Here is a 268,542-nt window from a genome sequence, read left to right as displayed (position 1 = left end):
AGCATTACTGTGCCACTGCAAAGGGAATCTATGGATGACACGATATGGATACATATCTCCATCTGACATGCTCCATCTGTACGTTGAAAAAATACCGGAGATAGCAAACCATCAGAAGTCTTGGGTATTGCAATACTGAATGTGAACAAGGGGCAATGCATGGGAATGATGAATTGGGCAGCACAGTAGCACAGCCAGTAGAGCTCCTATCTCACAGCACCTGGGTGGTGTAAAAGGACACGGGTTCCATTCCTGCTCAGTCTGTGCAGAGTTTGCATGTTCTCCTCGTGGGTTTCCTCCCACAATCCAAAGACATGCTGTTCAGGTTCACCCCTAGTGTGTGAGTGACAGAGAGAGAGAGAGAGAGAGAGAGAGAGTGTGTGTGTTCCACTGATGTATGGATGAGTGACCCAGTGTAAGTAGTGTATCTAGCAGTGTAAGTCACAATGTTGAATAAGGCGTGTGGGCTGCTAACACTACATAGAGTTCACTGGAAGTTGCTTTGGATAAATGCGTCTGCTAAATAAATAAATGTTAACATTTCAAAGGAAATTTTAAATGTTCAGATTTCCCGTACGTAGGCAAATGAGTCCAAAACCAAAGTTGGTACCCCAACAAACTACAGTTATTCTAATATTTGAGCCCCACTTTTCAGACTTTTTTTGTCTATTTTATCTCAACTCTTACTTTAGCGGAACAGTTACGCTTACATCTCTCAAACCCTCCAACACAACTCCCGAGAAGTGTCATTTCAACCCACGGCATGAATCGGTGGAAATTTTTAAAGGGGCGGCTGATGTTAACGGTGCCGAATAAGAACAGACGATGAGGTATTGAAAGGAGTTTCCATCACTTTGAAAAGCTACAAATTGTGATAATCCTCAAGGCAGAATAGACGCAGGTGCAGAGACAGAGCAAAATTGAAAGATGAATGAACAAAGAAGAGGGGAAATTGAAAAGGGCCAACAGTTCTGCGAAGCCGTTGTAATACGTTCGGCTGTAGAGTATGATCAAGTAACCGAGAGCAGAGCACAGCGGAAATGACGGTACACCGATACGGTTCAAACGAGGTAAATCTTAACACCATAAAAATCATCTGCCCTCAGCGCGGATGCACATTTAAAGTTTTATTGTTCCAGACTATCAGTTTGCTTACAGCAAGATAATTGATGGCTCATATTGTTCATTGCCTTTCCCATGACATTAGATCAGTGATTATTGTGTTTTTCTGGGGCTGGACTGTAAGTGTAGCACTTTAAAGATTTTTTTTTTTTTTTTGGGAGAATCACATCTGCACCATACAGTGCTCTTTCACACAATAAACAACAGATGTTGATTAAAATACAAGGATTACAGATTTTTTTTTTTTTTCCTTTTTCATTCTGTCAACATCTGCCAAGTTAAAAAATGTATGTTTGTAGCAAAAAATAGGACAGTACCACAAGCCTCATGAAATGTCCAGAAAGCTTTCAGCTTTTTGGCCATGTAGTATAATATCAGGTTATTAAATTAATCCTGAGAGCAATGATACAGCTGAAAGCCTTGCTTGTGATGGTCTGAAATAACAAATACATCTGTAGTTTGGGACAGATGTTTCCTACAATACATTAGTTTTAAATTAATCAATTTTTAATACCCACATGCCCAAGTCCAGGTCATGGTGGTGGGGTGCCTATCCAGGAAGCACAGGTTGCAAGGCAGGGTGCACTCTGAATGGGGTACCAGTCCATCCAGGGGCAAACACACTTACATACATTTATATTTACATTTACATACACAGAACAGGCAATTTCGAGACATCAGTTCACATTTTTGAACTGCAGGACATTTTTACTGCATCAATTCATGGTAAGTACCTCTATCAAGGGTACTACAGCAGAAGGTGGGATTTGAACACACATCCTTTCGATTACAAAGTGATGGATCTAACCACTATGGTGCCCGCTGCTCTGAACTTAAAGGTGCAGCAGCCACCCAGGACAGATGAAAAAGGCTGGAATTGAATCTTTGACATTTCATTTCTGAAGATATGGGGTTATCAGTGTTTCAGGGAAGTGGAGAAACACCCAGCAATTTAGTCCAGAAACAGGTACCTTAACCATTTGATTTGTTTGTGACAAACCTGATGAACAGCTGAACATGTGAATTTGTAGACTTCAATACAAACAACGCAGAGGCATCTGTCAAACACGAGCCAAGAGCACGGACAACCAGGGCCTGACTCGTCATTTCTCCCAGGAGGGTCTCGATCGGCAACGGGCGGCTCCAGCCCTCGAAGGACGCAGGGTGTGCTGGTTAATGCTCCACCACCACTCCGACTGGCTCCACTGGACTCATTACTCCAGGAGTGACTCACTCACCTGGTGAATCAGGTGTAAATGAAGTGCTAATTGATGGAGAACTGTAAAACTGCACCCCCACTATCCTCAAGGACTGGGCACAAACCAGTGAACCCACAATCTTATGAGTGCGTTGACTGTCTCTTTCTGTTTATGGTATCTTTAACTTTGACAAAATAATCATATAAGTACTCATTCAACCATCTTCTCAAGACTATTTTAATTGTAATTTGCAGTTACATAATTCCATAGTCTCCCGACAGGAACGAGGAATCTCCAAGTATGTAATTTACAATATGTAAAAACTAACAAAGTAGCACAGTAGTGGATTAAAGAAGAAGAATTTAATTTTGAATTTACTTCGGGTTTTAAGTTCTGCAATGTCCCTGCAGGCTATTCCAAGCTACAGGGTGTTTTCTGTTATACCAGGTTTTTAATGGTTTTTTTGTTTTTTCCTCATATGCTGCATGCAATGCGGGGGGTGCGGTAGCGCAGTGGGTTGGACCGGGTCCTGCTCTCCGGTGGGTCTGGGGTTCGAGTCCCACTTGGGGTGCCTTGCGATGGACTGGCGTCCTGTCCTGGGTGTGAGTCCCCTCCCCCTCTAGCCCTACGCCCTGAGTTGCCGGTTGGGCTCCAGCTCCCCATGACCCTGTATGGGACAAGCGGTTCAGACAATATATGTGTGTATGTGTGCATGGAATGGAAAAAATAAAAAAAGCAATGAAAATGAAAAATATTTAGAAATATTTTGAGAAGTGAGTTTCGCATCACGCTATTTAGCTATTATTGTAGAAAGTGCCACGAGAGGACAGTGTTAAGATTTTTTCCCTTCCATTCATTATACACTTGTTTTTAGAGGCAACTCAAGTAAGAAGAAAATTTTATACCATACAGCTAAATGTTACACTGACACAAACAGCAGTGTACAAGGACACAGTGACTGAGCCTCTTGCAATGTATTGTACATTTTCAAGCAAATGGTCCAAAGACTGATAAAATGAATTAAATTTCAAAAACACAGTACAGGCAGTCCATGAGTTACGAACGTCTCACTTGCGTACGGCCTGTAGTTACAAGCTAACCTCTGTAAAGCCTACTATACGAAAAAAGTCTAGTTAAATACAATGGTTTCTAATAAGAAATTGGCACTACTTTGCGATGAGCATCAAAACATTATGCTTCTACAGTGGTTCGTCAGCTCGTGGGCAGGGCACGTTAGGCTGAGGTAGGACTACGACTTCCTTCTTTTCGGTCAGACCATGTTGCTGTTAACAGTGTCTCGCGTTACTGCATTTGGCATTTTTTTTTGTTTTTACCCTCCTAACCATGGTACCGAAGCGTAAATGTGATGCAAGCGATGGGGATGGAAAGGAAAGCGATCACGACTGAAACTAAAGTGGAAATAATAAACACACACACACACATTGCTTGAAACCGTTTGTCTCATGCAGGGTCGCGGGGAGCCAGAGCCTAACCTGGCAACACAGGGCGTAAAGCTGGAGGAGGAGGGGATACGCGCAGGATGGGATGCCACTCCGTCGCAAGGCACCCTAAGCGGGACCCGGACCCCAGACCCACCGAAGAACAGGACCCAGTCAAGCCCACTGCACCACCACCACCCCCCCCATAGGAAATAATAAAGTGAGTGGAAAAAGGTGAAATGCCAACGAAAATTTGAAAAGCAAACATTAAAGTTTCTTTGTTTTTTTTTTCATACCTACACCCACACACATTCTCTCTCTTCTCCTCCTCCCCGCCCTCTCTCTCTCTCTATTATAAATACTGTACGCAGTTACATTTATCCCCTCCTGGATCGGGGCCTTCTCGTGGCGGAAGGGCTTGCATGAGCTAAGGATCTCTAGAGCTATATCATCAGGAGCAGTATGCTCCTGGTAGGATCTCCCAAGGTGAACAGGTCTGGAGTGAAGATCCAGACTAACATGACCCAAAAACCCCCATGAAAAATGGAAACATTACAGCGTTTACCTTGCCCGGAACAGGGTCACCAGGACCTACCCCTGGAGCTAGGTCTGGGGGTAGTGTTCCTAGGTGAGCGCCTGGCAGCAGGGCAGCCCACGTAAACCCGGCTGGGCTCAGCCTGAAAAGACAACGTGGGGGGTCATGTGGGCTCATCACCCGCAAGATGAAACATGGGGGTCGGGTGCAATGCCTTTCAGGCAGCAGGAGGGGGCAGGGTGGCGCAGGGTGTCACGGACCCTCGCAGCAGAAACTGGCTGTTAGCACGTGGTATGTGACCTCACTGGGGGGAAACGAGCCAGAACTGGTATGCGAGGTTGAGAGATGCCAACTAAATATAGTTGGGCTCACCTCCACTCACAGCGTTAGCTCTGGAAACAGACTTCTCGATAGGGGATGGTCTCTCTCCTACTCAAGAGTTGCACAGGGTAAGAGGTGCCGGGCGGGTGTGGGGATACTCACAAGCCCCCAGCTGGCTGCCATACAGTTGGAGTTTGTCTCGGTCGATGAGAGGGTCGCCTCAATGCGACATAAGGTCGTAGAGAGGAAAACTCTGACTGCTGTGTGTGCTTGTGCACAAAACAGCAGCTCAGAGTATTCAACCTTCTTCTTCGAGAGTGGGTGGGGTTTTGGACAGGACCCCATCTATAGACTCCATAGTCCTGCAGGGGCACTTCAATGCTTACGTTGGCCATGACTGGGAAATCTGGAGTGGAGTAATTGGGAAGAACGGCTTGCCCGATCTAAACCCGAATGGTAAAATGTTATTGGACTTCTGTGCTAGCCATGGTTTGTCCATAACAAACACCATGTTCGAACACAAGGATGTTTATAAGTGTACTTGGTACCAGAGCTCCTTGGACCATAGGTCAATGATTGACTTTGTAGGTGTTTCATCTGATTTGAGGCCACATGTTCTGGACACTCGAGTGAAGAGAGGTGTCAACCGATCATCATCTGGTGGTGAGCTGGATCAGATGACGGGGAAAACTGACCGACAAACCCGGTAGACCTAAGCGCATAGTGAGGATTTGCTGGGAACAACTGTTAGAGGACCCTGTCCGGAATGATTTTAACTGCCACCTCCATGAGAACTTCTTCCATGTCCTGGAGGAGGGTGGGGACATGGAGCCTGAATGGACCCTGTTCAAAACCTCCATTGTGGAAACATCTAGGCGCAGCTGTGGCCAAAAGCTTGTTGGTGCCAGTCATGGCGGCAACCCAAGAACCTGCTGCTGGACACTGGTGGTGAGGGAAGACGTCAGGCTGAAGAAGGAGGCCTTTAGGGTCTGGTTAGCTCTGGGGACTCCTGACTCAGCAGATAGGTACCGGCAGGCAAAAAAGGCGGCAGCGGCAGCGGCTGTGGTTGCAGAAGCAAAATCCGGAGCGTGGGAGGAGTTTGGAGAGGCTAAAGAAAATGACTATCGGTTGGCCTCAAAGAGGTTCTGGAGAACCATCCAGCGGTTCAGGAGGGGTTGGAGGAGCTTCGCTCAAGCTGTGCTCAGCAAAGGTGGAGGAGCTCTGACCTCAAATGAGGAGATTGTCGGGAGGCGGAAGGAGCATTTTGTGGAAGTCCTGAACCTGAGAGATATGCCTCCCTTACAGGAGTCAGGGCCAGAGGCTTTTGAGGTATCAGAGTCCATTTCCCTGGTGAAAGTCACTGAAGTAGTTGGAAAACTCTGCAATGGCAAAGCATCAGGGGTGGATGAGATTCACCCAGAACTGCTTAAGGCCCTGAGCGTTGTGGGGCTGTCATGGCTGAAACGCCTCTGCCATGTTGCATGGACCTCGGGGACAGTGCATTTGGATTGGCAAACTGGGGTGCCAGTCTCTATCTTTAAGAAAGGGGACCGGAGAATGTGTGCCGACTATCAGGGTATCACATCTCAGCCTCTCTGGGAAAGTCTATGTCAGGGCGCTGGAAAGGAGGCTCCAGCCGATAGCTGAACCTTAGACTGAAGAGGAATAATGCGGATTCCGTCCTGGCTGTGGAACAGTGGACCAGCTTTTCACCCTCTCACAAATAATTTAGACGGCATGGGAGTTCGTTAATCCAGTCTACATGTGTTCTGTGGACTTCAAGAAGGCCTATGACCATGTTGAGCTGGAGGAAGTTGCGTCTCGGCCTCTCTGCTCTCTCTACTGCCACCGCGGCCCTTGTAGGACAAGCGGGCAAGAAAATGGATGGATGGATATTGTTGGTATCATCATTATCATTACAGCATTAAATTGTATTATTGTTATTATTACTGTATTGTTATATTAATGTTTTTTTTATACATAAAAAGGTAGAGGAAATACTATATACTAAGACAAACATTTGACTAACTGACATGAGACACGAACCATACCAAACTGTTCTGACTTACGTACAAATCCGGCCAGAAGACAGACTTAAGAACCGAACTTGTTTGTAATCCGGGGATTGACTGTAAAGGAATGTAGAATCATATATTACATGTATAAAAAAAGAAGCTGCCGCGTCCAGAAAATACATTTTACATAATCCCGATTTTTACCTAGACATATTAAGATGAGCACAAGCGCAGCTACAGAGCAGTTAGAGGCTCACTTCAGGCAAGAAGGTAAAAATAAACGCAGAGTTTAACCTTCGAGGAAGGAAACTGTGGCCAGGTTAGGGGCACACACTATAACATGGGACACAGTGTATGTATTTATGTCTGCGGTCGACCACAGACGTGCCGTCATCTCAGTCTCCACGTTGATACTGTGATTATAGTGTTTATTCTAAGAGCTAGTGCCCCTTCACCATTACACCAATCACTTTAATCCAGTCATTCTGTACGTATCTGTCATCCTGTGTTGGTAACATGATAACTCTATCATATTTACGTATTCATTTATTTCTACACCTGTTTTATTATGTTGGTGCGTGTATTTAGTCTTTCTTTTCTTACTAAACGCTGCAAGAACATGGTATTTAGTACAACTTGTCCGTCAGCAGCAGGAAAATATGTTTTATGCTGTCTGTTTCATGTGACTGTGAAAAGAAGCTTTTATTTCATTTTTTTTCATTTTAAAAACCTGAATGGACAAAACTGTAAAAACATGCACAATCTGCCATCAAGTTATTTTTCTAAACATTCCTTTAAAACTAATTTTAAACAGTATTCCTTTACCAAGACCATTAAAGGACTAATATGTTGCATTTCACACACATTGTCTGAAACCGCTTGTCCCATATGGGGTCGCAGGGAGCCAGAGCCTAACCTGTCAACACGGGGCGAAGGGCTGGAGGGGTAGGGGATACACCCAGGACAGGACGCCAGTCCATTGCAAGGCACTCCCAGTGGGACTCAAACCGCAGACCCACCGGACAGCAGGACCCGGTCCAACCCACTGCGTCACCGCAACCCCATGTTGCATTTCATTTCCAACTATTTTTACATTACAAATATTTACATTTATTCATTTAGCAGACATTTTTCTCCAAAGTGAAGTAACAGGATTATGGACTAGTATTTCGTTGACACCTTTCTCCAAGGCAATATACACTACACTTCACTGAACTTCTTAAAGTCAGTCTGCCATTTTTACAGCACAGCAGTGTAACACACACACACACACACACACACACACACACACACACACACACACACAGACTCTACGGGCAACTTGTGAAACACATGAACTGTGGGAGGAAACTAGTGAACCTAGAGAAAACCTTTGCGAACACAGGCAAATTTAAACTCCATACAGACTGAGCTGGATTCAAAGCCATGTCCAAATGCACAGCCCAGGTACCCACTACACCATCGTAACTGGAGTCATTCCTTAACAAGGCTTCCCTTTATTGCCTCATTTTTTAAACAGACTATAGCAAAGCTCCCAATCCTACAAGCGGAACTCAAGCTCTGTCTACTTTTGGACACTTGATCGATACCTAAAATGTCTTTTACTCATCAGTCTCCATATTAGGTCCATAATTAGCGACTCACAACAGGTCAGAGTGTTCTCTAAATGACTTCAGACCATTAAGGCATCTTGATTTTTCACTACAAATGGATTCAAATCACCGGTTCCATTGATTTTCATGGTTTCTGACTGCATGAAAGCCGTCGGCCGCCTACAAAGAGTGAGTCGTGTGAGTAATTAGTAAGGCTCCAAGCACTGGTACATAATGGGCGTACAGACCTTGAACGACTTTTTCGTTTCGCAGTGTATTAGGACCGTGTAAACACGCATAGGAAATCTGGTCGAATATAATGTGGTCCTCCCCTTATTTTGGCCGTGTCTTGTATGTGACAAATACCTTTCAGTAGGGTCGAGAGAGGCTATTTCAGTTTCTGAAACATGAGTAAGCGGCTCAGATCGCCGGCTCTTTGGATTAGAGGTCAACAAGGTGCACTCAGCTGGCAGGGATTATGCTGCAAATATGCTGCCAAACAATGAGAATCAGTAGGTAATCTGCTGGTTCCCAAGATCAACATCTGCTCTTCTGGTCAAGGCCGCAGGACCTTCAGCTCTCGGTTTGAGTGGATTTAGGTGAGCGTGTACCCAGCCTCCTGATCCTCGCTGCACATGCCCTGGTTGTGAGTCCTCCTTTAAAATGCGGCACTGTGACTGTTTTCTAGCACACAACCCAACCCAACACCATACGTGGCCTTCCATAACAGAAGCCCGTGAACACACATCTCACACTTGAATCGACTTGCGTCCTGGGACCACGTAGCTATGAGGCCACGCTCCACGAAGTGTGCAATGCAAACTGCACCCACCAAAGCATGTTCACAACCTCCATCCTTCCTGAACCCAAACCAAGTCCCACAGATCCCTATATACAAGCGTATCACTATGAGCTCAAAAACAATAAATTTTCTATAAGACTTAGTCATGCGGTCTTCTAATGTCAGGTATCATGTGATCTGAACATAGTGCAAGAAACCATGCATAGAATTTAATATTACAGTCGAACCTCGACTTTCACGGGTTTAACTTTCACAGATTTGATTATTCGTGAGTTTGCCATCAATAATTGAATGGGAATTTTTTTTGAGTTTTGCGAGCTACTGCGGAAAATCACAGATGACGCACGTAGACTAGAAAATGCAAAGATAACTAAAAAAAGTTTATTAAGTCATAAATGCATAAAATATATGTATTATTAATCAGTTTTATCATTTACTACCATAAATATATACACAACTTTATTACGAAAAGTTAAATTTTGTAAAAAGTTTCAGTGCGCTAAAAAACTGCGGACTATGCACTCGTTTGGGGACGCCCAACATATAAAACATATTGTTGCAGTACAGTGTATTGTTTTACTCTTTTCTGTGTTAAATATGGTCAACAGTATTTAGAGTTAAGGTATGGGGGGCCTAGAGATATTTGTGGTTCTTCCACTTCCGTGGAGGTCTTGCGCCCCTAACCTCTTCGAATGTGGAGGGTCGATTGTAATTTTTAAAAATATTTATTCCCCAACATGTTTGTAATAGGTTAGCTAAACACAGTAACATGTACCACTCCTCCTCGTTGCCTGCAGAGAGCAATACTATGACACATCAAACCATCAGGTTGTGGTTAAAGGGACCAAGTTGACTCTTTGCTGCTGAGGAATCTAGTCTGCAACTCCCAGAGTTGTTAGAACTCATTTTTGCTCACAAAAAGTCTGAAGCTGTACACCGATTTCATTTTCACAAGCAAGAAATGAAGCTGCTCCCCATTTCATTCCAATAGCATTGCTTTCCTAAAAAGAACACTATGGAGTGGGGACTTTCTGTGTTAAATACGGTGTTACTGTGGGGAATCATGCTTACTGTTTGCACAACTGCTTTAGCGTACCATTAAAAATGTTACATTGCCATAAAAAGAGAGAAGATTTATGGTATGTCATTTAAGGAAGTACAAGAACTATGCGTGTGCGTGTGTGTTTGGGAAATTTATTGACATTTTACAGTGTAAAATGTGCAAAGCGGTGGTGTGCCGGACAGATAAGGAGCCGTGAAGTCTGGGATGAGTGGCGAGATTCTCGCAAACACACTGACACTCCTGTCACAGCTGGCAAGAGGGACAGGCAAGGGTAAGAATGAAAAGGCTTTGTGGTACTAGAAAAAAAAACTGCACAAATGTAGTGAAAGAAATCTTTGGACTGAGCTAAAATCTGCACAAATACTTAAATAAATTGTTAGATAAATACAGCGTTCCCACACAAGAAAGTAGAGCAAGTCCAACCTCCTTCTCCAGTTTCACTGCAGTGTTTGTAAAAATACATATAACAGGGGAGATGGAATTACATTGTGGTGTGATTTGTGATGTATGTGTGGGCTGGAGCTCAGCTGCCATCAGCTTGAACATGGGCCCTGAGAGGTGGGATCTGGACCTGCATTAGGGGCCCCCTGGGCTGTGGGGCCATCACGTCCATGGGCACTGTACCATCGTGGCTGCACTGCGGCTGCGTCCAGGAAGACAGCAGCCACTCTGTAATTTAGTGTTCCTTCTTTTGGACGGAAACGTGATACAGCACTGTGTGTGTGTGTGTGTGTGTGTGTGTCTTTTTAAAACAATATTCCTGCTTCTGTAAATACACATAAGATAAAAGCAGTACGTAAAGTGTGCTCTATCTCTCTTTAACACACATATAAACACATACACCACCTCTGCTTAGATAATGTATTATCTTTGTTACCTGCTAAGATCATACTACTCACACCAAGCAGCTCATCAGGTAAAAAGACCTCTCCGAAGTACACGCATGTGGTAATTCGCTCCATTCCATGGTGAAATGGACACTTCCACACTCAGTTTCTACTTCAGTGTCATACGTGTCCACCACAAAAGCTCTTTACCAGACGCAGCTCAACCCGAAAACAGAAAGGGTTTCTCTTCTCTTAAGATAGATCCCTCTACTGTACACACAAGTATTTTTACCCATGTGCTGACCGAGCAGTGCTGCCAGGCCTTCTGGATGCGGACTCAGTGCTTCTGCCACAGAACTTCTAGGGCTTGGAGTGGTACCCAATAACCCTGGCAGGACCGCATCGCATTTGCACAGTTGAAATATGCAGACTACCGGGAGCCCATTCATTTAGGATAGCAAGTCCCACAGGACTCTGAGCGACATCTAACACACATACACATATACACAATATACATTACATCTGCTTGAACCCAGATTTGCCTGAGAGAAAAAGCACAGAACCTGAGCATTTGTGAAGTGGAAGGTCCTATGGACCAGTTAGTCAGAATGTGAAATGTCTGGCTCCATCTGCAAAATATTTATACAAATGCTGAGAGGCTGAACCCATGAGTCGTGCCCCTACTGATTCCACTGGTAGGCGTGGAGGTGGCAGCATCATGATGTGGGGCTCTTTGCTGTTCACAGAGCTGCTGATCTTTTGTGAGTCTATGGTGACCTCAATCAGCATGCCAAAATTCAGTAGCACAGATGGCTAAATGGGCAGTCCTTCATTCTTCAGTAAAAAAATAACCGGAAACACCCCTCAAAGTTGTGCATAAAGTATCCGGCAGGAAGGACAATGAAAAATAGCTCAAATGAATGTCTTGGATATAAAAGGCTGGAGAAAAGATGGGAATACCCTCTAACCAGGGAACATTCCGAAAGGATCAGATGAGTCCTGAAAACGGTAAAAGGTCCATGGAAAAAGTGACGGTGCTATACATCTATAGCATGGTGGGTTCAGCAGATGAAATAAACATTTTCCCTCGGCTATAGAAACCCATTTATACAAAACAAATATGAAAGGAATAATATTTACTACACATTCATTTAGCCAACACTTTTCTCCAAAGCGAATTAGTGTTAAGCTGTTAAGAGGTATACAGTTAGGTAATTTTTACTGGAGCAACTGAGAATATGTATCAATATCAAGGAGATGGGATTCAAATCTGGTTGCCAGGAGTGCAAGGTGGCAGCTGTAATTACTATGTCACCTGCAGCCCATAAGAGAATGTAATATACTCAGCCACTGAGGGCAGATGAGGGGCTTGAATGGGGGTCTGCAGTCCCCATGTGTGAGTGCCTCTACCACAGCATGTTCTTTGACCCCTCCCTGACTAATTTAACCTGCAGAGCGCACAGGTTAATGGGATTGATTTGCATCCCGCTGTACAGAGAACACTTTCCTTAGAGGTGTTTTAATGTATATGGCTATCAGCGGACAGGATGCCACAGCCATTATTCATGCATTTCACTCAGGCATTGCTTAGAAACTCAAAATTTCATTCACACTGAATCAAACTCAGTTCATTAAAGAATCCCATAAAAAATTCTATTATATGACAAATTCCAGTTATAACACATGGATGTTTCTGTTTTTGATAAATAATAAATGGAAAGCAGTCTTCAGTAATAAAACACTAAAACATCTAAACTGATACTAATTACTGGAAGTGTAACAGGCTATAACGCTAAGGTTAATGCTGGAAAAAAAGATGGATATGGAGCACATTCATGCATGAACATCAGCACTCACATGTACAAACCGGTGCGTGTGTGCGCGCGCACAAATACATACACACACCTGGAAAAGGGCCCTGACCTGTATTGAGGATCCCGTTCTCCAGCGCATTCTTCTTGGGGGGACTCCAGCATCGATTCCATAACCGGCGCTGCACAACAAACAGACAACAGTGGCTGATGTAACACCCGCACCCCTCACACCGTCCACTGAACCCTCACTGGAAGTGTAACACAGCCTCCTATAGACTCACAGGCACAATCCTGATGGTTTGGACACACTGAAGTCCATGAAAAGTTAACAGTCGTCATGACAACCACTGCGGTGTTGCAGGTTTCATGTGACCCATCTATATGCACGTCAACATTCAGACCCTACACAGTATAATCACGGTTTCTTTTCGCAAACCCTACTTGTGTCCACACTTTATTGTGCAAAGCTTATCCCATCATTGCAATCATATGCAATCATGCAATCAAAGTCATTGCAATCATATGAAGGTGGAAGGTTCAACATGTCTCTGAAAACCTGGAAAAGAAATGGAAAGCATGTAAACACCTTATTGAGAGGAGTCCTGGTTGAACATACAGTATGGTCACATACACCAGTGCTTGGTTATAAGGAATCTGACAGTGTGTGACCTGCTTTAAGTAACAAACTCAAAATATCCTTTATTCTTTATTTATTTTATCTACAGTACTGTGCAAAATCTCAGGCACTTAGATATTTCACAAAAATATTTATTTCAGATGGTTATTTAAAGTCTTCTGCATTAGTATAAATGGGAAAGAGCATTCCTTTTGCAAAAAGTTACACTATTACAGCAAAGGTTTTGTATGTCGTTAAAGAAAGTAAGTACACACACACACACATTGTCTGAAACTACTTATCGCAAGCGGGGGCGAGACGAATCGGAGCCTACCCCGGCAACACAAGGTGCAAGGCTAGAGGTGGAGGGAACACACCTGGGATGGGACCCCAGTCCATTGCAAGGCACCCCAAGTAGGACTCGAACCCCAGAGTTGCCAAACAGTGGGACCCAGCCAAGCCCGACATGATGCCGCTCGGGACAAGCGGTTGTTGACGATGGATGGTTTCTAAGCTTTGTAGGAAGTTTATTAATTAAGAGCATTATTTTTGGATGCATTCTCACTTTACAGCTTTTTTTTTCCCTTAACTGCCTAAAACTTTTGCACAATACTGTATATATTTATCTTAAGGGAAATAATAAGCAAAAGGAGTATTCAGAGTATGTCCTTAACTCGAGTACTGACCTGGGGGTGGCGGGCAGCAGATGGTGTAGTACTTAGAGCTATTACCTCGTAATCAAAAAGGAATGGGTGGGTTCATATCCCTTCTCCTGGTGCAGTACCCTTTATGAAGGTACTCATCCTAAATTTGCACAGTAAAAATTACCCTAGTGTACTAATCGAACATTGTTGGTCACTTTGGAAGAGAGCATCAGAAAAATCAATAAAGAGTAATAACAGGAATAATGCTGCAGCCGTACGGAACGTGCCCAGACACACACGGTGACACATGAGGCAGTCTGTTCCACTCATGTAGACCGACAACACGTGTCATGGCGTCTGATTCAGTACAGGGCTGCAGTTCCATACGAGAAGCTTTTAGGTAAACAGATTTGTTAATAACAAGGAAACAGAGACTTTAATACTATAACAACATTATATCGCTGAGAACTTCAGTATTTCCTGTTTATCTCAAGCCTGTTCATATGTATCTAAATCTGCGTTGCTTACTTAAGCTGATACATTAAATCTGCCCTGTTAATCCGCGCCTGTAAAAATAAGTCATGTTTTAATCATGCAAATTTACAATATGTGCGTGCGCTTTTTTTTGCAGGTATTTGCGCACATTTCGTGGCAAGACGCTACACGCCACGCAGATCGCATGGAGAGACGCGCAGAAAACAGCCTTTCGGTGAACTCCCCAGAGGGTGCAGTCATATTTTGCTCTGCTTTCCTTTCCTTATGCTCCAGGCCCCTTGGAACGCTGTGATGTCACTCTTTGCGGAGCCGCGCGGGTCCAACTCCGTCGGCCTGCTCAGGACCGGATGAAAATGTCGGCAGGCTGCGCGGGTTTGTAGCGGGCTAGACGTGGGTGAGGTCATTGTCGCGCTGGGGCTCGGGAGTCTGCGGTGTCTCTGCCGGTCACTCCCAGCACTCCCATTAGAGATGGGGGTGACGGCATTCCGTTGCCCGCAGGCGACAGCGTCTCAACCTCCCGTTCCCATCAAAGCCCCCAGTGCTGTGCGTAAGGAACGTAAGATTCTCTTGAAAATGACTGCAGAAGTTCCTGATTGTTTTGGCCGATTTCTTATTTGTCTGCCACATTATCTGAGTGATGTGGATATTATCAGGGCAGTCATTACAAAACATATGCTGGCATATGCTGCATAGCACATTGGATCCTTGTGTTACAAATATGAGTTATGACTTTTCAAAGACACATACAAAAACATCCCAGTTTATTTATTTCTTAAAAGTGTTTTCTCATTCATTTTCACTAACCGCTTGTCTTGGTCAGGGCCACGGGGGTCCAGAACCTATCCCGGAAACACTGGATGAAAGGCTGGGGGGTTCACCCTGGACAGGATGTCAGTGAATCGCAGTGCATGTTTACGTATCTATTTTCTAAGAAGAGCAGTTTATACCCCCAGCCAAAATGACAGTAATGAACATACAAAAAAAAAGAAAAACAGGAATGTGGGTTCTTAACTCACCTCTAGTGTTTGCAGCTCGTGTCTGGCATTCCTGAGTGTAGGTGGCCGGTAAGAGGACGAATGTTACTCATGTTTATTGGATAAACTTGGCAGCAAGGGGTGCTGAATAAGAGTTTCTAGAGACACCATTTTATTTTTAGTCATCTTAAATTAGCCTTCATTTTAATGCAGTTCAATAAAATTATTAAAAAGGTGGATTGGACACAGTATTTTCATTTATCATAGCTGTATCTGAGACATTTACAGAAACTTCCTCTGAAAAAGTCAAGTGTCACCTGTATTATCAGCCTTTTGATGGATAGTAACGTAATGGCGAAAATGACTTTGGAGCTACAAACAAATTGATTTAGTAACAGATTTCTGGTCCCAACTGAGTTTATACTGTAATCTGAAGAGTTGGTGTGCTGCTCCTCAGAAGAAAGGTAAAGTCCTACATGGAGGTTTAATCCCAGTGCCCACTGCCCTACACTGCAACTATTAACCTTAGGTAGGAACTGGTAGCTAGTGGTGCGAATTATGTCTATACGTAACTGCTGCTACTCGAGTAAGCAAGGTTCAAGAGAGGTGAACATATCTGTATAATATGATTATTTATGTCTTTGAGAAGGATGCAAAACAAAGGTGAAATTACTGCCTGGGCTTGCCCCAGCCTGACTGTGAACAATGTCCAATACCATCCCATGCTTAATACATCCTGCTGTAATCTACCTTGTCCCCACAAAGGATGGAAAAAAAAACAAGGTTAAAGCTCAATCTGATTACACAACAAACTGAATTCAATAAACGGTTGTGGAAGGCATGCGACAGGGCTCAGATAATGTTCAGGTCGAGCGAGGTCCTTTCCCTTATGCACAAATCCTTTTCTTCCTCTCGCCGGTTTTATTTCTGCATTTGCTGTAACTTGAACGGGACAGGACGGCCGCGAAAGCCAACCCGGCGAGAGGAAGCTATTCAGCAGGCAGCGCTCTCTGAAGGTTGCGAGGTTAAGTCTCGCGGCGGCGGCGGCATCGGTGGCGGCCACAGAAAGGTGCTCTGTTCTTGTGCGCGCCCCGCCGTGTCATTAAAGTCACTGCGCAACAAGGCGGTCGCTAATTTTAAGCTCGCGGCTGAAATACATAATCGGGGAGGGAGCACAACCTTGGGGGAGCCGCGCCAGCAGCCCTTCCAAAGCGGGGCGGTTCTAGTCCTTCCCTTTTGGTTTTTGGAGAGGCGCCTCGCACCGACAACACGAACGCGGTGGAGGAGCGGTCTGCAAATCGCATTAGCGCCATCGCGCTCTGGGGAAACCGCAGCACCATAACCCGGCGACGGATTGCGAGCGGGGCAAATGTGACGGCGGACGCCGTAGGCCCACGCTTTCCCTTCTGGAGTGGGTGGGGCTGCACCGGTGCCCCCCGAGCCAGGAGGAGGCCCGCATTGTTAACAAGGGCAGCGCTGTCAAAGGCTTGTCGTTCGGCATTAACGTGGCGCTAAAGGGGCCCGCTTCGCTCATTTGTCCGGGCATAAAGGCCCGCGCGGAAAAAACGCGGCCCTCCATTCCGCTGCCTCCCTTTCATGCTACGCGGGCACGGCTGGAGGCTTTTAAGGGGCCGTAAGGTACTGGGTGGCGGTGGGGGGTGCGGGGTGCCTCTTGGTTGCCAGGGCCAAACCTCGGGCCCCACCTCAGCGAGAGAGCTCCACTTCAGCCATTGTTGCTGCGTCTGTGCAGCTGGAAGGCAGCGCTCAAAGATCTATGCATGAGGATTGCAAAGGAAGCGCTGGAGGAACAGTCGCCCTCCGTCCCTTTTCATTAAATATCCAACATGACGGGCATCTCCGAAAGCACGTCCTTCTTTGTTGCGCGCCGAACAGAGACGACTGCAGGAGAGCCCTGACAGAGACAGGACCTCGCTCCAAACGGGGCCACGGAGTCGGCCTCCTGAAAGGGCCATGTCACTCCAGGGGCTTAAGGGCAGCGTGAAGCAGATGAACGCCGGGTGCTCATTTGAGCAGCTCAAGTTTCATTACATGCTAGGGGGTCACTCCTGACGGTTGCCTAGGCGCACACTCCAAAATATGATTGGCTTCAAAAAAAAGATCTGCCGCGGACTAGTGTTAAAGGCATATCGGATTAGGAATATGTGACCCTGCGTCGAATTACCGCGGTTGCCCGTAGGTCACTTCCAGAATCTGAGCACATTAAACACTTAAATATTAATACCCCTCCTGGATGCTTCCCTAGCAACAGTGAAAAAATATTAGTCGCAGCGCTAGCCAAAACAACCCAAAACGCCGTGTTTTCTTGGCCCCCAGAATGCAACACAAAAAGGGCTTTCTCCTCCTGGAAAACTTTAATTAATGTCCGTGCCTGAAAGGGAAACATTTTTCTTTTCATTATGTCTCTCCCTTCTCCTCTGATTTACCGAGCTGTACCACGGTAGACATCGGCCAGAGAAATTGCCCCGAGAGGGGGATTCCAAAGCTGTTACACACATGCCTCCGTGCGCGGGCCCTGCCAGAGCCCCCTCTTTTCAGCAAAAAAAGGTGTTTCAGAAGGGGTTAAGTCCCCTCGCAGTGCCGCACAATTCCCTCCATATGTTTGGACTTCTTTCCGCATTACGTCAGGCAGGAGATATTCGAGCAGAGCCGCGGGGATTAGAGCGCCAAGCCCCCGGGAAGCGGGGCCGCATCCCTCACGTCCAGCTGGTTCCAATTCGGACCCCTCGCACCTGCTTGTGTTTATTATTCCTGCCGCCAATGGGAACACGCTCATTTTTCAAACTTCAAACCTCTTCAATAGGTAAAAAAAAAAAAAAATAGAACTTATTTTCATTTTATCGTTAATGTATTCTCCTCACAGACCAGGCTTATGCTGCTGGGGGGGGTGGAGTGGGTACAATAAAAAAAAAAAAAGCGCCTGCTTCTATACAGGCATTGTATGTTTTTATTTATTCTGCATGTGGAAAGGATGTTGCCTCGTTGATTTATTACACAGCAATATCTCACTCCCATGCAAGACGTCCTGCATGAAAACACCCTGCATAATCGAGGCCACTCAACAGATCTAAAAAGCAGGGGTTCGGCCTCTTTGCTCGTTTTGCGTTGCGAGGTTTTGCCTCCCAGCCTTAGGGACAGTCATGTTTGTTTTAAAATACTGGCATCGACATAAGTTTTAGGATCTGAACAGTGTTCCACAGAAGCCCCCCAAAAAATGCATATAGGATACTGATAACTCATACATATATATTGTATAATTGTATATAATTTAAAAAAAAAATTTAAAAATAAGTAACGGGACAGACGCAAAGTAAAAGCATTTTCTGTTTATACTGTGTATCGACTTTTGAACTGATGTTTGTTTCATTAATTATAAACACAGATTGAAATTGTTTTCAGTTTACCAATTATTAATATTCAGTACAGTATTTATTCTTCATTTATCCTCCTCAGCTGGGGCAGCAGGTACCAGCTGTCGCCTTGTAATTCAAAGTCCTGGGTCCGAATCCAATTCCTGCTGCAGAATCCTTGACCAAGGTATTTGCCGTAAGCTGATATAGTAAAAACTATGGGTAGATCGTTGAAAGTGGTTTCATGTGAACTACTTGCATGTAATAAACTTCGTGGAGAAAACGGTCAGATTAATTAATTAACAATACGTTTTAGTACAAGCTATCAGATGACAAACATTTTTGGTAGTGCATTACTAAGACCAGCAGGTGGCACAGTGGTTATAGTCACTACCTTGTACTCAAAGAATATGCATTTGAGTCCTCACTCATGCTGTTGATCTATGTATGTACCCTGAATTAATTGAAAAAAAATACCCAGCTGTATGAATAGGTAAATCAAAAGAAATGTAAGAAGCCCAGCTTTGTATATCGCTTTGGAGATGCGTGTCAGATAAATGAACGATGTTTGTGTGAGCGCTCATCTCCCAGTACGCACACACACACGCAGACCCGTTTCTGATCTGTGACGCACTGCGTATGTAGACGGCAGGCTGCATGTAAAACTCTCCTGGACATTGTCATCAACCCTGCTGTTTTAAAAATAATCACTCCTAACATGGATGTGTTCATGAATATTCATCAGGAGCATTTTAACTCGAGATCACATTTTGCTCTTTGGGCTAAATATGTTAATGATGAATATTTAGGGGAAAAAAAAGGAAAAACTGCCCTGAAAAAGGTAGCAGTACAGTCAGGTTCACAGCACTTTACAGAAAGGTGTTGGCTGCAAGCTCATCCAACCACCCCCCCCCGGCAGCAATTCGACTTATTTATTTAGCTTTCAAAATCATCGCCAGGCCTTCTGGCTCCACACCTAGCTGTGCGCTCCGCTTCCCAGGCATTAATATTTACACCATTTACGATCTCAAGTTCAGTGACCTGTTAGATGTGTCTTTTTCTGGAAACTCTCACAGATATCCATGTAGGATGGTTGCGTCCTCCCCATTTCTACTAAATTAGTCCAAAAAAAAAAAAGGAAAAAAAGAAGGAAAATACTCTCAGGGAATCTTTCCCAGGGCTCAAAAATAATGAAATGTAGCAAAGTGTAATATTAATACAAGTGTAATAACAGCAAAAAATTTATACAGTTCAGGATAGCTGCATGAATTTCGGCAGCAGGAGGGATAGCAATCACAGACGCTGACTTTGGACTCAAAGAACCTAGGCTCGGATCTCACCTCCAGTTGAAAAACCCTTGATCAAGGTAAGCACCCTGATTTGCTCCAGTAAAAATGACCAGGCTGTATAAATAGGGAAACGACTACAAGTAGCTTAACACAGTAAGTTGTATTTATCGTCAACGAAATCAATAAATAAATAAGAGGGAAAATCTCAGTCGTGCTGGAACAGAGGTCTTGGTGCATAACCGTTGGCACTTTGGGACACTTTCCATCACAACAAGATGTTCATTGTCACATTTGTTGAGTTGGAATAAGCCTACGCGTTCGAATCGAGGGAATCCCTCGCATAATTGCCCCTCGTACCGGGACGGCCGACGCGCTGTTTTGACACGCGTGTCAATCGCAGGACCTGCACGCTATGAAGTCACTCCTTTTGTAAGGGCCTTTCTCTCGCCGGAGCACTTTCCAAGGCTTTTGTCTCCGAGGGAACAGAAGGGAAAAAGTTTCCGAATTAGGCAGAACAATGATTGAAATGTAGCGTCGCACTTGGATGAGCTTAGACAATGGCGACACCCCGATCCCATTGGGACGCCAGACATTCACTGGCATTCAGATCTGGGGAGAAAAATACTCATCTGTGTGAGGTCCGCTCCGCAGTCCATGGTCCACGGTCTTTCTTTCTGTGCGCTTGATGCCTTGGCCATATTGGTATGCCCAAATTCCACAATAGCGCTGATACTGAATATGCGGGATTTTGGCATTAGATGCATACTGAGGAAAACTCATTAAAATAGTTAAGAAATGGACCACTGGGTGTTTTTTTCCTCCCCAGCGGATTTAGGCCGAGTTGCCATCAAAACAACCTCGATTTTGAATATTAAATGCTGGGTATTTTTCTCCTGGCTTTTTGATTGTATAGTGGCCTTTATATTGTTTGACCATTTTGAAAATTATGAATTCAGCAGTATTACTTTTAAGCAAGAATAGTTTGGATGTGGTAACATTTGACACATCTTTACAAGCACCGAAGAACTGTATTTAGACATTTATTCGTAACTAATTAATTTGTTTTATTTGTCAAACGCTGTTCTTCAAGGTGAATTACGGTGTTAGGTTTGTGCACTCTGGTGCTTACACTGATTTACAGCTGGGTAATTTTTACTATATCGATTCTGGGCAAGTACCATGATCATAGGTACAGCACCAGCAGCAAGGATACATATGAACCTGAGCCCTTTTGGATTGCAAGGTGACAGTTGTAACCACTACGCCACCTGTGTCCCCTGGGTCAATATTCCAGCTAAAGACATATTCGGAACGCTCTGTTTACATACTGTATTCCTTAAGACAAATTGGAATATTTTCAGTTTGGCAAAGGTGGGTATCAAAGAGTGACGTTTACCCCATTACCTGCACAAGTACATTTATGGAGAAACTGTACTTTAGACTTGAGTATATTTCTAAAGAAAAAATTTACTTTTACTTTATTACATGTTGCTTAATTTTGTTACTTTTGTATTTTCACATGTAACGTACCTCGATACAGTCTGAATTCTCTGATTTACATTTATCTGACTCTTTTCTCCAAAACGACTTACAGCGTTAAGCTACCAATAATTATTTACTCATTTATACAGCTAGGTTATTTTTCTTGGAGCAATTTTAGGAGAAATATCTTGCTCAAGGATGCCAGAGCAGGAAGTGGGATTTAAACCTGTGACCCCTAAGCCCAGAATCTCTAACCACTGTTACCTGCTGCCCCATATCTGCAATCTCGTAACTCATCCTGGAGAAGATCCATCCATTCATCCATGTTCAATCAACACTTGTCCAGTGCAGGGTCATGGTGATCCAGAGACTATCCCAGAGGCATCAGGCATGGGGCAGGATGTACCCTAAATGGGATGCCAGTCCTTGGAGAAAAGTGTTAGCTAAATAAATGAACTAAATCAACACATTTGCCCCCCCCACAAACATTTTTACAACCGTTATTAAGGACTAATTTCTGTCTGCAAGTAAAAAAACAAGCTCCTGCACTGAGATGTTGAAACGTGTATGAGGCCACATTGCAGGTTTCTCTCTGAGAGAAGAGGCTACTTTTTACCGTTGGTTGATGGTCTGAGCAGCTCCGTGCTGGGTTTCCCAGTTTTTATGATGGAATGTACTCAGAGCACATCTGTGCCGTCACACTGCCCAGGGGAAGGATGCTGCTCTTCTTTTCACCAGTTATTATTACTCTTTTTCCCATGTAAAATTGCTGCTAATTATGTCCTTATTTTCCAGCGTGGGTTTAAGTGTGTGAGCTTTCCTACCGTTAGAATTACCTGCCGGATCCCCCCAACCAGGGGGCATCGGCCCAAAGGTAATGCGAGTTTGACCGAGTAGCGGCACACTGCATCATGAGACAGATTCTGAGCCTTTCCACGTTGTTGTTTTTTCATTTATTCATTTTCACATTTGTCTCCCCAGGCATTATTTCCAAAATAATGGGGAAATGTGCCGGAAAGGCACAATGAATAAACTTCCTTACAGGGTACAGTATTGCAGGGTTCTTGTGTTACCCTGGACTAAGGCTTCTTTGTTCCTTGGCATGATTCTGCATGATACAATTTTTTTTTTCAAATTACGTATTTATTTTTAATAGTATTTTTTCACTTTCCATTTTATGAAATTTTATTTTTCTACAGCCATATGCACATCATTGGTAGTAAACCTCACCCAAACAGCACACAACTGAGGGAGCGCCTTCATTCCACTTCCGTCCACAGTGTTTACTACTTGTGTCTGGTTGACAAATTAACTGTTTTTTTTCTCAGCAATTTTAAATTAACTTTAATGTTGTCTGGAAAATAAGAAAAATGAGTCATTAAAAAATTTATATTTATTACAGCTTTATTTGGTACTTTTTACAGAACCTAACCAGCAAATAAATAGAGGGAAACCCATATTTCTGACCTCCTTTAGCTGTAAATTACCAGTAAAAGTCATTTATAAAAAAGAATCAGCCGCTCATTTGTGAAAAAATTAAATTGCAAGTGAGCTTCTGTGTTCATAAGCTGAAGAGCTGGTGTGTACACATGTGGATACAAACATGCTGTTTTGTGTCACTACAAAATTATGTATTTAAATTATGAAATTACTGGATTTCCATCGAGGGTGCACCCCCGTTAGCCTTGCTCTCCTGCTGATTCTAGAGTAGGCTCCGGACCATCACATCCCTGCTCAAAATCAGTGGTTACTGAAATTAAACGGGTGGATATAGGATATTTAATTTTATACAGACATGCCTCTATTTATGTAAATTTGACTTACGTAAATTCAAATTTACGTTAAAAAAAAATTCCCGGCATACACATTATTTACGGACAGCACTTTTATTTGCACAAAATATCTGAGATAGGTTAAGCGCAAGTTGGGGCAGCCAGACAAGGCAGGAAGCTGCATCTGCCCAGTTTCCACATGTTTTGAGCCGGGAACACATCACCTCTCGTTAGTGTAGCGCTTTCTTCGCATATTTTTCACCCATTTCATTATTCAGCGCCTGGTGGTAAACGTGCACTTGAAGGTAAACGAGAACCATCTCGCAAACATACAGCAATCGATTTGGAGATGAATTTGAAAATAAGGAAATATGAATGTGGACATAGGTTATCGTCTATAGCACGGGAATCAGGTTTAGCTGTATTGACTATAAACACGACAGTGAAGGATGCTGCATAAATAAAGGAGCACGTGAAAGGAAGAGCCAGCGTGAAAACAACAACAATGATATGACAGACATTTACTAGTGAATTATATTGTGTAATTTTTTATACCCGTGTTTGGAGCAAATGCCTAGGCTAAACCTGGTTAAGGTATGGAAGCCTATGTTGAATAGTGAGGGAGGGGAATCTGACATACGTAACTGTCGACTTACATAAGGGGTTGAAGAAAAGTCTACTTGCGTAAGTTCAGAATTGTCCATGCACAAATAAAAAATTGCTATTATTTAGCTGACTGCTTTGTTCATGGCGACTTACAATGGTAGGTTTATACGTTAAGCAACTTGTTTACTGTAGGTACTTACCAATGTATACAGCTAGGCTTTTTTAAGAACACTCAGAATTAAACGATTAAACCAGCAGCTCCTTTGCTGAAGGCACAATATGTACATTTGCCATCTATGCCCTGCTTGTGTCTTTTTGTCCATTTTGCCATGGAAATCTTGTTGAACTACTGGTTTTTATAATGCCATTGTTTCTGGTTGGCAAACCCAGCTACGGTATAGCGGGAGCACTAAGGCCGTACCGAAAGACGGAATCGAGGCCCTCCGCGCACCCCCAGCCCCTTCTGGAACCCTTAGCGGCTTAAAGACTCCTTTGCAGACATCACCACATCAAAGGCATTCAAATTCGCGTCTGTTCAAACACGGGAATAGCGGCTGGATTCAATTTCAGCTCAATTATTTATTTTTCATTGTGGAGCGAGGAGAGGACCTGGAAAGCTGAAATAACATCGTTCCTCGGGCCCGGGCGCGGGGGAGGCCGCTCCCATGCAGCTAGCGTGTGCGCCGGCCTCGGAAACGAAGGCGGAAACCACACGGCTGCAACACGCATGTTTTAAGAGTCTCCCATCACCCCGAGGCGCTGCTTCCCGCTATTTTCGACAGAATCCTCATGTCGCGGAACGGCTGACGCTACCGAGCGCGAAAGGGCCGGAGAGACCACAGCTCGGTTCCATTCCATTTGGAGACATTCCGCTCGGTCTCCATGCACATTGGATGCGGAACTTAATAAATACTTAACTTTTAATAGTGCCCATTAAAATTGAATTAATAATTCTTAAAAAAAAAGTTGTATGAATGACTTGTCAACCCCCCCCGCCGGAGTTATTCATTTTAATCTGCAAAACTGAAGAAAGCATCCATTCATTTTTTAAAATGTTAACTTTAGTTACACGAGCACCGAATGAGGATACAAAACATGCAATTCTAATTGGTCGTCACCTCATTACGGCTATTTTAGCACGCACCTTATGGAGCCAGGGCCACAATTAGGGCAAGAACGAGAATGTTTTGAAGGCTTAAAAAGTGTTTCCATGTGCCTTGGCCTAAGAAATGATGCATTTATTATTGCTGAAGTTCTTAATGAAGATAATTACTCTTAATGAGGTGGGTGGTCAGAAGGAAACTGCAGGCTGATTTGCCTTGAAGCCTCAAGAAAGGAGAATTTTGCCTTTCCTTCCTTGTGTGTTTCATTGCAATGAGGAAGCCAGCATCTCAGACTGTGTAAGAGCTCAGCTGCCTTAGCGGGAAGGTGAGGAATGAAAAAAGAAAAAGAAAACATTTTGGACTTTCCTCAGGCCACTAAATTGCTAAAGTTTGTTAACCCCTAAATCACAAGCAAAAAAAAAGCTTAATAATATGGATGCCCATCGATTTAATTGTGCGTTAGGTTCTGAAAAAGACTTGCACTTAGCTATAGAAAGATAAATATTTTGCAAGACTATTTTTTTTGATTTTGTGCTGAAATAAAAAGAAAATAAAATTAAAATATGTTGCCTATACAAACTGCTGCTCAATGCCGTTCATTGACTGATCCAACGAATTAATGTGCAGTGTTTTACACCTTTTCATCGATCACCAGACGGCAGCTGTAAACATTGTGAAAGCTAGATTAATTAAGGTAAGGCACAAAAGTTCATATTTCTGGCTCCGTTGTGGTAGAATGACCCCCCCCCCCCCCCACTCAGAACTGCTGAATCCCTACCCACATTTAAAAAGGATCTGAAAACTCACCTCTTGCAGACTCACTTTGCCCATGATTTCTTAAGTTCATGTAAGGTATAAATGTTCATGCACTTTAACTTTAAGATGATGCGCGGATAACCTTTTACACAGCCACTCCTGTAATGTAATGTAAATTTTTATATTTACATTTATTCATTTAGCAGATGCTTTTGTCCGAAGTGACATACATCTCAGCAAAAGTACAATTTATGCATTACATTAAGAGAAAGAGACATGGCTGCAGTCATGTGACTCAGGTAAACCTAATTTGTTACCTACCACTTGCTGCACCGAGGTTCATCGTTCAAGTAGGTGCATAAAACACAGGAGAGACAAATCCCGATACCCTCCTACCAATTTTAAAAAATTTTTTTTTACACAAGCAAGGAAATAGAGTGCCGGAGTTCTGGCTGATTAAAGGCTTCGTATGTATCTCAAAAAATAAAACAAAATATTACTAGGAAGGTGATGTGGAATTGTGGATACTTGGATAAAGTTTTGTGATAAACATTGGTTCATATGGTGGAAAGAAACTAACTAACTGCACTTTAGAAGCAAGCATCTGCATCCAAGTGTCTCTTTCCGCTAAAGTAATGAACACATTGTATTTTCTACGAGATGTACGCCGCTTTGGAGAAAAGCGTCTGCTAAACGAATACATGTAAATGTAAATTAAGGCAGTCCCACTCTCCCTATTCTGTATTCTTTTAGTGCATTTTACTGCCATCTAATGGCTTGGCAGGTAAATGCAGGTCATGTTTGTGCTGCGCAAAAAAAAAAAAAAAATTTCTAGAGAATACATAAATGAAGACGATTAAAAATTAAAAATATGTAAAATAATTGTAAAGGATTTGAAAATTTGCAACAGTTGTTCGTAAAAAAAAAAAAAGAGGATTTATTGTATTCAGACATTAGCCGTGAACACTGTAAAGGTGAGTTGAGTTATACTGCTCCTGTTCTGTTTGGTTACGCTCTATAGACTTGGCGGGATTGCGATCGTTCCGCAAAAGACAGAAATTTTCGAAAACTGACAAGGAAAGAAAAGGGAGTTAAAAATGGAGAAAGTTTGCATGTTCGAAAAGCTGTAATCTGACTATTTGCAGGGCGAGGAGGCGGTGTTCTTTTCCCTGCAATGAAATGCCCAAGTGTTTAATATTAACACCAGCTGCAAATGCATGTTTTCCAAAGGAGTATTTCTGGAAAATCTAAGTGTATGTTTTAGAGGTGAAAAACTTTACAGCCACACATATTTACTTGAGATGCTCGAGTCTGGCCTCCAAACATCTCGGCTTGCCAAAGCTCACCGGGGCGGCTTCTGTTTGTGCTTTCACCCCGCTCCTCAAAATGCGGCTTTTTTGACAGCCTTCAGAGGCAGCAGACGGAGGCAGGAGAAGATCAAAATGTCCGGCCCAAGGTCACACATGTTCAGCTGGCCCTCCAAGGCTGGAAGACGTGCGGCGGGTCTCTGCGGATACCACTAAATGATTAAGTGTGTGTGCAACGGGTTCTACCTGCAGGCTGCAAGGAGACGTGAGCCCACTCCTCCATGCGAATGAGGCTTTCCTTGTCTACGCAGCCTTTATGACGGGGACGGATGGATGGACGGACTCGCTGACTGACTGACAGCACGCTTGTCCAAGACAGGCGTCACCGAGGGGGGACTGAGAGAGATAGAGGTGGATGCTAGGTAAGAGATGGATGGATGCACAGAGAAGCATGCTGAGATTGATGGAGAGATCTAAGGATGGGAAATACAACCGAAGGGTTGGTTCAAGTTCCAGTTGGGGCCGTGTTGTTGTACGTTTCATTAGGGTGTTTAACTGAGGGGCCTGTTAGTATCTCAGTGCAGTGATGCAGGGAAGATCTTGAATACCTTATCGGTTATTGAACTTGTTTTTTTGGCTTTGATAATGCTAATTTGTACATGTCCGTCCGTCCATCCGTCCATCCGTCCATCCATCCATCCATCAATCCAATTTCAACAACCACTTGTCCTAAGCACGGTGATCCGGAGCCTATCCCAGAAAGGCTGGGCACAAGTCTGAGAGTGGTACACCCTGGACAGGATGCCAGTCCATTGCAGGGTATAATTTGTAAATGTCGATTTTGTTATTTATTTTGTTATTTATTACTGTTATTATTATTATTTTTTATATTTTGTCAGATATAGCCTCTTAATACAACCAAAGGGTTGGTTCAAGGCCCCCTCCTGGCCAGAGCTGCCCCTTTCAGTTTTTGTGAAGGACAGTAAAACCCCCAAAAATACACTTTGTTTGAATATCCCCCCAAAAAAACTGTTTTTTATTTATTTTATCTATCATTTAAGTTTAGTCAGCTTCAAAAAAAGATAAACCTGAAAAAAATTTACCACTGACTGTGTAGTTCAGTATGGTTTTGATTTTCACTGTGGTAAAGTTGATGCTCCTGTTATTAGTGTTATATATTTTTATGTATTCAATTAGCTGCTTCCTTTCTCCAGAGCAACTAACTGTGTGAGATTTGTATGTTTGCTCCTTACAATAATTTACCTTTATTTACGACTTATTATTTACAATTACCGTCTATTGAATTACACCAGGAGCCAGCGTGAAATCCCCCCAAAGACTGGAGAACAGAGCGAGTGCACAGCGATGGGCTTCCTGCGTGTAACAAACCATCTGTTCGTAGCGCGTGTCTCCTGGGACGGAAATTAAATTACCTGTAATGATCTTAGTTTATCTAATTTTTTACTGAGATCTGCAGGTTTCTTTTATACTCTACTACATTAGGACTCTCCTGCACAAAAAAGGGTTTTTCCTCACATGATGTTGACCCAGAAATACGGGTGATCAAATTTTTTGGGTTACAGTCTTACCCCTAAGGATCATGAGGATCATGAGGCTGCATGAAACGTTGTTCCGTTATTTCAATGCTCTACATCAACACCAAAATGTGAAATCCAGTAAATAAGATAAATAATAAGCACACCGAGGAGGTGCCAAAATCCCTGATGCCTCTCGTCGACCCCCCCCTTTCCCTGGATGATAGCCTGAAGACAAGGGCGAATGAGGCCGACAGCATCCAATCTGAATGTTTCCTTGCAAAAAATTTATAAACGGGACATGCCAATATGTCAAAATTATGAGTACTAAATTATACGTGTAACTGAAAAATATTATGTTTAATCACTTACAAAAAATATTTCTATAATTATTTATATTTTTAAATAATAACAATAAAACAAAAAGAAGAGATATGTAAGTACATTTCATATTTCATTCTGAAAGCTTTAGCAAAAAAAATGGAAAAGGGACTAAACAATGAGACCTTCAATGGACACGTTGCAGAGTACTAAATGCTGCATTCATATTGCCCTCAAAATCCTTGCTTAGAAATATTTATTTTCAAAATATGCATTTCATAATGTTTTATTTGACAAAACCCCAGGTGTCTTCTTTTATTTGAGCCCTCAGCAGGGCCTTTACTGTTCGTATTGGTTTAAAAGGAGGGGCTTGAACTTATATATGATGTTGGCGTGGAAACAGTGACGCCACCCTGAGGACGACCGCAACAGATCATGAAACTGCAGTGAGATGTCTTTATGTGTCAAAATTCGACACCTCTTTCCGTGAGATGGTGTTCGGCAGCACTTTGTACATGGCCATGCTAAATGAACACTGAAGTAACACACACACACATTTTCAGAACCGCTTATTCCACATGGGGTCACGGGGAACCGGAGCCTACCTGGCAACACAGGGCGTAAGGCCGGAAGGGACACACCCAGGACGAGACGCCAGCCCGTCGCAAGGCACCCCAAGCGGGACTTGAACCCTAGACCCACTGGAAAGCAGGACCCCATCCCACCCACTCACTGAAATAACAAACTGTGCTAAATAACCGCTGATGTTGCGGTACCCGACAATTCTGGGCTTAGATAAAAATTAGCTATCAAGAGTCAACACAAGACAAGTTGGAAAAGACTGGGAAAAAAGCTGAAGTCCTGTAGTGTCCATAACACACACTTTGGGAATACATACAATATTTTTAGTGCATTGGTTCTCTAGCAGGGGGGCACGGTGGTGCAGTGGGTTGGACCGGGTCCTGCTCTCCGGTGGGTCTGGGTTTGAGTCCTGCTGGGGTGCCTTGTGACGGACTGGCGTCCCATCCTGGGTGTGTCCCTTTGCCCTGTGTTCCCGGGTTAGGCTCCGGCTCCCTGCGACCCCGTCTGCGACAAGCAGTTTCAGATGATGTGTATGGTTCTCTAGCTATCCTAAGTAAAGAGAATAAGTCGAGAATTCAATTAAGCACAAAACTGTTGGAGGCAACTGGAGTGTCCTGCAAGGTCAATCGTCGTATGCTGATGAACCTGTAACAGCTTTAGCAAGTTATTAAATTCTAGAAAAGGGACAAATGTGTCAAATTCATACAATGCGTCCTCCGAGAAGTCAACGTAAATTGGGAGCAGCAAGTAGAGGGCGCTGTGGCAGAGGGTGCTGTGGAGTGCCATCAATTAACCGAGGGTGCAGTGAGCGGGGTGCCGGGAGTTCTTGTCAAATTACCCTCTAAATCGTGCAACGAGGTAGAGCGGTTGTGTGCTCAGTAATTATGTCGTGATTGATGCGGGACGTCAGGATGCAGCAGCGAGTAAAGCCCTGCTTTGTCCACCGTGAGAGCTGACACCGTTGGCCGGGTTGCGAAAGGAACGGGGAAATTTACCATCCATTCAACACTCCTGCCTCTCATGTTCTTTTTCTGGACTCTTCTGGTTTGTTCTGCTGCGTGTGTGGGAAGGTGCTGGGGGGGTACTCAGAGACCCCCCTTCCCGTGCCAGCACCTGGGACCACACCGCCGTTGCCCTGAAGCACGGACCTCCCTGGATGGCCCCCCTCCTGGCCAGGGCTGCCCCTTTCAGCTTTTGTGAGCCCCATGCAAAACAGGTAATATATGGGCCTGTGGGGGGTCGTCGGGGGGCGGGACAGGGGGGAGTTCAGGGGTGGATACATTTCATTCATCCTTAATTGAGACCTCAGATTCCTCTTAGAAATTTTTAGGAGGTGGTCTTCAGCACCAAACAGCGTACACAGAGTTTCCCATCTATATGAAACCTTTCAACATTATAGAAATGTTCCACCGTTATAATAGAAATCAGAGAAAGTCTGTAACTTTAACACGTTTCCTGCTAAATATACACCGACTCCTCCACTTAGGAACAGAACTTGGGGAAATTGTTCATAACCTGAGTTGTTCCTAATTCACTTTTCCCACCAATCCATAGCCAATATGAAATTAATAATAGATATCCCTCAGTTTATTTATAGGTTATATTCAATTAAATCCCAGATACACCTATCAAGGCAATTTTAGTACAACATTTAGCTACATTAAAATTTAAAATAGAACAATTTAAAAATAATACACTGAAATGACTGAAAATAAAATTGTCCCCAAAAATTCCTCTTCAGTGCTAATTGTGACCAATTCATCCTTCAAACATGTACACCTTTCCTCATCAAAATTAAATTATTTGATTTAAATAGAGGGGTGCGGTGGCGCAGTGGGTTGGACCTCGGTCCTGCTGTCCGGTGGGTCTGGGGTTCGAGTCCCGCTTGGGGTGCCTTGCGACGGACTCGCGTCCCGTCCTGGGTGTGTCCCCTCCCCCTCCGGCCTTACGCCCTGTGTTACCGGGTAGGCTCCGGTTCCCCGTAACCCCGTATGGGACAAGCGGTTCTGAAAATGTGTGTGTGTGTGTGTGTGTGTGATTTAAATAAAAATTACTTTGTTTGCCGCACTTTACTGCCATCTACTGGCTGGCAGCGTAACTACAGGTTTCCTTTGGCCCTTGAAGAGTAGCACCTTCTAGAAATGTGGCGAAAAAAGATATTTAAAATTCATGAATAAATTTAAATGTTTTTTTAAGTCGTATTTTCGTAAAACAAGACAGCGTATAGATTTGCCACTGATTTTATTCATTTGTTTTTATTCATTTATTCATTTTATTTTATTCATTGTAGCAGATGAAATATATATTTAAAATCACTTTTTATACACAGGATCAATCAGTTTGAATATAGAATAGATCACTTAATTCCCTCATAATCCCTTGTAGTTACCTGCAGGTGACCTTGTCACCCGCTCTGACCTCATTTTACATGATCATTTAATTACCTTGGCAAGACCAGCGGGGATGTAATGGAAACATTATGCAAAGTGGGCAGCGAGAGGTCGACTCTTACACACGTCTGTTCCAGAGGAAAAGTGCAGCTCTTACCTGCTGTCCGCGCTCCACTCCGGAGAGGACATCCTGCTCTTCGGTGGCTCCTTGCCAGCCATCCTGGCAGCCTTGCACTGAAATGTGAGAAACACGCACCTTCCTTTCAACAGGAGACCAAAAGAACAGTAAAAACTAAGCTTGAAGCTTAGAGTTTTGACAGCTACGCATCAAAAGTGGTCCGCGATCATTCTGGGTTATTAGTTATTGATCTGTCTTGGCTGGGGGTCCCCCCCGCCGGTTTATTTCATCAGGCCGTGGGGAGAAGTCACTAAGGAGGAGGTGCTTTTTTGCTTGGAGAAATTGTTGGATTGTCGATTTCAAAATGTTTAAAATGGTTTTTGACACTTGTTAACTTTTAAACTGTGTGCATTTCTAATGTTGTTTGAATATTAATTTTTTTTTAATGTAATTGATGATAGACTGACACTGGAGTGTTTAATGAGTTTTAACCTAAGGATTGATTACTTTTCCCCTGGGCTTCTTCTTAGTCACATTTTTTACTGTTTTTCTTGAAACGCTTTTAAAGTAACAGGTTTTAAAGACCCAAGTTTTTATTCTTAATGTGGATACTTACAATTTACCTTTTTAATGCATGACATTTCCACTTTCTGTATTACAGTAGATATACAGTAAATATAATTACTGGGATTCGGGGGAATGAGTTGAAGTGTGTATAGTACAGGTAACTGGGGGGAAAAAAATTGTCTGACGTGATGATTGAGAATTTTTTTAATGGTAGGATGGTGTGGATGTTTATTTTTGAAAGTGTTTTACTGAGTATTTTGAGCTTTACTGAACTTAATAAAATCTGAGAAAAAATAAGCTTTGAACACGTTGTATTAGTCAAAAACTAGCATATAACACAAAGCATTCGCTCACTGTCATTTTTCAATATATGCCAGCAGGTGGCATGGTGGTTAGAGCCTTCACATCGAAACCAAAGAAGCTCCGACTCCTGCTGTAGTACCCTTGGTTAAAGTACTTACTATAAGATAATACAGTAAAAATTACTCTTCTGCACTAATGGGTAAATCAGTGTAGTGTACAAACCTCACTTTGTAAATTGTACTGGAGTGAAGTGCGAATTAATCACCCAGTTCTTCACTTACAGTGTAACACTTGAGGAAGCCAATTTATTATTATTTATTATAGTGGTTTATGGTAATTAAGGTTAAGAAAACATCCAAGTGCTCTCTCTTTTTCTCACTTTAGACATGCAAAGAAACTATGGATGAATTTAAATTTTCTTCCACGTAAATCCATGATTAATAATTCACACCTGACAAAAACACTCAGTGGTGCTTTCTGTGCTCAGCACTTTGGGGCAACAATTGTGAGAAATTTGATCAAACTGACCGAAATAAAACCCAAAACATTTTGCCGATTCACCAACCATCTGTCTGACCAAGTTATTTATTTGAAAGTCCTTCAATGTCCTGATAAGAAGCTTATGTGATCATAGAGCATAACATGTACAGGCTGTACAAATATGGTAAATATAGACACCTTTTCCACTTCGTTCAAAGGGGGAGGAGCCAACATGAGGTTTCGGAAGGTAGCGCACATTTATTCACGTAGCTGATGCTGTTCTTCAAAGTGACTTGCAGTGTTGATATATTTACAATTACTTACCCATTTTTCAACTGGGTTACTTTTACTGGAGCAATTTCAGAGTAAGTACCTTGCTAAGGCTACTACAGCCAGAGGTAAAAATTCAACCTGCAACCTTGGGGGGGTCCAAAGGCAGCAGCTCTAACCACTATACTATCAGCTGTCCCCAACTTGACCTGCTTCAACTCGTTGACTGGCTGCAAGATGAATTAAGTCTTCTTTCTGCTCTACAAACTGGCCCATAAAAAGAACGTGTAAGAAATTGCACATCTCAGATCAATACCCACAGCATAAACCATATACACACCCATTCTTCGCAGATAGTGGATTCGTCCCGTGAAATGGAAGCGAGGCTGTGAGCAGGTTGGAGGACCATTTTTGATCATAAGGTTCCTAGACAAAACAAAAGCACCTTATTAAAACACAGGAATAAAAGATATTTTTTGCATGACAAGAATACCAATATATTTGAAAATATTTTGCTACAATACATAAACAATTATTATATTAACACTATATTAATAATTGTTTATTATAGACAGTTTTTTCTAGCTTGTCTTTTAATGTTAAAGTTTCATTTCGTTTTGTTCATTCGTTAAACCCACTCGGGATTATGAAGGTTCAGAGTCAACCCAGCAATTCAGGTATAGGACAGGTACAGAATGCCAGACAGGGGGCACCCTGGACAGACTGACAGCCCATTTTATATATTTTTTTTTGTTCCAGTTGACCTTTTCTCTTGATAATTTGGCTCACTGATGGTCATGACATAAAGAAATAGTTCACAGAATAGCTGTGTATGTCTTTCGCTCTGCAAAGTATCTCTGCACTGTGTCACATTACTAAATGCTTCTCCTTAAATTACTGTTATTTGACTATTTTTAATCTCATTTCAGGATTAAGACTTTGTGACAGTAGCCGTTGTTGCCTGGGTAATAAAGATGTTAATACACTAGAATTAAGCAAAAAACAGCTGGACTGGCACTGCTGAAGGACAAAAATCTTTTCGGTTTTAGACACCACGTGTGTATCTTTGCTTAAAATATTTGGTACGAGCCATTGCATGGAATAAGATACTCAGTATGGAAATAAAACAAATCAGGCAAAAATGCCCTTGTACTGAATAATACGCCTGTAGTAGGAAACAAATGGTATATGATTTCCTAAACCTTTCTAGTGGCTTCTTGTTGTACAGGACCCTCTTATATGAGGCCTGAGTGTACTCCTAGACGCTGTATCTTGTTCAGCCTTTGGGCTTTGGTGACCTTATCACTATCTCTGACCTATGGGCAGCAGGTGGCGTAGTGGTTAGGGCCATCCACTTACAATCTGAAGGCCCCGAGTCAAAAAACACTATCTTCCATTGATCAAGACACTTACAGTACATACAGCACATACACCTTGGTTACAAATGGGTAAATCTATGTAAAGTTGATTAATATTCTAAGTCACCTGGTGCAAAAGTGTGTGCTGAATAAAGATAACAATAGCAATAATAACCATATGGCTGTAAGTATAGAAACTATATAGGAGGATAGTTACTAAATCACAGCACTGGGATTTGTACCTACAGCCATCCTCTCCCACATCCTCTCCTTTCCAAGGCCAGCCTTCCATCGCGACTTTCATGAAGAAGAGTTCCCTGGGTAGGAGGATTTTGCGTTTTGTCCCATCTGCAGCAGCACCGTCCAAGGAGACGTGGACCAGAATTGGAGGACTCGCTACACTCCACCCCAAGAGACCCACGTCAGCGGCGAGGTGCTCTTCTTTGGAGAGCGTCGCCTAGGAAACCCCCAGGCATGCTTTCTGCGAGCGCGGTGGCGTTTAAGGAAGTGGTAAGTGGATGAGTACCCTCAGCAGGAGCAGGGAGTGCGTCCTCCAGCCGAGTGGCTCATTTACCTAATGCATCTGGTGCTGAACAAAAGCCGAGTGGTGGTACACAGAGGAAGCCGCGGGACCGGAGAGGTCATTTCAAGCAATTACAACCCAGAGCAGCATCAGCTTTTATATATATGTGTGTGTGTGTGTGTGTGTGTGTGTGTGTGTGTGTACATATATATACACACACACACACACAAAATCACATACGTTGGCTGAGTTAGGAAGCCTTTTTCCTGATTACAGGGTTCATGTTTAAAAATGCACGGTTTTTAAAACTGATCCACATTTCTTTTAATCTTTCTTCTTCCAAGATCGAAAGAACAACATGAACAAAGCAAAGCGTTAAGGGAAAACTGTAAGATCTCATCTACAAGACGCACAAGATTCATATACATATAAAAAAAAATGTCAGCTGTGCGGGTTTGGCTGGATTCTCTTGGACTCTGTGGGCTGTGGTGGAGACCTCAGCCTTTCATTTCGACATTTCATAAGATTCCAGTTCATTGGAAAAATGCTGTCATTTTCAACGTTGCTAGTTAGGCGAGACTTCAGGAGATACCTGTGGATCTCCAAAAATGGCCAGCAAGCAAAAAAGTGTTAAATATTCATAAATCAATAGTGTACAGTATGAACTACAGTATCCAGAAATTACCATTTATATGTATTGTACTGCATTAATAATATTGTTGCATATTAATATTATTTTAACATTAATAACGTACAAAATTAGAGAAAAATAAAACTAATTCCTATTATACAACATGAGATTCTTTTGTGTTGTTTACATATTCTTATGGTTCACAAAACACAGTGTCAAACTTAAATATAATTTCAACATTTTATTGCAGCTCTAGAAGGAAAGATTTTTGGAGTCAGTATATTTATTTTTGGCTTCATTGTTACTATAACAGTTTTTATTGCAGGTTTTTTCAGTAGGCTGTGATGAGTGCTTAAGAAGTGCTTCACAAAGCCATTATTATTATCATTATTAGTTTTATTATTATTAGTTTTAAACATCGCACACTTTCTGGATTATTCCGGTGTAAAATTGTTGATAGTCCTCTTCCTCTGTTCTGTGTCAGCTGTGCTCGCCTGCCCCTCTCTGTGCAGCAGGACTAATCCACCAGGCTTGGGTCTGTGACTCGACGGGTCTGTAATTTCCTGTACATCTGGACGGACGAGCCACGCCAAAGGCCCGGTTTTCTTCCTCCGCCACTCGAGTCGGGGGGGAGGGGGGAAAGCAGGCTGCCAGGGACGATGCTGGAGGCCCGCGGAGAGGGGGAGGGTCCGTTTCCGCTTGACCCCCCGCATACGCTTTTTAATTAGGACGATTAGAACGAGAACTGCTGGATAAAGGTTAAGCCTTTCCTTCTGGGACGCAGCCTTGGGCACGTCTCCGCATCCCCCCCCCGGCGCCCAAATTGCCACAGAGCGGCAGGGCAATTTGACCTCCGAATACAAGCGAGAAGTCAGTTAATTATCTTCCTCCTTTTTTTTAACAGCTGACTCAATTACAGCCTGCTCATCACAAGAGGAGGGTGCGTAGGTGATGCGGTTGATGTAATGCGGGAGGCGCGTGTCTCAAGGCCCGGACGTCAGAGACACCATCCGCCACCGTCGTAAAACCCGCAGATGGGAGCCCTAATAATTGGGCAGTAAGTGTTATAGGCGCTTTACGGTCCAATCTATAAGAGGCAATTTTTTCATCGGACGAAACCGATCGGCTTTATTGTCCCACCTGGGGGGATTAAGTCGCCGTGAACGACAGCCTTGCTTAAAAGATGACAAGAGGCTTTACCGCATCATTTTTAAACCGAAGTTAATAAAGTACTGCAAGACTTGGATGACTGGAGGGTACAGAGTCTCACTGCCACTGCGAATATACCAGCCAATTCTTTTCGCAAAGGTACAATTACATGCTTTCTTTAATTATTCGGGTCTATTCCCCAGAAAACGCACCGCTTAACGGAACGGAATCTAATTAAGCCGTATTCTTTCAACAGCAAAAGCAGATATGTAAAAAAGAAGATTAAGCGTAAGTAGAGGTTCACCAACCAGGGCGACATAAATATTGGACTTAATCTTCAACGTGAGACTCCCACTAATTATAGCAAAAAAAGTCTATTATCTATTATTATGGATTAATAACGGATGATATCTTTACTAGTGCATAAAGTCTTACTGATCATTTGTATGTTCTCTTAGAAAAAAAAAAAAAAAAACTCTTAAAAGTATAATCAAAAAGGGTCCAGTGATAGAGCACCAACCTGAGCGACATAAACCGAAGAAAAAAGTAAAATAATATCAGATAAATAATATACTTTGAACTAAATGGCCAGCTTGTTCACATTGATTCAGAAGTAGAAGCTATTGAAAACATCTAGCCAAATAAAGCCTGATGACGGCTTCTGCCGATTTTTCATGTTTTTTTGCATTAACTCCCCTGCTGCTGCAGTGTCATTTAGCCAAGAGAACAAAAAAAGACGAGTCTGAGAAACCGCTACCCTGCAAAATTTGATGAGGGAAAATCGTAGCCAAATGACACCAATGCCATTATGGCAAAGACATCAGAAAAGGCAATATTTGCTGAAGAAAGGACTAGGTACAGCACCTAGATATGTGCATGGTGCGAGCCAATGACAGGAAAGAAAGCAAGGCGACAGCCAATCACGAGTCACAAAACAGCGTGGGTGCAATTCATCAGCCAAAAGGCGAGAGAGTAGCCAATCACAATCCTCCAGGGGAAATGGCAGCAAATCACTGGCCACAAAAAAAGTTGGAAGCCTATTCCATAATTTACTTGGTTTATTTATTGTACACCTTTATCTAAGACAGCTTCAAGTGTTCTGCTTGTATTGAGATATTTACATATTTCCCACAACAATTTAGGGTAACTATCTTCATTTAGAGTGCCACAGCCAGAGGAGGGATTCAAACCCAGCACCATCCAAACAAAAGGCTACTTACGGCAGAGCTAGCTTTCCCAAGAAGCACAGATTTACATGTAGTATTTTTCAGATGTTTGTAAATATTATCTGAATTACAGACTGAGGGCTTTTTAATTAATAACAGCATGATTAGCCAGGATCATCTGTGATTGAGTAACACTGATACGCACTCATATATTGCTTTTATAAGCAGAATATAATCCTGGTGACAGGTAACAGGCGGCACGGTGGTTAGCGATCTTGATAACACCAGAAGGCTTTGGGAAGCCCGACGCACTCGAGCAAGGATTCAGCACGAGGCGCCTGTACACGGTGGACTAAAGTGTAATAGAGTACTGTAATTGCGCAAGTCCCTTTGGATAATGGCTAATGAATTGCACATTTCATTTCCAGCCGTGGCTCTCTGTGTGCTCTTGATGACTGTCTCGATGACTGAGGGGCATCAATTATTTGTCAGACATTAACCGGCGCACATTGCCTGCCGTCATCAAGTCATCACGCGCTCTGACCTCCAAAGCGAGCAAGGCGGGAATAAACCTCTCAAGGCTGAGTCGAGCGGAGCTCAAGAACAAGACACCCTCAATGAAGTGTCCTCTGGTGTTCTCTCCACACTTCTCACACAGAGGCCATGTGTGTAACACAAATGTACACACACGTAGGTAATATAAGTGGTATACGTAAAGTATTATAATTTATAAGTGGCTTTCAGATGGGACAGCTGATACTGAAAGCTCAGCAACGTCCCTCCTTCCCAGCAGGTGGCATAAGGGTTCGAGCTGTGGCTTTGCACTCAATGGACCTGGGTTCAAACTCCCTGCTGTAGTTCCTCTGATCTACAGTATATATTTATCCTGAATTGTTACCCTGCTGAATAAATGAGTAAAGTAACTTACGGAAAGCTAACATGAGCTGCCTTGCACAAAGGTGTCGGATCAATAACGGTCAATGACAATAAATGACACTGCTGATTTGTGCATGTGTGTCTGTTTATTTTTATGGCGCTCTCTTTTCACCAGAGTGACACCAAGAGCTGATCTAAGTTCGCGCAATTCAAAATTATAGCTATAACACAAATAAATAACACCCGAGTAAGCCAGCTGGCAACAGAGGAGAGGAAAACAAAAGTCCCGATCACAGCCAAGGGGAGAAATGTCATTAGCCATGAATCTGAATCCTCCACCCACCATGTCTGTTTTTCCCAATACTGAGAGAAATCAGGCTTAACTGGATTGTAAAAGGGTTCATCTGGGGCACCTAAAGAGGGGTGCGGTGGCGCAGTGGGTTGGACTGGATCCTGCTCTCTGGTGGGTCTGGGGTTCAAGTCCTGCATGGGGTGCCTTGCGACGGACTGGCGTCCCGTCCTGGGTGTGTTCCCTCCCCCTCCAGCCTTACGCCCTGTGTTGCCGGGTTAGGCTACGGCTCCCTGCAACCCCCTACGGGAAGAGCGGTTCAGATGGTGTGTGTGTGTGTGTGTGTGTGTGTGTGTGTGTGTGTGTGTGTGTGGCACCTAAAGTGAGAGAAATTTCTACAACATTCATCACAATTATATGGGAATGCAGGTTTATACGTAAGTTGTAATGAAAAAAAAGCCATGACATGGAAAAAAAACAATACCTGTGATTAAAAGCAAAGCAATTATGATATTATTCTAATGTGAAATTTCATTCCGGGGTTATTTTTGCGAGAAGCAAACACCCAGGAAAACGCCAGGGCGTAGGAAGCGCTCTTCCGATCGATAGTCGGCGCAGGCCGAGGAGCCGCCATCACCCCGTCGCCCGCCTCCGTTCCCCTCTCAGTCAATGTCGAGTTTATGCCTCCTTCGTCCCCGCATCCTTTGTGCGCCTCTCCCCCCCCCCTCGGTACGGCACGCGTGACACACGCAGCCGCTGCACATGTGTGCTGGTGAATAGCAGCGCCGCGCCGATCACCGGTGTAATTAAACAGACAATACGTCTGCGCCGGGACTGAAGGACGCTAATTGTGTATGAATGGTTCGCTCCACAAAACACACACTTGCAAGGACCAGCTCTGCATTCCGGCAACTGAATGTGTCTTGTCTTTCATTTGTCTCTCTCACCGTGCCATTAATCCGCGGAAAATAGCACAAATGCCTTTATGTCTTCAAAGTATAGTAATACCTTTTAAATAAATTAAGAAATTGCACTTTCCTTTTAACCAGCTCTAGCTATACCACCAAAAATATACTATAAAAAATATACTATGTATACATGCTTTATTTTGGTGCATCGGGATGGGTTATCAGAGCAGGGATCATACAGATGTTGCCTTGCAACAAAAAGGACCTGGGTTCAAATCCCACCTCCTTCTGCACTGCCCTTGATCAAGGTACTTACCCTGAATTGATAGTGTACAAAATTACCCAGCAGTGTAAATGGGTAAATCAGCATAAGTGTTTAGTGTACAAATCTAACTCCATAAGTTGCTTTGGGGAAAAGCATCAGCTAAACGGATATATAATAACAATAACAAACACACACACACAATACATTAGGCAGTAAGTGAATGCTGGGATTAACACCTGAAAACCTGGGTAAATGCTGCTTACTGGGATTAACGCCCAAATACTGGGATAAATATTCCTTAAACTGATGAAACCGGCTAGATGAGACAGGTTCAAAATCGCACCGTGGTGAGAGTTTGTGTTTGAGTGAGAAGATGAGGAGACAGTTTGTTTTCAGTAAATCAGACGAGTCGATAGGAAAGGAAAGTACAGGGCGAACGTTTCCACAGCATCCACGGCTGATTCAGCGCTTATCCAGAGTGCCTCCTCCTTTTGTCTGTGTGATAAAAAATTAAAATAAATCCCCAAGCGCCGGGCGATCCAGCTCCGCATGTGCATTTCCCACCTCATTTGCCACAAGGACACCTCCGTATTAAACGTATTAAATCACATTAACATTAGACGAGGCCTGTCTTCGCCGGCGTGAGGGGGCGGGGCGGGGGAGGGGGCGTGCGGCAAATTGCTTTCAGCGGCAGCAAAAAATCACGGTCCGTTAATTTCAATAAAAAAATGCTCCTTTAATTTTGTCCTTTGCAATAAAAAGAATATAAACTGAGGTTATGCTCATCTAGTCTCTTGATTCTGTGTCAAACCAGTGGATGAGACGTGGGCAGCACGGGCCCTATAACACTCCTGCATGCGTGATGCCCTGGTTACATACATTTATTCATTTATATAATCATCCACTTCAGATGGGACTCATTCCTAAAAAACAAATCTATTTTTAGTCATTTGTGAATATCACTTCGATCAGTTAGAGGTAATAATTAATTTATCGGAAGTTAATTAGTATATGGAGCAGTCAGTAGATGGTATTATTTGGATTTAGCCACGTTTGTCATTAACACACTATTAATACTTATTATATTATTTGGATTTAGCCACGTTTGTCATTAACACACTATTAATACTTATTATATTACTCAGATCCCTCTCCTTGCGCTCAAAGGATGCTGGTCCGCTGCAGTACCCTTGAACAGTGTGCTTACACTGAACTGCTCCGGTAAGAATTACCCAGCTGTATACATGAGTAAATATTTGCGATTATCTTAATATTCTAAGTCACTTTGGAGAAAAGTGTCAGCTAAATAATTAAATAATATTTCGTATAAAAAAAAAAAAAAAAAAAAGAGACATTGAAACAGTCTACATTTCTATCACACTGGTGCCTCCCTTCATTTCCGGAATACTGAAAGTAAAGTTATAAAAGAGATTATAATAAATCTTACATAATAGCAAAATCTTAATGCTGTGCAAAAACCATGCAGTGTTGCGGTACTATTAGGTCTAATTTTTATGATTTTTTTTTACTCTTAAAAGTGGTTCTAAAAAGTGGCTGCAAACTACTGAATATCAAAGTAATATTCTTTTAATGATATATTTAATTAGTTTTCTTTAAATTTTCTCTAATTAAAGAAATGCTGAGGGAACTTTATGGGAACAGTTAATATCCTTCACTTTTCTGCCTCTAATTACCTCTTTTACTGTATAAAATATAGAATATTTTCTACGTGCTCTTGACCGAACATTCAAAGTAACCACACGTAACTTGGGAGCATAACCCAAAATCCCTCGCAGTTTTACCTATTGGTACAGCACAGTATTTTACCGGAGCAATTCAGCATAACTACCCTGCTCAATGGTACGAGAGCAGGTCCCTTCCTTTAACTAGGAACCACTACATTACAAGGCCGTGCCTTCATAAATGCTGCAAGGCTTGTTTACATATTGAAGATGGTCTCCTTGACAACCAAACATCCTACACATGGTGCACTGGCGCTGTTTTAGCTGGACAGCAAATAAACGATTAATTATCTTGTTCCATCGCTGTGACATTCCACAGGGCGGCTCACCCCACTGCCAGGGTTGAATGTTTGTGGTGTGCCGTGTACGATGCCGCTGCCCCTCGTCCACCAGAAAGCAGTAGACTGAAAAAGGAACACAAAGTCCACGGAAGTCAGGTTAAAGAAGCCCATGGTGCCACATGCAAAAACCCAAAAACCTCCTTTTATGAAGACCAGACCATGGCTGGAAACCTTCCTCTTAAATACGACACCAAATACGGCTGATGAAAAATTATCTGTACTTTTCTTCTCCCAATCTCTTGACCTGCGGTTTAATAAATCATGACAGAGACACCAGAAGTTTCTTATTTAAAATGACACTTGTTCATAGATCAAATCTACTATACGTGTAGTGTTAGGTTCATGAATTTCTGACGAGTTCCTTTTCTTTCGCGTTCTGCCAAACACGAGGGAGTGCAGCTCGGAGCACTTTCCCACAAATCGACCCATTTTCTGTTTTCCTGTTACGCTTGGCACGGTCGGATACCCTACGCTGAAATTCCTCTTTTAATTTTTAAACAAAACGATGTGGTTTCCTCGGCTCTTCTTTCCAGAGGCAGCCAGTGAACGGAGAGGCAAGACCGTATCCTTCGTGTAACCTTTATGTTTATATATCTTTAAAGTCTTCTATACGATCTTTATATAGTCGGTCCTCAAGTGATGACATAGGCGATTTTTGACATGCCGGACTAACAACCTAGCGATCGTCCCGTGAACCCAGTCTAATTATTTTTGAGTCCTGACATTTGGTCGTAACATCTAAGAACGACCGCTCCGTCTGCTGTACGATAACACCGACTGGCCATATTTGTTATTGCTTGGGCCTTAGTCAGTCTTTGGCTCTCCAGCAGCAGCTGCATTTTATTTACAAACCATTTTGTTTGTGATTCCCTTCAAGCTGTATTTTATTTAAAACGACCAGGCAGAGAAAAAGTGACTTTTCTGTTAATGCTGAAAACGCTAAGGAAAATGAATTAGAAACAACAGCGTATATAATAGCGCAGCGTGAAAATATAATTATAATACCGACTGTATTTATTGTATTACTCCATACTAGTATTATTTTAATGTGAATGATTGAAATTAGTGGAAAAAAAACGACAAAGCCTTATCATACGACTGTATCGATGCATGGTAATTCTTTATACAGGTGGTCCCCAACTTACGATGGGGTTACGTTCCGCGGAACCCATCGTAAATCGAAAACATCGTGAGTCGAAAATATATTTAATACACCTAATACACACCTTTGAGTGACAGATTGGGAGATGTGGATCGCTGCTGCTGCCCAGCATTGCGAAAGAGTATCGCTCCACCTAAGTACCGTTTCTACTGAATGTCTGTCGCCAGCTCGCTATCGTAAAGTCGACAACAATCGCAAGTCGAACCATCATAAACCGGGGGCCACCTGTATATCCTAATGCTACATATAATATAGAGGATTTCCAACTTACTACAGGATGGTCGGAATAGAATCGCATCGTAAATCAAGGACCACCTGTATAGTTCGTTAATATAACCTTTAAAAATTCAAAACACAACATATATTTGACACGGTGGGTGGGACGCCGTATCCTCAGGGCAGGCGAGCCAGCTGGGGCCATTCAGCACCATGTCTTTCAGGTGGTGGCAGTTCAGAGCAGAGCAATCAGTTAGCACCCGTGAACCGACAGGAGAGAGAGGCAGAGACGGAGAGGGAGGGAGAGGAACCCTCTGCAGGCTGCAATGTGCTCCTGAAGCCCGAGCCCAGCCTAATTAGACAAGCGAAATCTCAGACTTTAATGAGCTCCTTGTTTTCTTCGTTAGGAGATGTAATGAAGAAGGCCGCTGGGATACACGTGCCAAGCTGCAGCTAGTGGGAGCCTGTTAAGTGGGTGCAAGAGGAGGCAGAAGGAAATTAGGCAGGGGTCAGCCTTGTTGCCCAGCTTAACGACAGGGCAATGAGGCGGGGCACGCCACGGGGGGGAGGTGGAGGGGATTAACGAGACGAGGACGACGAGCCGAGGCGACCGCCCCAACCTTCGCTCCACAGACACACTCGTGGGGGACGAGGGTCACCGGATTACAGCCGGCATCTTTCCGCTCGACCGGGGTCTCCCTTTGAACTCGGCAGCACCTCAAGTCAGCCTTCCCAGCCTGCTTAGCATCCCTCAGGCTTTCCTCTCTCTCTCATTGGCTAATGCACTCACCCCCTTATATTCCCCGTGAGTTCCCACAGTGGTTGAACTCTTCATTCAGATTTTACCCACAATTCAACTATTTACATTAAACATTTTCCCACTCAAACTCCCATTAAGATGGGTTGTTACAATATATTAAAAAAATAACCATAATAATAAAATACAGCTGCACACTGTCTGGTATTTATTTTAGTTGCCCAGAAATATTGTAACAACCCACCCGGACTGTGCTGTCGGTGGCATTACAGAAAGATGGTTAAGGAGGCAGAAGTGTCGGAACAGGAGCTTTATTGAACAACACAGGAATCATTAAGCCCCCATAACTCCCTACAATGGTCGCCCAACAATTACTTACATCCACAGCAGCAGTGCTGCATTATGAGAGAGCTACTGCTCCTATTGCCACTGCTACAAAAGGTTTGGCAGTATTTCTTGTCAGTTTGAATAAGAAATATGAGGAAAAAGTGTTCTCAGAGGCTAATTTTTACGTTCTTTCCAAGACACTCATCAGCATAAATGGACTACCAAAATTTTCTTGTATCTTCACTTTAAGAATCCTGACTGTAACCGTTGGGTACCTGTCAATACAATTTCTATGAACGTGACTGAAAAATTAACGTGAGCGCTCATCAAACACGTTCGATCTAAATTGTGCCATTTATTCGATAAAGAGCTTGATCGAGGCTAATTAATTACGAGGTCCATTCCAGCATATTGTGCCACCGGGACCAGAATTAAGAAGCCAGACAGAGGGCGAACAATATAGAACCAGCAGCACAATGATTCACACCAGCGGTCGGAAACATTCCAAAAATTCCTTGTATTATTTATTGCATATTTACTGCAAAATTTACTGCATGTGATATAAGGCTCGCTGCAGTACAAACCAGTCATTTTGCTGAGGTGTATTGATTTATGTTGCCTCTAACAGTAAGGGAATAATCATTGAGGCAGTTCTGCCAAGTTAATAAAAAAGAAGGGTCTGGAGCTCCAAAGAAGGGTGTGACGTTTCTAATGGAATAGTTTGTAGATGAGTATTGCTTTTTTTGTTATGAATGTCTTATTAATAATTTTCTCACTGTTATGGATTGCATTTAATCATCTATGTCCCAGAAGCTGCGGGTCATTTCCTGTAGCCAGAGGATTGCAGAGGGGTCAGTGACGGTAAAGCAATGGGACAACAGATGAGTGGTCCTCTTAAACTTGCAGTATTACCATCTTACCCTGTTTACAAGTCAATAAAAACTGTGCATACTTATACGTACATTTTACTGACACCTTTGTCCATGGCAGCTTATAATGCAAGATAAGTATACAGTTATTGATGCATTTGCAGTTCTTTCATGCATGACGATGTCGGCCGACTAGATATTCGAATGATGTGACAGTCCAGCGCATTACAGTCCTATTTCTTTATATATATTTTCTGGAACTAAAGGGGGGGGACTGGCAAAGTTGAACACAAGCTGTTAAAAACACTTTATTTCAGTATCTGAAAAGATTTTTTGCAAAAAAACTTCTTACTGTAATGTATCAAACATCTTATTATAAATGCAGATCTACTAAGGACGTGTCGTAAATGCTGCGCCATCTTCCAGCAGGGCGTCGTGATCACTTGTATTGTCTTTGACACATTATGATGCTATGTTTCGTTAAAGCCTTTTACTTATGTATAAAAAGATTTTAAAAACATGCACATGATACGTTGGAATAACTAGTCAGTCCCCATGACTGGACCCCTCTCCCCCCATTAGTCCAGTCATGTGAAGATGAACTGTGCTCATCATTTATTCATTTGTTTTACTTCCTTCCCCTGGAGCAATTCAAGGGAAAAGCCTTGATCAAAGCTCTTGCAGCAAGAACGGGGATTTGAACCCAGGATCTTTCAAAATATAAGACAACAGCTCTAGCCACTACACCACCTGGTGCCATATTAGCAAAGAACAATTCTACTCAGCTGTGTCCATCTGCTCAGGCAGACAGGAAATCCCATGTCACTCCCACCCCAGGGCACTTTCCATAGATTCATAGGGTCACGACCTCGAGATGATCACCAGCAGGCCTCGCGAAGGCGACCGCGCTCCCGGTGGGCACGAGCTCCAGGGGAAGGGCACGAAAGCGGGCACGGCCTTTCCACGTTAGGGCAGCGAACCGGGGCAGGTAATAAAACACCAGCAGCTTCACCTCCACCTCCACAGGAGTAATTTATGTGGCCCAGGCTGCAAGCGTACATTTCCATGCCAACCATTCGCGTGCAGCTGTCGCCACGGCTTGGCAGCTGCACGATTTGCGGCTTGTATGACGCAGGGCCTCTTATGGCTCCACCTTCAAAATCTGCCGTTGCTGTGTTGAAATAGAGCCAAATTGTGCATTTACAATTGGCCCCCATGGCACCGCACTAGGAGCTGATTGCGGGAGAGAAAAATACACAGCGCTTCCTAACTCGGCGGCTTTGCCGTCATAAATATGCCGAAAGACGGAGAAACGCCACCACGCTGCGTTTTGAAAATGTAAAATTGATTAAGGTTCGTGTACGAGCACAATCCAGAGGTCTTGATGTATTATTCACGGTCCCCTTCGGTGTGAAGATGTCGAAATGAACATTTCGATGATTATAAAATTACCTGAAAATGACTCGGCGACGGCGACACGTTCTCCCCTTGCGGATGGGCCTCCGCTCTCGGACTCCCCTGATTAAGAGGCAGGAAAACGCGGCTCAGGAAAATGGGCCAAGCACCCCTCACTCAAACACTACGCTGGGGTAGAAGTCTATGGAAATATATATCAAACTAATGAAAAGGAGCTTTCGGCTGACCGGTATACTGCCGTGCTGAGTATGGAATGGCATATTATTATAAATTTCACATAAAAGCATAGCGACTAAGTTACTACTGTGCTTAGAAAAAAATGTAAGATCTTTTCATTGCATTCCAGAGCCTTAAAATACTTTAAAAATATAAAATAGAAATATTAATTCATTATATAAATAAAACTTTAACATAAAATATGGAATACATAAATGTAACAAATAGAAAATATAGCAATCTAATCTTTCTAGAAAAGCACCTGCCAAATGCATCAGTGTAATATAAATAAGACACGGGCTCACGCTGATTTTGACACACGACAGTAGAGTTGAAATATCTCAGGATTGTAAAATTAGCAGGCTCAAAACTTCGCAAAAGATACAATTAAACATTTCACCGCAATGGTTGGAAATCGTCCGTGGGAGGAATCCGTCAACAATCTGCACTAAATAAAGGTTTTTGCCCTGTGCCATTTCCGCATTTTTAAATATGCAAACTGTTTTACAACATTATTTATTATAGTGATAGCCAAGGTTTTAACCTATCCTAATTGTTATTTTTATTGATTGTGGCTCAGTGGTAAATGCGACTTTGGATATACGAACAAAACAAATTATGAACAGACTTCCGGACCAGTTGTGTCATAAATTGAGAAGTTGGTGGGTTGTACACTGAAAATGCAACGTAGCTTTATTTCCGAGCTCTGAGGAGCAAAACCAACAAGACGCCGCAATTTCATCAGCCGTTCCACATGTTGAACGCAGTAGGACAGCTTGTTGGGTTTCTGTAAGTAAAATGGGCCTTTTCTTGGCAATCTGTGCAGCAGGTGTTTATACTGAGATCAGAAAATAAATTATTTGTAGAAGGCAGAAATTAAATCCAGCACAGATTTCGGGTCCAAATACAGCGTCTCCTGAAAACAAAAGCCGGTGACGTTTGTGAGGAGACAAAGCGGCACTTATCTGCTGCAGGTGCACGTAACGCACTTTTCTTCTGATGTGTAAGTCTCACGGTTAAATAAATATTATTTTTGTGCGAGATCCATCTGTCTGCATTAACCGCCAATCCAATGATGGTGGTCCAGAGTCTGTCCCAGAGGCACAGGATATGAGGCAGGGGTCACCTTGGATAGGATGCCAGTCCATAAATCCACACATGAAATATATGCACTGTACAACAGGCAATTTAGAGGCACCGGTTCACCTGAAATGTATGTCTTTGGACTGTGGGAGGAAACCAGAGCACCTGGGAAAACCTTCAGAAAAACGGGGGGGGGGGGGGAGGAGGGTGAGCCCTGTTTCTTCCCCCTATGCAGGTGTACAGCAGAGGCACCAGTACTGTATTTTTTTTTTTAAATAATTTTTAAAAAATTTTTTAAATTAGACCTGTAATTTAATGAACAGAATAAAACTATATATTTTAAAAGACATACTATACAAGAATAAATTTATCTACTGCACACTGCAGGACTCTCACAAAACAGGAAGAGACTAGTAAGAAGAGATGGTGATAAATAATGTATTGTGATTAAGGATGCTGCAGAGTTTCCCAGTTTCTCAATGTACAAAATGCAGGGACGGGTCAACTCATCCCTTCAAAAACCACCCAGTCGTTCAGACTTCCTGCTCAGCGACCGCTCGCCTGCAACAACCGCTTTTCAGGCCGTGACCGCTGAGAAGTCACCCCGCTGACTCCCACAAGCCCTCCTGCCCAAGCTGTCACAGATCAAAGTGTGGCACCATTTGAATGCAAAAAAAAAGGCCTCTGCCTTTATACAGGGCTGCAGGGAAAGAAGCGGCTAAGACTCTAGATGGGTCGGCAGGAGTTTGCAGGATGGACTAGCAAAACCATTTAAAAACTTTAGAAAAAACTTTTTTTTTTCCAAAATTCAAAAACTAAGCTTTTTTGCTTCCTATGGTAAGTAGTACACAGTACAGTTCAAGAATAAAATACAAGGATAAAAGAACAGTGTCAAACATAGCACACTGGTAATGTGTCATGAAAGGTCAAGTTAGGAATGTTCAAAAACACATTTTTCAGTTTATTAGTGTTTAACTACGTCTTCTTTATCCCTTTTCTAGAATGTTTCTAGGGCACTGGCAACCTGTGATTACACTGCCAACCTGTAGATGGCAGCAAAACTCACCCAAACAAGATGAGGACCATTACTCATATTTTTGGGATAGAATAGCTGACAACCGGCTCTGAATAGGAGTGTACGGACACAACGTATTTTCGTTTTCAGTCACTGTCGCAAAATTTACTTAAAAATATTAAAACGCCTTGCATTTGCAAGTTGAGCAGCCAGTCTGTTACTTATTAAATACGAGTTCCGCAATGTGCTTGTTCTCGCTTGTCACAGGTGGTGCTGAACTGAACTGGGCTTAATCTTTATAATACAGTTGTGCAACGCATTTTTACATATCAATACACTTAGCCTAGTCATCACATTCTGCAGAAATAAAATAAATTAGACGTGACTGGTACAAGGGTTAAATGCAAAAAGGAAAATGAAAAAGAAGGCCCCCCCCCCCCCCCGGTTTCAATTGGGAATTCTCTTAGAAATGCAAGGCGATGAATTTTAAGCTGGGAAATCCTCGTGTGCTTGCGAAAATCTCCCTCAAATCCAAGGACAGCTGGGAATGCTTGTCAGATGGAACCGTCAATATTGCCCCAGAAAGGAGGGAAAAGTTTTAAATAGCTATGGAATAGACGGCTGCCCCGGCGGACCGGATGACCTTAACTAGTTTTAGAAGAAAGGAACTCCTCCATCCCTGAACTTGCTACTCCGACATACACATTCCCAGTTCAAATATACATATGCGTGTACATTTACATAAAGTCCAACTTTCGCTCTTTACCCCAACAGCGCCATCCATAAATTCATTCCTCAGTTTTGAAATTCTGAAGATTTTGCTTTTACAAAGCAGCTTCTCCCGACTAAAGAAGCTACTCCTACCAAAGAACGAGTGAAAGAGGCCTACTTAGTAGCCTACTGAAAAAGGTGTCACGCTAAAACCTTTGCTCCGTTTTTGTTTTCCAGGGACCAACCTGCTTCCGGTTATCAACATATATCTACATGTAGAAATTCACTCCTCTTGGAAAAACTCGACATATAATTCAAATGAACCATTGCTTCTTCTGGATAGGCAAAGGACTGTTTTTGCTGGTAAGCACAGCACGAGAAGGACCACAGCAGCATGCCAGCGATGCAACACTTGCTGCAAGCGCGCCTCCTGGTGGAGACTGGCCAACACTGTAGCCATCCTGCACCTGCTGCCCCTTTCAGGTGCCATGTTGAGAGATGTGCACTAAAGCAAAGTAAGGGAAGGCCTGAAGAACTGTATCAAGAGATAAATGCATGTTTGATCCTACAGCTTTAAACCTGTAACACAACCTTATCTATTGCAAATTCGTGGGCACAATTATTGCAGATTTTCAGATATATCATTACAGACAGGATGGCACAGTGGCACGGTGAATAGCGCTGCTGTGTCACAGTGCACGGGTGGTGCGAGAGGGCATGGGGTCAATCCCCGTTCAGTCTCTGTGGAGTTAGCATGTTCTCCCTGTCTCTGTGTGGGTTTCCTCTGGGTGCCCTGGTTTCCTCCCGCAGTCCAAAGACATGCTGTTCAGGTTCCCCCATAGTGCGTGAGTGACACAGAGATTGTGTTCCACTGATGTATGGATGAGTGACCCAGTGTAAGTAGTGTATCTAGCAGTGTAAGTCACCACGGTGAATAAGGTGTGTGGGCTCATAACACTACACAGAGTTCATTGGAAGTTGCTTTGCAGAAAAGCATCTGCTAAATAAATAAATGTAAATATTAACGTAGCAGTCTAATACCATGGTATGAGCTAAGGGGGCTGACTGAGTGTCTCCATTCTGGCTTTGAGTCTGCATGAGAGCTGATACCTGCCACTGGAGCGAGAATATAGAACCCCCCCGGGGCATCTTTGACAGAAAACACGAGGTGATGGGATGAGGAGAGAAGCTATGAGCAGAATACACAGAACATGGAAGGTTCTAGCGAGCGTCAATAATGTATGTGTGATGGACAGGTTGTTCCTGAGGGTAGAGGCACTCATATTACAATGAATAATCTCTGCTACAGCTTATGAAAATACATTCCGTTTTACGTACAAAGGGTCAGTTATTCAGCGTAGTGGTATTTTTTCCCTGTTAAGTGCTCATTTTACTCATACAGCAGGTGGATAGTTGAAATAAAGAACAATTCAGTCCAGTACAATGCAATCACTGGGTGGCATTCAGGCTACCTTGGACACAGGTATAAAACAGTACAATGAGGGAAAGAATTATAAAAAGTGCAGACAAAATGATTAAGAAAAGAAAGCCGACAGTCTAGTGCGTTATTTCAGCGAAGCAGACCCTCTGTGGGAATTGCAGTTGGCATGCATATCAGGATATCAGGACAGCTCGGTAAAAATAAAGATAATAGATCAGAAGAGCAGTCTAAGAGGTAAGATAGTTTTCCTGCGTGTTTCCTTTTGTGAGTGTGTTTGCAGTACTGTTTGAATTCACAGAGACTGCACCCGTCTCTGCTGTGTGCTGTAGTAGCATCCCCCGGGTTCAAAAACTCAAGTTTAAAGTGAGTCAAAGGGAGCATTTTTTAAAAAAAAAAAAAAGTTAAACATCCTGGTGCAGAAAGGTGCCTTTTAGTAGCAAATGTGTTTAACTTAAAAAAGGAAAAGTAGAACACTCACCAGTGAAGCACTTCTTCAAAATGAAAGCCATACAGCTTATAACAAAAGCTGTCCAGGAACAGTGTGATGTTCAGCGCTGTGGGTTTGGATGGGGCGAAGAGGCAACGTTCATGACGAACGGTTTGTTAGAACGCCAGCATTGGGGAAATAATGCTCTCGGTCCAAGGACCCCGTTTCCTTCAGAGCTTGTGCCTACAGCCAGCTTTCCCAGCCTGCTTAGCGCCCCCTAGGCTCTCTCCCACACACTGAGAAACACACGTCATCCCATCATTTCTCCCAGTGGTTATACACCCACATGCCACATTTTTCCCATAATGCAACCATTTACATTTAACCAGTTTCCCTCCTAAAACAGTAACGCGGGTCATTACAACAGGTTAAAATAACCAGTTTTAAAAAACAGAACAAGGCAATAGGTACTTTAAAAAGTCACGATTTTCCTCCGTTGCTCATACAAGATTTCCTTTAACGGAATAAACACCGTAGTTGTTTCTTTGACTGGTATTCAGAACATGTTTAAAATATCAACATCTGACTCAAACAGCCAGTGTACTGAACAAATAGCTACTGGCAATGAATAAAAATAAAACATTAAAAGAATCTAGAAATAATATTTTTCACCAGTATTAGACAATATGTAGGTAAAACACCTTTTTTGTTGGCGTGTTAAATTTTAGTTGACATAATGGAAATTCACTGGATGCAAATTTCTCCTCATGGCAAGAATTTTATTACTGGCGTAGGTTAACGGAACATAAAAACCTCATTTGATGTAAAAGGGTCAGTTAACAGACACGGGAATAAAAAATGTCTACAGAACCTAGAGCACATTGACAAAACGTACAGGCATTCCCCGGGTTATGAACGTCAGACTTACGTACAACTCATAGTTACAAACCACCTCCCTGTAAAGACTACTATTTTAAAAATTTGAGTTACATACAACGATTCGTAGTAACAAACGGCTGCCACTTTGCGACACGCATCAAAACATTATGCATCTACAGTGGTTCCTGGGCACATTAACCCGAGGTAGAACAAAGATTTCTTTCTTTTCAGTCGGACCACGTTGCCGTTACCAGTGTCTCGTGCGTTACTGTATTTGGCTTTAATTTTTTGTTTTTACCCTCGTAACCACGGCACCAAAGCGCAAATGTGATGCAAGTGACGGACGATGCGCCAAAGGAAAGGAAGACAATCACGACAAACTAAAGTGGAAATAATAAATAATAAAGTGATCGGAAAAAGTGAAACGCCAGCGGACATCGGAAAAGCAAACGTTAAAGTTTCTTCAATGTTTTTCTATATCTACACACACACTCTTCCTCTCTCTGTTATAAATACTGTACTAACATTGATGTCTTTCTATGTCTCTATTATACTAAATGCAACTGCAACATTTATAATTATTACAATTTACAATTGTTCTGATTTACGTACAAATCCGATTTAAAGACGGACTTAAGAACAGAACTCGTTCGTAATCCGGGGACATTTCCTAGTCTGTCAGAATATTTTGCTACAACTTTATCACAGCAAAAGTGGTTTGAAAGTGCAATTCTGTCTGAAGACTTCACACATTTCGCTGAACTTGTGCACTGTCTAACAAGTACTACGTTACACATTCCGATGGCCATTGAAAAAATATGTAAGTATTCAAAACTGCCTTTTTGACAGAAAGGCACAAACTACATAAAGTTCTTGAAAAATCATACATTTCACAAACTATTTTCAGAAAAAAAGCTGTCATCAGGACTATGATACGATGAATCGACCCCCTCCACGTACACCATCACAAACATTTTAGACAGAGGCAAAAGAGCCTCTTTCATCTTTTCAAAGTGATGTGCTTATTTTCTCCTTAATGGAGGACAATATGAAATATTTATCACGCCGCAGAGCTGCGGAGGTAACAGTTTCAAGCGTGATAACAGTCAGTGACAGGTCCAGTCATCGCAAACTCCGCAAAAAAGGGGAGATTTCAGTCTAATGCGAGTTTAACCTGACAGCAAGTTACTGGTATTTAAATGAGTGAAACGTGGCATTGATCACAATCGCATCCGTCTGTTCCTATCTGTCCTTCCCCTACAATCTCACGCACTCTAAAACACCACCGCTTATTACTCTCATCATCACATCAAATACGTTTTTGAAGACTTCGCATACAGTAAATACCAGCCGCAAGAGGACAAATGTTTAAAAAACACGTTATGCTGTATATTTAAAAAATAAGATTTTTAACATTATACTTACAGTATACAGTAGTATACTATAACTGATGCTATATCTTATAAATTATAGTTAAGTATAACTTAAGATATAATAAGCACACAAGTATAACATTTTAATTGCAAGTTGCATTGCAATACAGGTGCTTTTGAACCTTGATTGGATTAATTTAATTGTTAATTCAATTACCATGTTATCGTAAGAAGTTCACCTACCAGGCATTTGACAATTTCAAAAACATTCTTCACCAGAACAATAAAATTAACTGATTTTAAGTTAAAGTTTCCTTAAGAACTCATCATACTCATATCATCACACTAACCTTCTGAAGTAATGAGGATGATTATTATTAATTTTATTGACAATGCATTTGCCAGAGGCAGATTGCAATGATAGATGTACATACAAAAGGGATTTATTGAAATAGTCAAATATTAAGCATCCCCAAAGAAACGGACAGGAAACGTACGAAAAGTTATGTAACGGTGTTCCTTTAGATTGCTGAGATTAACTTTATTTTTCCCTCTTTAAAGCAATTTGAGCTGCAAAATTTATATGAAAGATGCTATGTAAATTATCACTATTATTAGTACTACTCCTACTACTGAAAATCATATTTTCAGAAACGCTCTGGTGATGTTGTGGGCAGGTATAAAATGAAGACGGCAAATATTTTGAAAATAAACAGGTCTTACAAGATTTATGCAATGAAAAGCAAATACAGACAAGTAAATTACAGGAAAGTAAGAAGCACGAGTCCTGCAATCAAGAGATTAATAGTAAAAATTACCATCAAACGAAGTACTTAGAGAGCACTGTGTGCCTCTGCTGGTATCAGGAGCAACAACTTGGTTCCACCTGGTTTGTCTTAAAACTGCATACTTTATATTTGTGTTGTGGCCCTAATTTGCTTGGGGGCGGGTGGGGAAGAGTCTAGGAAATTAGACCAAAATCAAACGACGTCACACTGCATAATGGTGAGACACGTAGAAGGGTCACTAAGACGTGAGGCGTTTCACTAATTACTGAATCACAAATCGTTTTTAGAAACCGGGCCCTTCGCACTTTTCTGCTGGTTGCAAAATACAATTTTCCACATTTTTTCAAAAATATTCTAATATGGGTCAACCGAAACGCTGCCATCGTCTCCGAATCTTCAGCGTGGCCCTCGACGCAGAGGGTCCGGACGCCCAGCGTTTACTCGGAAAGCCGATGGCGGGATACCTGGTGATGGCGAGGCACCCCTCCCCCACAGAGCGACACTTCGCCCTCGGGTACCGCGCCCAACAGACGGGTTCAGACATACGCTCCCCGCTCAGTCAAAATCACTGCGAATAAAACAAAAGCTCAACAAGGCAGCACGGGGAATGTGCTTCAGGCCCCGACACGCTCCCGTTTCCTCGTTTTTAGCGATTGCAAGGAGATTAATGGCCGAGGTTGAAAAAGTGGCTTCCGTTCCTTTGATTCGGAACGATACCTACCGCTTTTGCGGAACGCAATTAAATACAAGGCGTTTAAATAAGATGGAGATCAATTATTCTCTGCCACGGCAGAGAGCAGCTGTAGGTTTGTATTTAAAAATGCAAAATGTGAAAGGACCTCAAAGAGTGACCTGTGGGAATTCACACGGTGGATTAAACTCTTGGGAATGAAAGGTGAGGATACCCCCGACCCACGCAGAGGACACCAGTTCTGATCCAGTCTGTACGATCCACACCCCGGTACCGGTACCTGGCGCCTACTTGGCAAACTGTTGGAAACCCCACCCACTGATCCCAAAATCCTTTCCAGTATTTGGAAAAAGTATCCATGGTCATCATGGTCACATTATGCCACTTTACACTAGCAGGACACCGAATATGCATATGATACAGGATAATCGCCGACTTAAAATATGGGTTCAAGTTATTAAAGGCCATTGTCTGGATTGTATTATACCCTTTTTTCTGAGCTTACATTATTGCAATAGCGAAACTGAAAGGGACCCCACCCCCCTTTGCACACACTTCCCATTTTCCTCTGTTCCGCATGTGTCTTCATTGTCAGTTTTGCAGTCATGAACCACAATGGACTGGTGTCCCATCCAGGGTGTAGCCTTGCCTCATGCCCCCTCTTTCCAGGATAGACTTTGGATAATTGCATTCCTGCACCAGACATGCAGCTATTAACGGATGAGTGGATAGATGGATGAAGAGATGGTCCACATCAGCAGTAAGTGCGTATGCTCTTACTGACGTTGAAGGTGAGCAATAAAATCTCTTGACACCTGCATCGCATTGCTCCTTGTGGGCCAAACAACCCCATACTCGGTGTACGTCCATTAGGATGAGCTCAACTTCTGCGCTGTCTGAAATCGCCGTTGCGATCTCGTACACCAACACATCCACCCGAGAGGCTGCTGCGGGACACACCTTTCATTTTAATATGAACGGGTTACAGCAGCACCTGCTTTTATTCCCTCCACTGGACACTCATCAGGCATCCTATTATAATAATCCAATCTCCTCCTCTTGCCACCTTCGAGTGCCGCCAACCAGCAGATATGTGCCTGCGAGACGTGTGGGCGCGAGGGCCAAGGAGCACTCAAAGCGCTTTTCGGTTTCAAGATAAGAACAAAGGCGAAGAGATTTCGCTGTCTTTCGGCGGAGGTGCTGCGCTATCCGGGCATCTTTTCGAGGGCGGCCTTGTTAATTCGGAGAGCGCTTTGATCTCCGGCTGTTGGACCAATGTGCCTCCCTTATTAGCATTGGGGTGTAAGGGGGAGGGTGGGGGGGGGGGAGTACAAATAACACGGGGATCTTTAAGCAGATGGGCATGACAAATCTGTGCTGTGATTATCTGCGCTCACCATCCAGGTAGCTGGGGGTGCCCCTTCCGAGCCCCGTGCCGTCTGATCCTCCTCCAGACCCCGGCTGCCCCTCGGGGACTGGCGAGTCTGCCCGCGCAAAGCCGGATTTGGCCGCGGCGAGGGGGGCCGCGCTTCTGGGGCCGTTGCTTTCAAAGGCTCTCTCCATCAAAGGGTAGCTAATAACCTCGAACCCGCTGCGCATAAGGAGAGGGAAGAACTGACATTTCAATGTCTTGTGAAATCCTGGAAAACTCCCAGTCACCAACTCTCACCCCCCCCAACCCATCCTTTAGTCATCGACACCAGCTAACTGTACAAGTAGCTGTTTATTTAACAAAGTGGAAGTTAAAGGACTTTGAGGATGTTTTACGGTTTAATGATTCTGGAACCGGAACGAGGTAGGGCAGTGGTTAAAGATCCGGATATTTAACCCCAGGGTTGCTGGTTCGCTCTTTACTCCGGCTGTAGTACCCTCGATCAGGGTACTTATTCTCAATTACTCCAGTGAAAACTACCTAGCGCATATAGAGTCAAATGGTGTAAAGTGCTACAGATAAGGGTCTGAGAAGTGTTACTTACAATAATAATAATGGCTTTCATTCATTAGGCGGTATCCTGGTGGTCAAGGAAGTGGTGACACCAAAAAGGTGTTAGCTCGAGGCTTAGGGTAGCAAAGCAAGTAGTGCTGCTGTCTCAGTGCCTGGGTGGTGCAAGAGGATGTTGGTTTGATCCCCACGGATGTGGAGTTTGCATGTTCTCCCCATGTCTGTGTAGATTTCTGCCAGGTGCTCTGGTTTCCTCCCACATTGCAAAAACATGCTGTTCAGGTAGTTTAGAAACTAAGTCACCCATAGTGTGTGAGTTCCACTGATGTATGGATGACTGACCCAGTGTAAGTAGTGTATCTAGCAAACTCCCCTTGGTGAATAAAATGTGTGGGCTGATAACACTATGTAGACATTGGAAGATGCTGTTGCGAAATTAAATTGGAGGGATGAGGTTCCGTTTTCTTTCACAGGAGCCCAGTGAATGTTTTAAAAATTTAAATATTAATTGTGGGGGGGTGTGTGATGGCACGCAGGCTTGGCCAGGTCTCACTCTCTGGCAGGTCTGGGGTTCAAGTCCTGCTTGGGGTGCCTTGCGACGGAATGGCATCTCACCCTGGGTGTGAGCCCCTCCCCCTCCAGCCTTGCACCCTGTGTTAGGCTCCGGTTCACCACGACCCCACTTGAGGCAAGTGGTTTCAGACAGTGTGTGTAGTAATTGTATAATTGTAAGTGCAAATGTGTTTTCTCTGCATCTTTCATCATATTTCTTCGTGAAGAAGTTTCACAAACAAGAGGTCCAAATTCAAAAGTACAAAGCTTTTCAGGTCTGACTCCAATGAATGTGGAGGAATGACCTCCCCTGTCACTCAGAACTGCTGAAACCCTCTCAGCATATGAAAAAGGTCTCAGAACTCACTCCTCCCCTGATCGCAAATGTGCACTATGATTAGTAATTTAAAAAGATCCTATACGCAGCTACTTGTGTGATGCATACTGGTTTATACCATGGCATGTGGAAAAATTGACTGTACTCTAGAATCACATGTCTGCATTCAAGTCTCCACTTCTGTTGATTTAATAGACTGTCTTGTTCCTTGAGATTTACATCGCTTTGGAGAGAAGCACAAAATGAATGTGAATGCAGATGAATGATGTTTCAGAGCTCACCTATGGTCCTTTAACTGAATGGAAATCCTTCAGGAACCTCCAGCATGTCACCTTCCTCGATCTCCATGCAGGATGCACCAGCTGAACAATACAGAACAAAGGTACATGGGGGGGGGGGGGGGGTTGAAAAGTGGTTAGGAAAGGTTCAGATTCTTTACCCTGTTGTTGGACTCTAAATTGAGCTACTTACCCCGAGTTGATACAGCAAAAATCACCCAGCTGTATAAACAGATTAATCAATGTAAGCAGTTTCATATACGAACAGTGTAAATTACCAAATGAAGGGATAATGATTTAATGAAGCAGTCCCTGTTAGGGGTCAGGAGAAAACTTATTCATTCTACAAGTTTATGGGCACACATACTTTTTATATCATACGCAAACATTTACACCCTACTCTCCCTAGTATGTCTGTCATACACACTGTTTGCGTTTCACTAGTTCACTGCTTACCCAACTGCATTGTCTCTAAACCTGCCGAGAGAGAGAGAGAGAGAGAGAGAGAGAGAGAGAGAGAGAAAATCTTAATATTGCCTGTTCTTGGGCGGCCCATACTCAGGAACATGGGAAAACAAATTACTCCAGAAATGTGTCATGAACTGGCTTTCATCAATCACTGTATTTTTATAAAAATGACAAAGGGAAATAAAAGGGAAACTGTGTTTCATTGTAACTGGACATCTGTAGATCACTTTTACTGAGTTCATGTCTTTATCATTCACTCCCCCTTTTTTTTGGAGAAAATGGTTCAGATCTTCCTATAAAAAAAAAAAAAAAAAAAAAATCACAATTATCAATCAATCAATCAATCGATCAATCAGTAAATCAGTAAAACTGTGTATCACTCTAGAAAAGCAGAGGGGTAAATGTACATGCTGTGTCCTGATGACAAATGGATATTGTGGACTCTGTAAATATTGTATATAGTTCTAGCTTCTTGCTAACTTGGGCACATTAATGAACACCTTTGGAACAACATGGTCTCTTATGACTTAAGCACATTGACCCCACACCGAAAAAGGTGTGACAGAGTTAGTAACAAATACAACAGTAGTATGAACCAATGTGTGGACTGACATGATATTTTACAGCTTCCTACTTGAGGTTTTGACAAAGTCAGAAGGACTGACAAAATATGACATTCATTTAGCAGACACTTCTCTCCAAAGAGAGTTCCAATGAACTCTACGTAGTGTTATCAGCCCACACACCTTATTCACGGCAGTGACTTACACTGCTAGATACACTACTTACACTGCGTCACTCATCCATATATCAGTGCAACACACTCTCTGTCACTCACACACTGTGGGGGAACCTGAACAGCATGTCTTTGGACTGTGGGAGGAAACCAGAGCACCTGAAGGAAACCCCCACAGACACGGGAAATATATGCAAACTCCAGACAGACTGAGTGGGGATTGAACCCATATCCTCTCGCACCACCCAGGTGCTGTGAGGCAGCAGCACTACTTGCTGTGCCGCCATGGTGCTCTAACAAATAAAAATGTAATTAAATAAAAATATATATTCATTAAAGGGGGTGCGGTGGCGCAGTGGGTTGGACCGCAGTCCTGCTCTCCGGTGGGTCTGGGGTTCGAGTCCCGCTTGGGGTGCCTTGCGACGGACTGGCGTCCCGTCCTGGGTGTGTCCCCTCCCCCTCCGGCCTTACGCCCTGTGTTGCCGGGTTGGGCTCCGTGACCCCGTATGGGACAAGCGGTTCTGAAAATGTGTGTGTGTGTATATATTCATTACAATACATATTTATTTCAATTTATTTAACGTTTTGATCAAATCTTGATTGCACAATTTCCTAGTTAATCGTTTATATGATTATATTTCTAAGGACATATTTCGGACAGCCCTACTGACCTCCTAACATGTCTACGAGGGAGCCTTTACGGACCATAAGAACGCAGAGTGCTTGAACGGAACAAGAGGTCCTCCAAACTGGTCATGCTGAGCGATGTGTGCGCTGCTGGGCTTCAACACGTATCATGTGAATATGGCTGTCAGACGGCCCGCATTCTCTTTCATAAAGACCCCCATAAGGATCGCATATGCAAAGCCTTGGAATGCGTTCAGCACAACCCGCACCCCCATCTACCACCTTCATTTCCTCACCGTGGCATAAAACCGGCGTCTGACGGTGTAGCTACGGCACCAGGTAGAGAAACGAATATACAAAGCGGGGGGGGGGGCAGAAAAATAACAGTAAAGCAAGAAATGAATCAAGGTGTGTGGAAACGAGAGCTCTGGATTGAGGCAGGACACAGTCAGAAGATGTCAAAACAGCGGGAGTTTTCCATCAGCGCACTTTACACCCCGTCAGGGCTCTGTCTATAAAATAAATCAGCGTGTCGTTTGGATAAAATAATACTCCGGTAGGCCACCTCACCCCCCCCCCCCCCCCCCCCGTCTGTGGATCCCGCAGCTGCCCCCACCCAGCCTGCCTCCGCCACGCTCAACCAGCTCAGGCAGCAGATAATGTCGTCCCCAAGGATGGGGGATGGGGGGGCGGCTTTCGCTCAGTCGAGCCATTCCCACACCTGTCAGGGTCTCGGCTCAACAGCCTCTCCGCGGCCCGTCTGGCTTTGCCAGTGGAAGCCTCTGGAAGCGACGGCGCGTTGAGGAATGTGCTAAAGCACCCACCCCCCTCCTGCCCACTTCTTCTCTCGGTGCACGGGCACGCTTTCATGCCTCCCCCGGGAACCATCAATAATGCAGGAGGAAGCTCCCCTGTGCGCTCGGCGAGCCCGCGCCGCGCCGCACAGCGCAATTACTATGCAGCTGCATCTGCAGTCATCAATAAATGACGGGGGTTCGGGGGGCTGGCAAGAGGAGGGGGTGGTGTCCGGGTCACTGCCAAGGTGTATCCCGGCGTCTTTGCCTGCAGTGCTCACGCGGGACACAGTGTCTCGTTTGAAACATCAGTCGGTTCGCAGAAAACATTGTCTACTGTATGTCCCAATGCGCTTTTCATACCAGCGCTCGCGGTATTATTAATAAACATCAGAGTATTTCACGGGCACCAGTGGAGCTGCTTTTCAATATCTGATTGCAGGGTTCACACACTGCAGGAGTACAAATGAATGCGGGGGGAGTGAAAACTTTTTCTCATTTACTAAATAAACATATGTAAAAAAATGTATTCAAATTCATGTAAAAATGTATAAATACAATATTATGTGCTATGTATATAGTGCTACACTCAATAACTTCTATGATTGGCTGCTGTGCTCTTATTATTGAGAGCTTACAGCCTCACACAGCAGCCAGTCTTAGAATTTATAGACTGCACCATGCGCGCGCGCACACACACGAAGTATATTTTTTCATTTATCATATTTCAGGGTATCGATGGAAAAAAGTACTGAGAACTATGCAAATAATTATTTACAGTTTAGTTTTTGTAGAAGTCTCAGATATGGTTATAAGAAATAAGACAATGGTTTACAAGACTCCTTATTTTAATATTTTATTAATTTTGTGCCACATTAAAGTTGAAAGTAAAAATGAAAACTGAAAATAGAAGTACGTTGTCTCAACAAACTCTGACTCAGTGCAGATTGCTGACAGATTAATTCCATAAACGTGTGCGATGCGTCTTCGCCCAGCCTAACGGCAACACTCAGGAACACCAGAGACGAGCTGTAAACACCGTGGAAGTGAGTTGAATTAAGGCGGTCGCACCGTCCCGTTCTGGGCTCTTTACTGCCATCTATCTGCCGGCTGCCTAAACACAGGACGCGTGCGCTCAGCTGCAAACATACATTTCAGAAAACAGATTATGAACACGCAATTAAACAGGAAAGTAGACATTTCTTAAAATCAGCAAGTCAACCATTTGAAAAATTAGGAGTGTAAAGTAAAGTGTAAAGGTGGTCCCCGATTTACGATGGTTCGACTTACGATTTTTTCGACTTCACGATGGTGAGCTGGCGATAGACATTCAGTAGAAACAGTATTTCGAATTTTGAATTTTTTCCTCCCAAATCTGTCACGCAGAGGTGTGTATTAGGTGTATTAGATGCATTTTTGACTTGCGATATTTTCGACTTATGATGGGTTTCGCGGAACGTAACACCATTATAAATCGGGGACCACCCATACAGTATAATAAAAACATAAACCAGTAAAAGGTGTTTACTATCATTATCAAGTATTCCGTACTCTACATAATTGTATGTGCTATACTTTGATAGGGCTGGCAGCGCAGTAGATTTGTTCACACCAGCACCACCACAAAAAAGTGAAAGAAAAATTCTTATCGATTAGCAACATCGTGGCCGTCGTAACGTCGTAGCACAACATCGCCAGTCGATAAGAATTTTTCAGCTCCGTTAAAATTTTATGGGACCGCCGTTGCATATGTGGTCAGTCGTTTAGCGAAACGTCGTTAAGCGGCACGACCGTACTTCTGCTGAGCAAATATTAAGCCAAAGAATAGAAAAACCACTCACAGCACGGCCTCCCATTCATCCACAGGCCCTCGTAGACGACGCCGGAGCTCTGGGTCATTTTTCCCTGACCGTTGAACAAGTTGTTCCTCCATTGACCCTGTTAGTAGTTCAGCTCTGCTCAGATGCAGACTAGCATTTCTTAACTACACATACTGAGTCGACTCAAAAGAAACTCATAATAAACTCACTAAAATTCATTAGAAACTTGGAAAAAAAAAAGAATGGAAGTCACCAATTTTACATGTATTAATTTAGCTTAATGATTTACCCATTAGTTCCTGTAAAAGTCTTGGATATAGCTACAAGACATAAGACCACACTTTACAAAACTTTTTGTTTGAATATTTTATTTACTTGAAGGGGGTGCGATGGCGCAGTGGGTTGGGCCGGGTCCTGCTCTCGGGTGGGTCTTGGGTTCGAGCCCCGCTTGGGGTGCTTTGCGACGGACTGGCGTCCCGTCCTGGGTGTGTCCCCTCCCCCTCCAGCCCTTCGCCCTGTGTTGCCAGGTTAGGCTCCAGCTTGTGTGTATTTAATTAACTTTGAGCCACATTAAAATTGAAAGTAATCATGTGCAATGTGTCATCTCCCAGTCTAACACGAACACCAGAGAGGAGCTGTAAACTTTATGGAAATGAGTTGAATTAAGACGGTCCCACACCTCCGTTCCGTGCTCTTTACTGCCACCTATTGGCTGGCTACATAAACACGAGTCAAAACCCTTACAGCAGTTTTTACTGTATTACGTCCAGGTAAGTACCACAATCAAAAGTACTACAGCTGAAGGTGGGATTCAAACCCAGGTCTTTTGTTTGCAAAGGAAGGACCCTAACCACTATGCCACCTGCACAACCGTACTGGCACGGTGTGTGATGATCAGAGACATCCAGCTCACACTGCTGAGCCACAGAGGATTCATGACTTATATATATAACATGATTGGAGGGATCAACGTGCAAACAGGGGCCAATAACTAACGTCCCTGTGTGAATGCGACGAGACACATGATCAAACCCGTTGACCTGTCTTCTGCCGGTCCTAATCTGTGTCCGTCCTGAACCAACAACTCACTCGGCGGGTCGGGACACTATAACCTGATGGTGACTAAACAGCATACAGCCTGAATCACCTGTTTGTTCCCAGTCACTTTTGTTTTGTTCTGTCCCCCCCGCCCAATGACCGCCTTCCAGTGCACCACTGTGGCTGATTTTGGGCCCCCGGGGCCCTGGTGTGAGGGGCCACCGAGAGCTGAGAAACGGAAGGTGCTTAAGAAAAGGGAGGTCAAACACAATCAGCTGGTTCTGGGCTCAACGCCCTCTGCCGGCACTTGAAAAGGATCACAAAGACCGTTTGAATTTACAATCCTGACAGCATCGGCAGGACCACGGTGCAGGGTTGAGGGGAGGGGGGCTGCTTCCAAACGCGGTCACGACTCTTCTCTTTCTGCAAATCAGCACTCGATTGGAAACATGTCTTATATTCACTTTCATCTCCACTTTAAAATTCTAGGTGTGAAAAAGTACTTTTATTTATTTCATTTTTTAAAAGAGGCTAAGAAGGGTAGTAGCTCTGCGCGACGCCTTGATGGGGCCACGGGGGGCGGGGGCGTCCAGCTCCACAACACATCTGCCCCACGGGTGCTCTGAAAACACCCACATCAATGCTGATTTTTCATGTTTTATTCATTTTCCTGGCACTTTACTCCAAAACGACTTACAACATTTAGCATATAGCGATTTATAGTGATTTATCCATTTATACAGCAGGATAATTTTTACATAATCAACTCAGTAAGTACCTCGGTCAAGGGTACTACAGGAGGAAGTGGGGCTCAAGTCTGGGTCTTTGAAGCCCAAAGGCAGCAGCTTTAACCATTACGCCACCTGGGTCACTCAAGGGGTACAACAGCAGGCTCCTTCTCAAGCATTTCCACACATTTCTTCCATAGGTACTGTACTACGGTACTACCCCCCTGTCTAGAGATGTACTCTAGTTCAATAGATTTTTGCCATCGACAGATGAGACAAAGCCAAAGAAAATTCTAGAAAACTTAACATTTTGACTCCATTTATTACGGTTAAATCTTTGTTAATCACTCAGTCTTTAATTAAATTACAGTATCACAGTGATTTCCTTAAGAGCGTCCGACTATCAGGATCGGTTATAGTTTCGCATCTTCACATCACGTCTGTGAATCGTTCAGGACCGTGGGGTTTTGAGGCCAACGAGCACCGCTGTGGTCCTGAGGCAGGAAACCTTGACCGGATGTCTGAAAAGGTCACCGGGTTCGCGGACGCTCTCCCTCCACGTTCACCACGCTCAGCCCCACCGAGGGCGCCGATCCATCTGCTCCGAGGAGGGTGGAGTTCGGAACGGTCCGGATCGATGCGCCCCCTCCCCTCCGCAAACAGCTGTGCGTGCCACAGCCTCCCTGCCAATCATGAGTCCATCAGCGGTCAGGTCCTGCGGGCCAAGCTCGAAACGAGTGCCTGCCGTCAAACTGGCCTTCTCCTGTAAATAACCGTATCGCAGAGATGCGGAAACACACTGGCTGTGCAAGCAGGTTACGAACACCATGGGGCCAAAAATGAAAAGTAAAAAAATGTTTAGACATTAAGCATCACATTACAAGTCAAGGCACCAAAAGAGCTCTCACTTCCTGGAGCTGCTCTTGTTCCAACCGGGAGCGCCGTGAAAAAGTATTAGCGCCCTCCTCATTTCTGCTGTTGCAAATTTTTGACACTGAACGTTTTCCAGTCCCCAAACAATACATATTATTAAATATACGTTAATCACATCACTGACCATAAATAATTAAAAAAATAATTTCACTTAATGAACAAGGCTATCCAACACCAACTGGGACCGTGTGGAAAAAGTAATAGCTCCCTTACACTTAATACTTGGCGATGTCACCTTTAGCTGCAATGACTGCAACCAAATACTTTTTCACGGCACTGTATAAAATGTAGCCCAAAAACCCTAAATCTAATATGCTGATAAACATTTCATCTATTACAGCGGACAGCTGTGGGACAACTGGTAGTGTAGTATTTAGAGCCGCTGCCTTTGGGTCCAAAAATTGTAGATTCAATCCGCACCTCTGCCTGTAGTACCCTTGAGCAAGGTACTTAGCTTAGATTGCTCCAGTAAAATTACCCAGTTATATAAATGGGTAAATAATTGTAAATTGCTCTGCAGAAAATTATCAGCTAAATAAATTAAGGTAATATTTATTAGTCTGTGATTCGACACTCAGATACATATCTTTGGAGCTACTGAATATAAAACTCAATGTTATTCATTTAAAGGGATTGTTATTCGTTGAAATTATAATTTATAAGCGTGACTCACTTTAATCAGTAGTACAAAAAAACTGATTGTTATACAGTGACACACGGCTGCTTTGATATTCTATCAAACTATTAAGCTTATTAAGGCAACATCACTGTCGTATTTGTCTAATTATTTCTCAAGAACTCAGAAAGAATTACTAAGAAATATTACAATTATTGATTTATTGTATTTTTACCTAGAATACAATACATACCTAAAATTGTGAGCTTATGAAAAAAGTCCTCTTAAGGTATAAAATAGGAAAGAAAAATAACGTCTGAATTGCTCTTAATCCATTTCTTTGCCTCGTGTACTTTCCGTATCCATGGAGATTTTGTAGTATTTTAAGATTTAAAAAAAAACATAATGGTCATAACAATAGTACCGTTGCTATGTAATAACGTTTCCATTATCATACTCATATTCCCAATGTGTGTGAATTTTGGTAACTGCCCCCCCCCCCCCCCCCCCCCCCCCCCTTTAGCGTGACACATATGTATCACGATGCAACAGCGCCACCCAGCGGTGAGGTTTGACTCTTACCTACCTATATAAATGTAAAAACACCTCTTGCACACAGTCTGAAACCGCTTGTCCCATACGGGGTCACGGGGAACCGGAGCCTAACCCGGCAACACAGGGCGCAAGGCTGGAGGGGGGAGGGGACACACCCAGGACAGGACGCCAGTCCATCGCAAGGCACCCCGAGCAGGACCCAGCCCGCACCCCCATCATCTCTAACACATTTATAAAAAAGTCTCTAACGCACACGTGGTGCAAAAAAAAAAAGACGTAAATGACAATGTTAAGGTTTTCTAAAATAAAATTCTGTTACAAACTGGCAAAACTAACCTCAGCCAAGAAGGAATAAAATATGTCCACAAACCTCATAGACTGACCCGTCTCTATAGCGCATGACCCCATGACCTTGTCTCTGGTCTAAGAGCCAGTCTCCTTCATAGCGATCTCCGTTCCTATGAAAAAGTGAAGAACATGCTTTGTGTCCATCGGGGGGGTGCACTATTTGGATATTAACATCCACATTGTATGTATGCATTAATAAAACAAATAGAAATGCATTACATAGTGCCCACCAATCAACATTACTACTGTTATAGGTACACACACACACATTTTCAGAACCGCTTGTCCCATACGGGGTCACGGGGAACCGGAGCCTACCCGGTAACACAGGGCGTAAGGCCAGAGGGGGAGGGGACACACCCAGGACGGGACGCCAGTCCGTCGCAAGGCACCCCAAGCGGGACTCGAACCCCAGACTCACGGGAGAGCAGGACTGCGGTCCAACCCACTGCGCCACCGCACTGTTATAGGTATTATTTCATTATTTTTTTAATGGTATTGGTACATGGGTTTTATCTTTTTACCTAAATTTCATCTTTCCTTCTCCGTGTTTCTTGTTTTCATGAAACGACCCCTCGTACCTGTGCCCCACCTTATCTGACAGCACCCCATGACCTGGAGATGGACAGAAAAATGGATATAGTTCATAGCAATATGGAAAAGAGCACATTTCTATATTTATATTCTGGACTGTACAGCATTTTTCATTATAAAACCTTAATAAATTGACTACGATACCATCAGAATACTGAATAATAATAATAATAATAATAATGAGACGGTGTACACAAGTGTACCTTCTCTCAGGCCGTAGGAAAACTGTCCCTCGTACCTGTGTCCACTCCCATACTCCATGACGCCGAAGCCGTGCAGCTCGCCGCAGTGGAACTGGCCCGAGTACGAGTCCCCTGGACGAATGTTAAACACACACTCTTTGCTCACAGTTCTGGCCCATAATATATTCATTTTAGGGCTTCCTAAATTAAATATAAAATTAAATCTAACCTAGTTATCACGTATAACACTGTGAAAGTGACCATTCTTTAAGATCTCACTTAATAACTGGCCCTTTAAAAAAAAGAAAAATTAGGAAAATCAAATAATATACTGTTCATCTGGATCTGTTAAATATAGAGGAATGTTAATTACTTTAGGACAGTACATTGAATACTGGTGCCAGGATAAAGTGTCTGCTAACCAAACAATGTAATATTAAGACTACACACACACATTTTCTGAACCGCTTGTCCCATACGGGGTCACAGGGAACCGGAGCCTAACCCAGCAACACAGGGTATAGGGCCAGAGGGGGAGGGGACACACCCAGGACGGGACGCCAGTCCATTGCAAGACACCCCAAGTGGGACTCGAACCCCAGACCCACTGGAGAGCAGGACCCGGTCCAACCCACTGCGCCCCCGCGCCCCCTAAGACAACACAAAACTCATAATTATTATTACACACAGACACACACACACACACACACACACATTCTCAGAACCACTTGTCCCATACGGGGTCACAGGGAACCGGAGCCTACCCGGTAACACAGGGCGTAAGGCCGGAAGGGGAGGGGGACACACCCAGGACGGGACGCCAGTCCGTCACAAGGCACCCCAAGCGGGACTCAAACCCCAGACCCACCAGAAAGCAGGACTGCGGCCCAACCCACTGCGCCACCGCGCCCCCGCACCTCATAATTATTACACATTTACATAACACTTTCTCTAAGTTGATGCACACTGATAAAATTGTAAACTAAGCTACTTGCACTGATTTACCCATTTATACAGCTGGGTTATTTTTACTGTCGGCATTTCAGTCTAAATAACCTTGATCAAGGGATTGAAACCTAGCTACAGTGTGATTAATAGCAGCAGGCTCTACCCACTAATAATAATAATAATAATAATAATAATAATAATAATAATAATAATAAGAAGAAGAAGAAGAAGAAGAAGAAGAAGAAGAAGAAGAAGAAGAAGAAGAAAGTTTATGCATTAGAAGTGAAATGGCTATTTCTGCCATGACTGTTTGGTTTACGTGGAATGCTTCGTTTGAAGACAGTCCACCGGGAGGAGACTGGAAGTCTTCATCCGTCAACGGAGACCCCCAGAGTTTACCTGTTCGGGCCCAGTAGCGAACGCCGTTCCCTTCGATCTCCCCGTCGACAAAGTCCCCCTCGTAGAAACTCCCATCCTTCATGATGAACTTGCCTCGTCCTGCCAGGAAGGCGAGCGCGGGACACACATTTAGCCACACGCAGGTACACACAGGTACCCACAGGTATCATCAGCACAGGTATGTACATTTACATTTATTCATTTAGCTGACACTTTTTTCCAAAGTGACTTACAGTGTGAGTGTAACAATCATTTTCACAGGTACACACAGGTACAGAAAGGTAAAAATCTGCGAGGGGGGCACTGCTGCAATCCCAAGAGAGCAACATTCAATATTTGATATTAAATATCAAATTTAATATTAAAACGGAGTGTGTTCCTCACTGTGTTAAATGTCAATGATGCTTTGCATTTTTTTTCTACATTATAAATTAGAAAAATTATTAAATTATAAAAAAGACTCAAAATAACATGTGCACTAAAAATAACAATATGCTCAACAGTAACCAATTAAAATGAAACACATTCATACTTATTATTCCTATTAATATGTAAGAAATGAGGTATGTTTTTTTGTGTTCTAGCGACTAAGTGGACAATTTCTGCGAACAAATAGTGTAGTAGTAATAATAATAATAATAACAATAATAACATAGGTAAATTTATTAGAATAATCAGGATTTGCACAAAAAAAATGAAAGAAGTGTGTAGATGTTAGACACTAGGTACTAAAAGTTTGGTGTGTGCTTGCGTATGTATAAATTATATATTCATATGAATACCCCGCCCCCTCGCAAAATGATACATTCAACATTGTTTCTGGGTTAAGATACAATAGACAAAAGGATTCACCGATGGCCACGTGATCACAACTCAGACTGAAGAGTGAGCAAAAAGAGTGTAAATACTGGTAATGCAGATTACAATAAACGAAATACCATGTTTTTTGCCCATCCTCCACTGGCCTTCGTAACGGAAGAAGCTGTTGGGATACACGTAGACTCCGAACCCTGGAACGCAGCAGGAGAGCAGAGTTCACTCACACACACACACACACACACACACACACACACACACACACACGTGTGTGTACTATTATTAATAAGACATCAGGTAAAATCGATGCCCCGCAGTGAGGAGCAGCACCGTCGCGCAGCAGGTTCCGCACTCCTCCCGAGTACTGGCGGCTCTCCCTTCCCTCGCGCCTGTCCGCCGCCATCTTCCGCGCGGCGCCGCGTCCCTGGCAACGCGCGCGTCGCCGTGGAAACGGCGCGGAACGCTCGCTTTTCCTGGGAAACCTCGCAGCGGGGACACGGCGGCGCGCGTAGTTGTCGCGACGTCGGAAGGTGAACGTTGGCGACGGGAGTTCGACCTAGTCACGTACTGTATGTAGGGGGGGGGGGGGGATTTAAATGATATTAAAATTTTATTATTTCAGCTGGAATTAGCCCACAGATGCAAACTCTATCTATCTATCTATCTATCTATCTATCTATCTATCTATCTATCTATCTATCTATCCATTGTAGGGTAGGTGTGGTATGTGACAGGGCTTTGGTTGCATCTCATGATGTGTTTCCTCTTATTTTTACACCTCATGCGGATGTGTCACCAGTAGGGTTGCTGGTTCAAAATGTGGCCCCGGCTCCCTTTATTTGAGGGCCCCATCTACAGACACATGGTGGTGGAGAGCTGTGGGGACTCGTACGTGAATGGGACATTCGGTGGACGTGTTTATGTGTGACTGGGGCGAGTTTGGACCCCATACTGAGGAAGACACTTTTGGGCAGAGCAGGAGTTTCAGTCTACACTTACAATGAAATCCTTCAGCTGTAGAGCTTATTTTCTACTACGGTTCTCCTTCCTTACATTGATCTCAAAGTAGCCGAAACATGAGAGCTGCTGTCGTACCGAAACGTACCTGAGCCGCCCCTCCATGGCTCATGAGATCAGGCTGTTTTTAGATCGGAGCCAAAGGTCTGGACGTGCGTTTGGAAAGCTCCTTTGGGGTTTGTCGGGTCGGCGTGGAAGACGTCCGTCGGGGGAACAAAACGCAGCGAGAGCAGAACTGCGGCCGCTCCACTCCGCCGACTCCGTTTACCGATGCTGTTTCCATGGAAACGCCTTGGCGCCAAGTCCGGGGTGCCTCAAGCCTCTTGTTGCGAAACAAAAGTTCAAATGACAAATTAAGAGACAGAATTCATTTCCACCCGCCAAGACCCACACAGCTGGAGTCCAACTATACTCTTGATGTCTGTTTTCATCCATCACATATAATTTTATGGCCCAAGGGAGCGACTCTATTGTTATACCAAGAAAAAAAATGTGCAGTGCCTCAGAGCCTGAGTGTGTGCATATTTTTTTCCTGTTTCACAGCATAAGATTCATATGCATGTTGCTGTTGTAGCGTGGCCACTTCCTCATCATCCATATGTTCAGACATATAGCAAAGAAAAATTAATATATACACAGATGTAAAGTGCAGATAAAGACATTGTTTAGCTGAGTGATTCTGAAACTTGCACATAAAACAGTACTGCTTAAAAGTACCTGGATACCTTGTGTCCTTTAGTTTTACCACGAAACGGTTATTGAAGGAGAGTCAGTGTTCCTCATGAGACGTAATAGGCGTGTAAAGGCGAATTCCATATGCTGGCTTAGCGGAAATCACGTGTGTAGTACAAACAAGGAGTGCAGGTGCAAAAATAAGTGAAGCCCAAGTTGAACTGGTTGAACTAAGTTGGGAAGTGGAATCAGGTATCTAAATCAATCATTTACCCAAGTTTATTGTAAAATTTTGTATAGGAATAATGACCATTCCTACAGGGTTCACAGAGTGAAAAGCAGCAGCGTAAGAGGAAAAAATACATATGAAAAATTAATTTTAGTGGAAGGTCCCTTAAGGCCTGTAAGTGACTCAGCTGCAGTGATTGACTGCTACAAAACCACTATTACATGCGAACATGTGCACCTGTAGCGCATATAAGAAACATTAATAAAACCTTAGAAATACTGAAGGAAATGTCAATAAGGGGTGTATTTATAGGGTTAAAGTTTTTTTATTTCTTATCTTTTTAACCAAGGTGCAATGATCACAGTAGCATAACAATAAGAAAAACAGAGATATTAAAGGAATGTCGCTAAAGGGTGTATTCATAGGGTAAAAAGTGTTTTTATTTTTTCTTACATTTTTTTTTTAACCAAAGTTCAATGATCATATTAGCTAAATAAACTGGATTTTGTTAAAAACACATGGCGGAATTATATTAAAATGCAAGATTCAGCTGGAGCATTTTGTTCCGTTTCTCTACATACCTCTAAGACATGCGATACATACTTTAAATACCAACAGAGTTTGCGTGTCTAAACCATGCCCCCCCCAGCACCAGTCAAGACCACTGAGGACTGTTGCTGTTGCTCTTGAATACCTGACATAAGCAAAAGCAAGCAGAAGCTGCTGGTCAACTAAACGACATGCTGTGTTAGGCCTGCTCTCACAAACGACCCACAATGCACCTCTTCATTAATTCTAATTGCAGCGCCCAAATGCGCTTGGCCTCTCCTGTCAGTTTAAAGCTGCACGGCATGCTGGGAGCTGATTGAGGAGAGAGTAATTAGTGCTTCTGGGGATTACGGAGCCCGGAAAGCCTCGGAGGCATGTGGCGGATCGTTATATTGGAGGAAGAGCGCTAAAGACGACCATCCAGTGACCGGCAGGAGAATTTGCCCAGGAGTGTGGGTGTACGATATGTATTCGAAACATGAATCTCAGCTCGGTCTGAAATTCAGCAAAAGCGAGTATAGCCGTCCATAGTTTGTCCTCGTTATTTTTTTCTTCCTTATGTCAATCAAATTATTAAAGAAGAACAGCTGGCCTGCATTTCTATATGATATTTTGCACTTTCCTCCAAAAGCAGCTTATAATTATAAGGGTATTATGGCAGGAGGTGGGATTCAAACCAACAACCATCAGGTCCCAAAGCATTGACCACTATGTCACCCACATATCATTTGAACCCATTACCTTTTCAATTGCTTTTATGTTCCAGTTTCCATCAAGATTATAAATATTTTTAGGCATCTTGACGCACGTACGCAATAAATGCACAACAGAAGATGTGCAAGTTTTGTATCCTCACAGTGTGGAGTTTAATGTTTAGTGCGCAAAAATAATACAATGGCACCAATTTAAGAAAAGTACTGTACATATTATATATGGAATTATGTTATTACCAGCTTAACGTACTTGGATAGAGAAGGAGTGAAGCTGAGATGAATGCTTGCTGTAGAAAAGGCAGCGTTAAAGAATACTAAATGAGACTATTCCCGTTTTGTTACTAAACTCATCTCCTATTTCACATTTGACAGCCTTTCTATGCAGTTTTGTAAAGCATCCTTTTGCGCCAGAGAATACCCATCTAAGGGTGATGAATAAATGGCGGTTCGATGTCCAGGCCAGGTTAGTGAGTTTGCTGATGAGCTCCTCCCTGTGATGAGCGGTGCTTCAGGCTTTGCTCTTCTCTGTAGTTTCTTGTGTTCTCTGGGCGCCGCTCGTCCCCAAGCGCTGGCTCAGCTCGGCCGACAGGACGGAACAGCAGTTCTTCTGCATAGAGTGAAAGATGAGGAGTAACTCCCTCCAGCACTCAGAGCTGCTGAATCCCTCCCAGAAAAACCCATCTCTCTTAAACGCAGTTCCTTCCCAAGGTCCCGACTGTTTCCAAAAAAGTGGATCACACATTAACAATATATTTCCAATATGATTCTCAATTCTGTATCAGTTACATGGGTTAAGGTTATGGTCACGGTTAGAGTTAGGGTTAACCGTACCAGAAAGACAGTGGTATCAGACAAGCAAACTGTGCTTTGAAAATCCTGCCTGTGTCTTAAGCTCTTTCCTCGATGCTGACGCACTTTTGTTTATTTCGAATTGTATGTTGCCTTGTAAGAAATACACACACACACACACACACTGCATAAAACCACTTGTCCCTAGCCGGGACACAGCAAGCTGGAGCCTAACCCAGCAATAGAGGGCGGCGCAAGGCTCGGGGGGGGGGGGGGGTGACACACCCAGGAGAGGATGCCAGTCCATCACATGGCACCCCAAGTGGAACTCGAACCCTAGACCTGCCAGAGAGCAGGACCTGGCCAAACCTGCTGGGCCACAGGGCTCCCTGAATTAATACATTTACATTTATTTATTTATCAGACACTTTTCTCCAAAGCGACTTCCAGTGAACTCTATGTAGTGTTATCAGCCCACATACCTTATTCACCAAGGTGACTAATAAATGATAATATGAACCTAAACAACATGGTTGAGCAGTTGTACAGCTGCTAATAACCCAGCTTCAGCAGCATCGAGAGCAGCATTAAGTTATTTACTTTAAGGCATGGATCTCATGCGGCAGGATGCCAAACTTAGCTCTATGCATAAAATTATAAGGGTGTATGTACAGCTATAGGGGGCGCGGATCTAGCTGGGTCCTACTCTTTGGTGGGTCCAGGGTTTGAGTCCTCCTTGAGGTGCCTTGTGGCGGACTGGCGTCCCTCCCTGGGTGTGTCCCCTCCCCCTCCAGCCTTACGCCCTGTGTTGCTGGGTTAGGCTCCTGTTCGGAGCGGTTTCTGCCAGTGTGCGTGTGTGTGTGTGTGTGTGTGTGTGTGTGTGTGTGGTGTGTGTGTAGAGCTATGGTACCAGACTGTGGCCCATCTGTTGGGCTGTAAAGAAATGGAGCACCTCATAACTGATCTTTACATGCCTTATAATTATAGTTCCGTAATTCTCGTATGGCCTCGTTCTACTCTGTCCAACAGTAGGAAATCCAGGGATCCATCATGCTGCTTTTCCATCTTATACATTTGGATCTCATGATGAACCCATCAGTGTGGCCTCATGACCATCTCCTCCTCACCTTCTGCTCTTTGGCTCCTCTCCGTGACTTGGAGATGAGCTCCAGGAGGGCCAGGAGCACACTGATGCCCAGACCCAGGCCCAACACCACAAAGAGCCCCTTGAGGCTGTGGGAATGAGGGTCAGATCCGGACTCCCCCTGCACCAGGCATCTGCTGGCCCACCACTTGTTGCGCAGGAAGTCGAGCTCGCCGGACTCGCTGAGCTGCAGGATGGCCACGCTGAGGTTCTTCATGAAGGAGGATCCTGAAAGGCAGTGATATGAGAGCAACCAGCTGGTTAGCGAGTGAGTGGCAAGGTTCATGAAGTTCCCCTGTGCTGTGGCACTATTTATTTGCCAAGCAGATGTTTTCACCCCAGTAATGTTTCTGGGTTAGGGTGACATGACCCAAAACCTCACCCTCATCCTAACCCTAACCCTACCAGTTACTTTAACTCTAACTCCTAACCCCTAACCCCTTACCCCTAACCCTAACCCCAACCCCAACCCCTACCCCTAACCCAAACCCTAACCCTAAGTTGTCACATGTAAACATCTGACTATGAATTCCAAAGTTCCTACTGAACTTATTGTAGTTTGGTGCCTTTCTTGAGGAAGCAAAAATCCTGGCACTTGTTCAACAAGTCTCAATGTGCAATATTATTTTTATTATTACAGGACGGTCCGTAGCTTACGATGGGGTTCAATTCCAACAACCCCATTGTAGGGCAAATATGCCTTTATAAAGAATTATATGAACCTTAAGGTTATATAAACAATTAAGATGCATGAATGCTATGCTGTGTAATAGGGATTTTTATTACGCATTATTTTATTTACGCATCATTCATTAAAAAAATACTAATCTAGAATAATAACATACAGTGCGGTGTTATCATTGCATTTTCATGCTGCACTATTATTTCCACTTTTGTTTCTAAATCTGTAGTCTTTTGCTTTTTACTTTCAGCACCGCAGAACACACTTTTTCACTCGCTGGCTGTTTTAAATATAAAGTAACTTGAATGGAATCCCAAATGAACAGATCTGCAAACAAACACACTCAAAATGAATGTAATATGATTAATGGGAACAGAGACCCAGCAAAAGTCTGAGTGTTTGTAAGTCACATACATTGTGAGTTGAGGACCACCTCTGTTCTTATATTTAATCGTGACCAATGGGTAAAAGACGGCTTGTGTGAGCTCACACTCATAGCTCACCTAGAGAGCCCGCAATGCTGTACCCTCTCATGCCAATAACGTCGCTGCCACGGACCAGGTTACAGTAGCGCGACACGGTCAGGTCCAAGGATACGGATTCCCCAATGAAGGCGTAGTTCCCCTCCTGGGCCCGGCGGACGCCCTCATCGACCGATGACACAAAGCTTTTCCTCCTCTCCATGTTCTCGTAGATCCTACGGTACAAGGGGTTCTTGGAGTTCTGGACAGGAGGGACAGGATTGGACCACAATTAGTGAGTCCTTCAATGAGGGATAACATGATGATGAGCTTTCAGGGTTTTACCTACTGGACCTGATCAGTCCCAACACACCAGCCAGAACACTGTGCTTCTCCACCTCTGGCCATCTGCTTGTCCAACTGACTAAAGGACCAAAACCCCAAACTCTTCTGTTCTCAGTTTTGGCTCCATTGTGGTGGATTGAGCTCCCTACCTCCCTCAGAGCTGCTGAATCCTTCTTAACATTCAAAAAAGGTCTTGAAACTCATCTCTTTCTGGTCCATTTTGCTTCCAAGACTCTGGAACCTTCCTCTGTTAGTCCCTCACCATCTGCTTCTTTTTATCTTCCTATTTCTATATGTCACTTCAATAGGCAGCGACTGGAATATGTGCATCATGACAATGACGGCATTGAATAAAAAAGCTGTACTTCAACGATCAAGTCATAAGCAGGTCACCTTAAAGAACGCCAGCGAGGAGGAAACGCTGAGGGTCCCGTACTCAATCACATCCTGGTTGGCCAAGTCCTCGAAGGTCTGTATGGAGACGTGAGGTTTGTCCGACTGCTGCATGGCGCTCATGTTCGCAAAGTAGCTAGCCAGCAGCACCACTACAAAGAACCACCAGATGGCGCTGATCACTCGTCCCGAAAAGGCCTTGGGATGCGGGCCAGCTCCTGGTAACGCAAACACATCAAGTTTTATTCCTACATCAGTACCGGCATTATAAACATTAAGTGCTACCATAAGCCTCGGACGTTTTCCAGACAAGAAAAACCAAAGCCGAATTCAACAGCTGCCTCCCCGCTTTACACTGCAGCTTGTTCACTTCGTAGAACCCCAATTAGCCACTTGAGGGCTTTTCACACAAAACACCTATTTTCCCCAAGAACCCTCGAAAGGTTCATGCTGGGCGACCCCCCCCGGCGAGCACGCGGTGCCGCTCACAAAGCCGCCTTTGTTTACCTTGCAGAGCCAGGGCTCCGGCCGTGTACCACAGGCTATGCAGCAGCGTGAAGCTGTTGTCCTCCGTGTCCGGCTCGCTCCACTCGCAGGGGCTCAACCTGTGACCTCACGCAGAGATGCCCGTGAGCTCGCTGAGCCCCCCCCCGGGTCACAGCTAAATGCACCCAACAGCTCTCGACTGGTGGGAACTGCCGGAGGGGCCCTTTGGAATCTCGAATTGGCATTTATTGAGGGTTGGATTTCAAGCACATATTTCAATGGCAAATGAGGACAGGAGAGTTAATAGAGGCCTAATGTGTCCCGCGCTCTGAATGAACACGGAAAAATCCTCCATCCGGCGCGAGGCCCGGCCTTAGCGATCGCGGCACCCAATTCGGACTGTTTCGGCGAGGCCTCCTGGGCTTAAGATTATTTCTGACTAGATACCATGGATGTGTGTGTGTATGTGATCACACTGCTTTAAATTCAAAGATTTTGATGTAAATCATGATAAAGGTACATATAAAGAAACATTTCTTGCTTTCTGTTCTCTATAAAACTATTGTCCATGGTCTAAGTTTTTGTTTCCTTATGTTTTTTCACAAGGAAAGCACTTTCGCCTCCACACCAGTGTGACCGGTGTTGTCAAAAATATAAGTCGAGAAATAGAAAAATTGGAAATCCAGTGGCTCTAACATCAAAACAACGAATTGATGGATTTTCAAAGGCCCCCAGACCATCAATGTCTTCGGTTGGGAGTTCCTCATTTTTCAAATCTGGAGGAAGCGTAGTGCGGCTTCCCTTCTAGGTGCAGGGGCCCCATGGGGTCCTATCAGTTCAGTTGGCCTAAGGCCGGCCCTGCCCATCGTATTTCACCTCAAAACACACACACACACACACACACATTTTCAGAACCGCTTGTCCCATACGGGGTCACGGGGAACCGGAGCCTACCCGGCAACACAGGGCGTAAGGCCGGAGGGGGAGGGGACACACCCAGGACGGGACGCCAGTCCGTCGCAAGGCACCCCAAGCGGGACTCGAACCCCAGACCCACCGGAGAGCAGGACTGCGGTCCAACCCACTGCGCCACCGCACCCCCAGATTTAATACAGTAGACCAAAATTAAACACAAAATGCTAAGAAAAGGCCGCCAAGCAGAGACGAGTGTCCCACATCGCAGACGCGCATCTCCATCCACATCGTGATGGCGCTAATCCAGAATCGGAATCGGAAAATTTTGTATTTTGTAACTCACATTATTTATTCACTCAGTTATATAAAAATAGTGTGATTAAAAAAACAAGTTATAGCAGAACTGACTATTTCTGTAGAAGATGCCAAACCCAAGGAAATTTCAGATGATGCAGTTTAACAATTGATTTGCAAGGATGGTATGTGTAAGGAAATCAAGGCCCCCCCACCTGGCCACAATACAGATGCACACGGCTGTCACGAGGTAGGCCACCAGGATGCCCACCCAGGTCTCCGTGGAGAAGGGGCTGAGGAAGCCAAAGAGCTCGGGCTGCTCGGCCGCCGCCTCCTTGCGGATGATGAAGCTAATGCCGGTCGACATGAAAGGCTTGCTGAGCTCCACCACCTTCTCCCGGGCGGCTGTGAGTGTGAGGGGGGCAACGGCCAGGTCCGCTTCCTGGAAAGGCCACCTGATCTCACACCTGTCCCATGCACTTTGTGTTTATGCAGGTGCTCATCACTCTACTCTACTGGCTGTGGTGATCAAACAGGTGCAGAACCTGTATTCCATCAGGTGATTCATTCATTCATTCATTTATTCAATATCTATTTTGCTGAAAGGTTCCATCAAGTTATTTCTGCATGGTGGAACGATATTTGGGAAGAGTCTCGCCTAGAATACTACAAGATTGTTGCTGAAATCTCATTAAAATAAGTTCCATAACATAGTTACAGAAAAAAAAGTGACTTTAAAAACATAACACAAAGCCTTTTCTTACTTGTAATAATTTTTAAAATATATTTTACACAACAGAGCATTTTTAAAATCACATGTATCTTCTGCATGTTTTAGTTAAAAAAGGACAGGCATGCTACATAACATGTTATATACATGATATTTTTAATAATTTTTCAAGAAAAATTTAAAGTGCCAATCCAGAAAAATGGCAGCTGATACAACCTTTTGGATTCCATTTTTGAATCCAGGACATTAGATTTAATGAAAAACAACCCATTTCCATTCTGCAGCAAATTTGTTTATCAGTGCTGTCTGTACAGCTGCTTTTTCAGTACAGGGTCATGGTGAATTGGATCCTATCCTGGGTGCACAGGATTCTATGCAAGGAAGGGTACAACCTGAACCTGAACATTAGCCTACTCCATCCCATAGCAGAGTATCAGTCAGGTTAGATGTAGACTTCAATGTGCAATTTAAACACTGCTCCACTACAGTAAAAGAAACCTATGTGTATGACTGTATATGAGACAATACAACTTTTGGTGGTTGGGGTGCAGGCGCTTACCCCCCTGATGACCTCTCCAATCATGCCATTCCAATGGCCGCGCTCGTCCAGATGCCCGTAGGCACCATCCTTCACCAGGTGCACATTATACTTGAAGCCAAGCTTCTTGGCCAGCTCAGCAAGCAGGTCCATGCAGTATCCCTCCAGCTGGTTGTCTTTGGACATCGTGTATGGTTCTTGCTGAGGGGGGTGAATAAGGGACAGATCGGCCGCACTGACAGCACATGAACAGAGTACTATAAATACCTGGCTACTCTGAAACTCCATTCTCTATGTAGAGTAAAATTTTGAAATACAGAAATGGTTGAAATGAATACAGTGACTCCTTGTGCTACGAACAATAGAGTTAAGAATTTTCAAAGATACGAAGATTTTCTAACTTGTGTCTGGTGTTCTTTTGTGCTGGTGACCAATAACAAGGTGAGGAATGTTGCACGTGTTAATGGGATGAATCAGCCAAAAAGCAGCATTGAACAGGAGTTTGCAGACTTGATTATTTTAGTAATTCCAATCTGTATTCATTTCGGTGTAGTGCAAACGTAATAGAAATGTTAAAGTATAGCCTTAAAAGCCTTCCTTTACTACATCTACATCCAAAATTTTTATAGAGCCAAACACAAGAGGTGAAGAAAAGATGACTGTATTAGTTTTTACTGATTGTATTTACTGATTGTAAATAAGTAAGTTTTAATGATTGTAACTTCTCAAAAAAGGGACTTTAGAGCCATTATCAAATGAAGTTACAGAGATCCAATCCCAGTTGTGTTCGTAAGTTGAGGAGTGAGTGTATTAGGGTCTTAAAACCCTCCTCTTCCAGATTCACTTCACCCATGATCTCTTAAATTCATGTAAGGTGTAAATGTTCATGCACTATAACTTTAAGATGATTCCCGGATAAACCTTTATGCAACTATTCCTGTAATGTAACGTAAATGTTTATATGTATCTCAAATAAAAGAAAAAAAAAACATTACTAATAAGGTGATTTGAAATCGATATCTGGATGAAGTTTTATGCAGCTACTCGTGTGATGAACATTGGTTCATATGGTGGAAAGAAACAAACTAAGTGTACTTAATCACACGTCTGCATCTAAGTGTCTCTTTCTGCTAATGTAATGGACACATTGTATTTTCTATGAGATGTTCGTCACTTTGGAGAAAAGAGTCTGATAAATGTACAAATGCAAAGGTAATTTTATCTATTACTGTTTCTGTTTTCTGAAAACAGGATGCAAGAATTTGACCATGTACCCCTATGGATGGGTAAGTGCACCTCTAGGTTGGTCAAATGGCGACACATGTTTATGTGACCTACCTTTATAGAGGTTATAGATAAAGCCTGGGGACCTAAAAAAAGAAAGAGTTTCATAAATCACTTCCAAAAAATCACACCATTATTTTTCTTTTCTGTCTCTGTGTGCTGTGGGAGAAAACAGCTTCATTTCAAAAGTTGATTTTAATAAAAAGTGACTTGGTACTGTATAACCAACTGTCACCGCAGAGATTTAAAGAGTGTTATCTAAATCAGGGACGTCTATAGTGCAGGGATCATAAACAAGAAAGAAGGCTGAATGAAAGGAAAGCATTAACAAGGTCTGGAGAATGTACTGCTGTGTTGCCAAGATGTCTTTCTGGAGCCTCTCTAAGCCTTTGAAGAAGTCCTTGGCGGCCGATGCTCTATTTCATCGTACTGTTTTGTGGCCTTTCAAAGGGGACCGCAGGGGGCAAATTCCCAAATTAACCCAGCCGGGACAATGGGTCTCTTGTACTTGGGTGATCTTTAGTAAAACCCCGTCCCGGGCGGCCAGCGGTTGTCTTGCTGCTGTGAGAAAAGGACATAGTGAGAAGCAAGGGAAGGGGGCTCTCTTCTCCTGCGGGGCTGCTCAGAGCGGAGGCCAGCCAGGGACGTGTTCCGGTGCCCCCGAGGCCTGGCATCTAAACCAGCCAAAGCTGGCGGGGGTTAGGGGGTGCCCTTTTTCTTGCCAGTCTCAGTTTGTTTATGCCACAGAGAATGGTTTATTACCGTGAAGTGTGACGAATGCCATTTACGGGCTAAATTCTGCAAATCTCAAGGCATGGCAGTGTTGATCTGGGGATTTGTATACTGGGGGAAGAGGGGTCTGCGGTTGTGGTCAGCGACTTCACACTGAAACTAAACCACGGGACTCCGACAGTGCCATAGGGTATCACCAACATGGAATTGACCTCTAACCCCAAATGGGACACACTTTACAAGCTCCCAAAGTGATATCTACTGATGGGATGTCTTGCCTGCCCCTCTCGAAGCACCTTCTTTTTGGCTGGCTGGGCATGGATGTATCGCTGTCAAGGGCAGCGTATTGTTTATCAGAGTCCACGCCACAGCTGGACGGCATCGGGCGCCTTTGTGAGCCTATGGACAGCTCGTGCCAAACAGGAGGCGGTGCACCGCTTTGAAACCGTCCCAGCGGATGGGCTCCCTCGGCTCATGAAAAGCTTAAGATGTCAGATTGCAAACTGTTTCCTGCCATATCTTCCAAGCAGGACGCAGGGGGGGCTGATGCGGCACAGTGCTGGAGATTGTTGCCATAGCGATGCTCCCTGACAGGAGAGCTCAGGCAGCGGTCCGGTCTGCTGTGCCACATACAGAATTGCTCATCAATCTGCCTTTCCAACACGAATTTGCATTTCATTTTGGAAGATGCCGGATGCATGCAGTGCCTGAGAAGTGACAGGTGGGGCGACTGTGTGAATATGTGCATTGTAGGGGGTTCTGCGATCAACACTTTGCTGTGCGTCCTGACACATGGGTGACCTCACCTGCGTGACACACTGCCGCCATTAGCACAGCGGCACACGCGACGACTCCCAGTCTCGCCTTCATGCTTTTGCCTCCAAATCTGAGGGCAACAGAGAGGAGAGCGGGACAAAAATATCACCACTATTACTGCGATGTACCTGGACTTATATCTGAGCAAGGTGGGTCTTACCCAGACTCAACTGTGCAACTCACTCAACTGGATGTGCACCTGAACAATTCAGACACACTACCCACTTGTGGGCTGCAACACAAGGGTCCATCGAGGGGATTGGAACCTATAACGTTGTAGTCACAAGTACTTCTCCTTAGCCATTATACACCATGATCTCCATAGAGTAGAAAATGCCTTATACTTTAACTAAGAAGGCCCATATCAAAGTAGATGTCATACACTTTATTTTACTACTATACTTACTTACTATATTAATTTACTTACTACTATTCTTACTTACATGTGGATATACCTAAATCTGATATCAGGTCACAGAAGCACAACAAAAACATATACAAAACTGCATGCAAAGGACTATAAATAAACACAGCATGTACTCTGCAATGAATGATAAACAAACAGCATTTTACAGATTTTTCATCTTTTCAGACAAATGAAACAATGTTTATAACATAGCAATAAAGGTAAATAGATCTTTCCATTTAAAAAATTCAGTCAGCAATTTTGCTTATATTCTGACTAGAGTTAATGATGTAAACATAGGTAATATGTAATACATACACAGGCATGTGCAACAGTGGCACTGGTCTTCAAAGTGAAGAACTGCGGGTTTGTGGCGAAGAAGCCGAGCTAAAGCAAACTTTCACAGTCACCATGTGACTGCCAGATACAACACGGTCGGTGCGACATAACCGTCCATTAGTGTCACCGACGTCGAAATGCTGCGATTAAATACGATTGCGAGTATAGTCAGTTTTGTGTGTGGTCTGACTGTGCACTCTACTTATTGTGTTCCTGCATCCATGCAGAGGACAAAAATAAGCTCCCCTTACCTTGAGACCCCTGACTGGCGTTAGAAGCACCCCAGAACTGGCTCGGATGGGAGGGTTAATGGCAACATTTAAATGATGGAGCTGCTCCGAAGAGCCAATAGGATTTGTGGGTGGGAAATTTCTCCATAAAAAAAGCACAACTGGATTCTGAAAATTTCCCACCCCTGCGCTGCATTGGCAGCCTGAGCTGGGGAGCCAGGGCTCCCCCGTGCTTGAGCAACCATGAGTGGATATCCAAGAGGGGGACAGGAAGTCGGTTTGAGGGAAACGGCAAGCATGTGCTTCTGGAAAAAACCAAACTGGCGTGAGGCCAGCTGGCGTGGGGTCCCAGGGTGTACCCCTCATGTTAATTATGCCAATAACGGGAGCAGAGGACGTGTTAAATGCTTTTCAGAACATTCATGGCTACAAGAAGGGCCCCGGGTCAGAGGAACGGGTCATTTCACTGTAAAAGTGGCCAGTCCTGCTGGGGTCAGGTCATTGTTTCCAGAGGGCAGCGTTATATGTTCTCGTGACTCTTCCCCAAATTTTTTTCTTCAGAGTATTTTTTTTCTCATCCAGTGGATTGTGGTGTGGAGCGCTTAATAACAGATATGGGGCTTCGCAATATATTTTGGTGAATGGCGTTTGTGGGGTTGTGAGGCATCTAAAGCTTACTCTCTGTTTTTGTCATCACTGACGTACTGAAGAGTGGGTAAAGCATCTGCAACAAACACACACACACACACACACACACATTTTCAGAACCGCTCGTCCCTTACGGGGTCACGGGGAACCGGAGCCCACCCGGTAACACAGGGCGTAAGGCCGGAGGGGGAAGGGGACGCACCCAGGACGGGACGCCAGTCCGTCACAAGGCACCCCAAGCGGGACTCGAACCCCAGACCCACCGGAGAGTAGGACTGCGGTCCAACCCACTGCGCCACCGCACCCCCCCTACAACAAACACAACAACACCAATTAAAATATATGAGGCAATACTACAGCAAAGGGGGGTGCGGCGGCGCAGTGGGTTGGACCGGGTCCTGCTCTCCGGTGGGTCTGGGGTTCGAGTCCCGCTTGGGGTGCCTTGCGACGGACTGGCGTCCCATCCTGGGTGTGTCCCCTCCCCCTCCGGCCTTACGCCCTGTGTTACCGGGTAGGCTCCGGTTCCCCGCGACCCCGTATGGGACAAGCGGTTCTGAAAATGTGTGTGTGTGTGTGTGTGTGTGTGTGTGTGTGTGTGTGTGTGTGTGTGTGTGTGTGTGTACTACAGCAAGAGCAAAAAGTAAGTACTATGGTAAGAATACCAACCAATATCAACAACCACTTGTCCCAAACAGAGTCATAGTGAGCCGGAACCTACAAGACAACAAAGGGCACAGGACCGAAGGGGGAGGGGACACACCCAGGAGAGGATGCCAGTCCATGGCAAGGCACCCCAAGCAGGGCTTGAACCCGAGACCCACCACACAGTGAGCACCAACCAAACCTGCCATGCCACCATGCCCCTCTCCCATAACAATAAAAAGATGATTTTCGTCAATATAAATTTCAGCCTTTATTTATTTGGCACCTTTTTTCAAAGTGACTTACAATAATAGGTTTATCTACTAAGATATATAGTATGATTTATTTTTTAACACAGCAGAGTATTCGTTGTTTTCAGAGATAGTCATAAATCTTTAGAAAATCCTTTGGAACATTTACAGGATGTGATACAGGCATCACTGCAGTATAAACCTGCCTTTTTGCTGGGGTATGGTGATTTATGTTTCTTTTAACAGTAATGGAATAGTCACTTGGGTGGATCTGTCAAGTGAAGAAAAAAGGAGTTTTAACTGTTCCATAGCAGGGTGTAACATCGGTAGTGGAATATTTTGTAGATGAGAATTGTATTTCCTTGTGAATGTCTTATGGATATTACCTTGCTTCCCTTTTTGGTCTGGACCTTTAAACAATTTTGTTACAGGGGGAGTGAGTAAATTTGGACAGTTGAAGCATCACAGAGGGGTCAGCAACAGTCAAACAATGGAACAACAGATCAACAGTGTGCAGTTCCACGTGCCAAGTTCACATTTACATTTACATCTATTCATTTAGCGGACGCTTTTCTTCAAAGTGTTGTACAGCTCAGAGTAAGCAAAAGAGCATTTAGATGCAGACACAAGATTATCAAAGCATAGTAAATTTGTCCAATTCCAGGAGCTGATTAAATGAGTTGCTGCCAATAGAACTGATAGGAAATGCAAAGGTGATTGTGGGATGGGATGATGCAAATTTATGGAGATGTTTGCAGATCAGCACAGAAACAGGTGAAGAGATGGGTTGTGACACCTTTACTGAATGCTGAAAGGGATTCATCAGTTCTAAGGGAAAAGGGGAGCTCATCAGAGTCCAATGGACTTGTGGACAATCATGGGCATCTCCTGCATGAGACCAAGCAGTCAGAGATGGAACATGTACAGCTACATCAGGTCTTGTAGGTATCTGGGTGCTGATCCTCTAACCATCATGTAAGTCATAACTAGAGTGTTGCTCTAGAAAGCTAATGGAGATCGTCGAAGAGAGAAGATACATGGGAACGCTTTGGCATGTCAAATACAAAATATGCAGTGACTTTCTGGATTATCTGGAGAGGCTTAATGCTGGAGGCTGGAAGACCAGAAGACCAGACCATAGTCTAGACCAAAAGATACATAAAGGGTGTTGTGTGAGGTAAGGGCAGATCCTGCAGATATTGTACAGGACGTATCTGTAAAACCAGATTATGGATTCAGTTTGTTGTGTGATTGTTACTCCCTGGTCCTTGACTGAATGAGGAAATTGCTTAGTTTAATAGAGTTCCCAACTGGTGGACAGACCTACTGGGAGATGGAGGATAGAAGATGGGACTCCTTTAAAGACTTAGATATAGGTGTTGGTTAGTCATCCAAGCATAGCTGTCCAAGTTAAGCCATGATGCAAGAGGATACATCTGCAGCAGCAGGGGAAGAGAGAGGAAGAGCTGGGTATCATCAGCATAGCAATGATGACAGAAGCCATGAAAGGTAGTGATAGAACCAAGGGAAGCAGTGTAGGTGTAAAGAGTAGGGGGCCCAGCACTGAACCCTGTGGGACACCAATTGAGAAAGACTGAGGAAAAGTCAAGAAGCAATGTCAGACCGTCGTATAAGATCTACCAAACAGCTAAGACTCAAATTATTTCAAAGCTATTCCTTTGGTTTCAAGCTGTTGCACAGATGAAAGTAGGTTTCAGTGTTTGAGAGTGAGTACAGGTTGAGTAGAACAATGACCAAGGAGAGGGAGGCCACCTTGGCCAACTGGAGAGCTTCTGGCAGGAGGACAGCCTCAATGGAATGGCTTATCTTCATCACTGATTGATAAGTGACTGTCAGCAGATCATCCTGGGCAAGGAATACAGATAACTGGTTCAAGGCTGACGGGGGCTGAAATGCACACAATGAGGCTTTGCTGGGAGTTCCAGCACGACTGGTGTAGGTGGGTACTAAGAACTGAGTGTGTCTGTTAACCATTGGCTAGAGGTGGGGTTTACTGGTCTGGAAGTTACCATCGAAGCCTGTTATTTTGAAATTGGAAAATCCGTTCATGTGTGCATTTATCCATTTAATTGACACATTCGTCCAAGACAACTTAAGTTTGTATGCAGTTGGGTAATTTTCACCTTTGCATTTCAAGGTAAGTGCCATGATCAAGGGGACTACAGCAGTAGGTGGGATTTTAATATGTGACATTCAGATTGCAAAGAAATAGTTGTAACCTCTGCTACCCACTGATCCTCATGACTCACAAGACCTAGAACCTAGAAATATGATTTACAAGAGTCTTTCTGCAATTAATAACATGATAGCAGATACAAACCAGTCAATTAAGGACGCTCGCTTCCCATAGGGAAAGTTCATTTGCACGTTGATATTCTGTCCCCTATTTGTTTACTTAGATCGAAAATCTCAATTTTTTTTTTTTTTTACAAGCGGGCCTAACATCCCTTGCCAATGTCCTTAGGAAGGCTTTCAGCTCCAATGACAACAACATTCCCTCAGTTAGCAGCAATCAAAAGGCCTCAAGTTGAAGCCTGAAAGGCGCAGCGCACTAAACTGCAGCGATAAATACGGATTTTGAGCCGAGTTGGGGAGTCACCGGAATTCAAATGAAGACGTCCTTTGTAGGGGCGACAACAGGGGACAATCTCTGTCACTCACTGAGGCGTGTAAAACCCGGGGAAGCTGGCAGCCCTCCGGAAGAATCTGTCGGGTGAGATCACACCGGCGGGTGTCGTCGTAGCAACTGCAGCCGGAGGCATGCCCGAATTTCTGTTTGGTGAGTCACTTAGCAGTAAAAATGAAAAATTTCAAGTTCTACTACAACTTTATTAAGCACAACGTCACATTATTTGTTTTTATTGCCTTGTTCTCTTTCTTTGATCCGGTTATGAGTAGAAACGATATCCTTCTCCCGCCCCTTAAGTTTGGCGTCAAAGTATTATTGCAATGTCATGTTTATATACTAAGGTACTTGATGAGATACTTTGAGCTGATGAGATACTTTATTGTCATTGTATGCAATGCAGTACAAAGTAAATACACACACACACACACGCACACACACACACACACACTAGCTGAAACCACCTGTCCCAAGCAGGGTCGCGGCAAACCGAAGCCTAACACAGCAACACAGAGCATAAGGCTGGAGGGGGAGGGGACACACCCAGGGAGAGACGCCAGTCCGTCGCAGGGCACCCCAAGCGGGATTCGAATCTCAGACCCACCGGAGAGCAGGATCCACTCAAACCCGCTGTGCCACCGCACCCCCATAATAAGTAAATAAATAAATTTTTAAAAAATTTGCATACTTAGGTACACACACACACACACACACATTTTCAGAACCGCTTGTCCCATACAGGGTCACGGGGGAACCGGAGCCTACCCGGTAACACAGGGCGTAAGGCCGGAGGGGCAGGGGACACACCCAGGACGGGACGCCAGTCCGTCGCAAGGCACCCCAAGCGGGACTCGAACCCCAGACCCACTGAAAAGCAGGACCCGGTCCAACCCACTGCGCCACCGCACCCCCACACTGTTAACCACTTATACAGTATTAAGTGAAGTATTTAATCACCTATTAACTTGTATGCTTTTGTCATTATTTTAGCTGAATTTCTAACTTTAACGTATAACGCCTTCTGCAAATTGTTCTATCTGATAATCTGTTACTTGCTTAATGTGTACCTCTGTGAAACCACTCTGAGACTGTCGCTGTGACGATGGACAGGTCACTCAGACAAGCGCACGCACTGGGACATAAGAGTTTGCCCACGTTCAGCAGCGCGGCTCTGTTGGAGGTTGTGCGAACCATCCCGGGAGGTGCTCACAAAGGGAACACGGAGCTCACCCGACGGGGCGCTTTGTGCGAGTGAGAGGGTGCGATGGCCGACACTGAACAAACACAAACGCTCTGAAAGGACACAAGGGGCCGAGTCAAGCACCACACGGCGCATTTGACAAGATTAAATACTTTTATTCAGCTCATGTTCATTTACATAAATTGAGTGATGTTCAAGATATACAGTTTATTTTTTGCCTGTTATGTTTCGGAAATACGTTTTTAATTAATAAAACTGTCTCCTAGTTAATACATACATCTAAACTCTTTGACATCAAAAACAAGTCAAGACATTAAATCAAATATAAAAAGTCTAATCATATAAGCATAGTGTTTTTATGAATGTGTTCTAATCATACATTCTTACGAACATTTTAAATATACCTAACGTTGCACAAAAAACTGGCATGGCAGTGCAAACAGCATAAATCAGCATGCTTCCATATCCATTTTAGGCAAATGTGAAATAATATTTCCTTCCCGTTAGTTCTGATGCTGTTTTAATATAAAAAATCAAATTGTTTTCTGTGTACTATTACATACAGTATCACTGACATTTACTAAACTTAAAGTATGGAAGAAGCAAAAGAAAAAAAAAATCCAAAACCAGGTATGCAACAGCTTGCCAGGTATTGCAGGATTGAAAAATGTAGAATCAATGGTCCTCAGCAGAGTTATGCATAAATATTTGGGGATCGCATCCAACCTTGATGTGGTTATTTCCAAAAGAGAAAGTATGAGGCAGAACCATATTCAGTATGAGACACAAAATGAAAATAAAACTATTTATTACAGAAGTCTTTGATTTAACTGATTTTTTTTTTTGGATGCTCATTTAAATGCATAAAAATGCTAAATGAAGATCATCCTAATTTAAATTTTCTAATATAAAGCAGACATGATGACATATCTATCACATTTAGAAAGAAACAATACATAATAATTGCCGAAAAATGTTGCAGTCGTCAAACTTTACGGCAACTCATCCTCACACAGCGTACCGTTTGAAATGACAAAACGGGTTCTGGAATATTCTCCACAGTGCCAGTTAGGATACACATCTCTTTTCAACACCGAATGTCAACAGACCAGCCTCAGAACACACTCATACGGGCACCACAGAAATATGGGGACAGCAGACGAAACTATAACCATAACGCCGAGGCGGCTGGTGAACAACATTCCGTCATCTCCGTTTTATAATCCGCCGTAAGGGGAGATATAGGAGCACATGCCACATGATTTCATGCCCAGACAAAGTTGGCAGTTCCCACAGGTCGCACAGATCATTCACATAATAAATCACAATTAAAATGCCAAAGAGCAAAACACTCTTAATAATAATAAAAAATAATAAATACAAAAACAAAGACCATTCTCTTGTGACAATACATTTTTTGTTTCAACTTCTTGGTCTTGTAGTCAAGCTGACATACAGTAATATCTTAACATGGACATAAAATACAGGCTTAATGACCTCCCAGAGACAGTATCTTCACAAACACTGCCATATTTAACTTGTAATCCTTTAAAAATATTGCTAACTTGTAGCTTATGTACTACCTATACGGCATGTTAGAACTTGTTTTTTTTTTTTTTCTTTTTTTTTTAATGAAACAATACAAAATACAAAGTAACAATGGAGACTTACTGGTTGTGCAACATTTGATGTCAAGTCTTGTGCTACATTTGCATTGTGAGAATAACAATAATTCAGGTCACTGTGGTTTGAAACGGATAATGAGATGAACCATTGTTAAATAACCAGCATGTTAATTTTTTTGTAATCCAGTGTAAATATTGTAACTGATTATTTACATTCTATTTTACAGTGTGAATAGCTGCTCTCTTAAAAAATCTAGTTGAGAAAAACACATTTTAGGCATCATGTACATATATCACTGTTGGGCTATATGATCACTTTACTTTTTCAAATAATATTATGCGTGATTTTTGCAACAATTCATGGCCAGTGAGTAGGTCCGAATGTTTTATATTAAAAATACTGGTAAAAATGAAAAATGCTGAAGTGTAGCTATTTGGGCCTGGAATTTGCCTATTGGCTTTAAAATACATTCCAGAATCTACGGGAAGGTTAAAAATTTTGTTAGTTGGATCCTTTAACTACAGACTAAGGGGCTAGATGTTTTCAGTGCTGAAACGAACCCAGGATTAAACAAAACTGAGTGGCCTTACAGACATGATGCAAATGTAAAAGTGTCTCTCACACATGATGGGACTAGAGGTCGAGTGCAGGTTTGCTTTTTGTTGTTGTTCGCATTTCGTTTAATTTCTCATAGCTTGAGCGTGAAGCGGAGCTCCGTGTCCAGGGCTGAAGAAGCCTGCTGAGGAGGTGTGGATGGGAGCTGACTCAGCAGGTCCAGGCCGGCGCAAGGGCTCCTGGCCACAGTGCAGGCCCCCTCCGGATTGCCGCGCTCCTCGATGGGGCTGCCACCGAGCCTCGCCATGGCCTGCAACCGCTGCCTCTCCTGCGCCTGCTTGGCCCGGTTGGCGATGTAACGCACACGGCTTTGGCTCCGCGAGGAGGAGCGCCGCAGTTGGACTACGTCCCCATCCGCGTCCGCATCTGGTGTTGACAAGAAGTCGCTGGGAGTCAGGGGCTCGACGTCCGTGAGCTGGCGGAGCCGTTCCGCCAGGTCATCCGGACCCGCGCGGGGGGCCCCGCGCTTGTCACGAGTGGGCCTCATCACAAAACTACGACTGATGCTGCGGTACTTGCTGTCAAAGTTGCAAGTGATGTCATCAGATGTCAGGTCGCCCAGGCTCTTGGACTTGGAGCTGTCAGCAGGTGCCGGTAGCGGCGTCTTCTTGACCCGGGTGGACGACTGCTTGAGGCCTTCCATGTACAGCCGGCTCCACGTGTGCCTTCTCTGCGTGATCCTGGCCGGACTGGGCTGCTCTTTGCCCAGTGGTCTGGGTTGCAGCTCATCCTCCATGTCGCCTGCACCATCTGCCCTCAGGTTGGGGTTTGACTTGCTCTTGCTCACCAGCTGCGTGCTGAACTCGATAGCGACGGCAGCGGACTGTGGTCTGTCAGGCTTTCCTGCGGCGAACACCTCCTTGGGCATGTCCAGGTCTGACAGCCCCTTCCTGGCCAGATTGGGCAGTGAGAGATCAATGACGGTGTCGCTGGAGGAGATGCTGGAGGAGGATGACACGCTGTCTCTGTGATCGCCGTGGTCTAGTTTACTCCAAAGCCGGTCATTGATGGTGGCATCAATACATACCTGAGGGACTGGGCGCTCTGCCCTAGCATAACCCTCACTCTTGGTCCTCCTCACAGGAACGTGTCGGCCACCCTTGCAGCTGAACACGGCCTTCAGGTCAGGAGTCTGCCCTACCTTCTTACCAGTCTTGGACACATTATCATCATGGGCTGGATGTCCAACAGGGACTCCCTTGGTCAAACACACATGGTTCGAGAGTACTGACTCATCCATGGATGTGGATGCAACTTCACCGTTGCAGTCAGCAGTGGTCTTACCACAGGCTTCGACTGTGTTGCACAGGACAGGTTCGGTGGGGAGGGACAAAGTTCTGAGCATGAAAAGACGTCTCTTGGGTTCCTCGCTTTCTCGCCCGGTATTCTGAGCCGGGGAAGGTGAAGCAGACGTGGCAGTTGAGGAAGGAGGGGACCCAGGTGTAGAGTGGCGCGGTGAGGCGCTTGCTGGACCAGAGGTGGATATGGAACGATGGGGGATCTTCTCCTCGGATTCTTCAGCAATGGTTTCCAGGGGTGGCAGCGAAGTGACAGATGTCTGCAGTGTGGGGTCGTCTATTGGAGAAAAAAAAAAAACATTGAACAATAAAAACGATATCATGATTAAGAGGTGTGAATCTAGATGCTTTTTTTTTTTTACTACTGATGATCAGCACAAAATTAGAAATCATTTTGTCGACTGAATGGACTGGAACTTAGAACAATCAAAATACAGCAAAGAAACAAATGCATGCTTAATTATCATAATGCATTTCTCAATTTCTGTTGCATTTTGTTTTGACCTCTAACTGCAAATAAAATAGTTGATAATAGAATGCGGCAACATCCATGCTGGGGATCCCGTACACTAACATCAGGACGTGAGAGTGACAGGAAACCACGAGAGGGTGAGTGGAGAAAGCATGCAGTAAGGCGTGTGAGATGGGCAGAAGGAGGAAACTAGGATGGTTCTACTACGGGATGATATTTACCTGGGTTCTGTCATCCCTTCAGTTCTGCACTTGGAGCAGAGAGCGTGCAGGAGGGACAGAGCAGAGAGGAGAGTTTAGCGCAGGGAAGGAGAGGCAGAGAGGAGCACAGGCCAGCAACACACACAAACACACACACAAACAGACACAACGGGCCGGGAGTAACACAAAGCAGCAGGAGAGTTCGGAACAACCCCCTACCCCTCGGCCTTCGGCAAACTCCTCCACCCACTATGTGGACATATGGTGCCGTGACCCGGCGAAAAACACAGGGGCTCCTGCGCTTTGTCAAAATGCATGTAAAACATACAGAAATCAGTGTTACCAGCGAGAGGAGAGAGGAGGCTACTTAGCCCATCTTGATTCGGAACCTCTCATGAACCTCCTGTAAACCTCGTCCATTAATACAGGAAATTCTGTATCCAACAAACGATATCGAAAGAGAGCCGAGCAGTCACAAGATCTGTGATCACATGATAACTAGGTGGAATCCCACAAAATGTCTTTTCACCCCTAAGTTATGGGTCGGGGGCGTCTGCTTAGGAAGCTCCCACACATTATAGAGCTCGAAAGAGACATTTTAATAAACACACAGTGATAATTTCAGCTTCATAAATACAGTCTGATCATGTGCACAACTCCTCTACATACACGTTGCAGACTTGAAGCTTTTAACCGGAGAAAAATGTTTAAAAAATCTTAAAGGGTGACTTTGCTACGACGAACATTTATCTCTTTGATATCTGTGCTTTACGAACAGCGCCACCGTACCGTACATTTTGAAATGCACAGATTTGTCGTGTTTTGAAAATTTTTCGAATTTTGAAAATCTGCAGAGCGAATGTGAACTGTTCTTCCCCACCCAGCCAGTAGTTGGCAGTAAAGAGCACCCAGATGGAGGAGGACTATGGGACCGGATTAGTTCAACTCACTTCAACAGTGTTTAGAGCCTCAGTCTGGTGTCTCTGTGTGCTGGTTATCAATAAGGCAATAAGGAACGCTGCATGTTAATTGAATGTATCTGTTAACAATCAACACCAAATATGAGTTTGTGAAGACAACATATATTTATATTGTCATTTAATTTTAATGTAGCTCAAAGTTAATGGACATATTTAAAAAAATATCTAAAAAACACACAATTAGTTTTCAGTTTTCTTTAGCTGCATGTGAAACTTTTACACAACCTAACCCATAATTAATGCCTGAATTATTAAGCTTTGAGTAAATGCAAGGCAGTGGTAAAAGTAACTTTAACTTTTAAAAAACGATTTGCAAAAAGACTTTCGGTCACAGTTGTACTCTCAACCAGTGCACCTGAGATGAGAACAGGTATTGATTAAGGGACAAGACATAAGTATGTTCAGATTTAATTCCCATGGTGGACTGTCATTGTACTCTGGATTACAGCACCTTCCATATGTTTGCATTCTGCTACAGCAGAGAAGAAAATATACGACCGCAAACAAGACAAAGTCGGCAGGGGAATCGAAATCTGGCGGTGCTGTAAGAGGATCACGAGACATGTTTGGAGTTTGGTGCGGAGTACAGATTTTGTTTCATAACATCTGCTGTATCCTGCAGTCCTAGGATGGGGAAACTTTCCTCCCACGTTCGAGTTCATCTAGACGGAGGAGGGGGATAGCAGACATCTGGTGCACATCAGCCGTATCCTGTGAGAGAAGGTGGGCCTCCATATCACATCACATGAGCGCCTGACAGTTCCAGCCAGTGTATCTGTTATGTAAGCCGGACGTGTGTTGAGCGCCCCGGCGGACACATGGTTGCGCGGGGTGTTGGGCTGATGCAATCCCATGACCCATTCGCTACAAGGCGGGGTCTCCAGGACTGGCCAAGAGCAACGGATGGTGAAACCACTGACCGACACGGCAAGGGGCATCAACAGTGCTGGCACACAGCGGCACAGGCTCTTTCCTCCAAAGAGAGCCACACAGCGAACACGCTCAAGTGGGTCAGACCCACAAACTTCAAACGAAACCAAATGACAAAATCGTCTGTTATGGTTATGAAAACCCTTTGTATTTTTGCTCAAAATGGTGGAAGCCATGACAATTTTGCGAAAATTTTACAAATATCATGTTAAGCCCTTTAATGTCATTCTAAATTTTAAATTAACCATTTAATTTTAACTTCTTATAAGATTTTCTATGAGGTCCTGTTACATCAATAAGAACCTGTGGTGTTGCAGGTGCGACAATTTTCCCATTTTTAAGGTATGAAAAACAAAAGATCAACTCATCTTGTCTTCATCTTTAATCTTAACTTCATGATGAGGCATCTGATGGAATCAAACTTTATTCCAGCCTTTATTTAAACCATTCAAACTACGACAAGTACTTCAACATATGTAACAGGAGTGACAAATCAAATTTCGCTGACACCGAAATTTAATTTCAAATATTTTTTTCTGTTTTTTCATGTATTGCAATTTTTTTTTTGCTTGCAATATGCATTATTTCACATTTTAACAATATTTTAAACTGAGTTGCCATGAAAAGGTAATATGAATTTGATCTATTACTATGAGATTTTGAGTGAAAATTATATAAAAATAATTTATTTTAAAATTAATTTCCATGTTGAGGAATACAAAGTGTCATATATATGCTTTTGTTTTTCATAATGGCTTTGAAGACTAGTAGCTTGTTTAAGGATAAGTAATTGAAACCACCACATATGTCATTTATCGATGGTTCGTGAGACTGAGCCTCGTGCTCTTCCATTTTAGACAGCATGCTTTTTTGGTGGAGAAGTTCAGGTTAAGTATGTCAAGGCACAAAAGCACGCTGTGATTTAGTCCAAAATCCCAGTTTTCCTCCACCACCCTTAACCTGCTGCATAACTTCAAACTGAAGTGTTTCAGTAAACAAGCCTAAGACTCTTAAACCCCAAATATCTGGGAGAAAAAAAAAAAACAATTATACCCATGTGAACCCTTGTTTGTGTGGTATTCCTCGTTCGCCAGTGAAAAACATAAGGTTAAATGTGAAAATGTGAACAATCTTTCCATTGCTGCTGTGTGAAAACCCATAATAAAAAAGTATATTATTTTAAAATGATTTATTAAAAAAAATTCAATATAATATCAATAATTCTGGATTTGCCTTCATTCAGAATATGATTCACAAGCAAAGCTGTAACTGCAATGAGCTTGGATGTTAAGAAAGCACCTAAATCTCGGGAAGCTAAGGCTGGCGAAGCAATAGACAAAGCTACTGTACGTGACGCATTTATGCCTAATACTTACCAGCTACTTCATCTGAAGTGTTCAGAACACATTTATATTTTTGTTGGAAAAAGAAGTGAAAAGAAATGATCAAGTCATGCTTTGTCTTCATGACTGATTTGCCAAATAACAAAAAAAGTCCTGCTTTATTTAAAACATGAAGCACGTAGACAATCTACGGTAATAAGCACGCAATAGTTACGCTTTAGCTACAGCATATTTACAAAATACTTCGACATAATTTGTTTCTAGGATGGTGCGGTTCGCTGGAACGTTCAGGGAATAACTATGGGATCTACTACCAGGTTGGCTCACGTCTCCTGGACCTAATGGTGGACATCGCACCAGGCCAAGCACTGAGGAGCGATCGCTACAACTGTCCATTCAGACGTAGGGGGCGCTACAGACGAAGCGAACACCGGTGAAGGACACGCCTCCAAGGGGTCGGGACAAATCTATCGCAGCTAGGGGAGGAGGGTGCGACATGCGGGGCACCTACTGACCGTGCGGCTCTGCCCTACTTGGAGCTCACCGCTGAAGAACATGGGGGATTTGCTGCGGATCTCCTCCATTTTCTGCACAAAGAGGGCGTTCATCTCACGCTGCAGGGTGCCAATGGCCCGGCGCCGGTCCGGGACACGTGGGGGCAAGACCATGGGGGGCTCAGGGCTGCCCAGGCTGTCGCAGCTGCTGGAGTCGCTGTCAGAAAGGCTGGTACAGCCGGTGGCCACCGGGATGGGTGGGACCATTGAAGCGGGCGGGGCGGCACGCTGGACCGCGGGGCGGGGAGGGGGCTGCCAGCAAACGTTGGTTCTGCTGTTTGCCTCAACGGCACTGGCGGCAGCTGGGGAGGGAAACCGCCTGCGGGGAACGCTGCAGGAGCGGGCGTTCCTGGCTGAGGGGTCAGCGGTGGGTGGGCGGCCATGCTGGGCATCCAGGGTTTGCCTGGCCAGCGCCTGGTGCCTGGGCAGGGGGCGGGGCACAGCGCGGGGCTGGGGCTCGGGAGACGGCGGAGTCACCAGTTCCACCTGCTCTGGTGCAGTTTCGCGTACAGGTTTGGGCTCGGAGGCAGCCCTCTCTCGGCAGATCGGTGCCTCGGGCTTGAATTTCTTCTCCAGGTCAGGGCTCTCCTTGGAGCCCACGACACAGCGGATGCAATTGGAGGCCACGCCCACCCTTCCTGACCCATTAACGGCGACACGCGCAAACACGCCCTGCTTCTCAGTCAGCGGGTCTTGCAGCCGCAGCCTGTTGGCCCGTCGCAGAGGCTCGCTCAGCGTCCCCTTGTGGGACGACGGACCCTTACCTTTGCTGCCCCCAGGGGGCACGTCCCCGTTGGTGCAGTCCCGCGGGCCGGCTGCAGGCGAGTCCCCCTCACGGCCGCACCGGGGACGGGCGGCCTCCTCGGCGTCCCGGTCCTCGCTGGTGCCCTCAGAGCTGTAGTCTTTGGTGTCGATGGAGATCTCTGGGAAGCCCTTCTTGGCCTTGGACTGGCCCTTGGTGGGCGCGCTGGCGGTGCGCCGCAGGAGGTGGGCGCCGAACGTGGACTTACGGCCGAGCTGCGCAGCAGCATGGCTGTCGAGGGAAGCTTGCTTTGGGTTTCTGTGAAACAGCCCTTTTATACCGCTGGCCGGCCTGACCTGTGGGAACACAGGCATCCCATCATCTATATAATCGATAATCCAATAAAACACAAATAATAAAAACAAAACAGGCTGAAGCAAGGAGGACAGCTTACACTGTACACTACTGTAGTACATTTATGGTATATGAAATATGGATCACATCATGCATCACACAGCTGTGAGTAAGGTGGACATACAGTGGAACCTGCATGTGCACAAGAACCCATTATAAATAAATAAATAAATATTATTCTGTTTCTCAGCTAATATTACAGTTAGTCAAAGTATAAATATAAAATTCAAAAGCGGGAATAATAAAAAGTATAACATTATTTTCACTGCATAAGGTGTTTCTCTGGCTGTCACGCGTGGACTTCTTCCGACAAAGCGGCTTTTACTTGTGCATGTGATACACAAATATAAGCACAACTTGGGCATTCCAAGCAGCTCCAGTCCAATATCCACTTATAAACTTCGCAAATAAGCTGTAGAATGATCTTCCGCTCAATATCGGGTGTTCTACCTGTCTCCTGACCTTCTACCACCTTCTGAAGACTCATCTCTTCAATCGCTGTCTTGCAACTTGAATAACGAACTGACGGTACAACTTATTTAAATTTACTGTTTGTACCCAGTGCCTTTGAATTCTTTGCTTATTTGTTGTTTGTTTATCCTCTGTGTTATTCCAATGTCCTCTCTGTCATTATGTTTATGTATGTTTTGTCACTAATTGCAACTGTACTCTATCTATCTATCTATGCTCGTGATCTTTCTCATAGTACTCCAGCATGATCATAACTGTTACTTCTTTGTAACAGCCTGACTGTTCATATTTCTATATATTTAATATGGATACTGTAAATATGAATAATACATAAAAAATACGATACATATAAACATATTTTGCAACCCCACCAGCTATCTCTGGTGTAGTCCTACCTTATTCTGGTCATCTGATTGTTATCCTGTGACCTTGTACACTCTTTTTTGTATAAACCTACCATTGCAGTTGACCTTGGACAAAGGTGTCAGACAAATGATAAAAAAAAAACATTATAAATATAGCCCCTTCCACCCACATTGAAAGGACACAAGTACAAAGATGACTAATTGTGATCAGACAGAGACAAGACTCATTCCAGCCCATGGTTCTCCCTGTGAACACGAGCAACACGAGTGCTGGACCCACAGGTGTGGAAATGGGCAGGGCGGGGGCACCGTGACCGTGGAGTGACGGTTGACAGTCACCTCCGGAGTGATGGATGGATGACAGGACGTTCACTCCTAACAGCCCTCAATGAAATGACACTGGGTGACGCCTCCTGTTGTCAAAGGGCAGGTCTTACTGCACCCTCCAACTTTGCCCTGACTTGGATCGCAATCCTCATTTTATCAGGGTTAACGTTAAAAAAAAGAATTCAGATTGTTGTTCCTCCTGTGTAATTTCCAATTTTTTCCCCCCAAAACAAAAACATAAATATGTTTTGTGGACAGAAAGTTCACAATCACCCAATGTCACTGAAAAAACCACGTACAAGTAGATCCATGTGGATAATTCCTTGATTCATATGTTGTACACAAAGACCACAAAGGGGAAAACATAACAACTCACAATATCAGGAAAACCAAATCAGTATTTAATGTTTTTGGTTCCTCTCAGACCTCAGGTTACACAAGACTACTGGATATTGTGAGCCATTTCTCTCTCGCTTGGAAGGTACGGATAAACACATAACGACAGACTAAAGACGACACTCACCGGGTCGACTAGACAATGGTCACGTGTAAAATCTGAAGAACGTCTGATCGTATCGCCCGCATCCGGGGGGCAAAAAGCGTTCCTACTACGATCAGGTTCTTAACTGAGCAGATTCTCAGCAGTACACCTTTAGAAACATCACCATGGTAAATAACCATGTGTGAACAAAGTGGTCCACCAGGCATTGCAACGATCAAATTTTAAATGACTTAAAAGAAGGAAATCAGAGGAAGTACTGAGTATAGATGCATGTCAAGTCAAGCACATGACCAAGAATCTATTAAATTAAGACGCTTCTAGGTGTCTTTCATCTCCACGACTTCCTGTCCACTGGTGTCTCCTTCCTTCCTCTGTTGCTGAAGGCCTTTGACACTGGATCTACTTTGGCGGATGGGGGATGCCGGCAAGCACAGCCATTCACGGTCATGTCACAACTCATAGTGCGTATGAGTTGGGTTCTCCAATGCTAGTGGCTCATTCCTGGGCGGGGGGAGGGGGCGGAGTCACAAGGGGAGGGGCGTGTTGCGCATGCAGGGTGCTGATTGGTTCTCACTACACCTGTGTTATGAGCGGCACCTTCGTGGCTCCTAACAACTTCCTGTGGCTAAAAGTAGGTTTTTTTGGACAAGGAAGGGGTGCTGCTGAAATCACAAATAGACAGAAGGGGGAGAGAGATCAGAGAGAATGAGGAAGAGGAGTAAGAGAGAAGAGGCAGAAATGTACACACAGCCGTCACTCACGATCCGGCACAGAATGAACATCGAAAAGACGGCCACTGCCAAAGAAATTCTTCCAGACCGAGCGACAGTGGCAAAGGAGTCTCACAGTCTCACATTGAAAAATACACTGCAAAGAGCATGTTTCGGAATCTCGGTGAGGTATTTATACTGTGCTAACTTTGCCCAAGCTTCATGAAAAAGGAAAAGAATTAAATTTATTCAGAATTCCGAAAACAAAAACTGCAATTAAAAAATTCAAAAATTTACATCCTTATTAAAATACTCTTGAAGAGGATTGTAATGACAATTGACTGAAAATCCATACAATTTCAAAATACACTTTAAGGGACTGTTTTAAGTTTTGTCAAATAATTTCGGTGTTAACCTGAAACAAAGTTCAAAGCATTTTGAAAAGTCTGATGAAAAAAGGATATGCAGGACATGCGTACAGAGGCTCCTCAAATTACGAACACAAATAGGACCAGAATTCTGTTTGTAACTTGTTTTGTTCACAACTCCAAAGTTCGTTCGAACACCACCCCTTAATCAATGTATAATAATCCCACTGTGTCTCAATTTATATACAGTTTAAAATGAATAAAAATACTTTATAAGCCTCTTTTCAATGTATTGTATTTACTCGAATATAACTCGCCCTCACGTATGTCTTGCACCCCTAATTTTACTTTATGAAAAAAGAAATTAAAAAGTTTCACATATACCGCGTACATGAAAAAAGTTTAAAACTGTAAGAAATAATAAAAAGATAGTTGATTATGGCACTTTGAGATATTTTGGAATTTGGTTGAAGAGAATCAGCTTTCAACAATCGTCAGCTTCCCTTTCTTGTTGAGTCGAGCAATCTTTTGTTAATAGCGCACCAATCATATGCGTACCAGCCTGTCATTGTTGTCCTTTCAGATCACTTCTCACAATTCATTCGTGAAGCATTGCTTGTAACGTATCTCAAGTCTTATAAATTACTGGTAATTTTTGCTTGAAATATAGAGAAACGTTCAAGTTACAGTTCTGGTTTTAAACCCAATGTTACTGATTTCACAGAAGAACATGGCAATCGAGCAGCAGGGTGTGACTTTACAGTGACTTGAGTTTAATGTGCGATATTGGCATAAACAGAAACTTGCTTTACAAAGCACCAATAAGTCAAGAAAAGCATTTCGGGGACCTAAATGTGGAAAGTTTTCTGCATCGGAGGACGAGTTATCAGAAAACGTGTAGGTTTGCGTAAAGATGGTGGCTGTGTTTCGTACAGAATGTTACATTTCAAAGCAGGCAAGTTAGAAATTATAATGAATATTGAGGATTTAATTATAAACATTAATTGAATTTTTCCTGAAAAACTTTAGTTTCCGAAAAATCCCGCATGTGTCTTGCAAACTGATTTTTTAACTTGAATTTTGGGGAAAAAGTGCAAGTTATATTCGAGTAATTACAGTATAAATTTGAAGTCACATCAAAATAAATTTAAATGACTAATAATAACAATTAAGGTGGTCCTCGACATACGATGGTTCGACTTACGATTTTTCGACTTTACGATGGTGAGCTGGCGATAGACTTTAAGTATAAACCATACTTCAAATTTAGAATTTTGATTTTTTCCCGGGCAAGCAATATATGATGTGCTGCAATACTCTCTTGAAATGCTGGGCAGTGGCAGCGACCTGCATCTCTCAGTCCGTCACACAGAGGTGTGTATTAGGTGTATAAATGCATTTTCAACTCACAATATTTTTGATTTACAATGGGTTTCACGGAACGTAACTCCATCATAATTCGGGGACCACCTGTACAAGGTTTCCACCGACTTCTGGACTCATCCTACAAACAAGTGCTGCATTCGGCATCTTATTATGGACCACCAGTACTCCAAGACACCACTATAAACACTGTGGAACTGAATTGAATTAAGGTGGTCTCACATGGCTGTCCTGTTTAGGTGCTCCACCGAGTGGGTAAATTCAGGTCACGTTTGCTGTGCCACAGACAGAAACTTTAAAAATAAAATTTAAAAAATAAATGAAAAAAAATTGTTATCCTCAAAAATTTATAAGTCTATCGTTTGGGTCACGAGCCTATGAACTAAATTCTCAAAGAAGAGAAACATTTGGTTGAATTTGGAATTTTTTTATGCACCCCAATATATCGTTATTGCTGCGTATGGGAGGCAAATACATTTTAAATACGTTTCACTCGGCAGAATGGAGCCCAGTTTTCACATTAAAAATCAATTAGCCACACAAATCATTGTTATTAATACTACTGCACAACTTGGCTTTCTAAGCTGCTTTATTTGTAATTACACTACGGTCCATAGGGTTTATAGTCCTTCAGCGTCAATCAGTTTTGCTCACTCAACAAGAACGTGTAAGTGACACACATGTGTACACACTGGTATTGCTGCTAATTAGTGAGCGCGATTCCAATACAAAACGCCGCGCATCATTTCACATCCGTTGCCTGGATCTAGCAAACTACTGGACATTCCAGTGCAGCTTAATTTAAAATTCATTTAACTCTATACTAGGTCTAAACCACTCTACCCTCTACACCCTGGAGAGTGATGAGGAAAGACTATCACGCAGATTATCTCCAGTATAAACTGGGATCACTTCTCACCTGTCCAGCTCAAACACTGTTCGGGAAGGTTTCTACAGAATAGGGCTTGGATCCAATGCACACGCACATTAGAGCGCCAGCAGGTGTGTGGTTACCTACCTTACCAGTGATGTCATTCACCGCTACATGCACAAAGATGGACGCTTCCTCCATGCCCTCTAAATACACATGCCGATAACCTTCAGGACACACAGATCGAAAGCAGGCGGTTAGGCCAGAGTCTCACGTCAAAAACACACTTCACCTGTCAAACTGCAGTAAAAAATGTGCAAAATACTGCACTTTTTTTATTATAGAGAATATGATCGATGCAGAAGGCCGTAATCGGGAGATGAGATGGTCCTCGGTTGTGCTGAGCTGGGTTTGAGGGCGAGCTCGAGGCCTGGCAGGGGTTACCTGGCATCATGCTGGTGAAGGCAATTGTCCTCTGCCCGATGAAGTCCTGCCCGATGGGGTCGTGATCCCACACCAGGAAGCGCACGAGCGCGACCTCAGGCATGTGGAGGGTGAAGACCAGGGTCTCCTCCCACATGGGGTTGAACCCTGCCGCAGAGAGACGGGGGGAGGGGGATGGGGTCAGACGGGGAGACGCCTGCTGTGGCGCTTATAAATAATTCATTGTGCCTGTATACAGGCAAGAGAGAGAGAGAGAGAGAGAGAGAGAGAGAGAGAGAGAGAGCGAGCGCGAGCGAACTCCCGAACCCCAGCTCATGAATTATGAATGAGTGAAGGGGATCGTTTAACTGCACTATCAGGCACTCAGGTATTCAACAGACATGTTCCAATGCAGACTTTTGTCAAAATATTCAAAAGGAATGGAAGCAGCAGCAGTTCAAACATAAAGTGCATAAGTGGAGTACATGCAGTACTGTACGTGTAATAGTTCTACAGGTTTAGTACCTGCAGTTCCGACCAAAAGGCTTTCAGCGAAATTCAGGGATGTGAAACTGGGCAGAAATTATACATTTCAGCATTAAACACAACACTTTAGTAAAAATATCCATCTGTATAGAGAGCAGTACAGTGTAACTGTAGGATACACAGAACATCTTAAGCAGCAGTTGCAGTTTTAAGAGCTGGGCTGGTTACCAGAAGGTTGTTGGTTCACGTCCCATGGCTAGAAGTAGTTTCTCACCCTTGTGCAGGATGTTGTATTAAAGTGCACAATTGTGGAACAGTGTGTTATTTGCCTGAATTTTCATGTTTATGGATGGGGGAGGGGGCTCTACCATTGTCGTCCACCACGCGGGTCTGCTCCTTGCAGCAGTCCACCGGGAGGCCAATGATCTCCACCTCCACAAAGGGGTCGATGATCTGCAGGGCAAAGACGGCGTCACTCTCCCGCTGATGGTGTGGGCTCTATTCTGTCGGTGAGCTCAGCTATGCAGGGCTCAGAACCGCTCTGATTCATTTCTATTGTCTCATATAATACAGCGTAAGAGGGGATCGCTGCCCATGTGGCACAGTGGTACAGTTGTCTGGAATTTTGGTTACGCCCTGTGTTACCGGGTTGGCTCCAGTTCCCCGCGACCCCGTATGGGACAAGCGGTTCTGAAAATGTGTGTGTGTGTGTAGTTTTTGGCCAACATAATAAAAACATGGTTTATGATTAAGTATTTACACACACACACACACACACACACACACACACACACATTTTCAGAACCGCTTGTCCCATACAGGGTCGCAGGGAACCGGAGCCTACCCGGCAACACAGGGCGTAAGGCCGGAGGGGGAGGGGACACACCCAGGACGGGACACCACTCCGTCGCAAGGCACCCCAAGCGGGACTCAAACCCTAGACCCACCGCAGAGCAGGACTGTGGTCCAACCCACTGCACCACCACACCCCTGTTAAGTATTTACATTTACATTTATTCATTTAGCAGACGTTTTTCTCCAATGTGACGGACATGTCAGAGAAAATACAATTTGTACATTACATTAGGAAAAAGAGAGACTTAGTTGCAGATGTGTGATTCTTAAGTAAACCTAGTTTGTTACTTTCCGCTTGATGCACCGATGATCATCACTTGAGTAGGTGCATAAAACGCAGGACAGATGAATCCTGATCACCTGCCTACAAATGTTTTTTTTTTTTCTATTTTTTATAAAGTACACATATTTTATAAGGTATAAGTGTTTGGTAGAAACACACACACACACATTTTCAGAACCGCTTGTCCCTTACGGGGTCACGGGGAACCGGAGCCTAACCCGGCAACACAGGGCGTAAGGCCGGAGGGGGAAGGGGACACACCCAGGACGGGACGCCAGTCCGCCGCAAGGCACCCCAAGCGGGATTCGAACCCCAGACCCACTGGAGAGTAGGACTGTGGTCCAACCCACTGCGCCACCGCACCCCCTTGGTAGAAACACTGACTTCCAATAATTTATCCAACACTTCTCTCCAAAACAAATTACTATACTAATTAAACTGCTTACAGCAATTTACTCCTTAAAACAGTTGGGTGATTTTGGATGTCTGGGTAAGCACCCGATTTAAGGGTTCTACAGCAGAAAGTGTTACTCAGTCCTGGGTCCTACAGGTGGAAGTTGTTTCAACCACTATGTCACATGCTGTCTCCATAGGTGACTTTCAGTTACATTCATTCTAATAATAATAGTTTGGTTACTTCATCTTCAGCAGAACATTCCACACATGTGCTTTGATGGAACACATTGCCAAACATGCTCCTTACATTTACTCACTTAGCAGATGCTTTTCTCCAAAGCAACTTCCAACGAACTCTATGTAGTGTTATCAGCCCACACACTTTATTCACCGCAGTGATTTACACTGCTAGATACACTTCTTACACTGGGTCACTCATCCATACATCAGTGGAACACACACACTCTGGGGGAACCCGAACAGCATGACTTTGGAGTGTGGGAGGAAACCAGAGCACCAGCAGGAAACCCACGCCGACACGGGGAGAACATGCAAACTCCACACAGACTCAGCGTGGATCAAACCCACGTTCTCTTGCATCACTCAGGCGCTGTGAGACAGCAGCGTTACTCACTGTGCCACCATGCTACCCATCTTTCTGCTGGATCTGTACATGTTACCTCTCCTCGATCGCCCAGCATCGAGTCCTTGGGTTTGGGGAGCTGCTGCCCGCTGATGATCTTCAGAACCAGCTGTTTCTTCAGCCTGGTGGGCAAAGGGTCTTCCACCATGGGACTGAAGGCACCTGAGGGAGACAACGGTGCCGAGTCATTTCCTCGTACCTTCAGCCTGTGCCTCTCTAGCGCAGGACTCGAGGGCAGGAACGAGGACTGATTCTCTCTGTATTGACTCTCACATGAGTCGATGAGTCCACAGATGGACCGTAAGCCACCCCACCTGGGGTTCGAGGCATGAACCGGTCTCTGACTGCAAAGAAGGTTAAAGGCCAACGGCGTACCCCTCACCTCCTGACTCGTACCCTTGCCCCGCAACTTGGAGAAGTAGTAGCAGAAGAGCAAAACAGGAGATCAAGTGTACCACACCTTCACACATGCACTTGGGCTTCAGGATGTAGCCACAGTTGCCGTTGCTGTAGAACTTGGCGCGATTCAGCTGGAGCACACGACCTTCCGTCTGGTAATTCAATGCCACTAAACGGATTAAAGAAACAAGAGTCAACAGACAGTTACAGCAGGTCGGGCAGTCGTTAGAGTCACAGTACTGAAATCGGAAGGTTATGGGTTCGAATCCCCCACTTCTGCTGCAATACCCTTGATAAAGATGCTTACCCTGAATGTACAGTAAAATAAAAACACCCAGCTGACAGTAAGAATGCACTGCTGTATAGCTACTTAAATAACTTCAGCATAAACCTCGGGGAAAGGCATCAGATAATACATAAAATACGCAAATTTAAAAGCACGTCCATCATCCACATTGGCTACAATCAGCCATATTGTATTGATATATTCATATTATAATGTATCCTATCAGCATAGTTTATTTTTTTTAAATGCATGTCCCCCACAATTTTTGAAAATTTAAATTTTAGTTTTAGTTTCTGTAAATTGAATCAAATCTTTAAATTTTGAAAAATTGCACATTTTAAAAAATTCTAAATTTTTGATTCTCAGGTCAGTTTGACAGTTTGATCATAGAATTTCTTGAATATTTATAAATAAAAAGAATATACACAACCAGTGTTCGGAACACGGCGAAGGCACTGGTTTTGGCTGGAGAAGAGCTGCAACCAGAGCTGTGAGTCCAGGGGATGAAGGAATACCGTACCCAGGTGGCACCCCGTGTTCCAGAAGGGCTGCGGGTTGTAGTTGCTGGAGTCCACGCGGTACGAGGACGGGTAGATGCGTGAGAGCTGCCGCTGGTTAAAGTGCACAAACTGGCTAGGTTTCTGCTGAATGAGCTGGTGGGCTTTGGTCTCACTGAGGGATGACACCTGCCAGCTACATGTGGCCGCTGGGGAGGGGAGAACAACAGCTGATCAAACATACCATCATGCCTCCTGCCCTTCCATAAAACCCTCCATGAGATCCTCCCAACACCCTCAGTAAGCCCTCAGAGTCCCCACCTCACCTTGAGTCTCGATGTCGTGAACGCCCACCGATTTGGTGTACTTGACTAGGTCTGAGAGAGCGCGGGAGAGCTTCATGGTCTTCTTCTTCCTGAGAAGACAAAGCCCGACACGAGTCACTCCCAAAGTCCTCCCTTTCGCCCCACCCAGAGGTAACACGAAGGCCACACTTAGATGCAACCCTCAGAAGGTCATCTAAAATGTTCTCTAGATTATTATTACTATCATCATGTTGCGAACGTCTGCACATGAGTTGACGCTCTTATCTCCTCAGAGCACGTCTTGCAAACTGCACATTTACATTTATTCATTTAGCAGACGCCTCTCTCCAAAGCGGCACACAACTAAGGGTAAACAAGTATCTACGAGAAGAACTGATATGGAACACAGAGATGATGGCGTCAGAAGATGTGATGCAACTTTATGGAGCAGTTAGGAGATCAGGAGAGAAGTCAGCCTGAGATCTGCTTTGACACTCTTCTTATTATTCACAGGGATTCAGCTGCTGTGAGGGACAGAGGTAAAAAAAATAATCTTAAAAAAATTTGAAAAAAGAAAAATTTTAAAAATGGTATTTTTTTCGGTCTGTCGATTTTTTAGGCGATCATTGGAAACACAAATCTTGCTGACTTTGAGTAGTACAAAATGTTGCATGAGCTTGACAGGGGCTATGGTGAGGAGCACGAGTACAGGGTGGAGCCTATGGAGGAGGCAAGGCATGAGAATGGGGCGGAGTTGAGGAGGCAGAGATTATGGGACTCTGCAATACCTGCTGTGGTGAGGAGGGGCCCGGGAGGTACTCCCCGAGCTCTCCTGGTCCGTGTCTGTGTCCTCGAAGCTTGACGCCTTCTTCAGCTTGGCAGTTTTTTTCTGCATGAAAGCACAGAGAGGAGAAAGTGCATCCAACACGGAAATCAGCAAGCGATCGCAGTGCCGCCACAGCAAGAGCAAGAGCACGGTGCTTGAAAGCTGTGAAAATACCATCTCTTCAAGAAACGTGGCAAATCTCAAGAAGTGGATTATCGGGGGGTTTTACTGCCAATGAAGTAAGTGGGGGAGTGACATCAAGGGCTGTTGAGGGAAAGTGGAAGTAAGAGGAGCTGAGGGGTGTCGTGGGGAAAGGGCAGGATGGGTTCATCGAGTGGAAGCAGAGAAGGGACATGGAGTGGCACATCTAGCTGGGGGCATACACACAGTTCTGAGTTTTCTGACCTTGCGCTTGGAGAAGCTACCCATGAAGGACCGGCCTAGACGCTTGTTGGTGCTTGGGTTTGCCTCATCTGCGGTGTCCGCACCATCCTCACCCTTTCCCTAAAAAACACAGCAGGGTTTACACAGGATTGTTTGGAAGATCATTCCCTGCCAAAAGACATGTTGTCACAGCTGGACGTTTCACTTTGGTGAGCCATACAACACTTTCCTCATGACTACAGCAACAGACTTTTCAATATCCATCCATCCATCCATCCATCCATTTTTTTGACCGCTTGTCCTTCTAGGGTCAATATTCAACATCTGACCCATAAATCCAGGCCAGCAGCAGTCCATGTGAGGCATGATGGATGAACATGTAATCAGTACAGACTGACCTAAGACCTTCCTTAACACCAAATATGATCAAGAAAAAACATTACAAGAGTCAATGAGTGAGATGATGCCTCAGAGAACCATGAGAGGTCCATTGAGGAGGCATGAAGACTGAAGTCACATCTGCTTTGTGTGGGCAACCACCTTATGAAGAGGGTTTCTCCAAAAAATAAAAAACATAATAAATAAAATCTACTATAGGTCCTCACTTTACTAAGACAGCTGGGACCAGATATCTGTACCTAACCTGATTTTTTGAAGATGTCACTTTTTCCACTAAGTCACAACCAATAATAGCTTAATAATACAGACATGCCTCAATGTTTCTCCAGGTTGAGTTCTGAACAAATCTTGGATATACTGTAGCTAAAATAAATAAAAATACTTCATCATACTTTTGTTTAATGTTGTTATTAACTCTGAGCTACATTAAAATTTCAGCAAATTTAACGAGTGAGAACAAAAATACGTAAACTGCAAAAACTCAAGTTAAAGGCAGACTGTTGGCGGATTCTTCCCAAAAAACAGTGCAACATTCATCATTTATTGATCAGTAATCTTCATAATTTTCATGTGAAACTGAGTTGAATTACTGCGGTCCCAAACGTGGGTTTTGCATGGACGCTCTTTACCGCCACCTATCGACTCGGCAGGTAAACGCGGGTCTTGTTCGCTGCACTGCGAGCAGAAATTTCAAACAGAGAAATGAGGAAAGGGCAAAGAGAAATAAATTTAAAAACATAAAAACACACTGAAAAAGGAACATTCGCCTCTAATATTTTTTAGAAGCAAATTAGCAAAAAAAAATACCTATTGGATAAAAAAATTAAAAAGTTGATGAGTGAATGAAATGATGCCACAAAATACATTGAAATTCATTCATTCAGCTGATGCTTTTCGTTAAAGTGACTTACAATGTTACTCTACCTACAATCATTTACCCATTTATACAGCTGGGTAATTTTACTGGAGCAATTTCAGGGTAAGTACCTTGCTCAACGCTACAACAGCTGGAGGTGGGAATCAAACCACTACGCTACCAGCTGTCCACAATAATACATTGCTGTTAACCCAAAAACATTTGCTCGTATTAATTACTGCGCCTTCAGAAAACTCTCGATTCCCCTCTAAAATATGCGTACGCCGCAGTTAATAAGCTTCAACTCTTCACAAAATAAACAAAAAGATGTATTCCAGCTCATGGTAGGCCGAGAACCCGCACAACGGGCTCGATGGTGCCGCAGCCCCTACTTTGGGGTTCGAGAGACTGCAGCTGAAATCGAAAGGCTTCATTAGCCGCCCGGTAGACAGAGGACCGCGGCACGGCGAGCCCTCGCCCGGCCGAAATGCCGCCTCCATCCGTCTCGGTCCATGCCCAGCCATACAGTGCATTCATCATCGTTAGGCGAGGGTCTGGAAAGGGCGCCCCCCAGAGCAGGCCCAATTAGAGGCCCGATGACACACACCGCTAGCTAATTACGCTCCGTCGGGGAGCGAGAAGGATCGAGAGACGGCGAAATTATGAAAGTAATTTTTTAAGTGCGTGCGCAGACACGTGTGTGTATTGGGTGGCGGCGCGAACGGCATTATGATAATTGCCAGAGGAGAGCAGAGAAAAGGAGAAATTCTGCAGAACTTTACAGCTCGCTCATGTCCCCAAATGAACCCAGTACGTTTTATAGCAGAAGCTGGGCTGGGTTGGGGCATTTACATATCCAAACAGTATAAAAAAGTGCATCCTGCAAACACAGCAAGCATGCAATGCGGGTGTAAATGCGGGTACACCTGAGTAACACGGGCCATCCCTGAATAGGACGAACTAGACGGAGAAGTGAAACCAAAGCAACGCGGAAGTATCCTGCAGTCGTGGCCAAAAATATTGGCAACGCCGCACTATTTGCATATAACTCACAATTTCCTATAAAAATAAAATGCATTGAAACTTAGTTCTGGTGCGCCACAATTCTTTTTTTTCACAGTCATTCTTATTCTGTATTATATTGTATATGGTATATTATTTATATTATGAAAATGAAACTGTTATTTTATTTTCCAGTGTTATTTTGTATTCTATTTTATTGTTATTTATATTAAGGGGGTGTGGCGGCGCAATGGGTTGGGCCAGGTCCTCCTCTCTGGTGGGTCTGAGGTTCGAATCCCGCTTGGGGTACCTTGTGGCGGACTGGCGTCCCGTCCTGGGTGTGTCCCCTCCCCCTCCGGCCTTATGCCCTGAGTTGCCGGTTCCCCGCGACCCCATATGGGACAAGCGGTTCAGAAAATGTGTGTGTTGTTCTTTTTCAGGTTTTAAATTATATATTAAGTGCTGAATACAAAACAAAGGGTCTGTAATGAATTATGGAGCCAAATTATTTATATTATTAGAAATGTTATTAGAAAATCATAAAATATTGCATTTTAATTATTTATACATTGTTCGCCGAATACCTCATGTAAACTCATTTCCAGCAAGGTGGATCACACTTTACACCAGTACTGCATCTGAGGTTTACACTGGGACGGCCCACTGAGACCGGAGGATGATCCCAGCACACTGAGAAGCGCAAACATACCTATGGGGTAAAGAACTGCACTAAACTAAGCCGGACTCTGTGGGGGAAGATGTCATGTTGCTCTGTCAGCTTACTGACATGAAAAAGCACAGTAAAAAGATGCTTTATTAACTCAGTACTGTTCAAAACATCAATGATTGCACAACTACACAACTGGGCAATTTTTGATCTCTTAAGCTCATCTAAGGTATGATTGTTGATCATCATACCCTGATCAATCCCTTATAGAGCCAGTCCTGCAATTTAATGTAAATGTCCATTTGTATCTACGAAAAAAAAAAAATCTACTAGGAAGGTGATCAGGAATGGTCGATATTCTGGTAAAGTTTTATGGAACTACTCATCTGATGAACATTGATTCATATGGTGGAAAGAAACTAACTACTTAAGAATCACGTCTGCATCTAAGTGTCTCTTTCTTCTCATGTAATGAACATACTGTATTTTCTATGAGATGTACGTCACTTGGGAGAAAAGCATCTGGTAAATCAATACATGTAAATGTAATGTAAATGTATTTACGTAATTTAACACACTTTTCTAATGATTCTTCTCAATGATTTACCTATTTATACAGCAGAGTACTTTTTACTGTATTACTTCACTATATTTTGATCCAGGCCATTACAGTGGAAGAAAGGATTTGAACCTGGGACCCAGGGATTCATCCCCCAGATGGCTTTAACCACGACGCCCCCTGCTGCCCTAGTTATACAAATGCTAAGAAAGCAACCATGGCCTAAATTAACTTATTTTGCACATTGTCATTTCTGCCCAAATGAAAGGATGCTTTACTTTCTCAGGCCCAGAGGGGGGTATTCATACAGCTGGTATCTGCAGACTCACACCCACCACAGAAAAGGCCCTGAAGCGCCAGTTTGACACGCGGAGCCACTTTACAAAGGAAACCGACTCGTTTGCCCTCGCTTCGCCCATTTCATCAGATACAGACCATCGATCCAAGTGTCTCATTAAGGTCTCCCTTGAAAGGTTAAAGCCGCAGCGTCAGCCAGCGAAAGGTGACGGGTCGGCGCCACATTATAAATAGCGGCTTTCTCTAAATAATTAACAGTGTACAGCACTGCGCTGTACTCTCCCGTGTTTTGTGGCTTAGTTCAACACGATGAAGACGGAATAATCCCTTCCCAGATGGGACAGGTGGCATTGAGCAAACAATCATTCACTCACAACGGTATATGACTCAATATTTTGAAATACACCTTCTAGAAAATCATATGTATGGATTTACGATAGAAATGCAAGGAACAAAAGAATAAAACAATAGATGCGGGGAGGATACAACTCACCTGTGCATCTTCAGCAAAATAATTTTTCATGTATATATCTATATATATATATATGTATGTGTATGTGTGTGTGTGTGTGTGCAGTATATACTTTTATTGAAACACCAGAAGCACTGAGTCACAGTGATTTTTTTTCATCAATATTAAGCTGTGACGCGATCACTGATTGAAGCTATCAAATTCTTTATTTTCTAATTTATCTGACACTTTTCCAAGCTACTTTATATGATTTATAGACCTGGTTTTACTCTATTAGTTCTTGGCGAGTACTTTGATCAGGGGCACTACAGTGGGAGTGGAAATTCAAACCTGAGTCTCTGAGTCCCTAGTTCTACCCACTATGCCCACTGCTGCACTATTCATAAAAATTCATAAAAATGCTTAGGAAATGAATTTGCATAAAGTGACTGATTTAGCATATTCCGTTCTCTGCCTTTCCCACTTGTTCCATAAGTCCCATTGATGAACGCACTTGCTGTAAACGCTGCCGTCAGACTGTACGAAGGACACCCCAAGCGGAATGTCTGCTTCGGCTCTGTCCTCATTAGTAAGCCCTTTTATTGAGTGCTGAGCGACAGTGGAACCAGAGCGAAAGAGCCGTTGCTGAACAAGGATTGACCGGCTGGTGCGCATCGAAGCGCGGTCCTTGATGACACCGAGGCGGCGGCGCAATTACAGGAAACCAGGAGAAACAGACTAACATATGACTGCGGCGCATTGGGACGTCCTGACATCCATCTGAACATCCCGTTAAGGAAACCGCATGGCTCATAAGACACAAAAAAAGCCGCCAAAATTAAATTAAGGGATTACATCTCGGAATTTTTAAAGTGGTCTGTCAGGGGCAGGACTGTGATTTTCTAGCTGCGTGTGGGTGGCACAGTGAGTAGCGCCGCTATCTCACAGCAACTGGGTGGTGCAAAGAGGACGTGGGTTTAATCCCCGCTCAGTCTGTGTCGAGTTTGCATGTTCTCCCTGTGTCTGTGTGGGTTTGCTCCAGGTGCTCTGGTTTCCTCTCACACTCCAAAGACATGCTGTTCAGGATCACTCATAGTGTGTGAGTGACAGAGAGAGTGTGTGTGTGTGTGTTCCACTGATGTATGGATGAGTGACCCAGTGTAAGTAGTGTATCTAGCAGTGTAAGTCACCATGGTGAATAAGGTGTGTGGGCTGGTAACACTACATAGAGTTCATTGGAAATCGCTTTGGAGAAAATTGTTTGCTAAATAAATAAAAGTAATTGTGATGCAACAGAGGGATTTAATAAAACTTGTTTGAACATCGGCCATTGGGGCATGACTCCTCCCATCATGTCTATGGTTGATGCCTAGACCAACAATGGATGTGGAAAGAACACGGTGTGCTCAATTCTGGACTCTTTGAGAATACAATGCATCCTGTAGCATCACAGGACATCATGGAGCATCAACTGGGCAAGAGCTGAGCCAATAATATTCCACCTTCTGCTAAAAAGTCAACCAGTTATGAGACGTTACGTTACCTGGAAAGGTAGCCGGATTCAATGTCTAACTCTCCCCTAGGGACAGCTCATGAGTTTGCTGCGGCAGAGGACAGAAACGGGCAACTACAAAAGGCTGACGCATGTTCTAAATCGCCCCAAATGGAAAACAACCCAACAACGTTCCGTTGTGCTCAGTCTCACATCCCCAGGGACCGTGGAGCTGCCACGGGGGCGTTCACGCACCACAAACACGTGAAAAATCAGGAGCGACGTACTGGATGAAATCTCCACTAGAAGGAAATGAGTTTATGGTTGGGGTTTCATTCTGAATGCACGGCTCTCAGTTAATATTTTGAGTGCCCTCATTTAGAAAAAAAGAGAAATGGAGGGAAAAGCGAACAATACGAAGCTTGAAAAATCATGATGGATGCTGCGGCTGTGAGGTGAGATCAGGAGCGAAGTGGAGTAAAAATACCTGGCTGAGCTTTTCTGGTGGCAGCGCGGCGACGGTGAAGTTGTCGGGGTCCTCCCGGTCACGGATTTTGGACTCCTTCATCAGAGTGTCCAGTTTCTTTTTAGCCACACTCTCCACCTGTTTCCTGTTCACAGACGTCTGAGCACAGAGACACACGGGTGAGTACAGGGTTCAGTCGAGAGCGTCTTCCACGTGGCCGTATAACAAAAAGAAAAAAGTACAGTAGCATGCAAAAAGAAAAAGAAAAATAAATAAATGAATGGTGAGCTGAGCAAAAGAATGGAAAGCGGATCAAAAAAATGAACGATGGAGAAAAAAGGCAGTGAAGAGCATAGAGAAAAATCACACGAGTGCAAAAATCTCATTAAATTTCCTAAAGACAATCTGGAAAATGTCTGAAAATTCATAACCTGGCCAAAGAAAAGAGAAACGGGCCACACTGAGTCGACTGTATCTGAAGGCTTGACTGAAAGTGGCAAGGCCTGAGCTCTGGGGCTATGACCCCTCGTGGAGCAGCCCTTTCGGTGCGGACCGAGACTTGTCCGCATGGGCTCCCCTGCCCTCGGTAGCGACGCTGCGGGGCAAATGGGGTAAGAAAGTACAGCAGGATGACCGCTGCTCCTGTCCAGCCACTGACATGGTCCAGACACTAGGTGGCAGGGTGATTCCACAAACAGATCCATTAAAGGACATGAACCAAAAAGGATTTTTGTCTTTAAGGTGGAACAATGTCTATTTTCTGCTCATTTTTTACTTCCGGCATTCATGTGTTATTAGTAATTTGTTGCTTAGCTCTTATTTCCAATTAATACAGCTGAATATGTTTACCAGCGCAGTTCAGCAGGTGGCGCTGAGGTTAGCTCTGCAGATTTCGATTCAAAGGACTCAGGTTTTAATCCAACCTCCTACAGCAGTCTTGATCAAGGCACACACCCTGAACTGATAGAGTGAAAATTTCCGAGGTGTATAAATAGGGAAATCACTGTAAGCAGCTCAACTTTATAAGTTAATTCGAGCAAAAGCGTCAGCGAAATGAATAAATGTAAATTCAGGGTAAGAACACAGGAGAAGCTTCAAGAACTGGGGCTTAAACCTGCAGCCTATGCCCTTAACCTTGATGCAACCTAGCTCCCCTGCGCGAAGCAGCAAGTATAAATGTACAGTAACAAGCAGCTGTACGCTGCTGTCAGTAAGGAGCCACGTATTGAGACCGGCTCACGAAGGTTCCCTCACAAGGGCAACATTTAAGGCGGGATTATAGGAAAAAGGAGCAGACAAGTGAAGGTTAAATGAGAAAAGGAGTGTGAGGACGTGCCTTTCGGGACCTTTCGACACAGGCGGCCTTAAAGAGGCCTCGGGCCTCGGAGCATCGTCCCGGATCCAGACCCCTGCTTGCGTGAAACCGCTGAACGTGTGCAAGGAGCTGAACCGAATGTATGAAAAAGGCATTAGAATTTAGCGGGAAGGGAACAAAGGGTGCGTGTCAGTTGTGGAAACCTGCAGACAGCAACCCTGCCTGGGGCAACCCCGTGGCGGAGCTCTTCTTGGCTGCATCAGGCCTGCGTTGAGGAGACTCTCCCACCGCAACACAACGTGTTATTTCAGACCCGACGAATTGATGGCCCATCGGTGTTTTCGGTTCTCCTGTGTTTTTTCGCCACCGTTTCACGCATGCGAACCTTAATCCCAGCACACGGGATTAAGCTCCCGAGGCATCGCTTCCGGCGGGGTGCCGATCGGAAGACACCCCGAGCACAGCCTGCCCGTGCAATGTTTTGGTCTTTGTTTCGATCGTGCGGAATCGGGCCCGGCGAGAAACCCGGTGTGTAGGCAGCGGAACACGACTGGATACCCAACCCCAGGACATGATAAGACCCCCCCCCCCCCCCCCCCCGGGGCACATTCAGACAGGAGGAGGGGACCTGGAGATCATGGAATGCTCCGAGAGTTAAACAAGACCAACACCTGAACAAGACCCCCGATAGATGCTGCGCAGAGCTACAAAGAAGTGTTAATACACGCACACTGAAATCACCCTGCAAAAATGAGCGACACTGTCAGCTTTCCAGAAAAGAGTTGAAGGGAAAGGTATGAGGAGCTCAGGTTATTGGTTCTTCTTGAGGGGATACAGACACAAAGCACACCAGACCTGCCGGCAGCATGCTGTTAGCAATCAGTCACATGTAAGGACCCCGGAGCTCCCGTTGCTAAGCTAACGGTTTCCAAGCTCGACATTGCCCGGTGCACCGAAGTTGCAGCACACACTGTGTGAGATTTAACAGTTTTCAGGATGCTTCCCTATAGCCATAAGTGAAATATGTGTAACTCAAGAACAAACACAAGCTGGTGAAAACCGAGAGGAAAAACGCGATCGGTAGGCCTTTGCTGAGCGGTGCTAAAGCTAGTGAGGTGGGGCATTAATCCAGGTCAGAATTAATTAAAAATGTCTCCAGATGGCCCCTGAAGTGATTCGAAAATTAACAATCATCAGCGGTAGTCAGTCAAAGTCAGTCCCGCGAACCTCTTCTTAATGCAACAAAGCACGCATATGAATCGAGAGCGTCAGAACCGGCGAGACCCTTGACGGTCCTCGACGGTCAAATTACAATCAACGTACGAGGATGCATAATCATCGCGAGGTACGGTCGCAGGACATCGTAATTAGCACTAAAAATAAGACTTTATCTGCATGGCGTTACTTTGTCCCGGATGGTTGTCCCTGGCGAGGCTTTAGACGCTATCAGCGTATCACGTGTTTAACTCATATTGATCTCTGAATATGGCTCATCTGCTGCTTATGAAACAATACAAAGGCTCTTCATGTAAATTACCGCGATGGAACAGTAAAGCAGCGGGAACTGCACTACGTCCCGGATGAATGAGATGTGAGGCTGACAGGAGCGGTTTGACCCCCGTGATGGTCTTTCTTAGCTAGAAGAGGCAGGATGCTTGGGACAGGAGAGCGACTAAAGCATGTGTGTGTGGATCATACAACACGCATCATACGTGCGAAACCTGTGTTTACCCCTTCCCCAGTACGGTAGGCCCCAGGCCATCCAGCCGCCCGTGAAATTTTGATCTTAATAATGCACGACATGCAGAAACACACAGGTCCTGGCGAAGGAGACGCGAAGGAGACTGGAAGCTGGGGTGGGGGGGGGTGCGGTCTTACGTCTCCATTCATCAGCTTGCAGTCGTCGTCCATCTCGTCCGCGCTGTCCTCGTCGGACACGTCTCCCTCCTCGGCGTTCTCATCGATGTTGGCTGGGAGCTTCTTCCCCTGCGGAGAGCGAGGACAGCTTCCACATTTGATTTGTACCATACTGTGTTATTGTTGTGTTACCAGTTTACCACAGTACTACCACCTTACCATGTTAGTACCCTACACATACTGTATTATTGTTATGTGACCAGCTTAGCAGAGTACTACCCCTATACTACATTAATACCATAATCTATCATTCTGTATTATTTTTAGTACCCTGCTGCATCACTCTTCATTATTATTGTGTTAACTATTTACCAGTTTACTACCACTTTACCACAGTGGTACCACACTGTATGGTTCTATATTACGGTTATGTAACCAGTTTATGAGAATAGCAGTTACTATATCTTGCTGTATCATACTGAATAATTATTATGTGACAGGTTTACCATAGTACTACCATCTTACCACATCTGTATCCTACTGTATTGTACTGTACAGTTATTGTGTTACCAGTTTACCAGAATACTGCCAACTTACCACATTAAAGCCATATTCTGTCATTCTGTATTATTCTTGGTACATCACTTTATTGCTCTGTATTTCTCTTGTGTTACCAGTTAACCACATTACTAATACTTTACCACAGTAGTACTGCACTGTTTTGTTCTGCATTACTCTTATGCAATCAGTTTACCAGTTTACTACCCCCCTACCACCGTAGTACCTTATTGCATCATTATTTATTGTTGTTTTGTTATCAATTTACCAGATTACTTTGACCTTACCACGATATAACTGCATTTTTTCATTCTACATATTTGCTGTTCCTGGTTTTCCAGATAACTATGATTTTACTTCATCAGTACCATACTGTTTTCCTTCTATATTACTGTTACAAATTATTGCACGTTACAAATTTACCATATTATGACCTCTGTACTATACTACCGCCCAAACCCATCAGTACTGTATCATTCTCTGTCATTACACTGCCACTATAGTAAAGTACAGTGTTCAGACATGGTAACAAAGGACACAACTCCTTAAACCCAAAGGACACAAGAGGGACAGCACGGAACGTTCCATCTCCGCGGTTGCTAAAAATTGACTTTGTCTCAACTGCACTTATTCACAAGTGTACTGCCACCCTACCACATTTGTACTGTGCTGTACCATGGCAAACCCACAAAACCTTGGTCAAACCTTCACCTCCATTACTTCAACAGGAATTGCTAAGCAACTACGTACAGTAACTAAATAAAAACACACATGCACATGTATACCACTGGAAGAGAAATCTTTTTTACAACTCCGACAATAAAAGTGTGTATGTGCCGTTGTCCACAGGAAATGTGTGTGTGTGTGCGGAAGCATTGTTATGTTATACACAGCCAGCCATCCTGCGGCTCGTGAATCCCAAGTGCCTGGGAGTCAGGGTGGTAAACACGGTACCAGGCACATTAAACACGTTGCGAGTGACGAGGGCACAACGGTGCAGCGCCGGCGACTCGTCGGTCTGAGTGGAGCGGCCCTTATCGGTTCCCGGGAGGACGGGAACCAATTCCCGCTCTTACATCAGTCAGCGAGGCCAGAGACACGGTTCCCTCGATCACACGGTCGCCCTCGGTAGCTCCACACACAGCAGCTGCTTCCAGGATAGTGCGTCCGACCGTCACGGAATCAGTAACAGCTGCGGGTGCGCGTCCATCTTCGAAAGAGCAGCTCACACACATCAGTGCTTATAAATAATACATGATAAGAAAATACCCAGCAAACCAAGATATACCTTTAAAATATCCACGAGACTTTATCACTCCCTAAACCACAGCAGGAAAGCTGGGCTCCTCCACCTCTGGCTGCTCGATCATCCAACTCACGAGGAGTTTGGAACTGAAAGTCTACGGATTCTTGATTTTCACCCCAACGTGGTGAAATGAGCTCCCCCGTCCCTCGCAGCTGCTGAATCCCTTCCAGGATCCAAGAATGGAATCATCACTTTCAATCCCGTTTTTTCTCCCGACATCCTGACACCTTCGTATGTTGGTCCTTCACCACCTGGTATTATTATCTATGTACTCGCAACACTCATTCTTCACGTCTTTGCATTCGCAGAGCCATCCCACCCTGACCATCCCATCTTCTGAGCCCTACTTTGGTAATCAGGACCCAAAGAATAAGGTTGAAAAACAGCTGGTTCCCTAAAGCACCACCCTCTATCATCCTTTGATGTGCACATCATGACCCACATGCACTCTTGAATGGATGACCATGCTTAGGTCATCCTATGTCTGTGTCTAAAGCCCTTCATCTGTGGTTCATGCACTTTTGTTTATTCTCAGTTATACTGTAGAGGTAAAAAAAGAAAAAAGAAATGTAACAGTGTTTTAATCCGCATGTTTCTATTCATTGTGTTTTAATGCGTGGCTCTACATGCGCTGGGAACTTTCGAAATTAGCAGACTGCTCTTCCATCAAGCAGAGATAAGGCCGCGCCTTTGCTCTACAGCGCCGTACATCTATTAGTAGAAGAGTAATGTGCAGACAGCAGATAAGGTCACAATCACAGCCAACTAAATCCCTTTATTATGAAACTGCTGTACCATCGCATACATGGTAAAGTAACGTAAGCAAATGAAAAATGATAAGAAATAAATCCGAGCAACAATAGACTTCTGTCTGGCCTGTGAATGGGATTTGGCTCTGAAATAGATTTTCCCTTTAAACTGCTCCGTTTGTCCGCAAGAACAGGTATTTGCTGTAAACCAGTCGTTCAGTGAACCGTAAAATATGTCCTCAGTCGTCGGGAACAATATTTTGCAGGGCTCTCATTTCACACGTGTATGTGTTGCTCAAATAGAAGAGCCCAGACAGTTTCAAGAATATTCATAATTATCTGCAAACAGTTACTTTCAGACGGAACTCTTATGCTATGAAACTGGAGGATATAACTGATTTCCGGATTAACTGAAGAAACTGAATTATTCCTCTCTGAAACCATATTATTATTATTATTATTATTATTATTATTATTATTATTGCTTGTACACAATGTTTAACTTGTGTGGATCAGTGGAAATAGCTGATAATACCATTGGTAATAATAATATAGGAATACATTAAGGATAATATTATATCCTGTAATATCCATAATTTTCTGTATTAAGCATCATGTTTCATTTGCTCACATTATTCATATTATAATTAAATTTTCTTATAGTAAAATATAATTTAATTTATATCAAAATTTGTTATATATACACAGTATGTATATATATATATATGTACAGTAATAATTACTCAGTTGTTTAACTGCTCGGTATTAAGTATAAATATAACGATAATAAACAATAATTTATCATTATTAATATTATTGTTGTTGTGTGGACCTGTGGCTCCAGTTTTGCACACCTTATTCTCAAAACAAAATTTTGGGTTCTACCCGGTCCGCTCAGAGCTGCTGATCTATCAAAATGTTGCAAAAAGCAAGCAACCCACGCAGCCCTTAGCAATTTATGGATTATTAATCTATGGATTATTAAATCCCTCTACATCTGCCCCAGACATCAAAGGATATTAGCGCTGAGCAGCTTCAATATCAACTTCAAGCCAAAGGAGCCCTTTGCCAACTTCAATTGATTCAGTTTGATCTGCACAAGGATCAGAGTCGAACAGCGTTGCACTGAAACAGGAATATTTTATTCTAAATATTTTAATGCATATTGTTTTACTATGAGGAACAACTCCCTGCGTAAGAAAAATTGACCCATGTAATGGGGTTTTTACACACCAGTGAGTCAAAATTTGATATAGCTGTAAAAAATACCATATTAGCTGTACTACATTCATATTTATTTATCTGACACTTTTCGTAAAAAAGCTACTTGCAATGTTCAGATGTCTAAAACTGTTTAGCTACTTATACAGCAGGGTAATTTTTACTGCAGCAATTTTAGGGCGAGTCCCTTCCTTAAGGGTACAACAGTACGTGAGACTTGAACCTGGGTTTTTCAAGTAAAAGGTGAAAGGTCAAACAATTACAGGACCTCCTACCCAAGGAAACTTTACAATTATTTATGAATTTATAGAGATTCATACAATTTATACAATGAGTACCTTAATTAAAGGTACTGCAGGTGGACTGGGGAAGGTGAAATATGGTAAAAATACACTGGTGTGATCTTTCTGTTGCTTGCAGGGTATTTTGATGTTCTGTTTCTTTTAAGGTGACACAATTTAGGGACGGTGATCGTGTAATTTTTCCCACATAAGGAATCAGGATAAACTGACCCCTGTATAATGGTACCGCGCCTAACGGAGTGAAACGGGGGAAACTGGTACTTCTACCTCTACTTCTCAACGAAAGGTCACCACCCTCGAGGTACAGTGAACTGCACCCTCACACTTCCCAAAGTAGTCAAACACTTTTTTCAACCTGCACAATATCTGTGGGTAAAAAATTTTTTTGCAGGAGAAAAGGAGAGGAAAAAAGTTGACGTCTGCCAGACCTTTCCTGCAAGATGGATGGAGGAGAGCGCTTTTGCGGAGCTGGCTCGAGGCGTCCTGGAGGTAATAAATGGTTTTTCGCCTCTACAAATCACTTGCCAGCAAACGAGGGCCTCTCTCAGCCTCGAACGTTTGAGCGACGGGACCCGGGTCCCCTTTGGCCGCTCCGGGTCAGCGACGTCCCCTGGGGCCGAGGCTCAAGCGCCACCGAAACGTGTTTGAAATGTCTCTGCTCTTAGGCGGCTAGAGCACAGAGCGGCATAGAAATGTCAGCTTCAGAAAGCAGACACGTCCGCCCGGGTGCGAGCTCAGGACGCTCAGCATGCAGCCCATCAGGCCTCCATTGACCCGCACCTTCAGTGGACCGATCTGTCGGAACCACCCGGCGCCCTGCTTCGGGATACCGATCCGCACCCTGCCGGGGACTTAAGTGCACGTTTCCGCTTATAGACTCGTTTTGAGCGCTGGCTTCAAACCACTCACCTTCTGTCCTGCTTTGTTGCTCTCCGCAGAAATCCCTCCATCTCGTCTCATAGCAATAAATACCGTGCCCCTCCCCCACCGCAGTACTTTATTTCCAGTATTACCTTGACAAGAATTTTCCCCTTCAGGCTTTCGGGGGAGGGCAAGCGGCCGGACTCGTCCATTTGGACGTCCGAGAGGTCCAGCTTGTCTCCGAGAATCTCCACCAGGTACTGGGCCATCTTCTTCTGCTGAGGGACGCTGCAGTGGTTCTCGATGGACAGGATCACCGGGTATCTGGGGACAAAGGGCCACGGGGCCACAGGTTATGGTCACTCAGCCTCGTCAATATCATCTCACCCGATAGCATCACCAATTTAGCAGAACGCCTCCAGTACGTAGCATGATGAGACCGGCGGTCAGTGACCCGCTTATAACCTTCATCGCCACGGTAACAGGGTCCCCCACGAAACACACTTTGCTATAAGCAAGGTCACTCACGAATGGCACAGCCGGTTCCACAACCTATGACTGAGAGGCTTATTATTATTATTATTATTATTATTATTATTATCTAATAGAATAATATAATAACAACAATAGCAATAAATTATTATTATTATTATTGTTCTTATATATTATTGCTATTGTTGTTATTATATTATTCTATTAGATAATAATAATAATAATAATAATAATAATAATAATAATAATAATAATAATAATAATAAAATGAAAATGCAAGTTTTAAAAAAGTTAAAATAAAACCTGCAGCCCTTTCATTACATTCATTTATTTACCTGGCACTTTTCTCCAAAGAAGCTCACAGTGGCTTATACAGCAAGAGTGGGATTCAAACCCCGATCCTTCGATTACAAGGCAATGGTTTCACCCACTATTTCATCAGTTGTCTCTATATAGTAAAATTATATGTGAAAGCAATATGGTAGGATTATCCTGTTATTTGAGAGCGGGGACAAAATCAACAAGCAGAGTATAAACCCAAGACCGACAGCAGGGGGTGCAGTGGTTAACACTATCATGATGCAATTAGAAGGCGCAGGGTTCAAATCCCCACTTCTGCTGCAGTGCCATTGATCAATGAATGTACTTAGTCTGAACTGACAGTAAAGTAAAAATACTCAGCTATATAAAAGGGTAAATCATCATAACTGAGTGCAGAAACCAAACACTAGTTGCATCAAACAAATGATAAATAATAATAAATACAAGGACCTCAGACTTGAATTGGTCTCGACAGGAACATCACCCGCTACGACAGCATCTCTAATGAAATCCCCGTGCTGTAGAAGGGTGTAACGTGGACACGTCCACCGTGCTGGAGTTCCGTGATGCTGACTTACAAATAAGCTTTGGACCTCGCTTTACACTCTCTGGCAATACTCTGCCACCCGAAAAATTATAAATAAATAAAGAAACATCAAGAGGTCTGTATCTGCAAGACTAATGGGCGTGTGATCATGTTTGCTGCTTTTTTGCATGTCGTGGAAGCCTTTAAAGCGAGAATTAAGGACAAATCACAGCGTTTAGAGCTGAGGGTGAACATTAAAGGAGCAGCAGGGCAATTCTGAGATGTTTTCGGTAATAAATATTCGCACCGGCGGAACCTTCTTGGCTCGACACGTATTAGATATCAAGGAATTTGAGAGGGAAACCGTCTGTTTTAATGGCCTCCTTTGTTTCAACATGATGACAGCCTGTGAAACCGTTTATTTCACCGAGCAGGACGTGGGGAGATGCGGGTACACCAAACACGTCAACAGTTAAGAGAACATTACATGGCAGTGTGATCCTTAGCCACAAGGTTTGTGGTTCAAATCCCCAAGAGAACCACTTATCTGGAATTACTTGAGTAAACACATATCTCTGAAATTGCATGTGTTGCATCTACAATTTACCGTAAAAATCAGCGCAAGTAATATAAAGTAGTAAGTAATACAAAAACAATATAATCTAATAACCAGCCTCGAGGGATAGTTTATGCAAAGATGTCTTTGTATGTATGAATTATGAAAGAGTCTGGATTTTTGAAAAAGGGACCATTTAACACTGTGTTCTCAAGCAATAACAGCAATTAAATTCACTCTATGTTCTCAAGAAACGTCAGATATGAAATCACATTGATCCCTTTTCATGAGCTTAAAAGGACTGTTAAGCATCATAACTGGAAATCAGATGTTTTATATCTCTTTTCAGGCAGTGCAAGACCGTCTAATTGATTTATTGTTCAAATTATGAGCCCTATAATTGAAAAATTGTATTGCTTCCACTTGGCCAGGTTTCTACTGAGAGACACAAAAAAAACAGATGAACGGGGATTTTTTAACTTGGGCAAGTATAAAAAAATAAATAAATAAATAAATAAATACACATACAGATTTTTAATGAAGGCGTATTTGTTGATCGTCTCAACCACGTCTTTGAAGAGGATCTTAGAGGTGAGGGTGTAGCCGTGATGGACAATGGGCTCGCCGTCCTGGCCGTCCCAGCAGTCCACTGGGAGAGGGAACAAGACAAAGAAAAAGGTAAAGTTACTACACGAGCTGGGCCAGCAGGGGGCGCTGCAGTTAACGAACAAGACTGAGCAAAACAACAGGCCGTGCGGGGAGCTACACCTGGACTGCTTCGATAATAAACACCAAAACTGGAAAACTGGAAATGTGTCAAGTTTTAAGATGTTGACGATGCAATCTGTGTATTGTTATTATAAAACATACTGTAGGATTTTCTGCCGCTGTAGTGAAAAAGGAATAAAGGTAAATGGAGTAAAAATATCTCCATACATGCATGGGCAGGGGCAAGAGTTTGATTCAGAGCATGAAGCAGCTGTTAAGTTCTTTGTTGAAGCAGAGAGCATGCAGCCAGCTGTGTTCAGTCACTGTTTACCACAGCGCAATGTGGTAAATGAAAATTTTTAAAAAAAAAAAAAGCTGCAATATCCTGCTGATCTAGATCACACTTGTGGATGGGAATCACAAAAGTGCCTCTGGCTAATTTGGCTCAACGGGAAACAGGGATGGGGGTGAAAGTCATCATGAAGTATATAGTCCATGACTCCGTTCTTATTGAAGTATAAATTCACTTATTTAACTGCTCTTTTTTGTCCCTATTATTATTCTATTATAATTCTAAGACTTGAAAATGATCTTATATCCTTCCCCTGACTGGTACTCTCATGGGTTTGCTTAGAAACTTGTGTCTTTGTCTTCAAATTGACTAACCAACTGGGGACATTCCAGATTCACATGTATTTACCCTAAAATCACAAAAATTGCCACCACTGCACAAACATCTCTAAATCCAGTTTCTTACCCCATTTAGGTGTGTGAATGGGGGGGGGGGGGGGGGGGGGGGGGTTAATACTTATGCACCCAGTTAACTTGTTACAAGAAATCATTTTATATCTGGAAAAAATGAAAAACTGATTTGCGGAAATGTGTTTTCGCTTTGACATTAAAGAGTATTTCCTGGATTAATCAGTGTTATCGAAGCCTCAATAGATCCATTATGAGTCAGTGTTTGTAAAACAACGAAACATGGAACAGCCCAAGGGGAGTGAATACTTTTTATAGGAACTATAAATGTAGCCTCCTATAAATAAATTGAATTATACTCTAGAGCTGGCTGACCTTCCACGCAGCGGCAGCCTGACTGCAGCACCCAGGAGTACATGTCCACCCGGGACTGGGACATGAGCTGGTCCCCCGTCAGATAGGTGTTGTGTGAGGAGGCGATGAAGTAGTTGCACAAGGGCTGCATCATGTCCTGGTTCACCTCGTAGTGCTCCGGGTTGAAGATATCTCCCGCGGGGCTGCGCATGTAGTTGGTGAAGCCTAGAGAAGAGGGCACAAATCCATAACTGGTCCCGGCAGACCCGATTCGGCTGTCTAAACAAAACCCAGTAAATTAATTATACAGTTAATTCTACCGCTACAGTTAATTCTAGAGTCCAAACACAGTCACTTCTCCAAGACACTCCTTATTATACCTTGAGCACATTGCTTTTATAACAAAGGCGTGAACAAGCACCAGATGGAGTCCGCGTTCCTTCTTACCGTCAATACCCAGAACCCCCTGGGTCCGGTTCTCAGGGCATGGCTCAAACTTGTTCACAATCTCGAGGCAGTGTTCTTTCGACACAGAAGTCATCTGTAAAGACAAGCCAAAGCACACTTCTTCAAACACTCCAGGAAGGTAAAGCTGTTAAAGAAGGCTAGAGTAAATACGTAGAAAGAAAGGTGGGAATGTCCGAAACGTCCCCGCTGGTGACTTCTGACCCGAATCGGTGCAGGAATCCGATTTCCCGGCCCAGGCTGCTGGGGGTTTTAAGCGGACAGATTGCTCGATGTGATTTCCATTCATGCCAATCACCCTGATGTTCCTTCACAGCTCAGACAGAGGGGGTGGGGATTGGGGTCGGTGCCAGCTGCACTCCCCAGTCGATGGGCGAGCTGTGGGGGGTCGATGTGAGAAGTGCTTAACCTCCCAAAAAGAAGCTTTACCTAAGAGGTTTGGTCATCTTTTAGTCTAGCCTGCCCTTCGACGAAAACGCTGTTTTCACCGGAGAAAGGATTTCTAGGTTGCATCTTTTTTTTTCTGTATCTTGTACATTTGTTCTCCGTATTTCACCAACGCTGTATTTGCTTGGGGCCTTTTGGCTGAGTAAAATCAATTATGATCAAAACTGTTCTTGTGAATATATTTTTTTCTTTGTTTTAGTTAAAATCGGATTTTTGATTCAGGTTCCCTTGAAGTTGCTAAAAGAACGTCTCGGTGATGAGATAGATGCTGCACAAGATGCGGAAATGGAAGATTCTAGAAAGATATACAATTTGGGGGGAATAAAGCAAAAGGAGACGGGCTGAATAAGTCGCACTCTGTCAATAAAAAAAATACTTCTGCTGGATACTGTCAACTTTCATACCTCAGGCAGTATTTGAAGGGTTCTCAATTAGAGGTGGAACAAAGAATTAATTCAGTCAGCGAGACAAACAATGTACTGCTGTACACTGTTCATTTTTCCTGTCATATCAGGTAAACAGAAACCAAACTTCCAGCAGCATAATAATAATGAGAGGTCTCCGAAGTAAATAAAGTTAAAAATAACACATATGCACTAACTTGACAAGAGAGCACAATCAAATTTCCTTCCATTAACATAGCGGGGTTGTAGTTTACAGAGCAAAAGTAATTTTGGGACAGAATGGAGCCATTACCATAATGACGTTGGCATATTTTAAAGAGCAGAGCAAAAAAACTAAAAAAAAAAGTCAGATTGATTCGGTTCCTCCGAAGCAATTTACAAGAGCAGATTTTTGTAGCTGGTTCATTTTTACTGGATCAATGCAGATTAAGCACGGATACTATAACAAGAGATGAGATTTGAACCTGGGTCTTTCAAATGGAAGGTGATAGTGTTAACTACAATGCCATCTGCTCTCCTAGACTGGAAAAGCTGGAGGAAAAACACAAAGAGGATGACCAGAAACCAGATGGATGGGCTCAATCACAGTCTCAATGGACACGCCCCTTTCAACATTAAGGACTCTTGAAGAACAGAACGTTCTGGAAGGATTTTTTTTTATGCATGCGGTCACCAAGAGTAAACATCAACTTGATGGAACTCAGCAACAAATGGTAGTCGTACTTCGATTATACTTAACCTTTCTCTTAAGCATTTCATCTGATTGCAAGAATTACAATGACGCTTAGCTAATACATATGCATAATATCGACAAGACTCTGAAGTCTAGCGGCGGTAGAAAGCAGAGTTTGGATGCAAATGGTGTGTCTTATGGAGGTCATACTTTCTGAGAATTTCTCTTTTAGTGAATGTGGACATCCTGTTCAGTGACCTATTGCACGTTTTGTGCAAAATATCTAAAAAGGTGCATTACAGAACTGTACAAATGGGCCAAGTGATGTTTATTAAAAGAAAATGTTAATCATGAAGCTGTATTTGAATGAAATCAAGCCTTTTGCTAAGAGGAACGTACACGCATCATACACCGAGAAGTTTGAACCTTTCGATACCGGTAGCAATGCAGTAAAATAAATTAAAAATAAGGCAAAGAAAAAATATAGTAACTTGGTTGATTATGTCATCATTGAGAACATAACACTTTCAGAGTTAAGTAGTTGAGAGAGCACCTTCTGTTCATGAGTGAAGGAATCCCCACGCACCAAAGGTAATTACAGTACAGTAAAAGCCTCAAGCCACCCCCTGACACATCGACATCACTGCTGTAAAAACTGTGAAAGGTGGAGATATCATTTCTGAAGAGGGTCGAGTGGAAGATTTCTCACCATGTACAGGAGTGTGTTACACACCCGAAAAAAATACCTACAGCTTATGGAAACAGTCTATTGCTTCATTTCTATTTTTTTTTTTTTTTTTGCTGTAATTCATTGATAATTTTCCAGCAGGGGCACAGTGGTTAGAGTCACTGCCTTGCAAGAAAAAGAACAGGGTTCAATTCCCATATCTGGTGTAGTACCTTTGATTTGACACAGCAAGAAAAAACCCAGCGGTATAAATGGGTAAATCACTGAAAGGTTGATTATCTTGGAGAAAGATATGAGATAAATGAAAGTTAATAATAGGTATTTTTAACCCTAAAACCACATGAATCACTGTAATAGATCTCCACTATTCGTTCCACCACAGGTGATTCAGGCACTTGAACAGGCTGAATACTTATGCAGGGGATGAATAGTAATAAATAATTTTATATGCAGGAGGTCAACACATAATTACCTAGCTGTTGTCACTCACTGAATGCATTCAATTACAGGTGGTCTCCAATTTACGATAGTTCGACTTATGAATTTTTCGACTTTACGATGATGAGCTGCTGATAGACATTCAGTAGAAACCGTACTTCGAATTTTGAATTTTGATTTTTGATTTGCTTAGCTATGCTGGGCAGCGACAACTCCCAGTCTGTCACGCAAAGGTGTGCATTGGGTGAATTAAATGCATTTTTGACTTACGATATTTTCGACATACGATGGGTTTCGTGCAACATAACCCCATCGTAAATCGGGGACCACCTGTATTGTACATTCACACATTTTTGGAAAGATGCTAATTCATCAGTGACCCAGCTAAAGTAGGTGAGTGTGTGTGTGTGTGTATGTGTGTGTGTGTGTGTGTGTGTGTGTGTGTGTGTGTGTGTGATATCGATGCATATGATATTCTCTAAAACTGAAAACCTGGAATGCGCTGAGATTTGTCATAGTGTTTGGCAGATTTAATCAGTTCTCCTCAAAAGTGTTTCAGATTTGTTGGCTCCTCAGCTGGGGCCTTCTCATTATGAGTGAAGAAATGAAGATTAAAAAAAAGCACTTGGATAGATTGAAATGCCCGACTTGACTTTAATCATGAATAAGCAGCAGCTTCAGAGGCTAGCAGGATTTCACAGCACAGCTCCACAGGAAGTGGATCTCAGCAAACCGCTCCTGAAAGCAGCTTGCTGCAACTCAGAAGCTCTGACACCATGTTAGGAAGCTACCGTCCATTAGCTCCATCTTGGGGTAATACTTTGCGTTCAAGTTTCCGTCCATCCTCCTGGGAGCATCAAGCTCAATCTTCACGAAGTGGAGCAATGAGGGAAGAGCAGCACCTACCTTCTGATTGACTTGCAGTGAGTGGATTGATGTGGGAAGGGGAATATCTACCTTCTGCTCTATCTCCAGGAAGCGGACCAGGTCATCAGTGTCCAGGTGGTCTTTGTGGTTGCTGTAGGTGAGCATGAGCAGGTAAAGATCCCGGCGTGTGGACATCATCTTGTAGAAAGTGCAGAACTCCTCAAACCCCAGAGTTCCCTGGTTCTCGTCCGTATCTGCTTCCTACGAGTGGATAGAGAAGAGCGGTTATAAAGCAACACTTAAGGATGCCGTGTGGCCTCTGTAAGACTGCACACAATTTCTGAAAATGAATTCCACTTTAATACTGTCATACACACACACTTCAGTGAGGAATTGCAAATTAGTTTATTTAATAGAAAAATTCTGCAGAAATGAGTTGTCAAATTAATTCAAAACACAGAGCTGAGCAAGAGTGTTTCATCACGGCACAGAGAGCAGAGGCTGCCGAATTCATTTGGCCATATTTGAACGTGGGCTGCCGCTAAATCTCATGGATTCTGCCGAGCAGTAATTCATTTCGCTTATACAACGGAGCATCTCTGGCAGGTAATGCAGGGGATCGCTCTGGCATAATGACAGAAGCACAAGGCCTCCGCTGTTTCATTAGGTAGACAAGGGTGTTGTGACCTGACAAATTACATGCTCCATCGAACAGGACCATGCTCTACTGGACAGGATCACGTTACCCCTGACAGGCCTACTTTTCCTTTGACAGGACTGTTTCCAACGGACAGGACAACGCCTGCAGCGGTGCGTTGACGAGTCCAACAGGAGTTCGCAGACAGCATCAAACCCAGCCGAGATCAGACTGCTCAAGGAAAATAGCACGAGCGTGTTGATGTAAATGGACTTGGCTTCCTACTTCCTTCTATTCGAGCAGGACGGTCAACTCTGGGAGGACCATCGCTTCTGTAGACACCAATCAGCACAAAGGTGGACCCAGAAAACAAAGGCAGTGCTCAAATTACAGGAAGTGTGACTGATGACAACCCAGACTTAAGAAAACCGTGCCATTGATCTTTCTACATTTTTTCTAGTTCCCACATTTGGTTGTAACATGTAACAATGACCACTCCATCCGCTGTACTATAACATTGGCTGACCACATATCTGTCATTGTTTTGGTCTCAGTCAGTGTTTAGGTGTCTAGGAGCCACTGTGTTACATCTACAAAACGTTCCATTCGTGATACCCTTCAAGTTCCTTTTTATTTGAAATGACTGGCAAATGAAAAAGTGAGCCTGAAAAGTAAAGGCGAAAGGCAAGATGGGAGAGGAGCATGAAAATATAATTACATACAGAACCGTATTTATATTATTATTATTGCTGTTGTTGTTGATGATGATGATGATGATGATATATTCCTACTATTTTCAAATGAATAATGTGTGAAACTAGTGAAAAAATATAACAAAGCCCCATTATACAATCTAGGAGTCATACCTGTTAAATGCTCTTATATTTTTTGGTTCTTATAACATTAGCGGTTTTTCAACTTTCAAGAAAGTAATTTTTCTGCAAAACGATCGGTCTAGAATCCCATCGTCGGCCAAGGATCACCTGTACATGCTTCCCGTGAGCAGAAACACACAACCCTTAATGTATAACTGCATGGGGACACACTAATGCAGTTCACCGCTCTCTGGTGTTGTGCGGGTACAATTTAGGTGAAAAATTGAGGGCCAAATTACTGTACAAATGAGCAAGCAGTATAGCGATTATAGCTATCGACTTGCACTCGACAGAGCCACACTCAAATACCCTGTTGCAATGCAGCGTTCTTGATTGAGGAACTTACCTTGAATTCATACAGTGAAAGCATGTAAATCACTGTAAGTAGCTATGGCTAGAACAGGTTCTGAGATCTTATCCCATGAGATGCTCATTGAGTCAGGAGGGTCTGTAAGCAAAATACAGAAGGATGGAGACCCCCCGAGGCTGGAAAAACACAACTGCCTTGGCATCTATATAAGACTTTGAGTTTCCATTTATGTTGAGATTATAATCTTAAAAGCTCTCCCTGGCTGCTACTATCCTCTCTTCACCCCTTTTTAAAAGGCTGTGAGGGAAACTGATAACGGCACAAATCTGCCGATCACCAGTATATTCACACACCTTTTACTGGGGCCTAAAATAGATCAATTAGAAGACAAGATCAGTATTGAGGAATTGTGACTGGAGTGCAGAGATTTCAGCATGTATATTAAATAGAGAGGCTGGGAGATGTCTGTACATTTACATTTACATTACATTACATTTACATTTATTTATTTAGCAGACGCTTTTCTCCAAAGCAACTTTCAATGAACTCTATGTAGTGTTACCAGCCCACAGACTTACACTGCTAGATACACTTCTTACACTGGGTCACTCATCCATACATCAGTGGAACACACACACTCTGGGGGAACCCGAACAGCATGACTTTGGAGTGTGGGAGGAAACCAGAGCACCAGCAGGAAACCCACGCAGACATGGGGAGAACATGCAAACTCCATACAGACTCAGCGTGGATCAAACCCACGTTCTCTCGCATCACTCAGGCGCTGTGAGATAGAGTACAACACAGAGTGGAGAAAATTACAACCGTCTGTTGTTAAAATTTGCCCTATGCTCATTTTCCAGCTGGCTGAGGTCACTGAGTGCTACTTTGGCTTGACATCCTGATTGGCTTGTTTCTGACAGATCAGGACAGAAGCCATACTAAAAATGGACGGCTTGGAGAAGAACACCAGGCTTTTTCAAATTTAGAGCTGAAATTCTGAAATTGCTCCTGCAGGTCAGCATCTAACGTTCCAATAAGGTCTTGGATGCAATAACATCCATAATCAAGTAGATGGGCCACAGAAGGTCCATTGCAGTTCATGCAAGAGGGTCCAAAAAGTCAAATCTATCACAGTATCATATGCATAAAGTACAGTCATATCACTTGTCCAATTTTAATACAATGACATTATTATTATAATTATGACTCACAGGAGCTCAGCAGCAGTGCTCATGCTAATCTTCCCTTGACAGCCACAACTTAGTTACAGCAATGTGATTATAGGGATTAGCATATAAATTTGAATCCTCAGAGTGACACATCTGAGCTATATTATGACCTCTTCCGGGTCCCCTGGGAGGTCGCATGGAGAATTGATGAAGGTCCACTTTGGATGTCCACAACCTGTACTTTCTAACTGTCCATTTTGGACGATTCCATGTTTGCGCTTTTGAGTGACCAGGACTTATGCTGCAGTGTCTAAAGACCACCCAGGACCGCTCAATCTCACGGAACCTGAGGGTCATGCTTTGCCTCTGTGCCACTCCCATGCTATCAACCCAAGCGACAGCACCTGCACTGAATCAAAGCAGCAGGGTATAAAAGAACCATGTCAATTTACCGGGTTGGGGAACCTCTTCGGAACCACCGCTTCGACTATGCATCGAAAGAGTATGCGGATACTTTCCTTGTCTCTCTCGATCCTCTTCACCCCTTTGTTCCTGATCCCCCGGCTCTACGTTTTTGGTTTCGGACCTCAGTTTTGCTAAATCGACCTTGGCTCCTGTTTTGTCCCCGGAACAACGTTCACCCCTCCACTGACTCTTGCCTGCCCCATGACTACGATTCCGGTTTGCCCTTTTGGTGTTCTTAATTAAAAGTTCCCATGATTGGGTCCACCATCCCTCTATCTCCCAGCCTCGACCATGACACTCTACTTTTGAGCTGTCTCGGTGAAAGAGTACCCTCCCACATAGACCTAACTGTTGACACCCAAAGCTGGAGGACAGTTTCCACCAAGACCAATCTTCTTATCTGCCCTCAAGTCAACATTTAAGAGTCAAATACGATTGGTCCCACTCTCAAAAAGAGTCTGCATCGGTGAAAAGTTCATTACTCGAAAGTGCATGAATTAGGACCCCAAAAAAGTTAAGTCAAAAGTTTGAATACACTTAGAAGACCTGGGCAACAGCTCTACGGGAGGAACTGGAGAGAAGAGTTAAAGCAAAGCAATGCACAAATGTCCTACATCTCTGGGAACTGACACAGAAGAGCTGGTGCCTCATCTCGAGATCAGACTTGTTCACCAAATGCGAAATGTGAAAACAGCAGTACATTCTAGCAAGTGGATTCACACTTTTCAGCGAGTTTGCACATCAAAGTGGTTCCACATGCCACCCTTGATTGCTCTTCTAAAGGTGCAGGGAATTATTATTAGTGAGGACTGGGATGATGCTTCTACTGCTGTGTACTGAGGGCTGCGCTCCATTGGAGTGAAAAGCGCACGGGACGTTCTCGGCACACAAAGCACAGCCCCCAGCCGTCCCAACAGCCATTGCGGAGCACGGCCAGACCGACCCACTGCGCTTAACGTGCATTACAAGCAGGCCATCTGCGTCCACCCGGGCCATATGGAACAGCCGGCGCTTACGTGGGAAGCTTAGCGTCCCGCAGCCAGGGCTGCTGGGAACCCAGCGGTCTAAGCCGAGGTAGAAGACATGCAGGCGGCCGATGACCCATTCATTGCACCAAGCACATCTGTCCTCAAACCTGCTACAGCTACTATTGGCACCAGTGTAATTAGAACATTCTGGAAAAGCATCTTTGCTTACACTAATGTCCTGGTGCAATGCATGCTGTACCAGTCAACACAAATCCCATAAATCTGCCATTTTCTTATTCCAGTAAAGACGATAAATAATTTATTATTCACCTGTCACCTCTGGCCAAGGTGTCGTATCTATTTATCAATGTATACAGCAGGGCAATTCTTACAGTATCAGTTCCATTCAAAATTCAAGCCCTTTGATTAAGGGTGCTACAGCGGGGCTAGGATTCAAACCCAGGTCCGTTTATTCAAAGGCAACGGCACAAGTTATTTAAATGTACTCATTTATCTGGTGCTTTTGTCCAAAGCAAGGTAGAATGTTGCATTTGCATATTAAACTGCTTACTCTTATTTACTTGTTTGTAAAGCAGGGTAATTTTTAGCATATCAAGTCAGGGTGAGTACCTTGATCAAAGGTAGTACAGTAGGAGATGGGATTCAAACCCAGGTCCTTAGACTGCTAGGTGATGGCTCTGCACTCTACCCACCTGCTTCAATACATGCATCATCTATTTATATCAATATTATTTACACAGTGCACACCTTTGGTCCCCAAGGACGCCACTCCTCCAAGTTTCCGAGAGTCCTCCACATTTTAATTACCACATGGATGACACCTGAAACACCAAGTGAGGTGATCTACAGTACAATGTAGTTGATGGTTTCAATATGCCAAATAAGTCCGGACGTGAGCAAAAACTTCACTTCCTGTAGCCCTGGAGAAGCCCTGACTCAACGCAATAACCTTACAGTTTGCACCGTGCAATAAGAGGTGATGGAACAAGCAGCATGTGATGGATGTGATGGGTTGAACGGTAATTGAATACCAGAATGCCAGGCGAATTCCCACACGCCCACAACCAAACAAGGGACGAGCTTCACTCGGCCCTCGTCTCATCGCCGCCGAGGAAAATGTGTGTTGTCGTGAAGTCTCGGGAGGCAATCGCACGCGTTCGCCAGTGTTTTCCCAGGGATTTGTAGAGGAGAGGATCCCCGGGGAATGGCCAATGGATCCACGCTCTTATTGTCGCAGTAATAAGAGCAAATAAAAATCTGGTGCCCCATTGTGATACACCTTCCTTCCCTCAGAGGTGAGCACTATTTGCCACGGTGCTGAGTGGTGAACGCTGTGGAGGAATAAAAATTTGCAGTGTGTCTGAGGACACCTGTGATTTAGATCAATGGGCTGAAATTGTTTGTTTAAGTATTTATTTGAAACGTTAAAGTGATTTACAGTGTGACATTACCCAGCAATCACTGACCCATTTCTACAGCAGGATCATTTTTACTGTATCAATTCAGGTCCATACTTTGATCAAGGGCACTACAGCAGGAGGTCGTGGTATTCAAACCTAGGCTCTTTGAGCTGAAGGGTGACAGTTGTAACCACTACACCACCTGCTGTAGGTTGACTGAAACCATTTAGAATGGATGCTGATGTTTGCACTGAAGACCACTGGCTTGTGCTGTGAATTACTGAGGAGTTTGCACACATACACACACACACACAAGTCCATAAATCCATAAACCCAGCTTGTTGCACCACTGTCTACCGCACCCATGGACCCACCTCCCATCTGAGAGCTAGGGAAGTCCAGGGAGAGCTATAGCCCACTCCTGGTGCATGATCCCACACCATTTCACAGGTCTTGCCCACTGACCTGTCCCAGTCTCATTCACCATTTGGACAGAAAACATAATGCACCCCAGCTCATCTGTCCTGTTCTGTTAGACCGCAGCTTCCTAGCCACCCATGCTTCACATACCACTATTCGTCTAGTACAGAAGCAAAAACACCACTTTGTTTCCTTTAATTCCTGTTTTCCTGCGTGTTGGCGATTCGCCCTGTAGACAAAACAAAATCAATTGGATGTTCAAACATCGGCCAACGAAGGAGGCAGAACTGCCAACCACAAAAATGTTGACTCTCTACCGTAAAACACCAAGCTGGATCCTTCCACTTTCATCAACCGGTGCTTTTTCAGGTGCTTAAGGCCTTTCTGTAGGAAATTAGTATGGATCTGGGGTCCACCTCACTAGAGTCCTAACGCTTGCAGAGTAGAGTGAGAAGCTAACCTATGTAGAGAAAGCCATTGAGCACATGTGCAGAGCTCCTTTGGGGATGCGAACCTTCTAGTCCCTTCTTCCCATAAGCCCATGTCTTCAACCACTATGGTCCCTAGCATCTTTTGTATTGTGAGCATACTGTAGATATTTAGATGCTGCTGTCCACCCCAGCCAGGTTACCTTGAACATCTGCTTGACCTTTTGCCTGGGGAGGTTCACATTCAGCTTGTGGAGGAGCTGGAGGACTTCGCTGATACTCAGGCTGCCGTCGCCGTTCTTGTCCGCTTCCGAGAACGTCTGCTTGAGCCACGTGGGCGCTTGAGTTAAGGGTGAACATTATGAAGTGCTGGTGGGCACCAAAGCAACCCATATCTCCATAATCCCACAGCCAGCAGATGATTAATGAGGTTTAAAATTCCAGAGTGATCACCCCTAATGTAAAAACATTGCTTAGGCTTTAATGAGAACTTAAAGACTTCCACAGTGTGGGTGAAAAGTGCTGACTGGGACTTATACCTTCACTTACCTATTTCGGACTCATCTGCCAAACAAAAAAATGTAGTGCACTTAGGATGTTGAGAAGTTCTGCAAATGCTCAGCGCTTCTAGTAATATGCAACAAATGCCTCCAAAGGACAATAGTAATACACAAAACCAGATTTAAAATGTTGAAATCCACATTTAACAGTGATGTGTGTTCGAGTCAGTCACTATTATTCCTTAACCTGATGACACAGATATGCGCCCCCCAAAGATTTAACTGAACCCCACAGTCCCCAGGAACTTCTGATAATGCCATCGGGCCACAAAACGGTAGCACACGCATGTCATAACTCATGGGCCATGCATTTGGAAGCGGGATTGAATCTGGCTCAGTGTGTGGCGTTCACATGTTCTCTCCATGTTCATATGGCTTTTCTCCTACAGTACGAAGACGTGTGAAATGTAGGAACGGTCAACCACTTCTATACTCTCCAATGGACTGAAAACTATGTGAGTGGTCACCAAGAGTCAACACTGCCATGATGGTACTTGTCTGCACTGAACTAACTAAAGGGAACTGACAGAATAGCCTAATGGCTCTCCAAAAATAACCATGAAAACAATAATCATGAATAATATTGAATAATGATATGACTGATGGTATTTTTTCCAAATAAAATTGAAATGTTATAATTTACACATTTAAAACACGCATAAACGAAAGTGTACAACAGCCCAAGGTTTCACTTAGTTCCAAAAACATGTAGAATAACATTAGCCACACTACACTTTGTCTGTTTCCAGTAAGTTAGAATCAATCACCGCTTAACGACGCTTCGTTTAATGACTGACCACATATACGATGGTGGTCCCATAAGATTATAACGGAGCTGAAAAATTTTTATTGATTAGTAACGTCGTAGCACAACGTGTTACTCACGTGTTCATGGTGGTGCTGCTGTGAACAAACCTACTGCGCTGCCAGTCACATAAAAGTATAGCACATACAATTATGTTCTATACATAATACTTGATAATGATAATAAACACTTGTGTTACTGCTTTATGTATTTACTGTACTTTTTATCATTATTTTACAGTTTACCCTTTCTACTTATAGACGTTTTCTATGAAACAGTGTGCTGTGTTATGCCGACAGCAGCATCAAAAATCTCATGTTTACAGCGTCTCTTGACTGCATCGAGGCTACACCATCTAGGTTTGTATGAGAACACTCTATGATCGGGGCTATACCATCTATGTTTCTATAAGTACACTCTACGATCGAGGCTATACCACATAGGTTCTTACAAGTACACTCTGTGATGTTCGCACAACGATGAAATCACCTAACGACACATTTCTTAGAACGTATCCCTGTCGTTAAGCGGCGCATGTCTATTAGTTTGAAACAGATTACAATTTCTACATAGGTGGCGGGACTGCAGTGGACTCTAATATCATTGTAGCTGCTTGCACATAATGAAGTTATCTGGATAATTTATTACATTATGTTTACCTACAATGGGGGCGCGGTGGTGCAGTGGGTTGGACCGGGTCCTGCTCTCCGGTGGGTCTGGGGTTCGAGTCCCGCTTGGGGTGCCTTGCGGCGGACTGGCATCCCGTCCTGGGTGTGTCCCCTCCCCCTCTGGCCTTACGCCCTGTGTTACCGGGTAGGCTCCAGTTCTCCGCGACCCTGTATGGGACGGGCGGTTCTGAAAATGTGTGTGTGTGTGTTTACCTACAGTACTGTGCAAAAGTCTTAGGCACTTAGATGTTTCACAAAAATATTTGTTTCAGATGGTTATTTAACATCTTCTGCACTGGTGTCATTGGGAAAGAGTATATTTTAGATTTCCAAGCATTCCTTTTGCAAAAAGTCACTGTATTACAATAAGGGTTTTGTATGTCGTTAAAGAAAGAAAGTATACACACACACACACACACACACACTGTCTGAAGACTGCTTGTCCCAAGCGGGGTCGCGGCAAACCGGAGCCTAACCCGGCAACACAGGGTGCAAGGCTAGAGGAGGAGGGAACACATCCAGGATGAAACGCCAGTCCATCGCAAGGCACCCCAAGCAGGACTCAACTCCAGACCTGCCAGAGAGCGGGACCCGGCCAAGCCCGCTGCAATCTCGCTCGGGACAACTGGTTGTTGACGATGGATGGTTACTAAGCTTTGTAGGAAGTTTATTAATTAAGAGCGTTATTTTCAGAAGCATTCTCACTTTACAGCTTTTTTCCTCAGCCAAGTGCCTAAAACGTTTGCACAGTACTGCATTAACACAATGTACATAATAGCCAAGAAAGAAGGGTGACCTCAGACTCCAAATGAGAATAGGTTTGGTCTTTCTCAAGAGAGTCAGAAGACCTAGAACCGAGGCCTCGATGGAAGGATATTGGTCGCGGGTTCGCTGCCTCTTGGCAAGGCTGTCTTCATCACTGATACCAGCCACCAGGTATTTGAGACCCGTGATCCAAGTACGGGCCTCTTCCCCACTGCTAGAGACCAGGTCCAGCGACTCCATGTGCTCGCCATAGTAGATGCTGAAGCAGCAGTTGGGATCGAAGCTGCCGTCGGCATAGCGCTGGAAGATCTCCGACTGCTTGCCCTCGCACACCTCACGGATGGAGTCAATGGAGACTGCAGCAACAGAAAAAGTGAGAATGAGTGAGGGAGTCCAAAAGAGGGGAGGCACATCAGGAAACCAGACGTGTGCAAATCGGCTTAAGAAACCAAAGTCAAGCTTCTGTGAAAGAATTCATTAGGATTTTTCTTTCTGTCACAAATCCCACTTCTTCAAGCCAAATGTTACATTAGAAATAAATCTAAAAGAGCCCCTAGAGCAAAATGCTATATCTTTTTTTTGCCCCCCTTCCCAATATCCCACCAAAAAAAAATCACAGTGCATATTAATACTACAATTATAAACACTGTAACCTAATTCTACAGTTATGATCAGTGGTAAATGTTGAAAGTGTGCCAAAAATATTACTGTCACAAGAAGAAATTAAAAAAATCACAAACTTTCCAACATTTCACAGAAAAATAAACACCACCCCATCTTGCAAAAAAAGACATGATAAAACTACACTAATGATCACTGGTAATTGAGAGGACTGCAGTGAATGTATTTGACGTAAATTCGGATTTACGGAAAAAATAAAATAAACGGATAGCGCTTTTAATTTTAATTTTTAATTTTTTAAAATTAATTTAATTAAAATTTTAATTTTTAATTTTAAAGTATGAAGGTGGACAAAGATTCTTGTCTATAGCACGGGAACCAGGATTAGCCGTATTGTATAAATACGATAGTGAAGGATGCTGCATGTATAAAGGAGCACGTGATGATGCTGAATGGTAGGGGAGGAGGGGGAATCTGACATGCGTAGCTATTCACCTACGTAAGGGGTTGAAGAACGGTCAAAAAAATGTGATCTTTAAGCCAGTATAGTTCTGTGAACACCATGTGAATCCCATGTTTTGCAAAAGACTGCGATATTTCCCAGGTATGGTCTCGTAGCACTGAGGTGCGGAGGGCTATCGAGACATTCCAGAACCCCTTTGAGTCATCGTGTATGGCTTTTTCACTTGCAGCTGACAATGCATTTCTTCACAAAGAGAAGCTCCCATGGTTTTGCTTAATTGCTGCACTGCTGTCTCCGCGGAGCACGAAGCAAAAGCATTTAAGTCACAAGAAGTGCCGGCGGTACGTAGCTGTACTCTAAAGGCCTTACAGCAGCTTTTATACAGTAATGGCTTTGGGGTGCGTGTAAGAAACCCTCCTCATCTGCAGCCTTCTGAGCGGCTTGGACCCCAGAGGACCTCTTGTCACCTAACCGATTGTATCGTTCTTATGCAGCACAGCAGACCAGACATCTCTGCTCTTCAGGAGAGCTGACGCACAGGCCTCCCAGCAGCCGCTCGCCTCGGCACGGCCCGGGCGGGTCTGGCCTCTGAGTTCAGCTTCTGAATCAGCCATCGCACCGCGTACCAGCAGCCTAGGGGCTCGGATGTGAGGCGCGAAGAGGGAACACTGCCAGGGATCCAAGCAGACGGTGGAGGTCAGAGCGCGGCGGAGACGGACCGTGCGAGGCTTCCTCGCTGGTGCTGAAGAGGGCGGAGGCGGCCGGCTCCAGTCAACGCTCAACACGACCGCCGCAGGGAGGGCGCAGATAGTCTGGGAATAACTGTGGCGGGTCGTGGGGTCGGATTGGGGCCGTTCGGAGGATTAGAGCGTGGCTGGAAGCGAGGACGTGACTGTGTGCGACTCTGGGCTTGCCATCCTATTGCCCCCCAGTCTGGGGAACAGGGTAATCTCAGATCAGTGCCACTACCTGTCAGACTCAGCAAGCACTTAACACTCACCCCCACGACCATACTACACCGAGGCCCATCGGGACGTAATTAAAGCGGCAGATACAACGTCATGTTCACTTTCCTCACATCCCAATATCTTTCCATTTCAATGTAAGATTTAAAATTTAAAATGCTGATTCTAGACTGTTTTTTCTTAGTTTTACTTGATCCGGGGAGTCTTTTGCACAGCAGAACTTCTGTCATGGGCCGCAGAAGCATTTGTGTATAACTTATTCCAAATGGAAGCATTTTAATGAACATCGTCATGCTGCTTGCCTTGTGTGTGCAGCTGCGTTGCAGTTATAATGTTCAGTTACACATGGAAAATTTCTGAAAACTTATTAAGCTGATTTTAATATCTTACCTTTCTGGGGCAACTGTCCTAATTAAACTAGTTTATGAAACATAAATCTGAGGACAAATAGCTTCTGTGTTTCATTCATATTCAGATTAAGCATTTAATAATCAAGAAAATTGTGATATGCTGTGTGCTGCACTGAATGTGTATTAACTGCATGTTTATGCGGTGGAGCTATAAATAAAAAGAGAATTTGATTGATATTTTAATATATTAATATTAATCATCACATTCTATTTGAAGGAAAGGTGTGAGAGAAGGTGCACAGTCTTGCAAAGCACCTTTCTTTGCAATAATTACACTGTAAGTTATAATTTAAATATTATAGAGGAGATAGCACATGGCGACACAATACAGTGACAGTTAATTTTAATGAGAGTGTGGCTGAAACAGGGAAAAGCAAATCATTGTTGATAGAACAAAAACTTGGAGAATTTAATGCTTTGGTCTTAACAGAAAAATTATATTATTAATATTTCCTCCATTTTTTTTCTTTGCAGCTGTAGAGTCCCAGATACACATTCCCGTTCAAGGACTACAACTCTGGCATTGCCCAAGGTCCACATCCCCAAGATGAAACAATGCGCCCGGAATGTGATTTTTCGCGATCTCCACAATTCCTAGCAAGAGATGAATAATGTATGAAAGCCGCACAGGCAGGGACATTTTCTCAACGCTTGTTTTAGAGATGTACTTCACCTGAGTGTTGGATACTCTAATGATAAACCTCGTGCTTCCGAAAACAATGATCAGTGCATCGCATCGAATCTCCCCCTGGTCCGGACTGTTGAGAAAGGCGTCACCGAGGGCATTTCCTCCAGGTATTCAGCTGTTCATTGCTTTAATTAGCCTATTTATTCAAAATCAAGTCTATCATCTGTAAAATTAAACTCGATTCATAATAGATGTAGCTTAAGGACCTTATTAATTTTGGAATGGAAAGTTAGTTGAGCAGTACTTCTGGGGATAAAAAGACTGACTTCTTCTCTGACACCGTTTGTAAATACCAATATCATATTTTTCCATTTTTACACTGACACATTTTTTGTGTAAATTTCATGAACAATAATATTACACAGCATGGCAAAATTAAATATTTCGAATAAGCACCCAACCAATAACTCTGGTACATTTCAGTACTGGTATATTTCAATTATTTGAAAGGAAATGGTAAATTTCCCTCATGTGCAGCAACATCCACAGCTGCTTTTACATGACTTGACATGAAAAGTGGAAATCACATTTTATGGGCCAAAACTTTGATTTTGCTGGTTCAATGCAGCCCTACAAACAATTCAACACAAGCAATACTTAAATTATCTGTGACTTTGGGCTGACTAGGCTGTCACTAACTTCCCGATGAGGATCATGTGAAAACATTTCAGCACAAGATGAACAATGGTGCTACCTTCATAGGCCAATAACAAGCAAGAGGTAATAGTTGTTAAGTGGTACCCTTCACAGACCAGCAGCACACACGGCATGATGGTGGTTCTCCTTCCGCAATTCAAAGCAAGCAAGCAAGAGCGGAACGGTAGAGTTACATAGTTCAAGAGCAAGCAAGATCAATGCAGAGTGAGAGATTTACATAGTTTAGCCCTCATATACTAATATCAAATAATAGATCATAATGTTAGACCAACAGCAAAAATGAGATGATAGTGGTTATCCTCCCATAGACTGACAGCACTCAGCCATTGCCTTTGGGCCCAAGGTCCCAGGTTCACATTCCAGCTGTAGTACCCTTGAGCAAGGTACTTACACTAAATTGCTTGAGTAAAAAATTACTCAGCTGTATAAATGGGTAAATAGTAATAAGTATCTTAGCATTGGAAGTCACTCGGGAGAAAAGCATCAGGTAAATGAGATGATAGTGGTTCCCCCTTCATAGACTAATAGCAATCATGGGATGATTACGTCATGAAGACCAACAGCAAGCATGAGATGATTATACTTATCCCACCATAAACCAATACCAGTCAAGAGAGGTGATTTTATTTTCCCTCAGACACCAACTGCAAGCAGGGGATGATAGTGTAAATCCTTCCATAGATCTAAGCAGCAGAGACTTTGAAGAAATCGAACTTGGATTCTATACCCTATTCTCTAGAGTTTCAGCAAAGGGACCGAGACTTACTCTTGGCCTTCTCATTCTTCCTGGAGGGCCGCCAGCGAATGCAGGACTTGTGTTCATCCAGATAGAAGAAGCGGACAAGGCCCTTGGAGCCCCCACGGAGCTTCACCATCTGGGTCCCGGTCTGCATGGAGTTCATGCATTTCTCCACTGACAGAGAGAGAGGAAACAGATTGACAAGGTAAACATAACATTCAGAGGTGAGCCTGTGGAAGAGTGGAGGCAACAGACATGCACATGGCAAAGGAAAAATCGGCATTAAGCACAGACATCAATGCAGTTTCTATTGCCAGTAACCACAAAAACAGAAGAGCAATTGTAGACATTCAGAAGATTCAAATGAAGGTCAGTTACATGAGCCAGACATCCAAGAAGTCGACCTGGAGCTCAGAACAACACTGAGATTGTGATTTTTGGCTTCTTTTAAACAGGCCATAGGGAATGGAAGGTCTGATGGGTGTAGCACATCTCTGAGCTCCTTCATGAGAGAACCATGAAGCAACCACCACAAAAGCACAAGTTCTTCATTTTAGGTGCAAAAAAAGCATTTCTATGCTTGACAGTCATACCTGGGAGATGGACATTAGACATGAAACTCATCTAAAGGGTTGGATGTCAAACCTTCCGAAATTCCATTTACATACCCAACTCCATGATGTCTAACTTCAGATGTTTGGCCACATCATCCCCCAGTCCCCACTATATATCTACTGGATATGTATGCCCTGCTATATAGTTCCACACTTCAGCACTGCATGAAGTACTACTATGATAGGGCTTCAATTGCCTTGAAAAGGCATATAACTCCAAGCAGTCTTCATTCACAAGACTCATGGTAAAGTAGAATCCGAACCACCCATTTGAACTTGTTCTGTCTGGAATTAACAAGAATTTAAAGTATGACGACTCGGTACTCACAGAACATTCACCATGTGGTTTCTACAAGACAATGAGCCAGGCGTAATGGCAATATTACTTCATGCAGTAATGCACAGTTAATGGATAAGCTTGAGGGCATCACAACCATCACAAACTGCCAAAATTCATCCATTACTTTAATCACACTGAACTCAATATGTTTGAAAGAAATGATTTGCAACGATTGTTAATAAACCTGCCAAGTGCACCCTATATTATGTTTTATATAGTGGTAGGAGTGAGATACATGGCTTGTTAGGCAATGATACACGCTTTCACATGCTCAGAAGAGAAACAACGTCAACGTGGGGTGAATTATGGCCGATTAAGAGCACACTGTGGTCACAGGATAATCACAGGGCAAGACATGACTTCAGCCTAATAATTTATTAAGCTCTCTGAGGCATGTTGGCAAGGGTGCTATATGAAAATCAATTGAATTGATTTATTTAGCACACTGCTAGAGGCAAATACAACAAGTACAAGCAGCCCCTCCTTCACAGGAAAAAAAAGGCAGTTTGACTGGTATGTGCCAATAAAATGAGTAATAAAAGTAATTCCAAAATACTTGATCTGTATACTTATTCCGCATAAAGGGCGAATCAAATAGAACAGAGAAGCATGTAGCACAGCGAGGTGCGCTGGTGTCTCACAGTGCCTGGGTGGCGCGAGAGGACATGGGTTTGATCCCTGCTCAGTCTATGAGTAGTGTGTGTGTGTGTGTGTGTGTGTGTGTGTGTGTGTGTGTGTGTGTGTGTGTTTTTTTCCTCCCATAGTCCAAAGACAGGCTGCTCAGGTTCCCCATAGAATGTGAGTGACAGGGAGAATGTGTTCCACTGGTGTATGGATGAGTGACCCAGTGTAAGTAGTGTGTCTAGCAGTGTAAGTCACTGTGGTGAATAAGGTGTGTGAGCTGATGACACTACATAGTATCCATTGTAAGTTGCTTTGGAGAAAAGCATCTGCTAAGTAAATAAATGTAAGCAAGATGGAACCTGAGCAGCTGGCTAAAATGTGACTGTTTATAATATAGTACTATATGGTATAGAGGTGAAAGGGGTGTGGTGGCGCAGTCCTGCTCTCCGGTGGGTCTGGGGTTCGAGTCCCGCTTGGGGTGCCTTGTGACGGACTGGCATCCTGTCCTGGGTGTGTCCCCTCCGGCCTTGTGCCCTGTGTTACTGGGTTGGCTCCGGTTCCCTGCGACCCCGTATGGGACAAGCGGTTCTGAAAATGTGTGTGGTATAGAGGTGTATACTATAACAGAAATTAAGACAGCAATTCTCTGGCATATTTTTGCAAATGTATATTTTGAATTATTGCACACAAAAACCTGAACATTCATTATCTTGATAAAAGCCCATTTTGCAAAAAAAAAAAAACAAGAAAAACGTGCATCATTTTCAGTTATTATGTGAGTAATCTCAGTAATTTTTCAGTGCTTAGAGGAAACCAAATGTTAAAGGAACACAGGATATGCAGCAGATCAACAAGATCCATAGTGGCAGTACCCAGGAGACCGCCTGCCCATCGATCCGGAGCACATGCAACAGGGAAGGGGCCAGGTCACAGCGGTGCCCTGTGGTCCAGATAATGGAAAACCAGCCATTCATTTGCAGGCCGGTGCTGGAGTACAGGCAGCATAAGAGCACATATTAAAAATAAGCCAAAGGCCTGTATGGTGCATCATAATCAATCATTATTAGATACCAGTCATTTCTGGATCAAACCTTTCCAGCTCAACTTCAGATAACTTGAGGAAGAAAAGGGTACTTAATGGGGTGGGTTGTGTGCCCATCAACAGGATGCAGTATCTAAGAGCGAGACGGAGAGAGGGGAAGGGAGACAGAGACAGAGGCAGAGACGGGAGGGGAAGAGAGAAGCTGCCTGCCTCAGGCTGAATAATCAAGACAGTGCATCTCACTAGCGGTCTCTCCATGTGTCTCACCAGCCCCCTGCTGCCTTCCTGCCCCCCGAGCGCATAGTATGGTGAGGCTACCGGGCCCCAGAAAACTGAGAGACATCCTCGTGTTGCATGCAGACAGTACAAAAATTAAATGGTCCTGTTGCCGCAGCAGTTAAAAAAATCCATGCAAATGCATTTATATTTAATAAGGCCGTTTCACAAAGAGGGGGGTTCGGTGGCGCAGTGGGTTTGACCAGATCCTGCTCTCTGGTGGGTCTGGGGTTTGAGTCCCACTTGGGGTGCCTTGCGACGGACTGGCGTCCCGTCCTGGATGTGTCCCTTCCCTCCTCCAGCCCTACACCCTGTGTTCCTGGGTTAGGTTCTGGCTCCCCACAACCGCACATGGGACAAGTGGTTTCAGACAGTGTGTGTGTGTGTGTGTGTGTGTGTGTGTGTGTGCGTGTGTGTGTGTGCGTGTGCGTGTGTGCGTGTGTGCGCGCTTCACAAAGCCTTCCAAGGCACTTCCAACAAAGGGACATAGCTGCTTCTTAGCTCAAAGGCAGCCCAGTGAGCAGAGAGGGCACTTCATCAGAGTCGAAGAGATGACCCGCCAAGTGGGCGGATAAGAAAAAGGGGATAAGGAGAGTGAAGGGTTAAGAGTCCTGCTGGGAAAGAGAACGGCAAAGCAAACTTGCAAAATCGTGCTCGCGACAACGTCCCGCCATTCGTCGACAGGAGTGCTCCTCGGACAAATTTAGACGCAATTATCGGGCGATCAGAAAACTTGTTTGCGATCATTTACCCCTTCACCTGCATCATATGTTGGAGAGTGGAAAGGAAAGGAAGCCCCCAGCAGACATGTGGAGGATCAGAAATGGACATCTCGGCGCGTTGTTGGCTGCTCATGAGGGCAAACCGAACGCCGCACCATAATCCATGACAACACCGAGATCTGCGAGGGAACTTATTAGCACGCATAGCTGGGGAATCTGTGCCAAATCCTAGCCGTGCTTAAAAACTCAAGCGGGGGAACTAAACTATTGTCATTAAAGGCCCCCCAAGCTCCCTGCTGTGATTAATAAAGGTTATCTCTGTAGTGCATCTCTCCAGACCGCTTCAGAGGGCCGTAGTATCTGAAATTCTCCGCGGTGAAAATGTGCTCGCCAAATTGATTCTTTTTATAGAACATCCATACTCTGCAACCATTGTGCTTTTCTGCGAGGCGAGACCAATGCTCCTTTTCATACACACAGGGCTCCCAAGAAACCACTAGACAAATACGGAGCGATAGGATCAGAGACAGGGATGGGATAGGGTTAGGGATAGCAATAGGGTTAGCCATAGGGATAAGGTTAGAGTTTGTGATAGGGGTAGGGTTAGAGTTAGGGATAAGGATAGGGTTAGGGTTAGCAGGAAATGAGAACACATGTTTTTTTTCCATGTGTTCTGCAGCAGTTCCCAGTGATGTAGGACAGTTGCAGTTTGTGTTGCTTTCATTCTCACATCCTTTTCATCCCATGCAGATATTTCCCAGATTTCATTTCACATTTTCAGAACCGCTTGTCCCTTAGGGGGTCACGGGGAACCGGAGCCTACCCGGCAACACAGGGCGTAAGGCCGGAGGGGGAAGGGGACACACCCAGGACGGGACGCCAGTCCGCCGCAAGGCACCCCAAGCGGGACTTGAACCCCAGACCCACTGGAGAGCAGGACTGCGGTCTAACCCACTGCGCCACCGCACCCCCCTGTTATTTCCCAGATTGCCACATGTAAATTTTACAGCAGATCTGCACAAGCACGAACGCAAGACTTTATCCAGCTGAACAATATATTTTATAAATCCTTTTGCTCGCTCCTTTACTTCCAGTGGAACATGTCTTGCCATCATATTTGTTGTTTAACACAGCATGTTATTGTACTTGATGCAAAGATAAGACAAAAGCCAGCCTTTGTGTGTGTGTGTGTGTGAGAGATCTTACAGAAAGTCAGAGATGCAGTGATGCTCTGCTGTCACAGTCATTCAGTCCTCAGTGGAGTAGATGCATTTCTACATTTTCTTAATTGAAGAATATTAAATATAAACCACACAGAGGAGACCACTGGGAAATAATCCAGAGGCACATGGCACTGCTACTAGTAGTAACACTGATTACCTGAAAAAAAAAAACAAGAATTTTTCCACTGATGTATGGATGAGTGACCCAGTGTAAGTAGTGTATCTAGCAGTGTAAGTCACCGCGGTGAATAAGGTGTGTGGGCTCATAACACTACATAGAGTTCATTGGAAGTCGCTTTGGAGAAATGCGTCTGACCTAAGAGCCACCCAGCAGTACAAGAACTTGGTGTGGGGGGAGGGTTAGGTAATATTGTATGTGTATACATTGTAGAAAGGGTCTGATCCTAATTCCCTTAGGGTTAGGGTTAGGGTTACAGATGTTGGTGTGTGTGTGTGTGTGTGTGTGTGTGTGTGTGTGTGTGTGTGTGTGTGTGTATGGATGGGAGTGTGACTGAAATGGAATTTTAATTCATACCTACAACCAACCTATCGAACGTCAAACTCTCAATTCTCAGTTTGCACATAAAAAGTCCAGCAAATCCATCACAAATGACAAAGCTCAACAATTAAATTACTGCGTATTCTGTATTCTGTAACATCCTCCAGATTTTTCAGTCCAACAACATCTGCTGAAACGAGTCAAAGATCAAGAAAAAAAGAAAAGACCTGCAAGTTCTTACTCCAGCAGGTGGCGTAGTGGTTAGAACGGTTACTTTCTGATCAGAAGGTTAGAGGTTCATACTGAAACAACAGGAATACCCTGCTATGTAAATGGGCAGATCATGGTGAAGTCCATTATGTAACAGTATAAATCACACTCGACAAAGGTGCGAGATTAGTGATGATGCTCAAACCTTGGTCTGGTCTGACCAGTAAAATAGCAGCAGCACCCAGCAGTGAGGGTGTCAGCAGAGTAAAAGTGGAGTGTATGGGTGACCAGCTGCAGGAAGCCCTTGTTCGTGAAGAGCCATTTTACTCCTCTTCAACTCTTCTCTAGGTCGGGGCTGGTTGCTGTGGAAACCGGGTTAGGGTTAAAGCATTTCCCTCCAAAAAACACCAAAAAAAAGCAGAAGAGTGCACAGCACCGACTCGGTGCCGTTTTAATTCCTGATCTCATTGGTACATCTTGTCCCTCAGGTGCCCCTTTCTACCACATCATGCAGAACCTTCCTGACAGTAGGTACACCCAAAGGCACACGCTTCCGCGAGAAAATGTGCACAAAAACCCCCTACTAACAATACAACTGAAGCTGGGTGCTGTAATTCAGAATTATAGCTGTGAAGTCAAAAAATAGGAACGGAACCAGGGGCAATTAAGTCGAATCGAAAACAGGATCACGGATGAGGGCAAATCTAAGAAAGGCAAAAATAAAGATGTCCAAATACATTTAAAAGGCTGAATATGACAAAAAAAAAAAAAATCACTTTAATTTGAAGCCAAAAAAAGGATCTTATGCTAGTGTAGAGCTTGGGTTAAAATCACTGCAGTTGAGTGAAGGATGATGGGAGAGATTTAAATCGTTCAGGCAATTTAAATTCAATTCGTTGTGTATTTCCACAGCAGTTATCACAAATAGAATATTCTGTGTGTTACAGCACACTGTTTCAGGGTGATAAAATATACAGGAATGATTAACTTCTCAGAAAAGGCAGCACAAGGGGTTGGAGAAGCTACAGCCGTGGTGGGTGGACATCAATATCGGTTCTAAAGAGAAGGGAACAGGTTCTGAACAAGAGCTGACAACAGGTAATCAGAGGGGTCGTGACCCCCCTCTGCCATCTTCCTCAGGAGCGGAGGTTGGAGGGGGAATGAGAAATTGAACCGTGTAAAATGAAGCGGCATCGCAGAACAGCAGGTAGCGCTGGTGCCACGCAACTCTTGGGCTGGAAGTTCGAAAGCAAGGTTTGAGCGGGTTTTCTCAGGGTTCTCTGGTTTCCTCCCATACTCCAAAGCCATGTTTCTTAGATGATTGCTGACTTAGCATTTTAGTTTGGCGCTCACAGTGCTTACTGTAGGATAACTAGCATTTTAAGCCGCTGTTGGACAAAGTTGTCAATTAAATGCAGATGAATAACGATGCGGCAGAGGGAAGCGTTATAGGAAACAGCCTGCGGAATCCAGGAGCCCAACTTTTTTCCTTTACATCAATCTTAAGCCGAGGGATTGTCGCTGGTCCATATGGCCCGGCATCCGTCGACAGGTGTTCACACCTCGCAGGTGTTTCTTACTGACGCAAAACACCCTGACCCACTTTCCGGAGCTAATACGAGAGCGGCGAGCTGCCGGGGAGGACGTCAAACTCAATGCGCACGGATCGGTGAAGGTCCACAGTAATCTGCATAAGGCTGAAGCTGACCGTATGAAGCTGCTGGGGTCTGTTTCCGGAATCTTCTCCAGCATCATCGAAAACAAGACAGCTAATGACGTGGCTGCGTTTTGAGATTCTATTGGCTGTTGACCACGATCTGGAACCTGAGATATGAGAGCTTCTATATTTTCCACCCTTAAATATTACCTTTAATCTCCTTGTTCTTACAGGCACCAACATCATTTCTTTTTAAAACAAATTATTCTTCAATTTCAACATTTTTCTCAAAAAAAAAAAAGAAACCCTCAGTACACTTCTCATGTACAAGCCCCTTGATATCGAGTGGCACCGACTACAGCACACACTTGAGTTGTTCATTTTTTCAAGTTAATTCCAGCACTGATTAAATTTAATTTATTGCGCCGCGGTCCATTTTTCACAAGTGCCGGCGTCCTGAATGCCTGAGAACACTTGAGCAGCACTCTTGTCCCGTCACGGGAACAGTACCATCCCCAAGGGGTAAATGGATTGACAATGTGTGCTTTTTATAGATAATAGAAGTGCGTTATAATGCAGCAATGCATCTGATTAGAAAATGGAGTAGTTATCAGGGTAAACTGAGGAAGAAAAAAATCTTTTAACTCCACAGAACAGGTAAATAACTGCAGCTGTTACCAAGTTTTTTTTTCTTTTAATTATTTAACCAGTATTTACATGATTCCTTTCTCCAGGGTAGCTTACAGTATTAGGTTTTTATACTCAGGTACAGTTATTCAGATGGATAATTTTTACTGTATAAATTTTGGGTAAGGACTTTCTTTAAGGGAACTACAGCACAGGGTCTGATGGAAATCCAGAAGCTTCAAGCTGGACAACGACAGCCCTAATCACTACACCACCTATTGTCCTCATTAAAGAATGGCATACAAAAAGAAATACAGTCATACATAAGTGTATCCACATGGATGAACTCGTGATCTCAGTACACAAGTGGTTGCACTTCCGACACAAACTTAAAAAAAAAAAAACTTTAGAAACTCGAAACTCTACACTCTACAGTTAGACCGAACTTCCCCGCCGCCCACCCAGCTGTCCCTCTTACCGATCTGCCCCATTCTCCATTTGGGTGTCGCCACGATGCTACCGCTGATCCAGAAGAAAACTTCCGCCAGGCGAGACACGGAAGCCTTCTGCCATAGCTTCGGGGAGGTGAGCGGCACCGGTGAGGCGGGCTGGGCCTGAGGGGGGCACCTCCTGGCTGGGGATGGCGCCACGGCGGTGGGCATCATAAACGGAGACAGGGACACGATGGCCTGGGGGCCGGTCATCACGGCCGCACTCATGATTCAGACGGTGGATCGCGTCAAAAAGCCGCTCGCAAAACACATCTAGTCAAACGAGCACGACGAATGGGCTTCAGTGTGCTTAAAAGGTGACCCTCTTGAAAATAAATCAACTCGAGTAGTTCCTGCAGAGAGAAAAACTGGCGAGGAAAACAACAAGCAATAAATCAGGTCGGCAGACTTCTCTAACCTGTGAACCACGCCCACCCTATCAGACCACCTAACCTCTAGAAGAAGCTACCTCTACAGCCAGAGTTGGCGGAGGCGGCTAAATGACGATCATGATTTTTGTTCATCAAAAAAAAAGGCTCCCAGGTTCTGCACCAGCTTTCCAGTCCAGCTCTCCGGACATTAAAGAAATTTGATGCTCATAGTTTCTTCTTCTTGATGGATCTTGTTTTTCTTTTGAAAGAGACTCTTCAGTTAAGGCGAAGCCCAAGTCTGGTTCCACTCAGACCCAGGAGAGCCATCTCTGCATATGCTTCAGCAAAGGTGCTCCACTGGAATTCAATTACCACTCCCACACGAGCGTAAGCCACTGTTCGGAGGGACGAAGCAGCGGTGCACCGCGATGCAAACAACAAACTGCGCGACACATGTCAGTCGGAAATCCTAAATCCCTCTGAACCCATAATCCAGGGCTCAACCTGGAGCTCTAGCCAGGCAGGAGGATTTACACACTGCCTGTAACAGTTTGCAAAAAGAAAAAAAAGAAGGCAGGAGGAAGAGCAACTGAGAGAAAGACCAAGGGTGGGATGGTACCAATACCACAGTTTTTTTTTAACCAATCGTAAAGCCCTTCACATTTGTCAAAAGGGCTCCAACGGGAGGTGCTGTGAATAAGAATGTGGTAAAAATACCGTGGATTTCACTGTTTACAAGCCAGGAAGACTGTAGAGGTGATTTTTCTCTCTTTCTCATTCCCTTTCTCGCTGTTTTAATGTAGGGGAGGGATGTCTTCTTATAATTAGGGCTCAGGTACAAGGCCGTGCTGCTGTCATCAGCGGTGAGCGGGGAAGAGAAGCATGCACACACCTTGGTTGAACCGCTGACGGCTAGGGCCCTATTAAATTCTCCAAGCGCACAAAGTGGTGTAATTCCAGGTGGAAATTAAGAGGGGACATTGCTTTTGCACATAAAAAGGATTTTTTTTAATGCTCAGCAGAGAAACCTGCCTTGCTCATCAACATTAACCCCCAACAGCCACAAACAGCCACCAGAATTTTGAATTTTAATGAAAGGTATCTATATATGTAACTCAGATATTATTGGTGACTTTGCAATAAGAAAAATTGTGGAGTATCACTGGAAGAGACGCTGAAGATGCTGACAACTTCCGCTTCTTGGGTCAAAAAATCAGCAGAGGATCTAGCGGTCAAGACATACATCAGATACAAGCACTTGGAAGAGCTACATTGAAGCTTCTAGTCTTCAAATGTGCTGATAGATCTATGAGAAGGAAGTTGACCTTAATTCAAGAAATGATGCTTTCTATCATTCTGTATGATGTGAAATGGGACATTGAAGCAGCAGGGCATGAGACACACGGACTCCTTTGAAATAAGGTGAGTTTTAAGGACACTATGGACAGTCAGGAAACCAAACAGATGGACGTTGGGTCAAACCAGGCCAAAACTCTCATTGGAAGTTCAAATGATAATACTGAGGTTATCATACTTTCAAGAAACCATCCAAAGATGGGATTCTCTCAAGATGAGAGTAATGTTTGGGAAAGTTGATGGAAAAAGACAGAAGGAGCAGCAGTCATGGATGGATGAGCTCAGTCAGAGAAACAAAGAACAAACCCCTTTCAACAGCAAGGACACAAGCTGAGGATAGAACATTATGGAGAACCTGTAAATATATGGTCGCCAAAAGTCAAGACTAACTTGAAAGCACTCAACAGCAAAAACTGTTGAAAGTCTCCCATGGCTGAGGCTATCAGCGAAAAGCTTGTAAGACCAAATGTGTTCTTAATTTCCCAGCTATCCGGAGTCTGTTGCGTGGAACAGAGGACAGGGGGACGGTTGGACCCAAGTGTAGGATTGTTTGTCAGAAAACGAGGGGTCAGGCGAGTTCTCGTTGTCGGGAACGGGTGAAGAGTCGGTCAATTGGCGGTCAGAGTGGGAGCGAGGATCCACGGACGTAGCCAGGAGACGAGGCGAATGGTCAGAAACCGGGGACCGAAAGCAATTGGGACATGCACAAAAGGAGGACATTTGTCTCATTGAGATTCCACAAGCGCGATGGAGCTGAGGAGGGTCTTTTAAAGCCAAATGCTCTAATTGTCATCAAGTGCTTGATCGGCATCAGGTGCTCTCTATTGTGGTGCAGGTGTGGACGTGACAGGGTCAGACTTTGGCAGCTCAACGGAACAACTGACCCAACGCGCAACGTGAGCCACAACTTCACAATGCAGCAAAACGTCAAGTAACAAATAATTCCAAGATGCAAAATACACAAAAATTTCAATCTGACATTTAAAGCTGAGGGACACAATATTCTGACAAAACGTTACTATTTCACGGATTCCACAAATTTTTCCATTCTAATAAAGCCAAGAAAAGAGTGTAATTTATATATAGGTTAATTAAATAGTGTAAATAATCTAAAATTTTATAATGTAATATAAGTGTAATTTATACGTATTAATATTCGATACTTTAATATATGTATGTATGTATGGTATATGTATATATATATATATATATATATATATTTTATTTCTGTTACTGGGTTTCAGCATTTATATTTTCCATTCTTAATCGTTTTTTTCATTTTTAGCAAAAATGCTAATGAATGACATGACTTTGCAGGTATGATTAAGCCCCTTAAAATGATTTCATCCCATGATACACAACGAATCAGGAAGGATGGGAAAGTCTAGTTTGCCGTAGATGCACAAGTTTTAAAAAAACTACAGAGACTGGACCTTTATTGAAGACAATAACCTAGCTAATACATCCCCAATCCCAGATGAATTTATTGTCTGATAAAACTTATCTCCAGTCCAAGTTTCCTTCAAAGCAATCCATTAACCTGACATTACACAGGGTTTGCCCTCTTATTTTCTCATAATGAACTACTGATCTGCATTATATGAGAAACAGCCATCGGGACTCATTGCTTCTTCCTTTAATACAGCTGATTTATTCCGGTACCCAACACTCTGGTGACACTGAAAAAATATTTGGAAGATGCTTTGTTTCACTCAAGTCACTTGTTCACCTGCAGTATGTCAGATGAAGAAAAATGGCACTTATAAACACGGCATAAAACTATGCCTAATAAAACGTATAATATATGACTATATAATGAGTAATTTATTAAGGCAAAATGCTAGTCTTTGTCATATATCTTTAACCCTAAATGAGAAAGTCAATTAATATGAAGTGTGACTTTGGATAAGCCCAAAACAGAATACTGAATTGTGATTTTTTTTTAAATAATGTTTTACTTTGAAATTAATTTCAGCAATGATCTAAGCCCGTGGTTTCAAAAATCTGTTCATCTGGAGACAAGCAGTGTGAATAAAGCCAAGTTCAGTAATTACTCCATGGCTGATCGATGGCAAACTTCATCGCCGCGCTGCCGGCAGAGAGATCACTTTGGTTTGTTTATTATTAGCCATTATTTACCTGACTCTTGTCCAAAGAACTTGTCTGAACGTTTCGTTTGTACACAAGCTACTTATAACAGGTTACTCATTTATTCAACTGTGTAATTTTAACTGGATCAGTGCAGGTACTTTGACAAAGTGTAGTGCAGCAGGAGCCGGGATTCAGACCCGTGTCCACCTGTTTGCAAGGCGATGGCTCTAACCACTGCGCCATCTGCTGCTGACTATCACTATTGCATTGTGCTGGGGAACAAGATCCCTCGGTGCTGCTGAATCCCTTCCAGCATTCAAACAGCATCTCACACTTCATCTCTTCTGGGCCACCCCCCATTCCTTCACAACCTCCTTCCGTTAAATCTACATATTTTCCTTTTCATATCTGACTTCTATAAGCAGCTAATGGAATATGGGCACTATGACAATAGCAGGATAAAACAAACTTACTGCGCTTCAATAATGGTGTGTATGTATCTATCTAATCCCTCTGTCACTGTAACGCACCTTTGTTTGCTCTGGAGAAAAGTCTGCTAAATAAATAAATGTAAACTTCCATGTAAGTGGGCTTCTTTTAGGCTTCTCGGCTATAAGCCATTGTCTTGGCAGTGCGATGAAACAAAATGATTATGATGTCTGGGAAGTTATAGACAGGCTGGCTCAGAGCTTGACAGCGGGCTGTATATTTTATTTCGTACTTTTTATTTAATTTTATAGACAGTTGGAATGTGCCAACTCTTCATCACGGTGACCGCTACGCATATCCAATGGATAAAAGGTCAAACATCTTCATCCTTGGCCCTTGCAGAAACTGGGGTGATGGCATCTACCTGGGGCCTGCCGAAAATCTGGGACTTCTCGGTTACGGCTGCGTATGATCACAACAGTGTATTTACCTTCACGTACCATCAGGGTAACGATAACAACTTCCAAGCTCTGTAGTCCGAGTTCTCCCGGAGCGTGCCGAGAGGAGCCATCTGGCCGCGCCGAAGCACGACTCACCATTATGACACACTTCCTCCAATTTGTTCAGTACCAAAATGAACATCTTGATCATTAGAGTTGACGCATTGGTGACTCTCTTTGGCTTCTTCACGGCTCAAAGGGCAGCCGCGCTGACAGGCAGCCAGTAATACAAACCAAGCGTCTAGGGAATGTGGGCTGGCACTTAAAAGGAGAATGCCTTCACACTGCTCGGCGCTCGGAGTTCCTCGACGCGACGCAAAATTTCTTTGCTTCGGCTACGTCTGAGAGCAAGGAACTGCTCCTGGGAGCAGCTTAAAGGGTCATTTTGTGGTTTCCGCCCCACTGTTCTGTGTTGAGTCAACACGGTGTCTGCTAACGTACACGTTTGAAGTGGAAAGTTCCACATTAAGGGCAATTTCAGGTGGAAAGTGTTGAACTGAACAGGATGACCAGAACGTTGTTCGGTTCCTTCGTTATTAGGGAAAGGGATAGGCTTAGGGTGAGATGAGGTTAGGGTTAGGGTTACTTCTAGGGTTTGATGGGGTTATGCTGTGAATTAGATGGGGTTGGGGTTAGGGTTAGATAGGGATAGGGTTAGTTTTAGGACTTGATGCGGTTATGGTGTGGATTAGATGAGGTTAGAGTTACATTTCACTTGTTTTTTGATTAAAAGATTTTTGGCAAATTTTTTAGGAAAAGTCCTTAGAGTTAGGGTTAGGGTTAGTTTTAGGGTTTGATGGGGTTATGCTGTGAATTAGATGGGGTTAGGAATAGGGTTAGATAGGGGTTAGGGTTAAGGGTTACATGAGGTTAGAGTTACACTTCACTTGTTTTTTGATTAAAAGATTTTTGGCAAATTTTTTGAGGAAAAGTCCTTTGAGTTAGGCCTAGGGTTAGATGGAATCAGGGTTAGGGTTGGATGGGTTTTGGTTTGGGTTCGCTCATGCTTTTTGTTCATTGGTGCTTTGAGAGTTCCTTAGAGATGTGACCTATCCCTTCTTTGTCAGACGACCAGCACTTTAATCGGCATGTCGAGCATCATTAACGTTAGCCAGGTCTGTTGGATCACTGCACTGCGCACAATAACTTCCAAATACGCAGATTTCCTGCACATGGAGACAAAGAGTGCTGGGCAGCGTCGGGCACGCTGGCAGGGTGAGCCGAAAAATCAGCCACCGCCGGGTCCTAACAAGCTCTCTGTCGGCGTCCAGATCCACCACGTTTCCCACTAGCCTCAGCGCCTCTTCCCTCCGCTCTAACAAGCTCGCGCCCGGTGCTGTTGCCGTTTTTATTTAAGAGCAGCTTGGCAAGGGAGCTCTGGGAAGAGGCTTCCCAAAACCTGATTAAAAATACACACGACTCATAATGAGCAGAAAAGAATGGGGGGAGAAAGGCATTTCACATTTACAGCAGCCAAAGTCCATGTTCCAGTGAAATAAAAAATATTAACGGTGCGTAATTGAAGCGATTCCCATCATCCGTGCTACGGAACAGGCAAAACCTACCGCTTCCCAGTGCCAGGTACCAAAGCAGTACCTCCTTGGCCATGAGAGCCATGAAACGAAATGAGTCCCGATCTCTTCACAGTGGAGACGGTTGGATGCCTGGATGACATGAGGGTCAAGAGGTGTTGAAGGACCAGCCATCTCCTGATTGGTCCTTCCGGAGAGTTCTACTCCAGGTCAAACAGGTCCTCTGCTGTCAAAGCATAGCCGTTCTACAAGGAGGGGTGCGACGGGGGAGGGGTGACTGACAGTGAGCTATTAATAAAATCCGTGAGGAGCGCCTTGCCACGGCAACAAGCATCGAGTATCTGCTCCATCATCATTCACCTGCCAATTATTTCAGGGCAAGTGAGACGCTCTACAATTTCTTTATGACAACACGCAATTCATAGGATGGATTTTTCAATAGGTCCTGTTTATGCAGAGGATGGCGATAAAGAGGCATGAAATTTTCAACGTACGTAGAGCCACAAGGCTCGTGGCGGTAGCTCTACCGAGAAATTTTTACTATTTAACCTTTGCTTAACCTTTCAGAGATGCTGCCTCTCTTTTTTTAGGAGAACTCGCTACGAAAGCAGCACGAGCACAAATTCCGTGACACAGACAAGCAAAAACGCAAAGCATAAAAAAACTGCAAATGCTATTATCCAAAATTTGTATTTAAGGATGAAGAGTGGAAGAAAAATGAACTTCCAACCGTTTGCCATCGGCAGTTTGGCAGTTTCCAGTCGTAGACGATTCCAAATCTTTTGATGTTTCTTGCTAAAATCAATTACGGTAATGAGTTCCCGCAATTTAAAAATGTGTAGGGAATTATTCTGGCTTGTAGGAGCAGAAAATGTGAAAGCTCTTGTGCCTTGTACCAGGACAAATTTAGGAAAGAAAAACAAAACACAATCATAGGAGCGTAAAACCATAATGTTGCTTTAAGGAATAAAGTGTGTCCATGGATAGAGAGCAGGATCACACAACTCTAACATCAAAATACACTAATTATTTTAAACCAATAAATGCCCCTTTCATTCATTCATTCATTCATTCACTCACTCACTCATTCACTTGAGTTCACCCAGTGGGGAGTGACACCTTCCGATTACAGTATGTGATCACTGTCAGAGCTCCACGATGGATCGCATGGAATTACCGCAGTAACAAGGCAGGATCACATCACGCATGTATAACAATGTCTCCCAAGTGTAAAACACATATGAAGGCATCGTTAGACAGATGTCAAAGCCAAAAGGCCAGCGGTTTATAAAATAAAAACCATTATTTGGTTTCTGTTTGTTTCTTACATTTGCATGACAGTTATTAATTTCGCAATAAATAAAGCCGGTTCGTCCAGCACCGCCAGCAGCACACATTCCTCGAGTTGCTGCCTATGGAACTAATAAGAAATACAGTAGTAATTACGGCAGGCGGTGTGGTGTAAGTTTATGTAGCTGTCAGGAGATCAGGAGAGAGTGGTTCTAAAAGAAATGGGCTCTGAGGCCATTTCTGAATGCTGAAAGGGATTCAGCAGCTCTGAGGGAGGGAGGGAGGGAGCTCATTCCACTACACTAGAGCTGGGAACCTGCAGTTTTCTGACTTTGGACCCCTTGTTAGTGGGCTCACCAAAAAAAGCACAACTTCAGTATGGTGGCTTTTGGAACATACAGTAGGTACCCTTGGGCCCACGAATTGGGCCTTCAGCTCCACATAGCGGGATTTTTTTCTCATTATATCGGCCTTTTTTACTGCTGCACGCAGTGATCTGAAATGAAAATAAGTGAGTGCTCTGCATTCATTATTTTCATAAATATGACGTGATCGTTTTGTTGCTTCGGATGTCTATATTTAGGTGTTTTGGGGATTTTTAAGTAACCTTTGCTAGACTCCAAAACCATTTTCTCCACGTATAAAGTACTGGCATTTCAAGTCTGGAGGGTGTGATGGTGTCGTGGGTTTGGCCGGGGACGGCTCTGTGGTGGGTTTGGGGTTCGAGTCCCGCTTAGGGTGCCTTTTGACAGACTGGCGTCCCATCCGGGGTGTGTCCCTTCCAGCCTTGCGCCCTGTGTTGCTGGGTTAGGCTCTGGTTTGCTGTGACCCCGCTCGGGATAAGCGGTGGCGCACATTTTCAGCCCGCTACACCAACTCTCGGCTCAACGGGGTGATTTCACAGAACCGGTTACGCCAGTTCAGAGGCAGAAACCCGCACTGGCTCTGTGGCGTTAGAGAGTGAGCCCAAAAACCTTGAGAGTCATACATTTATCTATTGACACAGTCTCTATACTCTCTGTGTGTTTGCCTTGTAATTTCTCAGCAGCGAAGGGGGCGGAGCCAAGGCCCCGTTGACTTTATGAATACTGTTAATCTACCAGCATTAAGATTGAGCTCTTGCTGATGAAGCCGGGAAAAGCGCAACACACTTGTTTCCACCTTCGTCTTAAATGTCAATGCTGTGCCAATATTGCCTTTTGTAATAAAACTTTCACTTTCACTTTTGGAAAAGGAGAACTTATCAGTCCTCTTTTCTCCATCTCTGGTCCTTTTCCAGTGTCACTTGCGATATTACGAACGGCATCCATTTAAATGCAAGGAATATGAGTTTATCCCTTAAAATAATTGTAAAAAAATCTACATTAATGCGGTGCGAACTTATCAAACAGCAGCCCCATCCTGGCAGACACGCAGTGTCTTGAGCGAATATTAATAAGAGCACCAGAAGTCCTCCAAGACTCGTATTTCTCCGCATTGGGACTATTTCGGGGTGAAAATCAAATACCAGTTATTAAGCACTGGTTGGTTTTGATGGCGGAATACAAGCATTGTGCAGGATATTTAAAAGCACCCGGGATATTTTTACAGGTTTTGATCAAACATGGACAAAACAATGAATAATTGCTGTATTTGCATAACGAGGAAAGATCACATCGGGCAACAACTGCCAGCTCTGCCTGTTTATTATTATCCTTTATTCTGATCATTGCTTTGTCTAAGATGAGTTACTGCGTTTGATAATCAACTTTACAGTGATTTTACCTATTCGCACAGCGGGGTATTTTTACTGTATCAGCACAGGGTAGGTACCTCAGTCAAGGGTACTACAGCAGGATGGGGATTTTGAACCCAGAACCTTCAGATTAAAGGAAAATACTGTAACCGCTCTGCCATCTGTTGCCAGAAGACTTACGACCTGAAAGACGGCGGTAAAAACGTGACCGAGGAGTTTATTACGTTCGCCGGAGCGAGGAAAGTGGACACCGGGGGCCGGCCAACAATGACTTTGACAGCCTGCTAAATCTGACCTCTGCGGTCCAATCAAGCTGGAGCGAATCACACAATCGTTCAGCCTTTATTAGTCCCCTGTGTCATTCTTTAAATTATTGTTACATGTGCCCTCGATAATGGGACCGTAAAACCACAGACCTTAAATTGACTTGGCCGAACACAACAGTCTCAGAGTGACATGGAAGTATTTTTAATATTTCTCCATACAAACAATACATGTATAAGTTTATATAAAGCCATATGTATATATGTGTGTGTGTGTGTGTGTGTGTCCGTGTCCTGCCCAGGGTGTACTCCCCTCGGCCTTGAACCCAGTATTTTCGAGAGGAGTCCTGCACCCCGACAAACTTGACCAGAATGAGCAGTTAATGAAACTGGATGGATGGATGGATGGAAATATACAGATGACCCTCTGCATGAGGACCAACAGTGAACTCCAAAATTATAAGGACTATACCATATTCTTTGTTCTTTGTCTTTTTTTAAATTCTAGCTCTAGGGGTGTGAAATAACAGATCCAAGGGGCAAAAGGTGCAGAATGTCGGCTGGACTGAGATGTTTCCATCCGTATTGGATGGACGGTTTTGAAATTACATCACATTTTGTACATACACCCCCCCCCCCTTCATTGTAAGTGGTTGGAACCCATTCGTATTTTGTAAAATGCTCACGTTTAATACTTGGCAGAATATCTACACTAGATTTGCACACTGAAAAAAATACAGCATTAATATGATTTTGCTATTACTTATTTTTGGCCAAACACGCCAGTAAAGACAACAGGTGGCGCAGTGGTTCGAGGCGCCACTTTCAAACTCAGGTTTGACTCCTATCTCCTGCTGTAGAACTTTTAAGGAAGGTCTTGATCCTGAATTACTTCAGCTAAAAAAAAAAACTCAGCTGTATAAGTGGGTAAGCAGTAAAATGGTGCTTTTACCTTTACATTTACTCATTTAGCTGACATTTTTTTCTCCAAAGTGACTCATTACGACTCATTACTGCAGTTTTACCATCCCCCCTACCCATCCGCAGCTATTTGTCTGCAAGACTAAAAGGCTCCAATGCACTTCAATGCCAAAGTGTGTCTTTCATCACTGGTGGTCTTACTCCACCGCGGTATTACTCCACCGCTGGTTAATCCTGATAATCGGAGAGACAAAGAAGCTGTCCGACGGGCAGGAGGAGCTTCCAGCTTCCCCGAGGCCCCGAGGACACGTGGATGAGGAGGTGCAGGACCGCTTTCAGACTCCGCACACCCTGTATGAGCTTAATTCGCCCGTCGGCTTGTCCGTCCGCCCTTCGCCCCACACATGCGGCGGCTGAGGCTTATTGCGTCCCCTGAGCTCTTGCCCTCTGTGAAGAGTGAGACCATATTCAATTTCAGTGCTCTCTCAATGGCAGCAGTAATGAGGGCCCTGTGTGTCGGGCCCACGTCCTCCGTGTGTGTCGGTGGAGAAGCGCTTGCCATGAGCCGCCGGTACCGTTAGCGCCTGCGCACGGCGAAGGGAAGGCCCGTTATCGAACACAATGGACGGTAATGAGACGCACAGGGCGCGTCCAGAACGCAACCGTTACACAACCTCGCACACCGGGGTCGTTGCATGGAAACAGCACGACGGTGCGTTTCACCCTGTGTTTCCAGCGGCTGCACTCTTGCAACTGCAGGGCGAGCAGGTAAAGTGGTGGTAAAGGGACTGGGCTTTGAAACACGAGGCTGAAGGTTGGAGCCAACCTGTTGGACCTTTTAGTGAGATTCAAGGAAAAACAGCCTTTCTGCAGAGTTTTATTATTCATCTGTAATCAATAACTGCACGTCCAGTGGAGGGTCACTGCGCTCCAGAGTCTATTCCGGAAGTATAGGGTGTGAGGCAGGGTACACCAGTCCATTGCAGCGCAATCATAGACACACACATGGAACTCAACATGGACTGAGCCAGATTCGAGCCCATGGCCAGAAACTAGGGAAAACTTAAAAACACACACATACAGTACATATGTATGTATGTATGTATATATAAACATACACACACAAACATATATATGGAAATATAACACATTTTTGGAGCATATCCCGACATTCATATCTTAATTCCTAGTATATACACATTTTTATGTACGTACGAACGTTTTCCCTGTGTCTGCGTGGGTTTCCTCCGACTGCTCTGGTTTCCTCCCACAGTCCAAAGACATGCTGTTCAGGTTCACCCATAGTGTGTGTGTTCCACTGATGTAGGGATGAGTGACCCAGTGTAAGTAGTGTATCTAGCAGTATAAGTCACCGCGGTGAATAAGGTGTGTGGAGTGGTGACACAACATAGTATGCGTTGTAAGTTGCTTTGGAGAAAAGTGTCTGCTAAATAAATGTAAATTCATAACAAACTACATCACACTGTTCAGATTAGACTGTACTAAGTTTAAAGCAGACAAAAAGCTTTGTGTCTTTTTTTGTAAGCAGACAAACTTTTTAAAAACCATTTACCCCATGGGGATGTTTCCAGAAAGTCTATTTCTCATTCCAGAAAGTCATTGCGAGGACATTTTTTCTCATCTACACAAGCTGAAACTGACGCTTACAATAAACACACACACACACACACACACACACACACACACACACACACACACACACACACACACACACACACACACACACACCAGGATTAGCCAGGAGCAGCGGAGAACAACCGATGGGCCAAATTGCATTTACGCAAAAGGAGCGGTTCTTGTCCGCAGAGAGACGTCGAGGAAGGATATTTACTGCGGCGTTTACTCTCCCCATAATCATCATTTATCTTAGTGCAGGATGGCAATCCAATAAGAGTGATGTTATTTATTCATGTGTTTACTCAAGTTATTGCAGCAGCATTAAAGATAGATGTGATGCCCACCCCCCCGACCCAACAAGGTCCTTGTCTCACAGGGGTCCGGGAACTCAGTTGTTCTGGCAGCTTCATGTACAGCCACGGCAACATCCCGTGGAACACCTTATTTATTATTTTCTTTGTTCGTTTGTATGCTTCACCACATCTTTTACCCAAAGCAGCTTAAAATTGACTCCACTTACAGGGCCAGGTAAAATGTGTAAGAGCAGGACCCTTTCACGCCTTCAGGTAAAGTCAATGACTTTAGCCACAGCTCCCCCTGGTGGTAGCAGGGCGAACTCCACGAGCAATCAGTCCTCGCTCTGTAGAACAATGGAAGCAGTCTGAGCCAGACAGAGAAGGTAAAAACACACACACGTGGGCGTGTTAAACATCTGAATAAACACACAACAGATGTAAGCCTTTAAATAATGCATGTGTTTACATCAAGACTATGTTCATAACAAGGCAACAGGAGGTTAGGGTATTGGGCTCGTATCCGCTAGGTTGGAGACTCGAATCCCGCGAGGGGATGCTGCTGCCGCCTCTGTTGTTGTTGTTCTTCAAGGTACTTAGCCTGAATTGCTTCTGCAAACATCCAGCTGTACGACCACGCCAGGGTTCGAGGTACGGGAACCAGGATGTTGCATTACCATAATGCCTGCACCAACATAGCTGCGTTATGACAGGCCCCACTCCAAGAATGTGTGGTGTGTTCTGGAGTATTGCATCAGGCAGGGTGTGTGTGTATTGGGGGCGCTAATCATTAGGTCATCTTGGCAAAGGGTACGACCTCACACGGACACACTGTCGGAGGTGCTGCCCTGCTCATTACCTTGGCATGGCTGTGATGGGGGCGGGGCAGAAGCTGCAGCCAGCCAATCGGAACTGACCGCGCAATCACAGCACGTCACTTGCGGAGCAGCCACTGCAAACTGAATCCACACTCCGCTAGTTATTAGCTTCAAATCCACTACTGGAGTGATGATGGCGGCACAAAAGGGTGTATAATCACAGTCAGTGTAGCGCTAGTGTTTCATTGATTCCCTCGGTGTTCGGCAATGGAATTCACCTGACTGACACCGAAAGACAGAACGAGTCACTCAACCATGGTGTGCCACCCAACAGCTCGAGATTTTCCTCTTCATCAGTGTTGAGAACTCACGATGGACACACACACACACACACACACACACACACACACACACACACACACACACACACACCAATGGGGAGACAGCAGAACACCGGTGTGTCGCACACTTGTTCGCAGCACTGTGGTGTGTGGCTAGTGACGCATACTGTGCTGAAAACAACAAAGTGGGGGCCTTCGGAAGAACGTCCAAGCAGGATGGACAGAGGACATATTAAAACTAGTACAAAGCGCATTTCAAACTGAACATTTTTCGTAATTCGTTTTTTCCACTACTCTAAAATGAACTTTACAACTACACACACACACACACACACACACACACACACACACACACACATTTTCAGAACCGCTTGTCCCTTACGGGGTCACGGGGAACCGGAGCCTACCCAGCAACACAGGGCGTAAGGCCGGAGGGGGAGGGGACACACCTAGGACAGCACGCCAGTCTGTCGCAAGGCACCCCAAGCGGGACTTGAACCCCAGACCCACCGGCGAGCAGGACTGCGGTCCAACCCACTGCGCCACCGCACCCCCCATATAACTTTACAACTAATTCGTAATCAATAAAAGTCTAAGACCACAGACAACGTCTCAGTTTATTTATGGGTTACGGAGGGTCTGTAAAACCTCAGATACAGCTACAACACTTTTAAAAATCTGTCAGACATTTCACTTTACACACACTGTCTGAACCACTTGTCCCATAGGGGGTGGGAGGGAGCAGGAGCCTAACCCGGCAACACAAGGCATAAGGCTAGAGGGGGACACAGCCAGGACGGGACGCCAGTCTGTCACAAGGCACCCCAAGCAGGACTTGAACCCCAGACCCACCGGAGAGCAGGACCCAGTCCAACCCACTGTGCCAGCGCACCCCCACATTACACTTTAGAAATTTTGATATATTTTATTTTTATATTTTTATTTACTTTTCAAAATGAATTAATGAAAATAAATATGTTGTCTCCACAAGCTCTTATTTGGTCCAGATTGTTCACCAATTCATAGGGGGGAGCGATGGTGCAGTGGGTTGGACTAGGTCCTCCTCTCTGGGGGGTCTGGGGCTCGAGTCCCGCTTGGGGTGCCTTGCGACGGACTGGCGTCCCGTCCTGGGTGTGTCCCCTCCCCCTCCGGCCTTATGCCCTGTGTTCCCCGTGACCCCGTGTGGGACAAGCAGTTCAGAAAGTGTGTGTGTGTGTTGACCAATTCATCCTGCAAAACGTACAACATTTTTCATCTTGTTACTGATCACAGAAGCTTAAGAATGACAGAGAGGAGCTGTAAACACTGGAGGAGAGTGACACTATAGCGGTCCCACGCTCCTTTTTTTGTCAGAGTGCTCTTTACCACCACCTATTAGCTGGCTGTGTAAATACAAGTTGCCCACACTGTGCTACAAATTGACATTTTCGAAAATTAGTGATGAAAGCACCTTTTGGAATAAATTAACAACCAATCAATGTCAACAACCGCTTGTCCCATGCAGGGTCGCGGCAGGCCGGAGCCGACCTGGCAACACAGGGCACAAGGCTGAAGGAGCACAACCAGGATGGGACACCAGCCCGTCGCAAGGCACCTTAAGCATGGCTTGAACCCCAGACCTGCTACACAGCAGGCACTGGCTAAACCCAGCGTGCCACCACACCCCCCAAATAAATCAACAATCAGTTTTAAAAAGAAAAATATTTGGGCAATCAAAAATTTGTAACTGGACCGTGAGTTGTGCCTTGCGGTACACCCTTTAGTGGCCACAGTTTGAGAGACAGGTGTAGCAGTGGAAAGTCTTTCCACTCCATTCTTTCAGCTTCATCAGCTACAGTGACACAGAAAAAAACACACATAAGGATGCACGGCGTATCGGGAAATCGATAATACAGTTCGGAGCGGCGTTGTGATAAATTGCTCCCTCGCCTCACCTAGGCGTACAGCCCCGGCGAAGAAAAACTCTGTGAATATCACAAAGCACGCAATAATCTCCTTAAATATTGCAAATCCCTTTGAACGACCTCAGCGGATTTAATGAATCCTCGGCTCCCCTTTTCCAGAAGACAAATGAAAATAATTTATATGTATATGCGGCCCACCGGGCCCCAGACGCCGGCAAGCCGGTGGACCGAGAGCCTGAACGCGTTGGATCAAGGAGCCTTGTGGCAGCATGTGACAGAAGGTTCCCTGCGGATCCCATTGAAGTCAGGAAGCAGCACGGGTTCAGCTCACCCACACCGAGCTCTGCTGAGCAAACAGGGATTTTCAGAAGCTGTTGCCGGGCCTCGTAAACCTCGGACCCGGAGCATTTCCATTTGCCAGCTGGGAATTGTTAAAGTGACTAATTCATTTGTGTGACGCTTCTCCGCAGAGTCAGTGTAGCACGGGGGATATATCATACCCCGCTGCCACTGTTTTCAACATCATTTTTCAAAGTCTCACAAGTGAATCACGTACTTTAGGAATCTGGTCCCTAAATGTTTTGTGTATTTATTGGTATTACTGTCTTTTTCATATACGGTCATGTAAGTGACATAACACAATTTCTGTTGGCTAATTCTACACTGTTACTGTTGGTAGGATGGCAAGGAGGTGCAAAAACTTGTTTCAGACCAGACAAAGAATTACGATAGTGACATTTGAAATGTTGAATGTGACCATATTACCAATGTAACGTGCATCAGGAGCTCTCAGTCTTTGTGGAAGATGTAGCCGTTAACTAGTACCTCATTCTGCAGGAGGTTTGGCTCAAAGGATAAACGGTCCAGCCTTGTTTGTACAGTGGCACAGTGCCTGGGTGGTGCAAGAGGACATGGGTTTGATCCCTGCTCAGCGTGTGGGAAGTTTGTATGTTCTCCCTGTGCCTGTGTGGGTTTCCTCCAGGTGCTCTGGTTTCCTCCCACAGTCCAAAGACATGCTGTTCAGGTTCCCCCATAGTATGTGAGTGACAGAGAGAGTGTGTTCCACTGATGTATGGATGAGTGACCCAGTGTAAGTAGCGTATCTAGCAGTGTAAGCCTTCTGGGTGCTCTTGTTTCCTCCCACACTCCAAAAACATGCTGTTCAGATTCACCCATAGTGTGTGAGTTCCACTAATATATGGATGAGTGACCCAGTGTAAGTAGTGTATCTAGCAGTGTAAGTCACCTGGTGAATAAGGGGTGTGGGCTGGTAACACTACATAGAGTTCACAGGGAGTTGCTTTGGAGCCTGTGGCATCTGCTAAATAAATAAATATACAGATGGGTCATTTTTACTGTATTAATTCAGAGTAAGTACTTTGATGAAGCATACTTCAACGAGAGGCAGAATTTGAACCTGGGCCCTTGGAATCCCACGGCTGCAGCACTAACCACAGCGTCACGGGTTCCATTAGGGTGCGGAAATGACTCTCAGACCCAAAGCATCTTCAGCTTGTCACCATCTGAGGGTAGTTTTAGTGGTTCATATTGTATGAAGTCGACGTAATGTCGATCCATTCTAGCTCCAAAATGACACTCAGATGTGGAGCGTTCTCCTTTATTCGCCAGTTGAGGGTAATTAAAGTGGTCATTGCTGGGCGTCCACACAGTCCTGCTGGTGACTCACTATAAAGTGCACAGATGTTCACGTTCGGTCGTATTTACGATGATCCGCTAAGTTTATACATTCATCCAAAGCAAACGGAACTGCGTTTGGTCTCCTAAAACAGCATGGTACTTTTTCTGGAACCATTCATTTCCCACATATACTTACTTGACAGTACTATAGTAACAGCAAGGAGTGGGATTTAAATCAACAACCTTCTACCATATTCATAGCTGGTAACAGCCTGCTACATTTACATTTCTTCATTTAGCTGACGCTTTTCTCCGAAGCGACTAACGTTTATCTCAAATTCACTCTAAATTTGCTCCAGTAAAATTACTCAGTTGTATAAATGGGTAAAAAATTGTAAATACCTTAAATTCCAAGTCGCTTGGGAGAAAAGCTGGACAATTTTAGGGTGAGTACCTTGCCGAAGGGTACTACGGTCAGAGTTGAGATTCAAACCTGTAACCTTTGGCCGGTACTGTGCTAGTGCAGCTGATCTGTCCAGCAACACTCCTGGAGCCCCGGAGCCGATCAATTTCTCACCCTTTCCGTGGTGTGCGTTTGTGTGCGTGTGACAGTGGAACAGGTAAGGAGCTGGCAGTGTAGTGGTTTGAGCTGCAACCTTTGGACCACAAGACCGCACGGTCACATCTCCAGTTGTACCCTTGATCAGGATACTTGCCTTAAATTTGCTCTTGCAAAACTACCCAACTGTACAAACAGGTAAAGTGCTTTGAAGGACAATGCCAGCCAAACAAATAAATCCAAGCAAAGCCTGGCATTATTCAAAAAAAAAAATTGTTTCGCTTCTGAAATAAGCAATTAAAGTGCAAACGCAATGCAGTAAAATAAGTGGTATAGAGGTTACTTTTTCGCCTCCATCGGGGATCTCGACTCTGCACGATCACCCGACGGTGTTTGGAAGGGCAGAGCTCCGGCAACACGGGGTAAATGGGGCCACGGAGTGCGGCCTCTGCTGCAGCGCAAGAATTTCTCACACAACTTTACGAACGCAAGATGGGGCCGACGGCCTGACGGCATCTCCCGACAATAAGACAGCTCCCCATTCCCTTCGTTCACAGACTTTATCTTTACTTCCAGACCTCTAGTCTGCACCCCATGCGGGTGGTCCTCGATTTACAGCATATGCAACTGATGAAACCCCGAACTTACAATTGCTGTCCCATCACTCTCATTATATAACCTCAGTCCCGACATTTGGTCACAGCGTCTAAAGACGACTGCTGTACAGTAACGTTTGCTGAAAATATGACACTAAATACAACAGATTTAGAAATGGAGGAGAAAATGGTAGTACAGTAGGAGAATAGTTATAATACTGTGTGACTATTATTATTATTATTATTCTTATTATGATTTTATGTTCGTATTATTTTAACATTAATAATGTGTGAAATTAGTGGAAAAATTATGAGAAATCCACATTAAATAATATAGCATTCATGCATTATAATAGTTTATGTATCCTTACGGTTCATGTAAAACAAATGGATTTTCAAGTGAAGCCGAGGAGCAGCTCTTTCACAACCGAGTTAAACTCTCCGACTCTTTTCGGATTTGCGCTCAAGTTCCGTTGGCAGTTTAAAGGCTTCCGTTCAGCACCTTTTTAATAAATATCTTGGGCATATTTTTGTCCGCGATGCTCCCTTCTCGGGTTGTCGCGGAGAAAACGTTGATGTCGGCTCTTTCTATTCACACGCTAGTGACCCAAGGGTTCTGAAATGTGCCTGTCTCAGCTGACCTTGAGCTCAGCTCCATTCCTGGACAGTAATGATGGGGTGTGACCGTGGTAACGCGCAGTCATCATTCACTGTGCCTGTGTGTGTTTGGGCACTATCTGACGGGGAGGGGTTGAAGGAAGGAGCAAAGGAGGACCTGAGCAGGATGGAGGGACACTTTGCCTCCCGAGAAGCAGCACCTATGATGGCACTTACACTGTCTTACCTTGTCTACACTCATCTTCACCTCTGACATGGAGCCTCCACAGACTTAAAGGCAACACATGGCATAGTAGAGTCATCACTGAGTCAGACGGTCCGCAGTTTGAGTCATCAAAGCATCGGGTAATTCAATAAATAATAACCACAGAAGACAGGTCAGTGTACGAGGTGTCCGGCTGGGGGTCAAACATAAACCCCAGACCGGTGAACACCAGCAACACATTTCTGTGGGTTGAGGTTCTAAAGATGCTTTCTTAAGATTAATACTTATTTTCCCTTAGCAATAACAATGTGAAGTTGGTACAATAGGTTAATTACACTGATTTACCTCCCCATGTTCACTGCTGGGTAACATTTACTGCATTAATTGAGGGTGAGTACCTTAATCCAGGGTACAATAACAAGAGGTGGGACTTGAACTCAGGTCCTTCAGTTGGAAGGTCTCAACTATCATCGCTACACCACTTTCCACCCTGTATAGCGAACCGATTTGGAGGCAAAATATTCAATCTCGAATTCCCTTCCATCGCAGAGCACAACTCAAGGTTCATCAGAGCAACTTCGGCACCGAGGCGTCACGCAACCCAGACAAAGAAATACGCGTGGAATAAACTTTCGATTTAACCATCAACAAGAAGTAGCGATACTGCTTTTTCGTTCTTTTTTAAGCTTTTGGATACAGCTAGAAGAATTAGTTCCCAGCACTGTGATTGCAGTCAAACCCTACTTGACGCCTTCGTTCACAACATTAAAGATGCACCATTAATACACGGTAGGAGGCATCGAAGCAGACGGGTTTCGCGGAAAACGGCCACACCCCGTCGCTTTAATTTTGCATCACGGAGCGGTGGCTGCACACCTGAGCAGCCGGAGGGTTGATTCGCAGTATTACAGAGTCACACGCCCCCGAATCCATCATTTAATTATTGCCCTCCACTCAGGCTTATGAATGGCCTCAACGAGGGGGATAGGGCCACTAGCTGCCCCATTACCTCTGATAGGGTAATAACGCGGTCGAGGCGGCCCACCTGCGTATGGACCCAAGTCCCTTTTTTGTTTGAGCTATTTAAATTATTCCCAAAGCTGCTGCATCCGCTGCTGCATCTGACAAAGTGGTGTGTTAGTTTTAAATATTCAGAGGTGAGCTGGGATGGGACTGCGAGGTGACCCGAGATAAAAGCCTCTGCTGCCTCCTCCTTTGTGGGATGGGGCTCCTCGTCCGGGAAGACGCAAGAAACAACGGGCTTCCTCCTTCCGCCAAGTGAGCGCGTCCAGGATTAGCAATTCGCACCCGCGTTTCAGGCCCGCAGGCTTCCCCGGAACGCAAGACTGATGCCGACAACACATGAATTGAGACGATCACGGAAAAGCTTTAACTGCCTATTAAACCTATTTTGCTGTCAAAGTCTCGCACGACACCGTCCGCGTCTCGGGAAGAGGGAAAGCGGTGTTTCTCCGCACCAGCTGTTGAAGAAAGCGAGATCATTATCAGCCGTGCTGGCGTCGGGGAGAGCGGGAGCTCCATCAGTAGCACGCACACACACGGAAGCGTACACACAAACACACTCAGCAGTTCATTGATATGCTCCAGAAACACACGGATCGATATGCAAGTCTAAGGAGCCTATGGCTGCTTTCCCTGCTGGACAGAGCAACTGAAGAGACATGTTGGACAAGGGAGCGTACACCGTTTTGTTACACAACAGCATGGCACGTGGGAAAAAAAATGTGGTTATGGTTCTGCCTACCGGGCTGTTCTCTCAGACACAACTGATATCATTTATGCCATCGCCAAGTGCACTGCATCGCCCTTCATTGCTCTTTGTGTGTTTCGCTGTACTGCTGCTGATGAACATTTCTGAAATCAGAAGGGGGGGGGGATGCTGAGAGTCGGCACCTTGGAGTCGAAGGTGACAGGTTCAAACCTGAGCTCCTTCTGCAGTACCCTTGATCAAGGTGCGTACCCTGAATTGGCCCAGTAAAAATGACCTGGCTGAATAAACGGATAAATCACTGCACCCTACTCTGCCAAGATAACATTGTAACCTTGGAGAAAAGTGTCAGATGAATAAATAATACATAAATTCAATGAACAAGAAAGGTTATAAACCAAACTTCACAGCGCACCAAGCAGTCAGATGTTGTCTTCTTTAGTTGCCTAGCTGAAAGCCCAGACATCTATAAAGCGGCACATTATACCATAGCAATTCATAGTAAGTTACTTTGCTTGAGGTGGAGTGTGACTCCTGAAACCTGATGGCAACCTACACTTTTTGAAGGCTCTGTCCTTAACTGATACCATCCTCAAACATGGCAGTGTAATAGTGAACATATCAGGTCTATATTTAAGTTCACAGACAATCTATTTACATTTCTTTACTTATCTGACACCTTTCTCCAAGGTGACTTACAATATTAGGTTTATACACTGGGCTTCTTGCATCGATTAACCTATTTATACAGCCGGGTAAGTTTTACCGTATCATGTCAGGTAATTACCTTGATCAAGGGTACTAGAGCACAAGGTGGGGTTGAAATTCACGACTTTCCATCACAAGGCGATGACTAATTTCTACTCATTCATCAGTTACACTGTGAGATATTTCAAAACGTGCATTTCAAAGGATGATTCCCGTACCACTTCCATTAGAGAGTGATCCTCAAACCCATAAGACCCCTGAACGTTCACTCCTGTGCCGTCCATACTTTGTATAAAGTTCTCAAAAAACCTCTAAATTTGTTTGGGGGGTGGGGGGGTCTTTTTCTGGAAAAAAAAAAAAATTTGACCTTCTAAATGGATTTTAGAGTGTCTCATCTAAAATTCATCGTTTCACCCCGTTGGTAGAAGATCCCAAAATAGGCCTGCAATATTCATCTGGCCCCAACGGAACGGACAGGGAGGAGGCAGAGATGCCGTACCGTGGTATTCCCAAAGCCGTGTACCTGGACGGGCTGACTGCTTTATTGCAGGGAGAGTATGAAATGATGGATGGACTCTGTAGACTCGCACCACCCCGAAAGAGCTGTGTTTACACTGCGTACCAACGGGACGTCAGTGGTGGCACAGCCCATCCGGGCTCCCTCAGCCTTGATGGAGCATCTTTAATGAGCTGCACCATGGTAACGGCGGCCAAGCTGTCAAACGGACCCCCTGCGATTCCCCCTCCTGGTTACGCATTCAACACAGTGGCATCTTTCTCACTTGGTAGGAACGAAAGCTTCATCTGACGTTCATTTACCGTAGATGAGTATCTCAGCGTGGTGGAGCTGAAAGAGGGAGTATTTTGTTTTACACAAAGGAGATACCGGCACGGATTCTGAAGATCTGCGAATTGGGAGATGCTTAAAGACGAATAGATTGTCTTTACAGTCACATGCTGAAGACTTGGAGCTGTGAGGCACCATCTGCTCTTCCTTTCCAAGGCTGAAGATACAAACATCCTCAACGAACACTTTAGACTCTTACTGCACAACCGAGGTTCTCTAAAGCAAACAACAAATATGCTCCAACTCCATCCCGCTTTAGGAATTTCAGCAAAGGTACAACAACCAAGTCATCGGAGAAGCTACGAAAGGTTCTTCTGAAAATCTGCCGAGGAACCAGAGCACACAGAATTCAGCGGAGGATCGCAATGCATGATGAAGTTCTTGGCTTTTCCAGCATCAACTCCAACTCCTGTCCGAACAAAGCGGAACGTGAGCAACTTTCCACCCTCTCAGGTCTCTACCGCCAAGCGGACTCGTGAGGAGCTCCGTTCCGCTTACCTTTCTCAGGGCTGAGACGTCTGATGTTGCCCAAGTCCTCCATGTCCTTGGAAGACCAACCACTTAGAGAATGTTCCTCAGGGAAGGCAGCTTTGCAGTCCCTGTGTCTTGGCACCCGTGGAAGGATGTGAGGAAGGCCACTGTGAAGGGGGCGGGGGCATCTTGGAGGTGCGAGATGCCACCACCTGCTCTCCCTACCTCTTTATCACCCTATCTGTCCTTCTTGCCTTCTCGCTTTCTCTCTCGGCGCGCGCCAGACCCTCAGGCGGCGGGATGCAGGTGCTCCGTGGTAGCGACCATAGCCAGGGGACCGAGCTCAGTGTGGTGAACCGGTCATACTCAACAACCCCTTTTCACCACACACACACACACACACACACACACACACACACACACACACACACACACACACACACACACACACACACCGTGTGCAACTGGCTGACGTGTATAACCAGAGAGAAAGAGCTGTTAGAGAGAGTGTAAAGGGACCACAAGACAGCAGGGGGGGCGGGAGAGAGAGGGTCCGGGGAGCACAAAGCTTGAAGACTGGAGAGAGAGAATAAAAAAGACAGGGAAAAATTGTGATTGAGAATGAGAGAGAGTGAGAAAAGCAGGAGGAAGCTCTGGTTTGCTGGAGAGAGGGAAAAGTGGACAGGAGCAGGAGAAAGAGAGTGAGTTCATGAAGGGGGGAGGGGGGGTGAGAGAGAGAGATGGAGAAGAGCAGGAGGCGTCATGTGTGGGAGCCGAGTGGGGCCTGGGCGGCGCACATGTATTATTCAACATGGTGCTACCAGGCCTGTGCGCGGGGCACATCCCGTTCTGGGGAGCGCCTGTGGAAGTGGGGCACACAAGGAGGGGCTAGTCGAACCGGTGGGAAAAAAATAGCTCTGATCTCCGGAGGCCAGGCATGCGGCGAGACCCCCCCGACCCCCATCCCCACCCCTTCGCGGAACCTCAAGCCATCAGAGGTGCGACACCAAAAGTGTCGACATCTGTTTCATAATTGGGCGGCTCGGCGCTCTGACGGACGCCACAAGAGTCAGCCAGGCGGAACACCCAGCTGTCGGAGCGCGAGCCGGGTTCGAACGGCTCCTGAAACAAAGGTGTTAAAACTGGGGTGGAGGTGGGGGAGCGGCGAGGCGTTTGCGGGGAGGTCAATTAATTCCCGCACAAATACGCACGTAGAAATTACGGTTGGCGGCAGAAGAAAAGGATGACAAATTCTTGGCAACTTAAGAAGGGAAAGCTATCTTTACGTTGTCATTTTTACTGCCGCTCTGAATCTACCTATGTAGCTAAGACTGCCATCGCAGTCATGTCTATCAATTACCACATTGTATTATTATTATTACTGTCTATTAAAACAAAAGGATAATATATCCGACAACTGCTGACCCACAACAGGACTTAATTTGCTTGCTATTGTACATTTCACGGTTCCGCTATCTCTGTTCGATCGACATCGTTACGGGAATTACCGCGATTGAACGGGAACTATCTCATTTTACCGTGTGCACCGGACGTGTGCTCTGAGTCACGCGACGGAAATTCTGCAGACCCAAAGGTGGCAAAGTTCTGTTCAGCCACATATCCACCTCCCATAGAGTTAGGCCCCCCATAGCGACAATTTCACGTAGCTGTGTGGATGCAAACTGGTACCTGTGGCTCAAATATAGGTGGCCCCGATTTATGAAGGTTCGACTTATGATTTTTTCGACTTTATGATGGTGAGCTGGCGATAGACATTCAGTAGAAACTTGCCACACGGAACACAGGGGGCCGGGATGGCTGAACCCAAGTGCAGCGTTGTTTGTCAGGAGATGAGGGATGAGGCAAGTTTTCGGTGTCGGGGACAGGCGAAGGGTCGGTCGATCAGCGGTCAGGGTCAGAGCGAAGATCCATGGACGAGGTCGGGGGACTTAGCGAAGGGTCGGTCGAACGGCGAACGGGACAGGAACGAGGATACGTGGACGTGGTCGGGAAACAAAGCGAAGAGTCAAAAACCGGAGGACGTGAACGAAGAGCTAGCGATGCTTGTGAACGAAGTGTCACGGGAAAGGGCGGTTGTCCTTGACAAGATTCCGCAGGGGTACGAGAGCTGAAGAGGGTCTTTATACGGTGAGTGATTACTCATGAGTTAGTGCGGAGTCAGGTGTTGTTGCTTGTGCTGTGGGCGTGGACGTGACAAAACTGTGGTTCGAATTTAGAATTTTGATTTTTTTTCCAGGCAAATGATACTCTCTCGCAATGCTGGGCAGCAGCGGCAATCTGCATAAATGCATTTTCGACTTACGATGGGTATCACGGAACGTAACCCCATCGTAAATCGGGGACCACCTGTAATTGGCTGAAAATGTGTGATTTTTGCCAATTGTATGGGGCAATTTCGCTAATATTCCAAATGCGACTCACTGTACATTGGCTCTACTGGTTCTTACACCACTGAGAAGATATGCTTCATTTTACAGGTTGAGTGATCATTTTATTGCTTTATTCTGGTGCTTTAACGATTTTGACGGACACTTTGTATATTGGCGAACACATTTTTTCAAGAAAAAATAGCGGTAATTTGATCCACATGTAATAGTCGCCCACCTAAGGGGCGATTTAGCAGCAAGATTTAAAAGAGGGAAACCTGCATTAAAAATTGTATTATTATTATTATTATTATTATTATTATTATTATAAGAGGAGGTGTGCAGTCTTCCAGCTTAATCTGATGAACAGATGGGACCACGGCCTTAATGATTTATCATTAATATTTAAAGCAAAGCCAAGGAGAGGGTGGGCAGGTCTTGATGCAAACCCACTATATGCCAAACTTGATAGACGGCCTCATCTGGATTTTTCCAGCTACTTGACTTTCTACCGCACCTTTCTGAGCATTTGACGCCGAACGCAACAGAGATGTTTCGATTACGCAGCAGGGTCGAGTCACAAGCTGGAAAATGACATTTAAAAAAAAAAAAAAAAAAACATCCCAGACTTGAGATAGAATGTAAAAAATGTACTGGCCACATAACAGTAGTGTGATAGCTTGGTAAATATAATGGCATCTCATTAGCAAACTGTTTGTTCCAGCACCAGTGTGTTAAAAAGCAGCTTGCCAATTTTTTTTTTTTTTTTTCTCCCTTCTACCAAATGTTATAACAGTTACTTGTATAGTCGGTGATTCTTAAGTCACTCAGAGTAGGACTGTTTAGCTATTGCAGAACCCTTGCCACAAAAAACTGGGCAAAAAAGTATTCTTATTCACAACCCGTTAAAAAAAAAATTCTGTCTTTATGTTTTTTTAAAAGTAAATCCTTATGACAAAGCAGACCAGCTATTCTTTAGCCAAAGAGTGACCATTCATAAATCTAAGGGGCAAACACACATGAGGGAGTAAACTCCATTTGTTGATCTGACATTCAGGTTAATATTACGACTCCACAAGGAACATGCATTGTAAAGAAACTTTTGGCAACTTTCTTGCAGAAAATATTGAAGAAAAAAATAATTGAATGACAGATTTTTTTTTCATTCAAAATAATGCTGTTGGAAAGAAGAAGAAGGCTAATTGAAAAGGACACAGATTCCTCACCTCACAGTGGGTTCGTAATTTTTTGTGTGTAACTCAAAAGCCACATTTACTCTCTTTGCAACAGTCAACGGATCTTAATAGCATAGACATCCTTTGGTTAATTTGAGGGTTCGATTCTGCAAAAGTCCTGGAAAAAGCTGCAATAAATAAAAAAGGCTAATACTTTTGTGAGCAACATTAAAATTTAAACCGATATAAAATGACAGAAAAGAAAAAATATGCTCTCTTCAGAAACTCAGATTCACTGCTGATCGATTCGTCCCATAAACACGTGGAACATTTTTTACGAGGGATATGTAACCTTTATGAAGGACAGCTGAATTAAAAATGTCTCAGACATACTCCTGTCTGAGTGCACTTTACTGACACCTATTGGCTGGTCATGTAAGTACAGGTCACATGTGCAAAACACTGAAATTTCATGAACTAGGGAAAATAAGAAAATAACTCGAGAAATAATACGTGTGAAGGACTGGCCCGGAGTCCAACAGAAGAACCAGAACCTTCATATGTGATCAATGCAACTATTGGAAATATACCGCAGCAACATATGCTGGATCCTTTGCAGAAGACAAACACAAAGTACACGTAGGACAACAGGTGTGACCATATTTCTTACAGCGTGGAATTTAAATGTAAAATTAAAACACAACCCAATTTTCTGTTTGAAATTCATAGTGTAACAAATACTGTCACAACTGTGATTGCTGTCCTATGTGTGCTTTATTTGAGTGAAGAAAATGCTAGTAAAATGTTCCAGTAAAAATTACCCATCTGTGTAAACGGGTAAAAAATTGTAGGTAGCATAACGGGCCAGTAGGAGAAAAATGTCAGCTACAAAAATAAGGTTAACTGTAAATAAACTAGACCTTTCCTAACACAAGGAGCCAGTGTACCATGATTTTTAGTTTGCTCTATACTTCCAATTAAAGTAGCATACAGTGGTCAGATCACAGAGATTATATAAACTGTCTTAAAATATTTATGAATTCCCCCGCAGGGATTAATAACATATTATCATACCCTGTCCTAATACACACATTGTCAGTTAGTACTGTATGAAACAGTCCAACCGCTGCAATATCCTTCTAGGTTAAATGTACTGATCTGCAACGCCATCGGTATGGAATCAGAAGTAATGTGAAATGTTAATTGCACAGAAAACAATGTGAGAAGCCCTTTCATCAATGGCACGTCAGTTCGGAGAAACATCTCATCTGCACACATTTACATTTATTTATTTATCAGACGATTTTCTCCAAAGCAACTTCCAATGAACTCTATGTAGCGTTGTCAGCCCACACACCTTATTCACCGTGGTGACTGACACTGCTAGATACACTACTTACACTGGGTCACTCATCCATTCATCAGTGGAACACACACACACTGTGAGTGAACTTGAACAGTATGTCTTTGGACTGTGGGAGGAAACCAGAGCACCCGGAGGAAACCCACAGACACAGGGAGAACATGCGAACTCCACACGGACTGAGTGGGGATCGAACTCATGTCCTTTCATACCACACAGGTGCCGTGAGACAGCAGCGCTACTGGAGAAGATGAAAGTCCGGGCCCTTCTGTGGGACGCCGGGATCAATAAGTGCAGAAACGAAAGGAATTTGGACCAGTCACAGCATTTATTTGTTTGTTCCGTTTCATAAAATAAAAGAAAAAAAGTTTTTTTTTAATTATTTTAAAGAATTTTTTTTAATTTAAAAAAAAAAAAATCGTTTTTAATTTAAAAATTAATTTTATAAAATAAATCAAAAAACCTTCAGAGTGTTTCAATGATCTAGGAGGTGCTCCCTCGCAGCCGGTTGATACGACAGCTCCGGAGACAGGCGTAGGCTCCCTCTTCGGTCCTCAAGTCACACGACAGAGCGAAACCATCAATCACGACGAGACAAACACCCAGGAGAACCGGGACCCCTTGGCTTCCCGAAGACGCAGTCAAAAAGAAGCAATATGTGTAAACAGGTATTGGGGCACAAGTTAATTTTGCTGTCATAATTAATTTGTAGTCAAGCCAGCAGCAAAAAATCCAATTAAAAAAAATAGTACCGTTTTTGTGTTCGCAGTTAAGGACTGTATGCCAGAGCTGAAAGCAGTGTAGCTGCTAGAGCCATAGCCTTCTGATTTTGGAACTCGGGTTCGAATCCCTGCACCTGCTATGGAGCTTTAAGCAAAATACGCTGAACTGATAGACTAAAAACGCCCAACTGTATAAATAGGTCAATTATTCAAAGAAGATCAGTGTCCATCTTTTTATTTTCTCTTTTACTTATTAATTTCATTATTAATTTCCCATAAGTTGAAATAATTTTTTTTTAATCATTAGAACAACATGTGGGTAGCTTTTTTTCTTCAATTTATAGTCTAAGATGGTCTTTATTGTAATGTATAAAAGTACGCTGTACATGAAAAAAATACTGGAAGTGTTAAAAAAAAAGATCAGCGTGCAAACTGAAAATTGTAAGTCGTTTTGGAAAAAGAATAGAATAAATAATGGTGAATGATCATATGATTATCATTAATATGAATATAATTCATATATATAAAAAATACAATATGAATAGTATGATTATTATTCCAGTGGTGAAGCCTTCAAAAACTGAACAAAAAAACACCAGAAAAGACATTTTCTAACCACTGCGAAGCCACTGTTCCCCAACAGGTAAAGGACAGGGGCACCTGGATGTTCACCAGGTCATGACCCTGACAACCAGCGGCGGGGGGTGTCTGTGATCTGGAGCCCTAGAGAACCCAGAATATGCTCTGAAACACACAGTCTGACCACTTCTCACCAGAACTCCTCCACTCCAGGGACATTTTACTGACTTGACAGAGTAACTGCACTTACCCTGCACCCGTTCACAGAGCAGTCTGCGGTCTGAGGTCAGTCGCCAGCTCACGGTTCAAGAGGACGATCCCAGGAACTCTACCGAGCTCATTCATCAGCTGATGCCTTTATCCAGAGCACCTTACACTGATTTACCCATTTATACAGCTTGGTATTTTTTTTACTGCATCAATTCAGGGTAAGTACCTTAATCAAGCGTACTACAGCAGGAGGTGGGATTCAAACCCAAGACACTCCGGAATAAATGGCTCTAACCACTGAACTATCTGTGGAACCTAAAACCATGAAAGAAATAGAAATAACTTTGCCTTAACTACTCATAGTCACTATGGTGTAAGACTGAACACTGTGAAGTATTTAAATGTTAATGTTTGCATTTCGCACACAGTATGACATGGATTCTAACATCGGTTATTAGAGAAAATGTTGTAAAAGCAAAATGAGACGTTTTAACGTTCTATGTGATTTGAACGGTCAGAAATCACAGCGCCTGGGTGGTGCGAGAGGACATGGGTTCGATCCCTGCTCAGTTTGTGTGGAGTTTGCATGTTTTCCCCATGTCTGCGTGGGTTTCCTCCGGGTGCTCTGGTTTCCTCCCACAGTCCAAAGACATGCTGTTTAGGTCCCCCCTTAGTATGTGAGCGACAGAGAGTGTGTGTTCCACTGATGTATGGATGAGTGACCCATCGTAAGTAGTGTATCTAGCAGTGTAAGTCACCGCGGTGAATAAGGTGTGTGGGCTGATAACTACATGGAGTTCATTGGAAGTTGCTTTCAAGAAAAGTGTCTCCTAAACACATAAATAATTCAGGCAATATGAAAAACGCCAGCGTGCCTAGTCGTGGATACAGAATTAGTCCGACAGTTTTCCTCCGCAGTTCAATGCAATTTTGCAGCCTAATTAAAAATCCATACAGACTGTAAGTGTCGCATAGCTGCTACGAAGACCCAGACGCAGCCTCAGTGCTTGGCGCTCATCCTAATTTAACATCTCCGAGGCGTCAGAAAAGCATTTAAATCGGGAGGAATCTCCAATTCCCCTAGCAATCTATGTTATATAAGAGCGCTCTTAAATATTCCTTGAACCTCGGCGTTTATCGCATTAATTAAATGCCTCGGTAATGGTGGTCTTCTTCCTACAGCTTGGCACAGTTCCTGCCATGTTAGATTAGATGATTTGCGGGAGGGTGGCATGGTGGTGCAGCAGGCTGGGCTCTTTGGGTGTAGGTTCGAATGTGGCTCAGTCTGTGTCGAGTTCGGGTTCTGTGTCTTTGGGGGTTTCTTCCAGGTGCTCTGGTTTCCGCCCACTTCCCAAAGCCAAGTGGTTCAGGTAGGATGGTGGTGCTCAATTGCCTGTAGTGTGTGTGTGCGTGTGGCTAAAATGACTGAAGGATCTGTAGGATGAAGGGCATTATGCAATCATTTGTTTGAAGCTTTTCTCCATGGCAACATAGACTGTTAGGTTTGAACCCTACATATTTACAGTGATTTTCCATTTACTGGGCAGGGTAATTTTTACTACATCAATTCAGACTAAGTACCTTGATCAAGGGCACTATAGCAGGAGGTGGAATTCAAACCCAGGTCCTTTGGCTGTGAAGTGACAGCTCTAACCACTATGCCACCTGCTGTCCTAGTAATTAAAATGATTATATTTCATAACATGTGCCACTCCCACACGTCTCCGGTAAATGGTTGCTATTCTAAATTGTTTTTCTCGGAAACTTCCAGACAGGGCCGGTCGCCAGCAGTGTGACTGAAGCAGATAAAATGGTTATTCATTTGCTGCTAACATAAAAAAACAAACAAACACACACAGACACACAGACACACACACACACACACACACACACACACACCACGCTTGAAAACGACACGGCCATGAGCTCACGCCAAAACACGGAGATGGAACTACACAAATCCTGATCCGGACGCCTTCCCCAAAAAAAAATTTGAAAAATCCCCACTGGCTGCAGGGGGCTATAATGAGAATAAGGGCCCCCGCTGGAGAAGCGCCGTGGTGTATTGGATCTAGTCCATAACTCAAGGAGGAAATCACCTTTAAGGCAAAATGTAATATAAAGAAATAACGGTGCTAAATTTTGCCTTTATTTTGGCAGAAGCTATTCCCCAGAAGAGCTGCTATTCCACAAAAGGGTCCTTCGTCTTCCTGAAATACGCCAATAATTTCCCAGACAGCTGAGCGATACTTAACAAGCACTGCAGTTATTATTTCTTTCAGCTGAGCCGAATTCAATTTGGGACGGGATTCATATTCCGAGGCAATAATGGACGGCCGTGATGAGTCCCCGTCGCACAACTCAAGTTTCGTTTAATCGTCTGGAGTATTTAAGGCCTCTCAGCGGTAAATCAGGTCCCCTCGTATGCTCCTCTCAAAGAATAGCGCCCTCTAGTGATGGAAAATCTGGTGCGGCCACCTCGTTGACAAATTTACATTTATTTATTTAGCAGATGCTTTTCTCCAAAGCGACTTGCAATGAACTCTATGTAGTGTTACTATCAGCCCACACACCTTCTTCACCGCGGTGACGCACTCTCTCTGTCACTCACACACTATGGCTGAATCTGAAGAGCATGTCTTTGGAGTGTGGGAGGAAACCAGAGCACCCGGAGGAAACCCACACAGACACGGGGAGAACATGCGAACTCCACACAGACTGAGCGGGGATCGAACCCACGTCCTTTCGCACCACCCAGGTTCTGTGAGACAGCAGAGGAGCTAAGACCCTAATGCCGCACGACTTCAAAAGTTCATATCATCACATCATGTCAAAAAAAAAAACATATATAAGTTTCGGTTATTTTGTGACTCGAACCCACGGCTTCACATCACATCTCCTCCCTCCGCGAGCGCAGCGCGGACCTCCGCAAACGACGCACGTGGGATTCACGGCGCTAGGCAACCCGCGAGTGGGCCTCGTCCCCACCCCACTCCGCTCACGTGTCACACAGACGTGCTGTTGCTGGTCCCCAGGAGTTCCAATTACACCTCCCCCTGTCAGAGGTGTGGGGCAGAACCCCCCCACCCCCCACAGGTGCCTGGGATCCCGAGAGCTGCACAGAACCTCCTCTAATGAGTCTCTGGTGAAAGAGGACCCCTACTCTTGCCTCACGTCAACAGCCACGGGTCATAGTGTGGTCAACTGGACTCACACGGTGCTCGAACACTATGTTAACGTGACCCGTCCAGACACACACACACACACACACACATACAGAGGGACTGCGCTCCAGTCCTAGATAGGGTGATGTAAAATGCAGCAGAATCCACTTTCCCACAGTTACTATAATTACTATAACTTCCTGCCCCTGCAGTATCATCTTTCTCAGGGCATCTCACCACAAACAGCGGAAGAAATACCCTGCTTCTGGCCTCACTTCACTTTATGGTATTACACTGTGTAGTATTTCATATAAGTGTTATTACGGTGATTTTCCAAATACGATAATGTGGTACATGGTATTACACTATATGGTATTTCATATAAATGTTACTATGGTGATTTTGAAAATATGATAATGTCATATATGGTATGACATTATATGGTATTTCATATAAATGTTACTACGGTGATTTTCGAAATATGATAATGTGGTACATGGTATTACACTACATGGTATTTCATATAAATGTTACTGCAGTGAGACGGACTGGCGTCCCATCCTAGGTGTGTCTCCCCCCTCCAGCCTTACACCCTGTGTTGCCGGGTTAGTCTCCGGCTTTCCGTGACCCTGCTCTGGACAAGCGGCTTCAGCCAATGCGTGTGTGTTGCTGCAGTGATTTTGGAAATCTGAGAAATGTGGGTTGTAGCTGTACAGCACATGAGGGGCTCGGTGGCACAGGGGGTAGTGCTGGTGTCTCACAGGGGCTATGACCCATGATCGAATCTGGATGAGTCTGTGTGTAGTGACACAGCGCGACACTTACAGATGTTGAATAAATCAGTGCAAGTAGTTTAATACATAAAAACAGTGGGTAACGACGAGCCTGCTGAACGAATGGTAGCTGGTTCAAGCCCCAGCCTTTAAACAGGGAACTTAAACTGTTCCAGTGAAACATCCTGCTCAAAAAGGGGGATGAAAAGTGTCCCCTCAGCAACAACCGAGGTTAAGTATGTTTTCAAATCCAGTTCCTTAACCAGCCCTTCATCTGGGAGGAGCAGTTATAAGAGTGATGTGTCAGAAGGTCTCGCAAGACATTCTTTCAACCGGGACCAACAAAGACTTGCTTCTCGAAATTTCCTCCACGTTGGATAAAACCGCACTGATTTATTGACCAATAAACAAGACCATTCCATTTCACATGTGGTCAGCGAGACGATTCGCAGGGTTCTAATCCCATTTCCATTACAGCAATGGACACCCGAGCTAAGAGTGCTCCCAGAACGGAATGTACGGCAAGTCAATAACCCAATATTTCTCGAAACAAATTATTCTTACGTAAGATATGTTACTTTGCACAGCGTTGCATTATTAATCGCCATTGCAAAGAGCTTTTTCCTCAACCACGAACACATTTATTGCAATTTTACCCACAGGCAGTATTGAGCTTCGCGCCCGACCACAGGAGTACAGCAGAAGTTGTCTAGTTTACCTCCACCCTTCAGATTCTGCCCTTAACCCCAGTGTTTATTAACATGGTGCGGTACCAGATGTACAAGGTACACATCTAGTCCTTGTGGGTGATTAAACCATCCAGTAGAATGGAAAAACAAGTAAACATTTACTTTAAGAAACAGTCATTTAAACACTCAGCAAGAATTATGCAAAATCGCAATTTTAAGAAAATTTGAGATTTTCCCATCACGCATTTCTGGATAGCAGCAGAGTTCGTTTATTCATGATGTTGGAAATATGATAATGTGGTAGATGGTATTACACTATGTGGTATCATATACTGTAAGTGTTACTGCAGTGATTTTATAAATACTATAATGTGGTACATGGTATTACACTCATTGGAATTTCAAATAAATGTTACTGCGGTGATTTTGGAAATCTGAGAAATGCCGGTTATAGCCGTACCGCACATAAGGGGCTCGGAACCATCGTAGTGTGTTCTGTCAATGTTTGGAGTGTTAATGATTTTCTGGTCACTGAAGTGGGCTGTTTTGTACATTTGTTGGCGATATCTGGTAACCCACCATAAGTGTCTCTGCTGTTGCATTCAGTTATTTTCCCCAAATTTCTTTTTGTTTTTCTTGTCTTTTTTTGTCAACGCTATAAGTCTCCTGTCACATTCTCGACACTGGGGAATATTTTGGATACGCTCTATCTACATAACCAGCTTGTTTCTGAGAATTAAAAAAAAAATAAACTTCTTTATTCATTTAGCTGACATTTTCCTCCAAAGCAGCTGTCAACTATTCCCCCATTTACAGAGGTAGGTTATTTTACTGGAGCAATTTTAAAGTAGATGCCTTTCTCAGAGACTTGAATGTGCAATCTTTTAGTCCAAAGGAAGCAGTACTAAGCGCGACACTACCAGCTGGCCTCCATATTTAAATAAAAGAAATACATTTTTAAAAAAACGATAATGGGCGAAATGCTACGTGTTTCATTAACTTTAAAAGCAAAAAATACCATCAAAAAATAAAGTTTTCTGGAGAGAAGACCCAACCGTGAACCATTAAGTAAAAAACTTTTTTCCGCACGTTATCGGAATTCGCTCAGAGTTGTACCGTTTGGCTTTGCGAACGCCACCATTGCAACCCTACATCGGGGTTCTTGCAGTAATTGCCTGTGCCATACAGGCAGAAGGTCATTTGGAGCCAGGCCTTGCGGGAGGCCCCCGTCGGCACTATAAAGATCTGCTCCGGCCATAACTCGGAGCGTGGCCGAGCCGACAAGGCGGGTCAGAAGCGATATCGAGCCACCTGGTAATTGAAAGCAGCTTCTTGCCTAGGAGATAAAGCCGGGCCGGGCGCCGGCTTTCACTCCCGCCAGATTGATCGTTCTCGTTTGAATTACGCCGCACGCTTATTAGGCGCCTAATTTGCTCCCTCTTCCACAGTCAATGGATACAGATTGCAGCTGCGGATCAGAATTTATTCACTTATGCAAAGCGAATTACAACCTAATCCGTCACCGGCGTGGAGACACATTGAAGCACCTCGGGCCCTCCGTGTCGCTTTGTTGGCCATTTCATAACCGCGTGCGATTACTTTTTTCCTTGCTAATGTTTTGTAGCTAAGAATCGTTTAATTTTTCTACGTAACGACTGTTTGCGGCCATCCATCTTTTCTTCCATCTTCAGTGTCCATTGCATAGAAGACAAAAGCATCCACTCTTATTGGAAATGCAGGGGAAACAATGTGTGAGCGATGTTAAGTTGAATATATACACTCGATTTCATATTCTTATGAAGAATTAATAAAAATTCTGACTACATTTCAGGCTTATATAGATCTATGTCTATATCTATTTATACCTAGCTGTAATGTACTGTACATTAAATAAAATATCATTTTGAATCAAGGCTCCAGAAAATTTTCATGTTGGCAGACGAGACGTTTTTCACATCTGTCTGTATCCAAGGATGGCGACGGAGACCTTTTCGAACTGAAATGCATTTAGATTAAAAGTACGGGGTCTTTTTTCCTGAACTGGCAGTTAAGGCTTCAGGTTCTTCATCCACCCAAGGTGTCCTTTTGTTTCTAGGACAAAAAGGTAGCTCGAGTTTTTCCCGATCAATTTTCCTCTATTTTCCGCAAGAGGAAAGAGAAGGAAAACACACTGTTCCGGAATCGAAAAACGGGCGACTTGCACAAACGCAGGTCCTCCGGTTTTGTCACAACATGTCGGGAAGCGGCGATGAGAGCTCCGTGAATAGAGGAGCGACTCGACGAGAAGATCAGGCGTTTGCGGGCGCCGCAGAAGAAAGACAGAGCCGGCATAACAATCGACGTGTACGTCTTTCTATACTTCTCCCCCCAATTTTCTCCCCGATACACATCTCACTGCCAACGACGACACCCATCTGCCAGGAGACAGACTTCAGCAAACAGCTCCGGTTTACACTCTAATAACATCCGCGCTCTCTTTACGAGCAGCGAATCACCGGCGGCCGAGATAAGGGCTTTTCTGAGGACCGATGCGGCCTTGGGCTTCAACGGGTCTGAATTACAAACCACCCGACTAATGAATTCGGAAGGCATCAATGTATAAAGGCAAAATTAATGAAGAGAAGCCGAGGGAATTTTAGACGGCGGTTATGTTATCGTTTCAGGACAGTTAAGTCGGTGGAAACATTACCCCCCTGCACTTGTCATACCTTGGCTAATTTTGCACACGATTGCCTTTCGCTGACAACGTCAAAAAAAAAAGAAAACCTCTTTTAGTGGCAGGGAAAGCTGTGCTTTCACTGCAACCAGCAGGTCAGTAAAACTGCAGTGTAGAAGTCAGGCAAGATACACTGGCCTGTGGGTCCCTCTGTCCATCAGAGGACAAAGTCAAAAGTGGCAGGTGGGACAGTTCAGATTTCAGTTCAGTGGCCCCATGAATTGTTTTTAAAATAAGATGACAAAGTACTGGTTATAGCTACTGCATTTGGGCCCAAAGGTTGCAGGTTCGAATCCCACCTCCAGCTGTAGAATCTTTGAGCAAGGTACTTACCCTAAATTACTCCAGTAAAATTGGCTATTGGAATAAAAGTGTCAGCTGAATGAATAAATGCAAATATGTCCATGTCCTTTTGAGCAAAGAAACCCCCCAAACTTTACTTATACAAGCCACTTTTCAAAAAACTTAAATTGGCCCCGCCCCCCTCCCGTCCTGGGTGTGTCCCCTCCCCCTCCGGCATTACGCCCTGTGTTGCCGGGTTAGGCTCCGGTTCCCCGTGACCCCGTATGGGACAAGCGGTTCTGAAAATGTGTGTCTCTCCCCCCCCCGATAACCACATTCAATAATCACATAAGGAGACATTAAAGAAAAAAGAAAAGCCAGTAACAGCCACATCAGATGTATGCACAACATCTGAAGTGTAAGTATTTATGGTGCACTGTGGTTAAAAATGTTTAAAACAAACTTTTGTCTTCCCCCTTTGAGTTTTTTCCCCTTATTTATGACACAAAGCCCAGTAGCAGCTTGGTCAGGTTTATATATGAGGTTTAGAGTTTAATTATGGTGGTGTGTGGTTAGTGTAATATTCAATATGCACCGTTGTCTACCTTTGTGAAAAAGTTGTTCTAAATCAAGAAATTAAAAAATATCTGCTCCACAGTGGTCTCCAAGAAAGGAGTACTTCTCCATTACAGTTTGTCAGCGTGTATTATTTAAAAAAGAATCACTGTGAAAGTTATTCTTGTGCATGTCTGTGATATACATAAAGTGGCCTCCGTGGCACAATTCAGTTTCCAGCTGTTTCGCTGTCACGTCCACGCCCACAACACAAGCGACAACACCTGACTCCGCACTAGCTCCCGAGTAATCGCTCACCCTATAAAGATCCTTTTCGGCTCCCGTACCGTTGCGGAATCTCGTTTGGGACAACCGCCCTTCCTCGCATTACTACACACACTCTTACTCTATTCACGATCTCTGGTTTTTTGACTCCTCGCTTCGCTCTCCGACCACGTCCACGGATCCTCGTTCCCGTCCCGTTCGCCGATCGACCGACCCTTCGCCTGTCCCTGGTTTTGAGAACTTGCCTCTTCCCTCAACTTCTGACGAACAACGCTGCACTTGGGTTCAGCCGTCCCGGCTCCCTGCGTTCCGCGTGACGTTCACGGGTGTTTATTCATTTACCTTTGAAGAAACTCGATTCTAGGGGTGCGGTGGCGCAGTGGGTTGGACCGCAGTCCTCCTCTTCGGTGGGTCTGGGGTTCGAGTCCCGCTTGGGGTGCCTTGCGACGGACTGGTGTCCCGTCCTGGGTGTGTCCCCTCCCCCTCCGGCCTTACGCCCTGTGTTACCGGGTAGGCTCCGGTTCCCCGTGACCCCGTATGGGACAAGCGGTTCTGAAAATGTGTGTGTGTGTGTGTGTGTGTGTGTGTGTGTGAAACTCGATTCTGGGGGTGTGGTGGCGCAGTGGGTTGGACCACAGTCCTGCTCTTCGGTGGGTCTGGGGTTCGAGTCCCGCTTGGGGTGCCTTGTGACGGACTGGCGTCCCGTCCTGGGTGTGTCCCCTCCCCCTCCGGTCTTACGCCCTGTGTTACCGGGTAGGCTCCGGTTCACCGTGACCCTGTATGGGACAAGCGGTTCTGAAAGTGTGTGTGTGTGTGTGTGTGTGTGTGTGCGATGCTGACTTTGAGCGACCAGAGAACCCGACGACCTCGTCTCCTGCCCTGTCCGCCAGCCTACGCTCAGCCCGCCGATGCGGACCCGAGGAAGCGTATGGAAAATAAGAACCAGATCCCAACATCTGGGAGGCAGGTGAAGGCAGGACTTACGTTTACATTTGTTTGTAATGTAACAGCGTATTTTTGTAATAAACCATGTATTTTACATCACATACGCGGACTTGCTTTGCGTCGGCGCAGGCGGAGCTCGTTCCTTCTCGAAACCCCCAAAGCACCTCGCGCAACCAGGCTGAGAAGAGCAGAATGAGGCAAAGCGATGAAGGAGAAAAGCAGGAGGCAGAAAGGAACCGAAATGGAAAGACTCGAACGGCAGAGCCGAGGCCTCTTCTCCGGATAACTCTATCTTCGGAAGAGTTTGTTAAATTATTGATGCCCCCCCCCCGCACTCATGCGGGAAGTACGGCAGGTCGTATATTGTGTCTGACACAACATCAGAAGATCTCATGAGACTGCAAGCAGCAGAAGGCGCAGACTCGGCTTTCCGTGTTCGGCTCTCACCCGCCGCCGTCGCCGCCCTTATTTCACGTGACGAGCTTCTCATCCAAGAGGAGCAAAACGTTCTCGCGTCTCAATGCCGAAGGAGTCATTATTTACTAAGACGACGGCCAAAAATCGCATCGCACAACAAGCGCGAGCTGCAGGGGGCGAAGCAAGAGTGGAAATGCGAGGGAAAATAAAATCTTGTACGTAACCAAACAAGACACCGTCAAAGCGTGTGTCGCAAAAATATTACTGCGGAAAGTGGTTATTATACTCCGGCGAAAGATATTAATAACTGTATGAAGCATACACCGCTCAAGTTATCCACGCACTGCATGAAAAATGTGCCGCTGTTGTGCCATTATTAATTCCCCAAATTAAATGAAGGAAATGGTTTAATAAGTGGTCAGAAAGCCATGCAAAAAAAAAAAACGTTCTGCCGGGATCTGCGAAGGGAACAAAAGGCAGCCAATATAGGAAAAACTTGAAAATTACCAAATGACCCCAAGCTCAAAAAGGCAATGCAATTAAAATAATTTATAGCAGATACCATTTCAGACTTGCTAAAACTATGGAATAGAGTTTATCTCTATCCAATTAAAGTACAATCATAATTATTAAGCTACACATGAAGTACATTTTGTAAGCTGCAATATTGTTCAATTAAATTTGATGAAATATCAATTATTAGCCTTTCCAGTTGCCAAAATGACGATATACATGTATGAATTAGTTATTTCCCCAATTTCTAGCACACATAAACATTTCCTGCACGCTTTCTCAGCATTTTATTCACAAAGCCAATGACTCGGACCTTCACCAACACGTGCTCTGCCAAGCCGGCTGCTCTCTTAACCAGCAATTGGCCAAACAGCACAGTAAAGCAGAGCTGAGACCCTACGTCAACCATAAAGCTGTCCGCTGAAGACCTGCAGGAAGAGCTGCTGTACCAGTCCTGACTCCACCCGCTGCCCTAGTGGAAAATACCATTAAGGTTCTGATCCAATGGAACGCTCGTCAGTTGATGATTCAGATGGAGGTCTAGCCCGTAGCGCCCAGACTATGGAATTACCTTAACCATCTAAACCTAAACAGAAGCAGCTGGTGGAAAAGTCAGTAAAGCGTTTGCCTTCGAACACAAAAGACCCAGGTGTGACTCTCGCCTGCTGCTGGGGTACCCTTGAGCAAGGTACTCTCCCTGGGTTGATATAGTAAAAGTTAGGCAGCTGTATAAAGGGGTAAATCGGTGTAAACATCTTAAAACTGTTCGTTTGGAGAAAAGAGTCAAAAGAAAATGTAAAAGCTTCCAATATGAAATTTTAGGTGCACCACTTTAGATTCTGACACATATCATTTAAAAAGCAGACTAATGTGTCATGCCCTGCAAAGCAGTAGCATCCTGTCTAAGGTGTACCCAACCTTACACCCTATGCTTCCAGGATAGACTGTGGACCACCATAACCCTCCATTGGACAAATGGTTATAAATGACTTCATTTACAAGACTTGATCATTTGCTACACCCCAACCAGACTGCTACGCTCATCCACATCTGTCTGCTTGATGGTCCCATGTATGAAAGGTAAAGCGTGGAGGTTCTCAGTTCTGGCTCCATTGCAGCGGAACGACCTCCCCCTCTCACTCAGAACTGCTGAATCCCTGTCCACGTTTAAAAAGGGTCTTAAAACTCAGCTCTTCCAGACTCACCTCGCCCATTATCTTTTAAGTTTATGTAAGGTATAAATGTTCATGCACCATAACTTAAAGATGAGGCCCAAATAAACCTTTACACAGCGACTCCTGTAATGAAACGTAAATGTTTATATGTATCTTAAACTGTATTTTAGAATCACACGTCTGCATCTAAGTCTCTTTCTGCTAGTGTAATGAACACATTGTATTATCTATGAGATGTACGTCGCTTTGGAGAAAAGTGTCTGCTAATTGAATAAACGTAAAGAAAAATGTAAATGATTAATATACACCTTAAATTAAATAACCAACAGCAGTTTAACCAAAGCTCATCTCCATAGTTCCAGCCAGAGGTTTCTAACCCTTCGCTAACCATAAAGTTGAAAGACTGATTCAAATTCTAGCTGTGTGAAATCGCTCTGCATCTCAGTGCCCAGGAAGATCCTCACAGCCTGTGTTAGATCTCTAGCTGTTCCTCTCCTCTTATCTTTCCAGGCCCTCCTTTATCGAGCAGGTCATTCCACCTTGGCTTGACTCCATCTCATCAGAGTTGGGTAACCTCAATATCTTGTGATGCAAAATCTGGTCTGGGAAATAAAATCGATACGAGCCGGGTTATCAACTAGTATTTAGCGGACGTGTAGGCCAGGTGATGGTCAGTATCATGACCGATCCATAATTCCTCTTCCCCCAGAAGGAACAGAACTTGGACAATATTCCAAGGCTGAAGACAGCTACAGGCTTCGGTTGGGCTGGGAGTGAAAAATGTGTGCACTTAAGGAGTGGTGTAATCACACCACCACACGCTGCCTGCTGTGCTTAAATGGGCCACGGCGAGAACACGCGTCCTCTGTCGCAGTTTGCCTCCAGGGCGCCCTTATTAAATTAAACCAGCGAGCTGCACATCACCGCTCTCCTCCGCTCGGGGCTGACGGGCCTGGCCTTCCGCCCTTGCTCACGTCACACCTGAGGAAATGGAAGTTCGCCGAGTGTGTCAGCCGGGTAGCCGAGTCCGCATCGCAGGGTGGGCGTGGCGCACACAGTGGGACGTGATGGAAAAATAAAGAAACGTGACAGTTGCTAAGTCAAAGTAAGTGGTGCAATACAGTAAAGGCGGCTGTGCGGCAACACGTCCAGCAGCCTGGAGCGGTGAATGGGAACAGTGCTCACAGCATCTGCCGTGGCATCCAACATCTTCATCAAACATGGTTAAACCTGAAATGCAGCTGTAAGCTTGTAATGGAGAGCAGGTGACTGAGTGGTTAAAGCTCATGCCTTCCTTTCAAGGGTATAGCTTCAAATCCCACCTCCTGCTGTGGTAACCTTGATGAAGGAACTATAAATTGATATAGTAAAAATTACCCAGCTATATAAATGGGTGAATCTTTTTTAGGTAGCACGAGACTAAGTTACTTTAGAGAAAAGTGCCACCTAAATATAAGCGTCCCTCGATTTACAAATTCGCTTTTTTCCCGAAATTTTGGTGTAATGGTTCCCGGCTTTTGATAGAAACCTTTTGATTTACGGAATGAAAAAATAATTAATTAAATAAAGTAATGAAATAACTAAATGTGCAAAAAGGGTGTTCAAAAAAAAGTTGCACTAGTGAAGCGGTGTGCTGTCATTTGCAAGCAAATCTATATCTGCCGGTATGTTAGGAATGTGAGACTGTTGTTTTAATACAGTGGGGCATTATGAGAAGTATATGAAATTTCACCATTGTGTCCACTGGCCATATTGTTTGTGTTATTTAAATGACTGATAAACAGCAGAGCAAATAACAGGAAAATATCAGCTGATGGGTTTTCTGTATGTATGCATATTTTAGCAGCAGTAAGCAGTTTTAGAAAGTTGTTCACAATGAACACAACGTGCTCGGTGGGTCCCTGCTTAGATTATTGCTCATTCTACAGAGAACGAATCAACTGAAAATAAAAGTGGGAATTACCCTGGAGCAGTAAGTGTATAAATGTGTTTTGTATCATGCTGAAATCATGTGTTTTTTTAAGGTGTTTTACATTGTTCTAGTGATATTTGAAAGAATTTGTTTGGAGTTTTTGGATGGACTGGGAATTTTTTCACATATTTAAAATAAAGGGCTTTTCCTACCGAAGGGCAGTTGGTGGCCTCGTGGTTGGCTGCCTTTGGCTCTCAGGGTTGTCACTTCGATCCCTGCCTCTGGCTGTAGTGCCTTTGAGCAAAGTTCTTGCCATGCAATTACTCCAGTACCTTCGCCCAGCTCTGTGACTGAATACATAGTTGTGGCCCTGCGAGGGACTGGCGTCCCTTGCGGAGTATGCCCCCCCGCCCCTCAGCCTTACGCCCGATGTCTCCGGCATAGGCTCCGGCTCGCCGCGACCCAGCTCAGGACAAGGAGTTCTTGAAATTAGTTGCTTGGCTGGCTTTTCCGACTCAAAATTGATACCTGCACCCTTTTCAGGAATTTAATTTTGTAAATTGATGAATGCCTTTCAGCATTAATGAAGCTGTGACATTCTGTCTTACTGGATAAAAATAAAAAAGGTCTTGAAAGAGACAGAAAGAATGATGGGCTCCCCATGAATTTGCTTGGGTGGCATGAACAGTCAAGCTTAGTCATGGCAACAGATCACCAGGAACAGCAGTTGATAGCGCTGAATATGTCAAAGACACAGTTGCTCTCATGGTTGTAATCACAGGATGATGTGCGTCATACTGCGCATACTGTTACAGTCTGACCTTCTATGATACCCATCACACTATGAAGATAAGCCTTCAATCAAACACATAAGATATGGTAAACTCAACAGCAGTGTAATACACCGTGGGAAGATACCAACACCCATACCTGGTTCACATGCCAGTTACCATGTCTCCCTAACTCGTATACCTAGTTACAGTAAGCAAACACCTAGTTGCCATAACTCCCAATTTTCAGATTTTAAAGCGACAGTGAGAAGGACTGGCGGAGAGGAAACAAGAGGCCACCGGATATTACATTTCTGAAATTAAAGCCGCTACCATGTTTGCACTTTATTTTGTCTTTTCCCTGGGCCACGTTCCGCTCCTGGATTGATGCAAAATTTGTTGAGTCCAAGTATCAGCCTCTGCGAAGAATCAAGGGAGCGTCACTAGCCGTTTTGTAAATTATTCTCTCAGTGCATTTACATTTATGTATCTGGCAGATGTTTTTCTTCTAGGAGATGTACAGCTCACAGTAAAAAAAGTGCATGAACAACAGACGAGCTTTAGACACAGGCACAGGATTATCAAAGCACAGCTTGCAAGTCTGATATGACTGGTTCCCATCACTCAGGTAGCTATGTATAGAAGTGACATGCAAATAGCAAACACACAGAGAGGTATAGCAGGTGGTGTTGGACTTTATATAGCTGTCAGGAAATCGGTAGAGAAGTGGCTCTGAAAGACGTGTTCAATACCCTTCTTGAATGCAGACAAGGATTCAGCAGCTCTGAGGGAGAGAGGGATCTCATTCCACCACATTGGAGCCAAAACTGATAGACCCCGAATTTCTATACCACTTGAGCAATATAGGCTAGTGACCAGAGATGGAGAAACACAGCGCTCTTGCTGGGGTCTGTGACCGATCACATCTTGTATATCAGCGGAATTATAGCTTATTAATCAGCAAATGAAAAACACATCCTTTTCAATGGCTCACCATCGTTTCCGTTGGTTACCACTATAGGGACTTTCAAAAACAAATAACAATAATGACAAGTATATATACTCATCTGTATAGCGTAGCACTAAGCTGTTCCAGGTGGTGCTCGTGACATAACAGTTCTGATTACATCTGTATTTAATAAGACTGCCAAAGGGAATGAAACTCATCCATTTGTGGAATCGTACACCTGATCCTCCTAATGAATCTCACTGCCTTCTGTTCTCAAACGGTGCGTGGCGTTTGTATTCCCGTGCTCGTGCGTGCGTGCGTGCGTGTGCAATGATAGCCTCGTTTGCGCCTCGGTCAGCATAAGCGAAAAGTATTTATCCAAGACACCAGGGTTTTCTTTTCCATAACTAAAAGGCATCTTAGTTCAGGTACTGAAATCCTACAGACTTTACCTTCATCAGAATCACGGGAATTGCATCCTGTACAGCATTGTACGCACAGAAAATTTACCGGTCAGTTTAGTTAAGGGAAGACTTTAAACGAGAGGTGATATTGGGACCAGCACAATCTCCCGATTTAAAAATTAAAGCCTTAAATGGCCAATCTGTTGCTCTTATTGAGCATAGCTCTTCAAAAGTTGTCCAGTTCTGATGTCTTATGAGGACACCCAGCGCCGAGCGAAAATTGCTTTAACTCTGCAATTTTCTAGTAGTATCACCAAGTTATTAGATTTGCACACATTTATAAATAAAAACACTGAACCACCACTGCATGAGGCCAAGCTGAGATCTAATATTTGATATGAAACTTAGGTTTATACTTATTTAACCCATTAGTCCAAAGCACCCTGAGTGTCAGGTTTGTACACTGCACTCCTCATGATTTGCCCATTTACACAGCAGGGTCATTTTTACCGCATCAGTTCAGGGTAAGTACCTTCAGCAAGGGTACTACAGCCGCAGTGGGGACGTGAACCTGCTTCCCTCTGATTGCAAGGCAACGAGTTTAAACAATCCCGCCACAGCTTGGTTTTAGTGCCAGTTAAATTATTACAAGTCAAAAAGACAATGCAGCGAAAATAAATATGGATTTACAATAAATATTGACTGACTGATCTGGGATCTAGTACCTAAGCTCTTCAAGCACTGAGAGTATTTTAAAGCTTCTTCTCCTGGCTTGGACCACGTATTTTGATACAAGTCGTGCATATAACCTTGGGAAAACTTCCCCCCTCCTCCTAATTTTGCAGGAACTGGTGTCAAAAGGTCACAGTTTATATAAACTCAATATCCCAGAAGGCTGCAGTACAAAGTCACCTGTCCCAGAGTTATCAGCGGACAAAGTTTGTTAATTTAGCATCTTGCAGTGATTGACCAATTTGTACAGCTGGGCAATTTTCAGGTAATTTTGAGATAAGTACCTTGATCAAAGCTACTACAGCAGTAGGTGGGATTTAACCCAGCAACCTTCAGATCTGAAGCCAGTAGCTCTAACCACTACATTACATGCAGCCAATTATTTATCCATTTATACAGCTGGGTAATTTTTACTGTATCAATGTGCTCGGTCCTTTCACGGAGTCCTCGAGTTACACCTTTTTTTATTTTTGTTCTCAAATAAATCATGTCACACTTTGATTAGTTAGTGAGTTGGTTGTATGAAACATATGAATTCAGTCTATCAGTTTAACTGCTAATGTGGCCTTTCCGACTTCCAAGCCTGTCTATCTTGGCGTCTGGAGGGAATCATTTAATAAGCCCCATTCTGGCTCCACACGGCGAACGCCGCTTTGTTGTTCCCATGTAGACCTTGAATGGCAAGAGGCATCCTAACTCCGTGGAAGAGTGAGAGACGTTTGAAAGGGCTGTTAACAAGGACGAACGGCATTGTCGAGTCGGAGCTGCATCGGTCTATTTTTCTCAGCGGAGGTTCTTTTCATCGGGGATGACAGAGCCAGGTGAGAAGAATGGAGTCAGCTTGAAAAATATATATATATGAAGATACGTGTACCTAATTCACACGTGCATAATTCAAAGGACACTTTGTACCCAGCTTTGTCTCAATTATAGTGGCACGGTAGCATAGTGGGTAGCACTGGTGTCACACAGCCCCTGGGCTGTGGGTTAGGATGTGGATTCAGATGTGGCTCAGTCTGTGTGGCGTTTGCGTCAAAGACGTGCTTAACAAGACAATGGTAAAACAATGGTAAACATTTGGAAAGCATGTGAGCGGTCGCCGAGAACCAACGATGACTCGAAGGCACTTGGGTCATGAAGAGAGGCAACCTTAGAGTTGATTACCGCAAGATGATATGTTTCTCCAATCTGATTCCACAAAGAACATTTGTTCATAACTCCAGCAACATTTGTTCATAACTCCAGCAACACTGAACTAAAATTTCCAAAGATTTTTTGGGGATTGTGTGGAAGGCCAACCCAAACACTGGGGGTCTCTCCCTCTTTGCCAGAACACACCCCAGGAGGTTGGCCTCTGATTGGCATCCTAATTCCCCCGCTCCGTAACTACTCGGCATATTCATCAGCATGCCATTAACCAGGTTTTCAAAAATGACGATGGGTATTACCGTGTTAATAAACGCTTCCGCTATCTTCGCCCAGCAGGACCGGCAATGGCAGCTTGCGTAATGACGACTGCTTGCAAATTGGAGCCATTTCAGTGATGGCTTTGGCTTCATTAACATCCCCTAATAGCCTGCTGAGCTGGAGCAATACACCGCATAGAGATCAGCCAGTGCCGGCCTCCTCCACGTCCAAATTGCAAACGCCGTACGCATCGCTCCCTTTCCGCACGGCAGCAAAGCCAAGCCTTTCCGACCGACAACCGGTGGTATAAATAAACCATAAGCATCCTATTTGGCTGATCCGCTCGCCATGTGCAAATAAAGACATTTTTACGCTGCTCATCAGCGTTAGCCGTGAAGTCTGGTGGCAGGCCCTTTCAGAGCCGTCCCGTCTGTTTTGGGAATTAAGGCTGTTAATGAATTCGGATGCTCTTCGGCCCCGTTGGCTACCGCTTTGTTTGCACACGCCCCGTTCATCATGATGGTCGATAGCATCGCTTTCCTCCGGGGATCAAAGGGAGTTCGAACAACTGAATGAGCTCCTGAGGTGACAGCATCCTCCGGCCCTTGGGAAAAAACCTTAAGTGAGGCCCAATAACTCACTTTGAGGATGTTAGCAATGCACTTATTTACGGCAAACACTAAAGCCTACGCTAAACAAAAGAAAAAAACTGCATATTTGGCTCGCGGCTTCTCAGAGATAAGGCCTTAAATCCACTGGTGTTCAACAACCCCTCACCTGGTGCTGAAGTGATGATCAGCAGGGGGGGAAGCAGGTGGCATAGTGATTAGAGCTGCTGCTTTGCAGTTGAAGGACCCAGCTTCGAATCCCACCGACTGCTGTAGTGCCCTTGAGCAAGGTGCGTGCTCTAAATCGATACGGTAAAAATTACCCAGCTGTATAAACGAGTAAAGTATTGTAAATTGCTTTGGAGAAAAGAATCAACTAAATAAATGTGGACTACTGGTGTGACTTGGCCCTCAGTTCCTAACCTTCCCTCTACACATCTTGAACCCACAACTGAGTGCTAAGAACATTGATACACTGAGTGTAACAATGCCTCAACAGGAGGCTAAATTGATAAGTTGATCAAAATGGCTTGAGCCAATAGCGCTGACAGCAATTTCACTCTTAGCCAATTGGATGGGGACTATTTAAAAAAAAAAAGAAAAAAAAAGGACCCCGTGATTCTGTCACAAAAGAAGATACCATGAAATGTCAACCCTCTGAAGGCTCCATTGCTCATCCACACATGAAAGAGATGTCAGACATTTCAAATACCCCCTTTTTTTTACCCACTTGCATCATTTTGATCGCCGGCGTACCAAGGGTTCGTTTCCCCTTTCGAATAACTGTGCCAAATGGTGATTTACTGTGATGGACGTGTAACGGCCAGTGAAAGAACCTCTGCTTGATTCGGTGCAGGATGTGAGCAGCGATTTGGTTTTATTATAGAGCAGAGTTTACGTAAACCCATCTCTAAATGATGTCAAGCGTGAGAAAGACTCCAGTTGCTTAACTCGAACGGCGCACCACTCCTCTGAGCGACTGAGTGCCGTCTACTGCGGAATCAGCCCTCATCCACAAAATTCCCTGCGTGCTCAAGGTCTCCAAAGAATAGCATTGACGTAACACCGCATCTCTCTCAGAACAAATGTGAAGGGAGAACCACAGAGATCATAGCCCCAGATGAAATTATAGCAGTGCCATTTAAAACTGAATTTTACTACACTTCCAAAGACAATGGGTGGTAAATTCAGATGACAGCGTGTGTGCAACAGGAAGCACGTCCCATTCACATTCATTCATTTATGCTGCTGGGTACTTTTTACTGTGTTAATTCTGGGTAAATACCTAGACCATGACGGGGGTGCGGTGGTGCAGTGGGTTGGGCCAGGTCCTGCTCTCCAGTGGGTCTGGGGTTCGAGTCCCGCTTGGGGTGCCTTGTGACGGACTGGCGTCCCGTCCTGGATGTGTCCCCTCCCCCTCCGGCCTTACGCCCTGTGTTGCTGGGTAGGCTCCGGCTCCCCGCAATCCCGTATGGGACAAGCGGTTCAGAAAATGATTGTGTGTACCTAGACCATGTGTATTACACTGGGGAGATGGAGTGAAACCCTGTTCTTTAACTGCCAGGCAATGGCTCTAACTATCTGATGCCAACTTTTAGGGGGAAAAAATTTTTAATGGAGTCTCGCTGTACTTCTGAGCAAGGAACCTGACCAAAAGTGCCTCAGTAAGTATCTGGCTGCTTCCTGCAGAAGACAAATGGATAAACTTGTATGATGTGCAGGGAGCTTTTGAGGGTCTGCTGAGCGTGCAAATGATGAAATTTCCATTTTTTGTCCATCTCGGCAGATGACAGATCTCTGCACGGGGCGTCCCATTATAGCGGGTAAACGCCTATCCTGAAGAGAAGCTCAGGAGAAAATCCCCGCCTGCTGAAAATTCCGAGGAGCCGCCAGCTGAGACTGGAAAGCGCGAGACGCCTCTGCACCACGTTGGGAAGCTTACCTCATGGAGAAAAAGAGGGCCCTGCTTTAGCTCGCGAAGGATGATGGGACAAGGAGGGATTTGATTCCGTTTTAAAGAAACGCACAGGAAGCAGGTCCGGGTTCGCCTTACGATACCGCTCTTCGACAGACACCCCGCATTCGTGACCAGTTTAAGCCCACGCACCTGCTCTTCGCAAACATGTCCCTGTAAATTATACATTAGATAGACGGACAGATTTCTCTCTATAGCGACACAGTGTTGCCGCGGACTTGGCTGGGTCTCGCTCTCTGGCGGGTCTGGGGTTCGAGTTCTGCTTGGGGTGCCTTGTGACGGACTGGCGTCCTGTCCTGGGTGTGTCCCCTCCCCCTCCAGTCTTGTGCCCTGTGTTGCTGGGTTAGGCTCCGGCTAGGAACGAGCAGTTTCAGCCAACGTGTGTGTGTGTGTGATTTCTCCCTATAAATAAGTGACAGTGATTCACTGCATATTTTGCACACATTTATGTGGAGGATGGTAATGTATGTTGACAACTAGGTAGCCCTGATCGACAGAGCTCCGGTACCAAGATACCGGTCCCAAGACCATAAGTCTCATCGAGGGTTCGTGTCTCTCCATCATTGTGTTCCAGAGAGCTGGTTTCATGCTCCACACGCAACGCCGGAACCACTGATCCATGTCACTCGCTGCAAATGAATGCTGGATTCCCTGTTGGAACTGCTTCCCAGTAGTGTTTGCTCTGCATCCCTCTGCCCGGGTCCAGTAACGTGCCCCCAATTAATACGTCCCGTTTAGTCAACACTAAAGACTTGTTTCCAGCATATTAGTGCTGTACCAGTGCTTCTCGCGTAAACACCCGCAAACACACACACACAGGATGTAAGCTGTCAAGGCAGCTGTAATTATCAGGGCGCAGCTCAGAAGATGTTGCAAAACTTTCACTCTTGTACTTTGGACCAAGCTCTCTTAGTAATTATGCCTTTCTTGCATAAATGATTTGCCTAATTATGTATTTTTACCCGTAGCAGCTCTGGAAAGTCGATAATGTGATACATGAAATGAACTGGATGTTCTACCAAAGCGAGATATTAAGAGAAAAGGACACAAGTGTTGGTTCTCTTTACAGATCGTTGAACCCCCAACCTTTTAGTCATGTACTCTGAATCTTAACTATTTTTCCAGATGATCTTATCAACTGATGCTAGTTTCATGCCGAAGAACATGGGGTAGGGAGATGCAACAAGGTCAGGGTTAAGGTTGACCCAACCCTACATGGACACAGCACAGCCTGTTGGTTTTTGAGGGATGATTGTTTCCTGATCCTAAGTTGTTTACTTAATATAAACATTGGTTTCCTAATAAATTTTCATAATTAACCCTCTCCAGTAAATTAGCATCAGCTGGTGCAGATTTTTCCTACTGCTAGTATTAATTTGGCCTTGAGAGGGTTCATTCTTCAAAGTACCTTAGCAAAGCAATAAGGTACTTAGCCACCTAACAGACTTTTCTCAAGGGTACAGCAACAGGTGAAGGGAATCAAACCTGGACCCTTTGATTGCAAGGAAGCAGCTTTAAGCACAATGGCACCTGCTGTCACTGGAATTCATCACACTGACATGTCATCCCAACACGGATGCATGACACCACTTCACACGCACAGATACGTGTGACGACATGTTTGCACCGCCCATGGAATTGTGTGACAATATGGATCTTCTACGCGTCAATGATACACACGATGTTTGTTTTCTGGGAAAAACAATTAAGCTGTAAAGAAGAAACAACTGGAGACTCTTCTAAACTATTCTGGTGTGTGTTGTTTCTGTGCTCAGGGAAACGTGCTTTGGGAAGGACCATCTCGCCTGGCTGTGGTCACCGAAGGACATCGTGCCCAAGCTAATCTGCGAAGAAGACAGCTTCTGCTCATCGCCAGCTGAATGTGCCAGGTATGAAGGTGCTACTGGGGTTGTTGCCAGACAACCTTCCTGAGCAGAAAAGAAGGACAAAACTGCAAGAATGGTTTTACACAGGTTGAATGTTGCCGTCGAGAACCTGCCTTTGATGCACAAGTCGCTTTGCGTAGGACAGCAGCTGTTCCACTGTAAACTCAACCCCAAAGTGCAAAAAAATACATTCCAACTCATCCTCGCCCTCCTTATAATACAGTTTGTTGGGTTCCATTTGGTTTCTGCATCATTGTGCTGAGCAGGCAGTTGAACTGAAGCCACCGCTCAATGACGTCGGACTGCTTGGCTCTGGCGAAAGCGCAGCAAAGTGTTGGACTCCAGCAGATGGGTAGACGGGTAGTTCAGGCAGAGAACGCGAGAGTGCCGTGCAGGCATGATGGATTCCAATCCTGTCAAGTGTGTTACAGCTAGAGCTCATCTCAGGAGACATCCTCTCAGGGGTGCCGTCATGGGACAGCTCGCTATCGGAGGACTCCAGCGAGGCAAGGCTCGGAGAACAATGGATGAACCACCGCCGCCTCCCCCGACTCGTCCTTCCAGAATTCTCCATTATTCACACTGTCCCTGATCACAGCAGGTCCATACTGATCCCTTTTAAAATTCAGACACAGACCCACGAGCATGAAGGGGAATGGATAGAGGAAGAACACTGGGCTTGGGCTTCTCAGCCTGCCTGAGCAAACTCAAATCCCCGCAACTCCTGCCTCCATGCCACCTATTATTTGTTTGCAAGGAGACATCATCGGCCCATCGCTGCTCTCTTCCTCCTAGTCCAAAGCGGTTTCTGGACTGCCACGCCCCATGCGGTCACGACCAGCCGTCATGGTGACAGCTCTTTTATAGAGAGATATCGAAACAAATAACAGGTTGTCAGATCCACACCTCATGTGTTATCCATCCAATTAAACTGAATGGAACCCTTCTGCTTTACTGTGGTAAAAAATGGCACGGTTGTAAGAACAGTAGTTAGGTAAAAAAAAAAAATAACCATTTCAAAGGACTGTGTGAAAAGAAGACGTGAAAGGAAGAGTGGGAGTGCAGGCCAAATATGGAGACGGGAAGGTATGTAGAACCTGTTGTGTGGGTTTAGAGTTCATCAAGGAGTACAGCTGAAGGTCACAAACCCCTGGAGTGAAACTGCTGCAAAACACATTTGCTTGAAAAAAATCCACCTATTATCTTGTCAAGCATAGTAATGCATTGGTCCCAAATCTATCCTAGAAGCATATGGTGTGAGACAGGGTCCACCCTGGATGGGATACCATTCTATCATGGAGCAATCACACACAAATGGTAATTTAGAGTCATCAGTTCAGCAGAAACACACATCTCTGGTGTGTGGGAGGAAACCAGAGCACCTGACAAAACCCCACACACACCGATGGAGAATATGCAGAGTTCACTCATTGTAGTTTTCTCTGAAATGTACATCACTTTGGAGAAAAGCATCTGCTAAATGAATGAATGTAAATGTTCACGCTGCCTCAAACATTTCAATGCCACATGGAAGGAAGTGCTTAGAAAAAAAAGAGAAAAAAAAAAAAAACAGATATAACCACAGTGTATAAAGGAAAATTCTTTACTGACAGTTAAGACCAAGTGTTAGGTAAGCAACTTTACAATGATTTACTTCAGATCACAAGGTGACTACACTAACCACTCCACCACCTCCTGTCGAAATCAGGTATTATTTTGTTTTCCATGTCAAACAGGACATTTTCAAACTTCTCAGTATACACTTAGCCTTTCTGGTGAAACCTATTCAAGTTTCCTTCTGGAAAAAAAAATTATTAAGAAGTCGATCACTGGAATGTCCAAGGATCCAGGCGGTCATCTCACATACTTTTGATGGACAAAGCCCTGCTTTGGGTATATGAGAGTAAACTAGAGTAAACCAGCGATGAACATCATCAGAAGTATCCTACTGTTTTCAGGGGTGAGCGTCTGTGTTTGAGCTCACCTCTGACATTAATTGTATGCAGCTAATTAGAGCAAAATTATAATTTTATATATATATATAATATATATCTAATTATATATATATAATACATAATTGGCACTAATAATATTAGTAGTGGAGGTTATGAGCTCAAGTTTAACATCACGTAAATGTGTCATAAAACAGTGGGGTATAAATATGACTGACTTGTGAACAGTACTATAGGGCGCTGCGCTCTGGGTTCGGATGGGGCGAGGAAGGGCGCACAGACAGCGCTCATTATGAATATTTATTAGAACACCAACACACAGTAAAAGGTTTCGGCAGGAATACAAGGGTTCAAGGAACCCTTTTCCTCAAGGACCTGCACCTCAAACCAGCCTATTTCACACCTCTCAAGATTTCTTCCCCACTTCAGTCACCAGCACAGTCACCCCCTTATATTCCCCGTGAGACCCCACAGTGGTTGAACACAATTCCATTTTACCCACAATTCAACTATTTACAATAAACCCATTTTTCCCGCTCAAACTCCCAGTAATGCGGGTCATTACAGTATTATAACTGAGTGGTCTAACTCCATTTACTTTGGGCAACTTATTCTGCTTTTGTGGAAAGCACAGCAGAAGCGTCAACAATCAAACTCCAAAAGGAAATGAAATATTTTAATTACAAAATATTTCAGAACAGAATTCCACTGCTGTTAGTGCGTATAGGTTCATCCAATTATTAATCTTTGTTAAATTGTTAATAAGCTTTCTAAAGTGACATTTTTCTGAAGAAGTAACTTTCTCTAAGGTAATCAAAGGAAAAGTTTTTGCCTTGCTTATGTCATGGCCAGTGAATAACTGTCTGGCTTTTCAAGGAATTAGCCACTGGCAACAGAGCAGTGGTTATAAGTGCATTAGAATAAAAAGTGGGTCCATTACTGCAGAGACACATGATGCTGGAGCTGTCAGAAGAGGAAAGAGGTGTGAGAAACAGGTGAACATGCAATCAGCAACACGGGAAGAGCACACGTGTTGTGGTGCGAAAGGTCAGAGGTCATACACCCAATTCCTGGAGGGAGAGTATGTTGGTGTTAGTCAATATCGCCTCCCTGGTCAGACTGGATCAAATCATCAACAGTCTGTGCTATAAATGCCTACATTCTTCTCCAAAAAACTTTGCAATAAAATACTGTTTCTTTCTTTGTTCAAATTCCGAACACAAAAACGAACCATATTTCCTCTTGTTGATTCACACAGAAGCCAAACCGGAGCCACTACATCACATTAACCAATTACAGGATTGCACAACAAGTCAACTTACAGGAGGAACGCAAGACAGGAAGCACATATTTACCACAGGTTCCAGAGGGATTTGAACCCTCAGCCACAGAGCACTCCCTCCCAAGCCACCATACCCCAACACACCTACAAAATCACACTTTCCAGTTCCTGAAGGGGCGGAGCCTCCGTTTAGCATCCATTATTTACCTGACACCTTTGGCAACCTTCAGTGTTTGTGTGCTAGACTACTTCTAATCATTTATACACCTGTGTAACTTTTACTGTGTCAACTCAGGGCAAACACCTTGATTGGGGTACTAGAGCAGGAGCGGAGATTTGAACCCATGTCGATGGCAAGGTGACAGCACCACCACTTCACCATCTGCTAACCCCTACTGCTGTCTAACAGTAACTCACTGCTGAAAACTCTTCACCACAACAACATATCTTTCCAAATGTGATAAATATAATTAGCTCTGACATTTAATGCTGCTAAAGTGAGAATGATGTTTCAATTTCGTGTGGATGTCAGTCCAGTGTGGGGGGGGGGGTTGGTTCTGGGGACCTAAAGAGGCTAGGAAGAAAATTAAGCCCGCAAGGTTCCAATACACCTCTAATACCAGCGACCCTTGTCGCCAAAGCACAAAAAACTATTTCTGTACAAATTGACTTTAAGTGGTGCGGGCATTGTGTAGCCTTGGGGGGGGGGGGGGGGGGGTCTGGTGATAAGACGGCCGAGGGCCACGGGACATACACATAGATACACACGTCCTGTGCCTTGAACCCTGTGCTACTGTACACCAATTGCACGTTTACCCGTGTCTAAAGGGGTTGGCATGGTGAAAACAGCAGGTGGAAGATTTGGCAAAACCAGGTAAATGTGAGGGTGTGGCTGTAAAGCACACATGATCTGTGAAGGCTTCATTTTGTTTTATGTAAACACAGAGACTGTGTACTCTACAAGAAAGCTCTAATTTGGTCTCGAGACCACAGGAGATTCCCTCAGATGGATTCTGGCATATTCAGGTGCGTTTTGGGAAAAAGCAGTCAGGCTTTTTTATGTCTCTCTCTTCAGTAGTGGGGTCCTCCTGGGTTTCCAACCGTACAAAGAAAAGAACACCTTCTCTACAGTGAAAGGTGGAGGAGGTTCAGTGATGTTTCCGGAATTGCTTTGCTGCCTCTGGCACTGGGTGCCTTGAATATGTGCGTGGCATCATGAAACTAGAAGAACACCAAGGCATTTTGGAGCACAAGGTGTGTGAAACCTGGGTCTCCGTTGAAGTTCATGGGTCTCCCAATACAACAATCACACCAAATGCACTTGAAAAAGCACCCAGGAGTGGTTCAAGACAAAATGTTGGCGCATTCTGAAGTGGCCAGCAATAAGTCCTGATCTAAACCCCACTGATAGTCTCTAGAGACATTTGAGAACTGAAACTGGGAGAAGACAGCCTTCAAAAGTGGGACAACTGGAAGAGTTTGCACAAGAGTGGGCCAAACTGACAGTGCAGAGGAGCAGGAAGCTCATCGATGACTATAGAAATCTCTTCCCTGCTGTTATTTTGACCAAAGGCTATACTATCAAACATCGCATCTGGGGTGTCAATAATTTTTGTCAGTTTATTCTGTTCTCCGATTTTAAAGGATACTGAAAATTCTGAATGAAAACAAAGGTTCTGTAATATTAACAGTCAAGGAGCAGAGACTACATACTTTGATCAGTTTCAACTTATTTTTAGATAAAATTGTGAATTATGTGCAGGCAGCGCAAGGTTTCCAATATTTTTGACCACAATGTTATGAGGCAACAGGTAGCACGTTGGTTGAGGACATGCACTTGTATCCCACTTTCAAAACCAAAGGTGACACCTTGACCAAGGTGTTAGCATTGCTCTACGAGCATATCTAAAAATACATTTAAGCAGACAAAAAACCTGTCAATTTCGATAAAACCATTGTCAAAGCAATTAAAAAGAATAATAAAGACCTAGAACTGATAAAACTGAAAAGGTCAGACTGGGGTATAAACGTTCTGAAAGAGTATCTGAGGAGAACAAAGAAGGGAGCCGAGACGTTAACTACTGACTCAAGTGAATCTGGACCTTCAGTTCAAGACTCGTGCAGACGCTCGCTTTCCGCCTGGCTCCACAGAATAGACTGTTTCGCATGAATGAGCATGAATGTTTCCTTTGCAGAACAAAAAAAAAAAAACATTTGCATTAGTTCCACGGAGGCAAGGGTGTTCCCAAAGCAACCATATTGAGGACATGGAAGAATCTTGAAAATGAGGACAGGGAAGTCCAGTTTATCCTCAAATGTGGTAGTCTGTGGAGAGACTGGTTAGAACATACACAAAAAAGGAGAACACCTCCTTAGAAGCTAGGTTCAGGTACAACCAGAAATGTGACCAACCAGCAGGGCTGGACCACGGTCCAGTTAGTTAGTGCCTCCTATGTTGGTTGATGTATTGGGCAACAAGTGTTTTCCAATGGGCTCTGTTTGGCTGTAATCATCTCAGGATCTGTCCATTTGATGTTCAAAGTCTTGAGGTCTTCTCGAAAGGTGGAACGCCATGTTTCCAATGGTCAACCCTGTCTGCGCTTTCCCTTTGGCTGCACCCATTGCATCACATCACCACCTTTGGAAGTCTTTGGTCAGGGAGTCGCAAAATGCGACCCTCTTGTCGCATTCGTCATTCAGCAAGTGTCTTCCAGCCACAGCAGACCACTACGATGTAACACCTCTTCGTTTGTGATCCGATCACAGTGGGACATACTCAGAATTTGACGTAAACTGTGTTGACGGTCCAGTACAACAGTAACATAAGAACAGATTCATGGACAGACCCTGTCCATCACTGGACCATGACATGGTGGTCTGGTAGTATTTAGCTATAACAACTTTTCCCTGGTCCTTCAAATTTATGTTTCTTCACTTTATATCATGAGATGATTGTACGGTGTTAGCTATGTACAACTATGGGGTTTCTCCTAGGCCTTCACCATGCCCTCTTCCTGCTGCCACTTGAACAACAGATACACTGATGTATGAGATGATGGTATGGTGTTACCTAAGTAAAACCAAGAGTTTCTCCTTGAGGACCACTTTTCTTCCTGTCTGTGGACCAAACGACCTGCTTATGTGAGTTATGAGAGTATGTAGGTATCTACAGGTATGCAGTATGATGAAGTTCTAACCCAGACTGGTGGAACCTGCAGTGGATATACATTCCAGTGAAGTATTCTCTCTTTGCTGAGAATGACAGTGCCTACGGTTTAATAACATTCTGGAAGTCAACATGAAAAGAAACCCATGGGGTGATTGATAGAGGGATGGGGGTCAATAAGAGACCTCAAAACCTCTAACGGTGCCCAACGAAGAATCACAGACTGAAAGTAAACAAAGACAAACTATCCAATACCCTGGTGCCAGGAACTGGGTGTATTCACAGCACAGCGAATCTGATGTGTTTGACTATCAGTGAATTGATTTTTCATTGCTACTATTTATTTTTAAAACTTAGTCGTCCATGATCTGTAACTCAAAAAGATTCCGCTGGCACGCCTGAAGGTTTTCTTTTTCTTTTAAAGAGCTGTTCCTTATGTAGGAGTGGTGAGGGTTATATAATGAGCTTATGTAATGAGCTCACTATTAACTACTATTATCTCCAAGAGAATGACACTGATTTAATATGCCTCACATGTAATTATTCACATTTTCAGGGTCTGTTTAATAACTAGCATTCAGAACGTGTTCCAGGTTTATTACAGGCCAGGGGTCAAGAGGCACACTGTCGCCTTATGTGGTGTCAGAACCGTTTTTAAGTGTCCCTTTCTGGTGTTCATGGTAATTAACAGTAAGTTTAGAAAATATTTTTATGCAAAGTGACTAGAACAGGCTACACTGCTACACTTTACACAGCTGAGCATATTTTTTCTTTACTTAAGCAGTTCAGGTTGAGTTACTTGAGTTACACTGCTTGAGGTTACAACAGCAGGGTCATAAAAAATCTGGTTGGACAAGTGAAGTTCCTTCAGCGCTGCTATTTGCTTCCCTGCTCTACTCATTGCTCAGAGGGTGAGAAGTTGAGATGCTGCACACCTAGCCGTCTCGTTCGGACACGTCCGCTTCTGTATGATCCACAGATAAGAAGGCGGAAGGAGCTCTAGGGTCCAAACAGGAAGCCCCCGTGGGAGACTTCTTCAGGTTGATGGGATGAATCTAAAGCGAAAGCCAGCCGCACTCCTGCCAGGTTCTCTGCATCTCAAAGGCCTGCAGTTCGGCACGGTGTGTGAGCAGGATGTCAGGAGCACGTGGGTGCAGGGCAGCGAGGGGGTCGGCAGAGCTCTGAAACTTACATCAGTGGTCAGACCCAGGTTTATTCAGCCATCCCTTCATCAAAGTGCCTTCTGACATTTCTGTGCAGCCCTATGTCTGACCTTTCAGCATACACCAGTAAGTTCAGTGCAGTACAAAGGAACGGGCAAGGAAGGGGGGTGGGGGCGGGGGCAAATGCAGTGGAAAAAGGTCAGGGGAAGATGCCTTTGCTGGACAGTCCCAGGTACGAGACAGTATGCACGAGGGCAATGAGATCGGATCCCTCTGCCGAAAGGGTTCAGCACCAAAAACGGACCGGGCTCAGGTGACCAGACTCTGAAGAACAAAAGTGAAACAGAAAAGCTGTGCGAACCTGCATGATTGGCATAGCTTCCATCCACTTGTGAGTTATTCCCCTCTCTGATGGCACCACAGCCAACACCTTGCTCACAATAACCGCTCCGCATCGAGGAATAATTCAAGGAACAGATGAATGAATGAATGAATGAATGAATGAATGGTTCTATTCTTGCAGGAGTGAAAGAGGCTGAATTGTGCTCTTTTATTCTTAGTGCCATTCAGTCCTAAGTCACAAACAAAGCAGAAATCACACATCACGCACCATCTCTTTTACATACCTGTTTATACAAGGGGATTAAAAAGTAAGCTGGCAGCCATAGGTTTATTTCCCATAGGCTGGCAGTGAAGTATGTAGTGAAGCACATGACCCACATTAGCTTGTAAGCTCCATGTAGACTTTCCAGGTGAACTTTTGCTGCTCTCTGAGCCATACCAAGACATGACAGGTCAAATTTTGGCTCCTCCGTGACACACCGGGTCTACTGACCGCTCTTCATGGCATAAAGAGATATTATGGGTCAGTTCTGGCTGTACACTGGGCTGTAGAGACATATCAACGGTCAATTCTGGTTGCTCAAAGACATGGTAGGTCAACTACGGCTGCTTCTTCCATTCAGTTTTGACTGCTCCGGAACATTACAGGTGAACTTTTGCTGCTCTTTGGGCTGAACCAAAACATCACGGGTCAACTTTGCCTGCTCTCTTGGATATGACAAGACATCACAAATCCATTCTGCTGCTGTCTGAGCTATACCAAGATATCATGGGTCAGGCCTGACTTCTCTCTGGGCTGTACCAAGATGTCATGGCTTGATTTTGGCTGCTCTAAGAGCTGTCGAGAGACATCGGAGAAACTTTGGCTGCTTTTGGAACCGTACCAAGACATCACGGGTCAACTCTGGCTGCTCTTTGGGCTGTACCAAGACATTACATTACATTCATTACATTGACAAGACATTACATTGATTTTGGCTGCTTTACAGGCTGTAGCAAAACACAGTGGGAATTGAGGATTCAAGGATGGAGAGAAATGCTGCACCACTGAAATGAAAATCACTTTTTGGTTTGGATGTGGTGAAAATTTCGGGCACTCCCAGGTGTCAAAAAAACTAAAGGAAAAAGATCAATAAGATAGCAAAGGTGCATAAGGGAAAAAAAAGGAAGCAATACAGGTTAGAGGTACTTATTTCATGGTTACAGCCTACTGACCACAACACGGTGAATGTCTCTAACTAGTCAAATTCAAAGGAACTTGAAAGGATCTAAATCCATCTGCTGAAGATGTAATAGTAAAGTTATGACACGGCATAAAGTTACACTGAAAACGTAAAATAAAAACTGGCTTGGAAGAACATTTTTCTGGGCTTTGCACACCGTTGACCAGAAAGGTTCAGTTAAACCTGGCTCCATTGTGGTAGAACGACCTCCCCCTTTCACTCAGAACTGCTGAATCTCTGTCCACATTTCATCACCCATCATCTCTTAAGTTCATGTAAGAAGTAAATGTTCATGCACTATAACTTTAAGATGATGCCTGTATAAACCTTTACACAGCTGCTCCTGTGATGTAAATGTTTATATATATACTGTATATCTCAAAAAAAAAAAAATTACTAGGAAGGTGATCAGAAATTGTAGATATTCAGATAAACTACTCGTGTGATGAACATTGGTTCATATGGTGGAAACTAACGGTACTTTAGAATCACACGTCTGCATCTACGCCTCTCTTGCTCCTAAAGTAATGCACACTTTGTGTTTTCTAGGAGATGTACGTCCCTTTGGAGAAAAGCATCTGCTAAACGAATCAACGTAAATGTAAGAAGGGTGTCGGTTCACAATTTTCAGTTTTAAGCAAACAGACAAACGGATGTATGGATAAAATGGACAAAGAAAACATCTCACGCTCCACCTTGTGCTATTTATAACCCAATACCCTGCAGGGACTCATTTGTTACGATACATAATGTATTCTGTTGTTTTAATATCTACACAGCAATGAAATGTTAAGAAAACGTTCTGCTTCCACGTAGAAATATCATGTTTCCGAAAGCCGAATTAATTCGTTGACCTTTCCGTGATCTTTTCACCTTTTGTAAACAGGCTTTTCAGAAATGTAATCTATAAATAAGTGATACTTCTGAGGATAACAGGGCCACTCAAAACACCAGCTTCAGGCGCCGGCATCAAATCCACTTTTTCATGCGGATGCGGATATTGTAAATCATTAAGAAGTGGCTGCACTTCCATCATAGCGAGCAGCAGATGGCTCACGCAGATATTACCATGTCTGAAAATGTACCGCATCCGTCAAGTGACAGCGGCTGAACAGCAATCGAGAGCTGCTCTTCCTGGCCCGGCGAGCGCACAACGGCGGATAACTTAATAGGACATTTCAAACTCCAGATGGTTGTCAGGCGAAATGAACGCTGTTGGTAAAAACAAGAACCAACAATGACAGAACAGTTTACAGAACGTTTGCAGAGCGCTTCTATCACGTTACCGAATCACCGATCACTGCGACCTGGTCTGAGCTTTCAGTTAGCGAAAACGCATGCCTGTTTATTTTACTTTGTTTCCTTCATATCACCGTATCTGTCTTTGCAAAATCATGCTTCACGCTCTTTCTGAAAAGCTCCTTTCTGTGCGCAAACATCTTAGATAATTCATTCCCATAAAAGGAAAAACTGAATGAGGGGTTGAGAAGTACGACTGTATGCTTTATGCACGGGTTACACATTAATAAAACATAAGAACCCTATAATTACTCAATCTGGGCACGAGAAAAGGGATGGCTGGCTCTCACTTTTTTGAAGCGGCACACAGATTTTAATGACTGTGTTCAAACAACCGTCAGAAAAGCTCATTAAATTTATATACAACTACTTGCATGGCATTCTCATCAATTTTTGATCTGGGTTCTATACCTCCCCCCTTGCTAACCAGTGCGATTCATTGTGACAAATGGACGCGGTTAAGACCACGGTCATTCCATAAAGCGAACGATCCATCTCCCCCGTCTTCCTGCAGAGATGTACGACTGACAAGCCGAGCGGCACGCTGATGGATTGGCAGTCGCGGACCTCCGGGATGTTTCGGCGCATGGCGCCGAGTAATTCGCTTGACGAGTTTACAAACCAATCTGAACAATGTGTCTCGGTTCCATTGCATTTTATGTGCCACGTCCTCCGATTCGGACGCTTTGGACTGAAGACAGGTTTCCAGACCCTGGAGGTCTCGCTGTGATTTCTGAGATGAATACAGAAGTGGGATGAGATCACCCAAGGGCTTTTACCATTTAAAAAAAGGGGGTGTGGACTGGGGGGAGGGTGCGGTGGTGCAATGGGTTTGACCGGGTCCTGCTCTCCAGCGGGTCTGGGTTCGAGTCCTGCTTGGGGTGCCTTGCGACGGACTGGCGTCCCATTCTGGGTGTGTACCCTCCCCTTCCAGCCTTATGCCCTGTGCTGCCGGGTTAGGCTCCAGCTTCAGATGGTGTGTGGGGTGTGCACTATTAATAGGAGTTTTCGTCAAACCAAACAACTCAATTAAAACCACAACTTCTAAAATAAAAAAGGGGAAAAATACGTAGACTTGTAGATAGCTGTGAATATTTGGACATTTGCCCGAGAGCCTTTCCAAGTAGCTGCTGTGTTGACATTCTGGTACGTCCTTGGCCGCTATGGGGTGCGGACAGTTATACACACCTAGGGGGAAGTTGCTCCCAAAGCCCGCATGACGAAAAGAGGACCCACAATGCCTCTGCAGCACATTTCACTCCTTTCACCCCATGCAGTCCTCCTTCTGGGCTGTTTGGTGTTACGCCGATACAGCGGGACTAGAAGCGAAGTGCACGAAGATACTCAGACAAACCTGATCCTCATTTCACCCACCATTCACTCTGTCACTTCATCTGCTGGAACTGCTTACCGAGCGGAGGAGGCAGAACGAGTGTATCTCGGGCTGAGCAAAACCTGACCCATTAATGTGGCTGCAAAAAAGTCGACTTTCGGATCTCAAAAACTGTTCAGAGAAACGTTTTAAAAAGTTCCAATAAAAAGGGATAAAGAAGAGGACAGAAATACCCAGTTTAGCCTGGAACAGATACAGCATCACATCTCAGACAGGCACCTTTCCACATTGGCATCCCCGGGAGCACCTATTGTGTTACACCTTCTGGTCTCCCCAAGGTGCTATGGGTCCTTTCTGCCATCTGGAGTCCTGTGGCAAAAAAGGCCTCGGTTACACCATGTCCCCAGCGGGTGTAATCAGTGTGGGAATGAAGAGCCACAGCAACACAGTTGGCAACAACGCATAAAGTCCACAATAATACACGAGAGCGTGCAGAGGATTGACATCCCATCCACAGCGTATCCTGCAATCTCCTCATTTTTCCTCACCACAAACCTGCCATAGATGGATGGATGGATGGATGGATGGATGGATGGATGGATGGATGGATGGATGACATGACCTACAGAGATGTGCAGCAACGAGTGACAGGGCACGATGCAATTTGCTGGTATGCAACAACGCTCCTTCAACGCACCACGAGCAACACGACCACTAACACGTTGCCTGCAACCACCCATGCCCCGCGACAGCGCACAAGCAGTTTGCGGCATCTCACGGCCTCCGACGACGCATGACACGGTCTGCTTCGATACGCAATGCTTTGTGGAGATGCAGCTCTGGGGCATTAATTATGCATGAGCCCACTGCAAAAACGGCATGAGGAGGACCTACATTTAGCGGTGAGGTTCCAGCGAAAGAGCTTTACACTAATACGGAACAGGGTGTTGTGGGCGCAGCGCTGAAAGCACAGCCCAGGCTGCGCGATTCCGACAGCTGAGCCCGTGCACCGCCGTGCCCGTGGCCGCGCGCTTGCGCCGGAAGTCAGCCTGCAGGTGCCCGCGCTTCAATCCACCGGGCAGAACAAGACGTAGCAGCTCAAACTGTACGGAAGGGCAAAACCGAGCCGCCGAACCCGCGTTCTGTTCGCCGCACTGTATTGTGGTTACTACACATACCTTACCTACACACAGCTTGCATCGCTGAAGGAAAAGGGGGAAAAAATAATCGCTCCTCTGAAGCTCACAAAGTTCTTATTGCTTTTTCTGCGGGAAGAATGGAAGGATCCTTATGAGCTCCACAACAGAAGCCTCCTCCAAGTGTAATTTAATCTGGGCTGCGAACTCGTCTTGTAATGAGGAGCTGTCCGACCGAAGAGGTGCTGAAGGCAAACGCTACCGCTGTGACCCCGCGAACCGTGTCATTGTTTCACGGCGGACTCGAGGGACACGTCGGGCGGAAAATAAAGGGCGATAGATCATCTGTATCGACCAGCTTGGTGGCGGGAGCTTTGACCCAGGACAATTAGGATGATACACAAGGAGGGGCCCCAGGAGGCCACCTCGGTCCTCATGCTTTCTGAAGAGCATAAATCAAACGTCAAAATGCTATTGGCTTCCCTGCTCGCCCAAAAAAGAAAGGCTATAAATGCACAGTCTCGCCGGATGAACGACGTGGTTCTTCGTGTCACCGTCACTCCTGATACGTTAAATGCGGAAAGCGGTTCACAGCGATAGAGGGTTGCAGCACCCGCAGTCCAAATTGTTTCCGATACCTCGGGGCGCACCAAGAAACAAGCACACGCATACACACGCTCGTACAAGCAGCGCGCTACTCCCCAGTGACCGATATGCCACCGTAACAAAGGAGCAGAGCGCACTGCAGAGGCAGCTCCTCCTTCTACAATTCATTCACACAAATTGATCTCGGTCACTTTGCCAACATTCAGATTCTAACAGGAACTTGTACGGAATAACTGTCAGACCAATAAAAAACGGACACGTCACTGGACTTCTGTTACGTTAGGACTTGATTCTGCAAAAAAAAGCCTTCTCACAAACGCACGCGCCTTTCCTGCGTATTTCTAGCTGCACATTTTTAGATTATGAATTCGTATGAATTAAAGTTCCACTACCTTGCATACGCAAGCGACTTAGAAAAAGTACTGATTTTTTTTTTTTTTTTTTAAACTACTTACAGAATTACCAAGCGGATAGGAAGGGTAAAGGCTAAAAAAAAAAGAATGGAGTGGTTAAAGGTTCAGGATCCATTAGACCCTTGCGTTAGACCCTTGGGAAAGACACCTCAGCGCTTCATTAACTGATGCCTTTAGATGACATGATCCCAGGGTGCCACCTGCGGGCCAGGCAGAGCGCTCCCCACACTGCTGCCACGCTGGGACACACCTTCCCCTTGAAGCTGCCTCTCCCAGAGAGGTACCCCCGGACCCCAACTGCACCACCATCCCGCCACACCAGCCTAGTCACAGCACAGGCATGCAAAAGGAGTGTTGCCGTGCCGACGCAAGTTTCACAAAGGTGCCGCGACACTGCTGGGAAGCGCGTTGTGTTCCGCCCATAAAGATTTGTGATACACTGAGACACAAACATCTCTACTAGAGCAAAACCAAGTGATCAAAGTGAGAAACATACCGCCAAGTGAGCTCAGAAAAGTGAGTCTACATCTCCTACGGCAGCACACACTGCTATTTCGAGCAGCCAAACCCCAACAACCCTCAACAGCTCTCGGTGTCGAGCCCCGCAGCCTGGGTTCGAGGTGCTGCCTTTCCCCAAAAGTCAGCTACGGACAGCGGTGCCGAGGAAGCTCCGAGACCGGCAGCCAGAGCACGCAAAGAAGTGAAGTGTGTACCCGAGGTCCCATCAAACACAAAGGGATTAAAGTCAGAACATACCCATAAGGAGGGACACACGGCAGAAGGAAAGGAGGAGTAGCAGAAGAAGAAGAAAACGAAGCAAATCCAACAAAGTGTAGCAACACGAGCAAACAGTGAGCAAACACCTGGGAGACAGCGAGAGAAGGCGAGCGGCGGGCGGAGACGTACTGTGCTTCTGGGACAATCCTCCCAGCTCCATGCCCGAGCGGCTGATGGTTTGGGAGCTGATTCTGCAGCCAAGGAAGAGCAGCTCAAGCACGGGTGCGGTGGGGGGCGGGGGGGGGACAGGGCGGCGATCTCGCTGAGATGGCTACTGGCTCAGCGGTGCACTCCTTCTAACCATCTCAGTCTCAGAGCCGAGCATATATGCGAGCGGGCATGTGCGCGCGCGTGTCTCTCTGCGTGTGTGTGTGTGTGTGAGTAGCAGAGGGAGAGAGAGAGCGGAGAAAGAAAGGAGGGAGGGAGGGAGGGAGATGGAGAAAGAGAGAAAGGAGCAGCAGAGGGGGAGAGAATAGAGTCGGGGGGGGTTGTGTGCTTACACTTCAGACCATTATTAACTCAGCCACCGAGGAACAGCACGTTAGAGCGGTAAAATTGGCGGCTTTTTCCCCTGCCGTTGCACAGCCAGCGAACACCTCCGACGAGTCCGTGTGGCGAAGAGCTCTCTTGTTCAGCAAAGACAAGCAATAGCTGCCAGGGAACAACAGCTTGCTTTGTGCTAAGGAGTTATCTCAAGGTGCTGTTTGGCACAGGAGCTCAATATGAAAGCTGCTTCCCCCACACGCGGTAAACGACGGTTCCAGGACCACAGTGAACCGCCTCTCCTCTTCTGATGGGCTTCCATCCTCCTTCCGCCCGAGCGACCTGTCCCGCTCTCCTGAAGAACACCTTTGGGTGTCTCCTCGTTGTTGTCACAGTGAAAAGAGATGGACAAGGAGACACTCAAAAGGTGTTCCTTCCTACAGCCTCCTCCTTCTGCAGCCTGTGAGTGCACATGCACACACACACACACACAGAATTTTTTATTTTTATGCACACTGATCTATTTTTCCACCCAAGCATACAAAACAAGTTTCGCACGGCAAGTGAAACACGGAGCGAGCGAAAACGCATTGAGTGCACACGAATTTTGATTTTTGCCATGTCGACTGATGTTATACGACCTGCTGAAAAGACTAGGTCTGCGGTCTCCGAACGGCTGAAACGAGAGCAGCGGGAAACGAATGAGGTTGGCATACTGGTGCACTTCTGGAATGTGTTATGACACCCATCCTGACTCTTACGACAACAGAAACGCGTTATGGCCAGACATCAATTTTAAAGCTCACTGATGGAGGATTTAGGGAGTGCAAATGCTCCGATTCCTCTGCGCTCAGAAGGCTGCCATTCAATAACATTTGCACCGCTGATTTTCACTCATATTATGAATGAGAAGCTTATTTGTCGTGAGACTCATTTGCAAGACCTAATATGGCACGGTAGAACAAAGGGCCCTGGATGCAAAAGCTGAAGGTAAGAGCTCAAGCGATTCTTTCACAGGACTTGTCTGGCTTCGGTAAAGAACAACTACATCTTCAAAGAAAGACCGTGGCAGCATTGCTGTGACATTCCGTCAGTGGTGATCTCCGTCACTCAAACTACAAGCGGTAAACGGTTGACATGACAGATCGATGGGAAGTTGGGAGTGGATACCCGACAATTAACTGAACGACCATAAAGCCAAGTGGCTCATATTGCTATTAAAGGGTGTGCATAAGTTCATTCTGCATTGGCGTAAGGATGATTGCATAACAGGGGAGTGTGGTGGTGCGGTGGGTTTGGCTGGTGCCTGCTGTGTGGTGGGTCGGGGGTTCGAGCCCTGCTTGGGGTGCCTTGTAGCAGACTGGCATCCCCTCCTAGATGTGCCCCCTGCCCACTGTGCTGCTGGGTAAGCTCCGGCTCGGTACAACCCAGCTGAGGACAAGCAATCGTTGACATTGGTTGGTTCATTGCATAACATGTTTACTGCTTGGATACATTATTTCCGTACTTTTACCAATTTGATTGAATTGACATAAACTACAATCCATCCAAAATTAAGAAAATTTATTTTTAAAATAAATAAAAACACACACTTTTCGATGGACTGGTCCTCCATCCAGGGTGTACCAGTCCTAGCCTTGTGCGATTGCTTCCGGGATAGGCTTTGGACTACCGTGACCCTGAACTGGACAAGCAGTTAACAAAAGCAAGCAAATACATTTCATTACCCTGCTCATGGTACATTTAGCTGCACCTGCCAAAAATGTTTGCTAAATTTAGAGCTGGTGGGCAAGCCGCGAAAGCCTGAAGAATGCAGCAGAACCGTGTCTAACAGGAGAGTTCTGATTTGCACCAGACGTGAGGACTGTCACAGAGATTGTATGTTTGTTCCGTGTCCTGCAGCACGTTCAGCAGATTGCCACACGGTCAGTAGAAACAGAAGCACCTCCTGGAAAAACGGTAGAGACTTCAGAAGCTCGCCGAGAGAGCTACTGACGAAAAAATAAACCTGTGTTGCTGTTCCTCCTTCCTACAAATGAGTATTATAATGAAAGAACCTTTCTTCTCCCCGTATCCACCATGGGCCCACTTAGTGTGACGTGAAACAGTGGGACTTTACTTCCCACAAAGGGAACATGCTCAGATGTGCTCCACGGTGTCAGGTGGGCGATGAAGGGAACTGTACGGAGAGGTGTGTAGGACTAACGTCCACGTCTGACTGCACAAAGCTCCTCTCGGTTCATTCCGGCCGGCAGCACAGCGCCCCTCCGTGCGTGCGACGTCAGTATTAAGCTCTGCCCTGAATATGCGTTATTTAAGCCCCAGGATAGTCGCAGTCGTGCTTTCACAGGCCAATTTTCTATCCAGGACAATTAACACTGATAGCACCTCTGGCAAGCCATAACCGCGAGGGATATGCAGCCTCAAAATAATAACGCACCTACCTTTGATATGAGGGTTCTGAATAATAAGGAAGACGCGAAGACACACGCAACGATATAAAACACACACACTCAGGGCACTGCTAGAGTGGACTCTGAACAAATTACACAAAGATATTTCAAAGAAAATTACACATTCTGAGGGTGGATAACCAACCGGACAATAAGCTCATGAGGCCAAAGGAAAGACTGCGATGTTACAAATGCTATCCGTAGAGCAACGACTGGAAAATAGGTCTGTATGTCTGCTTTACAGGTCAAGCAGTGTTTCATTAATGGTCCGCTGCTTCCCGGAGCTAGTTCTCTTTGGTCGTAAATGGGTCAATATTCTTTCTGTGGGAGATGTTTACAGAAACTGCTCAAGTCATTTCAACTAGCCATATGAGAAGGAGCACCACTGACACCCAGCACACAAGGAACGACTGAAGGAATAGATGGGCTGGGGTGATGCTAGCCATCCTGCCAGTATAAGAGGTGCTACGGGTGATAGGTGGCGCTGTCGTGTCAATGAGAGATGAGGTAGCTGAAGGTAGTTCCACCAGCGAAAGAAGCAATAGTAGAGAGTAGTCCCATCAAGGACTGAGGAGACTGGGTGGAACGGTCCTCCAAAGACAGCGTCAAAAGAGTTGCATGGTCCTCCCAATGAGAGAGGAGATGGTTGGATCATCCAACACAAAAAAGAAAGGAAAGAGAACAAAGCTGTCTACCTGAGGGTCAGGATGATCGTGTTAGTCCTGCTAATGTGGGAGATGAAAGGAGGTAGGGCAGGGCAGTTCTACCAATGAACGAGGCAGAAGAACACAGTGGTCCCACCAAGGACAGGAGGAGATGAGGTGGAATGGTCTTGCCAAAGACAGACTCAAAGTATGAGATGATCCAGTTGGCGAGAGAAGAGACAGAGTGGGATGAATCAAACCAAGAAGAGATGAAACGTCAGTCTTGCCAATGTGGGAGACCACTGGGTAGGGTGGACTTGTCAGTGAGAGATGTGACAGGGTGTGGAGCAGCACTCTCTCAACGTAATGGGTTTCACTGTCTATCTCCTACAAGAGATAAGCAGGGTTCCAGTCAAGTGCTCTTACTGATGCCCTGCTCCCAAATCAGAATCCATTTACATAAATGGCCTTTTCTGGGTGAGTTCCAAACATTCATTTTAATGGGAAATTTGAGAAATGACCATAGGTGCAGTTACACTGGCCATTGCGCTGCAATGGAAGGGAGGGGAAAAAAAAGTCTATTTCCTTTTCCAATCAAAACTACAAGTCAAAGCAGTAATTCAATGAGAGGTCTGAGGGTAGAATGTGCACACTTTAACCACTTCTTTGCAAGTCCGTCTTCAAGAAAACAATGGGACAAGATGCACTGGGCAATATTTATACATTTTTCTTGCAGCCATCTTCTGAGGTCAACTCAGTACAACATAAATACAGCTTAAATCCAATTATAAACACTCCAGTTTTTCACTCTTTTCCCGCAAACACCACCCACAGCTTCTACGGGAATGCCACTGGCTCTGCTTTTGGTGAAAAACTGATATTCACACTTTCTGACTGGGTGTACTAACATTTATTCATCTCACTGATGATTTTATCAAAGGTCACTTGCAATGTTAGGTTTTTACTCTAAGCTAATTACAGTGAATAACCCATTTCTATAGCCAATTCTTACTGGAATAATTCAGAGCAAGTACCTTGTTTAAGAGTACCACAGCAAGAGATGGGTTTTGAAACATGGCCCTGGTCCTTTGAGTCCAAAGGCAGCAGGTCTAACCACTACACCATGTGCTGCCCTGTACTTTCAGAAAGAGGTTGCTCTCGGCTCTCACCGTCAGCAGGCGTAATGGGAAAAATGCTAATGTGTCACTGTTAAACTCCCAGGGACTGAAACCTCCCATGGAGGACTCAAACAGGTTCAGGTGTGATTAGTTTCCTTTGAATGACATATGATAATACACACTAAATGACAGATGAAATACACTATTTGCTAGGATCGCAAACAAGGAGAAGCAAGGCACAGATAGACAATTTAGCAACCAAAAGAAATCGTGTATACAAACAAACAATCCGCAAGCTTTTAACAGCAGTGAGAAGACAAACAAAGTGTTTCCTTTGTAGCTAAATGCAAGCAAATAGTGTGTTTGTGTGAATTCCTGGGGGGGTGGAAGGGGGAGTGGCCTGCTGTAAGCCTCTACTCTGTCATTCTGTTAGATCCTAGCCACCACGGTTCAGGTGCCGGCCCCTCTGCGGAGACGTGGCCACATCTTGATCCTTCCCTGCCGAAGAAATGCAGAACCGTGACCGTGGTGTGCCTTTCACCACTAATGTACCGCATGCTTCCATCCAGGGAAGGGACAGAAGAGCGGGGGGACCTGCTGTTCCCGTGCTACGCAACTGCCTTTGATCCTTTTTTTGCGACGCCGTCATGGGATGCTGCTCAAAAATTGTCTGGTGATGCAAACGATTGTTCATCTGACACGAGAAATTTGTCTAACCTTCCTCCCTCCGCTCCAACCGCAATGTTCTCCTTTTCTCCCCCCATACCACAGACCCCCATGATACCAATCAAAAGCAGGGTTGCAGGAAATGCCATCACGCTTGTAAGAAAAAGGTTACCGGTTCGAGTCCCAGGAGGAGCCAAGCTATTGTACCCTTTATCAAAGTGTTTCAATGGTACGACTTATATAAGAGCACAGCTTTGTACACCAGTAAAAAGGCTCTGCAAAAGAAAAAGCCTTGCAAGTCATTTTGGATTTAAAAAAAAACATCTCGGAAGCAACCAAATAACACTGACCTTTAACTCCTGCCATATCAATAGATGCAGGATTCGAGGCACTTAACTGTTTCTGCAAACCGCAAGAACTGGAATCGCTGCATGCCGTATTTGCGTTCCAAAAATAGAACCGAAACATCAAAAATGTTTTGAAGTGAAATGAAAGTGTTCCAATGCGGCGGATGAAAAGGTGCAGCAGCGTAGCGTGAACACAGCCGGACGTGCCGTACCGATCCCGTCGCGGAGCAGCTGATTAACGCTGCAGCAGGCCGGGGCCTATGGCGACCACGGCACGTGGCGTGTGGCGTGTGGCGTGTTCACCTTCCCTCCCTCATTAGCTCTCTTTACCAGCTAAATATTTAATTATACATGCGGGAGGTTCGCTTCTGCGGAACGACACAGTCAACATGCCATTGTAGTACAAGGCAGTGAAATAACATTAAAAAGGAGGGAACAAACGTGTGGCTCAAACTGAGGTGACATTTCACAAGAGTTTATTCACAAAAAACGTTACCAGGAAAGCCTAGAATTTCCTTCTGCCCAGGAGAGCAAAACATCATAACATAAAATGAATCAGCAACTTGACAAATAATTCTTTTTCTTTAATCAAGTGTGGCCATACAGTGAAATAAATACTCCTTTCTAATGAGATGTGCTGAGGTTTCATAATACCTAACGGTATTTTCCACTTGACTAAACACATTAAATTAAAACGACATTTTACACCTCAGAATACCTCCGTTCAGATGGTTGACTTTGGTTTGAAATCCTGACAGCACCAAATGTTTAATTACCTTGTTGTGTATATTTTTTTAAATAATAAAAAAATTTAAAAAAAAAACACTCACAAACCTTACGTCAAAAAGCGTTTTCCAGTACAGACACGACGACAGAAAGAGACATTCTCCCGCCACTTTTCTCTGTCTCGCGGGCTGGTTAGTTTTTTCTTTTTTAAAGAGAAACGCATTTTTTTCGCGCTTCTATTACGGCTGAGAAGGGCGCGAGCCTCGGCTACAATGCATCGTGGGAAATCCCGCCACTTTTTCACGTGAAGGCGATAGCATAAGACGCGGGTTTAACGCGATTTCCCAGCAATTGGACTGGGTTGTACATTAATTTTTACCTGGCGAGTTGGACAGTGTGTGGAACCAGAGGTTTTTTTTTTCTTTTTTTTTTTTTTAAAAAAATTTGATTAAATCAAACAATAAAAAGTCTCAGTGAGGAAAAAGAGAAGGAAAAGAGGTTCAAATTAGCTCGTTGTAATTTTTTTTTGCTCTTCCTGGCAGGTTCTTGGGGTTGTTGAGAATGTGCTTTTGGATGCTCAAAATGATAATAAGTTAAGGGAAAATGATTTTATGTTTGTCACACAAAGCAGCATGGGTAGGTTAGGGTGGGGGTGGAAAGGAAAGGAAAAAAATACGATTCTTTATGGTTTACGCCGGCCGCACCATTCTTAGATGGCTTTTGTGAAGACTTTGCTTGTCACAAGCAAATCAAAAAATGGTCCAGTTGTTAAAATCCTAGACAGCCATTGTACGGCTGTGTCTGCTTTAGGCGATAAGAGGAAGAGGCTCCGCCGTTGTCGGAGGATGGACTCCCCCCACAGAAGCCCGACTTTCTGAATTGGGTGAAGATAACATCTTTCTGACAGGATCATATAGCTTCCCAGTCAAATCTAGTCATCCATTTTGGTTTATTTTTTACCAAAGCTGTTTTTTGAACATTGATGAAAGAACACTGAAAAGCACGGTGTTACCCGAAAGGGCGAAAACATTGAATTTGTACAAGATCAAAGAATTTATAAAAAAAAAAAAAAATCACACAGACATCTAGGGAAAAAGAACACCAAAAAATTGTTTCATGAAGCAGTTATGCGAATGAAAATATCACCTTTGTTCAAAGCAAAACAAGAGAAATCCGAAACATTTAATTGAAATGCGTGAAGTCAGTGGTTCATTACATGACAGTTACTAACAGGACCTGAACGGAGTTGCAAAAAGAAATCGTATCATCATCCTTCAGCCTAATTCTCATAAAATGGAGAAAAACATCCCTGGCTGAACAGTACTGTCATCTCAATTCTGAAATCCAGGGGTTTGTTCGCCTGCTGCTTCCAGGACGCTCTTTGAAAACTGCAAGTGCTCCTGTACAAAGGGAACCTAATGTAGTCGCAATGCTTGAAAACTCACTCCATCAATTCTCTCCTAGTAATGGCGAAAGATTATACCATAGCTGGAGAGTAGGGGAGACCTGCAACAGAGGCATAATAAATCACAAAGACATCTAAGGTATGAATACCAGCTAATGACCGTGGATGTAAAAACAAGCAGGAAAAAAAGAGCACTTGGTGTAAATATTGCACACTGCGGCATTTCTACAAATGCGTTTTCTTTGTTGGTGGTAGCAGAGCTTTGATCGTTTGCGGTAACAAACTTCTAACAGCTGTATCCGCGGTCACTTTTATCACCAGGCTGTTTTCCGTCACGCCGCTTTAAACTTCATTTACTGCTCAATTCCAGTGCAACAGAAAGATCTCAAATTACATAAATGTAATATATGCAGATTATTGGCAGTGGATATTAGCCAAACTACATCAGTACACTTTTAAAACATGAGCTGCTTAATAGCACAGACGATAATCTTCCTGTACGTTAACATATGCAGATATCAGAGCACTGATTTTATAAATAATCCCTAACATTTTAATGCAGCAAATGAGAGGTATGTGGGAATCTACACACATGCAGATTTATTTTAGAAATATTATTCGTTCTTGAGGGGGGGGTGCACAGTAGCACAGTGGGTTTGGCCTGTGTCTGCTTGCTCTCTGGTGGGTCTGGGGTTCAAGTCCTGCTTGGGGTGCCTTGCGGCAGACTAGCATCCCATCCTGGGTGTGCCCCCCCCCCCCCCACTTCCAGCCCTGTGCCTTGCGCTGCTGGGTGAGGCTCCGGTGTGCCGCAACCCCACTCAGGACAAGCAACTTCAGCCAGTGTGTGTGTGTGTGTGTGTTTGTTCTTTTAATATTGCAATAGACAGCTGGTAGCATAATGATTTGTGCTCCTCCCTTAAAATATGAAGGTTGTAGGTTCAAATCCTACACCGAACTCCTATATGCTTGAGCATGAGCATTACCCTGTTGGGTAAATACTTGTGGGTAGATAAACGTTTCAAGTTGCCTTGCAGAAAAGTCTCTGCTAAATATAACGAAGACCTTTATTAACAATAAGTTTGAATACTAAGCTTGTGTCAATTATTTACCAACTTATACAGCAAGGTCATTTTTACTTTGTCAATTCATAGGAGGCAGTTAGTAGCATAGTGGTTTTGAGCTACTGCCTTTGGATCCAAAGGTTGCAGGTTTGATCCCCACTGTCAGCTGTAGTTCCATTGAGTAAGGAACTTAGCCTAAAAACTATTCCAGTGAGAAATTACCCAGCTGCATAAATGGGTAAATAATTGTAAACTTATGATAACTTTAACACTGTAAGCTGCTTTGGAGAAAAGTGCCAGCTAAATGAATAAATGTAGATTCAGGGTAAGTGTCTTGTTCGAGGGTTCTGTTAGAGGAGGTTAGGGTTCCAGCCCAGGAACATTATAGTATAAGGCAATACCTCTAAGTATTATACCATTTGCTGCCCTTAAAGCAAAGTGTTCTTGGACTCACTTAGTCTGAGAGCGCATTAGGGAAGCCCATTTTGAGATGGTGGCGATCAGACCCCAGATCTCATACATGCAGAGAATGTTGTGTAGCTCTGAATGAAATCCCTTATATTTACTACATGTATGTACAGCACGTGTGTATGTATTGCAAGGTTCATTCTTAATTCAAAACCCTGCAGCCCTTGACAGTCTTAAAGTTGCGTGAGCTTTGTAAACACAAGATCACAAATCACTCTCCTGTTTATCGTTCGAGATCTAACAGGGAAAAGATCGATTACTTCAGACATACTTTTTTGGCGGGGGGTGCAGTGGCACAGCGGCTTGGACCTTGTCCTGTTCTCTGGTGGGTCTGGGGTTCAAGTTCCGCTTGGGGTGCCTTGCAATGGGCTGGCGTCCCATCCTGGGTGTGTCCCCTCCCCCTCCAGCCTTACCCCCTGTGTTGTCAGGTTGGGCTCCGGCTCCCCGTGACTCCGTATGGGACAAGCGGCCCAGACGATGGGTGTGTGTGTGTACGTAAACTTTTTTGGCTTTTCTGGCATCCCCAGGACTGTGTTTAAAAAAAGCACACACACATCAGAGCTTCAGTAGCCTGTACTTTGCCTATTCAATTTTCCCCCTGCCCGTTATTCACAAGGTGGTGATGGATGAGAGCATCACGGGCCGCTATTTTTGGTTTTTATTTTGCTGGCCAGCCGTGTTGACTGCTGACATTTTTAATGACCGCATCTCCTTTGCTGCTTTTTCTGTACGCCGTAGTTCAAGTCCCCCCCCCCCCCCCCCCCGAGGCAATCTCCTTCGGTTTGACTTCTTTTTTGACTTGCAAGCAGTATGAGCCCAGTCAACCATTTGTAATGAGTCAGTCCCACATCCACACACACACACACACACCTAACTAAACATTCAAACAGATAATTCATGAGATGATGATCACGAGATCAAAGCCTCAACCTGAAATATCTTGCACATCGTTTAAATGGTACATTTCCAAACGAAAAGTTCTCCAAGGCAGGAGGGTATTTTAAAGACATGATAGGCCTATTGCTTTAAACAGAAACGCAGGCAGAAGCCTTTCGTAACACATGTAAATTTACCAAAGAGCTGATGCGAAATGGATGAACAAAACAAAGGAAGCCGAGGGGACGGGGGAGAGAGGCGGTGCCCAGACCCGAAAAGCACTTCAATCGCATGCAAATGGCCTTCGCCGATGAAGTCGCCGAGTCCACGGAGAAGACGGAAAAACCCACACGCTTCGCGAAAACGATCCCACGAGGTTCCCCTGCCCTACATTTCGGAAATACATCAGCTGGAAGCAGAAATGAAAAGCGTGCCTCGTGCAAGATGAAGTCGCCGTGAACATCAGCTGCAGACCGATGGAACAATGCGCGCATCACATTGCATGCGTCGGTGCCTCTAAACAACCCTTTCGGTATTTCTAATGCAACCCCTTTCTTTCAGTTTTTAAAAAATAAAGTTTTTCATTAAACAGGGATTTCGTAGTAGGAATGCGACAGTCACAAAACAACATTTGGGGAGGTATTTGTGGATTACCACCGGAACAGCACCAAACCCAGTGCTTCCTTACCAGGCCACATGAAATATATGGATAATAGACTTTAAATAGTCCTTAACGTGATAATTTTACATCTTAATTAGCTGCAGCAGGACACATGTGGCTGGACCAGGGGCAGCGCGCCGCTGTGGTCACTGTGCACCACATGCTTCTGCCCGTCTTAATGGCCGCTGCTCCTCCGCTGCCTCTCCTTTGTGCTGCAGCTCAAGTCCATCTGCTCACCTCCCTCCCAGAAGCTCTCTGCCTTCATTATATCCTTTCCCACTCGCAAACTCACACCCTAAAATGCCGGGTTAAAACTATCACATGCTGGGTCAGTACGGGACAGAACACATGGAGGGTTATGACCCAACCCGGCTTACTGGGTTAGAGAGATGACCCCACATGATGGGTTTATGTTTTCAGCCAGCGTTCTGGACGATAAACAAAACGATGACGGTGTGACAGTCGTTTGCGTAACCCAAATGTCGATGGTTCCGCAAAAACGGCACAGGGAAATGACCTGGCATATAATGGTAAAACACATAAGGATAATGGGATGGAGCTAAGCAATGTGGACTGACACAGCCCATCATTTGTTCTGTCCCACGGTGACCCAGAAATGGGCTTCTTTTAGTCCATTTTTCAAGTGCAGGCAGTCCCTACGATTGTCCTCTGTGTTCTCAGTCATCGATTTGTCTTTTTTTATTATTAACAACAGAACAGCACTGGGTCACAGCAAAACAGCACATCGGGGAACCGTAAATACATCCACCTACATAACACGAGGCCAAAAGGTGATAATATTTCACAGGTATGATCATGTAGCACCATCTGAAATGTTCCAGAAGGGTAGCTGTACGTTCCAGATTTCGTTTGAATCGTCTTGTATTAATCAATCAATCAATCAGCCAATCAATCAATCAATCAATCAATCAATCAAAGGTTTATTGATCAAATGCACAACAATACAGCATACAGCAGTAGATGCTGGCAGTAAAATATATTTTTCCGCAAGCTGGGGGGTTAAAAAAAAAGTAACGACATATATTAAGATTACAAAAAAATTAAAAACATTTGCAAAATACAACAGAATAGGAATTGAGAAACATTACTAAGTATTAAGTAAAACTATTTAACGAAAACCAGATGAGTTGTTAAATTTGGATGCTGCTCGACTGTTGAGGAATCTAACAGCCCGGAGGTAGAAGCCACTGTATCCCGCAGTCTGATTTTGACTGTCGTGTACATTAAATGTTCATTTTGCAGGCAGAACAAGGTGACACTTGGGCTATCCACATATTTACGCAAGGAACTTCAGGTGTCAGCCATAATGAAATACATTTCCTTGCCAAATATGTAAGAATGATCAGCCTACTTTCCATTACTTTGTCAAAGAACAGAATTTGAATGATGGTTTAACCAGTCAGTCCCTATGATTGTCCTCCATCACTCCACTGGGTCCATTCCTCTGTTCACCGCACCTCTCGTCTTCGCGTCTTCAGCCTTTACCCTCCTGTGGTTCACAAAATGCTGCGGTCAGTTAAGCGCAGGATGGATGAGCAGCTCAGTAAAATAAGCAAATAACTAAGAGTCTGGGTGAATTTAGACTTCCTTGGTGCGATGGAGGAAGAGAGAATAAATTGGATGGAACAGATGGAACAAAAGGCTATCTGTGATCCTCCTCTGATCCTCCCAATGGGAGAATCAATCCTTTAGTGGCCCGTCGGGTGAAAACATCCAGTTTATGAGCCCCTCCCAGGGGTCTTCCTATGCTTCCGGGGAAGAAGGATAGCAAGGGCTCCCGGCCTTTATTGCCTCCCAAGAACAATCACGGCTTTCGGAAGCCGTTACAGTGACTTTGGCCACATTTGTCTATTTGTCGCCGACCGTTAGCATCAGACCCAAATGGAAAGGAAGCACGGTGCAGACCCTCGCTGCCGGAGATCTTCTGAGGACGCAGCCCGGTCAAATGGGGACCGGTGGCCACAGCACATCCGCTTCATCCAAAGATGTTCACCGCATCTGCCTCCGTCTTCGTGGTCCACTGCAGGGGGGAGCAGCCGTCATGAAAAGGGACCCTCGGACAGCGCTTAGTGTCCACGTGGACTGGTCGTGCTTCCCAGCGTACCTTCCCTGCATTCGGATAACGTGTTTCAGCGACTTAAGCTGCGAACAGGGGTTTGCAAGTTCACATCCCAGCAGGGGAAGAGCTGTGGGACCCCTGGGCGGTGCATAAAAGCAGAACCACTACAGTCGAAATACCCAGGCAACAAAATGAACGAAATCCTGCTTTAAATACGAATGCCTCCAAAAGGTATGCATAAGTTAGCTGATTCCTCTATAACCTTCTGCTGTGCTATGGAAGAAAATATTTCTTGCAGCAACTACCTGTCTACCATGCTGTACCATATATTCATATTACAGGTTAATATCCCACTGTTCAAGTGACAGAGCACAAGGCGTGATTCATATGTGAGCTTGCAGTTTCAAGAGTAAAAGGTGCGGGAGTTCAGGATAACAAAGAAGGGCACCGATGGCCTCCCGCTGATACTTTTTGGGGGTTTCGGAAAAGCCGCCGCCAACACGGTAATTAACTAGGCCTCCAATAAGCCCGAGCACATCTCTCTCGACCGAAAGAACAAATTACTCCACGTATCTCCAAGCAAGGTCCAAGGAAAATGACAAGGCCACCTTGCCACCACCCGGTTATTTATTGGTCTGTGCCACGGGGATCGATCGCCGCTAATAATCACCACCAGCATACTAATAATTGATAATCAGTGACAGAGTAGGTAACCGCCCTTTAATGCTGACCGTAGAGCAGTTCCACAAGCTTTCTTTCCTGCCGTGGAGGGGAGTCATTAATTCGGAGGAGCTCAGCGCAGAGGAGTCCCTGGAGGGAGACAATTTGAGTCAATCCTGCCCTCTACTGGAAGGATGAGTCAAACGCCACGCAGGTCTGCTGGGAAACGCTGGAGAGAAATTTCGTCGGAAACGAGAAACGTTTATGGCAATTAATGGTTTTGGCAATTAACTAAATAAATAGGTGTCCAGCCTTTTTTGGCCAAGGGCCATAATCATTATGCTGAACCGCCATGTGGTTCGGCACCAGGGACATTCCAACTCCTGAATGAGTCAGTTGAAAAACTATTATTTTATTGTATTTTATTTACGTCTGATGTGTGTTTCTCAGTATAACTGAAGAATGATGCATTTCAGTAGTTTATATTGTTTATGGTAGGTGTGGTATATATTAATATGTATGTGTATGTTGCAGGGCGCGAGCTGCGCGTTTCACACTCCTGATCGAAAACCTCACAAACCACTCACTGTTCGTTTGTGCTCCGTTTTACCACAATGAGCACACGGGTCTCTGTGGGTTCCTGCACCAGCTAAATGTTGTTTTTGAAGATGATGGTGGAAAGCGGCGGAACCGTCTTCTTCACGCCCACCGATGACTGGAAAGGAGACCAACGGGAAGGACAGAATCTAGTGTAACTCCGATGTTCTATCGGAGCCTCTCGGATCTCGAACCGGTGAACTGGGGTGCAGAAATAGAGCCAATGAAGAGTTTGCATTATCGCCCAGCTTAAACAGGCCCCCACTGCCAGTCCAGACATGTCAGAGAATTCCTAGACAATAATAAGTGTGGACAAGCACTCTGCTGCCAGAAGACATATGGCTTTTCCTTTCGATACTGGAGAAGGTGTGGAAAGAAGGGAAGAAACAACAAAAGCCACAATCTCACACACACACACACACACACACACACACACGTAAACAGAGGGAATGGCTTTCTGGGAATGCCCACATGTTCCGATAAGAGGCCTGCTAAGTTCTGCCTGCATTTCGTTGGCCTCCTCCCAAACTAATAATGGCCAATAATTGTGCTCTCCAGCAGGCTCCTGAGCAGATGTTCGGTTAAACAAAAACATCAGCGCTGGAGTGAGCAATTAAACCCTCAGCTGTGCTCAGGGTCCCCCAGGGTCAAGCTGCAGCGCTTGTGTCAGAAGGAAGGCTTCTCACCCTTGTGTTGCACCCTGGATGAGCCCATTGCGATGGTCAGATCTGTGACTATAGCGTGTAGATCTAGACTCAGCAAGGCCCCACGAATGGAACCAACACACCACCCTCACGGACCAAGCCGTAAAAGCACCGGCCTGTATATTCTAGAAACCTGTCTCCCATCATCATCCAGCTCTTGACAGCTGTCAGAACCACTGAAGCTACCGGTGTGCTCTGGTGGAAACTCCAGTCCTCAACAGAACCATCTCTCACCACCAACTGCATACTGAACTAATGTCAGAGTGTCGATGATGTGCCTGTGTCATTTACTGGTGCTCTTAATGAATTAGACATCTTTGCTAGCCTGGCCATGTATCCTGCTCAAAATAACACAATGAAAGTTTAAAATTTAATGTTATATATAAAGTCTTGCATTGCTTAACAACCTTTCACTTAAGAACTGACCACACATACAATAGTGGTCCCATAAGATTATAATGGAGCAGAAAAATTCTTAATGACTAGCGACATCGTAGCCCTTGTAATGTGTTACCCACGTGTTCGTGGTGCTGCTGCTGTAAACAAACCCACTGCGCTGCCAGTCAAATAAACGTATAGCACATACAATTATGTACAGTACGTAATACTTGATAATGACAATAAACAGCTGTGTAACTGGTTTATGCATTTACTATACTGCACTTATGGGACAAGCGGTTCAGAAAATGTGTGTGTGTGTGTGTGTGTGTATACTGCACTTTTAATCGTTATTTTATTGTGTACTCTTTCTACTTATAAAAAAAAAAACTTTATTGTAAAGCAATATGCTGTGTTAAGCCGGCGGTAGCGTCATAAATCTTGTGTTTACTGCGTCTCTTGACTGCATCGAGGCTACACCATCTAGGTTTGTTTAAGTACACTATGATCGAGGCTATACCATCTAGATTTGTATAAGTACACGCTATAATCAAGGCTATGCCTGTCACGTCCACGCCCACATCTCAGACGACAACACTTGACTCTGCTCCAGCACCAGATTAACTGCTCACCCTTTAAAAGACCCTCATCAGCTCCCATACCTTTGCAGAATCTCGTCAGAGACAACCGCCTTTCCTTGTGACTCCTCGCTCATCTCCAGTTCTCAGTTCAGGTTCTTCGGTTGTTGACCCTTCGCTTTGTTTCTCAACCACGTCCACGAATCTTCGTTTCAACTCCGATCTCCGTTCGACCGACTGTTCGCTTCATCTCCTGACCTCGCCCATGGATTCCCGCTCTGACCCCAACCGCTGATCGACCGACCCTCTGCCTGTCCCCGATACCGAGAACAACTTGCCTGATCCTCTGAATCCAGACTAACGACCCGGCACTTGGGTCCTTCCGTCCCGTTTCACTGTGACAATACCACCTAGGTTTGTATAAGTACACTGTGATCGAGGCTATACCATCTAGGTTTGTGTACTGTAAGTGCACTCAATGATGTTCACAGAATGACGAAATTGCCAAACAACGCGTTTCTCAGAATGTATCCCCATCATTAAGCGACGCATGTCTGTATAGCTGAAAGCAAAAAATATCAAGAATAGTACTGAGTGGTACATTGGTGACTCTAGATTGCCCTTAGCATGTCAGTGGGTGAGTTACTCTGGGAATGTGGCTACCCTGCAATGGACCGGCGTCTCACCCAGGGTTTACCCCTCCTCAGCCTTGTACTCAGTGATTCCGGGATTTATCCCTTTCTTCTCAGCTGGTGACTCCAGATAAACACCATAACCCTCTGAGAGAAGCCGTTGGATTTATTTCTAGGGTTTCTAGGAGGTTTTCCAAGCCCCACCCCCAAACATGTGCTTATGTTTAAAAGAATACATTTACATTAGATACCCCCCATAAGGTGTATCAAGAGCACATACAGTTTGGGAGATACACTAAAAATGTGTCCTCTAGAGCGGACAAAAATGAATGGCTGGGTCTTAGCAGGACTTTCTAAGACAAGCCTCCCTGTGTCTTGAAGTCCTCTTTGGAAACGTATTGTTCACTTTAGATCAAGAGAATGTTCCGGGCCAATGTTTCACTTCATGCAACAAAAGTCAGTATTGCTTCCAGGTATAATTCCAAGTTCAGAGATGACATTTAAAATGAGCTTTTTTGTAATTCATTCTGCACTTAGCCTCTAATGAGAATAAACATGCATGTAGCCCGAGGCTCCCCGGCGGAGCTGCTTTGAAATCCACTGAATTGCGGGTTATTTGGGTCGCGTCCTTCTTGACCGGGAGGAGCATAGAAAGCATGCTGAGACCTTTTCTCCATAGCGAAAAACGTGCCTTTTTTTCGAGATGCCAGGCACACATCCGGCACGCTCCACTGGCTGCCCCGCTCCCAGTCATGCCAACACATGCACATCATTGTGTAAGAGAGTGGCTGGACCGCCCGTCCCCCGTCATGCTGCAGTATTCAGAGAGCACTGAAGATGTTTCTACTTATGGCCTTTTGACCACCTCCAAGAACACGAAAAGTTCTGGAAAAGTCAATGTTTTTCAGAGTACCCTATTAATTTTTGGAGTATAGCACCCTTCCTGTGTCATTCTTAGCACTTATTCAAACATTTGTCTTGATATTCAAGCCCACCTTGCATACCTATCAGCAATAAGCGAGACTGGTAAACATGGGGTCCCCATCAGATGATGACAATTTTTCACTTCTGGCTGCAGCTAACGGTGTGGCCACAGCGAACCGGTAGCAACACAGCCTGGTCAGACTGATCATCTTGCAAGTTCAGGACTGACACATGCTAAGATGAGCCAAAATGAGGCAGGCTGTAACCTGCAGACACCTGTCAAGACCTTAAGAGGCACTCACCCAGCGGTCTAGCCCAGACCATCTACAATGAGGCCCAAAGTCCCCAAACTGGACTCTAGAAGAGGGCCTTTACTGGTTGACGCTTGGGCGTCCAACATTTTACTAACCTCAGACACTTTCCCCACCAAAAGATAATAACACACTTCTGTGCGCCTGCTTTTGAAAAACAAAGATGAAATTCCAGCCCATCAAGTCTTCAGCCTGTCTGCTGTTGAGTCTGCGTCTTCCTGCTACATCTGGAGTTTCTTATCCTTTCAAAGCTAATTACAGTGCGGAACATAAAGGACGATAATGATCTCGATTCTGGGAGAAAGGAAAAAATCCCTCCTTTGCTGATAGCTGAAAATAGACGGGTATAATTTGAAAAGGCACGTTGAACCGCACTCAGGAGCTACAATACAGTAGAGCGATGCAATCTTCTAATGCACTGTACATGGGAACAGAGGTCTGCAGATTATGTCATTGTGAGAGTCTGCACTGCCTTAACACACAACTCTCACTTTGCTTTTTCCTTTTTTTTTTCCACTGACGGTGAAGCTTGTGAGATTAGAAGAGGCTTTGCAGGATATCGTTTCCATCCATTAGTAACATGTCAGGTCCAGCCGAGGATTAAACCACCATCCTCAGCCGCCAAACTCTCTGCAACCTTCCAGAAAGTGATGTGATCATTTCCAGGAACGGGAATTAATCTAACCAGTGCATTGTCTTTTTTGATTTTATCATTTTAATAGTTTCTTGAAATTTAATAGTAGTTTCTATCCTGTATTTATATTAATGTTTTTATGTCCTGGTATGATGTGTTATTTTTAATATAATTTATGCAGAGATAGTGCTACATGACAGCAGGTTGGAATCTCTGATTTTGGACTCAAACAATCCCACCTCCTGCTCTGGTACCCTAAAACAAGGTACCTCCCGAAAAATTGCTCCAGTTAAATTACCCAACTGTATAAATGGGTAAATAGTTGTAAGTAGCTTAACACTGTAAGTTGTAAAAATGGGTAAATCATACCTTAACATTATAAGTTGCTTTGGAGAAAACTGTCAGACTGATAAATGAAATTGATGTGTGATACTAGAATCAGTGTAAATGTAGGGCAACACATTTTGTTTATTCTGATTTTGGTCACTCTTAAGGGTTTTATATGTTTCAAGCCCCAGGGTTTTTGCCTTTGCTAAAATCATGTCGCATTCGGAAGTTCCGGTTTCATTGTGGTGCAGCTGTTTCAAATCGATTTTAATTGAAAGCGCTGAAGTGTCATGGGAATGTGACTAATCTCTGCCATTTATTGATGAGCTAATTGTTTTTATATTAAGTATAAGGGCGACGTCATTGTCGACTGTATATTTGTGATGTGTTATGGAGTTTGATTATTACTATTTAGGGAGGAGTCTTGTCTAGAGGGTGATGTCACCATTACTCACTTGTACCCGAGCTACCAGAAGCTGGCGGACTCCACATCCTGGCTATAGCGGACAGGTTAACGAATGCAGGTGTTTCTCATGGATGCTGCACGACGTAGTTTTTCCTATGAATGCGACAAGTTTGAAACATGCCTTCAGAGGATTTAACGGCACTGACGTCACTTGCAGTGATGACTGACTGAATAATCCAGGGTTCCACACCCACCAGCCCACACATTCACACACACACACCCTATGTGAATTTCTGCTCACGGGGTTGGAGTTAAAAGGTACGCCGCACCTTCTTCAGTGCCAAGGAAACCCAAGCTCTCCAGTCTCTAATCTCCAGGCACTGTTTTCTGTAATCCCAACCCTGAGATGGATCCACAGTGCCATTCACACTCCGGATTACCACAGCGCCTTTGTTCACTCCACTTTATAAACTTTATGGTGAAATCCAAAAACACAGACTGATAAAAGGTGTATTAGATACAAGTTTGGGAGGCTTAAAGCATTACTCTATAAAAAAAATACTAGTGCACTGTAAAAAAGTACTGGCAAAATCACAGCAGATGACTATAGGAGACTTCACACATCCAAAGGGATTTTGGAAATTCTTCCCTTTGTCGGTTATGATAAGAAGTAAGCTACATTGTCACCTCAACCACATATCATCAAATGTGAAATCTTCAGCGGATCAGCTATTTTTCCAACAAACCAAGGCCTTTCCATGTGAAAAAGGTGAAAAAAAAAATTTCCATACAAATCATTTGCAGTCCATTTATTATGTTGAAGTATGATTCATGTCACCAACATTTCAAAGTGCAGAAAAAGCAATAACCTATATTCCCATAAAGTGTTGCGAGGATGAAAATATAATATCGAATGTATTTATCAACCCAATTTCCTATGTAGACAACGCAAAATATTGGAAAATATGGATTTTAACTCCCCCACTCTTAAAACCATGCTTTAATAATTCTGTAAGAGCAGCACTTACCCACATTGATGATGTTTGCCCACAGAAAGGTGCAACTGGTGAGGACCCTGCTCTCCATGGGTCCCTTGGGAACCCATGAGGGGTCCTGTTGCTGTGTAGTCATAGTGCAATTCCCAAAAACTGCAGGAAATCCCAAGTGCTATGTGGTGACCACAGTGGTGTGAAAACCTCAGAGGCACTAATAGGGTTGAGGTCGCAGTCTCCGAACACAAATCCAAGTTCAGCGGAATCCCAGAATGAAGCAGCATTCATTCACGAGTATAAAAAAGGCGTTTGGTGAGGTGCATCTGTAGTCCTACTTTGTGGTCTTGATGGACTACAATGACCAATGTTCCCTGATTTTGAGAAGGTCTTGAGAGACCAGGGTTACTTCTGAAAGTATGAACCTGAGTTGAAATGCCAGCCGAAAAGCCACCGTCCACTGGCAAATGGGTCCACTTTTAGAGGACTTCTGATGGCGCTGCAGACTTTCTTCTGAGCTGGTGACAGACCTCCTTCATCTGAGGTTTACCACAAGGCCAGTTCTCCAATGAGTCCACAGCCGGGAGAGCCGAGCACCTGGAGGCAGGAAGCAGGAGACATGCGTTGATGGAGTGGGCCGTCAACTCGCTACTGTGCCCTTCAGCATGGCGTCCAGTGGCGTGTGACTCAGCCCCGTTGCCATGGCGAGCACAAGACAACACAGACAATCTCTATGCACATGCCAGCACTCTCCCCATTACCTAGCTTGTTACACTGTTTACTTTCCTCCCACTTCTGTTGAAATCAACTGTACCTGCAGTCAAGATAACATATCATTACTTTTTCTTCCTAACGTCTCAGATACACGGTAAGTAAGATGCCTGTATGTCTTGAACTGTAAATGTATTTTTTTATGAATGCAGTTTGCAAGAAACAAGCTGTTGTTTGACCTCTGGGGGATTTCCTATTCTTCCCTTCTCTGTTCCCTCGAACCGACTGCATGAAAACGTCTCTCTCGACTCTCCTAGACCACAGAACACGTTCAGGCTAAATTTAGAGTGTCATGTAACTTTTTTAAACCTTTAAAAAAAAACTTGACATAAATATCAGACTTACTACAGGTTACATTAAAATACATGTCTAATAGCGCATAAATGAACACAAAATGTGAGAATGCGCTTATTCATCTACATAATTTCAAGCAGATGAACCGAAACCATGAAAACCAAGCAACGAGTTCAATGGCAAACATCGCTTAAAGGAGAGCAACTTTGATCTCAGAAACATCCCTGCTGTTAGGAAGTCAACAGAGGTCTATTTATAGAAGTAAAAAAATATTGTCTGGAAAAAAACGTCAATCAGATTCACACTCTGCAGGAGAATATTACAGACTGCAAAAATAACCGCAGATTCGTGTAGATTTGTGCAGGATTTACATATGTCCATATCACACGGGTAGGAATGTAATGGACTGAGATTTTTCTAAGAGGTAATATTGACTGTACACCTGGAGAAATTATTCACACAGCTCAACGGATTGAAATTCCATTGCCTCGCTCACGAGAAGCAGCTGTCAGAGCGCAAAGTGCAAAGTAAACATGAATGAATAAATGAAAGGAAATCACTGCGGCCTGCAGTACACCTAGCGACGTACCCCATCCTCTCCCAGCGTTTGATCGTGCAGGAAGTCTCTCCCACGCTGTCGTATCCGGGCTTCCAGCCATAGTCCTCATTCCTCTAAGACTAACATCACCTCGGCACACTTTTTTTAGCCATACGTTGCGAGTGTTTGTGTCCCAGATCTCCAGCAAGAACCAGCCCACACAAAGTTCTTGTTGAGCAGGCTTCCATACCCCTCAGTGGGGTTTAGTGTCAAATCACATTTACAGTTGACCCTTGAACACTGAGGGGGTTAGGGGCGACGACCCCCCCGCACAGTCGAAAATCCACGTATAACTGGACTCAGTATCACACACCCTTCACACCACTCTGGCTCACCTGGACAATAAAAACTGCTATGCAAGGCTATTATTTGCGGACTATAGTTCGGCATTTAACACTGTCATCCCAACCAAGCTGATCCACAAACTGCTAGGACTGGGACTGAGTGCCACATTGTGCAATTGGATCCTGGATTTCCTCACCAGCAGACCCCAGCGTGTGCGGATTGGCACTCCACAGGGAAGAGTCCTGATCCTGGTGCTGTATTCCTTGTTCACACATGACTGTGTGGCCAAGCACAGCTCCAACACCATCATAAAGTTTGCTGACGATACCACCATTGTGGGTCTGATCACCAACAACGATGAGACGGCCTACAGAGAGGAGGTGAGGCTCCTGGCAGAGTGGTGCCAGGACAACAACCTGTCTCTAAATGTCAGTAAAACTAAGGAACTGGTGATTGACTTCAGGAGACAGGATACGGTTCATGCACCCATCTACATAGGAGGGGACATCGTAGAGAGGGTCAACAGCTTCAAATTCCTCGAGGTCACCCTCACTGCCAAACTCACAAGGTCTGAGCACACAGCATCAACCATCAAAAAGGCCCATCAACATCTCCACTTCCTCGGGCGTCTGAAGAAAGCCAGGATGTCCACTACAGTCTTCACCACCTTCTACAGGTGTGCTGTGGAGTCCGTCCTCACAGGGTGTATTACATCCTGGGGTGGCAGCTGCTCCATACAGGACAAGAAAGCCCTAAGAGGGTGTTCAAAACAGCTCAGGGAATCATTGGCACACAGTTGCCAGCAGTACAGGACATCTACACCACACGCTGCCTCAGAAAGACGATGCGCATCATGAAAGATCACAGTCACCCCGCACGGGCACTTTTCTCTTCTCTGCCGTCTGCAAAGCGGCTCAGGTCTATTCGAACCCGCGCTGCTAGGTACAGGAACAGCTTTTACCCCAGTGCTGTAAGAGTATACAACAATAACCAATGTGCTACCTCTAGTAACTAGAGCTGGACTGCTCCACCCAAGCACATTGGTAAATTACACTGTCACTTTAAGCATTCGCATTCTCGCTCTCACGTTCTGAGTTCTCTGGCTGTCTACTGGTATACTGGTATTATTGTTATTACTGTTACCGTTATTTATTGTCACTGATGTTACAGAAGTCTTACCAATAATATAAATAGTTGAATAACACATGTCCTGTATGCTATTTTGGAGCATCCCCTCATGGAGCTACTAGAAATGGATTCAGGATAAAAGGAATATGCTTTTTATTTACAGGGTACAGATCACTGAGCAGCAGTCTTAATAAAAACACTTCAAACACTACAAGTGATCCTGAACACTGGAGAATTCCTGTGAGTCACTCCCAGCCCCCCTATCGCGCCCAACGGTTAAGGGGCCACCCCCAGAACTCCCCAGAATTCCCCTCATGACACACCGTGCATAATCAGAACAACAACCAATCAGAACAACACAACTATGTACAGGCATGAACACTAATAACAGCTATTTACACAGAGCTATTCCAACTCCCTCAGCGCTGTTACAATATGTATTATATACTGGATTCTTACAATAAAGTAAGCTAGAGAAAATAAAATGTTATTTAGAAAGCCATAAGAGAAAATACATTTACAGTACCGTATTTATCAATACCATAAGTTTACATCGTCTTTACAAGATGAATCATCTGTCTAGCCATCTATCAGTACATACATCAATACTGTTTTATGTGATACCAAACACACATGCATTTTCTGAACCGCTTGTCCCATACGGGGTTGCAGGGAACCGGAGCCCAACCCGGCAACACAGGGTGTAAGGCTAGAGGGGGAGGGGACACACCCAGGACGGGACACCAGTCTGTCGCAAGGCACCCCAAGCGGGATTAGAGCCCTAGACCCACCGGAGATCAGGACCTGGTCCAACCCACTGCGCCACTGCTCCCCCCTGATACCAAACACTGTAGGTGTTATACATGTTACCTGTATATTTTATGGGAGTAAATGATGAAACAGACCAGTATCTACATATATTTTACACATTCATGACATACCTAACTTTTTTTAATTTTCTCGATAATTCTACGCTACGCGGTTCATCTGCAAGTTTTTTCAAATTGTCGCAAATCTCCAAAAAAATTTCCAATATATTGAAAAAAATCCATGTATAAGTCAACCTGCACCATTCAAAGGTCAACTGGACTCACCTATCTGACACTTTTCTCCAAAGCAGCTTACAGGGTTAAGGCACATACAATGGCTCACCCCGATGGATCAGTTTTTCATGGAGTAATTTAGGATGAGTACTTTGCTCAAGGGTACTACAGCTACTAACATGATCTGAACTGCAACCTTGGGGTCCAAACACAGCAGCTCTAATCACCGTGTAAACCATTGGGCTGCGTGTTTGTCTTACTGGAGTGTCTCCTGAGAAACGTGCCACTATAACTAAACAGATTGTGTGTTTTTACTTTTTTTTATTATTAACCTTCCTTTTTTATTTAATCTTTTTATTATTATTTACCTGTTATTTTTATAAATAGCCTCTCTATATCAAACTTGGTCCAAAGTGACTTACCTGGATACGCTGCCGTCTTAACAATGATGTACCCATTTATACAGTATGGTATTTTTACCGTCTTTTCAGGGTAAGGACCTTGATCAGAGATCCAGCATCTGGAGCAGAGATTCAAATCAGGCTCCCAAACAGCCCTAAATATCCCATTACTTGCCTCTCCATGTTTTCCTCCATATTCATGTTTTTAGTGATATTTCACTCTCGTGCAAATAAAACTGATTGTGTCAGGGAAATATTCAGTGTTTCCCTCATCAGCCTGGAATGCAGTGAAAACCTCCACTATAAGCAGATAATGCTCAGAAGTTATCCAAAATCTGGACACGCCACTCTCCACCTCTTTTATTTAGATGTTCCACACAGTCTTTTCACCATTTTACAACTTTAGTCTTTATAAATTGCATGGCTATAATAAATTTAAAAAAATAATAATTACCTTTGAAAAATATTTTACTCAGCAAGAAAATATTTAGCAGTAATGTTTAAATCGTAGAGGTAATTAACCCCTCCCTGTGTACCCCCCAGGGAGGTAATTTGACCTTTCCTTTTTAACGTGTTCAGAAATAAACAGACAATAGACTAAAGTCATAATACACCCCTCCTTAGTCAACTGATGCACAACATTCCCTCCCTGACGTGCGACCTGAAACACCACTACCCGTTTAGCACACCGTGGCCTCAGGTGACCCCAGTGACCTCCAGTGGTCTCCGGTGGCCTGACACAGGACAAGGACTGCTGCCATCTGGAGAGCCCGAGTGGTCACTGATTTAGAGATGAACCATGGAGGAGGTGTAGAGTAGTAGGACATTAGCAAGACAGGCCTATTTTCACTATGGTAATTAGGCTGAATTACTGGTGAGACACCGCCAAAATGAGCAGCGCCGTAAAAGCCGAAGCTGGAAGGACGGGAAGGGGCTGATCCCAACCTCGACCCCCCCACCCACCCACCAGTTCCGCCACAGCCTGGCTGGGCCTGCAGACGGGGGATTTCTCATTTCCCATTAATTACAACATGCCCCCAAAAATGTGGGAAATTTCTCTAACGTAATTATATTTCGCCGTTGCTCAGGCGGTCGACAAATGTTAGGATTATGTGCTTATTGTTTACAGAGCTTAATTATCAGAAATTGCCGTAGAATAATACCCATATTCACATTAGTTTTTCCAACAAATGTATGTTTTTACCGTTGCGCAGTTTGCACTTTATGCATGTATATATTTATTTATTCATTCATAGTTATCTTTACCTGTATATATACAAACATACATACATACATACAAACATTCGCATTTCTAGTGTGGTTTTAAGTAGTATTAGCCCGACACGCTGTAACAAGCAGCAAGGCCTCCATGTATGTATGATTTTTTATTATTGTTTTCTAAAGGTACACGAGACCTCAGCATCAACACACTTTTCATAATCTTAACATTAACGCACATTCTATAATCTTACAATAAACATATATATACATAAATAAATACATAAAATGCAAAATGAGCCACTATGTATTGAGCTACATATAGTTATGTGCATCTAAGCACCTGGATATATTATTTATATGTACTATTAGTGTGTATGTATATATACACCACATACATAGCAAAAAGTGTATTTTAAACACTAGTAGCCCGCCCACACACACACACACACACACACACACTGTCTGAAACCGCTTGGCCCATGTGGGGTCACAGGGAGCCGGAGCCTAACCCGGCAGCACAGAGCGAAGGGTTGGAGGGGGAGGGGACACACCCAGGATGGGATGCCAGTCCATCACAAGGCACCCCAAGTGGGACTCGAACCCCAGACCCACCCAAGAGCAGGACCCGGTCAAACCCATTGCACCACCCCCCCCCCATAGCAATACATACTATAACAAGTAGCTAGAATTACAGGAAATTATCTTCATTAATGTATGAAAGACTCATTAATTATTGCTTCGAAAAGCACTCTAGATTTCAGCCCGGACATTTACACACGTCTTACAGCATTAGAGAGATGAAGGTAATGGTTTGCTCAGTCCTTGTAACTCCCGTTGACCCCGGATATCTTCAACTACATCTCGATACCCCCCCTCACCAAACACACACACACACACACACACACACACACACACACACACACACACACTCAAAGGACAAAAACCTTTGTGTTGATGACATGAAAACTGAATTAATGGGATGACATTAGAGGTGTCCTACCTGTCCGCTGTGATCTTTGCCCCACACATTCCACGCGGTAAGTCTAACATACACTGAATTCCGGAGCGTGCTGATTTCAGTGTGTAAAGAAAGGATAACACATTCAAGAAATGTCACGCATGTGGTGTCTGGGGAGATGGGAGATGGAGATAAGGGCTCGCCGCAGACCTATGAGGTGCAGGAGCACAGGCCGTGACACGTCCACCGACATACCACCTGGACCCCGGCGAGTGAGCCAGTGTGAGGGATTATGGGAAGGGGAAAGTCTGCTGCATCCCAGCAATGGGAGGGGGTGACCTGTTTAGGGTGCTTCTGTCAGGCTTATCACACAGCAGCCATAGGGTCAGGGCAGATGTGATTAAAGCACAGCACCTTCTCTACCTGCCCTACCCTATAAAGTCATACTTGGATCTAGTAAAATAATAAACTCCCCCAAAAGGGAGGATCCCCTTTAAACTGTTTCCCACGACCTCTAAAACTTACAGCATTTGCCCATTTACGCGTCCGAATATTGTCAAATAGTGCAATTTCAGTGCCACGGACCTTCTGGGATAAGAACCTATAACCTTGGAGAACAGGGCCAGCTCCTTAACCGTTGTATGTGTCATGAATATTTCTTAAAAAATGCCAGCAGATAGGGAGCATGGCCATGGGGGGTCTAGTGTGTGTGTGGGCAAGGTGTCTTGTATAACACTACTTGAGATGTGACACGCATTGCTGGGCCTTGTCGGAAAATGGTAACAATGTGCTAATAAAACGCTGCCACAGTATGATTCAGCTCGTTTTGTGGTCATCAAAATATGTGCAGCATGGAGTTTAGAACCATCAATCCATCACTTTCAAATGATTAAGTGATCGTTCGATCACCGAAACACGTCACTGGGTTTAAGGGATAAAAATAAACAATGAGCTGCCAGAAGCAACTCTGGATTACGAACGCATCCAAGAGATGCGTTCTTTAAGATATCTGTAATTTTCAACCATGACCGTGATCAAATGAATCTGCTCAGATAAAAATGCGTCCTGATAGATTGTGCGGTTAGGATCTGGGTGACCGTGCCTTATAGGAAAACGGCTGTTTAGGCCACTGACCACAGAAACACAGGAAACGCGGTCTCATCTTCACAAGCCATGATGACCGCACTTGACCACCACCTGACCATCCACCAATGAGCACGCAGAGCTGCCAATAAAGGGACATTACCAAACAATGTAAATGTATCAAATGTAAATATTTGCTCGTTGGGTATGTTTGTACAAGACTCGTCCTACATCTATTTTTATTTTCCTACATCTACTATTATGTACTGTATATACTGTATGCACACTTTTTCATATTTACAATTGCATTTGATTTGCATATTTCAACATTTTTAATTTTCTCAATACAAATTACATTTACAACTGAAGAAAAGTGTAATCTATCTTTATTATTTAATAAAAACATTAGTGTTATAATTATGGACTAGTATCATGTATAGTTTTATTGTTTTATAATAATAATATTCCAAATTTGTTACTTACTAGGTCAGTTTTGTTATCATTTAAATTGATAACAATAATAATGATTATTTATGTTCCATAAAGCAATATGTTAAAAGTTATTTACATTCCACAGATCTTAGGAGTGAAAGTTTCTTTGTAACAAATACATTTTGGACAGAAACCCATTCATAACACTTGTTTGTTTATGAATCCAAAGTGTGTTTTACTACTGAGCCAAATTCAGTGAAAACTTAGTAATAACAGCCATCGATGTATTTATGGGTTTGATTCTACAAAAGTCTTGGATATAGCTATAACTGATAAAAACAGATTATAAGATTTTTTTACCGTTGCATTTGTATTAACTTGAAGCCACAGGTGGTCCTTGGCTTATGACAGGCTTCCATTCTAATTCCTTTATAAAGAATTAAGGTGCATGAATACTAAGTTATATAATTTTTTACATTTTTTTTCACTAATTTCACAAATTATTTGTGTTAAAATACTAATGTAGAACTACAACAATATAAATACAGAACATAATATACTTATATTTTCATGCTGGACTATTATTTTCAGTTTCATCTCCAAATCTGTTCCACTTTTTCTTTTCAGCAACGCCAGAACACTCACTTTTGCACTTGCTAGCTGCTGTAATTAAAAAGTAATGACGGGAATCACAAAAGAAAAGTTTTGTAAACAAGACTCAAACAATGACAGACATTGGTGCCTTGCGGCAGCGCGGCCAATCGATGTTATCGCACGGCTGATGGTGTTGTCACCGTTAGGCGTTACCGCACAGGAACGTAATATAACATTAATGGGACGGCAGTCGTAAATGGTCATAAGTAGCAAATGTTGTAACACTAGAAGCACCTGCAGATTAGAATTAATTAAAGCGAATTTAAATGAACAAAAATCACTCCACAATGGGCAGAAATGTTAGAAAATGTGTGGGTGAACGAATTAAAGAATCTGGAAGAAGTGTTTGTATCTTTGAATGTTCGTAACTGAAAATGTTCATAACTCAAGTGGACTACGCACCCTGCATTCATACATAATGACACATCCAGTCTGAGAAACTCTAGCCCATGTCGGTTTGTCCTTTTGTTGCACAGAGCTTTGAATCTCACAGCTGTTCTCCGTGCAACATGGACCAGGAGCTTCGGAGCTGATAAGGGCACCATCCTCTGAGGCCACTTCCCCAGCGATGCCTCCTTAAAAAGGCTTATCTGCCTGTGCGGCGTGGACAAGGCCGATTTGTATATCCTGTTGTAACAGATATCATCTACAATAGGCCAGCAGATACAATCTCGCAGAGACCAGTCTGACTTTAATCGCTCAAATTACCGTGGGTTGGTGATTAAGGTGCTGGAAATTTTCGTTCCAATTTGGATTCTTTTCAACCCGAGAAACAGGAAACTTTAGCTTTCCCCTCCCTCCATTCAAATCGAGGGGTTTAACATTTCGCCGCGTTGAATACGGCTTGTGAAACGATAAAATCAGTCTGCTGTATAATTAATTATGTTTGTAAACAGAGCCCTGCCGAGAAAAAATAAAATCTTTTCCATCCCGTCGCTGGCTTTTAACTTTTAATCTAAATGATGATTTGAAACGATTGAAAGTTCAGAAAGGGGAACAAAAGACGGAATTTTATGTGGAATTTGAAATGAAGATGTTTTGGAAAGGCTCTGATTCCATGTTATGTGGAGGAAGAATTTCATTGTGCTCCTCATGAAGTGAGCATTCACTGCCGCCCGTGTCCCTCGTCCTAGAGAGCAGAATGTGGACACTTTGCACCCCTCTGTTCCAAACCGGTGGTGGGCGGGACGGGGCGGGGGGGTCGGCACAACGGCCCTTTCTTCTACCGGCCCTATTCTATTCTCCAGTGGAAGCTTTACACTGGAGGTGGGAGGCAGCTGAACGGCACACATTTCACTTCACGGGTTCTGAGTAACTCGAGTTAAAAAGTAATCGAGTTATTAAAAATATTATTGCGGATACTTTTTAACTAACCCTTGTATCATTCGATAAATTTATCGATCTATACTGACACATTCAAACCATTTATTGATAAAAACAAAATCCAACAACAAACTGTGACTTTAAAACAAAACTCTTGGGTGACATTAATATATTTACACAATATTTAATTACTGCACTATTTTTTTTCTCACACAGCCATATTCTGTGAGGATTTCTGAAATTATATAAATTATATAACGTGACCGCCTTATTTGCGGTCATGTTATATCCCACCATTAATCCCATTTCTTCTTGTTTTCCAAAATGCCAATTATTGTGGGCCAAGTATAAAAACATGCCATTTTTCCTGGATTTTCATTTCACTTAGATAAACTGTAAATTTGTGAATGTAAGTCTGAGAATGTTGTGTAAAATGGTTCAGGGTGGTAAAAACTGCAGTGTATTGAGCACATACAAATTAATATGTCTAAAGTTGTGTAGAATTATGGTAATTGTAGGCATCGTTGGGATAAAAGATAAGACTGAGTCTGTCTAGTTCCTTGTAATTAAATGCTTTTATTTGCTGGATTGGGATTAATAAAGATTGCTATCTATCTATCTATCTATCAACAGTTTCACTTGACAGCAGGTGTGAACCACCAGCAGAAGATAGAAATTGCATTACATTTACCTTTACACTTACATTTATTTGCATTATGCACCTCTTACTACTGAAATTTAAGGTGCGGGACCCACTAAAAATGCCCAGATGGATTTTGGGTCGACACAAAGCAGTCCCCTCCGCCGCGCGGCCGAACTGTGTGTCCCGACGCCTCTCCTTCTGGTTGGCGGCAGGGCGAACATAAAGCTTGTACTGTGTGTGGTAATATCCTGTCGTGGGATGTACACCTTGCGGATGACACACACCTGAAGGGTGTTTCCTGCCTAAATACACAGTTTTATCTGTGATTTACTGCCGACTCCACGCCCCCACCTGGCGCGCGGCATAGAGAGACTGCTCTCGGTGGGGGTGGGTCCCGTACCGGTCGGGGAGGATATCCGAGCTGGGAAGACGGAGCTTTGTGTGCAGGGTACAGTACGTGCAATTGAGGCCCGCGGTCTGCTGCAGGCGCGCATCCAGGGTACGATTGTTCACACATGCAGTGAAAACACTCTCTCAACTGAGATATGAATGGACATTGACTAGATAATGCAAAACAGGGTAAAACTCTGTCTCGTGGGGGCCTCAATCATTTGTAAATGTTATACATATATTTCTATTTATTCATTTAGGCGATGCTTTTTCTCCAAGGCAACTTATGTTAAGGGACTTACACTGATTTACCTATTTATACAGCTGGGTTTTTCCTTTTTTTTAATGGGAGCAATTTAGGGTAGGTACCTTGCTCAGGGGCAGTGGGTGGGATCTGAGCCTGTGACCTTCAGATCCAAAGGTGTCAGCTCTAATCTCTATGCATTCTGCTGCCCCCAGTATATGCATACGGTATATATACGTAGTACAGGTGGTCCCTCATTTACGATGGTTCGGCTTATGATTTTTTCAACTTTACAATGGTGAGCTGATGATAGATATTCAGTATAAACCATACTTCAATTTTTTTCCCAGGCACGCAATATGCAGTGTAATCTTCTCGTGATGCTGGGCAGCAATCCACATCTACTCTGTCACGCCAAAGTGTGTTAAATGCATTTTTGACTTACGATGGGTTTTGCGGAACATGACCCCCTTAAATCGAGGACCACATGTACATACATTTACTCATTTAGCTGACACTTTTCTCCAAAGTGTCTTACAATGTTAAGATTACAGTTCTTACAAGCTAGTAGAATTATTTACCTCTTTATACAGTTGGGTAATTTTACTGGAGCAATTTAGGGTAAGTACCTTATTCAAGGGTACTACAGTCAGAGGGGGGATTGAATCTGTAAGCTTTGGATCTCAAGGCAGTAGTCCTAACCACTACACTACCAGCTGTCCCAGGTGTACTTATCCTGAACTGATGCAGTAAAAATTACCCTGTTGCATAAATAGATCCATCACTGTAAGTGGCTTTGTTGACAAACACATCAGTTCGTCATGTTTTACAGAAGCGTAAGACATACTAATAAGAGTGACACGGCGGGTGATCGCGGGTCCGGATCCTATCCGCACTCTGGGTTTCGATAGGGCAGACGGAGCAGCAGTGGCAGCTGTTGCCTTGCAAAGGACCTGGGTTCGAATCCCACCTCCTGCTGTGACCCCTTTGATCGAGACACTTATTCTGAGGGGATAGTAAAAATTACCCAGCTGTGTAAGTGGTTAATTATTATATTTGGTCTAGTACAAAGCAGGCGCTGTAAGTCACCTTGGAGAAACGTGCCAGAGAAGTAACAGTTAACAAAAATACAGAGTCGGTTGAATTCCTAGAGCCCGTAAAGTGAAAGTTCCCAAACGAGCCACAATCCCCAAGATAGCATATTCTGGACACTCACCGCTCCCTCCTGGCCCGGTGCTGCATTACCTGGGGGAAGGTGTGACTGCAGCCTGCCTGCGCTCCCCGCCTCGAACGAGTCCCGACCGCAAACCCAAGAGTAGGCTCCAGGCTGCCCTGTTCGAACCCGCTGCCGAGGAGCGGAGCCCCAGAAGCACGCCGCCTTTCCCGAGAGGACCGGCGACTCGCGTGGGCCCAGCCCACACCCCCTTGGAGCAGCCCCTTCCTGAGCGCTTGGTAGAGCAAGGCACTGCTTGAGCTGCCTTCCCCACACACGCACACACACACTGGCCGGCACCAGGAAGTTGTTTCATGTCGTCTGAAAGCACCTTTGTCTCAGGTGGGCGTTTCTTCCAACAGCAACAGTTCATTATGTTCCAGCGATAAGTGGCAAGTCGCAGCACATGTGGGGTGAGCGGAGGAGCGATCCCTCCACCGAAAAGCCCTCCAAGAGCGGGGGAAGAGCTGCGGCCTCCCGTCCGCAATCACGGCCGCAGATAAACAAACGCACGTTTTTATTAATCACGATAAGCTCAGCGAACCTACATTTCTGTTGTTTCCTTAGGTCACAAATGGCATCACTCATCTGATCACGAGTAGTGGCGCTTGGGCGTCCTGATACTTAAAATTTTTTTTTATGAATTTAGGCCTGTCACAATAAACACAATTTAGGTTTTTCACGCACAAATAATTTGTAATGTTTTTATAAAGAAATCTCTAATTGATTCGTTCACTGAAACATGCAGCAGGCGTATTGATCACTGAAGAACCTTTGATTTTTTTGCGCTTTGTTTGAGGGAGTTATAAACGGGCAAATAATTGTAAGCACCTTAACATTGTAAGCCGCTTTGGAGAAAAGCGTCAACAAAATGAATAAATGTAAATGTTGCTGACACTTTTCACCAAAGTGACTTTTAACGTTAAGCTGCTCATTTACCCATTTATGCAGCTGGGTAGTTTTTATCGGGGCAATATGAGGTAAATACCTTGATCAAGGGTACTGCAGCAGTAGGGAAGATTCAAACCTGCAACCTTCCGCTCTGAAGGCAGCAGTTCTATCCACTACATATCAGCTGCCCCCAAAAAATAATAATAATAATAATAATAATAATACAACTACTACCACCACAAGTTGCAGGTTGAAAGGTTGCGGGTTCAAGTGCTCCTCCTGCTGCAGGTCTCTTGATCAAGGAACTCACCCTGGGTTACAGTGGTAAAAAATACCCATGTGCATAAATGAGTGAATCACTGTAAGTCACTTCGGAGGAAAGCGTTAGCTAAACGAATAAACGTTCATGTTAATGAGACACACTCCTGTTCCCTGACCGATGGCACTGCCTTCTACGGTCGTGCACAGGTCAAAGTGTGTGCCGGTAATCCACACTTTCTTCTCGAGCAGAGAGTAAACTCTGTGCCTGTTTACACAGTAAACAGATCAATAATTGAATGAGAGTCTCTGCGTGTGTGTCTGCAGCCGTGGACACACTGCGATGTTTTCTTTTCTTGTGCACGTGCGTATCGGGACGAGCCGAGTCACCATGTGTGTTAATGAGGACTGAGGAGCTGCTGTTTACCAGCACTGAGAATGGCGGGGGCAGGCGGTTTGACCGCTGGCCGAACAAAACCGTCTTTGTTCACATGGAGTGTGTCCACGGCACAGTGCTCCACACATGGCAGCATCCCAGAGACCATGTCTCCTGCTTCTGACATCCTTCCTTGTGGAACAGGTTCACGGTCAGACATTACTGCCCATGTGTCTCGTTCTTATGGACTTACATTTACGTTTACGTTTATTTACTTAGCAGACACTTTTCTCCAAAGTGACCTCCAATGAACTCTATGTATTGTCATCAGCCCACACACCTTATTCACCGCGGTGACTTACGCTGCTAGATACACTACTTACACTGGGTCACTCATCCATACATCAGTGGAACTCACACACTATGGGTGAACCTGAAAGGAATGTCTTTGGACTGTGGGAGGAAACCAGAGCACCCCGAGAACATGCAAACCCCACACAGACTGAGCAGGGATCGAACCTATGTCCTCTCACACTGCCCAGGCGCTTTGAGACAGCAGCGCTACTCGTTTACAGTGACACTGACACACAAGACCTTCCGAGCTACGACCACAAACAGACACTGAACACTCTGTCATCTGCAAAAGGATGGTGGTCAGAGTCTTTCCACACAACAGTTCATACCATCGTGATATTCAGATTTAGTGCACAAGTTAATAACTATAATGTGGGCAGAGTGATTTGCTTTAAGTAAAGAAAAATGAAATGGTGCACGGTCGAGCAAGAGAGCGAGCGACTTCCTTTCCTGTCTGCTGGACGCGTCACCTGGAACGGCGGCGACGTGGGGGGGCCCTCCTGCAGGTGTTGCACTGGCTGCAGGGTTTCCTTCCCATTGTGTGTGTTCTCCTGGGGCCGCAATTCCCCGCCACTGATTACCGACACAGCCGTCAACAGCTGGTGTTTACGAGCGCCGCGCGCATCACCCGCAGACCTGAGCCGCACTGCTGGAATGGGAAGGCGAGGATGTCATCCTGACAAGACCGAGTCTCCCGCCAGCTGAGCATCATAGAGATTTTTAGCAGTACTCGGCCTCCTCACCCAAAAAACTGGGGATTGGAAATCTGTTCGTAACTGGATTTGTTCGTAACTCAAAAGTCACATCAGTCATTAAGTCGCATAGGTGTCCCTCCAAATACGTACAAATTCTGTACAGATGTTGGACAAATCTACAAACATCCGTGGGTTTATAAAATGAAACCATTCCTCAAAATGGGGAGGATATCAAAATTTCAGACACCGAAAGCCAACCAACCCAACCAACCAACCTATGTCAACAACTGCTTGTCCCGAGCAGGGTCGCAGCAAGGCGAAGCCTATCCCAGAAACACAGGGCGCAAAGCTGAAGGGGGAGGAGACAAACCCTGGACGGGACACCAGTCTGTCGCAAGGCACCCCAAGGAGAACTCGAACCCCAGACCCACCACACAGCCCAGTTCCAATTAGATGAAATGAGGAAAAACTCACACGTCTTCTTTTACACACTTATCTGGTCCAAGGTGTTTCCCACTTTTCTTTTTCAGTTCTTGACGGGATGAGCAATAAACCAAGCACGGCCTCAGCACATTGTGTTTATTGTGAACAATCTTCTAAAACTGCACACCGCTGCTAAAATGTACATACATACCCAAAAAACCGTCAGCTATGCCTTTCCTGCTAATTGCTCTGCTGTCTCTGCAAACATTCAGTTGAATAACACAGCCAGTATGGAATTTCACACACTTCCCATAATAGTCCACATTCCTAACACACTAGCAAAAGAAGAAATCTGCATACACCAACTACAGTACATTACTGTACTTCTGCTTCACTCACACAGCATCGGACTTTCAGTTCTTTTTTGGACACCTTTCAGATAAATTTCATTATACTGCTTTTTTTGTTCCGTAAATCAAAATTTGAGTATCAAAAGCCAAGAGCAATTGTACAGAAATTTTGGAGACAGTTTGTAAATCGGCGAGACACCGGTATAATAAAGAAATAATGTTTTCTATGTCTTTTAAACAGCACCTTCCAATGAACTCTATGTTATGTTATCAGCCCACACACTTCATTCACTGCAATGACTTACACTGCTAGATACACTACTTGCAATGGGTCAGTCATCCATACATCAGTGGAAAACACTCTCTCTGTCACTCACACACTATGGGGGAACCTAAACAGCATGTCTTTGGACTGTGGGAGGAAACCAGAGCACCCAGAGGAAACCCCTGCAGACATGGGGAAAACATTCAAACACCACACAGGCTGAGCAGGGATCAAACCCACATTCTCTCACACTACACAGGTATTGCGAGACAGCAGCACTACTCGCTGTGCCACCGCGCCTCACAACAGCACCTCCAATGTCCCACAACCTCAATCAACACTTTCAGAAACAGACACATCTTAGACCAGGGGTTGCGAACCAAGCGCAGCCAACGAGAGCTCATTTCTGCTGTCGCTCAGCTTTTAACTGTATTATTTGAGCAGTGAGAACACATTAAATATTGACATTTACATGTTAACCGGACACTTTTCTCTAAGGAGACTTACAATAATCTACTTAAAATGGTCCATCCTTTAATATAGCTGGATAATTTTTACTGTATCAGTTCAAGCTAAGTGCCGTGATCAAGGGCACTGTAGCAGGGGGTGGGATTCAAACCCCAAACCTTCTGGCAATGAGGCTCCGCTCTGAGCATTAGGAGTAATCAAGGTTAGAGTTGAAATGTATCCTGACTCGGGTTAGGCAGACTAAGGCAGTAATGGGTGTACCTGAACACGTGTGAATCACCTGTGAGTCAAGCTATATGTGTAACTGTCACCATCGCCCTGTTCTCAAGAGAAATTCCACGGAAGCTCATAGAGCACTTTGAATAAACTTCCCGAAAATGATCAGATCCACCACTTCGGACTGACTCATCCGACAAAAAAAAAAAAAAAAACTGATTGTACATACTAAGATACAGCCAACAAACAAATTATCAACTTTTTTTTTTAATTATACACCATAGAAATAAATTATAACGAGGGACAGTTAGAAGTATAAGGGTCACGTTCCCACAAACACATGTAAAGTTTTCCCGCCTTAGATGTGGTCTCATTCAGACGAGTCTACTGTATTTTTCCTATTCCAGAGGTGTGTTAGTTTCTATTTAAAGTGCCCATGGTATTACAGCTATTTTACCACTTTTTTTTACCGCATTGGCCTTCCTGAGCTGCAAACAAACCCCAACCTGTTTTACCTTGAAGGAAGAGGGTTGGTTTGTTTGAAGCTCCCAGGGGGGGATGTGATCCCTTTCAGAGTCCCGTCCGCAGTTCCGCTCCACTCCCACGTATCCACTTACTGTTGCTCCCGAGCGCATCGGTGCAGTAATTACCTTTGCATGGATCGTGGTGTTGCGCCGGGTGGGATTGTGCTCATGGCCCCATCGCAGCTCCGCGCCGTCAGGAGTCACGAGTGGCTGTGGGAACAGATGCCCCCGGCATCAGCGTTACCGCAAACAAACGGAGAAGCCCATCCCAGGTGGAGCTCCTCGGCAGCCAGGAAAGGAGATAGTACAGGTCCCCCGGTCAGGGAGGCGGAGCCTCGGTCCTCAGAGGGGGCGGGAAACAGTGCGCACACGGAGGGGGGTGGCGAAGGGGCTCTTCAGCTCACCTGTGGGAGGAGTTCAGATTATCTACTGGGGGGGTCCCTCTCACCCGCTGGGGGTGTGCGCCTCGCCTGCCGGGGGTGTCCGGCTCACCTGGCGCTCGAAAAGCAGCCGCTCCATTCCAACCCGCTGCAATAGCAAAACAATGAGAGAGGAACCGGTTCTGCAGGTTGTAGGGAACGTGGGGGATCCAGCTGCGCCGCGCACACCAGGCCCACATGTCGCTGCAGAATTCATAACTGCCCACATACTGTACGTGTATTCCCTGATATTTCGGTACGGGAACTGTGTGCTCTCAGGGTTTTCTCAGTTTACTGTGACAAATTCAGTGTTTTTACGAAAAAATACAAACAGTATACACAGTATGTGTGTGTGAGTGTGTGTTTGTGCATGTATATATACATGAAACTTTAGAAATCATACATGTACAACACAAAGTACCCTCATATTGTATGTATTCACTGACTGCTGGCAGGGTCATGAGGGTCTGGTGCCTATCCCTGAAGCACAGGCCATTGCTGTGTATATATATATATATATATATATATACACACACACACACACACACACATTTTCAGAACCGCTTGCCCCATACAGGGTCACGGGGAACCGGAGCCTACCCGGTAACACAGGGCGTAAGGCCAGAGGGGGAGGGGACACACCCAGGACGGGACGCCAGTCCGTCGCAAGGTACCCCAAGCGGGACTCGAACCCCAGACCCACGGGAGAGCAGGACTGCAGTCCAACCCACTGCGCCACCGCACCCCTATATATATATATATATATCTGTGTGTGTGTGCATATACTGTATATATATGTATATATACATAGTATTGTATGAATATATAATATATATGTATACTTGAAAATTTTGCACAGCAATTTCAATATAAATATAGGCACTACTTGGTTGCATGATCCAGGGAATCAGTTGTAGTGACTATTAAAAACATGTGCTCATAACCAGAAAGTTGTTGGTTTCAGCCCCACTGTCCGCTTCCGCCGCAGTAAGTACTTACTCTGAATTTTATGTTATAGATATGATCCAGCCGTATGTAATGGGGAAATAACGGTGAGCAGCTTGGTCAAATACTGTATGTTTCACTGGATAGCAATTCTTTAAAAGTAGTACATGTTATATTACATATGGCAGGATACAGTAATGGAAATTACTATATCCTGCCATATGTAATATGTGTGCGTGTGTTATTATTATTGTTATTATTATTATTATTGTAGCGTTGGCTATGTGCGTGGAGGACTTGCGCTCTCTACCGGTGGGGGCGCTGTGACTCGTACGCGCCCTCACGTTGCGCTCGTTGTCTGTCGTGGCGCTTGTCTTGCTCGCCTCTGACAACTTCCGGGTTCATGAGCGGACCATTCAAGGCGCGGTGTCGCTCAGCGCCGTCGGAAGCGCAGATGCGCCCGTCAGACAGACAAACAAGCGGGCAAGCGGGACTGTGGCGCGCTTTAATCGTTTTTGTTTGTTTGTTATTTTGAGCGCGGACGCTGCATGTGAGCGCGCAGGTGCGCGATGCCGCTGCTTCCCGCACAGCAGCCGCAGCTGATCCGCAGCAGCCAGAAGGACGAGTTCTACCAGAACTGTCTGCGGAACCAGGCCAACGAGGCTGTGCAGAGCTTGGCAGGCAAGTGAAGCGGGTCCTCCCGGCCCTGACCCCCTGACCCCGTGACCCTTGACCCTGCGATGTGGGGCAGCTTATCAATAACCAAAACCGTGTGTAAAAACAAAAAAAAAACAACATGAAAGTCTGACTCAAGCTGTTTTTGTCCTTATTCAGGATCCAAGAGGTGGCTGGAGTGGAGGAAGGAGGTGGAGCTGCTGTCGGATCTGGCGTACTATGGGTTAACAACCTTGTCTGGTGAGGAAGATGAGCCTGGTTGCCTTGGCAACAGTTTTTACTGCCAAGTACATGAGATGGACTTCAGGGGTCCAACATCTAAAGCCCTCTTGATTCTCAGTTCCAGCTTCATGTTGGTGGAATTGTCTCCCTCTGGCCCTCATGGCTGCTGAATCCCTTTCCAAATTAAAGATGGGTTTCAAGGTGTATATCTTACTGACCCATTTCTTTCCTGATCTTCTAAGCGCTCCTTAAATTTGCGTCCCGCCATCAGCCGTGGTCATCTCTGTATTTCCTTTCAGTTCTGTCTACCCTTCTGATAGTATAATGAAGTATAATTAAACACCCTGAGTATATATGAGTATCTACAGTATGTATAATGTAACATTCCCAGTGTTACGTGCGAACACAGAATATGAAGTACAGCAAGTACAAAAGAGAGCAGCGAAAGGTAGTCTCATAAATAGGAAGTAAGTAGAAAAAAATACCAAATTGAATAGTAGCTGAAAAAGTGAAGGTTAATTCCTCTATCTAGATCTCAATATTTTGAGACAACTAGTCTTTGAACCCAAAGGTTGCAGGTTTAATTCCCACCTCTCTGCAGTACCCTCGAGCAAGGTACTTACCTCAAATTGCTCCAGTAAAAAAAAAAAGAAAAAAAATTACCCAGCTGTATAACTGGGTAAATAATTGTAAGTACCTTAACATTGTGAGTCACTTTGGAGAAAAGCATCAGCTAAATGTATTGCTGTAAATATGTGTAATTTCTTTTTAATCTGTATCTTCACATTTATCTTCAGGATACCAGACTTTGGGGGAGGAGTATGTCAGCATCATCCAGGTCGACCCTTCAAAGCGGAGGGTGCCGTCGCGGACTCGGCGTGTGGTTCTGATCTTGCTCCACACCTTTGTGCCCTACCTGCTTGACAAGGCACTGATCTGCCTGGAGAACGAGCTGCAAGCCGAAGGCCTGGAGTCCCGAGCTGGTCGGAGTGAAGCGACCCGGTCCTGGAACCCCGCTTCGTACCTGCGGGCCCAAATGCGGCGAGCTGTGAGGCTACTGACAGAAGAGCAGAAGAAGGCGCTGCTGCCGGCCGTCCTTGTGCTCCAGCAGGGCGTCACCCTCCTGCACAGGTTCCACGTGGCCTTCTTCTACATCAACGGTGCCTTCTACCACCTGGCCAAGCGGGCCGCAGGCATCAGTTACGTAAGTCGCTCCTTCGTTTAAAGACGAGAACAACTCGGATGTTCTCATTTAGATGCCCAGACACCATAAATTCCTGATTGTTGCCGGAAAATCTAGTGCTAGAACTCTTCAGTCTTTCTGCCACAGCGTGGAATGGCTACCATGTCTTGGCTGGTCACTGCATAACTGCATCCCAAAAGCTTGGTTGTGCAGGTGCATGATGGGAAGTGTATGCAAAAATTTAATTGAAAAATCAGGATGGACACACAAACACAAAGGCAAAAAGCAAAAATTCTAAAAACATTTGCAAGCATAACCACACAGTAAAGTAAACATGCAAACCTGGGGCTAGACATTAATTTTTTTTTTTTTTTGTTTGGTTATCCGCAGGACTGGTGCATTTGACAAATTTAGTCCAATTTACTAAATTTAGTCCAGATATGTCCAGCTTTTGAACATAAAGACAATAAGTGAATATCTGGATTTAAAATGTCCATGTAATCACAGCAAGGTAATCAAGGAAGCATGCTTACAAAAATGCACCACTATAAAGAAGTCGCCCAAAATAGCAAGATAATGGTACTATTTCGCTTAATATTTGACAAATTTGGGTGCTGTCTAGCAAGAGAAGGATTTCGAAAGGAAAATGCAGGCGCGGTAAGTGACGTCGCACAGTTTCTTTATTGTTTATTTCTTTATTTCTTTCTATTGCTTCCTCTTCCATTGGGTTTGCTTGCATATCCTTGTTCATTTTTATTTTCTTTAACAGTTGTGTGTTGTCATCGTCGTATTGTACAGCTGCGTGTTCAGGGAGAGGCCGGTGAGAGCCTGATGATACGCACCAGTTACAAGGTGCTCGGCGTGGTGTCCCTGCTGCAGCTGGCGCTGACGCTTACACTGCAGCTCAACAACTTCAGGCAGAGACGGAGAGCCAGGGAAGAGTGGAAACTGCACCGGAACCTTCCCTCCAGGTAGCTCCTCGAAACCGTACTCATTCGAAGCACATAAGACCGTATTCAGACCTTTCTGGACCTTTGGGGATCGTCTTGGCGGTGGAGACTAAGCGCCTTCCGCTGGTGTGTGTCTGCCTGCGTCTCCCCAGCGCCCAGCCAGCGGAGCCACCTGGTGCCAAGGCTGCCCGTTGCATCCTCTGTTTGGAGCAGCGGAGGCACTCGACAGCCACACCCTGCGGACACCTCTTCTGCTGGGAGTGCATCACCGAGTGGTGCAACACCAAGGCCAGTCTCTTGTGTCACCTTGTCCCGAGTTGTACTTCGCTTTGGAGGAAAGCTTCCGCTAAATGAATAATTGGCTTTAGAGGCTCGACCCACAGCCGTCATGTTCGATGGCATGCGATTCGGTCCAGCTCTCGGTTCAAAGATGGTGACGGTCCCATGTGGGAATTACAAAGAAAGTTTAATCACAGATTTCTTTGTCTCGATGTCTTACAGGCGGAGTGTCCCTTGTGCAGAGAGAAATTCCTGCCCCACAGACTGGTGTATCTACGGAACTACAAATAACAAGCCCTCGGCACTCTGTTCATCTCGTAAACCATTTGAGATGTGAACACACTGGAATTCGGTTAAAACTGTTGCACTTTTATCCAGTTTATTCCATTCGAGATATTTTGGCTGTAGCACAGAAGTATAAAATTGCTACAGGTGCTGCAGGACACAGGCAGGTCGCAGTATTAAACATTTCTTTGTGGTTTTTTTTTTTTTTTTTTTTTAAACTTTATGTGTGGGTATTGAGTCAGTAGTTGTATATAGTGGTTTAGTGACTGTTTGGCTAATGTGTATAATGATATATACATAATTAATGAATGGCGCTTTAAAACTGGATTGCATCAGTCCGTATCATGATCATTTTGATCTGCATGGGGAGAAACTAACAATAAAATGCAGATAAGAGAGATGCAGAGATGAAGAATTGAATGTTCAGATCTTTCCTTTTTGGAATCTTCTAAGCTGATTAAAGAATTTAAAATAAATAATCAATATGGTTGCTAAATATTCTGTCTATCTGCTAGGCTACTGACCAGTGTAGGGTACAGAGCTTCTGTCTACAAGGGCAGCAGGAAGGGCTGGATTTCACTCCATCTCAGATCTGTGCCGCGCTGAAGATGTTATCTGGATGGTGTGTCTCCACACCTGGTTATTCAGGTGGTAAGCATTGCTAATTAAATGTGTTTTTTAAAACCTGCTTGGGGATCATAGTAATACAACCTGTTGGCTGAACTTCGCTGACCCAGAGCTCATCCACACCACATGGCGATATCCTCATTTAAGATCTTTTATTGTATTATTAAAACACTTTTGGGAAGTATTGACTTTTCTCATGAACATGCAACGTGAGGGAGCGCTGGTTTGTAGATCTTTAAAGTCACAGTAGCTGTTGGACCCCTGAAACCCCCCAAAACCTCCCAAGACATCCTAGTAAAGGGTCGTAGCATTTTTAAACACCTTCTCAGAGTGTAGTCTGTCCTGTATCATTACCTGATACTGCAGCGTTGTTGTGTGTAGTGAAAGAGCAGAAAATTGTATGGGATGAACCGGACGGAGTGAATACAAAGTAACCTGCAAGTGTCCTACCTCTCTGGGAACTGCTGAAGAAGCGCTGGGAAGACATGACATCTCCTGATCAGATGTTTGGACTGGTACTTCAACAGACACACAAGATGCATAGCTGCACAGTCTGAAACAATGATCATAATTTTTTTAAATGTAATAAATTATCCCAAAACAGCTTTTAAACTTATCATGCTCAACATCTCAATAATACTATAGTATGTTCCCACCAGTTACCTAGTTAGCCATCATACAGTCATCCTAACCACACTGACATTCTCCTTCCTCCTGAACAACCAATAAAAAGTATGGTCAGGGATTGCAGTCTTGCCTCCTCGATGTTATAAAATAGACTGGCCAAAGCATGTGTCAAGTTTGCAACTTCAAGCTAAATGTTATTAATAGTGCAGTTAATTACAAAATTGGGTAATGCATTGTTAATTCATAACTCATCATAGTAGAAAGGGGCTAATGCAGGCCTAACTGTCATAAACTAAGTACTTCTTGAAATACTCTAAATAGGGTAGTGTAATGGTTAAAGTCGTTACTATCCACTTGCAGAACCCAGGGTAAATCTCTGGCTATAATACCCTTGATCAAGGTAGTTATCCTAAGTTGGTCCACTAAAAATTACCCAACTGTATAAATGGGACAAGAACTAAGTAGTTTAGTGTAACGGCCTCAGGTTGTAAGGTGTTGATAAAATATTTCTGCAGCAGCATGTATTTTTACTGTATTTCCACACACTTCTTTAGAACTTTCCTACTTGTTGACAGCGAGGAGTGAAGACCATGATTAATGTAGGTATCGTCCTCTTTTCTACTTGCCGTGTGTGCTGAGGCCCTGCTGTAAGTCAAACATAATAGGCCTGAGTATTGTGGGGAAAGATGATCATTTGGAGAAGACCGAAGGGCACGAGCAAGTATTGATTTATACCGAGAAGGTCTTGTAGGTATTAAATAACCAACATGTCAGTCTTGCAGTTTATAACTTCAGCTGGACCTGCTGAAACAGAATGTGGTAGAAAGAACAGGATGATTACACCTCTATCCCAGTGTAATGTATAATTTTGTCCTTCACTAATTTACCCTGCTACCGCTGATATAACAACATGATGGTTTATAAGTGAGTTTTCACACCAACTACTGGCTTCATTGTATTGCAGGATGAGTTCATATTTGATATTTAATCTACCAGATTCAATCGTGGATACTGATAATGCTGACAAAGTTTTTGGTTGTTATTTGGTTGTATCAGCATTCTTAAAATGTTGGGTAGGGGTAATGTTAGTGTTGAGCAGCGTTTTACTGTTTACCTGTGGTACCACACTGAAGTTACTGGCATTTCCAGTGAGGCTGGATGCTGAGCTGAGCAGGGGCACCGGGATGTTAGGTCATACTCGGAACCTGAGAAATGGCAGCTATGCTCACATTTCCGTTTGTAGGTCATGTGCTGTTCACCCTCATGCCTCGATAAACTGGAGATGATGTTCAATTTCCCAGGTAACCAGGCAGACGGTAACCGCAGACGCCTGTAGGAATAGATGGGAGAGTTTTCATCTCGTGCTATTTGAGGGATTCTTTGGCACAGCAGCATTTTGCAGGCTCTTTCGGCCATTTTTACTACATACGCCACATTTGGCTTTGTCTTGGAACTGACATGCAGACTGTCGATGTGCTTTGATAGCAAAAAAGCTGCAGATTTTGCTCTGGAGAAATTGACCAAAAGTTTTTTGGCATTCAAGTCTCATTTCCACTTTCCTAGGCGTGGGCAGCCCAGTACCAGCCAATGCTGGACACCAACATCGATAACCAACTGTTAGAGTCAAAAGTTTGAGTACACCTAGACAACCAAGGCAATGCCTGTAGTGAACAAACTAAACAGAAGAGTTGGAGCAAAGCCACTCAAGTGTCCGGTACCTCAAGGAAGTACTGCAGAAGAGCTGGGAAGATATGGCACCTCATTTCCTCCTAAGTCCTGTTCACCCAGTGACTCCAGAACAAAAACTAGTTTCCAGCAAGTAGACAAAATCTTTTTTATCGTTACCATATCCAAGGGGTATCTTGCCTAGTGGAGATCTTCTCCCGTGAGGTCTTTCTGGAGTTACTGGCTGGAAGCACTACGTACATCCCTGTCTCCTACTCTGCAGATATGTCTCGATTTTTGTCCTTTAGTACCGGAAAAGAAATACCAGCTCCCGGCTGCTGGAATAGATTCTGTGGTGTGATCGCTTTCTCCAGCATAGAGGTCTGGGTTATCACCTCCCTCCATCAAAGTGACACTGTAATGAAAGCAGCACATTCTGTACACCTTACTGGTGCTCATTGGATAAGAAATCTCAGTCCCCCTGGGTGGGGGAGGGCATTTTCTTGCAATAAATCAGGACGGAGCGCTGGGATTTTGACAGAAAGTGCAAAAGGCCCGTTTTCAACACCTCGGTACGGCCGCGAACAATTCTCAGTCCTTGGTGTATTTGAAGGCTCCTTCCAGCAAGGTTTTGGTAGAAGGGAAGACAAGCAAAGAAAAGTGATTTTCCGAACGCTTTGCTCTGGTTCAGCAGAAGCTCGGATTGTATTAGACAGAAGATATCGTGCAGCAACCGAAAGCATGGTAGAAAAACACACTGTCATGGTCTACGCCCATGATCCCTGCCGGCTATCGTGGGGAGGAAGAGTGGGTGTGATGGAAAAACCAAGCCAAAAAACATGACCCAGACAGAAAGAGTCTCCAGCCAGTGCTCAGATAACATTACAGCCAAGCAAAGACAAAGGTCGTCGGAGCCACTGGTTAACCTTTTGGTACCGGGGACCCACCACCGATCCCTTTGGTCAAATCTGGACCCTACGTTAACAGTGGACACACCAGTTATTCCTACTTGAAAAACAGGAGAATGCAGCGAGAAGAATAATCCCCGTCGGCAGGCCGTCAGGCACAGGGGGTGGGTTATATGACCACGGCTCATCGGCAGACAGGCTTTTGTACGAAGTAACACAAGAACACCTGGCTGAGGCTTTAATACCTTTCCTGTGCTGTCTCAATGACTTCCCTCTGCTCTGGAGGTCTTGAGACAATACGGTAAAAGTGGACCCCGGGACTCAATTAGGTCAACTGTATGCCAAGTTGGCATGCAGTGGTTACAGCACACAAAAAAAGAACAGCAAGAAATTCTACAAACAGTAGATCAAATGAAAATACTGACAGGTTTCAGTTCCAAAATATGAGGAATCTACACCTTTACAAAGCCGTAATTTACCATAATTGTAATATTGGATATAAAATACGTGCAGCGGATGAGTAGCTGGTTTTCCATTGTCCTCGGAAGCATGTTCCATGGGATGGACAGGTGTCAGCTTCTCCTGCGATGCTCAAAGACGTAGAGGTGGGGTGTGCTGAGGACAGGACTCGGACGATCCTCGTTGGTCAGTGGCATACGGAGATCTATGAACTCGTTGAATGGAGCAAGGTCTAGCTGCTCTTCGCTGGTCTTCATGACCAGCGTCTTTTATTCATCTACTTCAAAATCCAGTTTATTAGTCAGTATGCGGATTTAAGAGGTCTTCATCGCAACAAATTTAGTTCTGTCACCATTTTTAAAAGCAGGTGACATTGCAGTTAGAGCTGTTTCCTTGCAACCAAAGGACCTTGGTTTGAATCCCTGTACCTGCTGAAGTAAGTGCCCTTGATCAAGGTACTTATCCTGATCTGATACAGTAAAACACCCAGCTGTAATAACAGGTGAATCATCGTAAGTGGCTTATCTACTTGGGAAAGTGCACATCATCTCCATAACTGCATGATTAAGTGCTTGGGAAGTGTCTTTTACTCGCCATGGATTTTTTCATTCACCGTATGACTGAATAAAAGTCAGCTTGAGTCAGATCTCAAGTTCTTCGGATTTGCGTTTTTATCGATGAGCGGCAGATCCCTCTCCTGAGCCTGGTATGGAACAGTTACCGCGGCATCACGTCACTACCGTGCCTGCTGACCCGACCTGTTTCTCACGCAGTACAGTTTGTCATACACATGCCCCGCGTTTCTATGACTCATCTTCATGTTGCAGATCGCAATACAGGGGACCTGGATGATGAACGTAGTGTTGACCACAGGGGCTTCTGTTGGATAAACGTCACATCCAGGTCTCTTTGCAGAGTATTTTACTGAACAGAGTTGGGTTTTGATGGAGAACTCAGCATCTACATCCTGAGGATGATGAAGGTCTTGTTCTATCATCACCCTACACCCCAGTTCAGCAATGTTCATAA

General features: G+C 44.4%; 4 protein-coding genes across 8 annotated transcripts; 1 reads left to right on the top strand and 3 right to left on the bottom strand.

The window, feature by feature from the left end:
• Nucleotides 1–42,265: 42,265 nt before the first annotated feature.
• On the bottom strand, nucleotides 42,266–71,454 carry LOC108924874 (MORN repeat-containing protein 1-like). Its single transcript, XM_018736507.2, has 11 exons — nucleotides 71,368–71,454; nucleotides 71,160–71,231; nucleotides 70,222–70,320; nucleotides 68,896–69,006; nucleotides 68,623–68,713; nucleotides 68,121–68,208; nucleotides 63,895–63,998; nucleotides 57,724–57,917; nucleotides 47,739–47,804; nucleotides 42,854–43,018; nucleotides 42,266–42,279 (listed from the first exon to the last, which is right to left on the bottom strand). Exons 1-11 carry the CDS (start codon nucleotides 71,438–71,440, stop codon nucleotides 42,266–42,268), a joined length of 1,077 nt encoding a protein of 358 aa, XP_018592023.1. The 5' UTR covers nucleotides 71,441–71,454.
• Nucleotides 71,455–74,306: 2,852 nt separating this feature from the next.
• LOC108924940 (glutamate receptor U1) lies at nucleotides 74,307–84,899 on the bottom strand. The gene is made up of 10 exons (XM_018736612.2): nucleotides 84,823–84,899; nucleotides 83,817–83,896; nucleotides 82,333–82,364; nucleotides 81,016–81,195; nucleotides 79,942–80,168; nucleotides 78,539–78,636; nucleotides 78,032–78,249; nucleotides 77,336–77,555; nucleotides 76,134–76,378; nucleotides 74,307–74,824 (listed from the first exon to the last, which is right to left on the bottom strand). Exons 2-10 carry the CDS (start codon nucleotides 83,878–83,880, stop codon nucleotides 74,726–74,728), a joined length of 1,383 nt encoding a protein of 460 aa, XP_018592128.1. The 5' UTR covers nucleotides 83,881–83,896; nucleotides 84,823–84,899; the 3' UTR covers nucleotides 74,307–74,725.
• Nucleotides 84,900–91,811: 6,912 nt separating this feature from the next.
• Nucleotides 91,812–258,545, bottom strand: plch2a (phospholipase C, eta 2a). 5 transcript variants are annotated; one of them, XM_018736553.2, is made up of 23 exons: nucleotides 258,396–258,545; nucleotides 240,808–241,365; nucleotides 146,205–146,351; nucleotides 141,747–141,990; nucleotides 139,040–139,169; nucleotides 132,231–132,401; nucleotides 128,606–128,699; nucleotides 128,180–128,383; nucleotides 126,926–127,046; nucleotides 124,655–124,826; nucleotides 119,527–119,634; nucleotides 116,355–116,492; nucleotides 110,166–110,264; nucleotides 109,723–109,823; nucleotides 108,956–109,044; nucleotides 108,653–108,838; nucleotides 107,908–108,015; nucleotides 107,485–107,609; nucleotides 105,639–105,723; nucleotides 104,806–104,952; nucleotides 104,509–104,588; nucleotides 98,973–99,306; nucleotides 91,812–94,006 (listed from the first exon to the last, which is right to left on the bottom strand). In XM_018736553.2, exons 2-23 carry the CDS (start codon nucleotides 240,908–240,910, stop codon nucleotides 92,505–92,507), a joined length of 4,488 nt encoding a protein of 1,495 aa, XP_018592069.2. In that variant the 5' UTR covers nucleotides 240,911–241,365; nucleotides 258,396–258,545; the 3' UTR covers nucleotides 91,812–92,504. The 5 variants fall into 5 exon arrangements, with proteins under 5 accessions (XP_018592069.2, XP_018592068.2, XP_018592072.2 ...); XM_018736552.2 differs by lacking the exon at nucleotides 258,396–258,545 and adding an exon at nucleotides 253,453–253,717; XM_018736556.2 differs by lacking the exon at nucleotides 258,396–258,545 and adding an exon at nucleotides 253,482–253,717.
• Nucleotides 258,546–260,031: 1,486 nt separating this feature from the next.
• Nucleotides 260,032–263,435, top strand: pex10 (peroxisomal biogenesis factor 10). Its single transcript, XM_018736532.2, has 6 exons — nucleotides 260,032–260,314; nucleotides 260,468–260,548; nucleotides 261,328–261,734; nucleotides 262,512–262,684; nucleotides 262,816–262,951; nucleotides 263,165–263,435. The coding sequence occupies exons 1-6, from the start codon at nucleotides 260,203–260,205 to the stop codon at nucleotides 263,231–263,233; spliced, it is 978 nt and encodes a 325-aa protein (XP_018592048.2). The 5' UTR covers nucleotides 260,032–260,202; the 3' UTR covers nucleotides 263,234–263,435.
• The last annotated feature ends 5,107 nt before the right edge of the window (nucleotides 263,436–268,542 follow it).

This window comes from Scleropages formosus, chromosome 2, assembly GCF_900964775.1.
Source record: "Scleropages formosus chromosome 2, fSclFor1.1, whole genome shotgun sequence".
NCBI lineage: Eukaryota > Metazoa > Chordata > Actinopteri > Osteoglossiformes > Osteoglossidae > Scleropages > Scleropages formosus.
Note: the sequence above shows the minus strand (reverse complement) of the source record. Positions and strands in the feature narration are given on the sequence as shown.

What these genes read in the sequence shown, in the direction of transcription:
- pex10 (XM_018736532.2), top strand. Translation starts at nt 260,203, where the DNA reads ATGCCGCTGCTTCCCGCACAGCAGCCGCAGCTGATCCGCAGCAGCCAG. An exon ending in TGGGTTAACAACCTTGTCTG is followed by an intron (nt 260,549 to 261,327) that starts GTGAGGAAGATG and finishes ATTTATCTTCAG; the next exon opens with GATACCAGACTTTGGGGGAG. An exon ending in GGGCCGCAGGCATCAGTTAC is followed by an intron (nt 261,735 to 262,511) that starts GTAAGTCGCTCC and finishes CGTATTGTACAG; the next exon opens with CTGCGTGTTCAGGGAGAGGC.
- LOC108924874 (XM_018736507.2), bottom strand. Translation starts at nt 71,440, where the DNA reads ATGGCGGCGGACAGGCGCGAGGGAAGGGAGAGCCGCCAGTACTCGGGA. An exon ending in GAGGATGGGCAAAAAACATG is followed by an intron (nt 70,321 to 71,159) that starts GTATTTCGTTTA and finishes CCTTCCTGGCAG; the next exon opens with GACGAGGCAAGTTCATCATG. An exon ending in CACCCCCAGCTACCTGGATG is followed by an intron (nt 47,805 to 57,723) that starts GTGAGCGCAGAT and finishes CCTCTTAATCAG; the next exon opens with GGGAGTCCGAGAGCGGAGGC.
- plch2a (XM_018736553.2), bottom strand. Translation starts at nt 240,910, where the DNA reads ATGACTACACAGCAACAGGACCCCTCATGGGTTCCCAAGGGACCCATG. An exon ending in GAACACGGGGTGCCACCTGG is followed by an intron (nt 108,016 to 108,652) that starts GTACGGTATTCC and finishes TAATCCGTTTAG; the next exon opens with TGGCATTGAATTACCAGACG. An exon ending in CTTCACCAGCATGATGCCAG is followed by an intron (nt 104,589 to 104,805) that starts GTAACCCCTGCC and finishes TGTGTCCTGAAG; the next exon opens with GTTATCGGCATGTGTATTTA.
- LOC108924940 (XM_018736612.2), bottom strand. Translation starts at nt 83,880, where the DNA reads ATGAAGGCGAGACTGGGAGTCGTCGCGTGTGCCGCTGTGCTAATGGCG. An exon ending in CGGAGCCCTGGCTCTGCAAG is followed by an intron (nt 78,250 to 78,538) that starts GTAAACAAAGGC and finishes TTGCGTTACCAG; the next exon opens with GAGCTGGCCCGCATCCCAAG. An exon ending in CAGCATTGCGGGCTCTCTAG is followed by an intron (nt 76,379 to 77,335) that starts GTGAGCTATGAG and finishes ACTGCCTTTCAG; the next exon opens with GATCCTCCTTCATGAAGAAC.